The sequence below is a fragment of the Prionailurus viverrinus genome, chromosome B4, assembly GCF_022837055.1.
Source record: "Prionailurus viverrinus isolate Anna chromosome B4, UM_Priviv_1.0, whole genome shotgun sequence".
Taxonomy (NCBI): Eukaryota; Metazoa; Chordata; class Mammalia; order Carnivora; family Felidae; genus Prionailurus; species Prionailurus viverrinus.
In genome coordinates, this window is record NC_062567.1 from 25,346,926 (window position 1) to 25,635,283 (window position 288,358).

The window sequence follows — 288,358 nt, forward strand, 5'->3', positions numbered from 1 at the left end:
TTAAAAAAAAAAAAGCATACAGAAACTACAACATCAGGAACCAAAAAATGGACATCACTACATTTTATAGTAAAGACTGTATTAAAGGACTAATTGGAATAATTTTACACCACAAAATTTGGCAGTTTGAACAAAATGAACAAATTCTTTAAAAACAGAATTTAACAAAGCTGACAAAAGAATAAATACAAAATCTGAATATTCATCCATGTGATTGCACATGCACACACATGTTAAATAATTAAATATATTATTGAACATCTTCACCTGATGTAAACTCCAAGCCCAGGTTGTTTCATTGGTGGTCTTCCACAAATTGTAGGAAAGAAATATCACTAATAAATTCTTCTAAAGAACAGAAAAAGTCAGAATGCATCAACAACTCTTTTAATGAGACCACAATAATCTTTTTTTTTTTTTTGGTATACATTACAATTCAGGTAGCTGCTCTTTTAGATACTTTTTTCTTTTTTTTGGTAATCACACGATACCATTTAATTGCAAATAAGACATGATATGATATAATGACCAATATGTTCCAAAACAATTTCTGCTATTGTTGAGAGAATGGAAATAAGGCCAGAATAATCTTGATACCAAAATCTGACAAGGACACTACAAAAAAATTACAAATCAATGTCTTTCTTAAAGATAGATGCAAAATTGCTAGACCATATAATGGAAAGTCAAATCCAGCTATGTATAAAAATAATAATAGTTTATTACAGTAACACAAGAGAAATATAGCATTTGAAAATCAGTTAATGTAATTTGCCTCACTAACAGAGAAAAAAATGGGGAAAAATGATATGGTCATATCAATAGATCCAGAAAAAATATCTGATAATGTTGAGCAATACAAGGAAGTTCACTGTGTACCCAGAACAGGGGAAAGGTTTCTCTAATAATGAAGAAGAAAATGGAAACAAATGACAGTATGGAATCCAGCTTCCAGAAGGGAATGTTCCAGACCCTGAGCACTGATTGGGCAATCCAGTAGAGGGACAGCAGGCACAGTAATGATTGATTCCCCAACAGAAAAACACTTACTTGTAAAATTCAACACTTGGGGCACCAGGGTGGCTTAGTCAGTTGAGTGTCCGACTTGAGCTCAGGTCATGATCTCAAGGTCCGTGGGTTTGAGCCCCACACTGACAGCTCAGAGCCTGAAGCCTGCTTCAGATTCTGTCTCCCTCTCTCTCTGCCCCTCCCCTGGTCATGCCTGTCTCTGTCTCAAAAATGATAAACATTTAAAAAAAATTTAAAAAAATTCAAAAAAATTCAACACTCATTTGTGATATAAACTTTTAGGAACAAGGAATAAAATAGAATTTTCATTAATCTGTGAATAAGTACAGTAAAGCCTTGGGTTGTGAGTAACTTGCTCTGCAAGTGTTCTGCAAGATGAGAAAACATTTCTAACAAATTTTAACTTGATAAACAAGTGATGTCTTGCAATACAAATAGTACATGACACCAAATGTCACATGATCACAACCAAACCAATGGTTCTTGAAATTTGCTTTGACATATGAGTGCTTTGGATTATAAGCAGGTTTCTGGAATGAATGATGATTACAAACCAAGGTTTTACTGTATTTACAAAAATAAAACTTAGAGCAAGTATAATACTTAATGGTGAATTATTGAAAGCTCTCTCCCTGACACTGAGACAAGCATTTCCAATACTATCTTTTCTATTAAACACTGTATCAGAGATACTAGTTAGTATAATAAGGCAAGAAAAACTTAAAGATATTTGCAATACTATATCTGACTAATAACCAGAATAAAACAAGAACTCCTACGAATTAAAAATAACAAGGCAACTGGTAGAAATTTACTTAAACAATAAGATTTAGAATAATATACATAAAGGAAAAGAGAAAGCCAGACTTCAGGCTGGGTTTGATCCAGTAGCTCAAGAATGTCATCAAGGACCCAGTTTCTTTCAGTTTCACTACTCTACCTTCTGCAGTGTCAATTTCATCCAAAGGCTGGCTTTCACTGGAATCAAAAGATAGTTGTCAACAGCTCTGGTAGCTACATGCTTTCTCAGTCAGAGACAGAGAGAGGATATTAAGATTGAGATTGTTCAAACATTTTAAGCAAGAGACCTGAGATTTACTCTGATTGGGCTGATTTAGAACACATGCTCACCTCTTATCAAAACCCAGAGAGTGTACTGCATTGATGGATTTAGCTCAATCATATATTCCATCCCTTGAACGTTTATTTATTTTTTGAGGGAGAGAGAGATAGAGCATGAGCAGTGGAAGGGCAGAGAGAGAGGGAGACACAGAATCGGAAGTAGGCCCCAGACTCTGAACTGTCAGCACAGAGCCCGACACAGGGCTCAAATTCACGGACCCACGAGATCACAACCTGAGCCGAAGTCGGATGCTTAGCCAACTGAGCCACCCAGGTGCCCCTCCATCCCTTGAATTCGGGGGTAAATTCAATGTCTCAGATCTATATGAATCCTCAGTGAGAAATAACTTTGGGGAATGGGGTAATGCAAAGTTGCCCAAATTTCCTCTGTTCACAGTGCCCTCAGTGCCCCAGTAATTTTTTAATGGTGTCTCTAAGCCAAAAGAAATATCGAACAGGTCCCTTTTATTCCTTTAATTAAATAGTCAGACCCAAAAACTTAATAATAGTAGTCCATGTGACATCCAACTGCTACAGTGTTTCTCTCAAAAATATAAAATATCTCACAGTGCTTCTGTGAGTTCTCCATGGCACCAAAGGACACAGTAGTGCAGTTGGGAACTATGATAATAACAGTTGATGGGGAGGCAACCACATATAACCACTGACTTTCTAAGTTAACAGTCATGATAAAAAACAAACCACCAATTGTTTTGGAACAAAGGATAGAAACTTTCACACAGGAGAAACTAAGGAAGCATACTTGGTGACACTACTTATCAACATCACATTTTTAATATCCATTATGTTTAGTGAGATCACAGAATATTGAGAAGGGATGGAGCTTAGAGAAGGGGCAAAAAGAGATGATAAAAATTCATCCCACCCTGTTCCCCACTGAGCAAGGATCTTTGGAAGACAATGAGAATTCCTGTGCTTGCCTTTGAAACTCCAAGTCCTGATAGAGTATCTGGCTCTCTTCTACACTGGCTGTATGCAAGTTGAGCTCTGAAACAAAACAATTAAACCACTTTGTAGATTTGTGATCAAATCAAAGAACTGGCTTAATGGCACATAAGGACTTTCAGATAACAAAATACAGAGACAAAAAGAGAGTATATTTAAAGTATTTTAAAGGCTATGAGTTTTAAAACTAAAACTAAACACCTTTAGCTAACTAGCATGATACTTATTTCAGTGGGTCTTTCTGTCACTTGCTAATACAATATCTTAGGTCTCTAAAAACCCCAAGTGTTTCTGGGAGTTCCTAAGGACTGTTTCACATGAGCTCATTAACAAATCTAGTCAATTTCATCAAAAAGTTAGAATAAATGAAGATAATTCATCATTGTATATCATTTTAATCCCTTTTTTCTTTATGTGTCTATAAATAGCCATGATTATTGGCAAAAGCTAAGTCATTCAGTCTTCTAGATTTCCTGTCTATACAGGCCTTCCAGGCCTATTAGATATGACCACATTTTATGTGCATGACTGAACAGTGTTGTCATCTCCTGCGGATTATCTACAGTATATGGCTGCATGGTTTTCCATAAAAAGAGACATTTAATTGTAAGATCACAGAATAGTTTTCCTCCCCAATACCTTATCACTACATCAACAGGACTCCAGTATAATAACAGTGGATTACAACTGAGAGAGCTGCAAGACACAGACTCTATTTAAGAAGGAGTTTGTAGGGAAACCTAAGGATGAGAAGAAAAAAAACCACACCCCCCCCCAAAATACCCACACACATGAAAACAAAAAAACCTAAAGGGAACTGAAGCCTCTGGCAGAGCTACAGAAAACACAGCCCAGCTCCTGGCCAGATTAACATAACACTAGAAAACATTAAACACAGCCCAGCTCCTGGCCAGATTAACATAACACCTCACACTAAAAGCCTGATTACCTCAATTCATATTACCAAGCATATCAAATCAGCAAACTTACAAACCATCCTAAAGGCAAAAAGTTAAGACACCCATCTCACAAATACATACATAGAAACATCCACCTTTGTCCAGCTCCTCTTCCCAGTGGCAGGGAGAAATCAGATGACCAAATATCACTGTGTGTCAAGTGGGTGGAGGCACAAAAGATGTGGAGCCTCAGGCTTCACAAATTTAGAACTGAATGAAACTCCAGTTCTAGTGAAATAATGAAGGGTAGGGGCTCTGAAGCCAAATTACCTTGGTTTAAATACTGGTTCTGCTACATACCAGTGTCTACCTTGCTTAGCATTTGTACAGTTCCTATTGCTAATCTGCAAAATGGCGCTTACTGTAACATCTAATTTATAGAGTTGTTACAACAGGTAAATAAATAATATAAATTGGGCACTTACAAGTGCAACAAGCGCATAATAAGCACTCAAAAATAGCCATGATTATTGGCAAAAGCTAAGTCATTCAGTTACCTAGATTTCCACCATGTCTCCTGTTCTTTTAATATAAACAATCTTGTATTACAATGAAGGAAGTTTTTATTTTGATGCATGGTACAGGTAAATAACAAAGAGCTAGGATACTAATTTCTGTCTGTAAAGAAGAAACTTTATTTGTTCTTTTCTAAATTCAACTATTTTTAGAACACATTAATAAAAATAGCGTCCACTGCTTCATTTCTAAGAGGTTACAATGCCTTCATTTCCTGGTGTTAAACTAAGGATCACTATCAGCAGTAGGTACAGATTAAACGATCATCAATTCCCCATTAAAGAAAAACTCAATTCCTAGAACAGCACGACTCAAAAATGATAGCCTTTCAGAGTAAATGTGGCCTAATTGTGAGAAGACTATTTCTAATTTTAAGGAACTAAGTGAAATATCTCACTTGATTATTAGTATAATAAATTTGTGATTTAATTATATTGTATTACAATTTTTTTGTGTGAACAGAGGCTGTAATTTTAAGTTTTGTTTGCCCATTCTACATTTGACATTCAAGTGGTTCTTGTGACTTTGAACTTGGGGCAAGGGAAAATTATCTCCCATTTGTCTTCCTTTACACTAAAAACTCACACCAATTAATATTTAATATATTCTACCTGCCTTAAAAGACCCATTGGTTCCCATTGTGGTGCTTTACTTAAAATGAGTTTTCTTGCTATGTTGCTATATCCAATTTTCAATGAATATTCACAAAAGTAAGGTATGTTTTATTTTCAATGTCAAAAAATATTTATGCTCCTGACTCAGCAATTCCTATACATACACTCTCTAAAATAGACACACACACACACACCACACAATTTGTTATAACATTTTTATAATGACAGAAAATGGGAACAATCTACCGATTAGTAGGAGAAAGGCTAAATAATGAAATTTCTCTATGTTGGAGTATTATGCAACCATTAAAAGGAATTATTATCTAGATTTAAAAATGATGTAGTTTTTTACACACTGATATGCAAATATGTAAATATGCCGCAACTATATTGATGAAAAACAAAGTTTCAGAAGAGTATGCTCTTAAAGTCTGTAAAAACAAACAAACAAAAAGCACATTGGCATACACATACAGAATTTATGGAAGGATGCAAAAAACAATCTTCTAACATCTTTTATATGTGGAAGTAGGGATGGGGGAGTGAGGAGTAAAGGGGAATTTACTTTCCACCCTATGATATTTTAGTTTTAATAACTTACTGTTTACTTTATAAAAATAGATTAATCGAATGATTTCATATATATATTTTAGGTATAAATCACAAAAAATTGTAATTTATAAAATTTTACCTTTTTAAAAACTATGTAATTTTTACATGTGCTGATAAATGTAGGCATGGGCTAATGTCTGGAACGATAGAAAAATATTTTAATAAAATATTTGAAAAAGTATTTACTTTATAGAGTATCTCTTACAATTTCATTTGTTCTCATGCTTGCTACCTGAAAATATCCAGTCATTTTTCATGAGAAGATTATGATTTCCTGAGGTGCTACTATATATATTAGTTCACATAATGTATTTCCTATAAACTATAAGACACTGTACACAAGTAAATGAATTGAAAAAATTGGTAAAAATGGAACCTACTAGTAAGAAATAGTTGCTATACTGCAATAGGGGACATGGATGGAGGTAGAATGTATTATGCTAAGTGAAATAAGTCAGTCAGAGAAATATATACACCATATGATTTCATTCATATGTGGAACTTAAGAAACAAAATAAGTGAACATATGGGACAGGGAAAAAGAGAGAAAGAAAGAGGGAAATAAACTATAAGAGACCATGATAGAGAACAAACTGAGGGTTGATGGAGGGAGGTGGGTTGAGGATGGGCTAGATGGGTGATGTGTTAAGGGGGGTACTTGTACTGAGCACTGGGTGTTATATATAAGTGACTAAATAATACTCCTGAAACCAATACTACACTATATGTTAACTAGAACTTAAATAAACATTTGTAAAAAAATAAAAATCTTTTTAAAAATTAAGTATAAAAGACATATTAATGTAAAAATCATAAACTCAGTGAATTACCAAAGATGAACACCTTTTTTACCACACACAGGTCAAGAAATAGAACATTATTAGCACCCCAATATACCCCTCTTGGTCTCTCTCCATTTATAAATCCTCCCTCCCCCTAAAAGATAATCAATGTTCTCATTTTTATCACCATAGTTTCATCTATTTTTGAACTTTATATAAATGGAATGAATGATGAGTTTATTTTCATTGCTCGAATGGTGGACATTTTACAATGTTATTTACATATATGGTGGTATAAACATTCTTGTACAGGTCTTGTACATGTCCTTTGGTATTTGTGCACATATATGTGCATTTTCTCCAAGGAATAGAATTACTGGTATGAATATGTTCAGTTTCGGTAAATAATACAAAATAGTTTTCTAAATTACAAGTACCAATTTACATCCCTACCAGCAATATGAGTACCCATGACTCCACATCCTCCCCATAAAGTACTGTCAGGCTTTTCTATTTTAGCCATTCTGATGGATTTGAAGTGCTGTCTCTGTAGTTTTAATTTCCATTCCCCTGAAAAGTAATGATGTCACCTTTTCATATAATTATTGGCCGACTGGATATCCTCTTCTGTGAAGTGTCTGTTCAAGTCTACAGCCCACTTTTCTTTTGGTTATTTTTTTCTTATTGACCTGTAAGAGTTCTTCACATATTTTGGCTGTGAGTTCTTTGTTGGTTATATAGGTTGCAAATATTGTCTTTTATTCTGTGGCTTTCATTTTTACTCTCTTAATGGTTGCAAATATTGTCTTTTATTCTGTGGCTTTCATTTTTACTCTCTTAATGATTTGAGTGGTAGTTCTTAATTTTAATGCAATCTATTTAGTGTGATCTATCCTTCATTTTCTTTTTAGGTAGTTCTTTCTGTGTTCCACTTAAGAAACCTTTGCCTATCCTAATGCTCTGAATATAATCCCTTATTTTCTGCAAGATTTAATGTTTAACATTTCATATTTATATCTACAATCTACTTGTAATGGATTTTTGTGTATGGTATTAAATAAGGGCCCTGTTTCATCTTTTATCATATGGATAGCCAATCGACTGATACCATTTGTTGAAAAGATGCCACCTGTCATAAACCAAGATTTACATACAAACCAAGATATGTATATGAATAAGTTTTGAAATCTCTTTTCTGGTCTATTGGTCTTTTTCTCAATCCTTTTGTCGACTCACACTCTTAATTATTTTGCTTTATAAAAAAATCATGATATTTGATAAATAAATATCTCCATACTTCCTTTCCTTCTTTAAGATTCTTTACTATTCTTATTTCTTTGCATTTCCATATAATTTTAGAATCAGCTTGTCAGTTTTCATAAAAACCTGGAATTTTTATTTGGTTTGGTTGAATGTATTCATCACATCAAATTCATTGAATTTAGAGAGAATGAACATCTTTACAATAGCAAATTTTCCAATGCATACATATTTATTAAGGTCTTCGATGCTTTTGATAATATTATATGGTTGTCTGGGTATGAAAAGCTTTTTTTTTTTTAAATTTTTTTTTGAAAGTTTATTTATTTTTGGGACAGAGAGAGACAGAGCATGAACGGGGGCGGGGCAGAGAGAGAGGGAGACACAGAATCGGAAACAGGCTCCAGGCTCTGAGCCATCAGCCCAGAGCCCAACGCGGGGCTCGAACTCCGGGACCGCGAGATCGTGACCTGGCTGAAGTCGGACGCTTAACCGACTGAGCCACCCAGGCGCCCCTGAAAAGCTTTTTATTAAGCTTTTATTAAGCTTATTCCTACGCATTTGATGCTTTTTAAGACTATCCTATATGGTGCCTTTAATTTTTTTTTCTTTTTCCAAGTCCTATTTATTGCTGGTATGGACAAATACAACTGATTGGTGTATATTGTGTACTCAGCCTTCTTGCTAATTCTCTAATTCTGAAATTTTATCTGAAGTTTCTTTTGAATTTTCTTTGACCCAATCATATCACCTGTGGACAATGAACTTTATGTTCTACTGCCAGATCCTGTATGTTTCGTCTTTTTCTTGCCTATTACACTGAATAGGACCATCAATATCATACTGATATCAGGCATCGATATATCACTCAGATCTTAGTGAGAAGTTTTTCACTATTTCAGTGATAAACACAATGTTTATGTTTTTGTATAGGTACTCTTTGTCAGATTAAGTGAACTTCCTTGTACTCCTAGGCTGAGGGTTCTTTTTATTGCTGTTGTTGTTTAAATGGATGTTGAATTTTATCAAATACTTTTCTGCATCTAGTCAAATATAGTTTTTCTTCTTCAGTCTGTTAATCTGATTAATTCATTAACCGGTACTATAATGTTAGTAAGACTTGCATTCCCAGATTCATTCCACAGAATGTCTTATTAACTATTAGACAAAGGCATCTGATAATCCTTGTTGCAAAATCACGTAAGCGTTCACCAGTTTCTCTCTCTTAGATTCTGTTTCTCTCATTCACCACTGTATCCCTCCCTAACATCAGACTTGACACCAATGTGGTCATAGTAGACACTAGTACTTAAGAGGTACTGAGTAAACACTTGTTGGTATTAACTTAGATGCTTTTAGTTTAATTAGATAGTCTATATCATACATCACAGAACTGTTATATCTTCTTTTTAGTCCCATAATAGTTTAAATTAGATTTTAGGAAATAGCCTGGTAAAATGAAGTAATGTTTAGAATTCCTTTTAATATATTCCTTTTAAATATTCCTTTAAATAAATAATAAATAAATAAATAAATAAATAAATAAATAAAATAATTCCTTTAAAAATATTCCTTTTAATATTCCTTTTAATTCATTTAAAAATAAGTATATGATTTAGGTACTATGTATTTATGAGGATATTCTGATTAGGATTTCTGCAAAGTCCCTATTAAATTATTTAGATTTAGGAATAGGGTTTGGAATCTGACAGACCTTGCTTCCCAAACCCTGCTCTAGGGCAGAAACAAAGCTGGCATATTCAAGGAACATTGAGAAGGCAGATGTGGTTGAACAGAGTGAAGGATGAGGACTGTTAAAGAGTTGGGTGTGGGTAGATCTTCTAGACTTTGAAAACCATTGTAAGGACTCTGGATTTAATTTATTGAGAGGGGATGCCATTGGAGAGTTTGCGCAAAGCTTATGATCTGACTAGTGCTTTAACAGGATAACTCTGGCTGGTCTATTGAAACAAGCTGAAGGGCAACAAAGGCAGAAATACAGATACCCAGTAAGAGAGATTATAGAATAGTTCAAATGAGCAATAATGGTGGCTGGGTCCAGATACTAGCAAGAAAACTGATGAAAAGTGGTCAAATTCTGCATGTATTTTAAAAGTAGAAGATAGGAATTTTGTGAAAAAACTGAACAAAGGATTTAAGAAAAAGGGGAGTCATGATTAACTCCACAGTTTTCACCTGAGCCTTGAGAAGGATGGTGTTACTATTGTGTGAAATAAGAAGTTTAAATTGCAGATGAAGCAAGTTGGAGGGTTGTACCAGAAGTGCAGTGTGGGGAAGTTTAAGTTTGCAACGTCTTTTGGCCATCCCAATAGAGAGGCCAAATAAGCCTGGAGTTTATGGATTAGGTCCAGGCTGGAGATATTTATTTGGGAGGCATTGGCATATAGATGAGAATTAAAGCCAAGAAAGTGGATAAAATCATTTAGGAAAGGCAGGTAGACTGAGAGGGAAAGATATCTATGGACTGACCCTTGGCATTTTAATATTTAGAGATTTGGAAGAGGAGGGCATATAAGACTGAAAAAGATTAGCATAAGAATTAGGGAAACAAGGCAAGTGTCCTACAGCTAAATGTAGGAAGTATTTCAAAGAGGACAGAGGATCAACTATGAGAATTTGCTATCACAAGGCTTATGAGGACTAAGAACAAACCATTGGGTCTAACAGTATTATAGCACACTGTATTACTGAAGGGAATATGGATGCAGAAGGAAAGAGATAATTTCAGTCCTTGAGTGGATGAGAAGCTGTGGGATTCAGTGTATAAGTCGAAGGGCTCACTTTGCCTTATTATCAATTAAAGAGAAAACCAGAAGAAAATCCAAAACTGCAAAAGTGGTAAGCTGTCTAAGCAATAAGGATATCTTAATAAACCTATAAAAATCTGGACGGAGGTTAAAATCTCCTCACCTGGGGAATTATTTCAATCTTTAGAGACACTCAATAAATAATACAGTGATTTTCATCTGGGAATGGGGTAGGGCACTCCTGTTGGATAATGTTAAATTTCATCCCATCATTCAACATGAAATTAAACTTACCCCTCTCTAAATAGAGTGAATGTGCATGCATGTGTGTGCACATACACACATGCACACACAATCTAAGTATATTTTTGAACAAGGGGAAAACCCCTTTAGATTTCAAAGATAGTAATTTTTTATTGTCACTGTTTCATACAACAAAATGTGATAGGTTATTCTTTTGCAAGCTTAGTTAATGACTGACTTAAACGAGACCTGGCCGTTAATGCTCCAGACATTCACTAATACACAATAAAAGACTAAACATTTAGCATTTCTACTTCTGTAATAACATGAGTATTGAGACTGGAAAATTCCACGGACCCGAAGTATACAATTTTGGCTTGATCCATAAATTATGTACAAAGTAGTAAAAAGCTGACTTTGAAATATTAATTTTTATAATACCCAGATTCTTTGAGATTTTTTTCAATCTTACAAAGTCATGAATTATTAAGAATGACTGTACAAGAGATATGATCTCACTTAAAAAATTCTACAGTTCATATCCTGAGTGAGCCTCACATTAAAAATAAGCCAACTAAAATTTTTGTGCATCCTTGGTTGCTTCCTCTGTTGGAGATTACCACAGTTGTTTCTGCCCTGGGAGATAAGGTGCGCTGAGCTGCTGGCTGGGGCAGAGAAAGAAACAGTGGAGCAAGGAGAAAGATGCCATGTCATTAAATGGCAAGCACTTACCTAGACAATGCAAGGCCTAGATTTGGTAAACCCTTTACATGCTAGTTCAGTTTTCATAACAAAACCAAGTCACTTAATATAACTTCGATGTTTGTTTTTGAAGAATTGTAGTGTTCATCTCTGCCCCACACACTGTGCCCTCCACCCTTACCCCTACTAGTTAGTGACCTCGGTAAAATAATTTCCCTGAGCCTCTGTTTGCAAAGAATCTTCCTGACACTATGTTATTATGAGGATCAAGTGAGATTTTAAGTGGTAAAGAGCACAAAGTTCTTTGAACTATTATTACTGTAGTTTAATAATAATACATTAGTTTCCTACTTCTAATTTTCTTTCAAGGGTTGAGAAAAGGAGTCGGAAGTTCCTATATCCACGTGGTCTTGAACTTACCTGTCATTGATAAATGTTGTGCATAAAACTAAAAGAGCAAAAGGTTAGAACAAAACTAACCTGAACTTATAAATCCCTGCATATTCCTCAGGCCCCTGTGTAAACAGATGAGATGCACATATTCACTTGTGGGTAAAGAAACTATCCCTATTTTCTTAAACACACTACACATAGATCATCACATTATCATTAACAATGATGGAATGAATGTAATGTAAATGCTCTCTAATAGTGCACATATGTTCAACTATTTTGTTTTAAAACAGAAGTGAAATAGTTTTTAACAAAATGAAAAACAAAAGTAAGGTAAATGAAGAGAACAGGTGTTAGGGATTCAATTAATGGGACACATCACAGATTTTGTTTATTATAGCACTCATAAAAAAACTATATATTTCTTTTCTGAGAATTCCACAACTTGCTTTCTGCTATGACACCTGCTATGAACCAAACAGGAATTACTGAGTAATTAAACAGTCATTTACTGGACATATCCTAATGCTTAGCTCCACCAATGTCCTCAGTATACTCATGTATACCTTTCTGAGAACCCGTTACATAGTGCTGGAATTTTATTTTTGTAATTTAAAAGAGCAACCATGATCTCTCTGCATCTCCCTATTTCTCCAGAGCACTTAATCCTCTTCCAATAGATTATATAATTTGCTTATTTATTACATTTGTTGATTATTTGTCTCAATATACTAGACTATAAGTTTTGTCTCAATTTACTAGACTGTAAGTTTTGCCAGGGAAGTATTTTTGTCTGATTCCTTGATGTACCCCCAAGAACTTAGAACAATGCCTGGCACAGAGAAGCAGATCAATAAATATTTGTCAACTAAATGAATAAATGAATTCTTAAGTGGCCCTCTTCAAAAAGATTAGGCACCCTCCCTTGGTTTCAGGCTAGGTTTACAGGGTTAAATGGCATGTTTTGACATCTTTGGCTTAATATTTAATCTCAGTTTTATCGTACTTAGACACACAGTTCTGTCTAGTTTTCTAAAAACAATCCAGCAATATTTTCCGTAATGATCTTACTGCATTGACCTTCCCCACCAATGAAAGAACAAGAATTCTTATGCCTTAAGCCAATAGCTGGCTCCACCAGAATTCCTTTTAAAACCCTATTATAATTTCTTTTGTTCTCATACCTTTGTTGATGACTTGAATGATTCTTAAAAGGTATTCTTTCTCTTGTTGGCATTTCTTTGTGGAAAATTGTTATTACCTGTACCAATGCTTATATTCTTTCCCATTTTTTTCTTGGATGTTAGATTTCCTCCCAACTCTCATATCTTTTTTATCATTAATAGCATTTTCTTCAGATATTCAGGTAGTATATTTTATTTAATTTCACTCTTTAAAATTCTCAACCACTGCATCTTGTGTTTCTGTGTAAGACTATCTTTATTCTTGTAGAATCAGTCATAGTTCTGAAACACAATTACTTTAAAACTTTTTTTAAAGTTTAAAAATTTTTTTTACTTTACTTTTAAAACCTTTTTTTGGGGGGTAGGCTTCTGAGATTTCTTCTTATTCTACCTGTAGGTAGTTTGAGTTTGAAAAAAATAGATTACCATTTTTTTTTTGAGATCTTGTCCTGCTACTTACATTTCCTTCCATGACAACTGGAACACCTTGTGACAGTTTTATAAAACTTTTCCTCCCCTTACCTTTATTTCAACCATTTACTAATTTTTCCATTGGGTAATCTAAAATGTGCATATTGAAGACATGATAGATACCCTGAGAGTTCTACAAGTTAATTGTGTATCTGGTTGGCAATTTGTTATGGTCCAAGAAGAACTACTATAGTTAGGACCTCTTGGTTTCATATACTACATTAATACAAGAACTTTAAAATTGTGTTTCAAAAGAATCCTTTGATTATGTTTATGGATAATGCTAACAACAATGTAATATTAGATTTTCTCCCAACTCTTAGTTTTCCCCACTAGAGGTATTCACTCTTCTGGATATATTCTTTCCCTTCCGTCTCCGTAACTCTAAAGATGTATTGTCATGGGTCCTCACATCTATGAATAATGTTGATCCCTTTCTATTCCAGAGCTACTAAGTTCTAATTCAGAATTTAAGTTGTCTTGGATGGTGGATATCTATAAACTTCAGTTATTTTTTCTTTTTCTTTTTTTTTTTTTTTTTTTTTTTTTTTTTGCCTAGTCATGTTAAAGATGTTTGCTCCAAAAATCAATCTTTCCTTCCATAGCTCTCAGAATTCAGGGGTATGAATATGATAACACCATACATAATAGTGCTAAAATGTGCTAATCCCTGGTAGCTCATTTTAAAAGGGCTATCACTTTTTCAGCTCTTTTCTTTCCTACTGGGTTAAGTTCAGGTTATCAAAGTACGCGGAGGCAAACTGTGGTCTCTTTCCATACCAGCATCCCATCAGGATCCTCTTCTTATACCAGCCGTAGATGGTAGTTATCTATCATAAAAGATATTTTTTCCAGATATGCTCATCACAATAACAGAATTATTAGCCATGGTCTATCATAAAAGAGTTTATAATAGAGAATGAGAGACAAGACATGGAGCCACTGATTATGAAAGAAAGATGATAAAACTTGTGGCGGGTGGTCTGAGATTAGGGGAATCGAAGATTAAAGGGCAGATGGAGAGGGGTGGTGAGTGGGAAGGAAGGAAAAGGATCTTCTGAAAGAGGCACAGAGGGAATGTTTTATGTCCGTGGAACAGAGAAAATGGAGTGTAGAAAGAATTATAAGCCATTCAAAATTTCGCACATGAGAACATTTAAAGAAACACTGAACATACAAAATATTCATTAAAGTATTTCTGCTCATAATTCTTTTTCTGAATATTAACCTTCTCTTTATGCTTTAAAATCTTGTCTTTGTACAGCCCTGGATATGATTTTATGTTTACTGAGTATAACAGAATTTATACATGGAATTTGTAGTTGTGTTCTGGATTTGAGTCCTAGTCTACATGGATATGAAGTGTGTGACTGTAGCCTCTCTGACTCTGTTTCTATACAGGTGAGATGGAAATAATATCTATTGATGTCATAATGAAGGTCAAATAAAACCATATGTAGTAGATTATAAAGTCTCTACAAATGGTATATTCTCTATTAAAGTTGGTAAGTGTGCATTAACATACATAGGATATATTCTTCCTTCCTTTTCCTTCTTTTTTATTCTAGAATCTAAACAGGGGATATGTGATTCACCATTTTATTGTGAGAAGAGCTTTCATTCTTTATCTGGAACATGACGGCAATCATTCTGTAGTTAGATCTAAATGACTGAATTGCAAGGTGAACCGTATTGGTGACTAACTCATTTTCCCTCACCTCCAGCACCCTCTTTTCCCAAGATCAAGCAATTTTCCTGTGTAATGAACTGTATCTGCTATCAAGTGGCCTGGAAATTAAGAGGTCCAAAGCATCTCCCAAGTCCTCGTTTCCTATTTGGTATCATGATGTTTTGCTGCTACATCACTGATCTATGTTTCCCAAGGCTATACAAAGGAGAGATGCAAAATTGAATGGAACTACAGAACAATTTTATATATGGGGGAAAAGCTTCAATCAATTTTGAATTATTCAGGTGATAGTTTTCTAGCTAATGGGTTGTCAAATTCTTTGCATCAAATGCTTTTGTCGGGTTTGATAACCTTTTGGTCAGTTTGATGCTGACTAGCACTGGAAGGAGAGCAGATGTAACAAGGACATGATTTAAAACCAACCTCAACCACCAAAACTGGATTTTGGTAGTTTGATGTATGTCCATAACATATCCAAAGTCTGAAGAACATGAGTTCAATGGAGGACAAAAATATAAGTAAACTAGGTAATAAGATAAATCAAGTCATAGATTTTCTTCTACAGGCACAGAAAATAAAGTAAAACAGGGAAGAACTATAATCAATTTATTCAGTCATCTCAAAAAACTATATTTTTCTCATGTAGTCAATGTTTTAAATTTTTCTTAGCAGACAATATCTCAGTAACTTCTTCTACTAGCCATTTCTGCTATTTAAAAAGTTGAGGCTGAACATATGATGTTTTATATTCATATATTACTTTTTGGCATTTACTAAAAATGTTAACAGCTAGGTAATGAAAATACCTGCCAGAAAGTCTTCCATATTATTATGACACTGCGTGAAAAACAGTAACAGATATTTACCCGAGACTTTACAAATCAAAAGCACAGTATCAAACAGGTAGAATCAGGAAATAAGTTGAGCTACCAAAGAGAAAAGATATTTATTTAATGACAGTAATGAATTCAATGTACACAAAATGACTAGATTGCACAACTATTTACAATGTTAAATTAATGTAAATTGTTGTAATAGCAAAATGCATTGAATAATGTTGGTTCTAAATGTGCATGCTTTACATACTGTTTTAACTGGGAATAAATTTAGCTATAACTAAAATATGATTACTGAAGGTAAAACAACATAATTATCTAAATATATACAGCAAAAATATAAAACAATACCAAATGTAGGAAAAAATAATTTCCCTCTTTGTGGACATTTTTATGATCTTTAGAAACACTCTATAATGTAACCTAGAAAGAAAAACATGATTAAACTCAATTGCATGTGACAGTTAAGAGGACACGCTAGCCAAAATCTAGGCAGATAATTTCAAAGACAAAACTGGTCATAGAAATCAAAGCCAGTCCTTTGCAAAAACTCTAAGATAAGAAAGCAAATATTTTTCAAAACTGTATCAAGGTAAATTTAACATAATAGTCAAATATTTGATAAACCATGTCAGTCCAGACTTCTTTTTATTCTGCCTTTTTATCTGTTTTTAACACGGAGGGTGAACAAGAGAAAGAAGTAAAAATATAATCAACTCAATTCATCTTACTGAAATAAATCAGAGGCTTAATAAAATACCAAAGATCCAATTACTCAAAATTCATTCATATTTGACTCTAGGAAGAATTTTTATGTTGATATAGATTTGTATAGCAAACATTCAAAATCCTATGTCTTAACGTTTTTTTTTTTAAAACTTCCCCATACATTATCTCATGCTACATCACCAAAACCCTGTGAATATGTAGGGAATTCTGGTAGATGTGAACAAATTTGGTTTGGATCTACAGAGAAAGAACTCAGGCTCAGAGATGTTAGGTGATTTATCCAAGGTTATACCCATAGTAAAGAGCTGAGTGTGGATTCTCAAATCGTATTCATTTATTCATCCATCTATCCACCCATTCATTCATTCTTTTGCTAATATTGAAAGAGTTCTTCCATTCTCTAAATGACCTTTGCCAGTTGAAGGCAATCTTGATTGAGAACAGCAAGAAAAGCCACCTGAGATTAAGAATTTACCATAGAAGGGCACCTGGGTGGCTCAGTTGGTTAAGTGTCTGACTTTGGCTTAGATCGTGATCTCGTGGCTTGTGAGTTCAAGCCCTGCGTCGGGCTCTGTGCTGACAGCTCGGAGCTTATAGCCTGCTTCAAATTCTGTGTCTCCCCCTCTCTCTCTGCCCCTCCCCTGCTCATACTCTCTGTCTCTCAAAAAAATAAACATTAAAAATTTTTTTAAAAATTAAAGAAAAGAACTTACCATAGAGAATTAGCACAATGGGAATTTGGCCAGAATTTCATGGTTTGGATGTGGATTAAAAGTAAAAATATTGGCTAACAGAGATTTGTAATTTTGCCAGACTATGCTCTGCCTCTGTTTGTTAGCAGGGCTAAGTGTTGACTATGGATCTATTTTACGTTTTGTTTATGGGTTTGCTTTTGTTTGTTTTTTTTAGAAAAAGAGTGCATGAGCAGGGGAGGGGGCAGAGGAAGAGAAGCTCAAGCAGGGTCCATGCTCAGTGTGGAGCCTGATGGGGGGCTTGATCCCATGACCCTGGGATCATGACCTGAGCCAAAATCAAGAGTTACACACTCAAGTGACTGAGCCATCCAGGCACTCCTCTACTTTACAGTAAAGCTTTTTTTTTTTTTTTTTAATTTTTTTTTTTTTCTTTTCAACGTTTATTTATTTTTGGGACAGAGAGAGACAGAGCATGAACGGGGAGGGGCAGAGAGAGAGGGAGACACAGAATCGGAAACAGGCTCCAGGCTCTGAGCCATCAGCCCAGAGCCTGACGCGGGGCTCGAACTCCCGGACCGCGAGATCGTGACCTGGCTGAAGTCGGACGCTTAACCGACTGCGCCACCCAGGTGCCCCTACAGTAAAGCTTTAAGTGGAATCATAATTTTGAGCATTTCAGTCTTTCTAGTTTTACAACTACCACCCCTTAGTGAATAAGCTTGCACCCAAAACAATTTTCAGACAATATCTTTCAGGAGGACTACCCAGCCCTTTGGATCCATTATTAAAAACTACCATTATTTGTGTTTTTGAATAAATGTATTCATGATACAAAATTCAAAAAATATGAAGATATTCAGTATAAAGTCTCTCTCTCCTGTGTTTTAGTCTCCCAGAACTCCTCTCTAGAGGCAGACACTTGCTACCGTGTGTCCTCTCACAGAAAGTCTATGCACTTACATTTGTATGGGTGTGTATAATTATAGGTGTGTGTGTGTGTGTGTGTGTAGTAAACAGTAGCAAACTATACACACTGTTCTTTACCTTGCTTTTTCATCTGACTTTACTTTTTATTTTTGAGTTTTTCAGATTAGCTGCTTCATTCTTAAATGATTGAATAGTATTCCTAGAATTCCTTTGAATTACTCTCCAATTTATTTTGTAGTCAAGTATACTTGCTGAAGAATTCCAAAATGGCTCACTTTTTACTAGAATAGGAATCCTTGCAGTTAACTGATTATTCCATAAGAGCTAAAAAGAATCTGAAACTTATAAAAGTTCTAAGTATGCTTATATTATTAGATATTTCTTAAGTTTAAAAATCCAGTGATAACTTTAATTAGAAGCTAAATGAAATACAAACTGTTCTTTCTCTAATAATTTTAATAAACACATATATTTTTTGTGATAGTAGGCATAAAAGAGATAGGTCACAAAATCCAGAGCTGAAATGATTTTTAATCCAGTATGGAATTTATTACACATTTATATATGTTCTTCACTAAGTCCATTTAGGTGTTTTCCTATGTACATAGTCTAAAACATTAGGTGATTCATATATTTCCAATTGGTATAAATAAGCTACCCTTTTTTTTTAAGTTTTATTTAAATTTCACTTAGTTAACATACAGTGCAACACTAGTTTCAGGTGTAGAATTTAGTGATTCATCACCCACATGCAACACCCAGTGCTCATCACAAGTGCGCTCCTTTGGGGCGCCTGGGTGGCGCAGTCAGTTAAGCGTCCGACTTCAGCCAGGTCACGATCTCGCGGTCCGGGAGTTCGAGCCCCGCGTCAGGCTCTGGGCTGATGGCTCAGAGCCTGGAGCCTGTTTCCGATTCCGTGTCTCCCTCTCTCTCTGCCCCTCCCCGTTCATGCTCTGTCTCTCTCTGTCCCAAAAATAAATGTTGAAAGAAAAAAATTTAAAAAAAAAGTGCGCTCCTTAATACCTATCAGCTAATTAACCCATCCCCTCCCCACTGCCCCTCCAGTAATCCTTTTTATTCTCTAAAGAGTTTTTCTTGGTTTACCTCTCTTTTTTTTCCTCCTATGTTCATCTGTTGTGTTTCTTAAATTGTACATATGAGTGAAATCATACGGTATTTGTCTTTCTCTGACTTATTTTGCTTAGCACAATGCTTGCTAGCTCCATCCACATCGTTGTAGATGACAAGGTTTCATTCTTTTTTACAGTTGAGTAATATTCTATTATACGTATATAAACACACACACACCACATATTCTTTATCCATTCATCAGTTGATAGACATTTGGGCTTTTTCCATAATTTGGCTATTGTGGAATAGCCAAGCTATTCCTATAAGCATCAGGGTGCATGTGTCCCTTCCAATTAGTATTTTTGTATCCTTTGGGTAAATACCTACTAGTGCAATTGCTGGATCATAGAGTGATTCTATTTTTAACTTTCTGAGGAAACTCCATACTGTTGGTGAAAATGCAAACTGGTGCAGCCACTCTGGAAAATAAGCTACCAATTTCCAAAAAAATTATAATCATGGTGAGACAAACTCATATATTTCCAGTGGCATCATATATTGGTACAATCCTTTTCAAAGGTGTGCTGACAATAGGTTTAAAGAGATACAAATATATTTATTCCTGTTGACTAAATAATTTGTTTTGAGAATATTTTCTCAGGAAATAATAAAAACCCAAACAGAAACTATACTACAACAGCATTATTTACAAAACAAAAAATGGAAGGATTTAAATGTTCAATAATATGTAACTGGTTTAGTAAACTATACCAATTTAAGGAATATTACAGTCAGGTAAAAAAAAAAACAAGTGTAAAGGTGCTGTGTCTATATAGGAAAAGGTGTGTGATGTGTTAACTGAAAAAGCATAATACTAAATTATATGTAGTTCTCATATGTATATGGCAAAATCTGGGCATGATTGTAGCTATATAAACTATACACGCAAAAAAAGATAGAATAGCAGTGTTGGGATAGGAATAGGGATGGCTGTTTTTCCTCTAACTATTGTGTAACTTTAAAGAGGATGCATTTAAGTGTCTCCTCATACCTCTTCTGAGTCAATAGCACCTTCGTGCACAGTGGTAGTCCTGTAAGTAAAAGATGTGTAAAGAGATGCAAAGGTAAGAAATGGAGAGGTTCTGTCTATATACCTAAAGGTGTTCCAACTCCTTACTTATGAGACCTGACTGCTTTCCTACTTTTGGATTCTACGAAAAAAAAATTGCAAACTTACATCCTTATTATAAACTATTTTTTCTGTTTGGCAAGTTTGAACTGGTGTCTGTTACACACAAGTCAAGAAACAAAACTAAGGCAGTTTTTATATTTCTCTTAAAATCTTTAACTTGTATTTTTAAAAAGTTCTATATGGGGTGCCTGGTTGGCTCAGCTGGTTGAGCATCAGACTTTGGCTCAAGTCATGATCTCATGTTTCATGAGTTTCAGCCCCCCCCTTTGGCTTGCTGCTGTCAGCACAAAGCCCGCTTCGGATCCTCTGTCCCCCTCTTTCTCAGCCCCTTCCCTACTCACACTCTCTCTCACAAAAATAAAATACATAAAAAAGTGCTATATGCCATTTAATTGCATTGCAAATAGTGTTATTTATCCTAGGGTAGTAAATTCACTTCTTGTGTAGATAATTCCTTAAATAATGTAGCTAAGCCAACAGTATTTCTAGATGATATAATAAATATTCCAACTAATGTTAAATAACAACATGTTAATCTCATATCTTCTTTTGTCCTTTAATTAGATAATCATTCCACCTATGCCTGAAGTGACATTTTCAGGGGTAAAATTCTCTTTTAGCCTTGTTGAACAGAAAGGCACTGTGTGGGTTATGCTCTTAATATCCGGCTCTGATCTTTGTCTAGGAATTTGCTTTTGCTGTATTCCCTATCATTTACTGTTTACCATGTGCCAGGCACCATGTAAAACACTTCACATACAATATCTTATTTGCTCTTTACAAAGTCCCTGTGCCAGAATGATTCACAAAGGCAGAAACTTTTGCTCTTTCCTATGGTTGTTAAGTATGCTTCACGTGAGACAGGCACTGCTTTTGGTATCAGAAACACAAAGATGAAAATTTCAGGCTAGGAGACAGATGTAAAGCATAGTAAAAGTGGTAAATGCTACAGCAGTGGTGTAAACAAGGTACTCTGAAGGATGTGAGGAAATCACTAGTTATGTGAGGCAGGTTCTCTAATTCCCAAAAATTCTGATACAACTGGAGAAGTGCTTAGGTAATCTGAAATCCGGGGAAAGAAAACTACTCTGTCTTCTTGGAAATATATAAGGTAATTTGGAAGACAGCAGAATCTGAATGGGGAGGATGCGAACTTTTGAGTATTAGGCTGTAGTAAACATAATAGACCAAAAAATAGTATTAAAAGATACACTGGAGACTTTTCAATTATTCATTCGTCATATAATTTTGAGAGCCTGGCATGTACTAAGATGGTTTTAGGAGCCAGAAAGACCACTACAAGAATGTCTAATCTGAAACAATTTATTACTATTATAAACATCAGAAATATTAACTATGCTTTATATTGCTTATAATTTAACATTATACTATTTGTTAATATAATCTGAAAATGTTATTCTTCATCTGTGCTTCATTTGGATAGCCACATCTTGTATCTTTATGGCTTTTATTTGCTGAATGGCTTTGATTTCTTTATAAATGATTATTCAAGAGGGAAAAAAAAACTTTTGAAGTTCCCTTTATGATTGCTCTTCTACTCACTTTTCCTCTGCTCCTCTCACTATCCCCCTCCCCTCTAGAACACTTGTATAATGTGGACAGTCTTGACTTTTTAAAAACCCTTTCATGGATTACTACTGTTTTCAATAAAGGGTCCCCAGTCCTTAGAGTCTTCTTGTGATCTGGTTCCTGCTTCCCCACCTCTGCAACCTTATGTGGAATACGCATTCCTTTTATTTGATGCTCTTATTCTATTGGATCCTCTGCCCCCAAAATACCGCACACACTCTAACTTCTTTCTGCCTTTAACACTCTTCCCTCATTTCCTGACAAATTCTATCACTTCTCCAGAAAAGATTTCCTTGACTCAAGGTTAGTTCAGATGCCTCTCCTATGTACACTATATCTCCTGGACATTTGTGTAACAGTCTCTTTGTCAATCTGTTTCTTCCACAAACCCGTGTGTTTCTTGAAGTCAGAAAGCGTATTAAGCATTTATAGCCCCATGCAGCATCTGTCACACAGAATATACACAAGAATATTAATTTAATGAATTAACTAATGAATAATTATTAAAAGTTCTATATGGCACAATGCTAAATGTTACATAAAAAGTAATGACCAATTAGCGTAAGGTTTTAAAAGCTGTTTATAAAGATGAACAAATAAATCAATAAAAACATTTATCAATCATGAAACTTAAAGCTTACATACTTTGGTAGGCAGAATAGTGGCCTCCAAAGATGTCTATGCCCTAATCCCCAGAACCTGTGAATATTTTTAGGTTATGTGGCAATTAAGGTTGTAGATGGAATTAAGCTTGCTGATCAGCTGATCTTGAAAAGGGAAGATGTCCAGAATTATCCAGGTGGATCTAATTTAATCACAAATGCCCTTAAAACCAGAAGAGGGTGGCAGAAATATAAAGAACTAGTGAGCTGACAGCATGAGGACTCTGGCCGAAGTTGCTGGCTTTGAAGACTGAGGCAGGGGCCACGAACCAAGGAATGTGGGTGGCCACTAGGAGGGGAAAAATTCTCCCCCGGAGTCTTCTGGAAGAACCTAATCCTACCAAAGCCTGGTGAGACACATTTTGACTTCAAGACTGTAAGATAACATATTTGTGTTATTCTGAGCCACTAAGTCTGTCGTAATTTTTTATAGTAACATTAGAAAACTCATACAGATACCCACATTAAACAGGATTAACTTTGCCTAAAACAGAAAACCTAAGACATTGGTGGCTTAAAGATGATATGTTTCTCTCTATATAAAATAGATCTGGAGGTAAGAAGTCCAGTGCTAGTTACGTATTCTCTTGTGTCAGAGAGTCAGGCCCCTTCGATCTTGTTGCTCTGCCTTTCTTAATCTTTTTTTAAATATAAAATTTATTGTCAAATTGGTTTCCATACAACACCCAGTGCTCATCCCAACAGGTGACCTCCTCAATTCCCCTCACCCACCCCCCATCAACCCTCAGTTTGTTCTCAGTTTTGAAGAGTCTCTTATGTTTTGGCTCCCTCCCTCTCTAACCTTTTTTTTTTTTTTCTTCCCCTCCCCCATGGTCTTCTGTTAAGTTTCTCAGGATCCACATAAAAGTGAAAACATATGGTATTTGTTTTTCTCTGTATGACTTATTTCACTTAGCATAACACTCTCCAGTTCCATCCATGTTGCTACAAATGGCCAGATTTCATTCTTTCTCATTGCCACATAGTATTCCATTGTGTATATAAACCACAATTTCTTTATCCACTTATCAGTTGTGGACATTTAGTCTCTTTCCATAAACATTGGGGTACAAGTGCCCCTATGCATCAGCACTCCTGTGTCCCTTGGGTAAATTCCTAGCAGTGCTATTGCTGGGTCACAGGGTAGATCTATTTTTAATTTTTTGAGGAACCTCAAAAAATTGTGCAGAGTGGCTGCACCAATTTGCATTCCCACCAACAGTGCAAGAGGGTTCCCATTTCTCCACATCCTCGTCAGCATCTAGTCTCCCGATTTGTTCATTTTAGCCACTCTGACTGGCATGAGGTGGTATCTGAGTGTGGTTTTGATTTGTATTTCCCTGATGAGGAGGGACGCTGAGCATCTTTTCCTGTGCCTGTTGCCCACCTGGATGTCTTCTTTAGAGAAGTGTCTATTCATGTTTTCTGCCCATTTCTTCACTGGATTATTTGTTTTTCGGGTGTGGAGTTTGGTGAGTTCTTTATAGATTTTGGATATTAGCCCTTTGTCTGATATGTCATTTGCAAATATCTTTTCCCATTCTGTTGGTTGCCTTTTAGTTTTGTTGATTGTTTCCTTTGCAGTGCAGAAGCATTTTATCTTCATGAGGTCCCAATAGTTCATTTTTGCTTTTAATTCCCTTGCCTTTGGGGATGTGTCAAGTAAGAAGTTGCTGTGGCTGAGGTCAGGGAGGTTTTTTTCCTGATAGGGTTTTGATGGTTTCCTGTCTCACATTCAGGTCCTTTATCCATTTTGAGTTTATTTTTGTGAATGGTATAAGAAAGTGGTCTAGTTTCATTCTTCTGCATGTTGCTGTCCAGCTCTCCCAGCACCATTTGTTAAAGAGACTGTCTTTTTTCCATTGGATATTCTTTCCTGCTTTGTCAAAGATTAGTTGGCCATACTTTTTGTAGGTCTAATTCTGGGGTTTCTATTATATTCCATTGGTCTATGTGTCTGTTTTTGTGCCAATACCATGCTGTATACACTAACAATGAAGCAACAGAAAGATAAAGAAACTGATCCCATTCACAATTGCACCAAGAATCATAAAATACCTAGAAATAAACCTAACCAAAGATGTAAAAGATCTGTATGCTGAAAACTATGCTGTACGCTGAAAGCTTATGAAGGAAATTGAAGAAGATATAAAGTAATGGAAAAACATTCTGTGTTCATGGACTGGAAGAATAAATATTGTTAAAATGTCAATACTACCCAAAGCTATCTACATATTCAATGCAATCCCAATCAAAATTGCACCAGCATTCTTCTCGAAGCTAGAACAAGCAACCCTAAAATTTGTATGGAACCACAAAAGACCCCGAAGAGCCAAAGTAATTTTGAAGAAGAAGACCAAAGCGGGAGGCATCACAATGCCTTTCTTAATCTTAAGGAGCTTTAGCCAGCAAGTCTGATTCCAACCAGCAAGAAGAGAAAGAATAGTGAAACACCTACTTTTATTTATTCAAAAAATTTTTATTAATGTTTTTTATTTATTTTTGAGAGAGACAGAACGTGAGCAGGGGAGGGGGAGAGAGAGAGAGGTAGATACAGAATCTGAAGCAGGCTCCAGGCTCTGAGCTGTCAGCACAGAGCCTGACACAGGGCTTGAACCCACGAACTGTGAGGTCATGACCTGAGCTAAAGTCAGATACTTAACTGACTGAGCCACCCAGGCACCCACCTGGGTGAATGAACCACCTCCATTTGAAGGACTTCCTCAACATTGCACACATTCACTTCCACTTAGATCTCACTGGCCAGAACTGACTAGCACAGTAGCACCTAGATACATGCAAAGACCATTCAAGTGGTCATGGGACAGCAGTGGAGGGTTCCATTGTTAAAAAGGAGAAGAAACATACTAGGGATAATCAGCTATCTCTACCTTACTACTGTGGTATTGATTTCTTTTCCCCTTTCATGTCTTAAGTATATAAAAGTAGTCTCTCCTAGATTTTAGATTAGGGCAGGGGCTTTCACTCTACAAAGAATTACTGAGTAATTACTATGTAAGAGAACCTTCCATATTTCTAAGTATTTGTCAGATTTTGCATGTACCCACAGTACAATATGAATATATATATATAGTCATTGAATGACATAAGATACATTGCATTCAAACTTTAGTGTTGTGATAAAAAGAAACAGAATTCTTGTTTGATAAAGGTTAAATACTGTGGGGTCTGGCAGGAAACAAATGGCACACTCAAAGGGTAGTTTGATGAAGAGAGTTTGATGAAGAAACTATTTACAGAGATGTGGGCAGGCTTTAGGGGAACCAATAAGGGATAAAGTCCCCCAAGGACTCGCAACAGGAGGGTACCATTACCATCCCTCAGCCTGAAGGGATCAAGGGAAGAGTTTCTGGAACTTGGCAAGACCTGTCACCATGAGACAGGGTTGACTGATGGGATCCATGGCCTTACATAGAGGAATGAAGCTACTGCCAAAAGCCACAGACAGGAGGGAATGTGCGGGAAGGTGAAATAAATATCCTGACCTCTCTCTCTTTCCTTCCTGTGATCATTTGCCAAGGCCTCCAAATTAGCTGAAACCAAATAGAAACCAGAGGGCAAAGGATCTTGGGTGTTGTGGCCCATAAAAATCAGCCTCTAGGAATACAGAAAGGCAAAGACTGGGATTTGAGGGACACAGAAAAACCAGAATATGAAAAATCAAAGAATTTTACAATGTTGGGATGACTCAAACTTTGAACAAAGAGAGAAAGGGAATTGATCCAAATAGATTTGCATTAGACCTGGTAGAAAGAAAGATGAAGGCAATGATTAAAACATAAAACAGTGGAGAGGGGACACTGCCTGTGATCTATTTATGAAATTAGGATAAAGAGAGTGAGCTAGAAATAGAGGCATAAGAAGGAATGAGAAGGGTCTGACCAGAGATCTTCAAGTTGAGAATATATTTGAACACAGGGGGTTTCTTATTACCAACTTTTTCGTGTGAGTTTAACATATTTGTGGGATATCTAAAACCTATTATTGATCACAAATATCTTAAACAAATATACCCCAAGGAATGAACAGTAGCAGTGATTGTAACTGAGGGTCTGTGGACTAAAGGTCAAAGAAATAGCTATACTTTGTAGCATAACCAGTCAGTTGCTAAAAGAAATCAAGATGCCAGAGAAAATACATGGAAACAAAAGGGGAGGGGAACAGCAGTAGAAACCAGATATCAGATCCCTGATATGGTAAACACTTAAAGTTCATTCAAGTCCAGAATATGCATGTTGCCCTCTCTCTACTATAATTTATTACCTATAGTTGTCAAGTATAGAAAAAAAGTGCTATTCATTCACGTCTGAAAGTTATTTCAATAATATAATCTTCTTCCATGAAGGTAGGCTTTGAAAGCAATAATTTTCATTATTGTACGTTTATGGAAAGATTAGTTTTAGTTTTGAGATGTTCATTAGCATCCTTCAAACAACTTTTTCTACACTGATTTATACTTACATCTATTAGACACATTCCTGAAAAAAATGCCCCAAAATAAGAAGCTCTGTGTGTTAACATTTCATTGACGTATGTTAAAAATAGGAGCATTATTCCCCAGAGAGAAAAACCATTTTATGTTGCAATATATAGTAAAACCACATGGAGGTTCGGGGAAAACATTTGTCCCTATTACTATGTCTTGGGAGGCTTTATTAGAAAAGTTGGTGTGGGTCCTAAAGGCAGCTGTTGGTTCTGGATCACTCTGTAGTCATGTTTCCTTCCTGACTCAACAACTGTAGAATTTGGTGGAACTGCAGCAGTTAAACCACCATTGGCCCCTTTTGTCTCATTGTGAACCCCATGTCCAGAGTCACTACTGAGCTAAGGATTAAGGAGTGACATTAGGGGGCTTCTAAATTCTGTATTTTGATGGGGAACAGGTATCAAATTTATTCTTTTTCCTTCAAAGCTCTAAAAGTAAAATAATATGTTAATATAATTAATTTAATTTATGTAATGAATTTTCTTTTCATGAAACAACCAATTTATTTTGATGAAGATTATAGAATCTTATTATAAGCTATACTTCCCAAATGTGTTCAGGAAGTGAGGTATGTGAAAATCTTATGCTCAATATAGAATGCCATGAAATATCTACATTTTAAACTCAAAATAATTGTATTTCAAATTTTATCCTAACTTATACATGAATCTTACATGGAAAGCAAATAGCAGGTGCAAAGGGTTTATGAAAAATTTATAGAAAAAAACCTCAGTATTAAAAATATTCTACCCATTTACATTTTCCTTATAAATTTAAAAAAGATTACAGTAATTCATTTTTAGCAGAATACCTCTTTCAGCATATGCAATCCCAGAGCAGTGTAGAAGCAGAGTATTAACATTTCATTGACACTAAAATTAGAAGTATATATTGAATATATACTGTATGGTGACACTACAATTACTAAAATCAACAATATAAGGTACATGTTAAACTCTTATTAGTATAATTCCCTATCATGTTTGATTTAAATGAACCTAAATTTACTTATTGAGGTATAATTGACTAAATAAAGTTAAATTTTAATAAAGTTATCACTTGTCTAAATTTATTCTAAAGATTTTCCCTAATTCTTTAGTTCTATTTAAGAGATAAGCAGCAACCATCGCGTAAACATCAGGCTTAAAGCAGCAGTTTACTCTGAGATTTACTTTTGCCTGTTTTTCAGTCTAGATTTCAATAATTTGGGGAACTTTACAGTTATTTGTGTTAATTAAAGTTAATATATTAATTAAATATTCAATTTGTAATATATGTATTAACATATATATTTAAATAATTACTACAGGACTTTACAAAACTGGAATTTTGTATTAGAAGACTTAGGATACCAATATTTCTTGTGCATATTTAAAACATAGGAGTGGGCAGAGTTAATCATTTGGAGAAAACGATTATGGAGTCACTAAAATCAAGATCAATTAGTTTCAAAATCAGGCAGGATATAAATGATACTAATCAGCTTTGCAGCCATGATTTCAACTGTTCCTAACAATTAATGTGGTGAAGGCAGATAAATGATCCTCACTTTATATAGGAAAGGTCAAGAATTTTAAGAAATACTTCCTTATTGAGCATCTACAATATAACCAGGTACTCCACTAGGTGCTGAGGGCACAGAAATGAACAAGAAATGTCTAGCCCAAGCTAACTAAACCAGGAACCATTAGAGTAAGGAAGACAATGACTTCCTATTTGATCTGTCCCTTTGTCTCTTTGATTTTAAGGTAAGGATGAATACTGAAAGAAGCTTAGTAGGGAGGTACAGGACAGACACTTATGAAAAAGAAAAGGACGAGTTATACTTCCTAAGTTTAAGAGTAGGTAAAATGTGCGCTAGTTCAAACGTATTTTTTTTTCCCATTCTGGCTGGAAATTAGGGTAGCTGTAAAAAAAAATTGGGGGGGGGTTGGGAGGGGAATGCTGGCAAATGACAAAGTCTGTAACGATTCAGAAGCCAATTGAAGAACATTATACAGCCTTTAGGAGGTAGGAAAAAGTTACTGCTTGAACCAAGCAAAACATGGACAATTCTGGGATGCACAAAATCAGTTAACATGATATGAACGAAATCGAGGATTGCCTGTACTTAAAATGATCATTAAGAGTGATGATTCTAGTTTTGGCATTGGGCATGAATAGATATACAGACATAATGTACAGCAAAGAATATTTACAGTCACATTCCATGCACTAATAAATAATGCATTCATTTCTCAAAATGTCAAAGAAAATGTGGGAGAGAAAATTTTCATCTATATTCAGGATTAAACTTTCTAATTTTAAATTACCAGACTTCAGATGTAAATTTATTTCATTTGAAAGGTTTGAGGAGATTATTAATGGATCTTCTGAAATTCTGGAGTGTTTAAAAGATGATTTTAACATAATAAAGAATCTTGCCATAGGTATGGCAAAAATTATAGACATAAATTTATTGAGCACCTACTATGTGACAAGCAGTGTGCTGAGTGACTTACTATTTCTAGTACTGTGTGTCACGTTTCAGTTTTCTCAATTTCTCTAACAGTAACAGTACACTGTTAATTTACAACTAAATTATTTGAAACGTAGCTCATTTGTTCTGTTCCAAAGACCTTTCCTCATCTGAACGGGGTTGGGGGAGGGGAGAAAGCTAAATCCTACTGAAGACTTACTGTCTTGGTATTTGTGGCGTTATCTATATGGTCTTTCAGAAATCCCCAAACTTGTACAGAGACTTGAGATAAGATCAGCAATCTATCAGTTTCAAAGACCACATTTGTTAGCCGTGTTTCTTTCCTCAAGGTCCCATTCAGCGATAATTGCCCGTTTTGACGGTAAATCATGGCGCATTAGTACCTTAACTCTCCGTCTTTGCGCCTCCCATCTCGTCCATCTGCTCTCAGGGGAAAGCAGGGAGGAGGGCAGAGAGCGAGGCGGCGGGGCGGGGGAGGCCGAGGTGACAGCAGGTGAGAGCCTGATGCGGATGAGGAAGTGAGACAGGGACCGTGTGGGTATTACTCATTCGGCTTCACCGCCGGTGTCGCCTGCAAACGGAACTTCTCGCCTCTCTTTCGGTCCAGCTGAAGTTCTATCTAACTGAAGTCACTTCCCATCCCGGTTCGCTTGGGGGAAAACCGTGCGTCCGTGTAGGGGAAGGGAGTCAGAACTGCGGGGCAGGTAGCCTCTCTCATGACGCCGCCTGTCCCCGTCAGAGGCCGGGCTTCCCAAGTCAGTCTCTACCGTTCCCCGAACCTGCCCTCCCTCTACTCTCGGGAACTTCCCGGGTAGCCCAGAGCGCGACCCTCTCCTGAGCCCCAGGGTGCGCCGATGGGACAAACGCTGCGTGGGAGCGGAGCCCAACCTTGACGAAGAGGGAGGACAGGTTGCTCCGGTCACTGCGACGCGGCAGCTCGGAGGATACAGGGTCCTGAGGGGAATCAGCCAGACCGGTCCGTGCCCCAGGCTGCCGCGGCGGGTGTGGTCAGTTCAGAGGCAGAACGCCGCTGAGCCTCCTACTTTACCTTTCTCACCCCCCCCCCCCGCTTGCCGCCCTTCTGACAACGTCCCCGCAGTTTCCTATCGCCCCCCTCCCCCATCCCACGACACCTGAGGGAAACTTTTCCCTCGCCCCTCAATTCAAACTCAGCTGCTCCTACGGTTGCCGCAAACCGTCCTCTCCCTAGCAACAAGGTTCCGGCCGTAGAGCGAGCGGCTCTAGGTGTAAGGAAGGTGATGTCGTAAAGCCTCGAGTGTCGTAAACCAGGTGCGGTGGGGAGGGGGGAGGGGTGGAGGCGGAGGGGTGGGGGGGAAGGGGGAGGGAGGGGGAGGAGGTGACTCGAGCATTTAGACACAAGCGAGAGGATCATGGCGGATGGCCCCAGGTGTAAGCGCAGAAAGCAGGCGAACCCGCGGCGCAATAACGGTGAGTGGCGGAGGGGACCGGGGAGCGGCGGAGTCAGGGGGAGCCGGGCAGCCGGGGCGCCCCCGGGGGTGAGGGGGGCGAGCCGGGCTGGGGGCGGCCGGGGCAGGGACGGGCAAAGTGGAGTGGGAAAGTAGAAAGTAGTGCTCTCTGCCCCCCTCCGCTGCTGCCGCTGCCGGAGCCGCGCCGCGGCCGCTCGCTCTCCCTGAACCGTTATGTCTCTTACCTGGTCTCTCTCCGCCTAGCGGCTCCTGCCGCCCCTGCCGCCTCCTTGGACCGTTAGCCGCCGCATCCCCGGCGCAGGGCGGGCGGCCGGGACGCGGCTGGCCACTTTTCTGGTCCCGGGTGGAGCGGCTGTTGCTTCTTTTCGCACTTTTCCCCACTCTTTTGCCCCTCGGCGTCCCCCCTCTCCCCCTCCTCTCAGCCCCCTCCGCGTTATTCTCCCTGTGCGCGGAGGCCCCCGGGAGCCGAGGAACAAACTTGTGGCCGGCGCTGACCGTGCAAAGTGGCTTCCGCGCGCCGCGGCCCCGGCCGGCGCCGTCGCTCGGGCCCCGAGGCTCGGGCCGGGCCGGGCTGCGGGCGCGCGGCGGGCGGCGGCGGGCGGCGGCGGGACGCGGCGGCCGCGGGCTGCGTGTCGTCCGTGCGCGCGTGTGCGCGGGCGCCGGTGGTGCGCGCCGCGGGCGGACCGGGCTCGGCCGGCGGCGGTAAAGTTGTGACCGGCCGGCGAGGCGCGCTCGCGGAATGGGGATTAGCGGAGCGGAGGCGCGGGTCCCTAAGCGCCCCTCCTCCCCCGCGCCTACGGCCACCGTGCCCTGGGCCCCCGGCTGGGGACGCCAGCCGAGGTAGCCCCGCCAGTGAGGTCCACATTCGGGGGGGAGCTGGTGGGGCGGCAGGGGAGACGGGGCAGGAGCGGGCACCTACTTGCTGCTGTGGGAGATCTGTGGATGGCGGCGAGCTGGGCAGCGGGTGTGTTTGTGGAGTTGTTACCTGGTCTTAGAGACAGGGAAGCACCACAGACAGATCCCCCTCCCTGGGGGAGACTCCTTCTCCGCGCTGGGATGGGGTTCTGTGCGTACGCCTCTTTTTTCTCTTTCGGTTTTTGGGGAAGTTGTTACCTGGGCCGGACGCACGGAGCGCTGAAGCCGGATAATGGAGCTTGGATGGCGCTCTCGGTCTCGGGTGGAAGGAGGGTGGGGGAGGGGGCAGACGGACCGACGGACGCACGGATCTGCTGCTTTCGCTGCAGCTGCAGTGTTTATTGATTTGTGCTCAAGTGCCGGGGCAATACACACCCCTCTGCCTGGCGTGAGAGTTAAAAAAAAAAAAAAAATAGAGACAGCAAGAGAGAGCGAGACCTGAACATGTGGTTGTTGTTGCACAGTCGCCTTTTCCAGTTTGGAGAGACGTTGTAAGTTGATTGTATTTCTGCTTATCTTGGGGGCGATTCTGTGCTTTCTCTCCCCCTTGTTCAGCAGCGAAATGTCTGCTGATTGTTATTGTCTGGACAGTTCCTGTGGCGAGAGGGTTGAGACTTCTCCGCCCGGGGGCGGCGGGAGCGCGGGGCGAGGTCCCCGCCCGCGCCGGCCCGGTACCTGTTTGTATAATAATGGGCGGCAACGGCCCTGCCGCTGGCTGCAGCCGAGTCTATATAAGGAATTACACGTACATTTCGGACCAAGGGGCTCGTTTTGGCTCCTACGTTATTTTTAAAACGAGTTTTTAACTGTAGGGAAATAAATGCGCCTATAATGGGATCGCTGTATCTTCCAGAAAATGAGGAAATATGTGTTTAAGTAAAAACTCTCGCGCGCTCCCCCCGCCCCACCCCCCGCTCCTGGGCTCCCTTTCTCCCTCCCCTCTGGGATGCGAAACGCGAGGTTTTGTAACCTTTCCTGGCAATTTTAGATTTTGTGTGGGATTTCCTGTCTAGAAGCAGATACGAAGATTTTAAGCTGTTTCAAGATGTTTCCTTCCAATCGTAAAAATATTTTTAATATATTTGAGCCGACATTAAAATCACTGCTTTCATGAATGATTTTAGTTATTTAAATAAAAATTTGCGTTTTCAAGACGTCTGTTAGTTATGATTGATAACTAATATTTGGTATCGTCATTGTGGAGAGATGACTTGTTACAGCAAGGAGTGGAGCATAGGCGATTGCAATTTTAATTTCCTGTTTTAGCGTCAAATAGTGTGCTATATCGAGCTGTTGCCACTGTTGCTGATGTGGCTTTATGAAAGGTAAGTTGGTTCGGAAAGGGCTGTTCGCTTTTTACCTTATTTAAAATGTTCATCGCCAGAGAAAGGGGCTTTTCTTGTTGCTGACGACATGTGTGTGACATGTGAGTCTGAACCACCCAGCGTCTGTGCAGCTGCTGTAAACATGTTTACCTGAACAGGAAAGAATGGATTTTTCTCCTAAAGATCTTGTGATATGAATATTACACTCTTAAGGCATATCAACAGATGACTTAAGGGGAAAAAAAGCTCTCCTGAAAGGTACTTGAAATCAACAGGAAAAAGAGGTTCTCGATCGCTGCAGCAAATGGCAACTTGTGCAGGTAGAAAAAAGATGGTGTTTAGTTTTCTCCTGCATGTATGTCAGCCCCCTCCTGTCTGCTGCTTTCATTCTCAAGGGAGGGATTTATTTACCACGCTTGCTGTCAGTGTTTTTCCTTTGTGTTTAATATTAGAAAAACAGATTTGGGCTGTTTAGCACAAAATGTCTTGTCTGCAGTATGCATTACTCTCAGAAAACAAAAGGTGTTTAAGATAGCACCGTACTACTACAGGTATCTTCCATTTTCATCACTTTTGGCTCTGTCCTTGTATTTCTTTTTGTTCTCAAATGCATTTCATCCATTGCTGGTGATTACAGCCATGCTATTTGATTAAGCCTTATAATTTGCAAATTAAAAATGAAGTTATATGCCATTGTGTTGTGAAATCTCAGAATAGGTGCCGGTTGATATTTCTTAGCAACGCAGTCATGTAAGTTGCAGTTGTTTATTGAAGAGAATTGCATAGAAAAATGTTAACTCTTAAATCTTTTTAATGAGGGAATAAATGATGTGTACAGTGGGCGATAGTCATAAGGGTACTTTATGTTGTTATTTGTATGTAAATAATTTTTTTCATTTAAAAAGACATGCAGATTTTACTGCTAAGCCTCCAGTAAAACATTTTAATTTCCTTTCTGGAATATATCTGCAGAGTAGGATATTAATGGGAGAACCAAGTAATGTAACTTGACAAGGGTAAACCAATTGAGCAAGGTTTGGCCAAAGCATCAATCCTTAGGTAGTAACTTTATGGTAATGATGTCAGTCATCTATAAAGGACTGGCATTAGAATTGGGTAAATCGATTTTTACCGTTTGTAATGTAATGCTTTGTTTGTTGTATTTAAAAATATGTCTTCTAATTTTCCACCTCTACTCTTGTGTGGTTTTTGTATGTATACATGTATATATGCATTTTGGGGGGTGAGGAGAGAAATATGCTGTAGCTACTAATGACCACATGCTGATAAATTCACTTTAGATGGAATAGCAGGTACATATTTTTCTGTTATTTGCACCATTTCCACTTGCTGTCTTTGGAAACCGCCAGTAGAGGATGCTAACAAAAATGATTATTGGTGTAGTGGCACCATCAGTCTATCTCCTGTTGATTGGGACCTCTGCATTCATAGGGACCTTTGGTGCAATTCTGAGTCTTAGTGTTATTTAAAACTAGCCCTAAGTAAAGTAGGCGTAAGCATTTTCTAGTCTGCTAAGGTGGAAAGAAGTAACAATGTTTTAACATGAATAATTTTATAAATTTGAGCTTTTTAAATACTGAGATTGATACTGCTATCAATTTAGTCTTGCTTTAAAACAATCTTTTACTGCTTTCCTTCTTTTTTTTTTTTTTTTTAATTTTTTTTTCAACGTTTATTTATTTTTGGGACAGAGAGAGACAGAGCATGAACAGGGGAGGGGCAGAGAGAGAGGGAGACAAGATCGGAAACAGGCTCCAGGCTCTGAGCCATCAGCCCAGAGCCCGACGCGGGGCTCGAACTCACAGACCGTGAGATCGTGACCTGGCTAAAGTCGGACGCTTAACCGACTGCGCCACCCAGGCGCCCCCCTTCTTTTTTTTTTTTAAGTTTTGTTGTATGTTGTTAGGTTCAGAAAATTATGTAATGATTGGCCCATATCTATTTTGCATATTTAGTATACTTTTTAGCCTCCTTTTTTATTCATTGTAAGATCCCTGAATACCTATATTTTAGATGTTAAAAGGTGTAAACCATTAAATATGGCAAAAATTGCAGTTGATTGATACTGTCTAATTATTTTCCCATAACTGATGTAGACTTAAATTATACATGGATTGGCAGGTAACTACTAAAGAAGATGTTAACCAGCAGTCAGTCAGATGTTAGTCATTTTTAGATTTTATCTTTTCCTTTCCCTTCTAGTTAAGAATCACAAGTAGAGCATAAATTTTACATTTACCAATTGTAAATTAAGAAGCATAAGTTTGTTTTGATGTTTTAAATGCAGCAAAAATTGTAGTTTAATAATTATCATATACTTGTATTCAGCAATTCTTTTCGAATAACTGTGTATATTAGTATTACTACTTTCAAATACAAGTAATAAGATGAGACTTCATGTATTTAGTTACATTTTTTTGGTGCGTGTCCATATAATTATGTTAATATAACTATAAACTTTTGGAAGCCTTTTATTAGGTCAAATGTTAGAAGTATTTATTTCCCTAATTATTTTTAATGGTGTTCCTATAAATGCACCAACAACAGTATCATAATGTAATAGTAATACTGTTTATCTTGAATTAAGTAGGAATTACCTGGCTTATCAGGTAGGCCTATGTGCATTTCCCATTTTAGAGCGTCATGGTTTTTCAGGAGAGAGACAGAGAGAGGGAGATTGAGAATGTATATAAATACAGTTTTACATTTCCTGACAGATGTTTCTTGAATTTGGTGTTCTCCTAATTCCTAGAGCTCAGTAGTAAATATGTGTAATTCACTTACTTCTTTTATAAACGGAGGAACTTTACCACAAAGCCATGACATACATAGTTGTGGCATGGAGCAAAAGTTAAAGTATCTTATAAATTGAAAGCATCAGTCACTTGTTAAGATGAGCCTTATGTAAAAGCATATGAAATATTTGGTAATTTTTTTCTTTCTCCAGTTCATAGTATTTTTGAAAGTCTGTACCCTCTGCAATTTTAGTAGCTTTGAAGCATGTGGTGAGAAATGAGAAAGTTCTACCAAACTGGGAATGATATTTTTAAAATAACAACATAATTATTTCTTATAATTGTGTTTTTATTGCTTTTTCCTCTTTTTTTGCCTTCCCCTGCATAAATTACTTCTAAGCATGTGATTAGAGCCATATGTAAACACAGATGCAACATCATGTGGAATTATATTGTTAACTACTCTCAACTACCTGTATTGAATTGTAGTAGAGGAGAAGAAAAATCATGTAGATGCTGAAAGAAGATATGTACTAGTATGTAAAAGCGTGATGAGAGGTTGTAGGACTTGATAAAATTATAGAATAGTATTTAGGTTTGGAAAATGTTTCTTAATCTTTGTAGCATGATCACGAATTCATGGGGAAATGTATGTTCCTTTCTAAAAAGATACAAGGTAAAGTAAAAGTTCATTGTTAAAAGAAAATTAAAAAAAATCTTAAACTAGAAAATAACCATGGCCAGGAAATAAAATAGTTTTAAAAACACTTTTTAGAAGGCTACATTTTATACGTATCACTAGTAAAATATCTTAAACTAGATATGTTAAAAGAAAATTAATGGATATACACCTAATAGAACCAAGTTTTTAGTAACCCCAATTAAAATGTAACCTATTATATAGGCATTGTTTTATTTTTTTTAACTTTTTATCTTTATTTTTTTATTTTTGAGAGACAGAGTGTGAGCGGTGGAAGGGCAGAGAGGGAGAGGGAGACGCAGAATCTGAAGGAAGCTCCAGGTTCTGAGCTGTCAGCGCAGAGCCTGATGCGGGGCTCGAACTCACGAACCGCAAGTTCGTGACCTGGGCGGAAGTCAGACGCTCAACCAGTTGAGCCACCCAGGTGCCCCAGGCATTGTTTTAGAAAATAATCTTTCCTTTGGATGGGATAGTGTTTTGAGAATTGTATTCCTGGAGGAAGCATTCTTAGCACATCAATTTTAACTAATAAAAATTTTCAGTATGGTTTGAGCATGTCTAGATTTTTTACGTTGAGTTATGCTGCTTGTTATCATGGAACTGGGTTGCTTGAAAACATGGTAATATTCTAGAATACTTAAATAGGACAGTGATCTCTAAGAAGTAAAATCTGCCTTAAGATTGTTTTCAGAGAAAAATTTTTTTAATATTTAGAACTCACTTTATTACTTTTGTTAAAACATATTTTGAAGTATATCACTTAGGTGTATATAAATTGAAAGGTTCCAAAAGATAGAGCGAAAGAAGCCAAGTTTAGGTCTACACTTGTATTATAGCTATGAAATGTTGTTAGATTATTTTTCATTCTCTAGGAAGTTATTTTTGTCTCATTTATTTCTTCAGACCTCTTCCTGTTATTTAATACATACCTTCTATATGGATAGGGATTGTGTGTATATGTTCATATAGACAGTTCTCATAATCAGCTTTATTTATTGAGACTTGATTCATGGAGTTTGAGTATAAACTATGGCTGCTGGTAGTATGGCAGCCTGGGAATAACTTCATCATCTTTTTTGCAGTAACAATTACATCTGTGCTGGAATTATTAGTAACAGATGTTTTGTGACCTCTTAATTCCCACTACCCCCTTCCCCATCCATATTTAAAATTAAATGTGAATGGGAGATAAATATGGGAATGATCTCAATTTCTCATATTTATTGTTGTATTCTAAGAATATTGCAGATCTTTTAAAATATTATAATTTCACATTTTTAGGTATTGTAAATATCTTAATTTTGGCTTCTAGATATTTTTAATATTCTGATTTCAATGCTCTTTTTATAATATGTGGTACTATTATTTTTTAGATGGCTCAGTTACTATTCATGGTCACCAAACTATGCTAGTTTTCCTTATTCTTAAGGTGTTTATACCCACTTAATCCACAGTTCTAATTAAATGCTTGTTTTTTTTGTTTGTTTGTTTGTTTTTTGTTGTTGTTAAATGCTCAGAGTATGACTAGTTTGTTAATTAAAAGTTCATTTTTCTCTAGGAATCTTACATGTTTAATACGGAAGAGACCTTTGGAGAACATACCATTTTCTTATCTGAAAACTTACAGATAAGCTGAAGTTTAGGGCCTTCAAGGAGAAACTCCATAAGAGACTTTAATTTATGTTTTAGAAGAGGTAATAGTGACATGTGGAATAGCATAGAGTAAAATACTTCAAGGAGTAGATTATCTGAACTTGGGCTGAAATTCTCTGTCTTAGATACTTGAAAAGGCTGTGACAGTCACTGTACCTCTTTAGTGTTTTCTCCTTTCCACCCTGAAAGAAGCTAAGTTGCTATTCACTTCTATTGCTAGATCACTTTTCTAAATCTTTTGATATTATTTTGTTTTTGTTGTTATTTTGGGGAGGGAAGAAACAGTTAAAATAATTTCATATGAATAAATATTAGTTAGGAAAATAAATAGTTTCAGAGATGGAGGGATTTGGAGAATCATTCAAATTTATTTTTGCAGATAAGAAAACTTTCAGGGAGGTAAAATGACTTTGCTAAGTTCCTATTGCTAGTTAGGTTGGACTACACTATAGCTTTTCAGGTTCGTAGGTCAGTATTCCTTTTATTAGACCCTTTGAGCATATTTATCTGTGATGGTAACAAGCAAAAACTAAATGCCATGAATTTTCAAATTTATCATGGTTAAAACCAAGATGTATTGTATGAAATGCTCAGTCATCCCAGAAAAAGGGAGTTCTCAACCATTTGCATAAATGTATCAACTTTAATAGTTGACATAACTATATCACTTACAATATTTCAGATACAGAGAGTTAGGTTAGTGTTGCTTAGAGGCATATGCTCATTATTTGGATTGTAACTTTTCCTCTTCACTCCCAGTCTCAACTCTTTCCCAACACTTGCCCCAAATCTGGTATGTTTTATATGTGTTCTTGGTTATGTCTCTATCCTTGTAAAATTATGTAGTAATTTGTGTGTTTTACATCTATATAATTTATTTTGGCATATATTTTACTTTCTTCACTAAACATTGATATCTGTTCATGTTTCTGTATGTACACCTAGTTCATTGCTTTTAAGTGTGCAGTATTTTATGGTTTGCATCTAGCACAGGTTATCAGTTCCCCTCGTGATGGATACCCAGGTTGTTTCCAACTCTTGAGTACAAGTAATTTTGTAATCAGCATCTTCATACATGTTGCTAATGGCTGTGGAAGAGTTTCTCTGGGGGTATATATCCAGGTGTGGTATTGCTGTGCTATAGCTTAGTCACATATTTAATACCACTAAATTATTCTGTATTATTTCTGAAATGACTACATCAATTTTTTACCCTCACCAACAGTGTATAAAAAGTTTTACTTTTTCCCAGTTTTGCCAGCATTTAATGTAGACATTCCTACATTTTTACTAATTTAACTGTTGTTAAATAGAATCTTATGGTTGCTGTAATGTTTCTCTGTTTACCAGGGAGGTTGATTATTTCTTCATATCCTTGCTGATTGTTCAGGTTTCCCTTCTTATGTTTGGCTTATTCATTCATACACTTTGCCCTTTTTGGTTGCGTTTCCATTTTTCACTGGTTTCCCAGAGTTCTCTATTTGAGATAGTAATCCGTTGGTGGTTTTAGACATCCCAGTGTGTCAGTCATGTGTTGACTTTGTGGTACAGGAATCCTTAATTTTAATGTACCTAAAATTTTTTATTTTGTGAGCAGTGAAAAGTCCTTCCTTATCCACAAATTGCAAAGATATCTTCCTATGTTTTCTTCTAATAGTTCTGTAATTTTATCTTTTATGTTTAAGACTTTAATGCATCTGGAGTTCACCTTTCGGATATAACATTTCTTTCTTAAGAGCAGAGTGATTAAGGGTTTGGGTTATCCTGTAATTTACCAGCTGAATCACTTTGGCCAAGTTATTTTGTCTCCCTGTGCATGGGTATGGTAATCTCAGAGTGGGGTTGGTTAAATGAGTATAAAGCACTGTGTTTAGTATATCTTTCACATTCTATAAATGTTCATAAATGTTCATTTAAAATTTTACTTACATTATTAGTTAAGTTTGTTTTAATTATGTCTGCCATCAACTGACATCTTATTCTCTTGTCCAGTATTAACTCTAATATAACTTCAGTTTGAAAGGATGTGGTTATAAAATTTATTCATTGTTTCTGTAGCTTTGACCTTAAACATCGCTCAGTTGTTCTAGCCTTAAGGACAAGGCTGTTTGTGAAATCAGTAGTAGAACAGTATCTTAATGCTATTTTGTGTTACATCTTTCAGCTTGAGGAAGGCTGCCTGGGACTCTTTAAGGGGCATTTTATTGAAGGAGACCTTATCATATTACTTTCATATATGACATATTGACATGGACTTCAAGGATAATGTCCCTATGCTGTTCTCTTGCATAAAATGAAGAACCCAAGCCCAAGGAAGCTAAACTTTATATTCTATATTTGAATACCCTTAAGAAGTATGGAGTCCACAGATTTAAATACAGTCTCATTCATTTATTTGGAAATATATTTAAGAAGATGGTTGTATGTCTTCTTAACACATAGTATGTTCTTGTGGTATACATCAGAGCAATCCTAAGACAAAAGTTAAAATTGTACCATTTTGTGTGTATGTGTGAATAAACTTTATTGAAGTATAATTTACATACATTATCATGTATGTACATTTTGATGACCTTTCAGACACTTATATGCTAGTGTAACCACCACCACAATTAAGGTATAGAACATTTCCATCATCCCGGAAAGTTCTCTCGTACCTCATCTCAGTCATTCCTCCCCAAATCTAACCCAAGCAACCAATGATCTATTTTTGATGGATAGAGATTAAATTTACTGTTTCTAGAGTTTCATATATGTGGAATCATGAAGTATGTACTCTTTTTGTCTGCTTTCTGTTACTCACATGATGTTTTCAAGATTCATCCATGTTATTGCATGTATCAGTAGTTCATTCCTTTTGTACTGCCAAGTAGTAGTTCGTTACATGAATGTATTACTATTTGTGTATCCATTCATCGGTAATGGACAAAGTATTTGGGTTTTTGCTATAGAGTAAAGCTGCTGTGAACATTTGCACACATATTTTTGTGTGGATATATGCTTACATTTCTTTTGGGTAAATAAATACCCAAGAGTAGAGTTGCTGGACCATATAATAGGTATATGTTTGATTTTATAAGAAACTGCCAAACTGGTTTATAAAGTGCTTGTAACATTTTATACTTTACACTGTATGAAAGTTCTAGTTGTTCCATCCTTACAAACATTTGTCCATATTTTTAATTTTAGCCTTTCTAGTAGTTGTGTCCTAGTATCCTTTTGGTTTTAATTTGGACTTCACTGATCTAATGATGTTTGAATATCATTTGAGAATTTATTTTATGAAATGTCTATTCTATCATTGGCCTATTTTTAAGTGGGTTGCTTATCTTTTTATTATTAAGATGTAAGAGTTCTTTATATACTTTGGACCCAAGTTCTTTTTTGGATATAGGTATTTAAAATATTTTCTCCCTTTCTGTGGCTTATCTTTTGATTTTGATTTTCTTAATGGTATCTTTGAAGTGCAGACATTTAAAAAAAATTTTTTTTGAAGGAGAGAGAAAGAGCATTAGCAGGGAGGAGCAGAGAGAGAGGGAGACACAGAATCTGAAACAGGCTCCAGGCTCTAAGCTGTCAGCACAGAGCCCCGTGTGGGGCTTGAACTCACAAACTGTGAGATCATGACCTGAGCTGAAGTCAGACACTTAACCAACTGAGCCACCCAGGCGCTCCAAGACATTTTAAATTTTGATGAAATCAAATTTATAACTTTATTCTTTTAAGCTTTGTGTTTTCTGTGTTTTTAGAAATCTTTGCCCATTCCAAGATGTTTTTCCCTTGTGATTTTAGAAGTTTACAGATTTTTTAAAGCCATTTATTTATTTTGAGAGAGCAAGAGCACACACGTGCATACACACTGCGTGTACAAGAAGGGCAGGGTCAGAGAGAGAGGGAGAGAGAGAATCCCAAGCAGGCTCTGTGCTGTCAGTGCTGAGCCTGTCATGGGGCTCAGTTTCACAAAGCATGAGATCATGACCTGAGCCGAAATCGAGTCAGATGCTTACCCGATGAGCCACCTAGGAGCCCATAGAAGTTTATAGCTTTAATATTTAGGTCTACGATCCATTTGAGGTTAATTTTTGTCTTTTACCCTATTGTGATCTTTAGCTACAAGCCTGCCTGACATAGCCCTGAGTAGTTTGAAAAAGGCTAAAATTTGGTTTTACTAATCAAAATTTTGTGTGAAAATTTCTGTTTAAGTATTTTTAGAATATTTTTCAGGACTCAACTAGAACCAAAGCTCAAGACTGTAGAGGAATACAAATTCTGCTGTCCTGGTTTTATACATTTTTAAACTTAGAGCAGTAGTGATGTGCTTAGTCAGTGTTTTCAGAATTTTTCATGTCCTTGACACATGTTTAATTCAACGAGATAAATTGAATGAGGCTAGAGTTTCAGAGAAAGATGCCCAAAGAGTGTCTGTAGTTAAGCAAAGAGTGAATATTACCTTCATGGTCTCTTATTTCCTACACAGTTTTAATGAGTTTACCATTAATACCAATTCTTTTTTTTTTTTTTTTACATTCCATAGCTTTTATCTTTACATGGGAATTTGTTCAAACCTGCCATTTATCTTGAGTCCATTAAGGTATATAATTTTATCCCTTTGAAATGAACATTTCTTTAACTGTCTCTGAGTTTCTTGTATAAAGATTCACCCTACTGTTCTGCTGAAGCTGTAGTAAGTAGTAAAATCTCCAGTGACCTCTAAATCCTGCCAATCTTTCTCAACCTTTATCTTATTTGACTTACCTGTATTTGTTATTGTTTTTTAAAAATTTTTTAAATGTTTTATTTATTTTTGAGACAGAGAGAGAGACAGAGCATAAGCAGGGGAGGGGCAGAGAAAGAGAGCGAGACACAGAATCCGAAGCAGGCTCCAGGCTCTGAGCTGTCAGCACAGAGCCAGACGTGGGGCTCAGACTCACGGACCGCGAGATCATGACCTGCGCCCAAGTCGGCCGCTTAACTGACTGAGCCACCCAGGCGCCCCACTGTATTTGTTATTGTTGAATCTCCTGGAAGGTTTTGCTTCCACAGCTTCTGTACTATTACTGTTTTCTTAAATTATCATTTCTTTCCATTCTTCTCTTTTAAAGCCTCTTTCTCTTTGGCATTACCCAGGGCTGATTCTCTTCTACTCAGCCCACCCTACCTAAACGTCTGACCCAATTCTTTTAGTTTTAGCAACCACCTATATGCTGATATTTTCAAAATCTTTATCTTTTGCCAAGAACTACATTGAGTTCTAAATATGTCTACAGTTGTCTGTGTAACTTTTCCACCTTTATATCCTACGTGACTGTCAAATTTCACAAGTCCAAAGTTGAACTAATTTATTTCCTATCAAGTCTTGCTTTCCTTTTGCATTCACAAATTTGTTAGTGCCACTGCCAATGTATTACATTCGACTTAAAGCCTAGGGTTAACCTTTCCTCTCATAACCTGGTAATCACCAGATCTGCCAGTTCTCTACCCTGAATATCTTTCAATACAGTCTTTTCCTCTCCATTTCTATTTCTGTTGCTTTAGGGTCCTCATTTCTCATGCAAACTCTTATACTAGGCTATTGTTTGTCTCTACTCTTCTTTGCCATGCAGGCTGCTGCCAAAGTTATCTTTGTAAAAACCAGCTGATTTAATCATTCTCCCTATCAGATGCCTTCCCTGGATCTTTATTAACTTACTAGATAAAACCAAGATTTTTTGCATGACGTACAAAGCTCTGATTTATAATCCTGCCCCTGCTGTTTCTTCTGTCTGCTGACCATTTCCTTTCTTTGCTTTTTACTGATAGATTCCTATATCTACAGGCTGTTTTCCCCTTCATGCATTGAATATACTTTTGCTCCTTCTACCTGAAATCTATTTCCTTATTTACTGCCTCTTATTTTCTGGGATATTTGAAAGGTGGACAGTAATTCATCTCAGATATTTCTTCTTTAAAATGCTTTCCTTTGGGTGATGAGTATTGAGGAGGGCACTTGTTGGGATGAGCGCTGGGTGTTGTGTGTACGCGATGAACCATGGGAATCTACCCCAGAAACCAAGAGCATACTTTACATACTGTATGTTAGCTAATTTGACAATAAATTATATTTTAAAAAATAAAAAATAAAATGCTTTCCCTAATCCCTTTCAGTCCATTCTTCCTAAATTGGTGATTTTTCATTTAAGTTAAAATATTACTTCCTTCACCTTTTTTCCCCCAATAAAAGGTAACTTATATACCAGATAAAGCTACTTTCCTCTACCTTGGCATAAATTATTATTATGCCCATTATCTTGGCATAAATGCTTGATCTTTTTTAGCTGCATATTTTATCCTTCATTTTGTTATGGCTAAGGAAAAAAAAATAGTTCCTTTGAATTTTGATGAGCTGATTGCAGATATATTTAATTATTCATATTTATCTTTTTCTTGTCCTAAAAAATGTATATGTAACTGAAATAGCTCCCATGTAATTATTATTTTTAAGATAGCATTTTTCTGCCTTTTCTATTTCTTTGTTATCACCTATTCCTATTCCTTGAAAATCCATCATCATTAACTTGTATCTTATTTTTGTTTTTAAGGGACTCACTTTTTTATACTCCATTTAGCTGTGTATCTGCCTTAAACATTCTAGATATTAATGACATAATTCCTTCTGATCTGGTTCTGTAGGTTCTGCATTTATGGAAAGAGCATTGAACTAGGAGATAGAAGTCTTAGATAGAAGTCTTAGTCTAATATTAAATCTGCCATTAACTGGCCTATGAAATTGGGAAAATAATTTAATTTATTTGGCCTAAGTTTGTTCATCTGTAAAATGAATATGATGGATTGTTGTGTGCTAGGCAATAAGACTCTGAAGATGAAAAATGCAGTTTCTTACCTTAAAGAGCTTAAAGTATACTAGGTGGGGGTGGGGGAACAAGAAAACAAACCTTTAGAATATAGTTTGGTATCTGATGTGATATTCTGTTCCATATGCATAGAGGGGATGGCCAAATCTTAAAGGATTCGTGTGGATTATCTTAGTGAAAATGTGGGAAATAATACTCCAGATAGGGAAAACAGTATGTGCAAAAGCATATGACACACATACACATATATTGTCACATGTGAGTCACAGGTTTGGTTGAACTCTCTGGGGTGAGTAGAGAAATGGCTAAACATGAAGCTGGAGAATTAGTTAGGAAGCAAATGGAAAAAAAACCCCAGCTTTATATTGCCATCATTGGATTCTGTCTTGGAAATGTTGAGGACTTGCCAAAGGTCTTGAAACAGGGGATGACTTGATTATAATTATATAATTCATCATCTTATTTTCTTTATGTATTAAATTTTAAATGATTAAAAATTCAAGAATATACATGCTTTACTAAAAGTAGGAAAAACTGTAGACGTATAAGCTGATTTGTTCTGCTTTCCTAACTTTTTGCTTACATATACTATAATGATAATAGACGCACATAGTAATTGCTCTAAAATGGTGCTGCCACCCCACTGCTTCTACCATTATCATCAGTATCATTGCAAAACTTTACTACAAGCAAAAGTGGCCTTGGTTAGAGTGGGTTCCTATTCTGAACTCTGCACTATTATAAGGAATTATGTTTTCACTTTTTTTTCCTTTTTCCAAATCATTAAGTCACAGCTTATAGAGATGTGTTGTATACTTATAGTCCCATGGAATAAGACGGTATTACTGCCATTAAGTATGGCTCTCCATACATGTAAAATCCTTTGAGTTTATTAATACTAGACAAGTTTCTGGGTTATTTCTGGCACTTAATGGTTCTGTGTAGAGCTCCATCTTATGGAACCTGTTATATGTACTTTGATATCAGTTCTCTGTTACAGATATTTAATAAATACAGTTAGAAAATCTTTGTCATTCTTTTGGCTGGCATGATCTCTGGTACCTGATTGCCTATGACAAAAGAGACTAATAAGTAAGCTGGCTATTATATTGTTTGCATTGAAATAACTAGGCATCTACAAAACTTCAGATTCCAAATAAAATAAAACTTTAATTACCTGAATATTTCTCCTTGAAAATAACTGTAGGCCTGATACATATTTTTCTTGTTGAACAAAAGCATCCAAGCCTTTTTGGGAGTTACACTATATGTTACAAGATGCACAGATAAAAGACCATGCTTTTTTCTTTAGACCAAGTGCTGCGGAAATACACTTTATCATATTTCAACCTCTAAGTTAATAATTTTTATGTAAAAGTGATGTCTTATTTATATACCAGTTTTCTAAATATTTTACATGTGACCTAATTTGTATCTTAAGGGGCTTTTGTGTTCTTTATGTTATGTACTAAATGTTTTTAATCAAAAATTTAAAACTTAACCTTATTTTACTAGTATTTATTTGTACTTTATATGCTTAACTTACATACTATGTGTTATAATAATAAAACTTAATGGTCATAAAATGCAATGTAATTTAAATTTCTGCCACATCAAGCTGATTTTTGGGGGCAGGGAGCATCATCCTTTTATTTTCATTATAGCTAGATGTGGAGTTTTACTGTACCAACTTCAAAAATGGTTCAGAAAAGTAAGGCAGAGGCAGATTTTGAGTGTCTATTATATTAAGAGTCTAATATGTGGAGGAAGCAAGGTGTTAGGTATTTTAAGGTTTCATGGTCACACTAACGTCCATCTTGTTCTTGTTCACCTGAGTTGTCTAGAGGTTGGGGATTTCCATCTGCCCTAGTGTATTTGGTTGAGTCAGAAGTCAGGTAACAGTAGTGATCATACTTCTGCCATTATGTTCTCTGAGTTTCTGATCACCATAGCCTCACAGATGAGGAAAGTGGTTACTGATGGAAGGTCTGAGATGTAAAGATAAAGAATATAGGAAGTGGTAAATATGGGTAGGTATAGAAAAACACTGTATAAAACCTGGAAGGAGGGTAAACGTATTAATTAGCTGTAGATTTTGGTAAGCTGTGATTCATGTTAAAATTCTGATACAAGAAATGAAAATCTGGAAATAGTATGTATGCTTTTCAAACCAGTAGAGGAGGGAAATAGAATGAGAAAAAATGAAAAAGAAAGAAAAAAAAGAAGGAAAAGGAGAAAAAAACATAGAAAAAAGACAAGTGAAAAGCACAAAATGAGATTAGTATTAGATGCAAATATATTAGTAATTCATACATAAAAACTGACAAAATGCACCAGTTAACAGAAGCTGATTGCCAGATTGGATAAAATGACAAAATCTAGATGCATGCTACTTATAAAAAAATACCATTAAAAAGATATAGAAAACTTGAAAATAGAAAGGATGTAAAAAGATATACTTTACAATAAAGAAAGAGAGGTTGTGTTGCATGGTTACATTAATATCATCTAAAGTTGGCTTTGTGGAAAAACTATCCTAGAGAGTAAGGGTCACTAAATAATGGTAAACGGAATGATAATTCTAAATTGGTATGTACCTGATAATATACTTAGAAAATATATTAAGCAAAAAAATAGGACCATAGAAGCAATATGCAAATAATCAGCATTGTGAATTATTTAAAATCATCTTTCTTGGTAAATATTGCAATAAGCAGAAAAAAATTAAAAATATGAACAATTTTAATAACAAGATTTAAAAGCTTGCTGTAATGGACATTTAGGGAACACTGCATCCCATAATATTTTTAAAAACTTTAAAAGCACGTAAGAGATATTTACAAAAATTGATAACATTCTGGTCAAATACAGCCAGTTTTTACAATTTCAGTGGATTGGCATTATACTTGTTTCTCTGTTTAAAATGACATTAACTGTAAGTTAACACCATGATTTTCTTGTATGTTTGGAAATTGAGTTGTATTATTTACAGATAACTCTTGGGTTAAGGAAAAACTTTTAATGTATATTAGAAAATGTAATTTAACAGTAGTAAAATATTATATATCAGAACTTGTGTGATAAACTAAGCTGATACTTTATGAAAATGTATGACTTTAATGCTTACATTAAAGGAATAAATGCAGAAAAACAACTGCATTCTTAAAAATCAGAGGTGACTAAAAGAATACTCCCCTAATTGAAGCAAAAAGTAAATATAAATTAATGAAATAGAAAATAAAAGTAAATCAGAGAGGAAACAATGAAGCTAAAAATAGATTATTTGAAAGGACTAAAAAAATTTAAAACTTGGCAAGATTAATCAAGGGAGAAGAAATCACAAAGCACTGTCTTGAATGAAAAAGGGGATGTTACTACAGATGTTTCATGAATAGTCATCTTTTTGCTAGTATAGTTGAAAGCTTATATCAGATAGACAAATGCCTAGAAAATCATAGCTCATATTAGCTCAAGAAGGAATAGACAATTGAATAGTCTTATAAAGGAAAAATATTCTCACAAAGAAAAATATTTTTTTTAATTTTTTTAATGTTTATTTTTGAGAGAGAGAAAGAGAGAGAGAGAGAGAGAGAGAGAGAGAGCAAGCAGGGGAGGGTCAGAGAGAGTGGGAGATACAGAATTTGAAGTAGGCTCCAGGCTCTAAGCTGTCAGCACAGAGCCTGACACAGAGCTCGAACTCACAAACTGCAAGATCATGACCTGAGCTGAAGTTGGACGCTCAACCAGCTAAGCTGCCCAGGTACCCCGAAAAATATTTTTTAATTAAAAATTTTTTTAAATTTATTTATTTTGAGAGAGAGTGAGTGGGGGAGGGGTAGAGAGAGAGAGAATCCCAAGCAGGCTCCACACCGCCAGCACAGAGCCTGTTGTGGGGCTCAAACTCGTGAACCGTGAGATCATGGCCTGAGCCAAAACCAAGAGTCTGACACCCAGGCGCCCCAAGAGAAATGCTTTAATAAGAAACTTTATCTTTGGGGCGCCTGGGTGGCGCAGTCGGTTAAGCGTCCGACTTCAGCCAGGTCACGATCTCGCGGTCCGGGAGTTCGAGCCCCGCGTCAGGCTCTGGGCTGATGGCTCAGAGCTTGGAGCCTGTTTCCGATTCTGTCTCTCCCTCTCTCTCTGCCCCTCCCCCGTTCATGCTCTGTCTCTCTCTGTCCCAAAAATAAATAAACGTTGAAAAAAAAAATTAAAAAAAAAAAAAAAGAAACTTTATCTTTAATGGCATTGGCATTGCCAGTCAGTGGAAACAGTTCTTTCAATAATTGAGGTAGTTGGTTAATTAAATGGCAAAAAATGAGTTGGGCCACTATCTCATATTATTTAGAAAAGTTAGTTAAACTGGATTATAGATATGAATCTATAGGTAAGGTAAATGTATAGTTACGGTAAAACTAACACTTTCTAAAGATAATAGAGGAGAATGTTTTCATGATTTTCAATAAGATAAAAATGCATAAAACACAGAATGCAAAAGATTGACAAATATAACTTCATCAAAATTAGTAATTTATTTCCACCAATAGATACCACAGAGTGGGGATTAGTATTTAGTACATATAAACATCTTCCACACAGTAAAATAAAAATAATAACTTAATAGAAAACTGGGTAAAGGAGTTGAATGTGTACTTCATAAAAAAATAAACTCATTTGGCCAATAAACATAAGATAGTGAACCTCATTTGTAATCAGAGAAATGCAAAGTAAAACCACGGTGAAAAGGTTTCATGCCTCCTAGATTTTCAAAAATTCAAGGCCAAATGGTATTGCGGTTCACATGAGTATGGAGCAACTGGAACACTTAGGCAGTTCAGGTGGTAACATAAGTGGTACACCCAGCAGGAAAAAAATGGCATCGTTAAATAAAGTTGAAGATGCCCGTACACTATGATCCATATCTCTGTTCCTAAATATGTCTTAGAGAAACCTTTATACAGATGATCAAGTGATGTATATAGTTGTTAATATAGCACTGTTCATAATAATAAAACAACACCAAAAACAACTCAAATATCTATCAGTAGTAGGATGAGTAGTGGTATATTCATTCAATGGAATGTTGGACAATTCTGAAAATGAATGAATTCCAGCAACTTGGGTCTGAGATCTCAGGAATATAACATTGGAAAAAATCATAGAAGAATATACAACATGGTTCCATTAATATAAAATTCAAGAACATCAAAAATGAAATAATAGATTGTTTAAGAATACAAATATAGTACAGCTCTAAAGGAAATTATAAATATAAAATTTAGGGATGAGTGAATAACATGAGTTTGGGGAGGAACACAGAATATTTACTGATAATAATTGAAAATAGTAACTGGAAAATAAAAGGTGAATAATTTGGGGGAGAATGCGGTATTTGCTGTATGTTTCCTAAAGACCTATATTTAACCTCTGTGAATTCTCAAATGTAGTCAATTTTGGGGCTGTTTTTTAATACTACTTTTGTATTTAATAGAGCATAATAATCTCTATCCCTGGTTGTGAGATACTCCATGATGTATTAGTTTGTTTCAAGGCGTATAGACAATTTTAATTTTTTTACATTTTTCTAAGCACTAAATGTATATGGTTTTGTACCTTCATAGATTTCCTATTTATTGGCCACATTTTAAGAAGTTTGAGAAGACTATTGCCTTACCTTATATTTTTCTAACTTAAAACATATATGATACCTTTTATTCTTACAATGCATTTGTGGGCATAACATTTTGTTTCAGGATATTACCATTTTGTTTTATTTATCAAACACTTAATAGTGTTTCTATGTCAGTCGCTATTCAGAGCACTTTAAAAATATTAACTCATTTAATCTACATGAAAACCCTATGAAGAAAATACTGTTTCCTTATAGTATTGGTGCAGAAACTAAGGCACAGAGAGACCTGGTTGTCTCAGGTCACAAATGGAGCTTGTATTCAAATGTAGGCATCCTGGCTCCATACTGTGCATTTAACCTCTAAGCCATAAAAGACAATATGAAGTAGATCTCTAAGGGGAATATGCCATCTTTTTTAATATCCTTTAATAAATAGGATACTGTTTTTAAAGGTTGCTAGCATATTGTCATACAATGATGAAATGATTATGTAATTCCCTTTCTTTTATGCAAGAATGTAAAAAATAATATCTGCAATTGATATATTTTTCAACACTGTTTTAATTTTTACTCTTAAATGAAACTTATGTCCATATATTCATGGGATGAGAAAAGTATATAGGTAAGAGTACCTGTTAGTTTAATTGCAGATATGACCAGATACATAAATGGTGATAGTGATCTCTCTTTCTTATTCTTAAGGTAAGTTCATGGAGTCATAATTTAAAATCAGAAAGTTTAGGGATGCCCGGGTGGCTGAGTCGATTAAGTGTCAGACTTCGGCTCAGGTCGTGATCTCATAGTTCATGGGTTCGAACCCCGTGTCAAATTCTGTGCTGAGAGCTTAGAACCTGGAGCCTGTTTCAGATTGTGTCCCCCCCTCTCTCTGCCCCTCCCTTGCTTGTGCTCTCTTTCTCTCTCTCTCTCTCTCAAAAATAAACATTAATTAAAAAAAAATCAGAAAGTTTAACAGGAGCATGTATTCATTTAGGAAAGCAATGTTCAGGGATGTTGACATGATACTTTTGGAAAATTCCTATAGTAAAATAGATTGTGGGTAGAGAAAATTAGACAATTGTGATTTATGAAGAAGCCCCAGGGGTAAAGAGAGAAGAATCAGACAAATCCTTTAGAGCTATGGCTCTTTACCATTGAGGGTCAGACTTTTTTGAGAATGTGATGTTAGCTTACAGAAATTTCTATATAAATTCAAGGGTTTTGTAACTACATGGAAGTCTTTCCATGGGTCAACTCCTATTCCTACTTGGAGCCTTTACTTTAGAGGTTCTTAAGAGAACTCTATATAGCTATATGCTCGTGATACATATTGTCTCTAAAAATTTCAGCTTTTTGTGTGTGGCTTTTTGTCAGCTACTTCAGATAGCCTAACTTTCAGTGATGCATGGTTTTATCATTCAAAACACATGACTGTTACTGATTTTTCCTTTAGAGCTGCAACTCTGTATAATGGCCTAAGTACACTTTCAGAGATTCTTCAAAGAGACAGTATTTCCTACTTAATTAACTTTAGTGGCCTGTTTTTATTTTGTAAGATTAAGCATATATGTAGCATATTTAAAGCAGTTATTTACATTTAAATAAGGAAAGCTCTTGCAGTTGAAGAAAGATACTTATTTTTTAAGAACACATATGAATGTACACCAGTTTATAGCTCTTTAGGTAATTTGAGATGCTCACAAAGAATTCTGGGTAATTATAACAATGTTCCATCCACATCTGGTATTTTTTTTGCCCACTTCTCTACCAAGAAGGCTATGTCATATAATATATCATATTTTAAATTATTTTATATTAATTCATCTCAACATAGCAAGTATATTATACCCTATTGCTTCATGAAATAGCCTTCAAGATTTTGGGCAATAACCTTCATGAAATGTTTCTCAGAAAGTGAGCAGTATTTCTTGATTATATCTTTTTATTTATTTGTGTGTGTTAATTTAAGGACTAGAGGAATTTGTATTGTTTTTCCTTTAAAAATTGGGTCAAATGAGTCCTCTAGTATGGTCACATTATTTAATCTGTGGCTGCAAGTCTCCATGTTGTCACTCCCTTTCTCTACCAAGTACATCCTGCCTTTGGCACAAGATATCTTTCCGATATCAGAATACTTAGGAATACATTTTATAAGTTATTAACTTACTCTTTCAGTACACACTTGAACCATTTGGAGGATAAACTATAGCAATTTAAAAAGTCTAGTTTTTGTTGGATGGAGCAGTAGCTAATCTTTGAGACCCAGTGATAACATTTTAGTAATAGCACTTAACAATCAGAAAAGATAAGTAAATCACCTAACTTTTCATTTTCAGTTTTGTATAATTTTACATTTGGTACTTGATGACTTATTCTTGGCATGCGATAAGCTAGTATAACGTAACAAACATTTAATGATGGCCTACTGTGTTGTAGTCACTGTGCTAATTTCTAGGGATACAGCGTTGGATAAAACTGGGGTTCTGCACTTACAGAGCTCAGATATGGATGGAATCACAAAAACAGATACTGTAGTACAGTACAGTCACTGTAATGTAGAGAAGTGGGAAGAATGATCAAAGAAAGCATTAAGGGAAGAGATCATGTCTGAACTACATGTTAAAGGATCAGAGAAAGAGACAGAGAGGGAAAAACAGAGGTGAGGGAAATGTGAATGGGAGCAGAGGACCAACTAGGGGAGAACAAGAGCAAAGGCACATTGGTAAGAAACATCATGACGTATGCTGGAAGTATAAGCATATGTGTGTTGTAGGAGTATAGATAAGGGACAGAGAACAATGCGGGGCGCGGGGTGGGGGGGCACCTGGGTGGCTCAGTGTTGAACGGTTGAGCGTCCAACTTCGGCTCAGGTCATGATCTCACGGTTCTTGGGCTCGAGCCCCATATTGGGCTCTGTGCTGACAGCTCAGAGCCTGGAGCCTGCTTCGGATTCTGTGTGTGTGTCTCTCTCTGACCCCCCCCCCCCTACTCACGTTCTCTCTCTCCTTCAAAAATAAGTAAACATTAAAAAAAGAATGATGGAGGGGCGCCTGGGTGGCTCAGTCGGTTAAGCATCCAACTTCAGCTCAGGTCACGATCTCACGGTCCATGGGTTCAAGCCCCGTGTCGGGCTCTGGGCTGATGGCTCAGAGCCTGGAGCCTGCTTCCAATTCTATGTCTCCCTCTCTTTCTACCCCTCCCCCGTTCATGCTCTGTCTCTCTCTGTCTCAAAAATTAATTAATTAATTAATTAATTAAAAAGTTTTAAAAAAATTAAAAAAAAGAATGATGGAGAGGTATGGAACCAGATTATGGAGGGATTTTTATGCCATGTTTAGGATCTTGAATTTCTGTCTCTTTCTAGGCTCTGGGAAGTCATTGAAGACTTTTAATCAGGGACCTGATTTGGTTGTAGTTAGGTTTAATATTATACTCTGGTAGCTGTTGTGAATGATAAAGTTAAGGGGAAAAGATTGGAGGCAGGGAAGGCATTTGTGAAATAGTTGGCTAAACAAGAGCTGATGGGGGCTTAAAGTGGGCTGTGTTGATAGAAATGGAGAAAAGGGAATAGATTTCGGACTCCTTTCATTTGTTGTTGGTAAATTGTAAATTCATTAGAACTTGGTACTTAGAAATGGCCAATGGGGGAGAAGTAGACAAGTTTAAGTCCAGAGTTCCTAGCTGGGGCAACTGCATGGATAATGATGATACCAAAGAGAGAATACATGAGTAAGAATCAATTTAGAAGGTAAGGAGATTAGTGTAGGGTATTTTGAGATGGTAGTAAAATATCTAGTGTGGGAGGTCTAACAAGGCATTTGACCTTTTGAATCTGATGCTGTGGGATGTGACTGGGGACTCTGGGATAGAAACCATGGGACCATATATAGGAGAGTAAATGGGCTGAGAAGAAAATAAAAGAAGGCAAAAGACAAGATCTTGGGGAGCATAAAGGTTTCAGAGTTAATCAGAGAGAAAGAAGCCCTACAAAGGAAAGAAAGAGCTAACCAAAAACAGATGAAAGAATCATTGAGCCAGCTTGTGGATCTCAGCCAGCTGAGACTAGAAACTACACACTTTTTTAGATGCCGTCTATAACCTAAATAAGTGATGGAGATCAGAATGTAGTATTAGTCTAAGACTGAGATTTTACCAGGCTGGTACAGTGAAAAGTTATGAGTTTAGGGAAATTAAGGTGTTGAATTTAGAGCAGTTTAGATGATAAGCTATGACAAATGTTGCATATTACGTGCTATGCATTATTCTTTATAAATATTAACTCATTTAATCCTTGCAACCAGCCTGGTAAAACCTCAGTCCTAGAATGTAAGTTCCATGAAGCCAGGAGGTTTATTTTGTAGTCTGTCTGTATTCTCAGTGCCTATAATACAGAATGGGCTCAAATGCTTGCTGAATAAGCATAAAGAACATTATTATACAGATCTAGAAACTGAGTAAGGAGAGGTTAATTAATTAATGCTATTTAGTGGCAGAGGTAGTAGGCAAGGACATGAGTCTAGGAGAGGGAGCTGGTCAAAAACCTGAGGGATTCTAGGACTGAAGCACTCTATGGGGTATAGTAGAAATGAAGGCAGGGAAATATAGAAGAAGAGGAAGTCTTGTCAGAGAGTTCCATGTTGGGGTTTACAGTTTGCTGAGTTGGAGATTGTTCTGGGTGACGACAAAGGGTCAGGCCTTAGGAATAGAGTTGAGTAGAAGATGTTCATTGTTGAAGTTCTGTGGGTGTATTTGTAGATGTTGAAAGATTCTAAGAATACAATAGAGTTTGGGTAGAAAGGAAGATTATGATACAGTCTTTAATAAATAAAGAGGTGTTACATGGAGATGTGTAGATGAGGAACAATAGTGGAATAGATGAATGTCATTTGGATAATCTTATTGGAAAACTTTGAAAGTACTCAGAATATAAATACAAATGTTTAAAATTTTGCCTGGTATTGCAGCCACACTTAAGATTGAATTCTCTGTGTTACATTTGTCCTCTACAAAAAAATCTTCCACTCTTTTCTTAGTAGAGTAGTGGAGCTAAATTTTTTAATTCATAGCAGCACGGATTCACCGCTTTTTGTTTGGTAGCTGTTGAGTACACATCCCAAAGATGATAAAAACAAAATTCACTTGCTCTTCTAAATCTTCTGCACTGCCCAGTGCATTGTCATTTGTTCCCAGTTCTCTTGCTGACCCTTTTACCCTCCCCCGCCCCCAGGTCTCTTTTTGAATGCTTTTGTTTCTCTTGAGAGCTTTCTTTCTACATTACATTGTGGCAGAGAAAAAAGTAAAATTTATTTTAGCACTAAATTATGGTTAACATTTTAAGTTGAACATTTTCAGAACGTTTGAATCAATGTTTGAACAATCAATTCTGTTTAATTTTAAAAAGATTATTCAATCTCCTATTTCATTTACTTTAAAAGGCTCTAATTTTTTTTTCATATATTCTGATAGCATTGTAATTTCTGTCCTTGAGTATTTTCCTTCAGAAAAACATAAAAACCCAGTATATAAGAGTGTGTTAAACCAAAAATTTAATTATTTATATTAAAGCATAGACTTGGAATTAAAGAATTTTTCATTTTGCCATTGTATAGTTGTACCTGCTGATCCTTTTGTGGGTATATGTATGTGTCTTTCCCACAAATAAGTATCACCCTCTGAATAGCTGTTAGGAAATTCACAGTTAATCAAATATCTTATAAAGTATGTTTGTACAATGAAAAGGTTGGAAGAGATGATTTCCAAGGTGCCTTTTAGAGTGGATATACTATGTTTTGTGGTTCTCCATGCTTTGCCCACTTCAGATCTTAGTAAGCAGCCACCGAAATACTGCTACATGACCTTTGACACAGAACCCATGAATGCATCAAGTATGATTTCACTTTCACCTCCTTCTTTGTAAACCTAAATGCTTGTCAAATCAGATGTGTGTTTAGATCTTTTTGTTGAATGTGTCTTGAGGAGGAGAACAAAGCTTGGGGTCAACCTGGCATAATCCCGTTTATCTTTTTCTGTTATAGAGATTTGTTGGGGGCTGGGGTGACAGTCCTTTCTGAGGAGAAGGTGCGAATGGAGGTGGACTTGCCGTCTTCATACTTTCCCTGCAGCCTCACTGGGCCCTATCGATTTCCTATTGATTTTAATAAAAGCAGATTAGGTGGGTTCCTGGTTGGTACTTCTGGTTCCCATTTGATCCAAGTACCCTGTTATAGGCACATTAACTGACAAATTAAATCAAGGCACTGTATTTGGAAATATCTCACTTTTCCGTTATCAGTAAATAAGAGTAGATTGTCTCATAGTGGTTAATATCATAAGAGGTTTTTCATGTGTTCAAGTATGTGTATAGTATGTATTAATTATGCTTTTCTGTATAAATTTTGTCAACTCTAAAATAGAAAATGTGTACTTAAATATACTTAAGTAAATATTTAGTATTAAGTTAGTATTTCAGTTTTACAGTAATGAAAATTGAAAATTTGCGGATCTTATTCTTTTTAACTTTCTCAGGTTCTGATAATCTGTTTGAAAATTAAGAAAATGCTTAAGTTCACATGACTTTTAGTAGCAGAAGCTACTAAATCTTACTGGTTATAATTGATTAGGAGCCGTGAACAGTCATTAATTGTTAAAATATGAGAAGGTTGTAGGGAATCATATGACAAAAGAACCAGTTACCTTTACAGTTTGTTCTCTGTACCTCAGGCACTTTGTTTCAGAAGAAAAGCTCCATTCAGCGCCTGGCGTGAAAAGACCCTTACTGCCTTTTAGATGAGGATTGTAGGAAATTTCTTGCTAACTTGGACATTTACGCTTTTTCAGGGTTATTTGGAACATACTGAGCTGGAGTTATGGAATGGTTGAGAACTTAACTAATTTTTTTTTTGGTTGTTTTACTGAATCAGTGCTTAGTGATTATATGGTCTTTTAACAGATTTAATAAAGAAATATAGAAACTTAAATTAATGAAAAGTATTACAGGAGGTGATGTCCAATAATTTTAATATTGTAGAACATAGAAAATCAAAGTATTTAAAGATCTGTCTAGACTTTACTCGAAGATAGAAGATTTTTCTACCAAAAGAAAGTGTTTGGATTTTAATAATTTGGTGGGTGGAGAAGTGAGTTGTGGAGGTGGTTAAGCCAAGATTAACCAGTAACATGCTAAATATACAAATCCACAAGCATTTCACTAAATGATTTAGGCATTTTTGTTGACTGGTCTTTTCATTTACAGGGCTTTGAAGTCACTCCATTTATCTATAAATTCATTTAGCTGAAGATTAAAGCAGACATTGTGATATATGAAAACAGTTTTGGAGGTTTGTATTATATAATGTAATAAGTTCCATTAAGGCTGTTTAAAATAGAAACATTAATTTTACCCTTGAGAATTGTTTCAGTTACAGGAAAGTAGACTGATAACCTAAAATTAATTTTTTCTTGGAGTTTGTCACATTCTTTAGCTAATATGGTGAATATAGACCCAGTGTGCTATAGGTTGTCCAGCTATACAAAACTACTTTCCAGAAGCCTTGATGTTTCCCAAAAATGTATAAAGACAAAACAAAACAAAATCTTAACACCTTATATGGGAGAGAAACCCTATATGGGTAATGGCATTTATCTTGACTAAGCAGAAGACCTTAGTGACTAGTAGCCTACAAGGAGAGTGATCAAAGGTTTTTTAGCAGAGACAACCTTATTCATTTATAGGAATCATCATGTTATCAGGGAAATCAACTTCTCTAGATCTTCAGGAGGTTTTTGAAAATGCTGGGAAAGCCCAGAAAACTTTTCTGTGCAGGCTGTCACAGAAAGGTGAGAATGTTTTCTTTTACTCCAAGTGCCTTACCACTTTTGAAAAGGATTTGAAAAAGACTGAGAGAAATGAAATACAGATTTTTAAATTGGAAAGGGAGTTAAAGAAACCCATTTGGTCTGGTCATTTTATAGAAGGAACTGAGAAGCTCAGAAAGTTACGTGATTTGGTGTAGTTCACAGAGCTAGTTTGAGGTGGAAGGTACAATTTCCTTACTGGGTTTAGTTGTTTAAAAGTGGGAACAGTCATTGTTAAAATGTGAGGAGGTTACAGGGGACTATATGACAGAACTACTAGTTAACTTTACAGTTTGTTCACTCTACCTCAGCCACTTTATCTCAGAAGAAACACTGTTCAGTGACTTGTGTGAGAGACTCTGACCTTCCTACAAATAGGAATTATGGGAAATTTCTTGCCAACGTGGGTGTTTCAGCTACTTCAGGTTATTTTTAGGAACCAGACAATTTTTCAGAATCCTAGTTAGGGAGACTAAATAGCAAGAGAGTATAAGAGGGTTGTTGATATATGGAAACCTTAGACCCAAAATAAAGATAGAATGATGTGAGTTTCTTACTTAAAATGTGACTGAAACAGTGCCTTTTGAGATGTTTTACCATTTGTCCTTAATAATCTATCTTAAATTAAATGGGTTTGAGGATAACTATTTCTTTTGGCAAAAAGTAAACATATAAGTGGAACTTCCACATATCCATTTTCCTTTTTCTCTTTTTGAGATAGATAAGGCATTTGAGTGTTTTTATCTAATATGTCTTGATAAATCAAGAACAGAGCACTTACTGAAGAAAGTAGTGAAACAGTAACTAAAATAGAAAAAAAATCCTGTGAGAAAAAAAATAAACATTTTTTACTGTCTCTTTAGCTGATTATAAAAAGAAGCTTTTACAAGCTTAATAACTTTTGTCAACATTCACATAAGTCCCATTTGTGTCCTGTTTCTGCCACATGTCATGCATGTTCAGTAATGTCAATTGTCAGGTCTTCTTTCACTATAGGTTACAGAATAAATAAGTGTGTTATCAGACTTTTGAGTCTTAAATAATATTAATATCCTTTGCACTTTTTTTTCTGCACTGTCTGGTTGATGATAGATGCACAGAATGGTTTTCTGTCCTCAGACTCTGCGTCGTCTAGTTCAGCCCCAAACTTGGGGTTAAGATTAGGCAAGATTTACACACTTTTAAGAGTGAGATTTTTGAAAGGCTTCTCTTGAAGATCACTGGAAGCTTTGATAAAGGATATTTAGTGGTTAATAGAGGACTTTAAAAGTACTACTCAAATCACTTGGAAGATAATCATTCCAATTCTCCTAAGTAAAATGAAGTTCAGCTTTAAGGAGGGTCCTGAGGTTTTATTTAGGTTCTAGGAAATTTATTTTCAGTCTGGAGTGATTATCAGTGCAGGTTTTTGTTCCCTATAAAGTTCTGGAGAAAATGAATTGTGCAATGCCAATTAGAAAAACAAGGCAGCTGGGGGTGTCTGGGTGGCTCAGCCGGTTAAGCATCTGACTTCGGCTCAGGTCATGATCTCGTGGTTCATGAGTTCGAGCCCCACATCGGGCTCTGTGCCGACAACTCAGAGCTTGGAGCCTGCTTCAGAATCTGTGACTCCCCCTTCTCTCTGTCCCCTCCCCAGCTCATGCTCTGTCTCTGTCTCTCAAAAAATAAATAAACGTTAAAAAAATTTTTTTTTTAAATATGGCAGCTGTATCTATTGGAGATCATTTTCTCTCCCTTACAGTCTCTTCTTTAAAATAAAATTCCTCTCTTATTTTTGTCAGTCTTAATGTAATATAATGAATGTCAATGAAGAACTAAGGATTTGAGAAAATTTGTTTTGTGTACATTCATAAGTTTTTTAAGTTGTCTCCCTCTGCACATACACAGCACCACTTAACATAAGAAAGTTCCTTTTTTAACACTACTGTAAAATTTTAATAAACATTTCCAGTTGCTCCATTATAGTTCTTTTAATAGATATACCACCTCCTCTTATTATTGGCTACATATGTTCTTAAATGTTTTTCTGATTATAAATACCCAACAAGAATATTTGTATATAAAGCTTATCTGAAAGTTTATCCCAAGATAGAATCCCAGGAGTGGAATTATTGGGCAAACCCTGTTAAGCCTCACAGTACATATTGCTAAAGTGCTTTCGAAAAGGCCTTATGCATTTTATACTCTTCAGTGTGAATTTCAGGATCCGTTTGGGAGGCTGGTGAAGACATGGAGCAGAGAGCACCAGATGGTGTCTGAAAACACGGTTTCTAATCTGTGCTGTGCCACAAACTAATTATGGGTATCTGGATTAATAACAGCACTTGTGTGGACCTCAGTTTCCTCACCGGAAATCTAGATGGATTTTAAGTACTCTCCCAGCTCTGATTCTCATTGGGGGGGGGGGGGGGGGAGGGGGGGGAGGGGACTTAAACAAGGATCAGTGCTTCTGTCTTACCAGATGATTTGTCTGAAAGGAAAGCAGAAGCAGGGAGAATCAGAGGCACCTGGACCACGGAGGGAGCTAGACCAAATGACAAGATATTAGGCTTACTATTTGGGTATTTTATCTGAAAATACTAGTCCAGTCAAATTATAGACACTTCTGTTGAGACTTAGCGATTTTCAAACAACTTTAAATAGAGAATGAAAGTATAAGGATTTGTGTGTAACTTTTCAAAAGAAGTTGCATTCTGTGTGGGGGTTATAGGTTACAAATGCCTCAAAGCCAGAAAGAGAGAGCAATGACGATTCAAACATTCACACAAAAGGCAAAGTGTTTTCATATTTCTAGAGTAAATTATTTTGTGATGAGAAAGGGGGCAAAAATTCTGCATCATCTCAAATATGTAAAGAGAAGGTGATGGGCATAGATTAAACCTGATTATTTCTCTTTTCAGGAAACAAGTACCTTATCTGCCTTTATTCAAAGGCTTAATCTCTATTAATAATTTAGGCAACCAAACATCATTAATGGTTGTGAGGGAAATATGACTCTAACTCGGCTATGCTTATCAAGAACCAGATGACCTTCTAGAGATTTCTGTAAAACAGATCGCGATGACATTATCACCAATGGAGAAAGGTTTTCTTGAGCCAGTTTAAGATACTTAATTATTAAGCAGACACAAATAATAGTAGTAGTAAAAAGGTTGATAAATGGGCATTTTTGCAATTGGGTTTCTAAATTAAGAGTAACAAAAAAATAGGGACACCTGCGTGACTCAGCCTGTTAAGCATCTGACTTCAGCTCAGGTCATGGTCGTGGTTCTTGAGTTTGAGCCCCTCATCAGGCTCAGTGCTGACAGCTCGGAGCCTGGAGCCTGCTTCAGATTCTGTGTCTCCCTCTCTCTGCCCCTCCCCCGCTCATGCTCTGTCTCTCTCAAAGATAAATATTTTTTTTTAAATAACAAAAACATAGTTTGTTAATTCCTAATATCCTCTGATGAAAGTTATTAGCTGATTTTTTTTGTCTTTTAAAAATTGACACTTCTTGTCTGATTTATAAAACTTATAAGTTAGAACTATAAATTACTCTGTAAAAATATAATTTACAAAGTTAAAAATGTTTGCAAGTAGAAAAAAAATCAAGCTTGGTAAGTAGTGATAGTTTTTAAACTTTATTACTCTTTGAGTTCACTTATTTAGAGTTCCCTGATAGATTGTTAGAGTTGGAAATAGTGAGTTCATTGCTTGACTGAATAAATAATTCATATGGCACAAAAGCGGCTTTTTCTTCCTCCCCAGTCCCTTTCTCCTCCATTATATTCACTTTCTCTCTTTTAAAAGGATCCTTTACAGCCAAAGAGTAACTTTGTGTGAATGTGCAAGGGCTTGGGCATTGCTGCAACCTTAATGTTCACTGAATATCTGAGGTCAACCTAAGAAAACGAAGAAATCTGTTTTAAATGTGTATTCTCCAGTAGCAACTGAAAAGATATGTAGTAGTTATAAATCATTAGACCTTACCCTTTTGGTAAAGTTGCCTTGGGAGTTCCTTTTAGCAAAATACATTTTTCCTTTTGGATATAGTATTTTCCCTAGTGTCTGCCTCAAAATAAAATTGAGTTTTAAAATTGAGTAAATCATTGAATTTCTTCTAGTTTTTCAGAAATCTTTTTAAGTAGATGAAATGACAGAGTTAGTTTGGTAAAACATGAGAGTTGTTTTTATTCTTTATGTGATATTTTAGAATTCTTTATTTTGTAAGAATTGTAAGATTATATTAAATATGTGAAATTCCATTTTTCTACCTTTTATTATAGCAGCAAAGTAGGAATTATGCCAGGTTATTTTCTCTCTGCTGTTTAAATCATAAGAGACTCCATTTTATTTGATCAAAGCAATTGTCTATCTAAGTAATCTCCTTGTCAATGACACCACTGGAGATGATGGTTATCTTTCATAAATCAACTATATTCTTACTTTTTGTAATAAATTAGCATCTGCTATCCCTAAGAGTATCTAAAAGAATTTTTTTTTAATTTGTGTGTACTCAGCATATTTCATGGTATAACAGTACTTTCATATAATAGATGTTTAATGTAAGACAGTAGACTGTAATCCAGACTCTGCCAACTGGAAATATTTATGAATATTTGGTATTTTGCTCCTTCTGTGGTGTGTTGCTATTTTAATTCTTCTTTGAAGAATTTTCTGAATAAGATAGAATGTTTAGTACGATTTAGTGCTGTATATTTTATTGTATACTATTCATATGATGGTAGTCTATAATACATAGGCTAAGAAATTTAATCTGGATTATCTATTTTGATCTAACCAAACTCCGCCTTGTTACCTATTTGTCTTTCTTTTTTGAACTTAAAGTGATGCCTTCTTATTTTCTTATTTTAAGACTTAGTGATTTGTCAGTATTAACTTTATCCATAAATAGTCCTTGTCATTTTATGACACATTGTGATTTTAAGCACTGAACCCTACTGTTTTTTTTATTTAAACTAAGTGTAACCTTTTTTTTTTTATTTAAGTTTATTTATTTTGAGTGAGCAAGAAAGTGGGCATGGGAGGGGCAGAGAGAGAGAGAGAGAGAGGGAGAGAGAGAATCCCTAGAAGGCTCTGCACGCTCTGTGTGGAGCCCAGTGTGGGGCTCGAACTCACAAACCCTGAGATCATGACCTGAGCTGAAATCAAGAGTCAGACACTTAACTGACTGAACCGCCTGGGTGCCCAAACCCTTAGTAATTCTTAAAGCTTAGGCTTTATTATGTTTTTTCACAATTCTATTTCAGTCACAGAAACCAAGTATATTCTGGTTTTTATTGGCCATTTAAGTGCTGACACTGGTATTGTTGAAATACATTTCTAAGGGAAATAGTGTTTCACTTATCAGTTGCTTCATAACAAACCACTCTAAGGTTTAGTGGCTTAAACAACAGTGATTTACTATTTCTCATCATTTTAAGGGTTGACTGGGTGAATCTTCTGCCTTGTGTGGCTTTCCTTGTAGTGCTAGGAAGGCAGGGCAGACTCAAACGGCCTCCTCACATGACTGGCAATGGATGCAGGTTGCTGGCCCCTGGCCCTTAGTTCTCAGTAAGGGTGCCTCTCTCTGATGTTAATTGGGCTCCCTCACATCAGGATAGCCAGATTCCAAGAAAAAATGTTCCAAAAGGCAAAGGCAGAAGCTGTAGCTCTTTGAAGGCCCAGATTCATGAGTGACCCAGAATCATTGTGCCCATTCTGTTGGTCAAAGCAGATCACAAGACCAGCCCGTATCAAGAGGAGGGCAAATTGGTTTTATTTCTTGGCACAGGAAATCACACTATAAAAGAGAAAATGGGATGGGACATACTGTTGTAGCCAACTTTTGGAAACTCCAACTGTATTGAATTTTTTTCTGAATTTAGCTGTTGGCCATTACCACGTTTCACAAACTGGTATATTCAAGCACATGAGGATTTGTATGCTGACTTTATAATAGAGTCACTTAATGGCTGTTATTTACTGTTTTCTCAACTCACATAGTAATGTTAACATCACAGGAAAATTTACCAGTTAAATGAGATGATTTGGAAGTACACAGCATAGCGCTGGAAATTCAGTTACTCTTACCACACCTTTCCCCATGACCTTCATGTTTAAATAATGTATATATTTGTGATGATAGTACTTAAAGTATAATTTTAGTGATGAGTCATAATTTATCTAAAGTCTTATCAGCCTTATCAAGGTATATTGATGGTTCCACTTTGAGTAAAGTTTATAACAGCCACATAATTTATAGGTCTTCTAATCTAAGCATCTGTTTCATGCAAAATTCTTTATAAACTGTTCTGTATGGGCTGTTTACAATGTAATGAACTGCTGATTGGTAGAAATGTTTAAAGAAGTTTGCTGTTCTTATTTGCCATAGCTCTACATTCTATTCTACCTTATATTATGCAGGGAAGTCTTGTGACTTTTCCTAAGTGGTCTTTCTGGGTCATCTTCCAGAATTTATTTACAATCTAATATATAAGTCCTTTGCCATAGGGATTAACAAACTGAATCAGAGAAAGTCTGAAGAGATATATAATTTTCCAGTGGTCCTTTATTTATTTTTTTTTAATTTTATTTTTCAATGTTTATTTATTTATTTGGGACAGAGAGAGACAGAGCATGAACGGGGGAGGGGCAGAGAGAGAGGGAGACACAGAATCGGAAACAGGCTCCAGGCTCCGAGCCATCAGCCCAGAGCCTGACGCGGGGCTCGAACTCATGGACGGCGAGATCGTGACCTGGCTGAAGTCGGACGCTTAACCGACTGCGCCACCCAGGCGCCCCTCCAGTGGTCCTTTATAAGGAGGGCGTAGAGTTACTATACTTCCTTTGCTTAAGGAGCATGGTACTGATAGGCAAAAATTTGATTCTGTTTGAGTCACGTATTGTTTGTTTTAGTCTCAGTAGTCACCAGTACCACCAACCTGTCATATTGTCAGTACATGGTTTTGGTCACCAGGTAAGCAAGTCCTAGAAAACCGGTACTACTTGTATAAAATAAGTGAAAGCCCGTGTCCTATTTCACGCTTGAAGATCACATTGAAGAGGATATTGATTTGGCTTTAAACAATATCTGCAAAGACACAAATAAAATATCACATTAAATATAACAGACAATTGAAAGAATGGAGAAAGACATAAGGAAGAATTTTTGGACAGTAGTAATGATTACATATTAGAACAGGGTTCCCAGGGGAATATTTTAAATAATTAGACATATGACAGCGTTCCGGACTATGTGGGACATGCTAAAAGTGAGAACAGAGTGAAAGAAGTGGAGTCTGTTTTGGCAAGTCTGTCTACTAAAAGGGGAATATTTCATTTCCTCTAAAAAATTAATGACATTAGAATCTTGTTTCATCTTATTTTTATGCATAGATTTTATATGTAATTTTTGGGAGAAGCTTTTATTAAGTTTTATGTAAAGCATTATTTTTTTGTACACAGCACACAATGGGCACCTATTTGTATGGCACATAATTTGTAGAACGTATTCATGCATATTACTATATTTTATTCAAATAAATCAGCAATTGTAAGAGACATCCTTTGATTTAATAACATTTTCCTCTCTTTTTGGAAAAAATGAGACACTTTTCTTGTGGGAGGAAGGAACATTCTATCTGAGGATTATTCTGAATTACTTTTAGCCACAAGCATTGCAGCCACATGCTACTCTTGACCTCTAACACCTTTAGAATTGATAGCATACTTAAATTTATGGCTTGGTTTCCATTTCCTATTTAATTAAACTTGTAGCTTTTTTTTTTTTACTAATTATATTACATATTATTAGAAGTTAAGTAATTTCTCTTGAAAGTCATCCAGAAGATCTTGATGTTAGGTTAAAACTCCACTGTATATGGTTCTATCTGCAGATAACAGAGGTGACAAAAGGTATATTCTTGGTCATGTCTAAGTTCGCACTTGGGTAGGCAGTGACAAGGTATTATAACGTGTAATGACTGGCAGGTTTTTCTGATATTTACTCTAAGACTCCTCTTGATTTGAAAAATATTAAGGTGAAAAAGTGTACTAGACTATTTCATTTTCTCCCCCTCCCGACAACTGCATAAGGAAGACAGATCAGGTGTTCGATAGTGTTATTAGGGAATAGAATCCAAGTGTTTGAGACCTAAAGTCACACAGTAAGTAGTAGATACGGGACTAATAACCAGGTCTTCAAGACCTCCAGATAAGTGTATTATCTACTGTACTGTGCTACCTTCTCAACAATAATTTACTTATGGATTAACTTCAATTTTAAGAGATCCATTATTCAACAAATATTTATTAAATGCTAGTATTGTATGCCTGGAATTACATTAAATTATATTGCAAGACATTAAATAAAATAATTAAGGTCTGTGTTCTCATGAAACCAAAAACTTTGGAAAAAACTGAAATTAAATAATTACAACTAAGATGAACAGTAAGAGAGAATTTACAGGGTGATACTAGAGTATGTAATAGGCAAACCTAACTGCCTGGCATGGTGAGGTAGTATTAATGGGCAAATCAGGCAAGGACAAGAGAAGTAACTTTTAGGCTTAGTTGGGAAGAACCAGCATGAGTCAGAGAGCATTGCAGGTAGCAGAAATAGTGTCTGCAAAAGCAAAAGAATGGAAAGGATTCCAGTATTATCTGAGCATTGAGAAGAAGGAGAAATAAAGATAGAGAGGAATGTAGGAAACAGATGATATGATCTTAGTCTGTATCCTAAAGGATATTGGGAAGCCTTGGAAAGGTTTTAAGTAGAGGTGTAACGTGATTAAATTTTCATTTGAAAAACATGAATCTGACTGCAGTGAATATAGAAGCCTATTGTTACAAGCTGTTTGTGTACATGATGTTGGAGATGATGGATACAGCAGTTGAATTGGAGAGAAGGTTATAGACTTGAAATTTTTGAGGTAGACAAAGCCTAGGGATTGACAGAAATACAAACCCAGTATTATTGTTATTCCATGCATAGGATGTGTGCAAAATACTCTCCAAAATCCCTTCAATAACTTGTGCTTGAATGTTAGGAAGTGACTATATTATATAATTTAGAAAGCATTATTCCTTAAGTAATTTGTGAATTGAGCTAATTCCTATTACTTGATTCCATTAAATATCATAGGGAGAATTTAGTTTCAAAAGAGAATTTGTCATCTTAATTTATATGGTAAAGCATATAAATAATTTTATGTACACACATAGTGCATGTTACCTTGTTCATACCACTCTTTAGTCAGTATCAGACTTGAAAGTTGACTGAATATTTAGGATTCTCCTATTCTTGATTGATTGGTTGAAACTTAGAAATTTAAACCATTTTGTTTCAAGGAACATTCTATTAAGAAACACTTTTTTCTTTATAAGTTATTGCTGGATCATTGGTTCCAGAAACGGGCTCCTAGTTAAATTAGAAGACTCAAGAGGAGAAAATTTTGGAAGCCTGCTTCCCTGAATACCTTATGAACTGCTTTATTTTCTTGGCCAACAGTATCTTTTGTGTACTTAGGGGTGTTATTATCTGCTGTATTAGGAGCAGCAAGTCAAATAATAAGGACTTCTGACTGTGAAGAATTAGGCCATTTAGGGGCATATATGGAGACTGGACTTGTAGAAAGTTTATGCTTATCTTAGTGGGGAGAGGGACAGCCAGTATTCTATTTTCACTTGATTGTGGCCATGTAAGAATTAATGCTGATTGTTGCCAAGTTTTTTAGTTTTTCAAAAGGATCCTAAAATACACATCTTTATGTGAATTAGTTGGTAACTAATTCAGCTGTTTTAAAAATACTCTGTGACTACTGTGCAAAATATGCCTGTGAAATATATTTGGCCCAAACATCTCTGTTTTATACCTTCTGCTTTATAGAGGTCTTCTATATGTAGGTAAAAGATCAAAATTATTTCTAGGCAAAGGAAACGTCAAAATTAGGAAGGAAAGAAAAAGAAGAAAAGAGGAAATGAGATATTATTTATAAGAAGTACAAAACTAATTATCTAGATGGTATTTTTAGTTTAAACTAAGTTCAAAGAAAAATTCACTGTCCCTAAAATAATTTTATAAGTTTCAGAGCATATTTCTAGCAAATTCAATGCTCTGAATATGCATGACTGGGAACTCAGAGTGGGATGGGAGTGTATAGGGTACAGGGAACCAATCAAATGTAGATGAAGTCTAACGGTTCTCTCTTAAACAGTTAGGAGTAAAGTACAGCAAAAACAAGAGACCTGTGATATCAGAAAAATCACACTATAGCAATCTGAGTAGATCAGGGACTCATTGCAGTACTGTATTAAAAGCATAATTTGACTTTTGTGTTAATGATCAAGAAGAGTCTCAATTGTTTTTTACACTCTGATATTTTTTTTTTAATTTTTTTTCAACGTTTTTTATTTATTTTTGGGACAGCGAGAGACAGAGCATGAACGGGGGAGGGGCAGAGAGAGAGGGAGACACAGAATCGGAAACAGGCTCCAGGCTCCGAGCCATCAGCCCAGAGCCTGACGCTGGGCTCGAACTCCCGGACCACGAGATCGTGACCTGGCTGAAGTCGGACGCTTAACCGACTGCGCCACCCAGGCGCCCCTACACTCTGATATTTTGAATACTGCCTTCCAATAACATATGTAATATACAATTATTGTAGGCAATTAAGAAAATACAGAAAAATAATATATAACATTATTCTTTAAAAGCCAGGAATAGGTAAAAATAGGTTTTATAATTTTCTGAAAGTATTGAGAACTTGGCACCTATCGGTTTTCTAAAAGCTAATTCATTTCCAGATTCATCTGATTTTTGACTTAAAAGGATATTAATTAACTCATAAGAAAGCACCAGAAGTGAGTTATTGCAGCAGACATACATTGTTAGGTCAGTGGCTCAGTGATTTCTTAAAGGATTCAGTTTGGCTTTCTGTTCTACTTTTTCTACACAGTATTGGTTTATCCCAGTGTTGTAGTTACAGAATGGCTACCAATTGCAATCAGGATTATATGTTTCTTTCAGATCCAAAGAAGATAACTTCACTTTCAAAGACATTATAGCTTTTTTTCTTTCTCTTAAGCAGTTACCCTTTACCTTCACCCCTGCTTGCTTCTCATTGACCTAAATTTGTCTAATTCTAAAATACCTAAACTAATCATTGGCAAGGGAGAAGGGACTTACCATAATAATGGATTAGACTAATTGTGGGCTAGACTGGAGGCTCAGGGTCTGTCCGCTTCCCCTGAGGTCCACGGGTCTACTGGGGGAGACTTGGATACTGAATCAAATCGTGGATCATTAGGAAGGAAGCACTGAATAAACACTCAGTACTGTCGCTACAGGTGCATTAAGGAGCATGTGCTGTCTGAACTCTTTGCTTACAGGAAGCACCAGCAGCTTTCCCTGTCACTCCCAGGAAGTATGAGGTGGTGTCTGGTGGGTCTGTTCTCTGTCTCCTGTTCCAGCACCCTCGTTAGCAGCCCTTTGATAGCTACTGAGGAATTTTTTTCCAAAAATTTTCTCGACACTTATTAGACAACTCTAGAATGAACTGTGTGGGCCATGAATGGAACAAACTTCAGTTTATATAAATAGTTTCTTAAATAAGCTTTACTTTGAAAAGTGTATATTCTCCTTCTGCTCTTCAGAAGATTTTTGTACCATGATCTCAGTAATAGTTTCATCCTTATTATATGGCTATAAAGGTGAAATATAACTCATGGGATTACTTACAAAGCAAAAATACTTACAGTTTTAAAAATCTCTGTATAGAAAATGCTAATTGTATATTTTTAAGCACCCATCATTTGGACTAAAATATTTAATCAACTTAAACCATTTCTTTCAGTTTTCAGATTTTTAGATATTAGCCAAATATTGAGTATCTGGGTCACACTGTCATTACAAACAAATCTAGGCCAAAATGGTTTATGCTTCTCAGTTGCCAGCTTAGTTCCTCCGTTTCCCTTTCAACTAAACTTTACTTGTTTTTGCGGAGTACTGTGTTCTTTGTGTGGAACTGATCCTCTTTTGTCTTTTTTCCCCCTAAATCAGGGTAACAGAGCACATAAATAACTATGCTTTTGGCTGCTATGTTTCAGAATTGTTCCTGTACAAAGGGTCACACGTGCTAAATTATGTACTGCAGTGATAATTACTGTGTGAAACCTTGCTTAAGATGCTAGAGAAACTGGGTTTTGTTACAGGAGCTATAACATTTCTTAGAGTCAGCCTGTACACCGTCTGGTATTGAGAGTATCAGAACTCCTAAAGACCCTCTGATAATTTTAAATGTGAATTTGTTCCACTTGCCATGCTACATGGGGTAACATTTTTCTTCAAGTTAAAATGAGAAGTCTTCAGTGTAATGGTACAGAGAGAAGGGAAGAGAGAGGAAAAGTATATTGGAACAACAAATATTTCACCTGCATTTTTGAAGTAGTGAGGCTGTGAAAGTCTATTTTGAAAGGAGCATAGTTTATGGCAGTTTGTGTTAATACAGGGCCCGTAGTTTTCTGGTAATTAAGAACTTCATACTTTTTGGAATTTTTAATACTGTTTTTTCCTCCAAATTTATAATGCTTGATTTCACACTACTGTATCCTGTTTTGAAAATACAAAATGATAGCATGTATACTTCTTGAAGGTTTCTAGATAAAATAGTTTATCATCACTGGATATTCAATTAGTACATTTCCAGATAACAGATGCTTCCCTTCTTTGCTTGCTAGAATCTTTCATCTCAGCCATTCTTATTGTAAAGTGTCTTGGAAAGCCTTTATGTTTTAATGATTCTGAATTGTTGATGAATATTTGTTAATACAGTGTCTCCAGGGGCTACTGAGGTATGTCATAGGGCCATTTGTCCTTAACAGCGAACAGTTCTCCATAGCTATTGTTCTTTTGCGTATTGTTAAATGGTGTTTCTATTTTTCAAAGCTTGATATTAATTCATATGGCTACTAGCATGCAGAGAAGGGTATTTGTGAATAAAGTAAGAGAAAGAAGGTTCTTAATGGGCTTGAAGAGCACTTCAGTGAGGGAAGTACTTGGATTTTATGATGTTTTTTATTTCATTTGATGCCTTTCTCTCTGTCTCATGAACCTGCCCCTTTGTGCCCAACACCCCCCCCCCTTTTTTTTCCCAAAAGGCATGGTACTTGGCATGTGTTCCAGGTAGTTACTGTAAGAGAGATGGGCTTGGATTTTGAAGCTAGACAGACACTGAAGACGATTATAACTGGATCATTTAATAGCACCAGAATCTTAGGTTCCCAGGTGGAAAATAGGCAATAGGCATGTTATACTTATATCTGAGGGTTGTGAGGATTAAAAATAATGGATCTTAAATCTAGTGTAGGAGATAGCTTAACAAATGCTAGTTCCCTGTATGTTTTAAAATTAATGTCCCACTTACTTTGGAAATGACATTTGCCTACTTCATTCAGTATGATACTATAATGATTAATGAGTCAATATCCCTAAAATACAGTAGCTTGTAATATCTCTTTAATCAGAAATAAATGATATAGGACAAGATTTTGTTGATTAATTTGGTTGATCATATGAATAAAATAAGGTGGAATATTTTTGAAGACTGAAATACAAATTCAGAGGCAAGAAAAATATTTTTTTAATAAAATGTAGGAGATATTTTTTTCAGCCAATAGGACGAATCATGTTGAAATATTTTGTTGATATCTCTCAAGATTTGATACACTACTAGTGAGTGCTGTTTCTTTAATGCAGAGGTAGGTGTTATTCTAGAAACCATGTAGACGAGTTAAAAATCTCACAGAGTTCTCAAGACCATTTTGTATTTACCCTATTGCAGCAAGTTCCAGTAACCTGAAACAATACTACATGGGTGCTCTAGTAAATCACATATTTATTGTTACAAAATTTTATAATTGTCCATAGCTTTTAATTAATCCATTTACAGATCAGCTTGTAAGGATATCATTTGCTTAGTAAGTACTCTAAATACACATCTAGTGCCATTGAGTTTTGATGGTATCAGAGGGAAGAAACAAAAAGCCATAGCCTCTGCCTTTAAGGAGCTGTCTCACAATAATATGAACACCTTGATTGAGAAGTTCCATAGATGTAATGTGATGAAATACTACAAAATTGCCTATTAAAAACTTCCCAGAAATACTGGGAAGGGAATGGTGAGTGGGATGGAGGCAGGGTTTGAATGAGAATCAAAGATGTGATTTAAAATTTTTTTATGTTTAAGAATGATGTATGAAATTTAAAGGTGAGTTAAGTCTAAGAAAGCAAGGATTCTTACTTCCAAAGGAAATAAATGGGCTTTATTGAGATTTGTTCATAAATACAGACATGTGATTGTTGTGGTAGTGGTAAGTTGGAATTAATTTGTTTAGCATCATTGCCTGTTCAAAAGAGTTTTGGTGAGTGATGAAAGAATTTAGGTGTTGCCTAAGGAGTGGTGAGTGATGAAAGAATTTAGGTTTTGCCTAAGGAGTACTCTAACTTTTGAGACCAACTGAACTAAAAAGATGTTGTGTTCCACTAGAAGCATCTTATGAGTTATGACTGAATAGACAATGAAATCTCAGTTGAGTTAGTGGCCAGCTTTTATCCTTACAACTAAATAAATCTAAGCAGTATTTTGACTATTTCTTTTCATATTTCCCATTTACAAATACTCTGAACCTCTCTTTCTGATCATTTATATATAGTTGGCATTAGTTATATCACCTGAAACAGTCAAGATAAGACTTCTTATTTCTAATGCTATCCATGTAGCATGCTTAAATTGCTAGACAATTTATGAAAAACGGGTAAAAGAGGGTGCCAGGAAGTGAAAGAAAAATAGAAGTAATATCATGGCAAATTCTAGGAAATTGTATTTTTTTATAAAAAGATTTGATACAATTTTATATATTCCTCAAACCCACGTTCTTAGTCTCTAAGAGTTTGGTGTAAGACTGAACGTATGATATAAAGCGTATAAAGAAAGTTCAGTTTAATCATACAGCTTTATTTCCCTAACTTTATGCACTGGTTCTTTGCATTTGCTGGGGCTGATTATATGAGTGTTTGAGATGTAGTTTGGAGGTTAAAAAGTTGAAATCTTTCTAAGAAAATTACATCTTTTTCTAGATACAACAGTTTCTTTCCTTGAATATAGTAATAAAACCATTTGTTCTTTAGGGGTCTTGATTTTGCTATTGACTAGCTGTGTCACTTAGCACAAATAATGTCATATTACTGGAACTGTTTCCGCATTTATAAAATTAGGGATAATGTTAAAATCTAAAACTCTTACAGATTAGTAGGACGTATTTTATCTATGATAGATAGATAGATAGATAGATAGATACGAACACATTGGCAGGTCCCTTGCTGTTCATTATTGCTGGAATGTGAAACTGGTTTTGTTGTGTCACGATCATTATCGATAATGTTATTCACACCAAGCAAATCATTCTGTGCTTTTTGTGATTCATGATTTTATTAATCTCATGGTACTCTTCAGGATTATGTGTCTTGTATTAAAAATTAAGTTACTGCCATGATGATTAGCATTACTAGAGTGAGTGACATAAGCAAATTTAAAATTATTTCTCTTCTACTGAAGACCCATTAAAAAAAAAAAAAATATATATATATATATATATATATATATATATATATATATATATGTATGTATCTCCAATGTTCTGTAATTTCATTTGACTAAAGAATGTATCTTTGGTCTTATTCCAGAGTAAGGACAGGACTACTTCTGTAGCTGTATTCTGTAATTAATTTTTGCTTTGTGGGTTTCATTAGGCTAAATAAGAATAAAATGGTTGTATATTTTCTGCTTTAAAAACGTTCTTGCTATAAAGTCTTCTCAGATCAGCCTCACATATGACAAACTCATTCAAACAATTTAAGCTGCCCCAGTGTATTTGTTTTTTTCTTGAAAATCTCACCACTTATATGTCTTTCTGAGCTGTTTTTCTCCTTCCTCCACCCCCATGTTATGTTTTGGATTATAAACTTGCTGAGAAAGGAATTTCATCTTTTCTCTGTATCTCATAGTACCCAGGAAAGAATTCTGTTAGTCACTGAATAGTTTGCAAATGTTATTACTATTGAGGATTTTGGATTAAAATTATTGAATAAAACGGAATAAGCCTTTTCTAGGATATCAAATTGGGGGTCAGTGTGATTAACTCAAAGACATGGCAATTTTGTTAAGCTCTGGACTTTGTGCCAAAGTTACTTTCTCTTGATTTTACCGTAAATTGATTATTCACCTTATATTCTCTCTTACATAATACTTTGGTATCAGGATATTGATAGCAGAAAGCCTGTCAGGGTGTAGGTTGGATAGATGTACATGTGTGTGTACACGTGTGCTCGTGTATGTGTATGAGAGAGAGTAGGCACATAGAATATGTGAGAATTGGGGTTACATGTTATGGTTAGCATTCTAATCTGAGTATTACATAACAATCTAATTATGTGTACTTAATTTTAGACTATTATACTTGACCTTCAGAAATAACTTTTAATCAGTGGTAAATGCAATACCTCAGGACATGTTTTTCCATTCCTTTCATGTTTTCCTTTTAGCTTTATTCTGTTGTATATTTTCCAAACACTTAAATGGTCAAGGATAAAAAATTATTAAAATGGGTCAGGTTCTGTAACTAGGCAGAAATTATTGGAGCTCTGTACTATACCTTAATCACATATAGGAACAGTTTAATATGCCTAATATTTGAGAAGCATCAAAACAGATTGTGAAGCTCAACAACCATAAAGCTTCATGGTTGAAAATCATATAGAATTGACAACCTTTACAAAGATTAGCTGTAATAAGATGAAAAGAGCCTAAATTTGGTGCAGAAAAAGGGCTGAGTTGTTTTTGAACTATAATTAAAAGTTAGTATCCATACATTTTTGTCTTCTCAATATAAACAATATTTGCAGGCAGAGCATGTCTTTTCAGTGTAACCTTTAACTTCTTATGGTACTACAAGTAGTTTATGATTTAGTAAATACTTTATGAATATAGATGATACTATCAAAATGTTTCCAAATATTACAGTTAATATTTGGAGTCAGTGTTTGACAGGGTTCAAGTTTGCAACAGTACAGTTTATAGATATATCATTGAATAAATGCCATCTTTATTGTGTGTTAATTTGGGTAATAAAATAATTGAGGGAACTTTGTTAGAAGAAATCAGAAGTTCATTTAAAACTGTTCTCGGATGATACTAGAATTTTAGAGGTTTTTTTTGTTCTTTTGTCCTAGCATTTCTTCTTAAACATAATGATTGCTTAAAAGGATAAATCAAAGTCACTCACTTTATTTTCCAGTTTAGAGTCATTGCTCATTATCAGTTGGTGGGTGTGGAAACAACTTAACGAAGTTTGGGTAATTTAGTTTCAGTTTAAATTCTCAACTGGCAATTGGCCGAAAACTCCCATCAGAAGACGTGAGCATCCAAATGTCATTTTGTGATTTGGCTACTGTCTGCTTGAATAGGAAGGCCCTATCAAGAAAAACTAATGGCGTGATTAACTATCAAAAGAAAATCAATGGTAAGAGTTTTCATTTAAATTATAATGTGTCTGTGTGTGTGTGTGTGTGTGTGTGTGTGTGTGTGTAAAGCATACCATTTATTATTTGAATTAAAATTTTAGAACTTTAAAAATCTAGGACATAATGCAAAATGTTTGAATTTATATGTCTGTGACTTACATTTGTAACAAAATACATGCAAAGAATGGTTTTATAGAGATTTTATATGCTTAATGTTGATAAGACTAATTAAAAGTGTAAAAAATAAGTTATATAATTCATAATTGTTTAACACATTCAGGGTTTTTTGTAGAGAACTAGTTCTCTTTTAAAAAATAGCATATTATAAATACTGCTTGTATGAAGTTTAACATTTTAAAAAAATTTATACAAAACTGAATTTGTTAGTTTCATATATGCTTCTTACTAAAGTAAATGTCATAAGTTTTGCAATAAAATAGTATATTGATCTCTGTTTTGTTTTTTACGTCCATTATAAAGTGATGGGTGGGGAGAAAGAAAGTATATCATATAATGAAATCCGCTTAGTTTAGCATTAGGTTTTTAAAACTGTATCATTGCTACATCTCTGTGGAAAATACTAAATTATCAGGATAGATGTTTAAATGAAGTGGAGTATCTGTTCATAATACAGCACACTATTAAATTTTGGTGACAAAATTCTGACATCTCTCCCCTGCCTTATACACATTTGCATTGAGAATATAATTTAAGTTTGGCTATATTTTAGTATGCTTCAAGTGACTTTAAACGTAATCTTTTTATTCTCTTTGTATTTGTTTCCTAGATATCCCTTGATTTGGACATCTGTGTCCTCTCAGATTTGTGATTAGTCATGTTAACTTTGGACAGGAGTGAAAGTAGTAGCTTATAGAGGTTAACATAAAAACATTTCTGTTTGTCAGAGCTTATTTCAGAATTCTCATGGACACAGATAACTGGAAATTGGGTGTTGAAGCTCAGATATTAATAATATATTGTGATTTTTGTTGTCACACTTACAATTTTTGAGATTGACATAGTTTGAGTAATTTGTCTTGCTCAATTAGAGGTGTCAAAATGATGGTAACTGAATGTGACCATGTTTTTAACTATTTTCTAGAGCTTAATAATAAACATACAGGAATAGCACATGTGGCAAGCACCTAGCACAGCATCTGTCATTATGTAAGCGTTCAGATGTTGACAGTGAACTAAGATGGCAACATCTGTCCTTCAACCCATCTACCTAGTAATTCCAGTTTTTAGAGATTGTCTGTTATGTGCCATCCATTCAGCTAGGTGCCAGGGATAAAATGTCACAGTTAAAAACAGAGATTCTTTCTAACTGCTCTTGAACTTCCATGTAGATAGTAATTACAGTGTAGAAAAATTATGCAGACAAATATGAAATTGCAACTGGAACCAGTACTATGAAAGGGCAAAAGTCGCTATGAGAGTAGAAGCAATATGGTGGGTGTGTAAAGCACAGAACCCATACATTTACTTTTTAAAGTGAATTGATAACTTGTTTTAACTTTTAAAGTTTCTAGTTCTATTTGAATGGGTATCTTCTAAGCAAGTGTGCAGAAAGACTTTTTGGAGAAATACATTTTTTATGCTGCTAGTCTATTTTCTTAGATTTCCAAAGAATTTACAAGAAAATAACATCAAGAATTTAGTCAACATAGCATTCTTATGTGAGAATTTCAGTTAGAGGAGAGAATTCTTAGGGGATGTGTTATTTCAGGATTGAATAAAGTGAATGAGGACCCTGATTTCTTCAGCTGAATTTAAGTTAATTAAAGGATGTCAACCATAAAATAACTACTCTCCACTCTTAGCAACTGTTCCATTCTGTTATCAACCTAGTACAGGGATTTATTTATCACTCATTTACATCATTGAGTTGTTACATGTAGACATTTCTTAATGACAATATGATTTCCTTAATCAATTTTATCCCTTTTTGAAAGAAAAGAATGTAAAATTTATGTTTCTTTTATAAATTTATTCTAACACATATATTCATTAAATTTTTGCAAATAAAAAGGAAGAGTATTTGGATGCCTAATAAATGTTTACACTTTTTCTATGGGACACATAATCTCGTCTAAGGCAAAGACACAAGTGATGTTTGAAAAATTATGAAGTTAGTTTTTTTATATGTTAGATCTGTCAATATTTTTAGTTTTTTAAATGTTTATTTTGAAAGAGAGAGAGCATGCATGAGCAGGGGGAGGGGAGGGACAGAGAGAGAGGTGAGAGAATCCCAAGCAGGCTCCATGCTGTTGAGCAGGGAGCCCCACGTCGGGCTCCATCTAACAAAGAACCTTCAGATCATGACCTAAGCTGAAATCAAGAATCATGCACTTAACCAGCTGAACCACTCAGGCACCCCATCTGTCAACATTTTTAAAAACTCTCATTGAAGACAAGCTTTTCTTTATTCATCTGATAGTATAAACAAATTGAATGCAATCTAGTATGCAATGAAAACTCAAAAAGCTTAGTTTTACAATAGAAATGATCTTTGCCTCATTTACTACTAAAATGTGTAAGCTATTTAAAGTATTCAATGAACATCTTTCTCAAATAGCAGAATCAAAATTAAGTCCATTGTTAACTTTTTTTTTTTTTCAACGTTTATTTATTTTTGGGACAGAGAGAGACAGAGCATGAACGGGGGAGGGGCAGAGAGAGAGGGAGACACAGAATCGGAAACAGGCTCCTGGCTCTGAGCCATCAGCCCAGAGCCCGACGCAGGGCTCGAACTCACGGACCGCGAGATCGTGACCTGGCTGAAGTCGGACGCTTAACTGACTGTGCCACCCAGGCGCCCCAATGTTAACTTTTTACTTAAAATTATTATGTTGAATTTCATCTCTGCAGTGATGTCTAAATTTATTTTTTCCTGGATATATTCAAAAGAAGGTCGCCAACCTCAGTATTCTGATTTGAAGTTCCTAGCTCAAATACTTAGGCAATTCCACTTAACAATGCTAGAAGAAAGAAGTCCTTTCCATACCTCCCAGGAGTGTCTTGAGGGAATTGTACCTTTCTGGGTAACATGCCTTACAGTGCTCATGACATTACATTTTTTTGACAGCTCTTTTTGCTTCTATGCAGTTAGCTTTGATTGGTCTATGATGTCAGCTGGATGAGCATTTAGCCATACAAAGATATTTTAAAAACATAGATAGGTATACATCACAGAATGAAGATGATACATTACATTTATTTTACTGAAATCAGTAAAAAAATAGCCCTTGTTTCTGAGCAAACAAAGGTCTACCAGTAGTTAATCAGTTTTTAATTCTATTAACAAACAATGCAGTATCTGCTTGAGCGCGTATGTCGTAATATGATGGCTTCTGTTTAGAATTTTGGAGCTACTACTGTCAGAAGAAATGGTGATTAACAATGGTATTGAATTGGAAGTTTGAGAAAGGAAAATTTTAATAAAAGTTACTGTTCATAGTTGTGAGAAGGAAAAGAACATTTTTCAATTCATTATATAAGGAAGAACCTTTTACATGTGGAAAATAAAATGGAGTGCCTTCTAGAATTCATTCTTTTAAGAGTCTATGACAGAAGTTTGTAAAGAAGGAATGCTTGCTGATAACAATTATAAGTATTATTTGGAGGAAATTTGTGGCACATCTTAAAAATTAATATAGTCATATAAGTATATAAAATATGTGAAATAGATGTCAATAGCAATATTAAGCTACTATTTATGGCGAGAGCTTTACTAAATAAACAAGAGATAAAAGAGCCAATCCAATTCATTCATTCTATAAATTCTTACTGGCAAATGCTTTATGTCAGGCATGGCATTAGGCTTTGGAGATATAGTCATGAATAAGACAGATGGGACCCTATAGTTTATACTGTCAGGGAAGATGGATATTAAACAAATAATGACAAAGTTTAGTGGCTTGTGACTTTATAAAAGCAAAGCAGTTCTTTCTTAAAGATACCTTGAGAATTGATTTCTAGTATGCTGATCATTTAATCAGCTTACTTCATGAAATAAAGTGATTCATTTTGACTTAAAAATTGAATAAAAATTCTTTGGGAATCAGTCTTAGAAATTGGTAGAGACTGAAATAGTCTTGATTTTTATGTAGCTTACTTAAAACAAACTATGGAAAGACCTTCAAGTTTTTGAGTACCAAGAAATGTGAATATAAGCAGAATAAACTCATAATGCCTCATGTATGTCATATACTATAGATCATTTAATCAAATTATTAAAGCAGTTTTACATGAAAAAATGTCAAAGTTGTAATGGTTAAGATGCTACACTCTAGAGTCAGACTGGTTGGATTTAAATATTAACCCTGGCATTTACAAGCTTTGCAATTTTAGAAAACTTGTATAACTCCTCTGATCTTCAGTTTCCTCATCTGTAAAATGGGGACAATAAGAGTACATACCTTATAGAAAAATTAATCGTTTGATGTGTCTAGAGCAATGTCTGGCACATAGAAAGTACTTAAAGGCTCCACATGTTACAGTTAACAACAATAAGAACAATGATGAAATAATTTCCTCATATCAAAATGTCCTGCCTAATTCACCGTGTTGGGCCAACTGAAGTAATTTCAGAATGTTGGCTTAAATATATACGTGTTACACTACAAAGAACTATTACCTTTATTACTGCTAAACGAAATGTCAGTGATAGTCTCACCCAAGTTTGGGGCCCTCTTTAGCAGCAATACAGCAATCACTCAAAGGCCTCCATAAATTGCATCTCCAGGACCAAGGTTGTCTCAGCCTTTAATCCAAGACTCAGTCCATCCCAGGCATCATGGAACTGATCTTTCTTGTCTAAGAAAAGAAGTAACAAAGATCTTATTTATCCCATGGGAGATGAGTCTAAACCAGATTAGAGTAAGTTTGAGGAGGAAATGACTATGTTGATATTAAGTATTTTTTCCATGCAGATATCTAAAGAAAGAATTTCTTCCTATAATAGGTCTACAGTATATTTGTGACATTTGTAACCTTAATCCTTGTAGCACTACTTGTTACTTTACTTACATTAGAAAACAAATTTTCTTTTATAAAATGGTCATATAATTCATTACTACTCCTATATGTAATTTGTGAAAATATTTTTAAATTTATAAAAAAATATTTTTATGTCGACTTTCACTATGTCTTTTAGTTTGATATCCTAGAAAAATGTAAGAGTTAAATAATTTTTGCTGAGTAATTCTAGTTGGAAAATGACTTCAGGGTGAAATTTAATATGACCTTTTCTTTGATCTATGATTCTGTGACTTAAGTCTACATAGGTAAAAGGAGAATTTGTATATTTGTCGATTGATTCAGTTATAATAAGTGCAAGCAGGTACTCTAATGAATTGTTTTCATATTAAATATTTGAATTAAATCTAATGTATTTCATAACCGTGTTGTTTTTGTTTGTAATATGGGAATATTTTTCATTGTTAAGATGCTAGGTGAGAGAAAATTCTTTGAATGCTACAAGTGTGGTTTCCCATGACCATAGTTAGTTTAAATACGATCAGTCACGAAGTGTCTGTTGAAAACTTACTAGCTATCTACCACTTGCTAGTTGAGAATTGATACCATAGTGTTATGGTATCCAAAGAATTATGCCATCATTCTGTTTAGGCCCTAGGAAGACTAGGGCTATGAAAAGAATACTTAGACAAGAAGCAGAAAATCTGAGAACTACTTCCTGTTCTGCCACATATATCTTAGATATAAGAACCTATTAAAATTATGAGGACACTTAGCGTCTCAGTCTCTTTGCTAAATATATGTCATGTATATATATGTGGGTGCGTATGCCTATATATGTATGTACACATCTGTATATATCCATCCCAAATTTTTGCACCAAATTGAAATGAAGAGCTAAGAATTCAATAAGTTTTTTAATGTCCCAATATAACAGAGTAAAAAATTCTGTTCTGCATAATATCTTACATGATTCCTTCAAATGAAAATACAGTATTGATTTTTATGTATACTTTTTAGAATTTCTCAAATATTCTCACATAAATTACATACTGTTCCAGAACTTCACAAGGGGAATGTAAAATTTCTTTAGTCTGCTTAATTTCAAACTGATTTCCTTGTAAGTGATTTTTTTCTAATAAAAATTTTTAATGGATGCCAAATTATGTTTTTATATCTTTGACTCATTTTTACAAAAAAAAAACCAGTTTTAAATAGCTGTAGTGGTCATTCGCAGCTCTGACATTTGCAACATTATTAAGGCATGTCTAGTTCTATAGCATTATGAGTTCTCAGGTTAATTTTACTAATTCATTAAAAAGTATACTAAAGCATTTTAAGGGAAAAGAAATAAAGTATAATTTATGTGTACACATACAAACTTGTTTGCTTTACTAAATTATCTCACAGACTCACTTAAACATCATTCCCTCCTGCTAAAAAGGAGAGGACTGGTTGGGAGTGGCTAATTGGAGCACCATGATATTATTTAGTTCTGTGTTAGTGTTGTATAGGTCTGTGTCCTGACTGGTATTGAGTCAGGTGAATGTTGGTTAAAAAATGCCATATGTATATATACACGCATGCACACACACGCTAACCATAAGAAGTTGTTTGGTATATTTATTGAACTACTAGGTGCTACTGTGGTCATAATTAGAATAATTTTTCATATAAAAAATCAAAGAATTAAAGTTGATGCCATTTTAAACTTAATAGAAGACTTAACACCTATATTGTGAGCTACTTCATTTTAAATGTTAAAATGTTACAAGGATAACATTGAATGGCAACATTTTTTGGACAAGAATAACATTTAAATTTAAAAGTTATGTGGACGAGGGTCTCTGGGTGGCTTAGTCGGTTAAGTGTCCAACTTCAGTTCAGGTCATGATCTCACTGTTCGTGAGTTGGAGCCCCACGTCAGGCTCTGTGCTGACAGCTCAGAGCCTGGAGCCCGCTTCAGATTCTGTGTCTCCCTCTCTCTCTGCCCATCCCCCTTGTGCTCTGTCTCTGTCTCTGTCTCTCTCTCTCTCAAAAATAAATAAACATAAAATAAAAAAAATAAAAAAGTTACTTGGAGAAAATATTAAAGCAATCATATGAAAGCAGACTAAAATTTATTAAAAAATAAAATTAACAGAAAAAACTTTTTTGGAGAATTTGCTTAACTGTGGTGTCATGTGGAAAAATGTCTTATCTATCATTAAGCAATTGTTAAAAATGAAGTCAAGAGCCAGCCAATTTAATAACCTAATTGCTGTGAAAATAAGGCCACAAGTCACAGTCACATCTTAAACTGTAGAATTCTTTCTGTAAAGGGAGATTAAGTGATGACTGCTGTTCCCTGATGGAAGTGTTCAACATGGCATGCATAAGGGCTGTACGGAAGTCTTACAAGCTGAAATGTGTTTTTGCCACATTTTACCCAGTAGAAATTCATCTAAAGTTTTAAGAGAAGCATATAAATCCAAATATCCCTGTGGATGTTAAACTTTCATCTGTCACTTACTTGAATACCTGAGTACCTATTTACTAAATATTAAAATACTATGCTTTCACAGTTAGCACATTGAGGCTGTAACACGCTACATCCTGTTACTTAGCTGAGACCAGTCAGTCTCATTCAGAGAAGGAAATATCAATTGGTTAAAGAAGAGGTCATTCCAATAATGGAACAGTGTTTAAAAATGCAGACCCAACTAATATGTACTATTAAAATAAGAAGGCAGCAGCTTGAGTTTTTTGAGATACAAAAGAGGTAAGAAGATACCAAAATAAAATAATTTACCTTGCATTCATTCAGTGTCTCCTACAAAATGTAAATCTTTTGTTTGTTTGGGGGGCACAAGTTATTTTACTTTTCTGGAATTTTGTTTCCGAAAGTATTGTTGGGCTAGAATTAAACATGTTTTTCTGTACAGATACTTATATATCTGTAACAATATGAACAAGTCAGATTAATTTTAATTGTTTCTTCTGAGTATAATTGACATGCAATGTTACATTAGTTTCAAGTGTACAACATCCTGATTCAACAAGTTTATATACTATGCTGTGCTCACCTCAAGTGTAGCTACCCTCTGTCACCATGCAACACCATTACAATACCATCTACTATATATTTTTTTTAAGAAAAAAACTTTTGGTGACTCAATTGCCTGGGAAATGACCCTTTTTGGAGACCAGAGTGCTCATATTAGCTAAGGCAAACCCTTCCTGGTTGTCAGGTACTCAGGAAAACAAATTCAGTGAGTCAGAACTTATCTTGGCTGAGCGCCTATTGTGTTTAATGGTGGATTTTGTTTTCATTATATGTTATTTTATTGAATATATCAAAAGTTCTATCAGAAATATGCTATTCTGTCTCTTTTACTGATGAGGAAACTGAGGTTCAGAGAGGCTGAGTGACTTTCCCAAGGTTGCACAGCTAGTGTTTAAAGTGGTTTGTAGGCCAAGTAAGGCAAAGTATAGAAAGCATTCATTGCATTTTATAGTTAGAAGACCATTTGATGTTTCAGTGTAGAAGTGGGAGTAAAAGGCTGACTACATTGGTTTAATGGTGGGTGAGGACCTAGAAAATGATTAAAACAGTTATGGGCAACATTTTGGAGAATTCTGGCTGAGAGAGGAAGTAGAGGGCTCAAGTAGGTAATTTGGGATGAAAAGGAAAGGTGGAAGGTTTGGAAGACACAGCGGGGGAGTTTGCAGACGGGCAAATGGGAAAAATTAATTTTAAAATGAATCTTTTAAAATGTGGGCACATCTGTTGCAGGACAGGCTGTCCTGTCTTTTGCCTCCTTGCTTTGTATAGGTCATGAATGTTTGGTATGTGGAAAGGTAGTAAATAATAGTTCTATTCTTACTTACACTAGAAAATATTTAGCTTACTAGGTGATGTTTCTGGGGGGCTGGATTTTAAGAACTTACTGTTAAAATTTTCAAGCATACACAAAAGAAGAGAGACTAGTGTAATAAATGCCCCCTATCTGTGGCCCAACTTTAACAATTAACCAAATTTTGCCACATTTGCTTCATCTACTTCCTCTTTTTCCCTTAACTGTTTTAAGATAGATCCTGTGTCTTAACTCTTTTTACTTCTACATTTTCCAGTATGCGTTTCTTTAAAGACATTTTTCTTACATAACCAGAATACGTTTCTGACATCAAACAAAATTAACAATAATTATTTATTACCTGATATTATCTCCCTATTCAGTCTCCTCCACTTGTGATTCAAAATGCCATATTACATTTGGGGTGCCAAATGCAAACACAAGATCCAGATAGCATTTGGTTGGTAGGACTGCTCTGTGATTAAAATGCCTTTTCTTCCCCACTACCTGTTTGCCTCCCTTTCCCCTTTAACCTCCCTCACCCATTTCCTTCTCTCCTTCTCTTCCCCTTCCTTTCCTGTCCATGACTTATTAAAGAAACTTTGTAAGCTTTCCCATATAATATCCCCATTTTTTATTTTTCTGTCAGCTTCCCCAGTTAACTTATTTCTCTAACCTCTAAATTGCCTGCATTTAGCAGTTAGCTGAAAATACTTCATTAGATTCAGGCTCAGGTTTTATTTTGATGCTGGATGGAAGGTGGACAGGAATACTTCAAACATGGGACTTTTTCTTCACACTGCATCACATCAGGGTTCACGTAGTGTCTGTCTGTCACGCTCTTAGTGATGCTGAAATTGGTCAGTGGTAACAGCCCATTCTCTCCAATGAGAGGTTTCCATCAACTTCTCCTCTCATTATTTCATCTCTTGCTGATTGTTCTGTGAATCAATTCTATCATTAGGGTTTGCAAGATAATGAATTTTTAATCTGCTACCCCTTCCACAGTTATTAGTGGAACTTCTATAAAGAAGAAATTTCTCTCGTAAACTGTGGCTTTTGTATTTCCTGACATAGTTCATCCCAGAAAGAAACCTGGGTCTTAAATGCCTAGTTTAATACCGAAGAGTAACTTTGGGTACAAGGAGCACATAGCACTTAAGTGCCCATGTAATTGTAGGATTTTTATAGAGCAAAAGTATTTCTTAACGTGATTTTCATGAACATTGTCATTATTAGGATAACACTGTGTAATCAACATGTTCAGTGTTGGCCAGATTGGAATTGGGGACCTTTTGCTGGTCCTGTCTGGTCAGATACACTGCTTTGTGTTAAGTCATGGGTCATTAGTTGAACTTCAAGGAAAAGGAAGCTTTATTAAGTCAGCAAACTAAACAGTATCACCTAGCAGAATAGCAGCATAGGTGAGGATGATTTTATATTTCTACCGTCATAAATTCAAGAGTGAAAGTCATCATTTTTATTATTAGTTTATTCAGCAACCACCGTTAACTTCATTTTTACTTAACATTGTCCATGGACAGAACCTGAAGAAGAAGAAATAAAACCAAAATATTTCATTTTTAGATGACATGATTGATTAGGAAAATTCATGGCTGTCAGCTTTAAAACCATTTATGAACGATAAAAATTTAATAAAGTATAGAATACACTGTATCTTTACATCAGTAATAATGAAAATAATGTGAAAAGACCCAACTCAGAATTGCAACAAACAAAATATAATACTTAGCAATTAATTTGAGAAAGATGTTAGACCTTTAGAAAGAAATCATTAACATATTAAAAACATTTAAGATGAAATAAATGGAGAGAAACTTTCTGAATCATGAGAATATTGGCAAATTGGCTATAATTTATAGGCTTCTGGGTTTGCTTCTGACTTTCAAGATTCCTAGTGATTTATTTTATAGTGATTCTACAGTGAGGGGAAGTCTCACCCCTACACCCCTACTGTGTATCAGAAATCTTTTAAAGCAACAGTCTAAAACAGTGGAGTGATGCAGGGATGATAGGTAACTCAGGTATTACAAGAGACCTCTCTGCCCCCTAGAGATTTAAATATAAACTTTCCTTGACCCTGGCTTTCTGGTCAGTGAGAGTTAAGAGAAATGCCCTTCATCCGTGACTTACTCAAATTTCTGGGCCTGATCAATGCACCTCATGTCTCTTGCTTCTGCTTGGTATGCCACCCTGGTTTCTGCCAGCATCAATACAGTTGTGAAATCAACCCCTTTAAATGGTTTCAAACATCTAGCAGCTTGTGAGTTTAGAAACTCTTGAGTAGGTGACAGAACCAACAGATTGTTTTTCTTAGTCTTTGAGCAAAACATTACTGTCCATAACCATGCCCTCCTAACTTAGACACTTTCCTAAATTAATTCAGTTGCTTTCTTAACAGGAATTCTGAAGATTAAGCCTTTCTTTCATTTTGTAAAACATGCATCACTGGAGCATTATTTGGAATCCACAATCAGTTCCATATACATATAACAACTGAATATATGATAAAATATTCTTTCCTATTGGAGAAGCCACTCCAGTGAGGATATTCATTCAATGGTATTAGATAGTAGTCTTCAGTGGTATAGCTGCAAAACTGATTAGACCAAAAAAAAAGAAAAAAATGTTTCATCCATACTTTATACAGCCATTGGAATTAAAAAGCATAGAAAATACCTTTACATTTCTTATTTGATGCATTAGTAGAACTCACCAAGGTGCAAAGATATACTGGAATATCTAAAAAAATTGTAGGAAATCTCTACATCAAAAGTTATAAGGAAAATGACAATAGTTTTAACAATTTTATATTATTGCAGAATGTGCTAATTTAGACATCAAGATCCTAATATGTAAATGAGAAAAAATATGCCAAGTTAAGAATATGAAAATAAATATGAATAATAAATGCAAGGAAAAATATCTACCCATATGCTTATCACTAAGTCACAAGTTAAAATGACTTTGCACAGTTTTTACTTTGTATTAAAGGAGCTAAAATTTTTAAAAAGAAATCTGATATTGGCAACATAAACAGTGATACCAGACTCTTTTAGAAAATAATGCCAGGAGTATATGCTGAGAATCACAGCAATGTTCAGATTATTTCACTCAGTAGGAATTTAGGAAATAAATATTGTGCTAATTATAAATCATAGATATAGAGAAAAATGCTTTTAGGGACTAATTATAGAACATCAATGTAAAGTATCATGTTACCTTTAAGTAATTATTTTTGAAGACTCTAGAACAACTGTCCAATAGAACTTTCTGTGCTGATGAGAAGTTGTATAATTTGCACTGTCCAATACGGTATCCATTAGCCACATGTAGCCACTGAGCACTTGAAATGTGACTAGGGCAACTGAGGAACTGAAATTTAAATTTTATTTAACATTAATTATGCTTAAATACTCACATAGGTTTAGTGGCCATGGTATTGGACAGTGAAGCTTTAGAAATATGGAGAAATGTTAGGTGAAAATAGTAAGTTTATGTGATGTAACTACAAATAGGTAAATACCTGTATGTACATAAAGAAAGTGATATTTACAATTAAAATATTTATGTTAGGATTGAAGGAAATGGGTGATTTTTTTTAAACGCTGATTAAAAGATCAGGTGAAAATAATAAAGCATTCCAGCACTGTGCTACTCAATATGGTAGCCACTAGCCTGATGTGGCAATTTTAATTTAAATTAAGTAAAATTAAGAAGCCAGTTCTTCAGTCACACTAGCCACATTTCAAGTGTTTGATAGCACACATGGCTAACGTTTACCACTTAGAAGAGATACAGAACATTTCTAGCATTGCAGAAAATTCTGTCCTATCGTTCTACAGAACTGATAAAAGGAATGTACCGGAACAAGTCATTGATTATTTATTAGTAATTTCTGTGGGCATAGATGAATTAAAACTGGTATCACTTTTTTTTCTTTTCAAAATTTTATTTAAATATAGTAAATATATAGTCTAATATTGGTTCCAGGAGTAGAATTTAGTGATTTACCACCTAATAGCACCCAGTGCTCATCATCGTAAGTGCCCTCCTTAATGCCCATCACCCATTTAGCCCATTCCCCCACACCTGCCTCCTTCAGCCCTCAGTTTGTTCTCTAATTTTACTAGTCTGTGTGGTTTGCTTCCCTCTCTCTTTTTCTCCCCTTCCCATTTGTTCATCTGTTTTGTTTCTTAAATTCCACATACGAATGAAGACCGTACACCCGTAACTTTGATCAGCATTCGGTAAAGTATGGACTGAAAACCAGTCCTGATTATACCAGTCCGTGATTAAATGCTTACTCTCAATTGTGTACTTGTTTAGAAACTTTTATAGCAATAATGTGATAGTTCTCTGTGATCCAAGAACATCACCTGTCTTAATCTCATTGAACGTTAGATTGATCTGGTTATCAGTGAAGCTGCCTGTAGAGTTCTGTGTAGTAAGATCCGAGTATTAGTTGTGAGCAGTAATCTATGGGCATGGGTCCACCCACAATGAGAATTAAAACAGTTCTTTACTACAGGCAGTCTGAGAAACATTGGTAAAGATGAAGCAGAGAAGGTGGGTTGCTCAGGGGAGTTTTGTAAAGAGCTTAAATTGGTTGTTAGTATAGTTTAATATACACTTGCAAGTGAGATTAAAAATTGAACACTACATCTCTGATTGTGATAAGCTTAGACTTCATCCTTCGTGCTAGTAGAAATAAGGCAAGTGATTCATTCTTCAACAGTGTAAATAAGGATTTTAAGGAGTTCCTCCTAGTCAGTGCCTCTATTTGGGGAACTCGTTTCCTGTTTTCCTCCTGGGGGTGGTGGGGATTCAACCAGCTAGCACAATCTTTGCCTTTTGGCAAAATTTCCAACTTCATATTTTCCTTTACCCCTTCTAAACTCCTTTTGGCATATTGTTATGCTTAAGTTCTTTGTAACTTTTTTCATCTCTTTCCCACAAAGTTAGTTTCAAAGGCTTACAAAATGTCCAAAACGAGAAAATTGTTTTACACTAAGTGAACTTCTAAAGTTTTGTTTTAAAATTTCCTTTTTTCACACTTAAGCTTGATTGATTCCCTGGCATAAGATATTAAACTGAATTATTTGTGAAATGTGGAAAGCTTTTTATTACTATAATTAAGGCATAGTCTGTCAGCTAAAGCATTGTTTTAATGATACAGGGTAAGCATAATCCTGGATTTACTACCTGTTTCTTATTGTGGTTTTGGTTGTACACTAAATGGCTGCCTATTTCCTGAAATGAAGTGCCCCATATGGGCTGTCCAGTTTGTTTTGAGGACCAATCCTACATTTGTAGAATTTGGGGTCAAATGGAATCAAGTACTCTGTGATAGTTGTTCGCCTGATTCCTAGTGACCTTGCATTTTGGAATAAAACACATATGCATATTCATTCCTTCATCGATACGATTGATTAATCTGTTACTGATTTTAGCAGTTCTTCCTTTTCTTCCTAATTTATCAGTTTGCAAAGAGTTAGAAAACACTTGAAGGAAATCAATCTCTGTTTTTAATAATAGTCTATAAGTTACAGAAAAAGAAATTGTTCAGCATTTCTTGTTTAAATTTTGAGTTTTCTGAGACATATTTACTTAAAATATATATGACTATCATACTGAAAGAGTGGCATCTTCTGATTTCATTTTAATATTATGATAATGATTTGCTTTACTTAGGCACAATTATAGATATAGATAACCATATTATCACTTGGGTTATCTTCAAAAGATTAAATAAATACATTAAGAAATATATTAATAATATATCTATATTAATATTATTATTCCGTTTGATATTTGGCAATATATTTTTAAGGTACAGTGTGCGATTTCCTGATCTGAACAAAATATTCCATTTCTTTTTAGGAGTTTGGGTTATAGTAATCAATTTACAGCATTTTCTCCTAAATGTATTAAGATGCAACATTTTAAAAACATTATGTTCTTAAGTTATTTGATATGTAATTAGGGGTTTATGTTGCTAATATTATTTTTATATAACACATTTCTGATTCTTCAGAATAGTTGTAGGCTTCTAATTGTTTTATGCAACTTTCAACCTTGAGAATGTTGACTAATTGGTTAATGTTCTTTCTATTCAAAATTTTTTAGCGCTTATTATGTTTTAGGAACTATTTAATAAGGTTCTTCAAATAATCAGTGTTTAAAAAAAAAAAGCCAAAACCCTTTTCCTCTGGGAGCTTACCTTCTCGTAGATTGCTTCATATATGATTCTGTGGCATTTAACACCAAGGGCTAGTTTTCTGTTGTCAGGAAATGCATTATGTCATTATTAGGTAATATAGAGGTATAGAAGAAGGGTAAAATTCCTTCTAGTTCAATGAGTCTGATTCATTGTTCTTCAGTGAATTTAGTTTTATTTATTTTAATGGAACTTACATAACTATGATCATTTGGCAGCCCAGAATTTTTCTGTATTTTTCTCAACTTCCCAACTGGTAGTTCAGTACTGGAGTAGAAATTAAAGTACCCACTTAAGGTTTTGGGTTTATGGAGTGATGTTTGAAGCATGAAATATTCTCTAGGGAAGATACTCCTTTTTTTTGAAAGAAGGGAATGTGGTTTTGGAATACTCATGATTTTATCTCATTTATTTTTTTCAGAACCTAAATTTTGTAGCATAGGTAGATAAACTTGAACCAAATGGTATGATCTCAGTATAATATTTTACTCTTCTCTCCTCCTTCAGGAAAATCTTTAACTTCCACCACAAGAAGATTAAAAAGAGGTCCCTCCTGCACCAAGAAAGATCTGCAGATCTTTTTCAGTGTTCTTGGAGGTGTGGGGTGTGAGAACTTGATCAGTTTGTGCAACCACCTTGTTCTCTAAAGGTAAGCACTGTGTAGTGAGTGCACACTCATGGGCCCACGCTCCTAATGCAGGTCTGGTTTTGGAATGCTCCATTGAGGGTTTGAGGCCATCAGACTGCCTCGTAGAAGGATGGCCTAGGCAGCCACTTGTGGGCAAGACGTCACACACATCCATCAAGAGATGGTTTTCCTTGGTTAGAAGTAAAGCATGTCCTAGAGATGTATGGGTGTATTTTTTGTTTATTTTTTTAAAAAATCCCAATTACAGTGAAATTTGTGTCCAGTTCAGCCTGCATTTAAATCAGTTTAATAACTGCTGTGGTTGATCCCTCATCAAGAACTCTTCTTGGTTATCTTGAGATTTACATTTAAGAATTTTGAAGCAATGATAGCCTTTAAGCATTCTGGTGACTTAATAGATTAAATTGATAAAACCTGCTCTGAAGAGTTGCTTTTTCATGATCTTTTTGAAACGATCTCTTAACCTTTACTTCAGAGAAGGTCCTTTAAGCCATTTTTAAATCTGTATTAAGCTTCAGAAAATATGGAAGCAAAGATCTTCTTAATCTTTAATAAGCATATGAACATAAAATTGCTGATCCTAATTGAAAACAAAATTACTTTTAAAATCAGCAGCTTTCTTCCTAGCTTGCACCTTTTTCCTGTCTTTAGGAAATGAAGGCATATACATTGGTTCCATGAGGGAAACCTCACAAAGGATAAATAAATTAATGTCTCACCTTTACTTCTAAAATCTAATACCAGAAAACTTTATTGGTCTATTGTACAATGTATTGATGCCTCTCAGAAAGACCAGTCCTAAATAAAATTGTCATTTGAATACCATGCATTGACTATGAAGGAGAACCAGAGAATGTCGATCTTCAAAATGTCAAGATTAAAAGTAGGTTAATATTAAATAATAATTTTGGCTGTCACCAAGAGACTAAACGTCCAGCAAAACATTTCAGATTACAGTCACTGGATACTATGGTATCGACAGTGAGGACTTAAAGTGCTGGTGAAGACATTAATTGGTCCATATCTAGTTTTATTCATTATTTTTTCCTTAAAGCTTTTAAAGTGATCTTGGAAGCCTTAGTTCTGAAAGATATGTACTATTCATGAAGCACTTAAGTTTGGGAAAAATCTGCTGATTTTTGTCTGGCAGCCTTCTCTTTGGTTTATGATAAATTTTATCGCCTTTTCAAAATCCTTGTTCTTCCTATATATGAATAGTAAAAGACATTAAGGAGGGAAACAACCTTTGTTTTTGCTGTTAGAATGGGGGAAAAAATGCAACAGAGACCTTTTTTGAAAAAGACTTGAGATCCAGTTTACTGTTTTATATGAAAATAGTTGAGGAATTAGAATTAGTCTTGCTTATTGTAACTATAGGCAACTTTAAAAGATTTAAATCTTCAAAGTAGATATGGGTTTTATAGTGAAGAAATATATATTACTGAGTATTTGGAGATAATCTCTCTATATAATTTTTTTTGAATTTTTATTTGTGAGAGCATGTTAAATATTTTTAACCTTTAAAATAGCACGGAACAGAATAGACAAATGCATTAAGTCTGAGACAGTTGAGAAAAAAATTTGAATTAAAAGTCAAGCAAACTGAAAATATAAGGTGGGATACAAGAATAAATAAACAGGTTACTATTTGTTACCTAAAATAAAACTTTATTAGAACTAAAAATTTTTAATCTAAAAAGCACCCCCTTCTTTTTAAAAGTGAGCTTTGTCTTAAACAATAGTATTGGCAATATATTTGTAAAAAGAAAAATTTATTTCAACATGTTAGAATTGGTGTTCAAATTTCAAATCAGTTATGTAGCAGGAATATATAAAATTGGGACCAATGAGGAACTTGTCTTCTGTATCTAAAGTATGAAAAATAGGATCTTTTCCTAACAACTCTTATTAATATCACCTCAATTCATATTAGGCAACAAAATAAACTGTTGTTCTTTGATTTTGATGATATATAGGAGTGAAAACCCAACCCAACATTATTGACACTAAGGAATTCTACTGGAATTGGAACTAGAATTTGGGAGATTTTATTTGTATGTATACATACATATACTTACTCTTATACATACATACACACTAGTGTTTATTTCTCCTTTTGAATTCTGTAAGAATGATTTGTCAAAGATAAGATTTCTGATTTGTCTTTCACTAGTATTTTGATGCCATGTTTTTGTTTGTTTTTAATTAAAGTGTAGTCCCTACTAGAAATTTGGTTTCTTTGGTATGATCATGCTCCCTGTCTAACAGCTAAAGGGAGGTGAGAGAGCCCTCCTTACCAATATTGATTTTCTAGACCAGCACTGTTCAATAAAAATATAAGCCACTGGGGCGCCTGGGTGGCGCAGTCGGTTAAGCGTCCGACTTCAGCCAGGTCACGATCTCGCGGTCCGTGAGTTCGAGCCCCGCGTCAGGCTCTGGGCTGATGGCTCGGAGCCTGGAGCCTGTTTCCGATTCTGTGTCTCCCTCTCTGTCTGCCCCTCCCCCGTTCATGCTCTGTCTCTCTCTGTCCCAAAAATAAATAAACGTTGAAAAAAAAAATATATAAGCCACAAATACAAACTACATGTATAATTCTAAGGGTTTTTTGTAGTCGCATTAAAAAAGTAAAAAGAAACAGGCAAAATTAATTTTAATCACATTTAATTTAACCTAATATATCTAAAATATTCCTTCACATGTCATCAGTATAAAAATTTGAGGTGTTTTACTTTTATTCAATTAAGTATTCAAAATCTGATGTGTATTTTACACTTACAGAAAATTTTGTGTTGAACTAGGCACATTTCAAGTGCTCAATAGCCACATGTAGCTAGTAGCTACTGTATGAGGCAGTGCGGATCTACATCAAGAATGGATCTTCCATTTTAGCATCATCCACGATGAATTCCATTGGGTAATTCCGTAAGCTCCCCTGGTTTGGAGTTTCCGGATTTAACAGAAGACAAAAAAAAAAAAAAAAAAAAAAAAAAAAAATCAAAAACAAAGCAAGGTGCCTAGTTTAAATTTCAGGTAAATAACAAATAATTGTTTAGTGTAATTGTGACCCATGCTGTATTCGCGACATGCTTAGAAAAAAATTGTTTATTTGAAACACAGATTTAACTGAGTGTCCCGTATTTTATCTGGCAATCCTACCCTGGTTTAACTGAATGGAAGACGTCATCAGGCTTCCTAGATACTTGTTGGACTAGACGATAGAGAATCTCTTCCTCTGTGGAGAATTTTGATAACCCTCCAAAAATCAGTATGCAAACCAGAAACTATATATAGCCAATTCTTCCTCATTCTCTAAGATGTTTAAGACAGAAGATGGACTTGTATCACAGAGGCTCAGTCATCATGTATTTAAATATTTTAAATCTAAATTATTACATTAAGTGCTAAGGTTTATAGTTACTTACTTGAGCTTCCAAAATAGAAACTATCTAACAGCATATTACTAGTATCACATCTTATGAAAAACAGTTCGCCCTTGGTTGACTGTCTCAGCAGTTTTCAGGGTCCTGGCTATTTCAAGTTATTTCCCTACTATTGGTAACCACTGCAGCTGTCACATTGTCTCAAGTTGGCAAGCACTGGCTCAAAATAGTAGGTTTCCAAGTGCCAGGATAAGTTTTACTTTACATTGCAAGTATTTAAGTACTTGTAATTCTGTGCTTTGGTGTTGATCATTAGACCCTGACCCAGTCAACATCCAGTCAGGTCTTAAACCATTATCTCTCATTCATACTAAGGTCTTTTACAGAGGAACAGCTTTCCATTCTTATTTTTTAACATTCAGTACCGTTTTGAAGCAAGTAACAACTTCTTTAGTAGTAAGTAGATCTTATCCCTCTTAACTCTAGAAAGGAGACCATTTATAATTCGTGTTCTCTAAGGACAGTAATTACACCAGCTCCACACTCCCTCTCAGGGGGAACACTTGCCTTCAGGAGGTGAATAACTTTAGGTGACAGGTCTGCTTCATTACCAGCCAGGCAGGTAAGATCAACTGCCAGTGCGGTTTGGCAGTTTAGCAGTTCAGTTTAAGCTATGGCGCATTCCAAATCCATTCATGCTTAGGAGAATGTACCCAAGAGTGTGGATATGTTTATAATTACTGCATTTCCTTCAGAGAACAAGAATTACAGGTAAGGCTTGGTGTTTTTTTGGTTTTGGTTTCTTTTTTTGCAGTGATCCAAAAATCATTTTTATGTAAGAAATTTAAGAATATGAAGGTATTACTCTTTCCTCAAAACAGTCACCAAAAAAAAATCTCAAACATAGCCTATATTATATAACAGTTTTCTTCCTCACTCTAAGAAGGAATTGAACCTGGAAAGGAGGGGAGGTAGGAGGAGACAACTTATTGTCATTTGAAAGCTGTGAATATCACACATTCCATGTCTAGAAATATCCTAGGTTTATGTAAGAATCTTATTTTGCCTAACTTTTAGTGTCTAAGGTATGAATTATTTTGTCAAATTAACACCTACATCTATATATAGCTCAGGTGTTCAGCCTTTCTGAGCTAATATCTTTACCAGCAGTGAGTAAATTAATGAATTGTGTTTGGGTTTTCACTTTTATTCTCAAGACTGACTTCTTTTGTTTAAAGGCTTTAACCTCATTTCTGAAACCAAAATTTAAAGCTGCAAAATACCTTAAAATCTAACGCCTTTTTTACCCCATGATGGATGAGCTTTAGAGGGTCTGTGAATCCCCTGAAATTATAATAAAATTTTGTACGTATGTGTTTTTTGCTGGGAAGAGTGTACATAATTTTCATCATAATCTTGAAGGGCTTTGCAACACTGATCGAGTCTAACATCATCACTTTACTGATAAACTGAATTTCAAAGGATGTGAATTATTTGCCTTCTCATTTGAAATTTAATACTTGTAAAAAACTAAAGTTCGTTTCTAGAAAACACTGTATTTGTTTTTAGAAGGAAAAAGCTTTAACTTGAATTAAGTAAACTTGAGAATACCAGCCTAAATGAGAGCAGGTAATTTGCCACTAGTTTCTTCCATTCTCCCCTTTGACTGGAATCTTTATCAGTTGTATAAAAGTGGCCCCTCAGTACTAAGTATGTGATAAATTCTTGAAAGTCAGGGAAGGAAAAAGTGAATTATCTATTATAATTTGAGATCCTATTTTTTTCTCTTTTCAAATTCTTTGTTCAAAGAGAGTGATAACTAAAACTCAAGAAAATAGGTGAATAATGTGATTTTGAGAGTATTAAAGCAGTTAATTGCTTTTATAAACATCACATTGAGCTTTGTTGGGACTCCTGGTCCTGAAGCCTAGTTAGATTCTACAATAGACTATATACTTCAAGTGGGTTTTCAGTGATAGAGTATTTTAAGTTCATTCTTTTTTATCAGAAGATGTTTTTATTGGGGCGCCTGGGTGGCGCAGTCGGTTAAGCGTCCGACTTCAGCCAGGTCATGATCTCGCGGTTCGTGAGTTCGAGCCCGCGTGAGGCTCTGGGCTGATGGCTCAGAGCCTGGAGCCTGTTTCCGATTCTGTGTCTCCCTCTCTCTCTGCCCCGCCCCCGTTCATGCTCTGTCTCTCTCTGTCCCAAAAATAAATAAAAAACGTTGAAAAAAAAATTAAAAAAAAAAAGATGTTTTTATTAATATACTAGTACTTTAGAAGTAGTAAGTAAGCAAGTTCCAAATTAATGAAGGAAACCACTACTTGTTTCTCAAAATAAAGGAAATGCCATTTTTTTACCTTTCTTTTTTTTCCCGATACTGGTCAGGAAAGTCTGCCTCATTCAAGATTTAATGAATTTATTTGAGAGATGATACACAGAAACCAGCTATTTCTCAAAAGGGGCAAAAAAGAGTAAGACAACTTAGGTCACTACCTACATTTTTAATTTACATTTAATGATACTTGAAGATTCTAAAATGCATAATATATAAAGCTCACAATAGAAAATGGCACAAATTTCTGAAATAGACTACAATTTTATCTCCCCCCACCCCCCTTTGAGCATTGTCACTCAAGGTGATAATCACTTATGCTCTTCTGCCTTTGTGGAAGGTAACTTTTTAAGTGAGCCAGATTTTATCCAGGAAGAACAGTTCATATATGCCACCCAGTAGGCCACCTACGTTGCTTTCTATGGGTAATTCTAACAAACAAAAGTTATATTTTTACTTTTCACTCATCAAATATTTTGTGTTTAAAATAGAAAAGCTTAAATTCTTCTTAGGAACATTTACAAATATTTAGAAATAGTTTCTTTTTTTTTTTTTATTTGAGGAAGACTGATTTTAAATATTGCCTTTGCATTCAAAGAAATTGGAACAATTAATTGACCTATTCACACAATTCATTACATCAGTGGTGGAGCTTTGGTTTACACAGCATATTAAAAATAATCCAACATCTGGGTGCCTGTGTGGCTCAGTTAAGCGTCCAACTTCAGCTCAGGTCATGATATCAATGGTTCATGAGTTCAAGCCCTGTGTCGGGCTCTGTGCTGACAACTCAGAGCCTGGAGCCTGGTTCAGATTTTGTATCTCCCTCTTTCTCTGCCCTTCCCCTGTTCACACTCTGTCTCTTTCTCTCTCAAAAATACATAAACATTAAAAAAATTTAATCAACATCTGAACATAGATCAGTAGAAATTATTAATGATCAATTTTATTAACACAGATTGATTATTTATTTATTTATTGATTTATAAAATAATAGTTTCAAAGAAACTGTATTCAGTCAGTCATCAAATATATAGAGAATTTGAGAATAGAATGGTAAATAAAACATTCTCTGTGCTCATAGTATCTACAGTTTACTAAAGATGTGTGATGGAGTGGTATAGAGGGAGGATAGAGGGGATTCTAACCTAATCCACGGCTCCCGAGAAGACTTCTTTGCCAAAATGAAATTTTAACTGAACCAGAGGCATTATTAGGAGTTAGTGAAAGAAAATGAGAAGGCAGAATAAGCATATGTGAAAGCCCTGAAGGAAAAAATAAATAAGACACACTGAAGACAAAAGACTTCTAGAGAGAGGGAGAGACGAGACTGTATAGAAAAGTATCTTTAAAGATACTTGGCCTTTGGGCTTTAGCAAGAGCAGTGGGAAGACATTGAACATCATATTTTATTTTTTCTAAAACTTATTATGAAAGCCTGATAACACAGCTTTTCATGAGCATAAGTGTATAACCTATGTGACCATCACCCAGAAAAAGAAACAGAACATCATCAGCATCCCAGAAATTCCCTTTCATCTTTCCTTCCAGTCAGTCTTGCCCCCCACCCACCGAGGACACCTCTCACCTGACTTCTTTAACTGCATAGATGCTATTGCTTATATTGTACTTTATGTAAATGGGGACTCGAGTATATGCTCATTTCATATGAATGAAAGAAGGAAGACACAACATTCTGATTTTGAGAGTCACCCATATTGTTGATTATGGTTGCTGATCAGTCTCATGGCTGTATGTTGTATCATATGAATGTACCATGAGATTTGTTATATCTGCCCAGTGCAGGATAGAAAAATGTGAAGTCAGCAAGTTTCACAGTTAAGTCCGGGGGAAAGATAATGGGGTTTGAGCTAGTGTGGTGACAAGTGAGGATGAATAGAAGTGGGCATGTTAGAGATTTATGAGTTAGAATGTATAGGGCATGGTGATTAATTAGATGAGGGGATGAGGAATACAAAGGCACCAAGGATAACCCATAGGTTTCTGGCTTGATCAGAAGTGGATCGTGGTACCCTTTAAGTCCAAACACTGGAAAGGGATGGATTGTTGTATGAGTTTTAGTGATAGAGGGGGATAATGAATTTAGCATCCAGTATGTTTGAGGTACCTGTGAAGCATTGCACAATTTGTGCAACTAAAGAACTGTTTACTAACTGAATGAATGCATGACTTGACATTCATTAATAACAGTGTGCTAACAGAGTTCTACCTGGGGAGGGTTGTAAACCTATCTCTTCTTCACCTATAAATCTCATCAGATGCTCTTCCTAATGTTTGTAGGAGTGGTTTCATCAAGTGTTATTCTTTTCATATATTTTCCTATATAGTGTATTTCCCCTAAAGTACTGCTGACTTAATATGCATGCAGAATCGCACCTTCCCGTATACATCGTGATGCCTTCATACTTTAAAAAATGTGTTTCAGTCCTTACAGTCTTGGATTAGTGCACAATAGCCACACTGTAAAGTGAGTTTAATTATATGAAATGATCCACCTACTTACTTGGCAAGACTTAAAGTGACTGAAATAAATGTTCATTAAATTTTGGTAGGGGAAAGGAAAGAAACACAAGAATGAGGTAGAACCTGAAGCCTGAGTTGGAGCCTAGGCAGGGAGCCGTAGAGAGAACCCTGGGTGTTAGGGAGTAGGATAAAAGTCCCTGATCTTAAAGGGATGGAATCCCAATGGGGTCGGATAGGAACTATGAATGAGGAACTCTGCCTCCTTTAACAGTGCTGCCTGGGACTGTTTGCGCCCATGGGAAATTTTATGGGAAGAGGAATAATAGGTATGACACTGAATTAAGCAAATGCTGGCACTAGTGGAATACTTAATAGACTTGGTAGTTTACCCAGTTTACACCAGTCATTTATGATTTAGTGTTGTATTTAGCCCACAAAATTTGAACTAAAATCAAGGCATTTTATCATGTCCATGAAAAAAACCAGTAAGTAGCCATGGTCATGATTTTCAGTTTACAGAGTTTTACCTAGCTTTAGGTCCTGTCACTGGCCAGGTAGTACAGTTCTTAAAATTAAATTCCTCCATTTCATTTCCTGGAGAGGGTGTGTGTGTGTGTGTGGGGAGAGAGAGAGAGAGAGAGAGAGAGAGAGAGAGAGAGTGTGTGTGTGTGTGTGTGTGTGTGTGTGTTTGGTTTGTTTGTTTTCAAGTTTTTGCCAAATGAACATTTACATAGTGAAACCAAACCAGTACTTTCTGAAACCACTGAATTTAATTCACTCATTCAGCATACATTTATGAAGTATATTCCATATTTGTAATAGTTTTGTGGTCTAGGGTAATGATGCAAAGAAGTGTTTGTGCCTGTTTTTATTGGCACTGTAGTTGGGAGCCTCAGAACATACAAATCATTGTGATCATACAAATTATTATCAGATTACCTGAATAGTGTTGTAAAAGCAGTGAATTCAGGGGAAAGAAGATACAGGCTGTGATCTACTAGGAAAAATGACAGAGGTGGTAGAATTTAATTTGGGTTCTGATGGGTAAGTAGGGTTTGAACAGGTATGGCAAAGAGCACTGTAGGGAAGGGTGCTGTCATGAGAAAAGTGCAGAAACAGATATGACACATATTGGGCCCAGTGAGAAACTGGTCAGACTGCAGGAGAAGAGAACACAAGCTGGTGTGTGGACAGAAAAGTTTCATTGAAACTTTATCAAGCATGGATTCTTGTCTTGATTTTTAGATTATGTAAGTATACTTTTAGTTGTCATTATTTGGTAATTATTTAGTTTTCACTTGTCATCATGTGGTAATTACTTAGATTTTTATCTTTTTAGAAACCTCATGTGAGATTACCTGCAGGAGCAAAGTGATTGTGCTTTTAAAAAGTTGAGAGAATCTTGGGGCACCTGGGTGGCTCAGTGGGTTAAGGGGCCAACTTTGGCTCAGGTCATGATCTCGTGGTCCATGAGTTCGAGCCCCGGATCGGGCTCTGTGCTGACAGCCCGGAGCCCGGAGCCCGGAGCCCGGAGCCCGGAGCCCGGAGCCCGGAGCCCGGAGCCCGCTTCTATTTCTGTGTCTCCCTTTCTCTATGCCCCTCCCCCTTTCACGCTCTGTCTCTCTCTGCCTTTCAAAAGAATAAATGTTAAAAAAAAACTTAAGAGACTCTTCATCTGGGATCTATGGCTTGGCTTCACGGAGTCTGGATCTTTCTAAAATTAAGACAGAATTTGGATGTATCCCTTTTCTGGAGGAAGGGTCCATTACCTTTATCAGAATCTGAAAGGATCTGACAATAGAAAAGAATTTGCTCTCCTGACTTAAAATCTTTTTAATCTAACTGCTTTGTGTATACATATTTTTAATATAAGAAATAGCAATAGGGAAATGAAAACATTAAATGTTATCGGATATTTTTCTTTCACTGTTTACTGGTACAGTATTTAAGAGATAAATAGTTTCAATTGGATTGCAAAGTTGGATTAAGTTGCAGAATTGGATTAAAAAGTGTATCACTTGGATTGATTACATAATAGAGATGGTGGCTACTTTACATATTTCATGGTTTTCAGTAAAAGAACTAACTTGTTTTTTTAGATATAAGCATATTGCTAAGCCTGCTATTTCAAGAAAAACTTTCTTATTTTTGGAAAAAAATATATATATCTCCTTTCTACAGAATATAAAGCACTTTAAATAAATGTCCAACTTTAATCCTGAGATATGACTCACCTGGTTCATATCTAATCTTTTATACAGCAGTTTAAAGCAAGAGTCAATGAATTATAACCCATGGGCCAAGTCTAGTCCTTGGCCTGTTTTTATATGGCCTGCAAGCTAAGAATTCTTCTTACATTTTAAAATCATTAACAAAAAGGATTGTGAAGGATTAGGATTGTGACAAAGAAGAAGACGACTCAACAGAAACTGTATGTAGCCCTCAAAGCCTAAGGTATTTACTATTTGGCCTTTGGTTTTCTTGCCAACCCTTGGTGTAAAAGTAGTTCCATTTTTAAGCTCTTCCAAATACATGTGGATATTTTTGGAATTGGGCATATATTTGTGTAATTCAAGCAAAGTTGATTAGGTAAAATAATTTTATTTTTCATATAGGGTATTCAGCTAATAGTTCAGCTTACTGAATTCTGCAGTGAAAGTATATGAACAAAATGTGGATTTAGTAATCCATTTCAGAGGACTGTGTGAATATAAAAGGAGATTTTGTTCTTTGAATGAATAGTGCAGTAACCACCATACAGATCAGTTGATAGATATCAAAATACGATCTTTAACATAAAAATATAATCCTTGGGGCGCCTGGGTGGCGCAGTCGGTTAAGCGTCCGACTTCAGCCAGGTCATGATCTCGCGGTCTGTGAGTTCAAGCCCCGCGTCAGGCTCTGGGCTGATGGCTCAGAGCCTGGAGCCTGTTTCCGATTCTGTGTCTCCCTCTTTCTGACCCTCCCCCATTCATGCTCTGTCTCTCTCTGTCCCAAAAATAAATAAACGTTGAAAAAAAAATTTAAAAAAAAAAAAAAAAAAAAAAAAAAAAAAAAATCCTTACTTTTGAAGATACCACTTACCTAAAGCAAGTATATTGTAAAAAGGCAAAAGAAAATACACATTTAACTGATAAAGTGTTGAGCAAGGAGGTTGCTAAAAAATATATTATTCATTGGTTTATTCAATATTTATACTTATTTTTGGAACTGTTAAATATATTTTTGACTTTTTAATTATATTATTACTAATGTATGAGATACTGTGATTCTTTTAGATAAATATTGAAATATTATTAATGGAAAATTATTATATATCATAGTTAAATGAGTCTCAAAACAATAGGGCAATTCTGATTTCTTTCTCCTGCATTATTAATTTTTCCTTCACTACTAGATCTTTTTCATCAATATACAAATAATACTGGATTTTTTTCTCCCATTTTTTAAAAAAGTTCTTGTTTCCACTTCTCTCTCTGTTACTGTGTACAGCTAATCTCTTTGAAAGAGTTGTCGGTGCTGTGAGTTCGTTTTCTGTAACCCCTGCCACTGTACCAAAATTGCCCGTTACTGACCCCTGTGCTGGTCACTTCTCTGTCCTCCTCTTACTCAACCTACCTGGCAGCAGCATTGAACACTTTATTTGGCTTTCAGTTTTTCCACTTTCCTAATTTTTCTTCCTACTTCTCTGGTTGCTACTTTCAGTCTCTTCTGCTGATCTCTACTTTCCAACCTCTAAATTGATAGAATTGGTAGTGCTCTGAGTTCCAGCCCTGCATCCGGCTCTGTGCTGACAGCTCAGAGCCTGGAGCCTGCTTCTGATTCTGTGTTCCTTCTCTCTGCTCTCCCAGGCTCATTCCCTCCCTCCCTCCCTCTCTCTCTCTCTCTCTCTCAAAAATAAATAAACATAAAAGAAATTTTGTAAATGACCATCCATTTGCTGATGAGCAGAACTCATTTAATGTTCTCAAAATGTAATGTAGTAAACTGAATTTCTTATCTTCTCTGCCCCCACCAAAACTTCCTCCCAAGTTTTCCCCATCTCAGTAAATCGCAGTTGTGTTCTTTTGATCAACCTTGATGTCATCCTTGATTTGTAGCTTTCTTTCATCCATGTCTGATAAATCCGCACATCTCTGTCATCATATTCTCTTGTCTGTGCCCCTAATATATACTCCGAATTCAGTACTGATCACCATTTCTACTGCTATATCTATGATCAAAGTCATCTTTACATCTTGTCCATATTCTTACAAAAGCCTCCTATGATTGGTCTTCCTGTCTTTGCCCTTGATTTACTTCAATCAGTTCTTAATACAGCAGGTAGAATAATTACATTAAAATATAGGTCTTATTATGTCACTCCTTGAGGGAAACCCTCCATCAACTTCTCATTTCAATCAATAAAAGCCAGAGTCCAAGAAATGGTCTACCATGGCTCTATCCTCTGGACCCCTGTTATTTCCAGATACCAGCTATTTTTCTCCCCCGACTGACTCACTTTTCTCTAGTCGTATTTACCTCTTTGCTGTTCTTGGAATGTGTCAGGCAAGTTCTTGCTTTGGAAGATTTGCACTGGCTATTTTCTCTGCCCGTAACACTTTTCCATGGCTCATTCCTTCATCAATTTGGGATTTTTATTTTCCTTAGGCTTTCCTTAGCCACTCAATCTAAAATTGCAAAATTCCCCCACTCCACCCTAATTCTCCTTCCTCCTTTGTGTTTCTTTTCTTGTAAGCCTTATTGCCATCTACCATCCTCGTATTTTACTTACTTTTTCTATTATTTTCTTCCACATTTCTCTAAAATGAAAGGGCAAAGGTTGTGTTTGCTTTGTTCACTTCTCTGTCCTCAGCGCACAGAAGTATGGTGCCTGGCTCATGTTATTCACTCAATTAATATTTGTTGAATGAATGAATGTAGTAGAAAATAGTCAACACAAAAAATTTAAAAGTAATTCAGGGATTTTGAGAGCCCTTGGATCATTTAATAAGTGGTCAAATGTTTCAGTAGACAGCAAGCGTTAGAAATATGACCATGTATACTGATACTGTAACATACAGAACTTGCTTCTTTGAACAAATCCTTGTTCAAAGTATTTACCTATCTAACTTTATAAGTGTAGAATGCTAAAAAAATAAGTACTATTTGAGATTGAATATGACCATTTGAGTATACTACAATGTGGAAATTTCTTAGAATCTTTCTGTTTTTAAAAGTATTGGTGATTTAGTGCAATGTAGGAGGTTTTTTTGTTTTTCTGTGTTTTTTTTAGTTGTTAATTTAGTTCAGTTTTAGTTTAGTTAGTTTAGTTTAGTTTAGTTTAGTTTTTTTTTAGTTGTTAATTCCAGACCCTTGTTTTATAGGCTTGCAAGCTTCAAAAAGCTTAAGATGAATACTAATTTTTAAAAATATTTATTTATTTTTGAAAGAACACAAGCAGGGGAGGGGCCGAGAGAGGAGGGGACAGAGGATCCAAAGAGGACTCTGTGCTGACAGCAGTGAGCCAATTGTGGGGCTCAGACTCACAAACTGTGAGATCATGACCTGAGCCAAAGTTGCACACTGAACTGACTGGGCCATTCAAGTGCCCCAAGGTTATTCCTTTTTAAGATAACTTTTTAAAATAAACCATTATAAACCAGCAAATAATTATTGTTTCCAAATGTCCATATTTTCTGTCTTGACTACATGCATAACTATTTTAAATAATTATAATCATAATGTGTCTTTAATTTTGATTCTTAACTACGACGTCCATTTTCTGTGTTTCACTATCGTCTCCATTTTTGTCTTTTTAAACAACTGATAACAGACCATATTGCTGATGTTCATTATAAATAAACTATTCTCCTTTTCGAGGTTGCCATCCAGCGTGGTAGTAAGAATGGAGAAGAAAGTACACATGTGAGCAGTAAAATTTGTTTTCCAATAAATATAATAAAATAAACATTTGTCCAAGATTTCTCTGAAGTATCTGGAGTAGCTAAAGAATAATGATCCTAAGAAAAGAATAGAGGATCAGGAAGAACTCTGTGAGTGCAAAGAGAGGGTATTCTTGCAGTTATGAACTCAGCACTGGACTGAGTGTCAGGAAAGTTTGATTAATCACATGGGACCCTGGACAGCCATTTATTTCTCAAGCTTTCAGTTCTCCCATCTGCAAACATGTACTGGACTACTAAGTGATTGCTGAAGTCTCTCCCAACTTTGGGACGATTGCTGTGCCTCTTGTTTCTTTTGAACATCATTATTATTTCTTCTGATTGCTTTCTAGTGACCTTTCATAAAAGCTTTGGTTTATAATGAAAAGAGCATGAAATGCTCAATCCTGAGTCTGTTGGAGATTAAACTTTCCTGAATACTGAAACACTTGACTTGACACAGGAAGTGCAGAACTGCCATTTCATTTTATCTTTCTCAGCCAGAAGCAACTTCTCATAGATCAAAATTTAGAACAAGGAAGATTGGATTAAGGCCAGACTTAGAGAAAGCACTCTGGAATTTTCTTTAAGACATACTTTTGGGGCTCTTACTGTTATTCACTACCAGAAATCCCAGTAAATGAATCAGAAAAAAAGTAATGCAGTTAAATATAGCATCATGTAAGTACATATGTAAAATAAGTATAATAAGTATAATCTAGGGGAAGCAATTATCACATAGCAGAAAAGACCAGACTTCGGAATTAGTCTGCTTGGGTTCAGTTATCAGTGTTACTGTACTAGCTGTGTTGCCTTAGACAAGTTGAAATGAAAAGCTTGATTTTACAGGGTGATTTAGCTTCTTTCCACTTAAAATTGGAATAGTAACATTGAGTTTGCAGAGTTGTTATGAGGATTAGAGAGAATATTTATAAAGTACTAAGTATAGAGCCTGATACTCAGTAAACAGTGACCTTTATCAATTATCAGTAACAGCTATTGTTGTTATAGTATGTACTGATTAGTTAATACTTTTTCAAAATATTACCTGTATAAAATACTTACTCTGTATTCCTGTCCTGTAATTAAGATCATATGTGTTTGTGGGGGTGGGGGATGAGACCTTGGCATTTCTAATACTCAGCTTTTTGGCAGCTTTAAATGACTTGTCAAAACTAAAGAATTATGTTAAAAGTTCTTATTCTACAGCTTTAGCATATTCAAGTCTCAGATGGAATAATGTTTATTTTTAAAGAAGTGTTTGTTTCCTTTAAATGCCTGCCTTGTAAGAACACTTGTTAGATTGAGACCATAGTTCAATAAAATCACTAGAAGTACACTTTTTGGGACATACAATGCAAAATGTTTTGTGATAGGAATCAGGAAAGCTAATTTTCTTTTCCTTAAAGATAATGGGTTATATTTTATAATGCTATACAGACTATTGCCACACTATATGCAGATGCTAATGCTAGAGCCAGATGAACTGCCCTGGGTATTTAACTGGAGGAACGTTCTTGGGGTTCTCAATGGCCTCTTTCAGGAATTTTATTTGTTCAAGGATCTAAAAAAAGTAGATGTGCTTCATTGGCTTGATTTATACTTTTTTTAAAAAAGTTTATTTATTTTGAGAGAGAGAGAGCAGGGGAGGGGCACAGAGAGAGAGAGAGAGAGAATCACAAGCAGGATCCACACTGTCAGTGCAGAGCCTGACTTGGGGCTTGATCCCATGACTGCGAGATCATGACCTGAGCCGAAATCAAGAGTCAGGCGCTTAACCAGCTGAACCACCCAAGTGCCCCTTGATTTATACTTTTTAAAGGAAGCCTAGAACGTTCTTTATTGAAATATATGTGGAAAAAGGAAAAGTTGTTAAGTGAGGGAACAGGGTTCATACAGACACATCATGAGCTTCAAAACTAAGAAGAGATGGATGAGAATGACTTTACTGTTTATCAAGAAAGATGTTAGTCAGGAAGGCAAAATAGGAAAAGGTGAAAAATCAGAAGAAAATTTTTAAAAGACCCTAAAACTTGGAATATATATTTTATGACAGGAGCAGAAAGATTATTTACCTTTAAGAGAAAAGACCTGTTGAATACTAAAGAAGCATAGAGATGCAAATCTTTTTTTAATTCAGTGTTTTTTATTTAATTTTTTTAAAATTTATGTTCAAATTGGTTAGCATATAGTGCAACAATGATTTCAGGAGTAGATTCCTTAATGCCACTTAGCCCATCCCCCTCCCACAACCCCTCCAGCAACCCTCTGTTCTCCATATTTAAGAGTCTCTTATGTTTTGTCCCCCCTCCCTGTTTTTATATTACTTTTGCTTCCCTTCCCTTATGTTCATCTGTTTTGTATCTTAAAGTCCTCATACGAGTGAAGTCATATGATATTTGTCTTTCTCTGACTAATTTTGCTTAGCATAATGCCCTCCAGTTCCATCCACGCAGTTGGAAATGGCAAGAGTTCATTCTTTTTGATTGCAGAGTAATACTCCATTGTGTGTGTGTGGGGGTGTGTGTGTGTGTGTGTGTGTGTGTGTATATACACACATATATATATACACATATATATGTATGTATGTATGTGTGTGTGTGTATATATATATATACACACATATATATGTATATATATACATATATATATGTGTGTATATATATATATATATATATATATATATATATATATATACACAGCACATCTTCTTTATCCATTCATCCATTGATGGACATTTGGGCTCTTTCCATACTTTGGCTATTGTTGATAGTGCTGCTATAAACATGGGGGTGCATGTGCCCCTTTGAAACGGCACACCTGTATCCCTTGGATAAATACCTAATGGTACAATTGCTGGGTCATAGTTCTATTTTTACTTTTTGAGGAACCTCCATACTGTTTTCCAGAGTGGCCGCACCAGTTTGCATGCCCACCAGCAGTGGAGCAATTACATGCCAATAAAATGACAATCTGGAAGAAATGGACAAATTCCTAGAAACATACTAACTACCAAAACTGAAACAGGAAGAAATAAGAAATTTGAACAGACCCATTACCAGTATAGAAATCGAATTAGTAATGAAAAATCTCCCAAAAAATAAGAGATGCAAATATTATTAATGCCAGATGGTATGTTATCAGAGGACCTGTTTTATATTGGAATTGATGAAGCTGTCTTACTATAGCTTACTTCAGACCCAGTGTCCTTAAGGAGTGGGTAGTTTTCTCTCTTTTATGTTGCATTTAGTACCTGGTGTGAGCTCAGTAGTTGTTGTGTACTTATGATTTCTTAATTCCTAAGATGATTTATACAGTAATCACTTACAGCTTTTTTAGTGGTTCTTTTTAACCTGTTGTTGACCAAGACATTACATTTGATCATAATTTCTCTCTCATATGGTTTGATTGTATTATTGCTAAAAAGATTTAATATGTTTGTAAAATTGATTTGTGTTTCTTATGAGCTTCACTTAAACTATTCATTTGGTCTAGAGATACTTTATAAGTAAAAAAATACGTGAAATTTGGACGGTTTTATTTCAAATACCTTCTGATACGTTTTGAAGACCTATTAAGCCACTGGTTCTTTTTTTTTTTTTAATATGAAATTTATTGTCAAATTGGTTTCCATATAACACCCAGTCCTCATCCCAACAGGTGCCCTCCTCAATGCCCATCACCCACTTTCCCCTCCCTCCCACTCCCCATCAACCCTCAGTTTATTCTCAGTTTTTAAGAGTCTCTTAAGCCACTGGTTCTTAAGCTGAATCAGAATCATGTAGAGGACTTGTTTAAACAAAGATTGGTAGACCCTTTTCCCATTGTTTCTGATTTAGCAGGTCTGGGCAGGAGCCCCAGAATTTCCAAGAAATTTCTAACAAGTTCCCAGATGGAGCTGATGTTGTTATTCCAGGGACCATAATTTGTGAACCACCACATTTAATAACTAGGTAGCTTTATTTGACCCCTCCTCCAACCAATTAAAAATTAGTAATGTTTGAATTGCATGCATTAAAGGTAATATTGTGACTCTTTTTCACTGGGTTCTAGCATAGAGGCAAAAAATGACCTTGTTCCAGGCAGTTGGAACTAACTTCTATTTAAACTCAGAAATCACTCCTTTCTTTAGAGAAGAATTATTTGTGTAAAATTCGATGACTTTCCCTCCTATGTCTTGAATTTAAAAATAGAAATATTTGAGACAAATATGAAAAAAATTTTCAAAAATAAGAGACTTGATACTACTAATCTGCTAGCTAGACCTGACAAAATAATAGAAACAAAATCTTATAGAATCTTGTTCACACTACTTCCTTTAAAAGATATCTGATATTGTGGGTATGCAAGATGGTTTATTAAATATATCACTTATATTTTATATTTAGCTTTTATAAACTTTATTTAAATGTTTCAAAAATACCTTAAAAGTAGGTATTTCTTAACATCTACATATAAAACATGATGTTAATAATATGGTAAAACTGTCATGTTTTTGCAGAAACCTTATTTTTTGAAATAATAACACCTTTTAAAATAGATGGAGAAAATATGAAAGGCACATTGCTGCTGAAAATTCAACATAGTTTGTAAATGGATAAGCTGTGTAAGTGTTGACTATGAACAGACTGGCCTATATTTATTAAATTTTTGCTTAAGTTATAAAAGATTCACTGTATTATCTTTCTGGACATATAAAAGTAAATCATACTCTTTTTAAGAGCAGGAACAATGTGTTTGAAATAAATTAATGTATGATTGCAATTATATTTGAAGACTGTATCTTAAAATCAATCATTGCTTCTCTGATTGCTAGATATCCTTTTCTACAACCTTTTTGTTTTTTACTCTTCCTAAAGTTTGTTTCATTATAGTGATTCTCCTTCTTGTTTCAAAAAGAATAAATAAATGATTATTTGTTAATAAAAAATTCAAGCTTCTGCCTATCTGCCTTTGTACATTTTTTACTTACCCATGTATATACAGCACTTACCTGTACAAGCAAGTATTCATTTACTAAAAAGTTGCCCACTTTATAGCCTTGAAGTCATGTTCAAAAATCTTCTTAACTGATGATAGGGTAAAAGCCAAATGCATACCTCCTACTTGAGAGAATTTTTTATCTTTGTTAAAAAAAAAACACACACAACATGTTTGGTGTATTTACTTCTCGCTTTCATGTGTTAGTTTGCACTTTGCGTTTGTATAATTTTCTAGCAAGTTGATCCTTTTGTGGGTTTATTATATAGTGTTCTTATCCTATAAGGACTAGGTTACAATTAAAATAATTCAAAGACCATTGAGAGGTATTGTGCTAAACTAAGGACCTTGCCTTTTATCATACTCAGATGCGTCTCTCCTTTTATTATTTCAATTTGAAGATAGTGGCATTATCAGAGAGGGAATGTGGTCTCTGCCAGTAAGCTGTGTAGTGGCTAAAAGGTGAAGGCAAATGTGGCTGACTTTAGAGGAACTAAGTCTCCAACAAAAGAGTGGGTGAGGGTGTGAAACAAAGTCAAGACCACAGGGAAAAGAGCAGGATAGCTTCATTGGCATGTGATTTGGGTAGTCACACAGGACTTCAGTTTAATGCTTTGCTATTACCATCTTTACATTTTTAACAATTTGCAAACAGGGGTCCTCCCTACATTTTCATTTCTCACTGGATCCAAATGATGTAACTGTGCAGACAATAAACGACAGAGGAGAAAAAGAAGCAGAGATTTCTTCTGTCTCCTTGGTTCTTTATTCCTTTTCCCAGTATAGCCAGAGTGGGAATTATTTTTAAAGTATGACTTATAGACCATGAAATATTGTGGAATATTAGCCTAATTTGAAAGTGATTTTGTATGTATGCACGTATGTATTCACTTACCAAAGGATTAGGTAAGGGGAAATAGGAGTTTATTAAAATTTTTTATAAAAATATCAAAGAGGGGCACCTGGGTGGCTCAGTAGGTTAAGCGTCCAACTCATGATCTCAGCTCAAGTCTTGATCTTAGGGTCATGAGTTCAACCCCCACATTGGGCTCCACACTGGGCGTGAAGCCTACTTAAAAAAAAAAATATGTGTGTGTGTGTGTGTGTGTGTGTGTGTGTGTATACACATACCTGCACACACCTACATATATATGTGTGTGTGTGTGTGTGTGTGTGTGTGTGTGTATGTATATGTGTGTGCAGGTTTGTGTATATCCAAGATATAATATAACTTCTAATAGAGACTTTATCAAGTAAATATATAGCATATATAGTTTGAGACATAGAAACAGTTGGAAGTACAGGATTCTATTCCCGAATTAACCTACTACATGTTTATGTAAACCACAGTAGTGTTTTCTTCACCGGTAGAGCCTGATGCTTTATATTCAGTATAGTACTTTATTATTTGGTCATTATGCCCCCCTAATATTGTTATTGTATCTAACATGGTAATTGTTTCTTTACAATAATTGTGAAGTTTATTTTTTAAAAATTTTGGAAATTAAAATTTAGAAATTCAAAATCCCAAACAGATTTTAAGGAGTTTTTAAGGAAGCCTGTTGATTTCTTTCTTTTATTCAATGGTTACATATACTCATTTATTATTTCTATCACACCAAGACTCTTCTACCAGATCTCCACCTTGCTTAGGTACCTTAATATCATTTGGTGCATAAGAAAGCTAAAACAAAGCCAAACTTTTTTTTACATTCTTTCACTTAAGAAAGAGGTCTTTTATTCTAATAAACTGTGAAAAAAATGGTTGGGGGAAGGGATTGCCTAAGTGTAATTCTACTTCACAGATCTCATCCAAAAGTCATTATATTTAAACCACATGATCTAGAATGAGACTCTACTCTTTTAGGAGTAAAACTGTGAAAAAGATAGGAGTGTGGAGATATAACAACACCACTGGTTTCTTGGCTAATTTAGTGAAAGTTTGTTCCCACTTTTATAAATTACCTAGCAATATAATAGAGATTGAACATTTTAAAACTAGAGAAGGGGGGAATACCAAAATTTCCATTATAAGATGACTACTGTGAAATTTCTGCTTTAAAATGGAAAAATTAGTTTCTTTAAGACACTTTCTTATATAAATTTAAGGATTCCTTGTCCTCAGTCGGAAATATTTTAACCTCCTGTGTTTGTAAAGTATTTCGAAAGGGAGCTATCAGGAAGCACCAGGCTAACGGTTTAAGCTGGAGTACCGTCAGCCTAGCAAGGGTGTTGAAACTCTTCTATCTCCTGGAAGTATAACAGAGAATGCCAAAGCCAGCTGACTTACCCTATAGTTTCTCCTGTTGCAAGAGGATATTTTTAGAGAGTCATATAGTTAATATTTTTAATAGCCATAGAGTCTAAGTTATGGGTAAGAATGGTTTTTATTTCATATTTTTAAGAGAGATGCAAGCATGCAAGGAGGGAAGGGGCAGAGAGAGAGAGGGAGAGAATCCCAAGCAAGCTCCATGTGCCCAGCACAGAGCCCCGATGTGGGACTCCCATCTTACCATCATAAGATCATAACCTGAGTCATAATCAAGAGTCAGTCGATTAACTGAGCCACCAGGATGCCCCTATTTCATTTATTTTTATCCAGAATTATAACACTGCATGGAACATAAACTATATTAGAAGCATTAGTTCTGCATCTAGTTTTGCATGACATTATATAAGGTAATAACCATAAAAAATGAAGTTAAATATAATGTCTACTTATCAGAAGCCTAAAATATACAATGTCAACACAGCCCCTTAGAAGACATGTAAGCAACTGAACAAATAGCATGAGGCAAAGAATATATTGATAACGTGGTAAATGCTTTTTGGACTTCACAGATAATAAACCCTTGTTTCTTCTGAAATAGTCTAGCAAAAAACAAAAATGCATCTTTTTCTTTAGCCTAAAAAAGCTTTACACGAGAGGTAGAATTTTCGTTATGTGCATGATGGGAGAAATTACTTTTGACAAGCTGCAGTTTAAAAAAGGAAGGGAATGTGTGGTGCCAGATGCAGAGTTAGGGAAGCCCTGACTTTAGGAATCAGAGGCTATAGTCTTGGGGGTGGTGTAGAAATAGAAAAACCTATTGGGCAAAAGGACTGAACATATTTATCCGAAGAAAGGAGAAAGGGACAAACAAGCATGAGGATAAAGCTGATGCAGAGTGAAGCCGGTGTGCTCAGTTGTTCACTGATAGGCATTTCAGTGGGCTTTTTTCCAGAATAAAGTTTGAAGGCAAAGAAATCTGGTCTCTTATTAAGGCTACCTATAAAACTTCTGATTCTATTCTACTTCTGGTTCGTATCTTTAAAATTGAGATTTGCTGGGGTGCCTCCGTGGTTCAGTCACGTAAGCCTTTGACTCTTGGTTTTGGTTCAGGTCATAATCTCACGGTTCATGGGTTTGAGCCCCACCTAGGGCTCTGCACTGGCAGTGTGGAGTCTGCTTGGGATTCTCTCTCTGTCCCCCTCTCTGCCCCTCCCTAGCTGGTTCATTCACTCCTTCTTTCAAAGCAAATAAAATAAACTTTAAAAGTTTTTAAAGAAAATTTAAAAATTAAAAAAAATAAATGAGATTTGGTTACATTTTTTTGATTTATTTATTATTTTTTTAATATATGAAATTTATTGTCAAATTGGTTTCCATACAACACCCAGTGCTCATCCCAAAAGGTGCCCTCCTCAATACCCATCACCCACCCTCTCCTCCCTCCTACCCCCCCATCAACCCTCAGTTTGTTCTCAGTTTTTAACAGTCTCTTATGCTTTGGCTCTCTCCCACTCTAACCACTTTTTTTTTTTCTTTTCTTTTTTCCTCCCCCTCCCCCATGGGTTCCTGTTAAGTTTCTCAGGATCCACATAAGAGTGAAACCATATGGTATCTGTCTTTCTCTGTATGGCTTATTTCACTTAGCATCACACTCTCCAGTTCCATCCACGTTGCTACAAAAGGCCATATTTCATTCTTTCTCATTGCCACGTAGTATTCCATTGTGTATATAAACCACAATTTCTTTATCCATTCATCAGTTGATGGACATTTAGGCTCTTTCCATAATTTGGCTATTGTTGAGAGTGCTGCTGTAGATCGAACATTTTCACAATTTTATGGCAATTAAAATAAACTTGATGTTCATAAACATAAAAAGATAAAATATCTTCTTCCCTGTGCCAGTGTGTGCTTCCAGCTGTCCCTAAAACAGCTCTTTTGGTTGTCTGCTGTTGCATGAAAGCTGGTCCATTGCCACATGCTCACCCCCTGAAATCTCCTGACAAAGCCCTACCCCCTCCCAAACTGCCTTTTGTGGCCGTCATTTTTATTTTCTCTTTTCTCTACCTTTCCATCCTAGATGTAATTTTTTTCAAGTGTGTAATATCTCTGTGTCTCAGTTTTTTGAGATGTAACCTGGGGCTAATAAATTTTATCGCCACTTGCAAAATTACATGAGTCAATATTTGAAAGCACCCAGCATAGTGCATGGCACATAACAGTTGAGCTTTAGTACAACAAATGTTACTTGTTTTTCTCCTCTTCCCAACTGGTAATAATAACTCTACTGGAAGGATAATACAGTAATTCAGGGAAAAATTTTTCATGAACTGCGGTGTTTGCCCAAATTTTGGTTTGTATTTATACAGTGCATTATGTATAAATTTGTTCTCATTAGATAGGGCTATTGAGTGTTTCTACCTTAGTTGTTTTGTTGTCTTAAAAGATTAATTGGGGCATAACCAAATATAGCATTGTCTTGTAAACAACTCATAAAATCATAATTATTTTAAAATAAGCTTGAAAATTAGAGGGGTTGCCGTATGAGACACATTTTACGTAGTTCTCAGTTTAGTTATGAAATTACTTGCTTCTCAAACTAAGGCAACCTCTCTCATTCCTTATCTCTATCAGTAACTATGTGATTTGAGAGGTTGTGATTTAATGTTTTTACATTGCTACCTATAATAACTCATTTTAGATCATCTAATCATGATATCCTTGACATGTGTGGTGTTGTATCAGACACTTCATACTGTGTATACCAGGCCTTTACCTGTCATAACTATCTCCCTTCTGTGTTTCAAGACACCCCAGCAAAGTAAAATTCAGTCCTCGCTTGATATAAATAGTAGCATTGTTGACTGGATCTCTGGATATATTAAATAAGGAACACCACCAAAAGAATGATAGAAGCATTGTTCATACTTTGCGATGTTTAACCGTTCTTGAAAGATTGAAACTGAAACTTAACATTGAGTGGATGAACTTTATTCAAACAATAGTGTTGAGAAACAGGAATCCTAGTTTTCACCCAATCCAAGTGTTTAATCAGTTATATATTGTTTTTCATTCAAAATCATTTTACTACCCGCTTTGTCTACCTCCATCATCCTTATTTTACAAAGACCTTTGACCTGGTAGGCATTGCTGATGGTGAAATGCAATGTCCTGAAGTCTATCTATGTTTCCAATATAATTAACTGTTCAAAAGGGTGAACAAGATGTCTGTGAAAAAAATAGTATAGTCCTATAAAAACAGATTTGTTTTGATTTTGCTCATTTAATTCTAGAAATCTAAATGTCAAAAATTCTTAAGAACCACTGGCATGATACATGTGTATAAAACAAAACTATACGTTGTATAAGTTAAGCAAGGATAACTGAATAATACTGACTGCTGTTGTTGGTGCTACTACTAATACTGGTATATCTGTACCACTGCTAGTAGAGACAAAGGACTCTCTCATCATCCCCCAGGGAGGGAGTAGTCATTATGGGTGGTAGCATTACGTCTCTTTTAAATAATGTCTTCTTGTGTATTGTTAATATTTCTCCTGTACTTAAAACTTTTTTTTAATTAAAAAAACGCAGCCTGTCTTTTTGGACTTGCTTGTATCATCAGTTATTTTCCATTTACATAATTCATGTCTGACATTAACAGAGCCGTTTACGATTTACTCGGTACCTTGACATACTTTGGCAATTTTGTAAGTACAGTTTGAGTGATTCTTAGTATAGAAAGGTGAAAAGTACATTTGAACGTAAAACCTGTATTTGAGATATTTGTTGCCTTTTTTCCCTCCTGAAAGATAATTTAAAAACACAATTGATTGGTTATTTTGTTGCAGAATCCTTTATAAATCATTATTAGCAATAAATGTTCATTTCTCTTTAACTGTGAACAGTAACAAAAAAGTTATTCAGAATTATTCAGTGTTTTAAGAGCCACCCAAGTTGACACTCAAAAATTTAAGAGTGCTTCAGAATATGAGATATCTAATTGTTAATCAGCGCTGGAATTATTTCTACAAATCTTAGAAGTAAATGCTAATGTCTTACTGGTTTTCTACTCTACCTAATTGCTGGTATAAAAATGTGTTGAAATGTTTGAAATTAAATCCTCTGCTATAGTTTATGTCCTATGCAGAAGTGTGATTATCTGAGGAGTTTTTTTCCCCTCAGATTTTAAATATGAAGTATTGTTCACTGTTAACACATAGTTATAAAACAAAACGCATAGTTATAAAGACTGCCTTGACTAAATACTCTTGTTTTTGATTGGCTGTAATTTAATATTTAATATATTTGGGGGAGGGGAGACAAATTTAGTTTTTAAGTATATTTATAAGTGATGTCTTAATATCTGTCTTTTTGTGATATAGACTTCTAAGCTGAAATTGGTATAATTAAATATGTTGAGCATTTTGATTTTTATATTTCACTACTATAATACAAAATGAAATAACCTATGCTATCACATGCAACCTAGCCGCTAGCCTCCGTTGCCCAGCTACCACTGTCAGTCTGGGTTTCCCCTGCCATGCATGCACTAGTTGTCAACCCCCACAGCTGCACGTTTAAACACTCTGCTGTCACTGCCCCCACATAAGTGCTTAGAGGCCACCACCACGTGTATGCCCCCCTATGGCTGCATTCAGTTCCTGCCACCAACCTAGATCCACTACTGAATGCGTTCTGAGAAATGACCCCCACAGGAGAACAACTGCACACAGCTGGCCTCGTCCTTACTGCCCATGCATGCCTGTAGCTAGCCCCCACCACCACACACATACTCAGAACCAGCCTAAGGACAGTCATCCTTGGACCTGGAGGCATTGCTGAGGACCCTACCAGCCCTCTCAGCCACTGCTAAACCCCTCAGTTGTTGCTACCCAGGACCATGCAGAGAATGATGTCATGGACCCTAGTTGCTATGCCACTGGGTCCCTCCTGACACCTGGAGCTGCTGTCCACTCCTGCACTTGGTGCTCCATGAATAACAAGACCTGGTGCATCAGTGTACTTACACACACCCTTTAAATGTCACCCACGCACCTCCCCTCAGCTCCACCCTACAGGTGAAGGTCATTCCTTACGGAAGCCAGCTTCTAAAATCTGGAAGACATGACTACTTGTTCACATGCACAGACATCAGTGCAAGGAAACAGGGAACACCAAAAATCAGGAAACCATGGCACCAGCAAACAAACACAGTAAACTTCCAATAACCTACCCCCAAATAAATGGAAATCCATAAATTGCCTAAGAAAGAATTCAAAATAACTGTTCTAAAGATGCTCTGCGAGCCACAAGTGAAAACAGATAAGTAAACAATTTACTGAAATCAGGCAAATAACACAAAAACAAAAAGAGAAGTTCGACAAGGTAAGTATTAAAAAAAGAAATTCTGGAGCTCAAACATGCAATGCCAGGACTGGAAATACAATGTAGAGTTTCAGCAACAGACTTGATCAAGCAGAAGAAAGAATGAATTTAAATACAGGTCATTTTGAATTGTCTAGTCAGAGGAAAAGAAAGAATGAAAAAGAATGAAAAAAAGCCTACAGAATTTATCAAACACTATTAAATGAATCAGTATTATGGGAGACTTGGAAGGAGAAGAGACAGAGAAAGGCGAAGAGCTTATTTAAAGAAATAATGACAGAACTTTCCAAATCTGGGGAGGGAAATAGATATCCAGACTCATGGAGCCCATAGGACCCCAAATAGATTGAACATAAAGAGGTCTACACCAAGAAACACTAGACTTAAACTCAAAAGTCAAAGACAAAGGGAGACTTTTGAGAGGAGCAAGAAAAAGTGACCTGTCAAATACAAGGGAGCCCCCATATGACTGTCAGTGGATTTTTTTTTATCATTTTTTTTAATGTTTATTTTTGAGAGAGACAAGAGTGTGACTGGGGGAGGGTCAGAGAGAGAGGGAGACACAGAATCTGAAGCAGGCTCCAGGCTCTGAGCTGTCAGCACAGAGCTCGACACAGGGCTTGAACCCCTGAACCGCGAGATCATGACCTGAGCCAAGGTCGGATGCTTAGCCACCTGAGCCACCCAGGTGCCCCTCAATGAATTTCTTAATAAAAACCTTACAGGCCAGGAAAGAGTGGGATGTTATAATTCAAAGTACTAAAAGACAAAACTTCCAATCAAGGGTGTTGTACCCAGCAAAGTTTTAAAGTAAAGAGGAAATAAAGTCTTTTCCATACAAATAAAAACTGAAGACAGTTTATCACCCCTGGGCCTACTTTGCAAGAAATCCTTAAGGGAGTTCTTCAGGGGGAATTGGAACATGCTAATCAGCAATATTAAAATGTATTAAAGTATAAGTTTCACTAGGAAGGGTAAATATATAGGCAAATGCAGAATAACATAACACTCTAATGATGGTGTGCAAATTATCTGTAACTAATATAAAATTAAAAGTATTAAGAATAACTGTAATGACAAAAGTTGAATAACAGATTCACAGTATTAAAAGAAGTAAACTCTGACTTCAAGAACACATGGTTTGTGAGGGGTAAAATGAAGTTTTTGTATGCAGTTGAACTTAAATTGTTATCAAATTAAAATAGATAGTCATAAATAAAAGAAGCTTTATATGAACCTCATGGTAACCACAAAGGAAAAACTTATGGTAGGTGGGTAAAAGAGAAAGGAATCAAACCAAATAACTACAGAAAAAATTATAAAAGACGACAGAAGGAAGGGAATAAAAGTAACTGCAAAACAGAAAAACATTAACAAAATGGAGACAGTCAAGTCTTTATCAATAATTATTTGAAGTATAAATGAATTAAATTCCCCAATGAAAAGAGAGTGACTGACTGAATTTTTTTAAAAGAAAGAAAAATTTAAAAACTAAATCTAGTGATAAGCTGACTACAAGATACTCACTTTAGGTATAAAAACACATAGGCTGAAAGTAAAGGGACAGAAAAGGATATTCTATGTAAACAGTAACCTAAAACACACCAGAGTTGGCAATATGTATATCAGACAAAACAGATTATAAGTCAGAAATTTTCACTAGAGGCAAAGAAGGTCATTATATAATGATAAAGGGAAGGTATAGCAGATAGATACACATCCAACATCAGAACCCCTAAATATATAAGAACAGATATTGACAGATCTGAAGGGAAAAATTGATAGCAATAGAATAATAGTAGAGGACTTCAGTATTGCACTTTCAATAATGAAAGAATATCCAGGCAGAAAATCAATAAGGAACAACTGACTAAAACAACACTATAGCCCAAATGAATCTAACAGACATACACAAAACTTTCCACCAAATAGTAGCAGAATATACATTCTTCTCAAGTGCTCAAGGAACATTCTCCAAGATCACGTTAGGTACAAAACACATCTTAACAAATTAAAGAAAAATGAAATCATATCTTCTCAGACACACAGTGGAATGAATCTAGAAGTCAATAACAAAAAATAGAAAAATTCACAATTAGAAACTGAACATACTCTTGAATAACCATTGAGTGAAAGAAAAAATATAAAGGGAATTTTAAAGCTAACTTGATACGAAAAAAGAAAGTGAAAATACAATTTAACAAAACCTGGGATGCAACAAAAGCAATACTAAGAGGGAAGTTTATAGCAAAAAATGCCCACGATTAAAAAAGAAGAAAGATCCCAAACAACCTATCATTACATACAACTCAAGGAACTAAAGAAAAAACTGCACCCAAAATTAGCAAAGGAATGAAATAAATATTAGAGCAGAAATAGAGAATAGAAAAACACTACAATTTCAGCAAAACTGGGGCTCCTGGGTTACTCAGTAGGTTGAACATCCAACACTTGATTTCAGCTCAGGTCATGATCCCAGGATCCTAGAATTGAGTCTGCTTTGGGCTCTGCCCTGAGCTGGAGCCTGCTTAAGACTCTCTCTCTCTCTCTGCCCCTTTCCCCAAATCGTGCTCACTCTCTCCTGAAAAAAGAATCAACAAAACTAAGAATTGGTTTTTTGAAAAGATAAACAAAGTTGACACACCTTTCGTTTAGGAGAGAGAAGACTCAAACTCAAAAGTGAAAGAGGAGACATTACAGCAAATGACACAGAAACAGAAAGGATCATAAGAGCCCATTAAGACAATTACATGACAACCTAGAATAAATCAATAAATTCCTAAAGACTACAGCCTACCAAGACTGAATCAAGAAGAAATGGAAAGTCTGCCTAGACCTATAACAAAGAGATTAAATAAGTAATAAAAAACCTTTCCACAAACACAGGCCCAGGACCAGATGGCTTCATTGGGGGAATTCTAACAGACATTCAAAGATGAACTAATATCAATCCTTCTTCAGCTCTTCCAAAAAAATAAAGTAGATGGAATACTTTTAAACTCATTTTGAGAGTAACTTTACCCTTATTCCAAAGCCAAAGACAACACAAGAAAAGAAAACTGCAGGTTAATATCTCTGATGAACATAGATGCAAAAATCCTCAATAAAATACTAGTAGCAACCTGTTAAAAGGATCATACAGCATAACCAAGTGGGATTTACCCTTAGGATGCAAGGATGATTCAACCTATGAAAATCAATCAGTGTAGTATGCTACATTAATAGAATGGAAGTCAGAAAAACCACGTGATAATCTCAATAGATGTAGAGAAAGCATTCATATCTTTTTTATAAATGTCTCAACAAAATAGACACAAAAGGAACATACTTAAATACGATAAAGACCACATATGAGAACTACACATCTGACATCATAATCAGAAAAAATTGGGAAGCTTTTTACTCTAAGATTCAGAAGAAGGTAAGGATGCCCTCTCTCACCACAACCAGCAACATAGTGTTAAAAATCCTATGGGAATGCACACTGGAACAATCACTATGGAAAACTATGGAGGTTTCTCAAAGAATTAGAATTAGGGCAATTTAATGGCCCAGCAATCCCACTTCTGGGTATATATCCAAAGGAAATAAAGTAAGGACTTTCAAGAGATATCATACTCCCGTGGTCAGCACTATTCACAATAGCCAAAATATGGAAACAACCTGAGCAGCCATCAATGGATAAATAGATAAAGAAGATGTGATATGCGTGTGCATGCATGCACGCACACACACGTGCACACAGTTGAATATTATTCAGCCATAAAAGAGAAGGAAATTCTGCCATTTGTGATAACATGGATGGACCTTGAAAGCATTATGTCAAGTGAAATGAGTCAGAAGAAGAAAAATACTGTATGATTTCACTTATACGTGGAATCTAAAAAATTAGAACTCATAGAAACAGTCAGTGGAAAAGTGGTTGGCAGGAGCTGAGGGATGGGGGAAATGGGCAGATATTGGTCAGAAGGTACAAACCTCCAGTTATATGATTAAGTTCTGGGGAGCTAAGAGACAGCATGGTGACTATAGTTAACAATACGGCATTATATAAAGTTGCTATGAGAGTAAATCTTAAATACCCTCCCCCACAAAAAAGAAATGGTGATTTTGTGAGTTGCTAGAAATGTTAACTATACTGTGGTAATCATTTTGCAGTATACAAGTGTATCAAATCCAGCACGCTGTGTACCTTAAACTTCCACAATGGCATATGTCAATTTTATCTTAATAAACCTGAAATTTAAAAAATCCTAACCGCATACATTAAAATTTTTTTTAGAAAAAAATTAGCTGTGCCTTGGTGGCTCATTTGGTTAAGCGTCGTACTTCAGCTCATGTCAGGATCTCACAGCTTGTGAATTTGAGCCCCGCGTCAGGCTGTGTGCTGACAGCTTAGATCCTGGAACCTACTTAGGATTCTGTCTGTCTGTCTGTCTCTCTCTCTCTCTCTCTCTCTCTGCGTCTCTCTCTCTCTCTCTCTCTCTCTGTCTACCTGTCTCTCAAAAATAAATAAACATTAAAAAAAAAAAACCCTAGCCAGCATAATCAAGCAAGGAAGAGAAATAAAAGGCATTCAAACAAGAAGGGAAGAAGTAAAATTATTTCTCTTTGCAGATGAAATGATTTAGAAAACACTAAAGACCACACACACGCGCTCACACACACACACACAAAGAAAGCCACTAGAACTACTAATTTAGCTAAGTTTCAGGATGTAAAATCAACATACAAAAGTCAATTGCATTTCTATACACTAACAAGGAATTACCTGAAAAAGAAGTTATGAAAAACAATCCCATCCACATAAGCTGGGTGAAGAATAACATACTTAGTAATTAACCAAAGAGACAAAGACTTGTACATTGAAAATTATAAAGCATTGATGAAGGAAATTAAAAGGCAACAACAAATGGAAATACATCCTACATTCATGGATTGGAAAAATTAATATTGTTAACGTTCATGCTACCCAAGTTGGTCAACAAATTCAATCCATATCAAAATTCCAAAGACATTTTTTATGAAAACAAAAAACAATCCTAAAATTTGAATGGAACCATGACCCCAAATATTCAAATGAATCTTGAGCAAGGAAAACAAAGCTAGTGTCATCACAATTCCTGATTTCAAATGACATTACAAAGTTATAGTAATCAGTACTGGCATTAAAACAGATCCTTACAGACCAATGGAATGGAGAAAGAAAGAAACCTGTGCAGTTATAGTCAATTTATCTTTGACAAGGGTCCCTGTAACACACAATGGGAAATGACAATCTCTTCAACAAATGGGTGTTGGCAAAACTGGATATCCCCCTGCAAAAGAATTAAATTGGTCCCTATCTTACATCATCCACAAAAATCAACTCAAAATGGATTAAAATTTAAGCATAAGCTATCACAAGGTTTCAGAAGAGAACATAGGGGAAATACTTCTTTACATTGGTTTTAGCAATAATTTTCTGGAAATGACAGCAAAAGCATAGGCAACAAAAGCAAAAAAAAAAAAAGATAAATGGAATTACATCAAACTAAAAATCTTCTGCACAGCAAAGGGAAATAATCAAGAGTAAAAAGACATCCTACAAATGGGAAAAATGGTCACAAACTACATATCCAATAAGAGGTTAATATCTAAAATACGTAAGGAATTCATACAACTTAATAGCAAAATACCAATAACCCACTTTGAAATGGTCCAAAGAACTTAATAGGCACTTCTCAAAAGAAATTCAAATGGCTAAAAAGTATACAAAAAGGTGCTCATCATCTCTAATCATCAGGGAAATGCAAATCAAAACCAAGTAATTTCACATCACACCTGTCACAATGACTAATATCAAAAAGATGAGAAATAACAAGTATTGGCAAGGATGTGAAGAAAAGAGAATCCTTGTACAATGTTGGTTGGGAATGTAATTTAGTATACCCACTATGAAATATAGTATGGAGATTGCTCAAAAAATTAAAAATAGAACTACTCTATGATCTAGTAATCCCACTTCTGAGTATGTAACAAAAGAAATAGAATCAGGATCTCAAAGAGATCTCATGCACCCCCAAGTTTGGTGCAGCATTATTCACAGTGGTCAAGATATGGAAACAACCTAAATGTCCTTCAATGCCCGAATGGATAAAGGAAACACATACACGCGCGCACACACACACAGAAACACAGTGGAATATTCAAGCATAAAAATAAGAAGATATTGCTACTTGGAACAGTATGGATGGAGCTGGAGGATATTATGCTAAGTGAAATAAGCAGGACACAGAAAGAGAAATACTGCATGATCTCACTTCTGTGAGGAACCTAAAATAGGCAAACTTAACAGAAGTAGAGAGGGGGTGCCTGGGTGGCTCAGTCAGTTAAGCATCTGACTTTGGCTCAGGTCGTTATCTCACAGTTTGTGGGTTTGAGCCCTGCATCAGGCTCTGTGCTGACAGCTCAGAGCCTGGAGCCTGCTTGGGATTCTGTGTCTCCCTCTCTCTCTGCCCCACCCCCCACGCCCCACCCCTGCTTATGCTCACTTGCTGTCTCTCAAAGATAAATAAACATCAAAAAAGTTTTTTAAGAAAAGTAGAGAGTAGAATGATTTGCAAAGGGCTGGGGGAATAGGGAAATGGGGTGATGTTGGTCAAAGGATACAAAGTTTTAGTTATACAAAACAAATACATTCCAGAGATGTAATGTACAGAATGGTGATGATAGTTTTATTGTATTGTATACCTGAAATTTGCAAAGAGGATATATCTTAAATCTTCCCACGTACAAAATGGTAACTATATAGAGGTGATGATATGTTAATTAGCTTGATTATGGTGCTCTTCTCACAATGTATACATATATAAAAGCATCAAGTTGAAAAAAATAAGTATGTATAATTTTATATGTCAAGGATATCTCAGAAGAGCTGTTAAAAATAAAAAAAATTCGGGAAAATATTTTTTATTTAAGAAATCAAATTTTAAGTCCTTAGCTTTTATATGATGGTGTGGCAATATGTTTTTTCTAGTCTTGTCATAAGCTTGCAGCTATCTACATGACGGTAATGCACCAGATTGGTTAAAATGGAAAACAAGAAATTGAAAAGACTGAATTTGAATCCTCAGTGAACTCTTTAGTCATTTTTCCTCTAAGATATTGAAAAAATTTTAAAATATGTTACTTGACTCAGGATTCGAAGCACCTTGTAAACTAGGAGATATTACAGGTGGACCTAAGTCTTATTTTTAGGGCACCAGAGAGAAATACAGAAGTACATAGAAAGAATGAATCCAGTGCGTGTTTTATAGTTAATCTGAGGACTCAACAATTTGGGTACGTATTTGCCAAATAAAATGATCTATGAAGCAAACATTTTCTTGATTGTATCATAACAGGCTGAAAGTTTATATTTGTGGCATTACTCTGATTAATGAAATCAGTTCCAGTGCAAACATTTGGGCTGTTAGATTTAAAACCATTATTTGTCCATTTCTGCAGCTGCTACCCTAGTTCTGGCTCTCATCTTTTTACACCTGGTTTACTGTATCTTCCATGCTGGAATTCATGCTGCAGTCTTGCCCTGCTCAAATTTATTCAAGCAATGCCTTTGTGTTTTCCAGTTCCAGTTAGGAGTTTTAATAATCCCTGACTGGTTACCAAATCAAAAGTAAACTCAACCTAGAATTTAAAGTTTTCCAAATCCTACTGACTCTTGCTCTTCAACACCGTTTCTTCATGGTAACATTTATCTTCTCAGCATGGTATCCCACTTCTTGTTTTGCTATCGCATCTTTCCTCTTTAAGGATATACTCCTCCCTTACAATGAAAAAAACCCAAAGTACCTTCTTAGGTTTGAGTTTTAGGCTGTTTTAGACATCTAATGTGGATCATCTTATATTCTGGATCTTGAAAACATCATCAGGAATATGAGTATTCTAGTTAATTAGTGGCTTATCATATTATTCATAAGTTAACAATGCTAAACACTCTTTATTCAGTCAAATTCACATTATAAGAAAATACAGTGCAATGTATTTAATGCTTCATTGATGATATAGTAGGCATTTCACTTAGAAATGTTGATGTGTAGGACTGCTGGTTCGTAAAAATGTCTAGTTTTTACTGTCTTTTATACTTGCTGTTGCTTATTTATTTGAAGGTATTGTAAATATTTTAACATGTTTTATATTTTTAATTGGCAGTAAGTATCTCTATTCCCCACTCTGAACACGTAACATTATACTTTGTACATAATAGATTTTCCTAAAATACTTGATTCATTCTGTCAGAAAATATTTATTGAAAATCTACTATATGCCAGGAGATAGGACTTTAGGACTATCACCATGGAAAGACAGTCTGTGCTCTTAAGAGACAGACAAGTAGACAGACATCCCTAATCTAGTGTAAATTCTCTAATAGAAGTAAATACACAGTTGCATGTTGTACCTTTTCAGTTTGGAGAGTGTCAAGCAAACTTTTCCAGTGTCAGTACCGAGGCGGGAATTAGGAAATTTAAGTCCCCCAAACTACACCAGATGAAATTTGTCACCCAAGTAGTAATGTGTTTTTGTTATGCAAATATAGCTGTAAGGCAAATCTCCAGTTTTCTTCCCCTCCAGAGTGCCTCCACTAAATCTTCCCATATAAAAATTCTGGAGCCCCCTCTGAGATGAAGGAATAGCTAAGTTGGGTAAGTAGAAGTCCTCCTGAAGGAGACAAGGATAAAGCGTATTCCTGGAATGGGAATATAAACCAAGGTCCAGTGGTGAAAAGAGAGCAAGGCAGTTGGGGGGAGTAGTTCTCCAAGGCCAGAGTGTAGATTTGGTTGGAGGAGTTGGTGAAGGGGAAATGGTCACTGATGAGCTGCATAAGTAGGCAGGAGTCAGGTTGTGAAGGGTTTTAAGACAGCGTGAAGAAGTGGGATTCTTATCATGAGAGCAGTGGGGAAATCGCTGAAAGGTTTTAAAAGCAAATGAAAAATGACATGATCTATTTAATTTTCAGAGTTGTGTTAAGCCCAATTAGGTTCTTTAGTTTGCATGCTTTTATTAATCAGATTTTTTTTAATGTTATTCTATACTTTCTCTCTAAAAATACTCTTTATAAAAAGCATTTGGATTCCTTAAATCAGTGATTTTAAAACTTTTGTTTTCCTAGCAGTGGAATTCTTAAGGATTTTAAAATTCTACACAGTTGGTCAGTATTAAAAAATAATAAAAGGAGAAGCACTTTGCTTTTAATTCTGGTACTGTTTAATGTTTACTTTGTTGTTTTTTATGGTGAGGAAATGGAGTCGTAGGGATGATAGTTGTCATGGCTGCTTGCCTGTGTACTCCACTGAGGTTAGGGCTTTTATTCTAGAGTGACATTATTACTAGGTAGGGCTCCGTAGTTCTAACTGATGGTAGCAGCAGCTTTCATAATTCATAGTTGGTGGTCTCCTAGGCCTTTACTTTTATTTATTCAACAAATATGTATGAAGTATTCTTAGTACTAGTGATATTTCTTTGAGCAAAACAGACACAACTCCTGACCTCATGGTGCTTTAGTATAATGGAGGAGATGGATCTTAAGTAATGCTACAATGTAATTACACCTGATATAATAAATGCTGTGTAGAAGGGGTGATTTATATTGGGAGATCATTGAAAAAGTTATATTTAAATAGAGATTTAAGCTGGAATCTGAGGAGGTAGGCAAAGACAGAATGTTCTAGGCTGGGGTTATAAAATGCATGAATTCTCTGAGGTGGTAAGGTGAGTGACAAGGGGTAAAGCTGGAGAGGGAGGCAGAGGCCAGATTATGGAAAGACAAGTTAAGGACTTTGACTTTTATCCTCAGTCTAATGAGAAACCATCAAAAGATTTTCAATGGGTAATGAAATTAGATGATTTGTCTTAAGAATATTACTCTGGCTGATGTGGAGAAATGGGCTAAGAAGAGCTAGAATGGATACAGAGACATCAGTTAAGAAACTATTACAGGAGTCTTATTCTAGAGTCTGGCACACAGGCTATCAGTAGATATTTGTGGATTCGCTGGAGGACAACTATATCACTGCCTCTGTTATGACATCTCAAATCATCCATACTTTAACAGAGTTAAATTGAATATTTTCAAGAAATCACAGAGTAGTGCCCATTTGTGCTAATGTTTCCTCAAAAATTTCATATTTTTAAATTACTTTTTCACATTGACCAATGTGAAATTCATGTATTCAACAAATATCGAGTGCTTAGAATATGCTAGATATTAGCTGAGGGGCTGAGGACATAGAATCAATGAATAAGATAGCCATGATATGATATCTGCCATCAAGTGGCTTCTAGTCTGGTTAATCAGATCTAAGCAAAGCAGGCAATGTATTGACCTAATCCTGTGGCATGGAATTTGTCCATTTATCTCAACCTCAGAACCAGGAATGTCCTAGATGAACCATGTGACCCTTTCATCAATTAAACTACATCTTCTCCTTACCTCCTCTTGCTTCTAATTTATACAACTAGGTTTCTACTTTATCTTTGCTGCAAATTCAGCCCCTCATAAATCCTAACACATACGTCAGGGACCTGACAACCTAAAGATTGAATCCCAGTTCTCCTTTAGTCTTACAAAAGCTGGGACCTTGCTTAATGGATTACTCTTCTATTGCTGCATAACAGATCACCACAAATCTAGTGGTTTAAATGACACATATTTATTATCTCACATTTTCTGTGGATCAGGAGTCCAGGCATAGCTTGGACTAGCTGTGGACCAGCATAGCTCCACTCAATGCTGCAATCAAAGCATCAGGCAGACTGCGTTGTCATATGTGGCTCAGTCTCCTCTTCTAAGCTCATCTAGTTTACTGACAGAATTCATTTCCTTATGCTTGTAGGAAGGCTGCCCCTCTCTACAGGCAGTTCACAACATGGCTCTTTGCTTCTTCAAGAACAGCAGAAAAGAGAGAACTTCTGCTACTTGGAATCTCTGAGCTCAGGGAGGCCTTAGGGTTCTTTTAGTTTTTGGCTGATTAAGCCAAGCCCACTCAGGAAATCTTTCTTGACAAACACAGAGTCAACTGATTAGAGACTGGCAGTACAGCTGCAAAGTCCCTTCACATTTGTCATATAACCTAACATTATAATGGGAGTGGTAGCCCATCATATTCACGGGTCCTCACGCATACCCAAGAGGAGGGAATTATTCTGCCTGTCTCATCGCCTCTTTTTAAAATCTCCTACATCTCTTGGCTTCCAGCAAGGTATCCTCTTCTTAGGCTCTCCATGTCTTTGATGGTTTCTTTTCCTCTCTGTCTCCATTTCATAAATGTTGAGGTTCCCCAGAACATCCCATTAACCATCCAATATGTTTCTTGACCCTATTATCTATTGTTTCCCACTGGCTGAGGGCCAGATTCCTACTAAGAATAAATCTAAGAGCAGATTATTTTTTTCTCCGGTCAGTGGCAGAAGCACAGATTAATCATGTAACGAATAAAATAAAAGCAATCTGTTATTCTGCCATCATTGTGGCATCCATTTGGGGAGAAAGGGGAAGTTCCTAGTTTAAGGGAACATGATTGGTATCAGTGCCATCTACTCAAGTTATTCATGGTTGGTGAAAAAACCCCTGAAGATGATTGGGAAAACTTCACCATATCAGGAGATAGGCAGTTGTGTCAACTGATTCTAGAAGGTGTAGCTGCAGTAGCATTGGGGAGTACTGTCTTGTTATGCCAGGGTGCCTTAGAAGAATATGGGTATGTTATGACATCCATTGAGAGGGACTAAATATGAATGAGTTGGGCAATAGCGTGTTATTAACCTATCAGTTATTGCAAAGTATATTGCTAAAAGCAAATACATCCTTTGACATTAGCCACAGTAACATTTTTCTAGATATGTCTCCTCTGGTAAGGGAAACAACAGCATAATTAAACTATTAAGACTAGGGGCACCTGGGTGGCTCAGTCAGTTAAGCATGTGACTCTTGGTTTCGGCTCAGTTCACGATCTCTCTATTTCATGAGTTTGAGCCCCACGTCAGGCTCTGCGCTGTCAGCACAGAACTTGCTTGAGATACTCTCCCTCCCTCTTCTCTGCCCCGCACTCATGCAGTCTTTGTCTTTCTCAAATAAATAAACTTCAAAAAATTATGAAAAAATAAAAAATAAATTACTAGGACTATACCAAAATGAAAAGCTTTTCCATAGTGAAGAAAACTACCAGCAAAACAAAGAGGCAACCTACTGAACAGGAGAAGATATTTGCAGATAATATATTCAATAAGGAGTTACTATTCAAAATTAATATAAAGAACTTACACAACTTACCACCAAAAAACAAATAACCCACTTAAAAATGGACAGAGGACCTGAACAGATGTTTTTTCCAAAGAAGCTATACAGATGGCCAACAGACACATGAAAAGATGTTCAACATCACTAATCATCAGGAAATTGCAAATTCAAACCACAATGATATATGACTTTACATCTCTCAGAATGGCTGAAATCAAAAACACAAGAAATAGCCAAGTGTTGCTGAGGATGTGGAGAAAAAGGAATCCTCGTACACTGCTGATAGAAATGCAAATTGGTTCAGCCACGTGGAAAACTGTATGGAGGTTCCTCAAGAATTAAAAATGGAATTACTATATAATCCAATAATTCCACTACTGTGTATTTACCAAAACAAAAACTCTAATTCCAAAAAGATATATTTACCCCTATATTTATTGCAACATTATTTACAGTAGCCAAAATATGGAAGGAACCCAAATGTCCATTGATTAATAGATAAAGTAGACGTGGTATATGTATACAAGGCACTATTACTGAGCCATTAAAAAAAGCATGAAATCTTAACCATTTGCAACAATACAGATGGACCTGGAGGGTATAATGCCAAGTGCAGTGAGTCAGTCAGAGAAAGACAAATACCATATGATTTTATTCATATGTGCAGTTTGAGAAACAACACAAGCGAACAAAGAAAAAAGACAAACAAAAAACCCAACTCGTAAATACGGAGAACACACTATTGATTGCCAGAAGGGAAGTGGGTCATGGGGATGGGTTTAAAATTTTTTTTTTAATAAACTCAACTCCCTGTATAGGGCCGAAACTCACAACCCTGAGATCAAGAGTTACATGGTCTACTGACTGAACCATCCAGGCACCACGGGGGAAAAAAATTTAATGAAAAGATACGTTCATACATTCTTATAGTTTAAGTGTAGCAATTGCAACCGAATTTCACCTCTGTCCTCTAGCAAAATTGAGTATCTTGCATACAACTCAGTTACGACCTTCAGTCTTCTATAGTCTTCTTAATTTAGGAATAGCTTGGTGGAATTTACTTGGAAGAAGCAGTCCCTTTCCTCTTTCTGAAATTACCTTAGTCTCTATTCTTATCTAATTGGTTTATTGTTAAAAACCAGCTTAGAAAAAAAAAAGGTTAGACATTATTTCCCTACTAAAGCATTTTTATTTCTAGAAACCTGCTCCCTAGTGTCCATCCTTGAGAATGTTCTTTTCTCTGTTCTCTACCAGATTTGTGTCAGTTACATATATCATGATGTATTACAACTTATTTACCTGTTTGTCCACCCTACTAGTGAGATCCTTGTGGATGGAAATTGATATATTCATTTTCTTAACTACAGTTCCTGACATGACAAATGCTCTATACATATTTTAAATAAATAATGGATAAATCATTGCACTAACCCAAATCATAATATTTTCACTCACTTGACTTCAAGTGACCAGATCTGATTCCCTCAGATACATACACTGACCCTGATACACATATTTTTACTTCGTTCCATGGATATATAATGAAAGTACTGGCCATTCCTTCTGAAGCTACTTTGGCCTAGAATTCTCTGCCTTCCCATGCTTCCCCTGCCCCTGCCTCCCCTCCCCCCCACCATCATCATGTTTTAAAGTCATAAGACCAGACTTCCAAAAATATATTATGGCTGGGACAAAGTCTTTTTGTCGTGAAGCCCTGTAAGTCGCTCCAGAAGTATAGGAAAACGAAGTGCTTAAAAAAAAAAAAAAAAAAAAAAAAGGAAAAGGAAGTGCTTCGCATAGGGTGTAGCAAATAGCCAAGGATCTTATTAACATCTTCACATTTGAGTGGACTTCTGAGCCTCTGAAAAAGAATAGGAGCTATCATCCCAGCATCCTTAGGTTTGGGGATTAGGCCAAAGAAGACCTTCAGAAATCCATATTTTGAAATGTACAACACATTCTTAAGGTTGTAGATGCTGAATAATTTTAAATATAATATTTGGACTAGGAAGGAGACTAATTTTATATTCATACTTAACAGAGAGCTGAGTCAGAGATAGTATCTTCAGATTCTCATCTCCACTGAAGATCCTTGTATATTTGTTGAAAGCAGCATTAACAATGGCACAGTATAAATAGAGCAAACCGAAGGTTGCTGGAGAGGAGGTGGGTAGGGGGATGGGTTAAATAGATGATGGGAATTAAGGAGGGCACTTTCTGGGATGCGCACTGGGTGTCATATGTAAGAGATGAATCGATCACTGGATTCTACTCCTGAAGCCAAAACTACACTGTATGTTAACTAACTTGAATTTAAATAAATTTTGAAAATAGAAACACCAACATTCAGTCTTAGTCTTAGAATTACATTTATTTTTGAGTTGGGTTTAACAAAATTTCACCTTATTGTTGCCTCTTGTGTTGATGAACTATTCAAATGTGTTAATAACAACCTGAAAATGTTAAGTATGAATATACAGATAATAACTCTTGTGCATAAACCTATATAAGTCAAAAAAAGATGGTACAATAGCATCATCAGAAATGTGGCCTTGGAAGAACATAATTTCCATATTAGAAATGTTTTTTAATATTAAAATTAATTCTGTAGGACTCTAGGAGTATAGAATTAAGAGGGTGTGATATGGATAACAATGCTTCATTGATTTCCGAAACCTTTATGTAGCTCTTCTTCTGGCATATGGGCAGAAATTAGTTTCATGGTTTTCTCTGTGGGCTTCATTTTCTGTTGGTACGTACCTTGTCAGAAGGTATCTAACTGACTATAATTAACAGCTTTTGTTTAAAAAAGAATCTTTTGTGGATAGAAAACAATGCTCACAAGGTGACTAACTTTTTATTGTGCAAGAAATAATGTTTTTAAGCTACAGCTCTCAAACAACCAGGCAAAGGTAATAAATGATTCAGTAAATATTGGGACATGCATGTGAGTTTGTAAAAGATTGTAGAACATGGGCTCCTGGGTGGCTCAGTCAAGCATTCACCTCTTGATTTCAGCTGAGGTCATAATGTCAGTGTCATGAGATCAAGCCCCACATTGGGCTCCACGCTGGGTATGGAGCCTGCTTGAGATTTTCTCCCTCCCTCCATGCTTCTCCCACACACAAGTGCACACATGCTCGCTCTCTCTCTTTAAAAAAAAAAAAATATATATATGTGTGTGTGTGTGTGTGTGTGTGTGTGTATATATATATATATATATATATATATATATAGTAAAACATGTTAATATTATGCATGATTTTCCAATCTTATTTTGTTTTCAAGTTATTTTGATAACAAAGGTTTATGCAGTAGGCATACTCCCACAAGGTTCTGTTACTATATCATGTGAACACATAAAGGTCAGTGTTTAAGAAACTAAGTAGTCACAGAATTCTCATTTATCTCTTCCCAAAATGTAATGTTTTATCTTTTGTTATCTAAAAATAGGCGTACTTGTAGGAAGAAATGAAAAAATGGGGGAAAGTTATGTAGAAAGTCTGTTCATCCAGAAAACCTTAGGATTTTTAGTCTGAAAACTTAACAGGAAATCTTAAAATAGTCAATTAAAATCTGATTGTAGTTACTTGGTGTCAAGTGTTCTTCAGGCCCAGTCTTTTGATTCTGTTAGTTCTTAAATGAGGAATTTGGGTAGTGTGCCATTCTCATTTCAACATAATTTTTGAAGGTGCCATAATGGTAGCATACCACTCTGGAATCACCTCAATAATTTAGATTTTTCTTAGAGATTCTGTAATGATCAGTTATTATAAAGGACATGTTATACAAAACCACAGTGTTTTTGTTGTTAATGTTTGTTGTGTTGTCTTCGTTTTATTTTGATTAGTTGGTTTTAGCTCATTCTTTTAGATCCTTGCCTCCTAAGTGGTACTTTATCCCCTTATTCTCAATTTTGATTTAATTTATTTTTTTTCTAAAAGATATTCTGCCACTCTGTTAAAACATTCTACAACTTCTTCTCTAACATGTTTATATAAATTCATATTGAAGAAATACATTCAGGTTATCAGCTATATGGAGTAATTAATAGCCAGTGACATCATCACTGATACTATACATTTTCCTTGTAGAATGGTCTTTGCATCATGACTTCACATAGCATTGTTTTAGGTAGATCAACAAATCAATTATTATATTTTATTTTTATTATACCATAAGTAATGCCTCATAATAAATGAGATTTATTGAGGAGAGTTTTTTTTCTTTTTAGGCTGCTGTGTTTAAATGGTGCTGCAATTTAGTTATTCCACTGAATCCTCATAGAGTGCATACCTGACATAGTTAATAAAAGACTTTGTTAGCTTTCTGTATATTGAACATTTGAGAAATACACAGTTGTGTTGTGTGTTAGGATTTGAATTCCTTATGTACAAGAATATTTACTACCTTCTTTGTTTCATTTCAGAATGACCTTATTTAAAAATGTATGAGGCTATTTATAATCGACTCTGTGGCAGTGATTAAAGAGGTGTGAATAATAGGTTATTGGAACTTGACAGCTCCTGGTTTGCTAAACTAGTGTTAGAACATTTATGCTGCTCAGATGTACTTTATATTTCTAAGGTGGGAATTTCTCTTTTGACATGTGGGTTATTGGTATAATGTATTCCATAGGTTTTTATCTTTAAAGTGGTTACCAAGTCATAGTATTTTATTGATTTATTTTATGTTTTATATTTTCTTCAACTTAATGAACCAACATTTTATACTTAATAATTATAACCTGAGTATGGGTTATATCAAAACATCCAATATAGACAGAGGATTGGTCCTTAAGCACAGCACTGGCCTGCTATCTGAAGCTTTCCTATAAGATAAATGCAATCAAGATTTTATTTTTTAATGAAAAAAAAACCGTTTCTTACAGAAAATTTGAAAATGTTTAGTAGGTTGATATTCATCAGTTGTTACTTTGGGAAGAATGTCAATATATCTGAAGATATTTGAAGATATATCCAAAAAAAAGTTGTATACTGAGTATTTCAGCAAACCTTTATTAATTCTAAATGCCAAGACCAGAAAAACATGAATTTGATTTAATTGGATTTGGATTAGGCATTAAAAATATTTAAAAATAAAAACAAACGTAGGAAAATATTTAAAAATTTTGAGTAAACCAATAATTAATGAATTTTCGCTGTTATCATAGATTCAGAGTGCTTTGTTATTTATCAGTGCACATTCTAAAATACACTAAAGATTTATTACTAAAATCCATTTTAGTATTATAAGTCAGTTGTCCCTTACCAGCCAAGAGGTTAGGTTTCTAAAAAGAATGAGGTTGGCAAAACTGAAGCAGAGAAAGTTAAGCTTCATGGAAAACAATGGTTAGGGAATTAACAATAAAAATTACTCTGTATATATGTCACAATAAGTCTGAGAAATCTTTAATCTAAAAAAAAAAAATTCAAAATAAGCCCATCTCTTAGCATAACAAACTTCCTCCACTAAAAGCTCTTTACTTGACCCATTTTCTTCAGTTGTGATCTATAGCATGAGTCTCCCACAAATTTTGGATTCTGTAAATTGTACCCATTTGTAAAGTTTTTTTAACCTATCTGGTTTGAAACTTACTTTTTCACTTTATTTTTCCCTTGTTTTATTTTTTCCCCAAGTCTGAAAAATTGTGAAGCAGCTTGTATTTTGATGGTACTTAAGGGCATATTTTTCTAGAATTGAACATCTTCCCATCTGTTGAGAAATGGGAATACAAGTGTTTACCAAAGGGTGGAAAAACTGGTTGAAGGTGTCATACAGAATTGTATGTGCATACATACATACAGCCCAAAGGTTTTGTGAAAACTAAATGTGATGATGTATTCAAAAACATGCAGCAAGAGAATTACATTTATTCCTGGAATACCATGGTACTTTGGAGGGAACTCCAGAAACATTTTTAATCCTTACTTTCCTAATTACTTTCTGTGTGAATTTGAATGGTCTGCCTAATTTCTCTAAGCTTCATATCACTTTTTCTTAAAAAGTGATGATAGTACCAACTCTACCGGTCAGTCTTACAGTATTGTTCTGAGTATACTCTGGTTGGAGTAGTTTGCAATTTGTAAACTGCAATAGAGTTGCAAAGTTTGAAGATGTTATTTTACTCCTTGTCAATTTGAAGATTCAAGTTTTACACAAAACATGTGACCAAGAGAAAGCATGACTGTCCACCCCTCCTCCCATCCAGGGTGACTCAGGTTGCCAGCTGTTCTAAGAGATACTTGGGAAAAACAGGATAATTTGGGGGAGATCCCTATGGATATTTATTTACTTCTATTCATTTTGGTCTTCTGAAACACTTTTCTTGAAACAGTTTTATGTCTGTAACTTCGCTCCAAAGTCTAGAATACTACAGTATTCTGATTATAGAGTCAGATTTTATAATTCTTCAGTAGTGCAGAGATCCCTCATGTTGTTTAGGTTTTACAACTGGGGACGTCCTGTGTTCTGACTGTCAAGTGCACAAGCTAATCCCACCCGTATCCTGTTTGTGAGTAATTGGATGGATGCCTGGAAATTCTAGCGCCAGATTATATAGCACCTTCTACAACAGAAGTCTCTAGTTTGAGAGTTTATTTACCTTTTCCCTAATCAAATACCTCTTGTAGGTGAGTCTCTTTGCTCAAAAAGACAAGATTATGTAATAAAAAAGATTCTTAGTTATGTTTTCACAGGCATGCTTTGAATAGCATTTCCAGGTGATCTGGAGAAGACATGTCTAAAGTACAAATACAGGGCTGTAGTCTTTCTATATAATTGAGGAAATAGGTTTTGAATTGTATACTTCTTCCTATAAAAATAGAAGAGATCTTTCTGGGAAGAGAAAGAATTTCGTAATACTTTTTATCTAAATCATTAAGAGTAGGAAAATACCATTTACATTATTGTAGTCTCTGTTGCTATTCCAGTCTCTTTTACATAATGTCAAATATATGGTTAAAAAATAGATGCATATAGATGTGTGCAACCTTGTCTTGATTCAGAAAAGAATTCTATTGTTACATCTCAAGAGGATATATGTAACAGTGCTGCCATTTACTACAGTGCAGTGATTAAGGGCACAAGCTTTGGAATCAATATCCTGAGTATAAATGCTAAATCCATCACTTACTAAAGAATTCTAATGGGTATGGTGGAAATAAAACCTCTCTTATGTCTAATTGCTATATTCTCACCCATAATTAGTGTATTAATAAAGACTGATTTGGTTGTAAGCTTTAGAAACCCAACTCAATCAGTAGGCATAGCCTAAAAGGAGGAGAGTAAGCAATGGATTGATTTTATTGGCTCATGAGATGATAACTTCAAGTAATGATTGATCCAGGGGTTCAAAGATCCAATCTCAAACTTTCTTTTTTTAAATTTTTTTAAATGTTTATTTTATTTTTGAGAAAGAGAGAGAAAGCAGGGTAGGGGCAGAGAGAGAAGGAAACAGAGGATCTGAAGCAGGATCTGTGCTGACAGCAGAGAGCCTGATGCAGGGCTCAAACTCATGAACCATGAGCTTGTGACCTGAGCTGAAGTCAGATGCTTAACCGACTGAGCCACCCAGGTGCCCCTCAATCTTTCTTTCTTAGTCTGTCTTTCTGTCTTTAAGAAAGCACATGTGCTCCCTCTGTCTCTTTCTCTACTTCTCTCTCCTCATCCCCCCATCTGAGATACAAAGTACTTGAACTGGTTGTTTAAAAGTCTGTGACTCTGTCAGGAATACTATAGACAGAATTCTTACTGAGGGGGAAGAGGAATCTCATAGCATTCTGAGATTCTGTTTTTGATGTTCTTAGATGCAATTGTGCATGTGATTTTGAAGTATAAATTTTTTAATTTTCTTATTTATACATCTAAATGATATTTGAAATAATATACTAAAAATTTCTTACTATATCAGGTATAGATTACTAGAATGAATCAAGGTGAAATGCTTGTAAATATAGCTGTATCCTGGGGAAACTGTATGTATATGGTGTGTAAGGCATTTATTAATCACTTTCTGTGTTATCATTTACTCTGCTAAGCAGCTTATATAAATTACCTGATTCAGTCATTAAAATAATCTTATAAATGGTTATTATTAGCACGTTATATGTAAGGAAATCAAGACGTAGGAAAGAAACTTACCCAAGAACAACCAGCCATTGAGTGTTTGACACCTAATTTGAACTCGGATCAACCTGACTCCAAAGCCTCTATTATATGGTCAGATTATACCATTATGGCTTTTATTAATAAAATGCCTCCTTATGCAAGCCATATAAATACTACCTTTTAATAGTATCTTAGATTGCTACTGACATGACTTGAACTTAACAAAAATTGTCTCTTTTTTCAGTTTAATAATTAGTCAAATGACTTTTTGCCTAAATTTTCTAATTTTTCAATGTTAAAGTTTAACCAGTTTGAACCATAAATCTGATTTCACTTTTTAAAAAATTTCTACCGCTGAAAATATAGTATAAAAATTTTACCCTTAGCTGTAGATTGTCTCTGGAAAATAAATTGCTTCATAGGCACACACCCCATTCTGTATGGAAAATAAAGCAGTTTATGAAAATATGTTAGCTCTTATTTAAATTATAAGTCTTTTTTGCTACAGAAATGTTGCTTAAACTGAACTTACATAGCAAGACAAAATTGAAAACAGAAGCTTTAGAAGTTAGCATAATGTAAAGTTTACACTTTATAAAAATTACTTTACTTAAGGGCGTCTGGGTAGCTCTTTCGGTTGAGTGTCCAACTTTGGCTCAGGTCATGATCTTGCAGTTTGTGGGTTCAAACCCCGCATCGACTCTGTGCTGACACCTCAGAACCTGCAGCTTGCTTTGGATTCTATGTCTCCTTCTCTCTGCCCCTCTCCCTCTCAAACTCTGTCTCCCTCTCTCTCATAAATAAATAAACATTAATTTTTTAATTGCCTTATTTAAATAGCTATTGTTTTATTTGCTTTTATTCAAGAAATAAATTCCTATGATTCAGTTTATGGTACACATTCTTTTGCATGGAGTAGGGCTGCTTGTATAGGCTTATTAGTACCTACTCCATGTTGTACAAATGGTTTATTAGTTTTGTGAATCATGTTTTTGCTTCTCTCATCCAAAAAGAATATTTAAGAAGAAATATTTTATTCTTTTTCCAAAAAGAATCTGTAGGGTTCTTTGGAGAGGATGATACATAGTCTTAAATTAGCAGAGGGCTTGTGTGTATATACAGGCAGCTAATCTCTCACCTAGTTCCAGGTACATATCTTGGTTGTTGACTAGAAAAGTACCTGGCCAGAAGCCCACATATCTCTCCTCTTATTCTCCTTCCTATAAATGGGTCTTGCTTGCCAGGAGCATTGCTTTAAACTGCACTGGAAACAAGCAGCATTCATTATGCTATAAATCTCTAACTACTATATGAGGAGTAATAGAGAGCAACTGGAACCCTACAGGCCAGCCCTAGCTTTTTGGTATCCCAGCATCCTTTGTAATTCTGAGATGTAAAAATCTCAGAAGTGTATTTAAACAAAACTTAATTTAAATTTAAATTTTAACAAGCTTTTACAAATTCGTCTCACTACTTTAGTAAAAATAAAAATTGTCAAAATAATAGGTGCTAAAATTTCAAAAAGTTAGAATCCTACAAAGCTATAATAGGAAATAAAATCAAGCTATAAACCCCAGGTGATACTAATTCTTTTGAAACAAATGTAGTTATTGTTTACAGATTTAATATAACTTTTATTTATTTATTTATTTATTTATTTATTTATTTATTTAGAGTGAGTGAGTGAGTGAGTGAGTGAGAGAGAGCACATGCAGGGGAAGGGCAGAGGAAGAGAAGGAGAGAGAGAGAATCCCAGCAGGCTCCATGCCCCGCCCAGAGCCTGATGCAGGGCCCAATGTCACAACCCTGAGATCATGACCTGACCTGAGTTGAAATCAAGAGTCATATGCTTAGCTGAGCCATCCAGGCAGGCACTTTTAAAACACTGCTTTCAATGTCATGTGTGGAAGTCTTTAGAAAACTTGAAAGTCATACTTAGTAGTCCATAATTATGAACTATAAGTCCTATGTAATATAACCAATAGATAATAAAAGGAAAATTGTCTTCAAGTCCTCATTTATGAAAATGTGAACTGAAGCAATGTGTAAGCATTAAATTGTTGACAAATAGTTTATTATAAACACATATGAACAGAAAAAGTGGAGACCCAGAGCTTATAAATTTAGACCAAAATATAGTGAAATATGAAAGATAATAATCATAATTGCATGATGTTTCTCTCATGTAAAACCATGAATAAATATTTATTGAGTTAATAAATTTTCAGTTCAGCAAGCATCTTATTCAGAGTATTTATTTCTAGTAATACATATATAAAACATTTCCTCGGATTCAGTATGTCATATATACACGACAGTATCATTATCATATATAGATACAGACATCAGTGTTCTAGACTCTGCCTCCAAAAGGCATATGTTCTTAAGGAGTTAAGACAGGTATGATAAAATACTGTAGGATTATACCAGTGATAATTATTAAGATGCTAATTAACTGCCCCCCAATATAATATAGACTAGCACTGTCCAGTAGGACTTTCTGTGGTAATAGAAATGTTCTATATCTATTATATCTCATAGCCACTAGCCACATGTGGTTACTGAGCACTAGAAATGTGTCTAGTATGAATGAGGACCCAAACTTTATATTTTATTTATAATTTTAATTAACTTCAATGTGAATAGACATGTGTGACTAGTGACCACCTTTTTAAACATCACAATTCTCAAAATTTTTTGATCTTAGGATCCCTTTACACTTTAAAAATGCTTGAAGACCCCAAAGTGCTTTTGATTTTGTGGGTTATATTTATCAATATTTACTCTATTCACAATTAAAAATGACAAATATTTAAAATATTAATTGATCTTCAGTAATAAAGGCAGCTGGGTTCTCATATTTGCTTCTGCACTCAATCTGTTGTAATTTGCTATGATTGAAATATATTAAAACTTGGCCTCACACAGACATGTACTTGGAATTAGCCTTTTCAGATAATTGTGGCTATTATTTGGTTACTGCACCAAAACTTATCAAGTAGCATGTTTTAAAGTTTAGTTGCGATGCAGAATATGAAACCATATTTTGAATTTCATACTTATGTCTTGAACTTTAAATGGATCACTTTTACCCACTCATGAATTTGTATTTCCTGCATTAGCCATTTGGAATATTGGTTCATTTAGTTGTATAGATCTTTCACATGTTGACACATTACATTTTACCATATCAAAAGAACCATCAATATTAGCATCACTTTCTTCAGAAAGGTCTTTAAAATTGGCAAACTGTGAAACTCATAGTGGCAGTTGCATGTTTTCCAGAATTCTAATTTATGCCTGAAGGCTCAAATTTTGCTATTGGCAACAAATTTGGTGTTTTGTTTCCCTTGAAGTGACAGACTTACTTGGTTTATTTTTTATAAAAATGTCTGCCAAATACTCAAGTCTGAAAAATCATGGTTAGTTGTTGTTCTTTCAAGTAAAATTGGTGTACCATGAAAAAGGCAGCCAGTTCAGCTGGCATTTCAAAACAATTGTATGCTTTGCTACCCAGCAGAAGTGGTTTATGTGTACATCCCGTCATCTTACACAGAATACTAAAGACATGCACTAAGAGGCCATTATTTAGTAAAATAACTTTTACTACATCAGGGACATTCTTAAATGAAATTGGCAAATTTATTTGTTTATTTTTACTGGGAATGAATGTCAGTGAAGTATGCAGGATATGGTTTGTCACCATGGCCTTGAATCATGCTAAGGCACCAACAGCTCTCCCCACCATTGCCTTTGCATTAGTGCAAACGTCAAGAGTGAAAAAGGCAAATAATATAATACCTTAGTATTAATGTAAAAACGATTTTGACCTTGCTGGTAGAGACATGAAGGGAGGAGAGAAATTACTAGCTAGAATAAGTTGGGGAAGGCTTCATGATAGAGAGCAATGTAATATGCATGCTCTACTTCTCTTTTACCTGCTTTTCCTAGGAATATTGCTTAATTTATTTAATTATTAAAAATTGTTTAACCGTGTTTGTATTTTACTTTTTAATGATTTATTGATTCAACAAGTATTTCATTGAGTACCTGTTTTGTATAAGTTATTTGTATTGTTGAGAAATGGGAAAAATATAGTGTTTAAGATAATGGTCATGCCAGTAAAAGCTGTCTACTGTGCTTCCTATTTATAAAGCCCTTGCTCTGGGCTAGGCACTGTGTTTATGTGCTTTTAAATGCATTAAATTAATCTTCATGGCAACCTCAGGAGGTAGATTTTTATAAAAGGTCAAGTGGGGTTTGTACCAGGTTCACCACAGTTTTTTGTGTAAGTAGACAAATTAGTTAGTTTCATCGGGTTTCAGTTTTCTCAAGTGTAAAATGTGGAACTGAGATTAACCTTCAGATTCTTTCCAAGTTTAAAATTCATTAAGTTAATATACATTTTGTAGAAGAGTAATCCTTTACCAAAACATTATCAGAATATTCCACACTTTATTAGGAATCATAAAAACAATTATAAAATCATTAGCATAAACCTTTGGAACCTTTTATTGTCCCTTTAACTTCAAAATTTATTGATTCAACACATCTTTCACAGCACATAATCCTTTATTGACATATTATCATAATGCTTCACACTTGGCCAAAGACTTAATGATAAGCATGTGAACATAATGAAGACATGATGGGATATGGGCATATTGCCCATAGAAAATTACACAGGAGCACAAAGTTTATTTAGGACAAGAGTCAGAAAAAGTCCAGAGGAGCATCATCACCACAAAAGTGTTTTAATGTGTTCATTAATTCAAAAAATATCTTAAGTTGCCTTTAATGTTTGGAACTTAGACTACTGGAGTGAGCAAAACAATGTCCTTGCCTTCATGGAACTTACATTTTAGTAGGGAACTATGGTAGGTAGAATGATGGCCTCCCAAAGATGTCCATGTCCTAATCCCTAGAATCTGTGAGTAGTTTATATTACATGACAAAGGAGAATTAAAGTAGTAGAGGAAATTAAGGCTGCTAATCAGCTAACCTTAAAATTGGGAGATGATTTTGTGTCATCTGGTTAGGCCCAATGTAGAGTCCTTGAAAGTGCCAGTCGGAGACAGAAGAAGGGTCAGTGTCAGAATAATGTGATGTGAGAAAAGTCTCAACTGGCCACTGCTGGCTTTGAAGGAAGGAGGCCACATGCCAAGGAATGTGTTCAGTCTCTAGAAGCTGGAAGAGTCAAGAAAACGGGCTTCCCTAGAGTTGCCAGAAAGAACACAGCTCTACCAGTACCTTGATTTTAGCCCAGTGAGGCTGGTCTTGGACTTCTGGCCTCAAGTACTGTAAAATAGCAAGTATGTGTTATTTAAAGCCCCTTAAGTTTGTGGTAATTTGTTATACAGCAGCAATAAAAACTGATATAGAGAGAAAATACACAAGTACTAAGCAAGATAATTACAGATTAGATGCTTTGAAGAAAATAAATAGGATGATGAAAGAAAAGAAAAGATGGAGCATGTTTGATTAGGTAGACATGGAATGGTTCTTTGAAACTAGGACATTGGAATGTAGACATGAGGAAAAGAGGGAGCCAGCCCTTCAAAGACTGGAAACAACATTCCAGGCAGAGAAAAAGGCAAGCGCGAGGGCTAAGAGTAGAGTAAGGCTTGTCACCGGCAAAGACCGGAAAGATTATTTAGGGAGAATGTATAAGAAAGAGTAGGGGTAAGAAGGTGAGGGCCCAAACATGATAGAACACTGAAAAACCACTGAAAGTTTTCAGGAAGTAGAGGGGCTTATTCTGCTTTATGGTTTGAAAAAGTCACCCTGGCTGCTATGTGGTAAGTGGAGACAAAGGGACCAATGAGGTGGGATTTGTGGTAGCCCAGAGTAGGGGAGATGACAGTTTGAAAGAGGTAATGGCATTGGAGATGAGGAACTACAACCAATAGGATTTGTTGATGGGTTGGATATGAATTTTGAAAGATGAGTAGAAATTTGGCAGTAGAGGAAAAAGGAGGAGGGCAGTATGAAAGTATAGCAGTGTGTAAGGAATGGAATATATTGGGCAGAAGGGTAGGAGGTAGAGATAATTGAGGCCATGATGTTCACAGTCTAGAGACCCTTATTTGCTATGCATAGAAGCTTGGAATTCATGGTATATGCAATGGAGAGCCCTCATAATTTTAAATCAGGGGAATAAAACAATCTCTGAAATGAGGTTTTATGGCTTTATGTACATTCCATTGCCATTCTGATGTAAAAAATGAATAATAAGGCTACTTACATTTTTATTTTCTTAGATTCTGAGTTCAGAAAGACTTGATTAAGTTCTTGTCAATAAAGTGTTAAATAATTCTCCCTTCTGTTTTGTTTTTGAGGGGTTTTTTTTTGCTCATTTGTTGGCTGTACTATTCTGTTTGCTTCAGAGAAGCAGGAGAAGTAGGTTCAGAGCAAGGTCTCTAGAGCCACGTGGCCTGGATTGGCATCCTGGCTCCAGTTCTAACTGGTCTACCTTTGGCAAGTTATATAACCTCTAAGTCCAGTTTCATTATCTGTAAAATGAGGATAATAATTCTTCATGTGTCTCTTGTAAGGATTAAGCGATTGAATGCATATAAAGCACTGAATACTTCATAAGTTCATGGAGCAGGGCCGGAGCAGTGCACAAAGCTATATAAGCGGCATTGATTGATTGAACTTTTCTTTATGCCAGTAGTAGGAATTTGATAAAACAGAATTTTGTTGAAATACTTTGAAAAATACCCTTTTCTCAGTTTGTTTCTATATATGCAATTAAAGTTTTCATTTATCTGTATTTTTCCAAGATCTCCACTTTCACCACTAAGTCCATTTACTCTCTAAGATAAAATTTATATGAAAATGTGAGTGTAGGTGAGTTCACAAGGTCTTCTAGCTTACTGGATATCACTTATTTTCTGAATAGGTTGTATGCACAGAGAATTACCATTGTGACTGTTTGTCAGATAAATCAGGTAAACGAAAACACCAGGAATTCTTGGGTACTACAATTCAAATCAATTTAATTTTCCAACAACATATTTCAAATTAAAAAAAACAAAATATTTAAAGTTTTATTTCTTTGGAACATTAGCAAGGCATAAAAGAAGAGATTAGACACAATGAGGTAGGGAATCCTGTAGTATTTATTTTCTACATCACTCTTAATTTAGCATTGAATTATTTATTGTCCCATTTCTCTCTATAATATTTAATGTACATTACTCATATTTTATAAATGGCACACGGATTTCAGAAGCAGAGACTGTAAGTATTATATGCCTTCATTCTACCTTCTGGAGCACTTAGGTCAGAGGAACTAAATTATTCATTCTAATGTGATAATTCACAAGCTTGTAACATGTGATGTTTAGAAGGTCTCAGTAAAACTAAACTTTGATTACCTATAAATGCTTCATTAGGAAATAACTTCCAATACAATTTTCATTAGTATGATCCTTATTCTTCCACATCTAGTTCATAGAGGAGAAGAGAGACTTTATTTACAAGGCTAGACTCTGGGAGTTAGCACACCTGTGTTAAAATTTAGCCCTCCAGAAAGCTTTCCAAGAGGAGGTGCCCCAGATGGGTACCATTTAGCCTTACTTAGATTATTGTTTACTGCCACTCCCAAGGAGACAAGGGAGGAGTGGTCCTCAGACTGCATCCTTGGTGTTCATGGCCTGTTTCTTTTCACTTCCCCTATGATTTCCATTCCCATTGTGGACACTAGTATCTAGCACAGGGCCAACAGTTTTCAATTATACACAGTATAGCTTAAAGGAATCTGAGAAACCCAAATGAAAGTAATTCAAATGAAATTCTTGTCTTCTTCCTTCATCTTATTTTTCATAACCAGTTCAGCTACAAATCAGTGAGTCTCAAAATCAGTCGGGGAAAAAGTGCCTTCTGAGGTTGGTAGATAACAAACTATTGTTTAAAACTTATTTGTAAATTAAGAAAAACTTAGAGTCAAGGGGCGCCTGGGTGGCTCAGTTGGTTAAGCGTCCAACTTTGGCTCAGGTCATGATCTCACTGCTCATGAGTGTGAGCCCTGCGTCAGGCTCTGTGCTGGGAGCCTGGAGCCTGCTCCTGATTCTGTGTCTCCCTCTCTTTCTGCCCCTCCCCCACTTGTGCTCTGACTCTGTCTCTCTCTCCCTCTTTCCCAAATAAACATTTTTTTTAATTAAAAAAAAAAAACTTAGAATCAAGCCAACTCGTATAGCAGAAGCTATTAAACATATGAGTGTGGGTGTGGGTGTGGGGGGGTGTATGTTGCTCTAACCTGTCGTTGGGTGCTATTAGTTGCCTTTGACAAGAGAAAGTGTATGCTCTCCACCGTGCCGTCCTCCTGGGCATCTGTGCGGCGCCTGTGCAGCTGCCCTCAGCGCTGGCAAGAAGGAGCAGAATTCACTTACCTTGGTCTTCACTTAGCTCTTTTTTTTACAAGTATTACCTTCCTTTTCATTTTACATAACTTCATACTTTATGAAGCTATGAGCAGAAAAGGTCAGTGTTACTCATATTTTAAAGCAGACCACTGTCTTTCATACATAAAAAATAGAGATTATTTTCTAACAGGAACTTAAAATAGTTTTATTTCAAAATCCACAAGATGTATGTTTACAACATAGTATTTATTTTCTTCCTAAATGTCATTTTAACCTTTATTTTTAAAATTTCATTTTAATGTGTTGATCGCTATTTCTAATCATGCCTCCTATCTATCTACTGTTACCAAAATTCAAATAACAAAAATATTAAGAAAATATTTCCCCCAATCCCAGTTCAGTTTTCTTAAGTTCACCACTGGCAATGGTATACTGAATATCATTTCACATTTTTCCTTGCATATTTAAAATTTATCTTTTAACTTTTTTAAGTATAATACATACAGTTAAAGAATATAGAAGGAATAAAATAGAAAAAACAGGTCATTGTTTCATTACCTTATTTCTTCATTTGTATGTTCCAGACCCTATCATTCATTATTCAGGTGCATATATGCGTGCTATTACGTCTTCATTTTCTTCAAGAATGGAATCAAACTAGTTTGGAGGACTCCTCTCTATATCAGTACAAAAGGATGGCTATTCGGTGGCTATTTAAGCTTTTGTAGTTAAAAACAAACTTGCAGATAAACATGTATCTGTATTTGCATACATGTGTAAATCAGTTTGTGAATGCCAAGAAATTTCTGGGTCAGCAGGTAAACATTTTACATTTTGATAAAAATTAATTAAAAATTAGTTTCGATACAACAACAAGTTAACACAACAGCATGTAAATGGGAACTCATTTTCTGAACCTTTGCATATACCCTGTGTTATTGGGAAATTTTTTTGCTAATTTGTTAAACATTTATTGAGCAATTAGTACTTACGGACAGTGTTTGACATGCAGTGAACAAAACCAAAAATAATCCTGGCTTCATGGAATCTATATTCTAGTGAGAGGAGACAATAAAAAATAAAATGTTATGGCCATTGGTGATAAATATTTTAAAAAAGAAATCACAGGAGAGAGTGGCATGTGCTCTTGGTTGAAGGAGGTCTATAAATTTATTTTTTTAAGTTTGTTTATTTTGAGAGAGAGTGCACATGCAAGTCGGGGGAGGGGCAGAGAGAGAAAGGGAGAGAGAGAGTCCCAAGCAGTTGCATTGTCAGCACAGAGCCCCGCATAGGCTTGATCCCACGAACCGTGAGATCGTGATTTGAGCCAAAATCAAGAGTCTGTCGCTCAACTGACTGAGCCACCCAGGCACCCCAGGAGGTCTATAAATTTAAATGGAGTGCACATAGAAGACCTCACTAATAAGCAGGTGAAATTGAGCTGTGCTCAAAGAACATTCCAGGTGGAATTACAAGAAGTACAAAAGCTTCAAGGCAAGAGGCCAGCATATGTGGACTGGAGCGAACAAGCATAAAGTAGAAGATGAGAGAGAATGAATGAGTGGGAGTTAGCTCACGAAGGGCCTTTGGATTACAGCAAGGTGGGATGCCATTAGATGGTTTGACCAGAGGAATAACAGGATTTCTCTAATGTTTTAGAAGGATTGTGCTGGCTGCTGTATTGATAACTGTCCATAGGAAGGCAAAAGTGGAGGCAAGGAAACCTGATGAGAACCAATAGCAGCACTCTCAGTGAAAGGTGGTGGCTTAGAGCAGGGAGGTGGCGAGGAGTTAGTGGTAAGGGACCAGATGCTGAATAAATTTTATGGCATTTCTCTCTAGATGTGGGGTATGAGAAGAAGGGGGAAAAGGAGTCAAAAACTGACACTAAGAGTTTTAGTCTGAGCAACTGGAAGAGCAGAAGTGCCATTTACTGAAATAGAGAAAGCTGAGAGGGTCAAGAGTTGGGTTTGGGTATGGCAGGTTTGCCCAGACGTCCACGTGGAGATACCAGGTAGGCAGTTGGGCTTACATATCTGGAGTGCAGAGAAGTTTGGGCTGGGATATAGAGCAGAGAGTCATTAAATGACATTTAGAGCCATGAGACAGATTGAGGTCCAGGAGGTAGAGGAAAGAAATGTAAAGGCAGCAGTCAGTAAGTTAGGAAAATCAAGGGAGTGGAGAGAGATTGTGTTGAAAAGGAGAGAGTTTATGTCAAATGGTGCTCATAGGTCACATAAGATGAGGATTGATCATTGTCATTGCCCTTCACAACGTAAAGGTCCTTCACAATCATGACAGGAGCAGTTTTGTGACTGAAGTGGATTTAAGAGAGAATAGGAAGAAACAAATTGGAGTCCAGTGTAAAGTAACTTTTTCAAAAAGCTTTGTAGTAAAAGGGCCTGAGGTGTAGAACTTGGAAACGTGAGATTTGATCAGAATGGGGGGGTTTAGCCAGAATAGGGATTTTTAAGTGTGAGAAAGGCAGGAGGAGAGAGTTAAGAGTGTATGCAAGAAGTGACTATAACGGTATACTTTAATCCAAGTATGTATTTCTTTAATTAGTGAGGTTGAACATCTTACTACATGTTTATTGGCCGTTCATATTTTTGTGGGGGTGAATTTTCTTTGCATATTCTTACTGGATGTTTTATTTTTTTCCCCACGGATATGTAAGAATTCTCTGTATAATAAAAAAAAATCAGTCTTTGGTAACATGTATTGCAAACGTTTTTTACAGTTTGTCATTTGTCTTTTGACTTGAAATTTTTTCTATGTAGAGTCATGAGTTTTGTGTCATGCTAATAACAGCCTTACTTATTACAGGACTTGTAAAAGGATTTGCCTGTATTTTCTTCTATTACTTTTATGATTCCTTATTCTTTAGTTAAAATCTTTGATACACGTAGATTTCATTTTGGTTAAAGTTGTGAGGTGGAATCTGATTAGCAAGACTACCGTAAGTCTGAGGGATCTATTTTTGGATTCTGTTTAAGTCCATTAATTTTCTGCCTATCCCTGTATTGGCACAAATCTGTTTCCATTTCTGTAGTTTCAAGATACACTTTCTCTCTGGTACGGCTTGTCCTGTTATCCTGCCACCACCATTATTGTCATTTCTCTGAATTTTCTTGAATATTCCTGGGCTTAATTTTTTAGGAAATAATAATAGTAACAATATGTATTGAGCACTTATGTGCAGTAGTACTGTATTAAGTTTTTTGAATATATAGTTATCTTTATCACTGTGACAACCCTACTTAGGGACACACTATTATTATCCCTACCTTAGAAAGAAAGAAACTGAGGCATGAGAAGATTCAGAAACATGCCCAAGGTGACATGGATAGTAATTGGTGAAGCTGTGATTTGTACCAGGCAGTCTCATTCCAGAGATTGTTTTCCTACTTCTCCCTGTAAATGTTGGACTCATTTGGTCTAAATCATTTAGAATTGAAAATGTTACTAGCTGGATCAGAATTGCATTGAATTTATAGATTATTTTAGGTAGAATTGACATCTTTATAATATAAAACCATTCTATCCAAATGCAAGGTATGTCTTTTTCATTTATTCAGATCTCCTTTTTTTAAGTTTTAATTTAAATCCAGTTAGTTAACATACAGTGTTGTATCAGTTTCAGGTGTATAATATAGTGATTCAGCACTTCCGTACATCACCCCGTGCTCATCACAAGTGCACTCCTCAGTCCCCATCACCTGTTTAATTCATTCCCCTACTGTCTCCCCTCTGGTAACCATCACATTATTCTATATAATTAAGAGTCTGTTTCTTGGTTTGCCTCTCTCTCTTTTTCCCTTTGCTTGTTTGTTTCTTAAATTCCACATATGAGTGAAATCATATAGTATTTGTCTTTCTCTATTTTGCTTAGCATAATACTCTCTAGCTCCATCTATGCTGTTGCAAATGGCAAAATTTCATTCTTTTTTATGGCTGAATAATCCATTGTGTGTATGTGTGAGTATACACATGCGCGTGCACATGCACACACATACCACGTCTTTTATCCATTCATCAGTCGTTGAACTCTTGGACTGCTTCCATAATTTGGCTATTGTAGGTAATACTGCTGTAAACATCAGGGTACATGTATCCCTTTGAGTTTTTATAACCCTCAATAGAATGCTAAAATTTTCTTTATATAGTTCCTCCATGTTTCTTTTTTTTGCCTTCATGGGTCATCGTGTGAGTTATTATTAATAGGATTTTTCCTTCTGTTATGTTTTTAGCAAGATATTATTGGTTTATTGGACAGCTATTGATTTCTTCTGTCAACTTTGTAATTAGTCATTTACCAAATTTTCTATGCTATAGTTTTTTTCAGGGATTTTTCCAGAAACATCAAACTATCACCTGCAAAGAAAACTTTTGCTTTCTTTTTTTGCACTATTTGTGCTTTTCTTTTTGTTCTTTTTGAAAATCAGCATATTATTTTAAAATGCTGCCAGTAATTATGACAATAACATCTTTATCTTACAAATGTCTCTGATACATAATCATTTATCATAATACTGACTTCACTTTGATTTTTATAAAAATGTATCAGCAAGGAATAGTGAATTTTATCAAATATCTTTCATGGTCTTATAGGGATCATATTGTTTATCCTTTACTATGTAAAGATAGTGAACTATCTTATATACTTCCTAATGTTGAATAATGCTTGCTTTATTTAACTTCTAATGTACCACTGGATTTAGTATTTTATTTAACATTTCTATATCAGGGATCACCAGTGAGACTGAGTCTATGAGAGAGAGAGAGAGAGAGAGAGAGAGAGAGAGAGAGAGAGAGAATGCATTCACATGCATGTATGTGTGCTCTTTCTCAGATTTTAGTTGACTGCTATTATGTTGGCTTCATAAAAAGAATTTAGGCTCTTTTCATTTTCCTCTCCTTGAGAAAAGCAACAGAATTATCAGTCCTTTGAGGAGCTGAAGAAATTCACCTGGGAAAACATCTGGCACTTTTGGGGTGGTTAGGAAGACTTTTGAGGTCTTCCTAAATTTATCTATGGTCTGTCTACCTTTGCCATCTCTTATATAATTGTATAAATTCTATAAAATAATAAATGTAGTTACAAACACTGACATTTGCCTTGGAAGTTTTTCATTCCATTTCTTAAATGTATTTGCTTAGATTTGTACAAAATATTTGTAAATAAGTCTCTTAAATTCCTTTATAGCTATAATTACTTCTCTGATTGCATTAATATTGAAACTTTGTGCCTCTCAATTTTGTTCTACGATTACGGGGGCTAGTGATTACCAATTTTATTGATTCTTCAGAGATCTGGCTTTTGGATTGATTTATCAGTTATATATCTTCTCTACTGGTTGACTCAATAATTTCTGCATTGGTATTTTTATTCAGTCTTCACACCTCACTTGGGTTTTGTCATCCTGCCTGTATTCCATAAGTAATAAGTTATATAAATTAAAAAGCATTCTTTTTAGAAATGCATATTTTACCTATGAAGGAAATACTAGTTATAGATAATTTTTAGTAAATTATTTTAGTTACATACCTTTCACACACACACACACACACACACACACACACACACACACACAAAAGAACCACCTGTCCCTGGGACTGATTTTGGTTTGGTCTGCTAAGAACTTTGCTATTTAATTGTTTCATCTATCTCTTTGTGAGGTCTACTTACACTGGCTGAAATTAGCTCACTGAGTGAGTAGGAGCTTTGATAAGTCAGGGAAATAAGAAGGTAATTTGGGATGACTCTTTTGGGGGCATATAGACAGAGGACCATGGGAAAGAGGCCAGAATAAGAACTTAGCACCAGAGACAAATCCCAGGAATACTTAATATTAATGTGTAATAAGAGAGGAGAGAAAATAAGAACTAGGATTCTCTGCATGATGGCAGCCCTTTCCCCTGACTTTGCTTATCAGTTTTCATTCTATGAATAGCTTGTATCTGAATGCATTGAAAACCACCAACCCTTTGCAGAGGTAAATGTCAGAATCACTGACTTCGGCTGGAGTTATGTTTTTAAAATATTTGGAGGGGCACCTGGGTGACTCATTTGGTTAAGCATCTGACTCCTGATTTTGGCTCAAGTCATGATTTCATGGTTTGTGGGATTGAGCCCCTCATCAGGGCTCTGTGCTGACATCCTGGAGCTTGCTTGGGATTCTCTCTCTCCCTCTCTCTCTCTCTCTCTGCCCCTCCCTTCCAGTTCCTCCCTCCCTCCCTCTCTCTCAAAATAAACATTTAAAAAATAAATCAATAAAAGACTTGTTACAGTTAGATAATGTACACATTGTATATTACATGTTACATTAAATATGCATATTACATCATAACCTTTATTCTGTAGTAAAATACATACACATTAATATTATCTATAAGTTAGATCAAAAGCCAGATTAGCAAATATTTACAATATACCTGGGTATATAGTATTTATAGAAACATAGGTTCCTCTTTCCTGTTGTAACATTATTTGTAGTTTTCTTTGATGTTGTGGATTGTCAAATGACCTCTCTTTTTCATTTTGTGTGCTTATTTGCCAGTTCTTTGGTTATCCCCACAGCTTTGTCATTTTCCTGACTTATTTCTTCACTGAGAAAAAAATATGGCCCCACATTCAATTCAACAAATAATTCTCTACCTACTATGTGGAAAGTCATGTGCCAGGAATCTCTTCAGGATAAGAAAAACATGTTGAGTGGTCTTGTTACGGTTTTGTCCCAACCGATATTAGAGACTAATGGAAATACTTGTTCAGTGTCTCTACCTTCATATTTCATAGCATTCTTGCCTAAATCATATTGTTCTCAGCATAGTGCTAACGTGTGAAATACTCTATAACTTAACTGTAATTGATTACTCTTGAAAACATGACTCCAAACATATGTATTTTTCTAGGTGTTTCTTTTTTTTGTCTTTTTTTTTTTCAAGTTAGTTAACATACAGTATATTAGCTTCAGGAATAGAACCCAGTGATTCATCTCTTACATATAACGCCCAGTGCTCATCCCAACAAGTGCCCTCCTTAATGCCCGTCACCCATTTAACCCACCCCTCCAGCAACCGTCAGTCTGTTCTCTGTATTTAAGAGTCTCTTATTGTTTTCCTCCCTCTCTGTTTTTATCTTTTTTAAAAATATAATTTATTGTCAAATAGGCTAACACACAATGTGTAAAGCGTGCTCTTGGTTTGGGGGGTAGATTCCTGTGCTTTAATCGCTTCCATACAACACCCAGCGCTCATTCCAACAAGTGCCCTTTTCAGTGCCCATCACCCATTTTCTACGCCCCCCCCCCATCAACCCTCTTTGTTCTCTGTATTTAAGAGTCTCTTATGGTTTGCCTCCCTCCCTCTCTGTAACTTTTTTTTTCCCCTTCCCTTCCACCCTGGTCTTCTGTTAAGTTTCTCAAGATCCACATATGTCACATATGAGACAAAATATATGATATATTTCTCTGACTGACTTATTTCACTTAGCATAATACTTTACAGTTTCATCTGCATTGCTGCAAATGGCAGGATTGCATTCTTTCTTTTTGCCAAGTAGTATTCCATTGTATATATAAACCGATCTTCTTTATCCATTCATCAGTTGATGGACATTTAGGCTCTTTCCATAATTCGGCTATTATTGAAAGTGCTGCTATAAACATTGGGGTACGTGCCCCTATGAATCAACACTCCTGTATCCTTTGGATAAATTCCCAGTAGTGCTATTGCTGGGTCATAGGGTAGTTCTATTTTTAATTTTTTGAGGAATCTCTACACTATTTCTCCAGAGCGGCTGCACCAGTTTGCATTCCCACCAACAGTGCAAGAGGGTTCCTGTTGCTCCATATCCTTGCCAGCATCTGTTGTTTCCTGAGTTGTTCATTTTAGCCACTTGGACCAGTGTGAGGTGGTATCTCAGTGTAGTTTTGATTTGTTTTTCCCTGATGATGAGTGACATTGAGCATCTCTTCATGTGTCTGTTGGCCACCTGGATGTCTTCTTTGGAAAAGTGTCTTAATGTCCTCTGACCATTTCTTCACTGGATTGTTTTTCAGGTGTTTAATTTGGTCAGTTCTTTATAGATTTTGGATACTAACCCTTTATCCGATATGTCATTTACAAATATCTTTTCCCATTCCGTCGGTTGCCTTTTAGTTTTGCTGATTGTTTTCGTAGCAGTGCAGAAACTTTCCATCTTGATGAGGTCCCAATAGTTAAGTTTTGCTTTTAATTCCCTTGCCTTTGGAGATGTATCAAGCAAGAAATTGCTACGGCTGAGGTCAAAGAAGTTGTTGTCTGTGTTCTCCTCTAGGGTTTTGATGGTTTCCTCTCTCACATTGAGGTCTTTCATCCATTTTGAGTTTATGTATGGTGTAAGAAAGTGGTCTAGTTTTATTCTTCTGCATGTTGCTGTCCAGTTCTCCCAGCACCATTTGCTAAAGAGACTTTTTTCCATTGGATACTCTTTCCTGCTTTGTCAAAGATTAGTTGGCCATACGTTTGTGGGTCCAATTCTGGGGTCTCTATTCTATTCCATTGTTCTATGTGTCTGTTTTTGTGCCAATACCATACTGTCTTGATGATTACAGCTTTGTAGTAGAGTATGGAGTCTGGGATTGTGATACCTCCTGATTTGGTTTTCTTTTTCAATATTACTCTGGCTTTTCAGGGTCTTTTGTGGTTCCATACAAATTTTAGGATTGTTTGTTCTAGCTTTAAGATTTCCAGTGCAACTTTGATTGGGATTGCATTGAATGTGTATATTGTATTGACATTTTAACAATATTTGTTCTTGGAATTTATGAGCATGGAATGTTTTTCCATTTCTTTGTGTCTTCTTCAATTTCCTTCATAAGTTTTCTATAGTTTTCAGCATACAGATCTTTTACATCTTTAGTTAGGTTTATTCCTAGGTATTTTATGGTTCTTGGTTCAGTCGTGAATGGGATAAATGTCTTGATTTCTCTTTCTGTTGTTTCATTATTGGTGTGTAGAATGCAACTGATTTCCATTCATTGATTTTGTACCCTGAGACTTTGCTGAATTTATGTATCAGTTCTAGCAGCCTTTTGGTGGAGTCTTTTGGGTTTTCCATGTAAAGTATCATGTCTGTGAAAAGTGAAAGTTTGACTTCTTTGCCACTTTTAATGCCTTTTATTTCATTTTGTTGTCTGATTGCTGATGCTAGGACTTCCAACACTATGTTGAACAACAGTGGTAAGAGTGGACATCCCTGTCATGTTCCTGATCTTGGGGGAAGGCTCTCAGTATTTCCCCATTGAGGATGATATTAGCTGTGGACTTTTCATAAATGGCTTTTATGATGTTTAGGTATGTTCCTCTATCCCGACTTTCTTGAGGATTTTTATAAAGAAAGGATGCTATATTTTGTCAAATGCTTTTTCTGCATCTATTGACAGGATCATATGGTTCCTATCCTTTTTTTTTTATTAATGTGATGTGTTACATTGATTGATTTGTGAATATTGAACCAGCCTTGCAGCCCAGGAATGAATCCCACTTGATCATGGTGAATAATTCTTTTTATATGCTGTTGAATCTGATTTGCTAGTATCTTGTTGAGAATCTTTGCCTCCGTGTTCATCAGGGATATTGGCATATAATTCATTTTTTTGTGGGGTCTCTGTCTGGTATGGGAATCAAGGTAATGCTGGCTTCATAAAATGAGTCTAGAAGTTTTCCTTCCCTTTCTATTTTTTGAAACAGCTTACGAAGGATAGGTATTAACTCTGTTTTAAATGTCTGGGAGAATTCCCGTGGGAAGCCATCTGGCCCAGGACTCTAATTTGTTGGGAGATTTTGGATAACTGATTCAATTTCTTCACTAGTTATGGGTATGTTCAAATTTTCTGTTTCTTCTCACTTGAGTTTTGGTAGTGTGTAGGTGTTTAGGAGTTTGTCCATTTCTTCCAGATTGTCCAGTTTGTTGGCATATAATTTTTCATAGTATTCTGTAATAATTGTTTGTATTTCTGAGGGATTGGTTGTGATAAGTCCCATTTTCATTCATGATTTTATCTATTTGGGTCCTCTTTTCTTTTTGAGAAGTCTGGTAGGGGTTTATCAACTTTGTTTATTTCTTTTTTCCAAAAAACCAGCTCTTAGTTTCATTGATCTGTTCTACTGTTTTTTTTGGGGGGGAATTCTATATTGTTTATTTTCGCTCTGATCTTTATTATTTCCCTTCTTCTGTCCTTGGGATTTCTTTGCTATTCGGCTTCTAGTTCCTTTAGGTGTGCTGTTAGATTTTGTATTTGGGATTTTTCTTGTTTCTTGAAATAGGCCTGGATTGCAATGTATTTTCCTCTTAAGACTGCCTTTGCTGCATCCCAAAGGGTTTGGATTGTTATATTTTCATTCTCATTTGTTTCCATATATTTTTAAATTTATTCTTTAATTGCCTGGTTGACCCATTAATTCTTTAGTAGAATGTTCTTTAACCTCTATGCATTTGGAGGCTTTCCAACCATTTTCCTATGGTTGATTTCAAGTTTCATAGCATTGTGATCTGAAAATGTGCATGGTACGATCTCATTTCTTTTACATTTATTGAGAGCTATTTTATGACCCAGTATATGGTCTGTCTTGGAGAATGTTCCTTGTGCACTTGAGAAGAATGTGTATTCTGCTGCTTTAGGACGAAAAGTTCTGAATATATCTGTTAAGTCCATCTGGTGCAGTGTATCATTCAGGGCCATTGTTTCTTTGTTGATTTTTTTGCCTAGATGATTTGTCCATTGTTGTAAGTGGAGTATTAAAGTCCCCTGAAGTTACCACATTCTTACCAATAAGATTGCTTATGTCTGTGATTAATTGTTTCATATATTTGGGTGCCTTCGAATTGGGTGCATAAACACTTATAATTGTTAGCCTTTCTTGATGGATAGACCCTGTAATTGTGATATAATGCCCTTCTTCATCTCTTGTTACAACCTTTAGTTTAAAATCAAGTTTGTCTGGTATAAGTATGACTACTCCATCTTTCTTTTGACTTCCAGTAGCATAATAGATGGGTCTCCATCCCCTCACTTTCAATCTGAAGGTGTCCTCAGGTCTACAATGGGTCTCTTGTAGACAGCAAATAGATGGGTCTTGGTTTGTTTAATCCATTCTGATAACCTATGTCTTTTGATTGGAGCATTTAGACCATTTACATTCAGTATTATTATTGAAAGGTATGAATTTAGAGTCATTGTGTTAGCTGTAGGTTTCATGCTTGTAGTGATGTCTCTTGTCCTTTGTGGTCTTTACACCATTCCACTCACAGAGTCTCCCTTATGATCTCTTGTAGGGCTGGTTTAGTGGTGATTAACTCCTTCAGTTTTTGTTTGTATGGGAAAACCTTTATCTCTTCTTCTATTTTGAATGACAAGCTTGCTGGATAAAGGATTCTTGGCTGCATATTTTTCCTATTCAGCACATTGAATATTTCCTGCCACTCCCTTCTGGCCTGCCAAGTTTCAATATATAGGTCTGCTACTACCCTTATATGTCTACCCTTGTAGGTTAAGGCCCATTTGTCCCTAGCTGCTTTCAGAATTCTCTCTTTAGCTTTGTATCTTGCCAGATATGCCAGACATATCTTCTGATATGTCATGCAGAAGATCAATTCCTGTTATGTTTGAAAGGTGTTCTCTGTGCCTCCTGGATTTCAGTGTCTGTTTCCTTCCCCAGATAGGGGAAGTTCTCAGCTATGATTTTTTCAAGCACACCTGCGGCCCCTTTCTTCTTCTTCTTCTTCTTCTGGAACTCCTGTGATACAGATGTTATTACGTTTCATTGAATCACTCAGCTCTCTCATTCTCCCCTCATGGTTTAGAATTTTTTTACTTTCTTTTTCTCGGCTTCCTCTTTTTCCATAATTTTATCTTCTAGTTCACTTATTCTCCCCCCGCCTCTTCATTCTTCACTGTCACAGCCTCTAGTTTTTGCATCTCATTTACAGCATTTTTTAATTCATCATGACTATTTTTTAGTTCCTTGATCTCTGTAGCAATAGATTCCTACGGTCTTCTATGCTTTTTTCAAGCCCAGTGATTAATCTTACGACTATTATTCTAAATTCTTGTTCAGTTATATTGTTTATATCTGTTTTGATCAATTCTTTAGCTTTCATTTCTTCCTGGAATTTATTTTGAGGAGAAATCTGGTTGTTGTTGTTTTTTTTTTTTTTCATTTTTGCTAGTTTTCTGTCCCTTATGTCCTTTAAAAGCTTGTTATGTGTCCTGCACCTGTGAACACTACTATATTAAAGGTGGGTCATAACTGTCCAGGGCCTGGCCCTTCAGGAGGTGCTTTTTGGAGTGTGTTATTTGCTCTCTGTTGTTATGAGTCTCTTTGCTTTTATCTCCCTAAATAGTGATGCTTTAGACCCTCCACCAGGTGTGCTTTGATTTGTTCACTGAAGTAGCCCTGGAAAACTGTTAAACAAACAAACAAATAAAAATGAAGACAAAAACAAAAAACAACAAAGACAAGAAACAAAAACAAAAGCCACCAGCAGCAGCAAAACAACAGGGTGGGGGCAGTGTTGATGGAAAAGGCCTTATCCCCTACAAAGAGAGAAATGACAGGGATGCGGAAAAAGAAAAGAAAAGAAAATTGACCCGGCAGAGAAACTACGGCTTAAAACAGAGAGAGGGAGATAGAGAATAAGTATAAAGAGAATAGATTAAATATGTCTGCTTAAACAAACCAAGAACCAGAATAACCAGACTCGAGGAGGGAAGAAATAAGAACAGAAAAGGAAGAGAAAAAATATGCATATATAATAATTGTCCAAGAATTAAATCAGGAAATGCAAAACCGCTGGGTCCCTGGGAACTGGTGGCAGCACTGGTCTGGAAGAGGGGCTGTATGGTTGGTTAGCGTCAATCTCGCTCTTGTAGATAGCAGTTACCAGACCCGGAGGGACATGGATTGGTGTAGGTGGGTGCCGCCTCCACTGTGGGCCCGCTGTTCCCTGAAGCCCACCTTGATGGTGATGGGGAGAAAAATGGCAACACCCCAGTCTCTCCTCCATGGACAGGGTGTCCCAAACCTCTCTGTTCAGACTGTCCTCACAGTGTCACGGGGGCAAACGAGGTGGTTTGTACTGCTCCACCGACTCCCGCACCTCCCTGGCACTCGGCTGGGATTTAAACCCCAATGTCTTAAAGGGTGCCACTCGAGCACCCTGGTTCCAGGGAAGTGCTGCTCCGCGCCACCGATATATGGCCTCTGGCTGGCGGGCACAGGCAGTCTTTGCCCTTTAGACGGTTATATACCTTCTTCCTCTAGTACTCCAGGGAGGGGATCACTTTCTCCCACTGCGGACTGTGCCTCTGAACTAGTTACTGATCCCGGGGCTGGCTCCCCTCCTCCCCAGGTGCACGAACAGGGCAGCTGACCTCCGTCCCGAGGTAGCCCCGCAGTTAGAGATTGGATCTTTGTCCGTCCTGCTCCCTGGTTTTTCTCTTGTCTCGATAAAGTCCTACACTTCCCCAGCATCTCTTTCATTTCCCTTTGTCTTTCCTCAGAAGGGGATCCCTCCAGCCCATGCCTACGCAGCGCATTTTATCTCTCCTAGTTCACAATCATGCACCTATGGCCTGCCAGGTTATCTTCATGGGTCCCTGGAGACCTCTGTTTCACTCTGCAGCCCGTACTCTTGGAATTCAAAGTCCTTTGGCCTCAACACTGCTGTGATGCAAGGACGAGGGAACTTCAGGTCCACCTACTTCTCCACCTTGTTGGATCTTCCTTTTTCTAGTTGTTTCTAAATTATGGCACTACGTTAGTCTGACATATATGGAACAATGTTAGAAGTACAGCAGTCTGTTATTTTTAAAATATTTGTCATGTCTTTTTCCTAAGAGAGATTTTATCTTTCTTTTCTACCATGCAGATGAGTATGTGTTTGATCAGAATGAGACATAGCTAAGCCTGTATTAATGGCATAGTTTAAACAGAACTTTCTCTCCAGGGGGGAAAAAAAGCATTTTTATGCCTGAAAATACGTTGAAATATGGCCTTAGCCTGTGGCTTTCATCAACACATGCCACAATTATCACCTGACCAGAATCAAAGACCTGCAGGTTAAGTGTGTCCCCTCCTCTTTTCTCTTTCCCTTCATCCCTCCCTCAGTGTCTTCCCCTGTGAGGCCCAACCTGCTGTTCAGAGCCACAGTAAACAGTGCTTGGCAGGGTTCTTATTTCTAAAGCATTTAGATGATCTAGCTCTTACCTTAATGACTGAAGTTGAGATTGTATTGCTCTTTTTTGGAACTGTATTCATCTAATTTATTTAATTCTTTATTATAATTGCACATTACTTAAGAAACATGTTTACATGGGAGTTTAATTAGTGCAGTTGATATGGTACTATATGCAGGCAAGTGCTAACAATAGTATGTTATGTGAAAGTCTTTAAAGGTTTGTTGACTATAATGATGATACTACCCTATGGTGTACTGTCTGTTATATTGCAATGAGATTCTAATGGTTAAAATTTCTTATTCATTTGAAAATGTTTTAGTGGCATTTTGCTAAGTATAGAATGCCAGGGCCCCAGAATAGGCTAGACACAAAACTACAAATTTAAGAATATTTATCATTTGTGCAACAATTTTCAGTCAGGAGGCTTTGTACATAGTAGTTAAAGTGTCTGAGCTGTGGAATCAGGCACACCAGGATTTGAGTCCAGCTGTATAACTTAATAGCTAAATAACCTCAAACAGGTTGTGCTACTCTGGGATATTGTTGTTGTTGTTGTTGTTGTTGTTGTTGTTGTTTTGGTCTATAAAAGGGAGAGATGTAACAATACCAACTTCTTAGGAATTGTAAAGATTGAGCATGAAGATGATGATGATGATGATGATGATGATGATAGCAGATAGTTCTATAGTCTTTATTGTGTGCCAGACACTGATCTAAGCACAATACAGTTTTAAATCATTAGACCCTCACAACCACCTTATGCAGTGGATACTGTTATATCTGCATTAAATATTAGCAAGTAACACCAACAAGAACTACCACCAAGAAGTCACTGTGTCCTTAACCACATTCTAGTCACAACAGGAATGCATAGAAAATATTACCATTTTAATTTTTTTTAATTTTTATTTTTGAGAGAGAGAGAGTGTGTGAGCAGGGGAAAGTCAGAGAGAGAGAGAGAGAGAATCTGAAACAGGCTCCAGGCTCTGAGCTGTCAGCACAGAGCCTGAGGAGGGCCACGAACTCACAGACCGAGATCATGACCTGAGCTTAGTCAGGTGATTAACCTACTGAGCCACCCAGGAGCCCCTCCAAGTATTACCATTTTTCTATAGAAATTTAAATTCATATTGTATATTGTTAATTATATTGAAAGATTTTAAAAACTGTTTACCTTTTCCAATCCCTTTGTCTTTGTTTTCTTGAAATGTTATTATTTTAATTACAACTCAGAACTAAAAGGTGATAATCACCTGTTTGTTAAGAATATGCCGCCACAAGGGGCGCCTGGGTGGCGCAGTCGGTTAAGCGTCCAACTTCAGCCAGGTCACGATCTCGCGGTCCGGGAGTTCGAGCCCCGCGTCGGGCTCTGGGCTGATGGCTCAGAGCCTGGAGCCTGTTTCCGATTCTGTGTCTCCCTCTCTCTCTGCCCCTCCCCCGTTCATGCTCTGTCTCTCTCTGTCCCAAAAATAAATAAACGTTGAAAAAAAAAAATTAAAAAAAAAAAATAAAAAAAAGAATATGCCGCCACACTTCAGGGGCGCCTGAGTGGCTCAGTTTGTTAAATGTCCAACTTGGGCTCAGGTCATAATCTCGTGATTTGTGAGTTCAAGAGCCGCGTGTCAGGCTGTGTGCTGACAGCTCGGAGCCTGGAGCCTGCTTTAAATTCTGTGACTCCCTTTCTCTCTCTGCCCCTCTCCCACTCATGCTCTGTCTCTCTGTCTCTCAAAAATAAATAAATAAAGACATTTTTAAAAATTTTTTGAAAAAACAATATGCCAAACTTTAGATAAACTATATTTTATTATATTTTTTAGCCAAAGATTTAAAAGTCTAGAGGAATGGAGATTGATGGACAGACACTTGAGGTAACGAACATTTTCATTGGCTACTAGGATTTATCAGGGCCTGCATTATTCTTTATGCTTTTTGTGCTGAGGCTCTATTTTTAAAATTAATTCTGTAGATCAACAAAAGGATGGATCCAGAAACAAAGGGAAGCTTGCCTATTTTCTAAGTTACACCAATCAGTATAAACCATTTTCACTGCTTTTTCTCTCAGCTAAGTGACTGTAAAGCAGAAGATAGTAAGAAGCCTTGGAAAATAGTTATTGGTCTTTTTTCCATCTTAGCCAATAAAATGTAGTGGTTTTTTTGTTTTTTTTTTTCAAATTCTATGCCACATATTCAAAACATGCTTTGGGAAAATTCCCAAGATAAGTATAAACTACATGCAGTCTTTGTGGTTTGGGGTATTTGACTTACAATCTTCCATACCAAATGGCAGCTCACACTGGGCGGTGGGGGGGGAGCAAGAAGGAGTTTTGCTAGAGTCCTAGAAAGTGACAGGTGTTCTTGAAGAGTACTTAGGGCTACAGCCAACCCAGGCAGAATAAAACAGGGTGAAGAAACCCAAGTAAAAAGAACTTAGTGTGGCTCAGAGTAAAAGGAACTTAGTGAAACTATAAAGCATGCAAGCAAATATTTGAACAAAAGTGCATATATGTCTTAAAGACTAATTATAGGGTAATTTTCAAGCCCTAAATCCTCTAAATGTAAATGTATGGTTGGACAATCTACAGCTAACAAAATTGTAATGATAGAACTGTACTAACAAAATTGTAATGATAGAACTGTACTACAGTATTAAAGCAAGAATAACACCAGTGGCCAACCAAAGACACTGAAGAATCACTAAATGCTCTTCACAAAACAGCATTTCAACTATCCATGTCCAAGCATAGTGACAGCTTTGGAACAGCCTTTAAGAATCATTCCCTTTATCCCCACATACAGTTGCACAATTTACTTTCCTCATTGTGTGGCTGGAGTACAAGGAATTCCCCATGTTTCCGTATCTATTTAATACATTTTCCCTTTGACTCAGCACTTCCATCTCTACTAATATATCTGACAAATGAATTTAAGGAATGGCCAATGTAAAGATATATTTACAAGAAAGTTTATTATGACATTGTCGCTAATGCTTAATCATCACTTGGAAACATAAATTTTATCAGTATAGGTGATTGGTTAAATTCTGTCTGTACAATGAAATGAGAACAAGAGGAAAATAAGAAAGCCTCACATATACTTAAATAGAAGAATTTCCAAGATATGTTAAGTGACAATAAACGAGGTAGGGAACAGTATAATGTGATTCCATATGTGTGTATTTAAAGATGCATAACAGGGGGCGCCTGGGTGGCGCAGTCGGTTGAGCGTCCGACTTCAGCCAGGTCACGACCTTGCGGTCCGTGAGTTCGAGCCCCGCGTCGGGCTCTGGGCTGATGGCTCAGAGCCTGGAGCCTGTTTCCGATTCTGTGTCTCCCTCTCTCTCTGCCCCTCGCCCATTCATGCTCTGTCTCTCTCTGTCCCAAAAATAAATAAACGTTGAAAAAAAATTAAAAAAAATAAAATAAAAATAAAGATGCATAACATACTTATATAGAGAATTTACATTAAATACATATGTATATAAGGTGAGGTCAGCATTTCAATTAAATAGGATAAAGTATATAAAGTGATTGTGTATCATGCCTATTTCATGCATAGATAAATTAATAAAATTTGCTGTTACTGTTATCTTTACAGTGAGTCAAGGAAGGAAAATTTGGGGGAGGGAGCTTTTACTAGTTTTACATGTTTATGTTATCTGAATTCTTGTGATCTGAACATGTATTACATTTATAATGAGATGAGAAAGTGGTTTGCTCTTGGGAAAAAGTTGGAAAAATGTATTCACACTAAAGTATTAATAATACAACAAAACTTGATATATTTCTTCTGACAAGATACTGAAGAATTTCTAATGTGGGGGAAAGGGTAACTCTAGTACTCTTTGGAGCAGAGATGTCTTCCTGAGATTTATAAAAGCAGTTTTGGAGATTTTTTCTTATTCATTCTCACCTTGACATATGTATCCACTTCTGATTGTATTTCTTTCTTCTTGTTGTCAGGTGTGTGTGTGTATTTATATGAGAAGGGGGTATATATGCATATCATTTATACATTCAGGTTATTAACTTCTTTCAAGAATGGTTGGAAATTTTAAGGAAGAAATTGAAAGAATAACTGAAAGTAATTATTGCTTAGTTATCTAAACAAAGCAAAGATTTCTTTTTCTCCCTTCCAGTCTTTGCTTAGCAAATAAGAATCACCTTGCAAACAATTGAAAAGAGGCATTCCAGTGACCATACCCAATGTGGTACTAAATAATTTATCCCAGTAGAGTGATTATTACAAGGACTCTGAAGGAAAAATATTGACTATACTATATTATTTGTTTTAGAGAATTTTATTCTCAACTGTTACTTATGGTTCTATGAGCTGTGGTCATTCCAAATACTTACTTATCTTCATAATGTTGGTGTTAAATTTTACTGACATTCATTAAAGATATGGAAAGGGTGGCCATTTGAAAACTTTTGAATGTCAGTTATTTTTTTTCTAAAATTACAGACTTACATACAAACATTACTTGAATCATGCCTTATGCGGAATTTGGCTAAATTGATTTGGTAGATTCTTTCTGAATTCAGTGTGGGATTAATATGAAATGCATAGGCCCAATTGACAGCTTAAACATATCTTTCTTATGGTAAATTTGGTGATGGACTATTGACTTATTAGAAAAGATGAACTCTTTTCTTAGTTTCAATGCCTTAAAGATTTGAAGCCCGAATTGTACATAAGGCGTATCACATAGGATAAACTCATTATGGCGGGAGAGAATACTTGATGTAGTGTTAGAGCCCAGTATATAGAACTGTACTGCTAGAGTTCAAATCCTGGCCCTACTTCTTCCTGGCTATATGATCTTGGACAAGGTACCTACCTTCCTAGGTCTTGGTTTCTATTTCTGGTTTCAGGGTTATAAGTAGTAGACAGCAGGTAGATACTGTTTCATAGCGTTGCTAGAAGGTTGTAAGAATAAATGAGTTACTATTTATAGAACACTTAAACGAAGTCCTTTTTAAAATTTCTTTTTACTGAGGTATGAAAACTGATTTTTATGCTAGTTGGTTTTGATTATTTGTTTCTTGTTTGTATTACAGTTACAAATTATAACACTGTGGTAGAAACAAATTCAGATTCAGATGATGAAGACAAACTCCATATTGTGGAAGAAGAAAGTATCACAGATGCAGCAGACTGTGAGGGTGGCGTGCCGGGAGATGACCAGCCCACAGACCAGACAGTGTTACCAGGGAGCAGCGAGAGAGAAGGCGATGCTAAGAGCTGCTGGGACGATGACGGTGGGTTTAATGTTTTGTGTAATATTCTGGCCTCTTGAGTCTTTAAAAAATATATCTTAACTGAAAAGATAACTTTGATGAAAAGTTTGAAATGATCTCTGAATTTGTCTATTAAATTCAATATAAGGTATCCTCTTACTTACCAGAAAGAAGATCATGAAACAGAATAATAAAGCTATTCTGATTATTTGTACAATATAAATAATATATTGAGGTTTAGTAGTTTTTTTTTCTTAACCAGAATCCAGCTTTCCATATACTGTGGATATAATTGAACCTACCTTTAATTTCATATGGTGACTTCAAATGAAGAATCTACTTAGAAACCTACAGATTGTATTTTGGTACAGTAAAATTATAACATGACTCAACAAAAATCCACAAAACAGATAAATCATGGGAGTATTTTTAGTGTTTGAAAGCTTCTCACTCTCCCTCCTTCTCCCTGTTCTTTCCCCCTCTTCCATTTCCCCGTATGTATCAGAATCCTGTAAGTACTGTGATTCTTTCATTTGCTGTAAATTTTTACTTAAGTAAAATTTTTACTTTTACTAAACTAAAGCATGGGTGAGTGGAAGGATTAGTAACAGTCACTCTAAGAGAGAGAGTCTCTCTGCTTAACTTACATTGAATATTTAACATTCTTCCTCATCTGTCAAATGAAGAAAGTGGACTATATAGTCTTTTCTTTCAGATCTAAAATTCCTCCTCTCTACTTTTCCTAATAAGCTAATTAAATTATTTACCCTGTCTTGCCAGGATTTAAACAACAGTTGTATAAAAACAGAAGAATGTGGAAATGGCACATATTGTGAATTAGAGGGGTTGGAGGTCAGGAATAGGGGCATTGGCAAAGGCAAAGAGCATGCAAGTGATCATATTCAAGGTCAGTCAGAGGAGAAGCCTCCCCGGCAAGAGTTCACATTTGGGGAGGTCATCTAAATAAGATACTAAAACCCAGGCAAGGCATTCTGGAGAAATGAGTCAGATTTGCAGGTCAAAGAGTCTGGATACTCTGGTGGAAGCTTAGATAAAATATGGATCTAATAGTAGCACAGAGGACCAGTAGTTAAGATTTCTACAACAGGATATATTTATAGCTGACAAAGAAATTTTTTTGAAGTTTACTTATTTTTGAGAGAGACAGAGATAGCATGAGTGGGGGAAGGACATGGAGAGAGGGAGGGAAAGAATCTGAAGCAGGCTCTGGACTGTCAGCACAGAGCCTGATGCAGGGCTCCAGAGCCCGATGCAGGGCTTGAACTCATGAAACCGTGAGATCATGACCTGAGCCAAAACCAAGAATCAGAGGCTTAATCAACTGAGCCACCCAGGGGCCCCAGGAACTTTTGAAATCATGTAACCAGCCCCCTCATTTTATAGCATTAAGCAGATTCTGCAAGAATAGGATTGCAAACTTGAATAAGACTGTCTCTGTATTGCTTATAGTTGAATGAGTGAGAAGGATAAATAAGTCACAAATTCATTACAGTTTGATGTAGGTATAAATTTAAAGTTCACATTAAGCAGGAATGTTCAAATCAGAGAGAGGAAGATAAGTCCTAGAAGAATTTCCGAGTGAAGCAGTGCTGGTCTTGAGTTATAAAGGACAAGTAGAGGTTGATTTGGTAAAGGAGAAGGAAAAGAGGGTGTTTCAAAACAGAAGAAACAATATACATGGAGCCATAAAGGTTTGAACAAGTAGTGTTTGCAGAAAGTGAGGTCAGAGGCATAAACAAAGACTGTGAAGGGTGATGTGTGCTAAGTCAAGGAATTTGAACTTTACCCTAGAAGCTAGCTATGAGAACATCATTGATACACAGTTTAGAAATAAGTCTGACAGCAATATGGAAAAGAATTTTGGAGGGAGAGAGTCTAGAGACCAGTAGCGCCTTCAGTAAGGAGGCTATGAAAATGGAGGAAAGATGAGACTTTATAACTAAGGAAATGGCCCTTGGAATGGGAATGAAAGGGAGAGATTTAATAGGAATGTAGAAGGTATATAAGATTTGGCTTGTTCTGTGTGGAAGGTAACAGAAGGACTGACATCTCCTAGACTTCTGGAAAGTAAAACCCGGAGAAATTAAATTGCTGACTTATTATCACAGCTCATTAATAGCAAAGCTGTTACTTCTTGTTAAACTATAATTCTGAGCTCAGAACTTCTGGGAGCAAGGATTTCTTACATGTTTTGTGTCTGGGGCCAGAATTGATCCATTGGTATAGTTGATCCAAAGTATTAATATGGAAACAAGAAACAAAAAACAATGATTTTTCTGGAAAAGAGGGAGATAGAAGAATGAGATAGAGGGGGAGAAAGAAAGATGAAAAATCAATGAAGAGGTTTTGTGTCTGAAAATGTGTTGGGATAAGTTATTTGAACTAACTCTCTCACTGAAAATAACTAATGGTGCTAGATTTAAAATGAATACGTAAATCTTCTTGAAAGCTTTAAAAGAGCTAACTGGATAGTGAGACATTAACAGATCAAAATCTTTGTGAAAACAGGAACCCATAGAGGTAAGCAGAGCACTGCATAGAAGACTCCTTGGCCTCAAGGACATTTGCCTAACCAGGGTAATGTAAGATGTGGTTTTCAGGCTCTGAGAAGAAACAAAGCCTAGGACCACCTAAGAGTTTAATAGCCACGTTTAATAGCAGATCCTCCCCCAGGATGAATTATAGCAGATCCTCCCCCAGTATGAATTACATCTTGACAGTATGATGCACTATGGTGAGCTCAGAGTAAACCCTCCTTCCTCAGGAGTTAGCAAGCAAAACTGCCTTGGCCAGGGGTCGGGGGAATGCAGGATTGTCTCTGACAAGGAGTAACCCAGCTGTCCTACAATGATTTACAGCTTAAATTCACATTACTGTATAGCCTAATAAATCTCAAGCCATAACTGAATTTAAAGTAGATACTTTAAAGTATCTATGCTGATACTTCTAGGTGCCAAGAAGAAGCAAATTCAGATCTGTTGGAAGAACATACCTTTAAACTAGCACTATAGAAATCTTCCAAGTAAGTTACCAAGAAAACAGCAGCATGAGTGATAATTATCAGAAACAAAAGGAAGCAGAAACTCACCCATAATGACTGTAATTAGTAGTGAGTTATCTGAAAGAGATTATAAAATGATTGTCATTTTTCAAGAAAAAAATAGACAAATTTGAAATTTCCTGCTCTGATAGAATAAAATATAACCAATAGATTTTAAGAAGAACCAAATGGAACTAAAAATGAAAAATTAGAATAATATAAATTCAGATTCAAAGCATGATTTTAACAAAAAGTAAACAGAATTGAAGAAAGAATTAAAGAATTGGAAAATGGGGAAATTATACTAAATACAACTCAGAAATAAAGATAGAAACACACACACACACACACACACACACACACACACAAACAGGATAAGAAACATGAAGAATAGAATGAGACGGTCCAATATATATCTTAATTCTAGGAGAAGAGAGAATGAAATGGGAAGCAGCAATATTTGAAGAGATAATGGCTGAGACTTTTTCAGAGTTGGTGAAAGTCACAAGACCATAGACTCAAGAAGACCAGTAAATCTCAAGAAGTATAAATAAGTCTACCCCCTATTCACATTATGGTGAAATTGCAGAACATGTAAGACAAAAGAACACTCTTAAAAGTAAATTTGAAAAAGTCAGATCGTGTTTAAGAAAGTGGCAGTTAGGCTGACAGCTGAATTCCTAGTAACCACAACGGAAGCTGGGCAGTAAAATATGCCTGCCAATACCGAATTCTATACTTAGCAAAGATTTCTTTTATGAAAGGAGGTGAAATAAGGTAATGATTTCAGACAAGTTTGAAAACAGAAAATTTATTATCAGTAGACCCTTATTAAGGCAAATTTTAAAGAATGTATTTTAGACATGAGGAAACAAATCCTTGATAGATCTGAGACGTAAGAACAGAGATTACAAATATATGGAAAAAATAGATAGACGCATAGTATTTCCTATGAAAATGCTTTAAAAAGTGGATGTGACTAAATTTCAGATGACATCAACTTTTAACGCTTGAAAGCATTATTATAGATAATAGGATCACTTTATAATAATGAAAGATTAAGCGAAATCACTTAACAGATGAACATAGGGGAAGGGAAGGAAAAACAAGATAAAAACAGAGGGAGAGGAAAACCATAAAAGACTCTTAAATACAGAGAACATACTGAGGGTTGATGGGGATCGGGGGGTGGTGGAGTGGATTAAATGGGTGAACAGCATTAGGGAGGGCACTCTTCGGGATGAGCACTGGGTGTCATGTGTAAGAGATGAATCACTGGTTCTACTCCTGAATCCAAGACTACACTGTATGTTAACTAATTTGAAAATAAAAAATAATAATAAAGATTAAATTCCCTAATAAAATATTATTTTAAATGTGTTTGTACCTAATAATAAGCCCTCAAACATATAGAAAGGGAAATAGACATTGTGGAAGATTTAACACCTCAGTTGGTCATTGATAGAATAATTACACAAAACCAATGAGGATATAGAAGATATGAAAATATACATAAGGTGTATAAACAATGTACTTAGTAATTGCAAAATATTTTTCAACTATATGGAATACTCATAAAAAAATTTTAGAGGAAAACTTAGAACCTTAAATAAATACTTTAGAAAAGGTTCTGGCTAAAAGTTAATGGGTTAGGCATCTATTTTTAAGAACTTAGAAAAAAGAACAGCTAAAAGATTTTCAAATGTAAAAACAAGAAAGTAATATAAAATTGAAAACAAACCTACAATGCAAAAGGTCAGCATAGGCAAAACTCTGTTCTTTGAAAACTATTAACAAACCTTTGACAAAATTGACAAGAAAAAAAAAGAGAATATACAAATAACCGAAATCAAGAATGAAAAGCAGGACATAACTAAGATACTACAGACATTGACAAGGTAAAAGGGAGTATTGCAAACAACTGCATGCCAATAAATTTGAAAATATGGGCAAGATACTAGAAATTCTAACCAAAACTGTCTGGGGAACAACTGGAAAACTGTGTTATAAAACCTCTGAAGAAATTGAAATAATGGTCAAAAGTATTCCCACAAAGAGGGAGTGAAGATCTGGAACAACCAAAACTTGTCATACATTGCTCATTGTAAGTGGTATGTCGCTCTGGAACACAGTTTGGCACTTTATTATAAAATTAACCAACGTTGGGTTGTATGACCCAACGGTCCCACTCCTGAGTGTTTTTCCTAGGGAAATCAAGACAGGTTTACACAAAAACTTGTACACTGGTGCCTAAAGAAGCTCTGTTCAAAACTGCCAAAAACGGGAAACAATCCCTTGTCCTTCAGCAGGTGAAAGGATAAGGAAACTATTGTACATCCATATAATAGTGGTCTACTACTTAGCAATAAAAAAGGAACAAACTATTAATATAAGCAACAATTTGGAAGAATCTCTGAGTCATTATGCTGAGTGAAAGAAGCCAGTCTCAAAAGGTTACAGACTTGAAAAATGATTCCATCTATTTGACATTTTCAAAAAGACCAACTGTATGTTGGGTAACAAATCAGTGGTGCTAGGGGCTAGAGCATGGAGAGTGTGACTCTAAAGGGATAGTACTAGAGAATTTGGGGGGATGATGGAACAGTTCTGTATCCTGATTTTGGTGGTGGTTACATGAATCTATACATGTGTTAAAATTCATAGAACCATACACCAAAAGGAAAAAAAAGATTAAAATTTTCTGTGTGATCATTTATATATGTGTGTATGTGTGTGTATTTGGATATATGGTATATATTATGTATATATCATATATGTATATATTATAAAATTTATGTTTTTTTCTCTCCTGCAAAGAAAACTCTAACCCAGGTAGCATCACTGGTAAGTTTTTCTAAACATTCAAGGGGACAGTAATTCCAGTTTTAGACCACTCTTCCAAAGCCTAGGGTAAATGGGAAGATTCCCCAACTCTTTAAATGAGGCTACCATAATCTTGATACCAAAACGAATTATAAGAAGGTAGAATTACAGACTCACTCAGTTGTATACAGGCACAATAATTAAGCAAAATATTAGTTATATAATACATATGTATGTAAATGTGTGAGATGCAGTTCAAAAATACCGCAGTGAACAGACTTAATGAGAACAATCAAATATTCTTCTCAACAGACAGAAAACAAAGTTAGTACGTATGAATTTAGTACGTACGAACGGATATCATAAAAGCTAGTAAACTAGGAAAAGAGGGTACTTCCTTGTTCTAATAAAGTATATTTCTATAAAATCTATCACAGACATTCTACTTAATGGCAAAATGTTGAAAACTTGTTTTGCAGTCAAGAACAAGGTAATGATTTCCACTATCACCACTCTTTCCACACTTTCCACCACATTTTCCATCAGCCTTATATGAGAATTGCTACCCAGTGCAATTAGATCAGAAAATAAATTAATAAAGATAAGGATTAGAAAGGCAAAAACACAAAACTTATTATTTACAGATGATATAACTGTATAAAAAAGGAATGCACATAGATTATTAGGACTAATAAGGGAATTTGATAAATTTTTAGATATCAACAATATACTGAATTCAAAGTCCTCTTTATACATCAGTAAGAACTATAAAATGAGAACAGTTGTGTTAAAACCACATATAAAAAATTATAAATTCTTATTAGAGGCATTAGCAAATATTTCAATAAATGGAGGTATAAATTCATGGGTTAGAAGAGTCCACTTTTTTTTTAAGCTAAGATTTTTTTGGATTTCACTAGTTTTTCCATTAACATCCTCTTGTTGTTCAGGATCCACTCCTGCCTAACTGCATAGTATTTAGTTATGTCTCTTTAGTCTCAGGAGACCAGCCTTTTACTGTTTCTCATGACCTTAATGAGTACTGGTCAGGTGTTTGTAGCACGTTTCTCAATTTAGGTTTGTCTGATATGTTTCTCATGATTATACTGAGGGTGTGGGATTTTGGAAAGAATAACACAATGGTAAAATACCCTTTTCATCACTTCATATCAGTGAGCAAATGATAGCCACAAGCCATCTCTTTGATTTTTTTTCCCTACTAATTTATAAACTTTATTTTTTGTTGTTTTCTTCTTTTTTTATTCAAGTATAATTAACATCCAATGTTATATTGCTTTGAAGTGTACAATATAATGATTCAACAATTCATTCTGTTTCTCAAGACATTACTGTGACATTTAACCTGGCCTATAAGAAAGAGCCAGGAGGCTCATGAGCAAAATGAAGGAGGGAGAGATTAGTAGAAATGAAGCCAGCAGATTAATGGAATGCCAGAACATTTAAAGGTCTTGTAAGCTATTAGGAATACTTTTATTTTTATTGAAATGTGAAGGCATTAGAAGAATTTGAATAGAGTAGTGGTATAATTTTATTTTTATTTTAGAAGTATGACTTTGGCTGCTGTATTGAGGATAAACTATAGAAGGCAAGGGTAGGAGAAGGAAGACCAGTAAGGAGGTTATCACCATAATCTCAATTGGCAGTTTAATTTAGGAAGGTAGAAGTAAAGATTGTGAGAATGTATCAAATTCTGGTTATATTTTGAGTCTATAGGACTTACTGATGGACTAGATCAGGATTGAGAAGGAAAAAGGAGCTTAAGGTGATTCTGTGGTTTCCTCTATTTGATGGTTATGTTTGGAGGGGATCTAATTATCAGACGTTTATGACTCTTAATCTTGTTGGAACCAGTCCCTGTATCTGTTTTTTATTCTGATTCTGTCATTTGTCATGTCCATGTCCCTCCTGTCATTCAGAAATGTGTTTGAGTAGGGCCAAGAACAGACGTTGTGGCATGGCACTGACTTTCTTCTATTGTCACCATTCTATAAATCACCACTTTTTGAATAAATTTATTTGGTTATTTTTAATCCGTCAATGGTTTGAAAAATAAATATCATATGATATCATGTCTCCTAGTAATACTGTCCAAAATGGATATGAGGCCAGTTTATATGACTTTTTTTCAGTGAACCAATTCTGGATGTTCATGATCATTTTTTTTAAACACACATACACACACAGCCTTTATAATCTATTCTAGGAAACATTTGTAGGCTAGAAATCAAATATCTCTGATCTATAGTTTACAAAAGGAAATCAGAGGTGGAAGGTGCAAATTCAATGACATTTGTTCATCTCTCCTAATCTTCCATGTTCCCTCAAAGATCATAACCAGGTCAGTGATTTATTTTCAAATGCTTTTATATTTTCTAAAAATATTTTATATGAGCCAGGAGACCAAGTGTATAATGACTTATCTATCATGAGTTTTGATTCTCTTTTGCTTCATGAACTTATGTTTTCTGGAAGAGAAAATCGCAACTAATTCTTGTAGTTCTTGGCTACCCCTGGGATTTGAGCCTAAATGCTTTTGCATGACAGCTACGTATTGTCTTTCTAAACTTGATTTTGCACCACCTCCTTTGTCCACATTCATTCATTCCTTTGAATCTTTGTATATCCTGTTTTATCTGCCTGGCATTTCCTTCTCTTCCTTTTCTGTCACCTTTTCTGTCACCTTCCTTTTCTGTCACCTTCTCTTCCTTCTGTCCTTTTCTGTCTTCTCTTCCTTTCCTTCTATTGCCTGAACTCCATAGACATAGTAAAATTAGCTTTCCAAAAATTGTTCATAGATTTTACACATTGTATTGTGATTGATCACTGTTTCACTAAAATAATGATTGAGAACAAGAACTGTATCTCATTGATCTCTGTCTTTTACTACTAATACTTAATCCATATTATATCCTTAAACAAATCTCCTACAAATGAGTGGATGAGTTAAGATGCTGTCCTTTTTTTATTTTTAATCTTCATTAATTATACCATCAATTTCAACAAAACAGTTCTTCCCCTTCTTGATTTCCTTAGCATTTTGAGAGCTTCAATTTTTTTTCACATTTTTTATCTTCTTGACACTATTTGGGTCTTACATTGTCTAAACTCATATGTTCATCCTTGATTATGTGACATTCTTTCTGTTCTCTGTATACTTTATATTCTTTGTATGCTTTTAAAATATGAGATACTTGGAAATTCCATCTGTGTGACCCTTTTCTTTCTTAAGAAACATTTCTTATATAAAATATGAATATAGATTAAGTTTCTGTGGCCCTATATAAGGCATCCAGGAAGAAATAAAACATAATCACATAATCCTTTATCAATTAAAAAAAAACTATAGCGACTTCTTATAGAAAGACGGAGTAGATAATACTTTTTTCTATTCCTTCTATTAAGTACAGCCAAAATCTCAACATTTCATATAAAACAAAGATTCTGAAAGGTAGATAGAAGAAGACAGACATGCTAGGGACCAAAGGACCCAAGGAACAATACTGCAGTGAGTTCCCAGGGTTTTCTTTTTGTTTATGTACCCTCTTATACATCCCTCATAGATCAGCCTGGTGCTGGAGAAGCCAACACACAAAAACCTCAACACCTCCCAGTAATGGGACAGTGCCTTCTTTCTCACAGGAAACCTGCTAAAACAGAAGATTTAAATAATATTGCATATCTTTGTCTCCTTATATAATAACTTACATGTCCAAGTTTGATTCAAAAATCATTTGTCATACCCAGAACCAGAAAAACTTCAACTTAAGTAGAAAAAACAGTAAACATACACCAATACTGAGGTGACAAAGGTGTTAAATTACTTGACACAGATCATCATGGAGTGCAGGCTTGATCAAAATGTTTCAGCAAACAATTATGAACATGCTTCAACTAAAAAAATACAGTCTCAGAATAAAAAAAAATGAAGATGAGAGAAGAACTAAATGAAATAGAGACCAAAAGACAGTAGAAAAGATCAGTGAAACTAAGAGCTGGTTCCTTAAAAAGATTAACAAAATCAATAAGCCATTAGCTAGACTCACCAAGAAAAAAAAGAGGGCTCAAATAAATAAAATCAGAAAAGAAAGAAGTTACAACTAACACAAAGAACAACAAAGGATCATAAGAGAATACCATGAACAATTAAATACAACAAACTGGACAACCTAGGAGAAATGGAAAGCATATAATCTTCTAAGACTGAATCATAAAAAAAAAAAATAGAAAACCTAAATAGACCAAATATTAGCAAGGAGATTCAATTAGTAATCAAAAAAACCCAATAAACAAAAGTTCAGGACCAGATGGTTTCACTGGTGAATTCTACCAAACATTCAAAAAGAGTTAATATCTTTGTCAAATTATTCCAAAAAATGGAAGCGGGGAATGCTTCCAAATTTATTTTACAAAGCCAGCATTACCCTGGTACCAAAACCTGATGACACAACCAAAAAGGAAAATTATAGGCCAATATCCCTGATGAACGTAGATACAGAAATCCTCAACAAAATATTAGCAAACCGAATTCAATAATTCATTAAATACTGGGATTTATTTCAGGACTGTGAGGATAGTTCAACATTCACAAACCACTGTGATATACCACATGAACAAAATGAAGAATAAAAATTCAATGATCATCTCAATAATGCAGAAAAAGAATTGAAAAAATTCAGTGCCTATTTATAATAAAAACTCAAAAAAAGTGGATGTAGACAGAGTATACTTCAACATGATGAAGGCTATATATGATGAGCCCACAGCTAACATCACACTCAGTGATAAAAAGCTAAAATCTTTTCCCTTAAGATCAGGATTAAGCCAAGGATGCCCACTTTCACCACTGTATTCAACATAGTATTGAAAGTCTTAGCCAGAGCAATTAGGCAGGAAAAAGAAATAAAAGGTATCCAACTGGAAAGGAAAAAGTGTAACTGTCACTATTTGCAGACTACATGATTTTATATATAGAAACCCCTAAAGATTCAACCAAAAAACTTTTAGAACTAATAAATTCAGTAACATTGCAGGGTACAAAATAAACATACAAAAATCTGTTGCATTTTTATATACTGACTATGAGAGAAATTAAGAAAATAGTCCCCTTTGCAATTGCATCTAAAAAAAAAATACCTAAGAATAAATTTAACCAAGGAGGTGAAAGACTTGCACGCTGAAAACTAAAAGACATTAATAATAAAAGAAATTGAAGAAGACAACAATAAATGGGAAGCTATTTTGTGCTCATGAATTGGAAGAATTATTATCATTAAAATATCTGTAGGCCCAAAGCAATATACAGATTCAGTGCAATCCCTATCAAAGTTCTAATGAATTTTTCATAGAAATAGAACAAACCATCCTAAAATGTTTATGAAACCACAAAAGATCCCAGATAGCCTGAAAAAAGAAGAACAAAGCTAGAGACATCATACTGCCTGATTTGAAACTATACTACAAAGCTTCAGGGATCAAAACAGTATGGTATGGGTATGAAAAACATACTCATAGATCAGTGAGACAGAAGAGACAGCCCAGAAATAAACTCACAGATAGATGGTCAATTAATTTACAAGAAAAGAGGCAATATTATACGGTGAGGAAAGGATAGTCTCTTCAATGAATGTTGTGGGGAAAACTTGACAGGCACACACAAAATAATGAAACTGGACCACTATCTTAATGACACAAAAATTAACTCAAAATGGATTGAAGACTTGATGTAAGACCAGAAACCATAAAACTCCTAAAAGGAAACCTAGGTGGTAAGCTTCTTGACGTTAGTCTCAATAATATCTATTTGGATATGATTCTAGAAACATACTTTTGTGACAACAAAAGCAAAAATGAACAAGTGGGATTATATCAAACTAAAAAGTCTCTACACAGTGAAGGAAATCATCAACAAAATAAAAAAGGAACCTGCTGAATGGGATACGGTACTTGCAAATTATATATTCAATAAGGGGTTAATATCCAAAGTATATGAAGAACTCCTACAACTCAGTAGCAATAACAAAAAAGCAGTCCAATTAAAAATGGGCAGAGGATCTCAAGATGGGCCAATAGGCACATGAAAAGATGCTCAACAGTACTAAACATCATGGAAATGCAAATCAAAACCACAATAAAATATCACTTTATATACCTGTAAAAATAACTGTTATCAAAAAGACAAAAAATGTTTGTGAAGGATGTGAAGAAAACAGAGTCATTGTTGGTGAGAATGTAATTTGGTGCAGCCACTATGGAAAACAGTATGGAGGTTCCTCAGAAACTTAAAAATAGAACTACCATAAAATCCAGTAATTCCACTTCTGGATATTTATCTGAAAAAAAGGAAACCACTAATTTGAAAAGATGTATGCACCCATAGGTTCATTGCAGCATTATTTACAATAGTAAAGATACTGAAACAATCTAAATGTCCATTGATAGGTGAATGGATAAAGATGATGTGGTGTATCTATATGCAATAAAATACTACCCAACTATAAAAAAAAAGAATGACATCTTGCCATTTGTGACAACATGGATGAACCATCAGAGTATTATGCTAAGTGAAATAAGTCAGACCAAGAAAGACAAACACCATATGATTTCACTTACATCTGGAATCTAAAAAAAAAAATGAACAAACAAAACTCACAGATATAAGAAAAGTTTGGTGGTTTCTAGAGGGGAGAACAATGGGGGTGTCATAATTGGTAAAAGAGATCAAGGGGTACAGACTTGCAGTTATAAAGTAAGTCATAGGGATATAAGATACAACATGGGAACTATAGTCAATGATGTATTATAAATTTGCAAGTTGCTGAGGAAGTAAATCTAAAAGTTCTTACCAAAAGAAAAAAGTTACAAATTTGTGTGATGACATGTGGTAATTAGACTTAATGTTGTGGTCATTTCTCAATGTGATGATCATAGGTATCAAAAATCATTTGTGTACCTAAAACTAATGTGTCACTGTACTTAAGAAACATGGAGAAAGATACAGTAATACAGTCTATTTGTTGAAATGGAAAACATAAAGAAACACCAAATAGGTAATTTAGTTAGAACTGAAAAATATAATAAATAAAAATTTTAAATTCTGTTTGCAGACTCAGCAGTATGGAGGACAGAGGAAAGAATCAGTGAAGTTGGAGATCGAATTTACCTAATATGAACAAAGGAAAGAAAATAGGCTGGAAAAACAGGACAGAATCTGAGCAACCTGTTTAGATATAAGTTTATGTCATCAGAATTCCAGGAGAAAAGAATGAGAATGGGGCTGAAAAAGTATTCAAAGAATTAATAGCTGGGATTTCCAAAATTAGGCAAATGACATCAACCTACACCCCAAAACAGGATAAATCCAAAGAAATTCATGCCAAGACACATCATAGTCAAACTCCTAAAAGCTAAACACAAAGAAAAAATCTTGAAAGCAGAGAGAGAAGGGATACCTTTATCTATAGAGGAAAAGTGATTTGAATGACAACAGTTTCTGATAAGAAACTATGAAAGCCAGGCAGAAATGGGATACTTCAAATGCTGAAAGAAAAGAATTGTCAACCTAGACCTCTATATCCAGAGAAAATATCCCTCAAAAATGGAGAAGAGATGAGGATATTTTTAAATGAAGGAACACAAGGAGAATTTGTCACCAACAAATCTACCCTAAATGAATGGTTAAGAGAAGCTCTTTAAACAGAAAGGAAATGGTAAAGAAAGGAATCTTGGAATATCAGGAAGGAAGTAAGAACACGGAAAAGGGTAAAAATGTGGGTGTATACAATATAATTTGCTCCTAGGGCTTTCTTAATTATGTATGATGATGAAACAAAATAGATTGTAAGTATAGGTATAAATAATTAATGAAACATGTAGTAAATATTAATACTTACAATTTACATAATAATTATAATTTGTTTTATGTGCAACCTACATAAAAAGCTATATATAACCAAATTTTGTGGTAAAGTTGATACCCAAGTCATGGGATATTTAAAATTATACATTAATTCTTACCTCAACATAACTATTTTTGTATGAGCATTATTGTTCAACATGCATTATATTAAAGAGAATATTCTCACACTGAAAACTACTTAAAACTCCTATAAAGAAAAGAAATACTCCAGTTGAAGATACATTTCTTTCATAAATAAACTACACTTCTAAACCTATGTAAGTGCTAATTTTAGGTTTTATCTCACCTAATTTGAAAAAATGAAAAGTTTATATGTGTCCTACTGTCTTCAGAGCAATCTTACATGTCCAAATAGAGCAAATCAGTAAACACGAAATTGTTCCTTTGATAAACAAGTTTAACCAAAGTAAAAAATTGTTATCAGCCCACTGAAAATCACAAATCAAGAGAATTCTGGCCTTCTGTCAGTTAAAGTACAGTTTCCCATTGTGAGAGTTTAAAATGTCTTTGTGAACATGTGCACAACAGCTCTGCAACACTGCCCAGTGATGCAACCAAGACTTCTTGCTAGAATACTGATCCAAAATCCTCAGTAAATTAAATTAATGAATATCGAAGTTAGTAACTCTTAATAGTTCATTTAATTGGTTACCATTAAGTCATGCATTTATGTCTTAGTCATGCATTCAACTGAAAGTTTATGCAGTGGGGCTTCAGATCCAAAGAACTTTTCTACCCTTGAATTGTTTTATGAGCTCTGCAAGATGCTCCCCGTGGCTGATTTTGAAAAATTAGTGTATCAAATTGTACATGGTTGACCAAACCAACCTGCTCCTGAAGCAGAAAGAGAAAACTTGAGGTACTAAGAGAGGAGCTTACTCTAAAGGGCAGTCAGCCTGTGTGGTAGATAGAGCCCTACTGTTTCAGTTGCTTTCAGGTTCTTTTCTTTCATGAGACCTGTCTGCACTGCTCTCTCTTCTTGTGTTCTTTCTTTAGCATTCCATTAATAAACTACTACACAATGTGAAAACTAAATAAAAACAAGGGGAAAAGGTAGGGTGTTTTGATCATATCACTATTAAGAACTTTAAGAAGACATCAGTATGTAAAGTTTTCTGGTGCTGAAAAAAGAGACTAGCAGTGTTTTTTGCTTACAAAATAGAGTAGCTACAACTTAGGTTTTTGGAAGGCAAGTTCCTCAATGAAGTGTTTCCTTTCTAGTTACTCGAGGGTGACCAAGAAATAGTGAAGCAAAGGCCATTCACTGTCACTTAACTAATGGAAGCCACACCATTTATGCCAGTGAGTTATTTTAAAGACCTTTATGGAAAGGGAGAAACAATAGAGAAGAAAGTGGTCAGTGACATTTAGCCATGCTAGAGACCAGCACATGAAACTGATATTCACACATCTGTGGCATAGTGTAAATCAACAATCTAAAGTATATTTGAAAATACAATATGCCATTAAAATGTTAATTATGTAAGAAGTACCTTTAAAAAGCTATTCTTAGCTGTGAATGAAATCTCGAGTTAGGATCATATTGAAGAAGCACTATTTTTATTGTAGATATTAAATAAACTAGGACATGTTTACTTTCAAAAATAAAGCTAGGCTAATTAAGTCCTGTTGTCTTGCAAGACAATCAACTTTAAATTGTGTGTGCAGGGAAGATAGTATAACTTGGCAGTGCTCCAACATATCTACACTCATCTCATAAGAGCTTCTTGTGGTGCAGCCCAAAACTCTCATGCTTCTGTCAGTTAAACGTTTTCAAATATATATTCTCTAATTTTTGAGACACCTGTTTTATAGTCCTCTCATAATTTTAGTTTTCCAAAAGTATATAAAACTAATCTGATAAGATAAAATATTGTTTAGTATGTTAGTCATTCCTTAGTTTTTTAATTGGTGATCTGAAAGAATGATCCCAAGCAATAGTGACCTAAACATTTTTCTGACTTGAAGTTTCCTAAACTCTATAGAAATTTACGTGCTTACAAAAATGCCAAGCAATGAAAACTTCCTTGTAATAAAAATATTTAAAATCTTGATGTTACCCATAGCAAGAAGGCTTTCCTTGGCATACATAGGTTATAACACAACACTGTAAGTAATCTATGCAAAGAATACATCAATTACTATGTAACTTAGCATTGAACCATGTTATATTTCTCTCTCAAGACTCAGTTTAACCTCCTCTTCAGAACCTTTTTCAACCAAAGGTACTGTGAGATATAGAAAAGGCTCAGCACATGGTTCCTACTCTTCATCACACTACTGTGTCTCTTGAGTTCCACTTTTGCATCTATGATATGCAAAGACCAGCCCAGATGAACACAGAGGTATTTCTTGCGCTGTGCTTGCAAGAGAATCCAATTTCATTTGTACTAAATATGCACCTCTAATATCTAATTACCTCTAAATGTCCAACTATTAAGAGATGACACTAAGGAAGGAATTTGGACTTTTCCTACAATGCTGAACCTCAGTTGTACACTCTCTTCTCTTTAAAATCCCAAACAAATTTGCTTACCTAAATTACAGTGTTGTACACAGTTCTTTTTGCCATTAGCCTTATAGTGTATATTCAACATGTTGTTTTTCCAAAGTTTCGTAGGCTATTTCTTGTCTTTCCCACCCCCTTCAGTGTGTTATATAATTCATTTCTAGTGCAGTTAGTTCTGTTTGTCATTGTATTTCATTTTTCCGTTGTCCTTGTCTGCATAGTATATAAATTATTTTTGTGTTTGTGTATGGGAAGCATTTTCATGGTTACATATGTAAGCTGTACTCCCCCAAGCCTACTATCCCACCCCATTTTCCCTCTAGTTAATAAATTTGTTTCTTACAAAGCTATGGTTTATTCTGAAACTACTTTTGTATATGCTCTAATTGAACAAATAAGTAAATATATTCAGGGTAATGAGCCCCAGATTTCTTACTATCAGAGAAAGAAGTTACAAATCAAGAAAAGTGAGAAGGCTAGAATAAATCCTATGGTTTTCTGTTGGGATCAGATGTGTCAGTATGAACTTAACGCAGTAAAATCTTGGTTTATGAGCATAATTCGTTCCAGAAACATGTTTGTAATCCAAAGCACTGTGTATCAAAGTAAATTTCCCCATAAGAATTAATGGAAACTCAGATAATTTATTCTACAACCCAGAAATACTCATATAAAGATGATTACTATACTGTAATACAATACAAAATAATAAAGAAATACATAAAGAAAAATAAACAAATTAACCCACACTTACCTTTGAAAACCTTCATGGCTAGTGTGAGTGAGATGAGAGAGGAGGGTTATTGTATAGGATGGCTTTTACTATCACTAACAGAATCACTGTTCTCTATTGATTCCGTGGAATCTTTTTCTGCATGGGAGCCATTGTATACGCTCGCACGGATGTTGACTATGGTACAGTATTAATAAACTCTTGTCCTATACTGTATTTAATGTAACTGGCGATAAGGCAGCAAAGTGAAAGGGTCTATATCTGCAGGCAGCCTGACCTAGAATGAAGTGAAGCATTCCTGAGCTTACTCTTATATGGAAAAGCAAAGAACTGTCTATAGGTGCTTTGAAGTGACAAAAAATACACTAGTGTCAGTTGTGGGCACCTTTCCAATGTTCTGAAAAATCATTGATTTCTGCTAAACACCATGGCCTGCGACCAAACATCTGAGCATGGGAGACGATCACCCACAATCCCGCAGAGAGAGGACCATGATGAGTTGTGATCATGTGACGTTCGGTGTCACATACTACTGGTGTTGCAAGACATCACTTGTTTATCAAGTTAAAATTTATTAGAAATGTTTGTTCATCTTGAGGAACACTTGCAGAACAAGTAACTTGCAATCCAAGGTTTTACTGTATATATAAAGATAGGTAGGGGCGCCTGGGTGGCGCAGTCGGTTAAGCGTCCAACTTCAGCCAGGTCACGATCTCGCGGTCCGGGAGTTCGAGCCCCGCGTCGGGCTCTGGGCTGATGGCTCAGAGCCTGGAGCCTGTTTCCGATTCTGTGTCTCCCTCTCTCTCTGCCCCTCCCCCGTTCATGCTCTGTCTCTCTCTGTCCCAAAAATAAATAAACGTTGAAAAAAAAATTAAAAAAAAAAAAGATAGGTAGATACAAAAATATAGATGGGATATATGAAAGTATTACATACATATAAAGTATATACATACATATATTTCCTAGCTCTGTCTGCTGAGAATTCAGGAAACAAGATACCTGGTAGCAATGAGCATACCTAGCACCCAGGTCTAGGATTCAAATAACATTCTTCAATAAAAGGTACCAAGGCTGGGGCTCCTCGTTGGCTCAGTCAGTTAACCATCCGACTTCAGCGCAGGTCGTGATCTCATGGTTCATGGGTTCAAGCCCCACGTCAGGCTCTGTGCCGACAGCTCAGAGTCTGGAGCCTACTTTGGATTCTGTGTCTCCCTCTCTCTCTGCCCCTCCCCCACTCATGCACGCATCCTTGCACTCTCTCTCTCTCTCTCTCTTTCTCTCTCTCTACCTCTCTGTCTCAAAAAATAAGTAAACATTAAAAGAAAAAGGTACTAAGACTCTTTGCATAAATGTCTGATTCTAGAACTGAGGTAGGGTAAATATAAGCTAAGCCTGGAACAACAAGCAAGAAAGTATTTTTTAAAAAGCATCCTGTCAAAAGGGCATAAGAGCCAACTTGAAAGAACTCCCATTGGCCAAATCTGGAACAATTTTAGCAGCATAATAAATAAATGATAGTATTGGATTATAAATAATCTGTAGAATAAAATAAATATCCATGCATCTGTACTTATATAAATACTTAAATACATACATGGGGGAGAATGGAAAGTTCTTCCTTATAGTAGAGTTTCAGTTATAAATTAAGAATTAGGGAAATGGAAAATTGCTGTAAGCAAACTCCATAGTATAATTGTTGCAGGCAAGAAACATCAATGAATGCTAAAATTAATGGATGAAAGTATGTGGAACAAAAGGATATTTGCATAATATCAAAGTATTTCCTCACCAGATAATTATTAATCTTAAAAACATAATAACTAGCAGAAAGAAACCTGACAGACACCTTCTTAACCAGGTGATTAAGGTTGATAGAAATAAGAGATAGTGACATTATATACCCCTGTAAGATATATTAACAAAGGCCTATCACTTAAGTGGTATTCCTGCTCAAAAGTATTTCCTCATCAAATCATTGGAAAGCATCAGGGAAATCAAATTGAGGGGCACTCTACAAAATAAGTGATCAGTACTCTTCAATAATGTTAAGGTAATGAAAAAGCAAAGACTAAAGCAACTTGCCAGACACTTGATTGGATTGTAAATTTTCGAGGAGGCTATGGAGACCTGACAACTAAATGCACTGTGGGTCCAGAATTCGTTTCTGAACTAGAAAAGAAAAAGGGCATTAGTGGGAAAACTGGCAGAAGTCAAATAAGGTCTGTATGTTACTTAATGGTTTTGTATTAACATTAATATAATGGTTTCCATAGTAGACCTGTGATTATGTAAGATGTTCTCCCTTAGGGAAGCTGGTTGAAGGGTATACTGGAAGTCTGTGCTCGTTTTTCAACTATTCTGTAAGTCTAAAACTATTTTATTTTTTTTAACGTTTATTTATTATTGAGAGACCGAGAGAGACAGAGCATGAGCATGGGAGGGGCAGAGAGAGGGGAGACACAGAATCTGAAGCAGGCTCCAGGCTCTGAGCTGTCTGCACAGAGCCCAGCACAGGGCAAGAACTCACAAACCGCGACATCATGACCTGAGCCGAAGTCAGACGCTTAACCGACTGAGCCACCCAGGCGCCCCAGTCTAAAACTATTTTAAATTTAAAAAGATTTTTTAAATCCTGAATAAAAGGAAGTAAAACCCCCTTTTCTTGGGTTTCCTTAGTATATCTTTAAAAAAAAAGTTATTTTCAAAAATATTTGTCTTTATAAATAATAATAGAACAAAAGGAAGACTATTTGAATATGATAATTCAGTTTATGAAGTGCATCTGCTGTCAGATCTTTGGCTCATTCCCTGGCCTTTGTCCCATTCCTTAGCCTGTCTAGTAGAATGCCTGAAGCTACTCCCTAAAAGACTCAGGCAAGGTCTTCATACCCCTCTTGGTCTTCTCCACACTGCAGGGTGCCAGCTTACCTTCCCACCATTTCAAAGCTGGTCCCAATACCTTGAACTTTGGGGACAAAGATAAATCAGGCTAATTTTGCCTTTCCTTAGGAGTTTTCAGATCTAGTTTAGGTTTTGAGAGACGTGCCTCTTTTTGGAAAAACTGTGGGACTGACAAGGCTGACACAGAAAATGAGCATTCAGTTGCAATTCCAACTCATACATATTAGCTAAGTAAAATAACACTGAGTGGGTGTACCTAGTGCCAACTGCTTTCCCATACTTCATTTCTTTTCATTCTTACAACAATTCTGTAAGATTAGCTCCATTTTGTAGATAAGGAAACTGAGGCTCAGCAATATTAAATATCTGCCAAGATGACATATTACATATGGAAAGTCAAGGTTCAAAACTAGGTCTCTTTGACTACAAAGCATGCTATTGTTTTATTTACAGATTCAACAGAATCTGTAAATATAATACACACACACACACACACGTGTATGTGTGTGTGTGTGTGTGTGTGTGTATCACACCGAATCTAACATCCATACGTGAAATACATATAAAGAGCAATAGGGAGAGAATTTTTTCATTGTATCAGTGCCCATCCATATAGATCTTTCCTTTTGTGGTGCTTCTGTTAGCACTGAACTCTTCTATCTCATGATCCCTTTTCTAATTGACCTCAAAATTTAAATCTTATTTTAAAATAAAATATATTTTTATATTTTGTAATTTTAAAATTAAATTTCTATTTTTATATTTCATATTTAATTTTTATATTTTAAAGTTGAAAACCTCAAATCTCTTATTTTCATGGGCAAGTCACATATCTCTCTGGATTGTAAACATCTTAACATAAGAATACCAGGCCGTGTATTCCTTTTGAATTTCCCACAGCCACCAGCAAGGCTAGGATGCCATAATTACTAACAGAATTAGTGTTTTTCAGATTCATAGTATCTAATAAAATTGAAAGAGAAAAAAGGAAACAGTATTGAACTCTACATAGCAGTCTTCTTTGATAGTCAACAAATAGTTGTTATCCTCATTCTTCTCCTTGGTCTAAAATTATTTAACCACTTAATTATTGCTATCATAACAAATTACCACAACACTTAAGGGCTTAAATGACGCAAATTTATCACACAGCCCTGTAGGTCATAAGTCCATCACATATCTCACTGGGCTAAAATCTAAGTGTTGACAAGGCTACATATCTTTCTAGAGATTCTAAGAGAAGATTCATTTCCTTGTTTATTTGGGCATTGGCAAAATCCAGTTTCTTTGGTTATGGGATCAAAGACTCCACAAAACAGTTTCATCCCAAGAGAACTTCTCCATGCTACTTGTTTTTAGTCACACCTCCCTCTCACCACAAACCCTGGTAACCATGATCTGTTCTCTGTCACTGTAGTTTTGCCTATTTGAGAATGTCATACAGATGAAATCATATAGTATGAAATATATTGTATCTGGCTTCTTTCACACAGCATGCCTTTAAGATTTGTTGAAGTTGTCCCATGGATCAGTAGCTTGACTCTATCAATGAGTAGTATTCCATTGTATGGATGTACCAATCTATTTATCCATTCACCCCCTGAAGGACATTTGGATTATTTACAGTTTATGGAGATTACTAATACAGCTACTATATACATTAGTGTATATGTGGTTAATTATGAACATGGTTTTTGGTTCTCTTGAGTAAGTAATCTAGAAGTAGTATTGTTGAGTCATACATTAAATGTGTGTTTAATGTTTTTGTTTTTGTTTTTGTTTTTTAATGCCAAACTTTTTCCAGAGTGGCTGTTCTGACCCATCAGTACTGTATGAGAGATCCAATTTCTGCACAGCCTCACCACTATTTGATTTTATCAGTTATTTCTCACTTCAGCTATTCTAATAGATGTGTTTTTATACTAGGTGTTGTTTTCATTTCATTTCTCTAATGGCTATTGAAGCTGAACATCTTTTCATGTGCTTTTTTGCCATCTGTACAGCCTCTTCCGTGTGCTGTCTGTTCATGTCTTTTGTGCATTTTCTAATCAGGTTATTTTATAAGTTTTGAGTGTTCATTGTAATTGTGGTAGATATTCTCCTAGTCTGTAGCTTGTCTCTTTATTTTCTGATCCTAAGCTTTCACAGAGCAAAAGTTTTAGACTTTGATGAGGTCAGTTTTATCATATTTACCTTTTAAATTTTTTTTTCAACATTTATTTATTTTTGGGACAGAGAGAGACAGAGCATGAACGGGGGAGGGGCAGAGAGAGAGGGAGACACAGAATCAGAAACAGGCTCCAGGCTCTGAGCCATCAGCCCAGAGCCCGACGCGGGGCTCGAACTCCCGGACCGCGAGATCGTGACCTGGCTGAAGTCGGACGCTCAACCGACTGCGCCACCCAGGCGCCCCCATATTTACCTTTTAAATGGATCATGTTCTTGGTGTCATGTCCAAGAACTCTTTGTTTAACCCAATATAACCAGAATTTTCTCCTTTGAATGCTTTACTTTTTTATTAGATCTATGATCCATTTTGATTTAAAATCTTTGTAAGATACAAGGTTGAGGTGAGGTTCATTTTTTTGGATGACCAGTTGTTCCAATGCTGTTAAAAAGACTGTCCCTTCTCTATGGAGCTGCCTTTGCACCTTTGTCAGAAATTAATTGTCAGTATTTGTGAGAGTCTGTTTCTGGACTCTATTCTGTTCTGTCGATCTGTGTGTCTGTTCCTTTGCCAGTATCACAGCATCTTGATTACTATAACTTTGTAATAAGTCTTAGAATTAGATAATGTTCCTCCAACTTTAATTTTTTTAAGTTGTTTTCACTATTAAAGTTCCTTTGGCTTTTCATGTGGATTTTAGAGTAATCTTATCTGTGTTGTATACCTCCTGCTGGGATTTTGGTTTAAAATGTGTTAAATCTATAGATCAATTTGGGGAGAACTAACATCTTTATTATGTTAAGGAGTGTTCCAATGAATGAATGTGGTATATCTCTCCATTTTTTTAGATCTTTTCTGTGGGTTGGGGGTGGGGGCTTGTGAGAAAATCTATTTTTCCCCAGCTCCATTGAGATATATTGGACATTTAATATTGTATAAGTGTAAGATGTACAATGTGATTATTTGATATACTTTTATATTATGAAATTATTACTACAGTAAAGTTAATTAACACATTACTTCATACAGTTGCCAGTTTTTGGTATGTGGTGAGAACATTTAAGATGGACTCTTAGAAATTTCAGCATACAATGCAGTATTGTTAAATACATTCACCATGCTATACATTAGGTTCCCAGAACTTACTCATCTCATCACTGGAACTCGTACCTTTTGACCGCCATCTCTGACTTCTCCCACTTCCCCAACTCCTGGAAACCACCAATCTCCTCTCTATTTCTATGAGTTCAGTTTTTCCATTAATGCATACATCTGTTTTTATGCAAGTGCCATACTGTTTTGATTCCTATAGCTTTGCAGTGTAGTTTGAAATCAGGAAGTGTGATGCCTCCAGCTTCGTTCTTTTTTCTCAAGATTGCTTTAGCTATACAGGGCCTTTTAAGATTGTTTTTTCCTATTCCTGTTAAAAAAGTCATTGGAATATTCATAGGGATTTCATTGACTCTATAGATGGCTCTGGGTAGTATGGACATTTTAACAATATTAATTGTTCCAGTTCATGAACACAGAATATCTTTCCATTTATTTGTATCACATTCAGTTTCCTTCATCAGTATCTTATAGTTTTCAGTGTATAGGTCTTTCACCCCTTGTTTAAATTTACTTCTAAGCATTTTATTCTTTTTGATGCTCTTGTAAATGAGATTGTTTTATTTCTCTTTCAGATAGTTCATTGTTAGTATATAGAATTGCAACTGATTTTTGTATGTTAATTTTTTTATGCTGCATAGCTCTTTGATTTCTCACATCAGTGTCTTTGTAGTTTCAAACACACAGATTGTATACATGTTTTATGAGATTTATAACCATGTATTTCTTCTCTAAAGGGAGAAACTATTGTGAATATTTTTGTTTTAATTCAGTTTATATAAATTCACTTATATAGCAAGCAATATTATTGAGTTTTGTGTGTGTGACCTTGTATCTTATGAACTCGCTAATTCTCAGATTTTTTTGTAGATTCCTTCAGATTTCTATGTAGACAATCTTCTCAAATATAGGGACAGTTTTATTTCTTCCTTTCTAATCTGTATACCTTTGTCCCTGTTTATTGACATATTACAAGATGTCAGGGGTGGTAAAAGTAGACATCTTCCTTTTTCCCAATGTTAGAGGGAAAATATTGTCTTTTACCTTTAAGTATATTGTTAGCATTTGGTTTGTTATAGATACCTTTTATCAAATTGGGTAAGTTTCTATTCCTAGTTGGCTGAGAGTTTTTCATCATGAATAGATGTTGAATTTTTTCAAATGGTTTTTCTGTCAGTTGATGTGATCATGTGGTTTTGCTTCTTTAGTCTGTTAATAACAGTGAATGCATTAATGGATTTTCAAATATTCAACCAGCCTTGGATTCCCTGGAAAGCCCCACTTAGTCATTTGCTTTTAACATGTTGCTCAATTTGACTTGGTAATACTTTGTTGAAAACTTTTAAGTCAGTGTGCAAGAGGGATATTGGTTTATAGTTTTCTCTATTTTTTATACTATTTTTATATGGTTTTGGTATCAGGGAAATGCTAGCCTCATAAACTGAATTGAAAAGTGTTCCTTTCTTTTTATTTTCTTGAAAAGGTTGTTTAAAATTAGTTGTAGTTTTTCTGTAAATGTCTGCTAGAATTTACAATGGAAACCACCAGGGCCCAGAGTTTTGTTTTGTTTGGGGGGAAGGTTTTAAACTACAAATTCAACTTTTGAAGCAGTTATAGGAATATTCACATTAACTTTTTATCTTGGATAAGTTGTAATAGTTTCTAGTTTTTTGAGGAATTGGTATTTCAAAGTTTTCAAGTTTATTTGTGTAGAGATGTTTACTTTACAGGACTGTATTAATAAGGAAAATAGCTAACAATTAAATATAACTTACAGTGTGCCAGGTACAATACTGAGCACATACTAATCCTTACAGCTACCCTAAGAGGCACTATTATCCTCCAAATTTGTATTATATTATGTAAAATGATTATGGGAGCGCCTGGGTGGCTAAGTTAGTTGAGCATCTGACTCGATCTAGGCTCAAGGTCATGATCCCAAGGTTGCAGGATCAAGCCCCACATTGGGCTCTGTGATGAGCGTGGAGCTTGCTTAAGACTCTCCCTTTGACCCTCTCCTCTGCTCACTCTCTCTCTGTAATTTAATTAATTAATTAATTAAGTGATTATGTACTGCCTTACAAGTATCTTTTTTCTTTTTAATTTTTTTTTTCAACGTTTATTTATTTTTGGGACAGAGAGAGACAGAGCATGAACGGGGGAGGGGCAGAGAGAGAGGGAGACACAGAATCGGAAACAGGCTCCAGGCTCTGAGCCATCAGCCCAGAGCCCGACGCGGGGCTCGAACTCACGGACTGCGAGATCGTGACCTGGCTGAAGTCGGACGCTTAACTGACTGCGCCACCCAGGCGCCCCTGCCTTACAAGTATCTTAATGGACATATAATTTTTTATTTTAAATGTAAGTAGTTGCACACAATCTAACTTCTGGCATATTAAAAATATTGACATTTTGACATTCTTGTATGTGAGATCCATAGCAATTTAATCTTTCACTTTTAAAAAATAAAAAGAATAAGCTCTTCTTTAAGAGTCAAAATGTTGTAATGTTTACTCCTTGAACTCAGAGTATTCCCTTACTGTCTTTTGAATATCTTCTAGCTCTATAACGATACTCCCTTTTCATTCCTGTTATTAGTAGTTTGTGGCTTCCCTCTATTTGTCACTCATACTAATGGTTTATGCATTTTATTGATCTTTTCAAAGAACTAGCTTTCTTTTTCATTGTTTTTCTCTATTTTTCTTTTTTTGTCTTTAATTTTATTTATTTCTGCTCTTTATTCCTTCACTCTGCTTGCTCTGGACTTACTTTGCTCCTTTTTCCATTTTTTAACAGAGAAGTTTAGAATTTTGATTTGAGAACTTTTTTATAAACATTTAATACTATAAAATGCCCCTTAAGCACTGCTTTATGTACATCCCACAAATTGTGATGTGTTGTTTTTCATTTTCTGTTTGAGCTATGGATTCTTTAGAAACACAGTACTCAGTTCTCACAGTGTTTGGAGATTTTCTCATCTTTCTGCTATTAATAGCTATTGAATTTATTTTGGTCAGAGAACATACTTTGTATGATTTTATTTTTTTTAAGTTTGTTTTGTTATACGATCTTAAATATGGTCAGTTTTCATGAGTGTCTTATGTGCATTTAAAAAGAATGTGTAGGGACACCTGGGTGGTTCAGTTAGTTAAGCATACAGCTCTTGACTTCGGCTCAGGTCATGATCTCATCGTTTGTGAGTTCAAGCCCCATATGGAGCTCTGTGCTGATAGTGCAAAGCCTGCTTGGGATTCTCTCTCTCCTCATTGCCCTTCTCTCTGTCTCAAAATAAATAAACTTTAAAAAATAATAAAAGTCAAAAAAATAAAATAAATAAATAAATAAATAAATAAATAAATAAATAAATAAATAGAATGTGTAGTCCTCTATTGTTGGATGCAATGTTATACAAATATTAGTTTGTGTATATCCTTGTGATTTTCTGTCAACTTGTCCTGTCAGTTAATGTGAGAGGGGCATTGAATTCTCCCACTGTACACATGCATTTTTCTTCTCTACTTCTGTTCTGTTGGTTACATATTTTGAAGCTCAGTTGTTAGATGCATACTCTTTTATAGATTGTTATGGCTTCTTGGTGAATTGACCCTCTTACTATATAATGTTTCTCTATGTTTCTGGTAATTTTCTTAGCTCTAGAGTCTACTTTGTCTGATATAAAATAGTTACTCTAGCTTTCTTTTGATGAGTCTTTACATAGTATATCTTTTTCCTTTTTACTTCTTTACTTTTAACCTATCTATAACATTGTGTTTGAAATACTTTTTTTTGTTAGAGTACTATAAATGGGGCTTGGTTTTTTTTTAAATCTCTTCTAACAATCTGTATCCCCTTATATTGCTTCGTTTAGACCATTTACATGTAATGTAAGTTTTGATGGTTGGATATAGGTTTACGATTGTATTATTTGCTTTGTGTTTGTTCCCTCTTGTCCTTCTGTTTCTCCTTTCATGCCTTCTTTTGGATCATTTGAATATGTTTTAGTATTGTATTTTCATTTGTTTATTTCATTTTTACTATATCTTTTTGTATAGAATTTTTAGTAGTTGCTCTGTAGATGAGAATTTACATACTTTTCACAGTTTACTTAGAATAAGTATTTCACCACTTCAAGTAAAATGTATAGACTTTACATCCATATGGGTCCCATTACCGTCTCTCCTTTATATTGTAGTTGTCATATATACTACATCATTTCTTTTGTTCTCTTTCATTCATGACATTTCAAATTTTTCTCTAATATCATTTACCCTTCTTTCTGAAGGTCTTCCTTAGCAGTTCTTTTATATCAGGTTTGCCGGCTGTGCACTCTATTCACTTTCCTACATCTGAGAATCTTTATTTTACCTTTGTTTCAAAAGTATATGTTCCCGGGGCGCCTGGGTGGCGCAGTCGGTTAAGCGTCCGACTTCAGCCAGGTCACGATCTCGCGGTCCGTGAGTTCGAGCCCCGTGTCAGGCTCTGGGCTGATGGCTCAGAGCCTGGAGCCTGTTTCCGATTCTGTGTCTCCCTCTCTCTCTGCCCCTCCCCCGTTCATGCTCTGTCTCTCTCTGTCCCAAAAATAAATAAAAAATGAAAAAAAAAAAATTAAAAAAAAAAGTATATGTTCCCTGGATACAGAATTTGGGGTTGACAGGTTTTTATCATTTAGCACTTGTTAAAAAATGTTCTTTTTCCTTATGAAGCCCTTTATTTCTAATGATAAATCTGCCTTCTTTTAAATTATTGTTCCCATATAGTTATGTATCATTTTCTCTGTCTCTTTTCAGAATTTTTTTTATCTTTAGTTTTCAGAGTTTGATTAATGGTCTAGGCTTGGATTCGGGGGGCTTTATCCTATTTGAAATTAACTTTTTTAATCTACTGGTGTGTTTTTTATTAAATTTGGAAAGTTTTTAGTTGCTACTTCGTGATATATTTTTTTCACACCATACTCTTTTTTTTCTCCTTCTGGAACTCCAATGACCAAATTTTAGATGTTTCATTATTGTCCCACACATCCCTGGGACTCATTTTTTTTTTTAATGTTTTCACTTTGTTGTCCAAATTGGGTAATTTCCATTTATGTACCATCAAATTCACTGATCTTTCCTCTTTCACCCCCATTTTGCTGTAAAGTCCATCTGGTGATTTTTGTAAAGAAATTTGTTACTGTATTTTTAGTTCTAAAATTTCCTTTGGGTTCTTTTAAAAAATTTTTTTTTCAACGTTTATTTTATTTTTGGGACAGAGAGAGACAGAGCATGAACGGGGGAGGGGCAGAGAGAGAGGGAGACACAGAATCGGAAACAGGCTCCAGGCTCTGAGCCATTAGCCCAGAGCCTGACGCGGGGCTCGAACTCACGGACTGCGAGATCGTGACCTGGCTGAAGTCGGACGCTTAACCGACTGCGCCACCCAGGCGCCCCATGGGTTCTTATTTATATCTTCTGTTTGCTGATAAGAATTTGCCTAGACTTTTTGTCTTTCCATTATTTTCAAGTGTTCATCCTTAGCTCTTGGAGTACTTTCATAGTAGCTGATTAAAGTCTTTGATATTTTCAACATCTGTGTCTTTTCAGTATTGCCGTCTTAGAATTTGAGATTTTCCTGGTTCTTCATATGCCAGGTAATTTTGGATTGTATCCTAGACATTTTGAATATCATCTTATGAGACTCTTGGTCTTCTTTAAATCCTGTGGAGAATTTTGATATTTTGGGTTTAGCAGGCAACTTATCCAGTTGTATCAGGCTATAAGTTCCAAACAATTTTCTATGGGTTCCAATATCAATTCGGTTTTCAAAGCATTTGCAATGCTTTTTGGATCTGTGTGCCATACAGTGGCTATTCTGGGACATGACTAACGGTCTTATCCTTACTTTAGTTCTCAAAGCCTATGGTCAGATCCACACATGGGAAGTTCACAAGCAGCTTTATATGGTTAGTTTCCTGTACTGCTCCATTTCTATGATCTCCCGGGTACTTTCAGTTCCCTGAGACTTCCCTTTCCAGTTCTTTATCCAAAATTCTGGGACTTCTTGGCCATATTTTGCCACATACTTCCCACTATGCCTGCAGGAAGAAGGGCTGCAAGAAGTTAGGGAGAAAGAACTTGATGGAAGTTTGTACCATCCTCTTGGAGCCACAGATCCTCTGGACAAAAAGTTTCCCCTTCTTTGGAGTTTTAGGTACCTTTACATTCTTGCCATCATCATGATCTCCACTGCTACCTTGGGATGATATAGGGGCTGGGACACAAGAGAATCCAGGGGAAAAAATGGTTTTCCCCTTCTTTGAGTCCTTTCCTAGTCCTTGAGCCTAAACTAGAGAGCTTTCCATAGAGTTTTTTCTGCTATGCCCCAGTGTCTACTTCTAGGTTTAGGCTGCCTTGAATCCAAGCCAGGGAGTAGGAAAGTGATTAAATAGTATTTTGAATTCTTGTCATGTCTTCTTCCCCAGTCTTCTTGGTATGATTTACCTTTTAGAGTCTTCAAATAACTCCTCCATGCATTCTCCCCAGGTTTTTTTCAGCTGTATTCACTGGGACACGCAGGGCGGTTTGTGTTTATTTCATTTTAACCAAATTTGACCTTAGCTATATATATTTCTTTACTTTTGTTTAAGTTAACAGGTATTCATGGAGGCTGTGAATTACATTTATTGTGACTTTGATGGACAGTTATACCAAAAATATATGCATACATGTAGAAACTAGAGGATACATGTATGAAAGAAAAGTGAAGCTGTCTGGAAATACTCGGAAAAACCACACAGTAAAAAAAATCATTTCTGATTAAAGTTTAAACACTTTATGTTTAACTTCAGGAATCTATTGGCGTTTACTTCACAGCACTGTCAGGGACGACTTACAGAATGAGAGAAATGTGAACTTACCTTTAAAGAATCAGATTAGTAAAAGTTTTTCAGATGGAATAGATAACAGCATTCTAGACAGAGGGGTCAGTCTGAGAAAAGGCAGGTATAAATGTGCATGGCATGTGTGGATGTGCGTTATAGAGGAAGAGATAAAAGCAGGAAAGGAAAATCTGGTTCAGTTACCTGCTTCTTGTGCCATATTAGAAATTGCTATAAAATCTTCTCAAAACACATTTGAAATGGTTAGGAACACATTGGTATGAATTCAAAATGAAAGTTTTAGAATTTTGTACATGTGCTTAATAATCAGTCCTGTACTTTGAACTGGTCTATCCTGCCATTGACATTAAGTCTTCTGGATTTTTGGTTAACATGAATTGCATTTGCTATCCTTGCTTTTCCTTACTAGGAATTACATCTTATGGCAAAATAAATATGTCCTATCTCTCTAAATTTGTGCTATCTGCCATTGACTTATTTTTCAGTTAAACTTTTTTTTACTGTTTTTTAATATTTGTTTATTTTGAGAGAGAGAGAGCGAGAGCGAGAATCCTAAGCAGACTCCATGCTGTCAACACAGAGCCCAATGCAGAGCTTGATCTCATGAACCATAAGATCATGACCTGAGCTGAAATCAAGAGTCAGACACCCAACTAACTGAGCCACCCAGGCATCCTAAACTTCTAATTTTAAGATAATTATAGATCTGCAAATAATTCACAGATAGTTGTAGATTCACAAATAATTCACAGATCCTATATGCCCTTTACTCCTTTTTCCCCCTATGGTAACATCTTGTAAAACTGTAGTACTGTATCACAACCAGAATATTGACATTGATATGGACAAGATACAGAACAATTCCATAGAGCTCCCTCATTGCCTTTTATACACCCGCCTTCCCCTACCCTCTGCCCCAACCCTAACCTCTCACAACCACAAATTTCTTCTCCATTTTTATAATTTTGTTATTTCAAGAATGTTACATAAATAGAATCATACAGCATGTAATCTTTTGGATTGGCTTTTTGACTTTCCATAATTTCTTGAGAGATTGATCTAAGTTGCTGCATGTATCAGTAAATTGTCCCTTTTGTTGCTGAGAAGTATTTCATGACCTATTTTTCAGCTATCTTTTGCCATTATTTGAAAAAACAAAGTCTTGTTACTCAGGAATTTTTCCTCATTTATGTATTTGCTTTGGAATTTGGGCTAAAGCAAAAGCCTTAGGAGTATTCCAGTTTACTTTTCTAAATTGTATTTTGGTTCATCAGTCACAATGTGTTGACATTAGTAAGTCTTACAGGAGAGAAAATCTTGTGCACAAGGAAATTCTACTACTTTACTACCCTTATCTTTTCTAAACTATAAGTAAGATCAGAACACATGAGGAAGAAGTATGCTTGAACAATATTTAGCTGTTCCCAGTACACCCTTGCGCGAGTCCATGGATGAAGCAGGAAGGAGCTCGTTCCTAGCAGCCCTCTGTAGTGAGAGAAGTGTGTTCATGCTGCAGACCAGCAGTAGGATATTTTCTATTTTCATTAGGCAATATGATTCTAGTTCAAAATTCCAGCCCCAATAATGAGGGAAAGAATGGAGACTTCCAGTTTTTAAATCGCAGTAAATTGTGGGGGACCAGATTCTAAAGTATGTTAAATGTTCCTAAGGAGCCTTGATTTTATCCCAAGCAGAAATGAAAGAATGAAGAAGTGAATAAATCATTTACTTGAATTGCAGACATGTTTTTAATTAGCTATAATAACTATAAACAGAAAAATTAGTAATGTCCAAAGTATCATTTTAACTTTTAATATCATTGTCATCTCCTGTCTTAGTAAATAATAACTGTGTTTTGATTTTCATTTGAGGAGAAATAAAGGGCACATATAAATCTACAATAAAAAACTATATTACTATCATATAGTTATACAATTGTCATACTGTTTATTATTTTAATTTAAGTACATGCTTCAGAGAGAGAAGAAAAAAAGATGTTAGAGATTTGCAAACACTGGTGTTTATCCTACTGCATTGTAAACACTTTAGCAAAGGTTTTTAAATTGTCATTTTGCTGATGGCAAGTATAAAATGAAGATACAAGTTAATTGGAAGTTAATCTCATTATTACCTACTGTAGACAGTGTTTTTTATGCCGCTCTAAAGAGGTTTATGCATATTTTAACTATTTTTCACAGAGTGATCATCTTTAAGTACTAATATAAAAGTTAATGAGTAAAGAAAATCTGCTGAATAAATCTATCTGATAAGCCAAGGCACTTACAGAAATACATGCTTTATGTGCGCTAAGATTTTTCTTGATTAGTGTTCCATTTCTCAATTCAATTATCAAACTTAGGGGAAGTCTAAATCAAGAGTTTTGACTGGCATATTCAATGGGATTTGATTGGGGTGCAGATAAGTACATGATGTGATGTTTTAGCATGCCTTTATTAGTATTCTGATCATAATTATGTGTACTCTGCTACCACTTTTTTTAAAAGCAATTTTTAACTCCATCATGTCTTCTATATATGCACATGTTCTTAATAAACTATTAGAATCAATACAATGTACATGAATATATAAAAATGTACTTTCTGCTTGTCAAAATAATATGCATATTTACTCTGATCTTATTCTGTATAGAATACTACAGTCAGCTCACTATAAGCCTAGGTGGCAAAGGGAGATAAAGTAACATCTGAAAATGTTTACCAGTACTGTGATTATGATTTACCAGAGGTTAGAACAATGAATAGAGTGGCAGAGAAAGTACAGTGCCCTAGGCGATGACTCTGGACACAGTGAAGTTTAGTACAGTCTTGTCTCTAGTTGGCTGGGACTCTGGTTATACAGTGTAGCAGAAAGTACGTTCTGTAGCCATTCAGACCTGAATTAAAATTCCACCTCTACCATCTAATAGCAGTGTGTCCCTGGGCAAGTTATTTAACCTCTTCAAGCCTCAAGTTTCAGTTGTCTTTTTTTTTTTTAACTTATAAAATAGGTAGTTATGAAGGTTAAAAGAAATAAGTTTATAAAGCATCTAGCACAGTGCCTAAAACAGAAATCTGTGCTTTGCAGAAGAAACAAAAAAAGGAACCCCACTACCTACAGGTAGAACTCCTCTCCCAAAGAAACCTTAATTAAAATCCCAGTATGCTTATAATACTAATGTATATATAATTCCTGGGTTGTATGTAAACATTCACTAATTTTGCTCTTTAATGTACCTTTGTGAGTGTGGTAAAACTGCCTGCTTAATTTCTTTTAAAAAGTTTACTTTTCAAGGACACATTACTTCTAAAAGGGAAAAAATCCAAATTGAATATAATCTAAAAGTTACTTTTCAGATTTCTAGATGTTAAAAATGTTTGTGACGCATGGATCTATTTTAATCTTTTGTACTTTGATTTTAGCAGGAAAGGAAGGACAAGAAATCCTGGGGCCTGAAGCTCAGGCAGATGAAGCGGGATGTGCAGGTACTCTCTTGTCATTTTCTTTCATACTGCAGCCTTTGAACAAAGTCTTTTGTGTCACTGGTTTTTGCATTTGTGAGTCGTGAATTTAGTCTGTTTCCTTCTCTTTCATCTTGACCTCCTTCAGTGTTTAAGTACCCAGGCATATAGGGCACTATATGTAGCATATTTTTCCATCCAAAAAATTAGTGTTTAAATGATGATTTGAACACATATCAAAAATTTTACCAAAGCTATAGAAACACAGATTTAACTATTTTGAGTTTCATTATTAGTTACCAGGATCTGCATTGAGTTGCCCACAAGACAGAAAGCAGAAGGGAGAAGAATAAGCAAATGTCATGAGTTATCTATAAACCGGATGAGAATCATGAATATTGATGAGTTGAGTGAAAATGTGTCACAGAAAACAAGAGAATCAAAATTTTTTTCTTGTAACTTCTGTGATTGGAAAAGGCCAAGATGAAGTTAAATTATAGTAAACAAAGAAATTTGCTTCTAGATGACTAAAAATACATACACCCTGAGACTTAAGCCTATTCCTCTGTAATGGATTCAAATCAGATTTAAAAAGCAAAAGAGTAGGGGTGCCTGGGTGGTTCAGTCAGTTAAGCGTCTGACTTCAGCTCAGGTCATGATCTCACAGTTTGCAAGTTCAAGCCCTGTGTTGGGCTCTGTGCTATCAGCTCAGAGCCTGAAGCCTGCTTTGGATTCTGTGTCTCCCCTCCCTCTCTGTCCCTTCCCCACCTTCTCTCTCTCTCTCTCTCTCAGAAGTAAACATTTTAAAAAAATTTTTAAAAGAAAATACTATCTTAAAAAAATACTGTACTTAAAAGTAGTATAATTGTATTTTGTATATTCCACCCTAAGTTAGAAATTTCTATCATATAATTTTAAATAAATTTTGTATTTTCTTTTTTTTGGTTTAACAATTCTAGTTTTGCAGTGCATTTTAGTAATATTCTGTAGAGCCCTATAAATTATCTTCCATTATGTAAGATGAGTGTATTTCATAATAATATGTCAACAATAGATTTTCATCTGTAATATAAACGAGCACTACTGTACTTGGAAGTTCTGTAAAACCAAGAGTAAATCTTTGTGCTGTTATTAAAGATGCGTTCCAATTTAATTAAATAATACTGGAGTATATGATGATTTACAGTACTTGCTGCCAAAGATTTTATATTCTGCCTTTAACTTGGTTGTGTTTAACTTGCATGAATAATGTATTCAATATGTATGTCATCAAGTATTTGTCATGCTAACGTACACATTATATAAAATATTTAAACTAGATATGTGTTTTTAGTAAATAGTATTAATGAACACAAAAGAATGCTGTTTATTACTCCTTTACTGAATGTTAAATGACTTCTATTACCAGAGTTAAGGGCATCTTTCCCCCTTTTAGGCAAAATGCTATCAAAACAAACATTCACAATTCTGAGTGTCAGTATTTCACCTCACACTTTGCTCTTCACTACAAAAATAAATGAATTTTTTCAGTTGGAACTACTGAGTAGTATATAAATTCCCTTAATCCCCCTCCCCCTCTCGGCAAAGTCACATCTGGAAGTTAAGGTAACCTTGTACTAACTTAAATTATTGCTGAAATGTACGGTCCCTCCACCCAGAGGAAGGTGATCCCTGCAGCTTTATTTCCCTGGAACGTGGGGAGTTAGGAGCAAGCAAACATTTAATAAAGCCCTGAAAAGTGTAGTTGTAAGGAAAGAAGGGTAAAAATTAGACATCTGAGACTTTTGAGCACTTAAACTTTAAAGTTATGTTTTGCCTTTGCTTTTGTTACTTCCTTGACTTCTAGGGAATAATGTGCTGACAAAGTAAACAAAAACACTGTACAGAGGTCATCATCATTAGTTCAGAACTTTGTCAGATCCTTTCTTCAGCTGACTTCCTTTTGCAATTCATGAAGTTAAGAGAACTGAAGTCTCAGTTTAGTATTCAGAGAGTGAAAAATTCACCCAAAACCTCCTTTGTTCCTTCTGAGCATCCCTTTTTTGTTTATATAGTTAATAGTTTTGCCAAGTTTGAAAAAAATGGAAGATAGGAAGAAGCCGAAGGATACTTTATTCCAATGGAAATTATTGATAGCTAAATAAAAATGTTTAATCTTTATATTAAATATTTGCCCCTCTCTCCTTGCTCTAATTCATGATTATAATCACGAACTCTACACTGTAATTCTACACTTTGGCAAATGGTTATGGTCATATGGTCCTATGATCCAAAGTAATTCCATACTTTGACAGTCAGCTCTGAGTTTTGTCATATCTAAAGACAGCCAAATTATCATTATGTTTCTATATATTTACTCATCTGTCTACTATTTAAATCTGTAAGTTTATCAGTATTAAGACTAGAAATTTTGCTTTCAAACTGAACTTTTTACAATGTGCACTTCCCAACACTTAATAAATTTGTGTGTAAAACTGCAAAATTTCTGGTTTCAGCTTGAAATTGTTTTGGTTAGATGCAGGTTCACAGAGACCGCATAGTTTAGTTGGAAAGACCAGAATTTGATACCACATCCCTAATACCAAATATTTGATCTAATGGTAACACTTTTTTACTATGTATCTAAGTTTTCTGATCCTAGTTATTTTCACTGGGAAAACTTTTAGTTGAGAAATTATAACGCTAACCTTACAGGACTGCTTTTAGAAAAATAGCTAACAATACATAGCACTTAACATGTACAGATACAGTACTAAACACATACTATATTAATTTAATTCTCACGACCACCCTAAGAGGTACTATTACTGTCTCCCAAATTTTGTATCATGTAGATTGATTATATACTGTCTCACATATTTCTTAATGTACATTTAAATTTTTTTCATTTTAAGGATAAGTAGTTATAATCTAATTTCTGGAATATTAAGAACATTTTTAACATCACTCTTCTATGTAAAATCCAAACAATTTAATACCTGCTAATCATTCAATTTTTAAAAATATGAGTAAGCTCTTCGTTAAGAGTCAGAAATTTTATAGTGTTTACTCATGATATAGAATTTGATGTTAATGTAGTATGTATTTCCTATTTGAAGTTATTTTTGATCAGGTGTCATTTCTTTATAAGAAAAACATGCATATAACTTGAAATTTAAGTTTCTTTTTAATTTCTAGGGATAAGACTCTTAAAAAAATTTTTTTAGCATATGGATTTATCATATAATTATCAGTACCACACAGTTGACCACAGCATAAATACATTAGAAACTCTGATAAATAATTATTAAAGAAAAATGTACTGGAAATGAAATTAAAGGAGCCGAAGTATTCTTTGATGAGTTCATTTATCAACGGTTTAATGTTACTTATTTCCAGAGGAAAAAATGTTCAGCATTAATTCTTTTTCTATGGTTTGTTTCGCAATCAGATAACCTTATTCTCATAAATAAAGGGGTGCAGTACATTTTTGTGATAACTGATTTACTTGATTCTTTATACATCTTTAGAGTTATGTGCAAAGAGTTATGGTTACATACCAATAAAGTATTTTTAGTGTGGTTAACTGACAATTCTATTAAATGCTCCTTCAATCCTGTTGAAAGCAAAAACTCAAAGCTACCTAATTTGCCCAAGAATTTGTTTCCCAGTCATTAGAATCATCCACTCCCTGATTCTCTGGGACAAATACCAAAAAGGCTTTACCAACACCTACTGATCAAAGGACTGATGATATCTGTTCTTAGCTTTTGTTATTTTTCCCTCTCGTTTAGAGGCACCTTGATTAATATATTCAGAAATGGTTGGGGAAATTGAATAATGTTAATTTCAGTACGTTTTGCCAGTACTTTTTTGTAAAAATCCTTTTATCTTACCACATGAGGTAACAATATTTTCATCAATGCCTTAGAGCTACAAACTTAGTTCATTCAGTTTCTGGAAATTTTGTACCTAATCACCTAACTAGCAAAGCCAGTTATCACTGTTATACCAATTAGTCAGATCAGACTTTCTGTCAGGAAAAAAGTATGTTTTCACTTTTCTAATTCAAATAATTCTGCCAGTACACTATTTGAGAAATTTTATAAAATGTCTCCTATGAGGTACATATAAATTCTAAGTAATGAGAAACAGAGAAACATACAAAGTATAAACATATCTTTTAAAAATAGATTATTCACTAACTATAGAGAACAAACTGATAGTTAGCAGAGGGGAGGTTAATGGGGGATGGGTTAAATAGGTGATGAGGATTAAGGAGTGCACTTATCATGATGAGCACTGAGTAATGTATAGAAGTGTTGAATCACCATATTGTACAGCTGAAACTAACATAACACTTATGTTAAGTAGACTGGAATTAAAATTAAAAACTTAATAATTTTCTTAAAAAAGTAGATTATTCAGTAGTGAGGTTATTTATATCTAATATAATTTCTATAAGTTATAAAAATTTTTGTCTCCAAATGAGTAGTACATTTAGAACCAGTCAGTATATAGGTAAGCTTATAACTTACTCAAGATGCAAGTTTCATGTATAAAATACAGACTGTATAATTCTGCAAAATGTATACGATTTAAAACTCATTATTCTAGCATCTAGCCTAGATGCGTGCATGCGCACACACACGTACATAATAGGATATAGAAAAATAAACTTTGTATAAGTGAAGACTTTAATTGAAGTAAATGTAATATAATTTAATAAAAATATTTTTAAGCATCTTGTAACCTATATGGAATCAATAAATCACATAAAACTTAAATTTCACTCATGAGTATAATCTAGTTTAACTTGAAAACTTGCAGTTACATTGAAAAGATACAGTGACATGGACTTGTACTGAGTTAGCTGTTCAGAAATGCTTATTTTTCCAGCTGTTGACAGAATGTAGGAAAGATTTTTGAAAATACTCTTTGCTCTGACCAGGGTTCCTGAAGAGTAGTAAATTTTTTAATAATAGAGAATTGAACAGATGGGGTAATTAAAGGAAAACTACTCTCCATCCCTTTGGCCTTACTATTATATATTTGATTTCAGAGCTTCCTAACTAGAGCCAAAATATCCCTATTTCAGTCACCAGGCTTTACTCCCAATAGAAATCCATGTAAACAGGAAAAACTAGAAGGCCTGTGGTGGTTTTATGTTGCCTTGATTAATCAATAAAGTTTTCCCCAATCAGTATTTTGATTTTTTCCCTTTGGCAACCTGGAGGTTTTTATATTCCAAAGCAATGCACCATATTAATGTATTCAAATATGCTTTTTTCTCTTCTTCCTTTTAAGTTTAAGCAAAGGAGGGGGTGCCTGGGCAGCTCGGTTGTTTAAACATCTGACTCTTGATTCGGCTCAGGTCATGATCTCACACGGTTCGTGAGATAGAGCCCCACGTAGGGCCCCACAAGTGCAGAGACTTCTTGGGATTCCCCCTCTCTCTGCCTCTCTCTCTTCCTCTTCCTTGCCCGCCCCCCTCAAAAATAAATGAAGAAACATTTTTTAACAAGTTGAAGCAAAGGATACTATGAAAAGGGGATAGTGGAGGGAAGAACCTTCTGGATTGTAAGAAAAAATATACACAGAAGTTGAGGATTTAGAAACAAACTCCCTTAAAACCCACAGGACCAGCTTACCTCTTAAGCCTTCACTTATCCCTGAATGTAGTAACCCAGTGCTAAATAACTGATAGCTATTGGCTGTATTAAAAAGGAGGGGAAAAAATGGTGGATCACCACGATTACTATGTCATTGGCTTTAAGGTTTTAAACAGCAGCTTCCATGAGGAGTTCAGTTGCTACCACTGTGCAGGACATGTAGCAAGACTCTTTCAACAAGTGTTAAACAAAAACATGCCCCTACCTCAGCATTTCAATTGGGCCCTATTTTAGTCTGCTGGGAAATGCTGTTTTACAAATTTAGAACTGACAGTTCAGCCTGAAGTGTATAAAGAAGTCAGCCATGAGACACCAGGGAAACCTACAACCCATTACAGTTACTACCACCATGGAGTAGACACTGTCCTCTGGAGCCAGTGGAGGAAATGGAGGAAAACCATGGCGCAGCAATCCTGCTTTAGAAATTCAGCAACACTCTGGAGTACCCTCGCAAAGTTGAAAGCATTCCATTAGCTCCTGAATCTTTCTAACTGAAGAAAAAAAAATGCCTCTGCCTAATCCCACTGTTAAACATTTATTAAGGCAGAAATAGAGAAAGAATAGCTTTGTATATACATATGAATACTAAAGGAAATAAGCAGTTTTAAGGATTTGACACTCTTTGAGTCTTGCTAAAAAATTTTCTAACTACAGATAGCTATTAACACTGTTTTCTTTTCTTTTTTTTGAATGTTTATTTTATTTTTGACAGAGAGAGACAGAGCATGAGCGCGGGAGGGGCAGAGAGAGAGGGAGACACAGAATCCGAAGCAGGCTCCAGGCTCTGAGCTGTCAGCACAGAGCCCAGCGCGGGGCTTGAACTCCCAGACCGCGAGATCATGACCTGAGCCGAAGTCGGACATTCAACCGACTGAGCCACACAGGCGCCCCAATGTTTTCTAAGAATTCACATAACAGAACTGAACTTCAAAGTGGTTTATACTGAGAATGATTCAGATTTAAGCTACAACTCTAACATCCAGTAGGTTGCTAGGAGGGACTAAGGTTTGAGAGCTCAGGTTTTCTCTTCCTTTTTTCCTTCCATGATCATTGCGAAGTTAAGAATTCAGTCAGCTGTATTAGCTTTTCTGTGTCTTGTTTATCAGTAAGGTGGACTAGAAGTACAACTCTCAAGTTTAAAAGGGATAGTGTGAAAATTTCAAGACTTTTATTGTAACACTTTCTAAAAGACTTCTCAATAGAGGCACCTGGGTGGCTCAGTTGGTTAAGCACCTGACTCAGTTTCAGCTCAGGTCATGATCTTGCATTCATGGGATTGAGCCCCACATCAGGCTCTTGCTGACAGCATGGAGCCTGCTTGGGATTCATTCTCTCTCTCTCTCTCTCTCTCTCTCTCAAAATGAATAAATATTTTTTAAAAAATAAAATACTTCTTAATAGAGGACAACAGAATGAGTGAGTTTTGCTTTTAATTATTGGTAAATATTTCCTACAAATTCGAGAACAGTAATGTATTCTCTTAAAGTAAATAAGTTCTTATCTAGGAAAGCTTTGTAACAACTTGGCAGTGAATTGCTTTCTATAAAGTATGCATTTCTTTTAGTAAAAGATGATGAATGTGACTCAGATGCAGAAAATGAACAAAACCATGATCCTAATGTTGAAGAATTCCTGCAACAACAAGACACTGCTGTCATTTACCCTGAGGCACCTGAAGAGGACCAGAGGCAGGGCACACCAGAAGCCAGTGGTCATGATGAAAATGGTAAATGGAGCTTCACAGTTGTTTTCGCTTTCATCTTTAAAGGATTATTTCCATAATTCTACAATGGGAACCTACTCTACTCTAGGGAACACTTTTGAAAACTAGAATTTATTTATTGCAGGTGCCTACAGAAAATAATCTCTCTCTTTAATGACTGGAACGTTTTTATCATAGAAGTATAGTATTAAATAAGTGGCATCTCATGTATATAGTGATAACACCACTGTAGTGAAATGCTTAGAACAGTGCCTGGTTATTGATTTCCATTCACTCACATGGCAGCAAGTTAGAGGGAGCTAGAATGACCCTTAACTGCGTCTTGATTTTTTTTTTTCCCACTATTCTAGCAAGCAAACCATGGGTATCTGGTTCAAAACATACTGATTTGGAGACAAATGGGGTTTTTTATCTCTGCTCTAGTCTACTCATTCTTATACAAACAGCCAGTGTATAAAAAGTAGTCAAGTGCCAGGGCACCTGGGTTGCTCAGTTGGTGAAGCGTCGGACTTTGGCTCAGGTCATGATCCCATGGTTCATGAGCTCAAGCCCCATATCGGGCTCTCTGCTCTCTGCATAGAGCCTGCTTCGAATCCTCTGTCTCTCTCTCCCTCTGCTCCTCCCCCCCCCTTTCTCTCTCTCTCTCTCTCTCTCTCTCTCTCTCTCTCTCTCTCTCTCAAAAATAAATAAACATTTTAAGTGGCAAAATGCAATACTAATTATGTTCATACTCCCCTGGAAGGAAATAAGCTGTCATTCTTCCCTTCCATCCACTAGAAACAGATGCAAATAGTGTGCAAATATTCCTATAAGAAATTTTATGTAAGATCTACACCAAGAACTAAGTTACTTGGAATGTTTAAGGATATTTAAAGTATTAAAATTCTAAATCTGGTTTGATTTTGGGAGGGTTCCCAGTTTGGAGGATAGATATAAATTAATATTTAAATAATCACCTATTTAAAAAGACTTTTTTAGAGAATTTTTAGGCTTACAACAAAAGACAGAGGTACAGATATTTCCCATACACCCGTTGCCCCTACGGTATGCATAGCTTCTCCCATTATCAACATAACTGACCAGAATGGTACAATTTTTACCAAGGATAAACCTGCATTAACACATCATAATCACCCAAAGTCCATAGTCTACCTTAAGATTCATTCTTTGTGTACATTCTTTGGGTTTGGACAAATGTATAATGACATGTACCCATCATCGTAATACCTTTATAGAATATTTTTGGTGCCCTAAAAATCCTCCATGCTTTGCCTGTTCATCTTTCTCCACCTACCCTCACCCCTGGAAACTACTGATCTTTTTGTTTCCATAGTTTTGCCTTTTCCAGAATGTCATATAGTTGGACTTCTACATCATGCAGCTTTTTAAGTGTTTTTTTTTCACTTAGTAATACTCATGTAAGTACATGAAAATCCATGTATTTTCATGGCTTGATAGCTCATTTATTTTTAGTGCTGAATAATATTCCATTGTCTGGATGTACCACAGCTTATTTATCCATTCACCTACTGAAGGACACCTTGGTTACTTCCAAGTTTTGGCAATTATGAATAAAGTTGCTATACACATCTATGTGCAGATTTTTTGTAGACATAAGTTTTAAACTCCTTTGGGTAAATACCAAGAAGTGCATATGCTGGATCACATGGTAAGATAAAAGTATGTTTAGTTTGGTAAGAAACTGCCAAACTGTCTTCCAAAGAGGGTTGTACCACTTGTACCACTTTGCATTCCCACCAGCAGTGTGAGTTTCGGTTCCTCCACATCCTCGCCAACATTTTATGGTGTCACTGTTTTGGATTTTGACCATTCTGATAGGTGTGTAGTGGTATCTTACTGTTTTAATTTGCGTTTCCCTGATGACATATGATGTGGAGCATCTTTTCATACTTATTTGCCATCTGTATATCTTATTTGGTGAGGTGTCTGCTAAGGTCTTTGGACTGTTTCTTAATCAAGTTATTTGATTTTTTTTTTATCATTGAGTTTTAAGAGTCCCTTGTATACTTTGGATAATAGTCCTTTATCTGATGTGACTTTTGCAAATATTTTTCCCAGTCTGTACCTTGTCTTCTAATTCTTTTGATACTATCTTTCACAGAACAGAAGTTTTTCATTTTAATGGAGCCCAGTTTGCCAATTCTTTCTTTCATGGATCGTGCCTTTGGTGTCGTATCTAAAAACAGCATCGTCATACCCATGGTCATCTAGGTTTTCTCCTGTTGTCTTCTAGGAGCTTTATAGTTTTGCATTGTGCAGTTAGGATTGTGGTCCATGTTGAGTTAATTTTTGTGAATAGTGTGAGGTCTTGTGTGTAGATTCACTTTATGCATGTCCTGGATGTTTAGTTGTTCCATTACTATTTGTTGAAAACACGATCTTTACTCCATTGTATTGTTTTTCCTGTTTTGTCAAAGACCAGTTGACTGTATTTATGAGGATATTTTTGGCTCTCTGTTCCATTGGTCCCTTTCTGTATTCTCACACCAATACCACACTGTCTTGATTACTATGACTTTATAGTGAGTGTTGAAGTTAGGTACTGTCAGTCCTCCAACTTTATTTTTCACCTTCCATATTGTGTTGGCTCTTCTGGGTCTTTTGCCTCTTCATATAAACACTAAAATGTTTGTCGGTGTCCATAAGATAACTCTCCAGATTTTGAATGGAATTGCATTGAATCAAGTTGGAAATACCAAGTTGGCAAGAACTGGCATCTTGACAATATTAGTCTTCCTACCCTTAAACATTGAATGTCTCTCTATTTATTTAGTTCTTTGATTTTTTTTCATCAGAGTTTTATAGTTTTCCTCATATAAATCTCATACATATTTTGTTAGATTTGTACCTAAGTATTTCAACTTTTTGGTGCTAAATAAATGTTATTGTGTCAATCACCTTTAAAATATTTGAAGGAAATTGAGAAGAATGGTATAGAAAACAAAACCGATTCCATTGCAGAGAGTCAACTGTACCTTCCTTAAATCAGGAATCAGCTAGGAAAAAGAGCAGAAATAGAAAATTCACCTCAGAATAGTTACAATTTTCTGTAACCAAATCAATGACAAAGGAAATAGAAGTAGGGCACTCTAGAACCCATTCCTCCAGTGTGCCAAAAGGACACATTTTTGAAGACTCTAGTTATTGCCCCTGGGGACACAGTATCACAGCTTAATGAATAGTGTTCTATTGATCTGTTTGCATATTTGGAGAGTCTGGAGTTATAGGCATTGTAATCCTATAGGGCCCTACCATTTCTACCTTCATTTTTCAGGGGTTTTTTTCCTTAAAATTTGTTAACATTTCACCTGAAGAAGCAATAGGTTGCAATAAATATGAAAAGGAAATAAAGAGTTTTTAATGTATATGTATATATATGTAAATTTCTTTTTTTTTTTTTTTTTTTTTTTTATTTATTTATTTTTTTTTTTATTTTTTTTTTTTATGAAATTTATTGACAAATTGGTTTCCATACAACACCCAGTGCTCATCCCAAAAGGTGCCCTCCTCAATACCCATCACCCACCCTCTCCTCCCTCCCACCCCCCATCAACCCTCAGTTTGTTCTCAGTTTTTAAGTCTCTTATGCTTTGGCTCTCTCCCATTCTAACCTCTTTTTTTTTTTTTTTCCTTCCCCTCCCCCATGGGTTCCTGTGAAGTTTCTCAGGATCCACATAAGAGTGAAACCATATGGTATCTGTCTTTCTCTGTATGGCTTATTTCACTTAGCATCACACTCTCCAGTTCCATCCACGTTGCTACGAAAGGCCATATTTCATTTTTTCTCATTGCCACGTAATATTCCATTGTGTATATAAACCACAATTTCTTTATCCATTCATCAGTTGATGGACATTTAGGCTCTTTCCATAATTTGGCTATTGTTGAGAGTGCTGCTATGAACATTGGGGTACACGTGGCCCTATGCATCAGCGCTCCTGTATCCCTTGGATAAATTCCTAGCAGTGCGATTGCTGGGTCATAGGGTAGGTCTATTTTTAATTTTCTGAGGAACCTCCACACAGCTTTCCAGAGCGGCTGCACCAATTTGCATTCCCACCAACAGTGCAAGAGGGTTCCCGTTTCTCCACATCCTCTCCAGCATCTATAGTCTCCGGATTTGTTCATTTTGGCCACTCTGACTGGCGTGAGGTGATACCTGAGTGTGGTTTTGATTTGTATTTCCCTGATAAGGAGCGACGCTGAACATCTTTTCATGTGCCTGTTGGCCATCCGGATGTCTTCTTTAGAGAAGTGTCTATTCATGTTTTCTGCCCATTTCTTCACTGGGTTATTTGTTTTTCGGGTGTGGAGTTTGGTGAGCTCTTTATAGATTTTGGATACTAGCCCTTTGTCCGATATGTCATTTGCGAATATCTTTTCCCATTCCGTTGGTTGCCTTTTAGTTTTGTTGGTTGTTTCCTTGGCTGTGCAGAAGCTTTTTATCTTCATAAGGTCCCAGTAATTCACTTTTGCTTTTAATTCCCTTGCCTTTGGGGATGTGTCCAGTAAGAGATTGCTGCGGCTGAGGTCAGAGAGGTCTTTTCCTGCTTTCTCCTCTAAGGTTTTGATGGTTTCCTGTCTCACATTTAGGTCCTTTATCCATTTTGAGTTTATTTTTGTGAATGGTGTGAGAAAGTGGTCTAGTTTCAACCTTCTGCATGTTGCTGTCCAGTTCTCCCAGCACCATTTGTTAAAGAGGCTGTCTTTTTTCCATTGGATGTTCTTTCCTGCTTTGTCAAAGATGAGTTGGCCATACGTTTGTGGGTCTAGTTCTGGGGTTTCTATTCTATTCCATTGGTCTATGTGTCTGTTTTGGTGCCAATACCATGCTGTCTTGATGATGACAGCTTTGTAGTAGAGGCTAAAGTCTGGGATTGTGATGCCTCCTGCTTTGGTCTTCTTCTTCAAAATTCCTTTGGCTATTCGGGGCCTTTTGTGGTTCCATATGAATTTTAGGATTGCTTGTTCTAGTTTCGAGAAGAATGCTGGTGCAATTTTGATTGGGATTGCATTGAATGTGTAGATAGCTTTGGGTAGTATTGACATTTTGACAATATTTATTTTTCCAATCCATGAGCAGGGAATGTCTTTCCATTTCTTTAAATCTTCTTCAATTTCCTTCATAAGCTTTCTATAATTTTCAGCATACAGATCCTTTACATCTTTGGTTAGATTTATTCCTAGGTATTTTATGCTTCTTGGTGCAATTGTGAATGGGATCAGTTTCTTTATTTGTCTTTCTGTTGCTTCATTGTTAGTGTATAAGAATGCAACTGATTTCTGTACATTGATTTTGTATCCTGCAACTTTGCTGAATTCCTGTATCAGTTCTAGCAGACTTTTGGTGGAGTCTATCGGATTTTCCATGTATAATATCATGTCATCTGCAAAAAGCGAAAGCTTGACTTCATCTTTGCCAATTTTGATGCCTTTGATTTCCTTTTGTTGTCTGATTGCTGATGCTAGAACTTCCAGCACTATGTTAAACAGCAGCGGTGAGAGTGGGCATCCTTGTCGTGTTCCTGATCTCAGGGAAAAAGCTCTCAGTTTTTCCCCGTTGAGGATGATGCTAGCTGTGGGCTTTTCATAAATGGCTTTTATGATCTTTAAGTATGTTCCTTCTATCCCGACTTTCTCAAGGGTTTTTATTAAGAAAGGGTGCTGGATTTTGTCGAAGGCCTTTTCTGCATCGATTGACAGGATCATATGGTTCTTCTCTTTTTTTTTGTTAATGTGATGTATCACGTTGATTGATTTGCGAATGTTGAACCAGCCCTGCATCCCAGGAATGAATCCCACTTGATCATGGTGAATAATTCTTTTTATATGCCGTTGAATTCGATTTGCTAGTACCTTATTGAGAATTTTTGCATCCATATTCATCAGGGATATTGGCCTGTAGTTCTCTTTTTTTACTGGGTCTCTGTCTGGTTTAGGAATCAAAGTAATACTGGCTTCATAGAATGAGTCTGGAAGTTTTCCTTCCCTTTCTATTTCTTGGAATAGCTTGAGAAGGATAGGTATTATCTCTGCTTTAAACGTCTGGTAGAACTCCCCTGGGAAGCCATCTGGTCCTGGACTCTTATTTGTTGGGAGATTTTTGATAACCGATTCAATTTCTTCACTGGTTATGGGTCTGTTCAAGCTTTCTATTTCCTCCTGATTGAGTTTTGGAAGAGTGTGGTTGTTCAGGAATTTGTCCATTTCTTCCAGGTTGTCCAGTTTGTTGGCATATAATTTTTCATAGTATTCCCTGATAATTGTTTGTATCTCTGAGGGATTGGTTGTAATAATTCCATTTTCATTCATGATTTTATCTATTTGGGTCGTCTCCCTTTTCTTTTTGAGAAGCCTGGCTAGAGGTTTGTCAAGTTTGTTTATTTTTTCAAAAAACCAACTCTTGGTTTCGTTGATCTGCTCTACAGTTTTTTTAGTTTCTATATTGTTTATTTCTGCCCTGATCTTTATTATTTCTCTTCTTCTGCTGGGCTTAGGCTGCCTTTGCTGTTCTGCTTCTAGTTCCTTTAGGTGTGCTGTTAGATTTTGTATTTGGGATTTTTCTTGTTTCTTGAGATAGGCCTGGATTGCAATGTATTTTCCTCTCAGGACTGCCTTTGCTGCGTCCCAAAGCGTTTGGATTGTTGTATTTTCATTTTCATTTGTTTCCATATATTTTTTAATTTCTTCTCTAATTGCCTGGTTGACCCACTCATTCGTTAGTAGGGTGTTCTTTAACCTCCATGCTTTTGGAGGTTTTCCAGACTTTTTTCTGTGGTTGATTTCAAGCTTCATAGCATTGTGGTCTGAAAGTAAGCATGGTATAATTTCAATTCTTGTAAACTTATGAAGGGCTGTTTTGTGACCCAGTATATGATCTATCTTGGAGAATGTTCCATGTGCACTCGAGAAGAAAGTATATTCTGTTGCTTTGGGATGCAGAGTTCTAAATATATCTGTCAAGTCCATCTGATCCAATGTCTCATTCAGGGCCCTTGTTTCTTTATTGACCGTGTGTCTAGATGATCTATCCATTTCTGTAAGTGGTGTATTAAAGTCCCCTGCAATTACCACATTCTTATCAATAAGGTTGCTTATGTTTATGAGTAATTGTTTTATATATTTGGGGGCTCCGGTATTCGGTGCATAGACATTTATAATTGTTAGCTCTTCCTGATGGATAGACCCTGTAACTATTATATAATGTCCTTCTTCATCTCTTGTTACAGCCTTTAATTTAAAGTCTAGTTTGTCTGATATAAGTATGGCTACTCCAGCTTTCTTTTGGCTTCCAGTCGCATGATAAATAGTTCTCCATCCCCTCACTCTCAATCTAAAGGTGTCCTCAGGTCTAAAATGAGTCTCTTGTAGACAGCAAATAGATGGGTCTTGTTTTTTTATCCATTCTGATACCCTATGTCTTTTGGTTGGCGCATTTAATCCATTTACATTCAGTGTTATTATAGAAAGATACGGGTTTAGAGTCATTGTGATGTCTGTATGTTTTATGCTTGTAGTGATGTCTCTGGGACTTTGTCTCACAGGGTCCCCCTTAGGATCTCTTGTAGGGCTGGTTTAGTGGTGACAAATTCCTTCAGTTTTTGTTTGTTTGGGAAGACCTTTATCTCTCCTTCTATTCTAAATGACAGACTTGCTGGATAAAGGATTCTCGGCTGCATATTTTTTCTGTCTAGCACCCTGAAAATCTCGTGCCAATTCTTTCTGGCCTGCCAAGTTTCAAAAGAGAGATCAGTCACGAGTCTTATAGGTCTCCCTTTATATGTGAGGGCACGTTTACCCCTTGCTGCTTTCAGAATTTTCTCTTTATCCTTGTATTTTGCCAGTTTCACTATGATATGTCGTGCAGAAGATCGATTCAAGTTACGTCTGAAGGGAGTTCTCTGTGCCTCTTGGATTTCAATGCCTTTTTCCTTCCCCAGTTCAGGGAAGTTCTCAGCTATGATTTCTTCAAGTACCCCTTCAGCACCTTTCCCTCTCTCTTCCTCCTCTGGGATACCAATTATGCGTATATTATTTCTTTTTAGTGTATCACTTAATTCTCTAATTTTCCCCTCATACTCCTGGATTTTTTTATCTCTCTTTTTCTCAGCTTCCTCTTTTTCCATAACTTTATCTTCTAGTTCACCTATTCTCTCCTCTGCCTCTTCAAGCCGAGCTGTGGTGGTTTCCATTTTGTTATGCATTTCGTTTAAAGCGTTTTTCAGCTCCTCGTGACTGTTCCTTAGTCCCTTGATCTCTGTAGCAAGAGATTCTCTGCTGTCCTGTATACTGTTTTCAAGCCCAGCGATTAATTTTATGACTATTATTCTAAATTCACTTTCTGTTATATTATTTAAATCCTTTTTGATCAGCTCATTAGCTGTTGTTATTTCCTGGAGATTCTTCTGAGGGGAGTTCTTCCGCTTGGTCATTTTGGATAGTCCCTGGAGTGGTGCGGACCTGCAGGGCACTTCCCCTGTGCTGTAGTGTATAACTGGAGTTGGTGGGCGGGGCCACAGTCAGACCTGATGTCTGTCCCCAGCCCACCGCTGGGGCCACGGTCAGACTGGTGTGTGCCTTCTCTTCCCCTCTCCTAGGGGCGGGATTCACTGTGGGGTGGTGTGGCTCGTCTGGGCTACTTGCACCGTGCCAGGCTTGTGATGCTGGGGATCTGGGGTATTAGCTGGGGTGGGTAGGCAAGGTGCTCGGGGGCAGGAGGGGCAGGCTTAGATCGCTTCTCCTTAGGTGATCCACTTCAGGAGGGGCCCTGTGGCAGCGGGAGGGAGTCAGATCCGCTGCCGGAGGTTTGGCTCCGCCGAAGCGCAGAGTTGGGTGTTTGCGCGGAGCGAGCAAGTTCCCCGGCAGGAACAGGTTCTCTTTGGGATTTCGGCTGGGGGATGGGCGGGGGAGATGGCGCTGGCGAGCGCCTTTGTTCCCCACCAAACTGAGCTCTGTTGTCAGGGGGCTCAGCAGCTCTCCCTCCCTTTGTCCTCCAGCCTTCCCGCTTTCCGAGCAGAGCTGTTAACTTATGACCTCCCAGACGCTAAGTCGCGCTTGTTGTGGGAACACAGTCCGTCAGGCCCCTCCGCTTTTGCAAGCCAGACTCGGTGGCTGTGCTTGGCCGGCGAGCCGCCCCTCCGCCCCGGCTCCCTCCCGCCAGTCCGTGGAGCGCGCACCGCCTCGCCGCCCTTCCTACCCTCTTCCGTGGGCCTCTCGTCTGCGTTTGGCTCCGGCGACTCCGTTCTGCTAATCCTCTGGCGGTTTTCTGGGTTATTTAGGCAGATGTAGATGGAATCTAAGTGATCAGCAGGACGTGCGGTGAGCCCAGCGTCCTCCTAAGCCGCCATCTTGCCCGCAGAACCTCTATATATGTAAATTTCTATGTAATAGTTTTTTTAAAAAAACCTCAGCAAAAGAAAATAATGAAAACTAATCTTCCATTGCAGATCAAATAAGGTGAAATGTCGTAAAGTCCATTGTTATTAATCAACATGTTAAAAATCCCATAAAAGTTGGTGCCCTAACCATTTCTCAATTAGTAAAACATTTGAATTACAGAATATGTTTTTAATTCAGGTTTTCATTACTTTCAGGTGTACTGCTAATAAAGTATTTCACAGTAGATATTCTTTCACACCAGCGCTATCTGATTATCCTCAGAAGACCTTAAGTGTTTAAAGGTTTAGTGGATTAAACACGCTCTCCTGCACTTCATAAATTCTGAAAGGGCAAACTTTGCTCCAGCAGGTTGAAGTATCGCAAATTCTGAATCATTGGGGTGCAAATGAAGAAGATTTTTCAAAGCGTTTTATATCAAGTACTACTCTGTCTGAAGTGTTCGCTACCTAGCAAGGGAAGTTTAGGATACAAAAATTAAATCTTTTTTAAATAAGCATATTCTTAGTCACAGATACATAAGGAAATTATTCAAAAAAATAGACCTAGGTTGGATTTTTTAGTTGTCTTGAATTGCTACCTTAAGTTTATTATAAGAATTCTAAAAAGAAAATTTTCTTCCTTACATGACAAGCCTGCATTGCTAACAAGTGATATTAAATATATGTATATATCTCCAGTATTTTTCAAAACTACAAACAAAAGTTTTTATTTAACTATCAAGCCTGTTCATTCTATAATTTGCTTAGTATGTCAAATATTCAGATTTACTTTTCACTGTTTTATGCTTGTACCTAAAAGAGTAAATTCATGTCTCCTATGTGTGAGAAATTCAGTAGATCCTGACTCATGAAAATAATAACTTGCTGGTAAAATATGAGCAACCTATAATTTTAAAAAATCATTAGTATCTTGTTTATTAATGATGAAGGCAGAGAAGAAAATAGAACATAATGAGAGCAGACAGCTGTATTACGCTATGGAGTATGAGCAGCTTAAGTAATGGAAATCACATTGTGGTTCTGGTGCCAATAATGAAGCACCTGCAGTGGCTGACTTGGACTTTTGCCATTGGAACCAGCTAACATCAATATTATGGCCTAGGTACTGTGGCAAGGAGAATGTCCCAAATGCTGATTTCCTGTTTGTCTGTACAAGTAGGAAATTCATACTAGACAAAACATAACATGATTTCCAAAACAATTTCATGCAGCTAATCTAATCCTCACAGAAGTAGGTCATTTTAGAGACATCACCAACAGAAGGGTCTCTGATTCCAGTTGCCTTGCTAGCTGATAATAAAGATACCATCATAAACTTGAGGGGTTTGGTTGTTTGATTTTATTCATATATTTGATACGTATTTCAACATAATTAACAAGCTGTGTGGGGTCAGGTGGTCAGTCTATTTGAAGGCTGGTTATTGAGCAAGACTTTTAATTTATATGGACATGAATTTCAATAAATGTAATATATGTTTATGAAGGATTTTGAGACTGTAATGAAATTTTCTTTGATAGTCTTTTCTCAATAAGAAATTCAAAATGAAGATAGAAATACTGTTTACAATAAATTATCATTTAGGAAACTTTTTAAAGAAAGAAATATGGAAAACCACTCTTAGTTAAACAGTATTAATTGGCAAAATGGTACCATGTTTTAGGATTGTTAGGCTTAGATGTTTCCATATGTAAAAATATGGTTCATTCCATGAACTCCAGTTTTCCCATATTGCCTTTATTTTTTGAAACCATCCTCTATATTTATCCATATAAAATTCCACAGAAAATGTATCATTGTATTTCAGTAAGGAAAAGAACATGAAGAAGCATGCATGGGAGGTCCTTGGGGCCCAGGCCTAGATCTGGCTCCTGCTCCTCATTTCCCCCCAGTACACAGCTATTTTGGTCTGAACTCTGTCATATGGCCACACCTAACTGCAGGGGTGTCTTGGAAACATAGTCTAATTATGTACTACTTCCTATCTGATGATAATCATTTTATAGTGTCATTTCCAAATTTGAAAGAATGAGCATTAAATAAATAATGATGACATTGTTACCAATAGAAAGATTCTATTATGATGTACAAGTCCCCTTTAATATGTATACATTTACAAATATAACCTATATTCTGATTTTACCTTTGTTTTCTTTGTCTAATTAACCATACAAAAAGAAGGGAATATTTTCGGGTTAGCAAAAAGATAGGGGACTTTGAAGTCGGACAGCACATGTTTGAATCCTGACTTTATCATTTCCTGGCCATGTGACTTTTAAGTTATTTTACCTTTCTGAGCCTCCAGTTTTCTCTTTTATTAAATAGACATGAATATCATTGTATTAAGGATCAATATAAAGTGGGTAGTATAATATATGGCATGTAGCATAGAGACTCAATGGTAGGTACCTTTGGTAATATTTTTTGAATGTTTTAAAGTAGAAATATATGATCTTTCTTTTACAGGAACACCAGATGCATTTTCCCAGTTACTCACCTGCCCATATTGTGATAGAGGCTATAAACGCTTTACCTCTCTGAAAGAACACATTAAATATCGCCATGAAAAGAATGAAGATAACTTTAGTTGCTCCCTGTGCAGTTACACCTTTGCATACAGAACCCAACTTGAACGTCACATGACATCACATAAATCAGGAAGAGATCAAGTAAGTGAAATGACTGAGAGTTCACTGTCAACCCTCCACAGAAGGCAACAGTTCCAATATACTTAAAAGAATGTACTAGACAGTGTCTTGTGTGCAGCCTTATACAAATTAAAGAGATTATTTGAATTATCTTGTCATTTCTGAGTTACAAAGCGCGTATAAACATTATCTTAGAAGTAAGTTTCTTTTCTTTTTTAGATAAGATCCCTTTCATCTCAATTTAATTGTTTTGCTTACACCATAACAAATATTTCCCTTAAGTTTAGAACTAGATTTCAAAATGCATTCTACTGAAATGCTCAGTGTAGGAAAGATAAATGTTGGTTTCATAAACCATATGACTAAGTACTAGCCAATTAAGAAGGAAAGCAAATAATAATAAAAACACTTTTCTGGGAACCAATGACTGCTTACTCTAAGTTATTGTGTTCTGTTTACACTAGTAAGGGAAGTGACTTCCTCTAAGAACCTAAAGTTTAGATTCTAACCATTTTTATTCTGAAGACTCCATTTTCATATGGTTTCTTCTCCTTCTGTGTTGCTTTGATTCAGTTTTTCATGTGTAAACCAAGACTGTTCTATAAATTACATTTGAACTGTTGGCTCTATACTTAAAGATTAAAGGCTAAGAAACTTTTGCCAGTTATCCTTCTTTTATAAGATCCTGAGAAGTGTCAACTCTACACAATCACATTAATATCAACATAATTCTAACTGTAAAAATCAAATATTCAACTGCACAGGATATTTGAAAGTTTTGTGTTGTGGTTGGGGCACATGTCCAGTTTCTTACATCAAAGGATTACGAATATCTATAAACATGAATGCGTGAGAACTCTGCCCTCTGTGTGGACATAATAGAAGTCACATATCTCATAGAGAACAAATTAGACCCTTTCTAAGATGATGGCTAAACAAACAAACAAACAAAAATACAGCAGAAACAGAATCATCAAGGACTAACCTGTCTTCTCAGGACTTTGACAAGGATGCTCACAAAATCACAAAATAAGGGGGAGAGGATGGCAATCAGGAAGTATAGGACCAACCTTTCCTTAGTTAGGTTAATGGTTAAGTCCTTGAAGGAACACTTGAAATTGGGGAGAATACCAAGAGAAGGGAGAAATTGATACAGGGAAGGAACTACTGAAGACAAAGACCATCCATCTACATCTGCCCCTATGTAAGTCTTATCAGGGACAATGCGGAAGAATGCCTTTTCCATTTGGGAGTCCTGACAGACAAGCCTTTGGGGAGCAGAGCCAAACTGCAAATGTTGCCCCCATATCCTCTCTATACCAAGGGCCCTTGCCAAAGAAAAGGATCTGCAAAGCACAGGTAGAACTATTGGTGAAAGCAAGAGATACCATTATAGAAACAAATCATAATATCTCTAAGCAACATAAAAGCCAATTTTGTGGCGATATTTCTGATGGGTTCAAACGTAATAGGTCTTATATATGAAGCGTGTGGTCAGAGGAAAGTCAGAAAAGCACTGTGATTAATACAGGGACCAGTAATGTGAGGCAGTATTACCAAGATATCTTGGATACAATTTAGGTTATGGGGCAGCAAACCTGAGTACAATGTCTATCTTGCTGCCTTTGAAAATCATACCATGACTTAAAAATAAGCATTTCCATGTCTTATTAATTTATTCATTAGATGCATATTTGTGTTTCTGTCACATGTCAGGCCCTGTTCTAGGTGTTAAAGGCACAATATTGAAATAGACAAGCAAAGATCCTGACAATAGGGAGCATATATTAGTAGGTGATATAAAATGTAAGGACAGATAGTATGAAGAAAAATAAGGTAGAGTAAGAGGATAAAAAGTGAAGAAAGTTGCTACTTTTTTAAGATAGGGAGAACTTTCTGAGAATAGGACATCTGAACTAAGACCTGAATGAAAGGATGGAGCCAGCCATGGAAAGATTGGGCGGGGGGGAGGGGTGTTCTAGTCAAAGGGAACAAAGGGAAACATAAAAAGACCTTGAGACAGAAGCCTGCCCAGCATCACCAAAGGACAGCAAGGAGGCCAGTGTGAATAAAAGGTTCTCGAGAAAGATAGGTGAGACCAGGGAGGCATTAGGGGCCAGATGATGTACCCCCTTTATAGACCATGATAGAGACTTTTGATTTTATTCTACAGAGTGACAGGAGGCCTTTGAAGGATATTGAGTTTTATCTTTATTTTTTTATTTTTAAGGGAACAGTGGTTCTTGGGTGAAGAGTAGATCAAGAGAGACAAGAATGAAAGCAGGGAGATCATTTACAAGCAAGGAAACTATTTGGAGAATACTGCTATAATCCAGGCCGAAGGTGGTGGTGGCTTTGAACTCACTGGTGGTGACAGATATGACATAATGATGAATGTTAGATTCAGAGTGTATTCAGATGACCTGCTGATGGATTGAGTAAGGGTGTAAAATGTAAAAGAAAGCAAGGAATCAAGGATTACTCTAAAGTTCAAAGCCTAAGCAATAATCAAATAAATGAGGGCATCATTTACAAAAACAAGAAACACCAGAGGAGGAGCTGATTCTCAGAAATTAAGGGTTCAGTAAATCATGTAAAGTTTCACATGCCCATTGCTTTCCAACTGGCAATATCAAGGACTCAGTTGGCCGTGAGAGCCTGGAGTTAAGAGGTGTAGAGATAAACTGTTGGGAGTTGTCACCATATGTGACAACTATGGGTTTGGATGAAGTAGGACCTGATACCTAGTAAGTACTTATTCTCTTTCCTTCCTGTATGAAAAACACAAGGGAGACTTTAGCAAGGGTGAGAGTGAAGCAAGTAGTACTTGAGTTGAGCTTTTGAAGTATGGGTAGAATCTTAATAGTCATAATTGTGGGGAAGTATAGCCAAGAAATAAGGAATAGTATAAACCAAAGGAAGGAGATAGAGAAGAGCAGTATATGTGCCAACACCGAAACTCACTAAGTGACTGAGGGATGCCTTCTTCTAGAGAGCTGGTGTGGAATAAGCCTGGAAACTCAGGAGCTATAAACTTGGAATGTACAGACTCAGAATCTATATTCAGGTGTTAATGGGGAGCCTTTGGAGATTTATGAGCAATTTGTGGTTTATGAGGTTTATGATACAATTCAATTCAAGCAGCACTTTTGTATGATTAACGAACAAAAAATGCAGAAACAGACTCAAACACAGAGAACATACTGGTGGTTGCCAAAGGGGAGGGTGGGGGACAAGCACAATGGGTGAAGGGGAGTGGGAGACACAGACTTTCAGTTATGGAATGAACCAGGCATGGGGATGAAAGGTACAGCATAGAGAGTATAGTCAATGGTATTGTAATAGCGTTGTGTGGTGATAGATGGTGGACTCTCGTGGTGAGCACAGCGTAACACATGGAGTTGTTGAATCACTGTGTTGTGTGCTGAAACTAATGTAACATTGTGTGTCAGCTATACTCCACTGAAAAACTTACTTAATTTAAATCATAAATAAATTTAATGATGGATCAATAAAAGTAAATAAATAAAGTAATGGGACCTGGGGGAAAAAACCTAAAAGTGCAGAATATATTTGAAATATATAGTGGAAATTTGATCAACCAGACAGAAAGCTACTATAGTAATCCATATCTGGATGAAAAGATGGAAGTATTTTTAAATCATCAGATGAAAGTACATTTTGGAAATATCAAGCGTCCAAGAGGATAAACTACTTGAAAAAGTCTGGCCTGCAGAAGAGATAATCTCTAGTTCCTAGTAAAATATATTATTTGTGCTAAATACTGTATTACTCAGTAAAGTGTGATTCTAATACTCTAAATGAGCAAGTGGAGATTTTTCTCTGTGTCAGAATTCTGTTCCCATTATCGCACTTCGTTTGGTAATATTCCAAGTGTTAAATTTTCATGACTGCCTCAGTTTGAGGCCTTTGAGAAGCAGAATTCACCAGAATAATACTTTTAGCAGATTGGCCATTCTTTTATGTCCAAAGCTTTTTTGCCTTATAATTAAACTATCAATTCTTTCTTGCAGAGACATGTGACACAGTCTGGGGGTAATCGTAAATTCAAGTGCACTGAATGTGGAAAAGCTTTCAAATACAAACATCATCTAAAAGAGCACTTAAGAATCCACAGTGGTAAATATTTGTTTTCTTTCTACATCTTGAATATTATAGCATATGTGGTAATAAAGAAATCTGTCGTAACATGTGGTCTAGACACATGATCAGGAACATGTTGCTTTTTCTTTTAGGGTAAAGACTTATCTGGAGAAATTTTCTATTTATAAGTGACATTTTTGGAGTCTTAATCTCTAACTGAAGCACGTTAAGCTAATGTAATATGACATACTCCAAATTTCCTAATCAGAATATAGCATGTTTTAACAAGAAGAACAGCCTCCTTTGGCTTTCTGATGGATGTTAATTTCATTGCCTCTTTTGCACAGTTAGCTAGGGAAGGACAAAGAAGATTCACAAGTCACAGTTTGCACAAGAAAGTAAGATGGAGACATTCTTAACATGAGAGAAGTAGAAGTGGAAACTCCAGATAGAAAATGGTGTGTGGGGTGATGCGGAGCTAGCCAGACAAGGCAGCACTGAGAATTGAAAAGAAAAATGTGTTCACCTATTATTTCACCTTTCTATTCCATATCACTTTCTAAATTGTTACTTATAAAATGATACTACATGATAAAAAATATGTCTGTTTTAGAAACTTCTAGACATAAAGAACTGTATTTGCATTTCTTTAACGGCGCCACTTCAACAAAAGCTATAAAGAAAACTTGGTAGCGTCCCACATGGCACTATGAAATCTGTTCATCTCCTGACTAATTTTGATATGTTATTTTAGATTTAAATAGTTTTAGTGAAATAGAACTGTTTTCTAATTAACGAGAAATAATGGATGTCTGCACATGGCTTATTTCATGGAAATTATTGTATTGACATTTACATCTTACAGATATCCTACAAAAAAAGTACAGCGGGTGGCCCTGTGAGGGGTGATTGGTGATATCTGTGTTTTATTTTGGAACCGCATTTCTAGAAGTTTTACTGTCTTGCTCATTGAGGGCTAAATAATGTTAAAGTTACCACTTTTGTTGAAACCAAGATTGTTGCACAGACATTTAAATATTTTCACACTTTAATATTTCTGGAAATTAGAGGTTGTTGTCTTTTGCAGTTGCCACTGCAAAAGCTCGCGGGCAATTGAAAAATTTCCATCAATAATACATTTTTAATGACCTATTATTTTCTTACCACAGATGATTTGAAGTTGTTGATAGAGATATAGCTAATTCAAGAGAGTTTTCTTAAATTTTGAGATCGGGGGTAAAGGAAGGAAAAAGTAAAATTTAGAGTAAGATTCACGTACAAAATGAATGTCACATGGTCCTGTTGCACTTACATAGGAGGATTCACCAAACCTGCAGGTGATACAAAATTGGGAAGCATGGGTCACACCAGAGATTAAAATTGCAGGGCTAGAAACAGGAAGTTGATATTTAATCACAAAACTCTGCATTGACATTCAAAAAGCAGTCTTGATCAAGTAGAAAGTGGGGAGCTACTACTGTCTGTACTGGAAAAATGTTACGAGTCTGGATGGTCAAGAGCTTCCGATAAGCTTGTTAGCAGTGCGCTGCTGCTGCAGCTGAAGTAGCTAGTGAAAATTTAGGCCGCGTCACGGCTCACGGTGCACCCTCTGTGCTGTGCGCAGTCCATTCCTTACGTATTTATACCTGTCTTAATATGAGGCTTGTATGCCTTTAATACAGCAGGAAATTTTAATTTATAAAAATATATTAGGAAAGTAAAGTAAAGAAAGTAGCACAAGCATGAAGTAAGCATGAAAACAAATGAACACCACGAAATGCCACGCACGTGCTGAAAGGGGACCACACATCAGACTCTAAGGTTTGGGAAATAAGAAAACTACGTCAGTAACTGAGACCCAGACAGTCCATAAGTAAAAGGAATCAGTGACTAGAAAAAGCATCACTCTTGCTGCTACTAAGTAAGTCCATAGGGAAAGCTGTTCCTTGGAGCATCATAAAGGGGAAAGGACAAAATACGTTTTATGTCATTTCCCCCAAATATCCTCAAAATAATACAGCAGAGAATTTGATAGGGTTTTCTTTTTAAAACAAGACTGTCCTGGGGCGCCTGGGTGGCGCAGTCGGTTAAGCGTCCGACTTCAGCCAGGTCACGATCTCGCGGTCCATGAGTTCGAGCCCCGCGTCGGGCTCTGGGCTGATGGCTCAGAGCCTGGAGCCTGTTTCCGATTCTGTGTCTCCCTCTCTCTCTGCCCCTCCCCCGTTCATGCTCTGTCTCTCTCTGTCCCAAAAATAAATAAACGTTGAAAAAAAAAATTTAAAACAAGACTGTCCAATAGGAGGCCAGTGATATTTCACCAAAATGCAGTTCAGGAAAAGCATGTCTCCAGGGCAGCCACTTGGATACAAATTCGAGTGTACAGCTTTCTGATGGTCTGGTTTATTCCAAGGGAAGGTAGCCAAGTGGGGCTATTCAATGTCCTCCCGGGACTGGTACCAATCTGTAAACATGTGGTGACTGGGTCTTGCAAAGGCAAATTACAGAAATTGAGAGCAAGCATTCAGAAACTATTGTACAAAGAAAACGCTGTGACAATTTTATTATATTTGATACAATATCAATCTGATATTAGATTGGAAATTTAAAACGAAAAAAAATAAAGAAAAAAAACCCCACCCTTCACCACAGATAGTTTTGAAAGCACTGTTTAGAGTATCTAGCAATGGATGAGCTTCATAGCCTTAAAGAAACCTCTGTAATTTTGTTCTCAGCTGTGTTTTTAATCAGGGCCTTCAAATTATACTCCCTAAAATTACCGGAATTGTTGCTCTCTTCTGATACCATTAAAATGAGCCCTCTGCAGAGTCATGTGTGTTGCCCATCATCTGAACTCTGCCTGTGGGAGCTGAGCTATGATGAGGGGCAGATCACCTCCCCTCCACTCAGAGGTGAGGCAAAAGAGCTCCTGCTCCCAGCCCGTGATCCTCTCCAGAAAATAATTTAGGTTTTTTCGATAGCTCTAGACCTTTAGCCTGGAAAATTTTTACATCAGATGCAACCAAACACCCACTTCCGCCATTACAAAAAAGAAATCAGTATTCATGGGACATCTGACTTTTCACAGCACAACTTCCTGATGCCACCTCCAGGGTTTAACAGTTGCAGGACAGATGAATTAGGTGATATACTTTAGCTATAACCCGTAAAGCTAGGAAATTAGAAACAAGAGGTTTTCCAACAAACATAGTGGATTTGGCTTTACAACGTTTTTTCTGCACTTTATTTCTGGTGATGATACAATATCAGGTAACTCCCGACAATAATAATGATAACTAGTATTTATTGAATACTTAACTATTTACAGTCACATTCTAGTTATTTGGGTACATAAATGCATACAGTCCTCATCACGGCCTTATGAGATAGATGCTATTATTTCCTCCTTTTTTACTGATGAGAACATGGAGGTTCAGAGAGCTTAATTAACCTATCCAAAGTCACTCAGCCTCTTCATGGCAAAGCCGGAGCCCCAGTGTAGGTATCCTGACTCCAAAGTGGTTGCCTTAGCCACTGTGCTCCTCTGCCTCCCTGTTTGTAAAGATAAAAATAATCTATATTATAGATTCTTATATTTTGAGTGTCTCTAGCAAGAGAGCAAGCATATAGCTTATCTGAAAATGTTATCCAATAATTTAAAATGTTATCCAATGATTTAAAATGTTAAAATGGAGATGGGGCGCCTGGGTGGCGCAGTCGGTTGAGCGTCCGACTTCAGCCAGGTCACAATCTCGCGGTCTGTGAGTTCGAGCCCCACATCTGGCTCTGGGCTGATGGCTCAGAGCCTGGAGCCTGTTTCCGATTCTGTGTCTCCCTCTCTCTCTGCCCCTCCCCTGTTCATGCTCTGTCTCTCTCTGTCCCAAAAATAAAAAATAAACATTGAAAAAAAAAATTTAAAAAAAAAAAAAATAAAATGTTAAAATGGAGATATACTAAAACATATCCCTCATTTTACCCCCACTGGAAATTTTCCTGATACATTTTGAGTATTGAATCATATTTCAGGCATCCCTTTGGAAAGATATTGATAAATTGGAGAATTTCCAGAGATGAGTTAACAAGTGGGTAAGGGTTCCAAAAACCATGTCCTATGAGGAGTCTTTGAAGGACCGCGGTATATTTAATCCACACAAAGGAAGTTTAAGGATGCAGATGACAGCTCATCATCAGTTTGAAAATCTGGCTTTCAGAAGAAAAGTTAGACTTGTTGTGTGTGGCATCAGTGGGCAGGAAAGTAGGCTGTTATAACAAGGGAAATCTGGCTTAGTACTCAACCTAGCTCTCAGTAGAATTACCTTTTTTTTTTAATTTTTTTATGTTTATTTATTTTTGAGAGCAACACAGAGACAGAGAACAGAGTGTGAGCTGGGGAGGGGAAGAGAGAGAGGGAGACACAGAATCCAAAGCAGGCTCCAGGCTCCGAGCTGTCAGCACAGAGCCTGACGTGGGGGTTGAACTCATGGACTGCAAGATCATGACCTGAGCCGAAGTCAGACACTTAACCAACTGAGCCACCCAGGCTCCCCAGAGTTACTTTTTAAAAGAATGACTAACATGTATTAAGACCACACAAAAAGTTTTGTTATATTATGTCATGTAACTGCTATAACAGTCCATTGAGGATGTATCTACATTTATTTACACACCAAAACACTGAAGTTTGGAAAGATTTAGAGAATAGTAAGTGACAGAGCCAGGTTTTGAACCCAAATTCATGATCCTCAGCAGAACCAGACTAGACCATCTTTCATAGAGCTGTCCAGCAGGTAATAACTTTCTTTTAATAAAGGAGCTTAAGCAGGAGACTAGCCAAAGTCAAGGATGATATAAAATGAATTTTTTATTGCAAGGATATAAAATGAACTCTTTTACCAAATAAGAGGGCCTCTTAGATCACTTCCAGTTCTAATATCTGATTCTTCAAGTAATTATACTTTGAGAAAATATAAGTCACTTTTTAAAAACTTTGCACTGAATTTACATTATTAGAAGAGTTTACACCGACTTTCCCACTGCTTCCATTTTAATTCTTAAAAAGAACAGAGGAAAGAAAGAGCTTTATTTTGATACTGAGTAGATAAATTAGCATCACCGTATTTCATAATTCTGCAATTAGCCATTCATTCATCTCGAAAAGGTTTAGTGAGCATTTTTGTGACCTACACAAAGGATAAATGGCACAGAAGACTCAGGTTCCCACCTTATTGAGACTCAGTCTGAAAACTATAAATTACAAATTAATGAACTATAAAATTTAAGTGAAAATTAGGTTTGTATGAAAATATTCCATTTGGCTTCATGCTTTTCAAATTTTTCTACCAAAGTATCCCTAACAGCCAAGAAGAATAAATGCCTTGTACCCCCAAAGGTCTAGGGAAGCAACTTGATGAAGGCCTGTACAAGCAAGGTGCTTCTTTGACATTGTGGTTATTTTCCTAACAATTCACACAAATGTTTTATTATTCTCCATAGTGTAATCTGTGTTTTAATATTGCAATGTTTTAAATTACCATAACTGCTGTCACTAAAATTGAAACTATAAGAAAGTTTTGTGTACCCATTAGAACATTGCCTTATGTCTCCAGGAGTACATACCTCCTAGTTTAATAAGCCGTCGCTCCTAGCAGTACCTCATATCTAAAGTTTTCTTCCCATTGAGAAGATCTTTTCAAGGAAACCTTAAAACCTTGTGGATATGGGAAGTGTAGGTATTCGTATGATGTATACAGTCAAGGATAGATATTGGTACTTAAGTCTTATGGGAGATTTTACTTACTTTTCTTCTAATAATTTCTCCTATGGATGGTTAAGTATAGTGAAATAGAGAAAATAACATAGGGAGGTGAAATAAGATAACAAAAATGATTTGAAAGAATAGATGTACATTTGACCCTTGAACGATGCAGGGGTTATGGGTGCTGGTGCCCCGTGCAGTCAGAAATCCACATACAACTTTTGACTTCCCAAAAACTTAATTACTAATAGCCTGCTCTTGACCAGAAGCCTTACCAACAGCATAAATAGTCAATTAATACATATTTTATATGTTATATGTATTATATACTGTATTCTTAGAATAAAGTAAGCTCCAGAAAAGAAAACGTTATTAAGAAAGTCATAAGGAAAATACATTCACAGTACTGTATTATATTTATTGAAAACCTTCCACGTGTAAGTCAACCTGTGCAGTTCAAATCCATGTTGTTCAAGAGTCAGCTGTAATTATTTGAGAATTATTTGAAGGTTTAAAGGTTAGCAGAAATATTACATACATATGCTGCAAAGATTCCCTGATTGGCTAGCACATGTACTTCAGACTAAGGTTTTATTAGTCTTCATAGCATTTATGTCAGTTCTGAACTGCAAATGACGATTCTAAATAAAATTGTATCACAAGATCCACAGTAACCTCTTTTTAAATTGATACTGCTTGCTTAAAGGAAAATGTGGACACATAAAAATGTATGTGTAATAATGCAGTGAATGTAATTTATTTTGTTTAGGAGAGAAGCCATATGAATGCCCAAACTGCAAGAAACGTTTTTCCCATTCTGGTTCCTATAGCTCACACATAAGCAGCAAGAAATGTATCAGCTTGATGCCTGTGAATGGGCGACCAAGAACAGGACTCAAGACATCTCAGTGTTCCTCACCATCTCTTTCGGCCTCACCAGGCAGTCCCACACGACCACAGATAAGGCAAAAGATAGAGAATAAACCCCTTCAAGAGCAACTTTCTATAAACCAAATTAAAACTGAACCTGTGGATTATGAATTCAAACCCATTGTGGTTGCTTCAGGAATCAACTGTTCAACCCCTTTACAAAATGGGGTTTTTAGTGGTGGTGGCCCGTTACAGGCAACCAGTTCTCCTCAGGGTGTGGTGCAAGCTGTTGTTCTGCCAACAGTTGGTTTGGTGTCTCCCATAAGTATCAATTTAAGCGATATTCAGAATGTACTTAAAGTGGCAGTAGATGGTAATGTAATAAGGCAAGTTTTGGAGAATAATCAAGCCAATCTTGCATCCAAAGAACAAGAAACAATCAATGCTTCATCCATACAGCAAGGTGGCCATTCTGTTATTTCCGCCATCAGTCTTCCTTTGGTTGATCAAGATGGAACAACCAAAATTATCATTAACTACAGTCTTGAGCAGCCTAGCCAACTTCAAGTTGTTCCTCAGAATTTAAAAAAAGAAAATCCGGTCCCCACAAACAGTTGCAAAAGTGAAAAGTTACCCGAAGATCTTACTGTTAAATCTGAGAAGGACAAAAGCTTTGAAGGAGGAGTGAGCGATAGCACTTGCCTTCTGTGTGACGAATGTCCAGGAGATATTAATGCACTTCCAGAATTAAAGCACTATGACCTAAAGCAGCCTGCTCAGCCCCCTCCGCTCCCTGCACCAGAAGCTGAGAAGCCCGAGTCCTCTGTTTCATCAAGTGGAGATGGCAATTTGTCTCCCAGTCAGCCACCTTTAAAGAACCTTTTGTCTCTTCTAAAAGCATATTATGCTTTGAATGCACAACCGAGTGCAGAAGAGCTCTCAAAAATTGCTGATTCAGTAAACCTACCACTGGATGTAGTAAAAAAGTGGTTTGAAAAGATGCAAGCTGGACAGATCTCAGTGCAGTCTTCTGAACCATCTTCTCCCGAACCAGGCAAAGTCAATATCCCTGCAAAGAACGATGAGCAGCCTCAATCTACAAATGCAAATGAACCCCCAGACAGCACAGCAAGTCTGCAAAGCCCCCTGAAGATGACTAACTCTCCAGTTTTACCAGCGGGATCAGCCATCAATGGTTCCAGAAGTAGTCCATCATCCCCCTCACCTCTAAACCTTTCCTCATCCAGAAATACACAGGGTTACTTGTACACAGCAGAAGGTGCACAGGAAGAACCACAAGTAGAACCTCTTGATCTTTCACTACCAAAGCAACAGGGAGAATTATTGGAAAGGTCAACTATCACTAGTGTTTACCAGAACAGTGTTTATTCTGTCCAGGAAGAACCCTTGAACTTATCTTGTGCAAAAAAGGAGCCACAAAAGGACAGTTGTGTTACAGACTCAGAACCAGTTGTAAATGTAATCCCACCAAGTGCCAACCCCATAAATATTGCTATACCTACAGTCACTGCCCAGTTACCCACAATCGTGGCCATTGCTGACCAGAACAGTGTTCCATGCTTGCGAGCACTAGCTGCCAATAAGCAGACTATTCTGATTCCCCAGGTGGCTTACACATACTCTACTACCGTCAGCCCTGCAGTCCAGGAACCACCCTTGAAAGTGATCCAGCCAAATGGGAATCAGGTAACCAAAAAAAAAAAAAAAAAAAAAAGTCCTCCCCATCCTGAAGTTGTTTGGTAAAATGCTAGTTTGACCTATTTCAGTAAAAGTTTTTTTTTTTAAGTTTATTTATTTTGAGAGAGAGAGCACGCGCGCCAGTGGGGGGGGGGGGGGGGGGGGGGGGCAGCGAGAGTGTGAGAAAGAAAATCCCAAGCAGGCTCTGCGTTGCCAGCACAGAGCCTGAAGTGGGACTCGAACCTACAAAGCTAAGAGATCATGACCTGAGCCAAAACCAAGAGTCGGCTTAATTGACTGAGCCACCCAGGCACCCCTTCAGTGAAATTTTTCTAATAAAAATCAGTCTCTGTAGAGCCAAGCAGGTTGATACAGACTATCATTTTTGAAAAGAAATAGATGAATGTTTGCTTTAACTTTTGTAGCATCCCGTCTTCAGTGTTTTACTAATCCAAGGGATAGTTATCAACTACAGTTTTAATTGTTATTCTACTCTGATAATGAGAATTCTCAGCCGAAAACTTGACTATTTGAAGGAAGAAAAGAAATACTGGAATACTCACTAATTGGATTCCTGGTTTTATAGTTATATTCCCAAATTAGTAACGGTTTCTGCCTTATGATAACTAACACATGAAACCATGTTGCCATTCATAGACATTTCACCCCAGCAGAACTTAGTTATTACTTTTTATGTGTTAACACCTATGTTTGTTAAAGGCTTTAATTAAATAAGAAGTATACAAAGAGCCCATCTAGTGAATGTGCTGATCACTTTATGAGCTGTGAACTAAAACAGTATTCAGTCATAATTAATATATATGAGGAAGCATTGTTGTGAATCTATATATACATTTCCCTCCTTACTTTCCCCCCAAAATCCATGATGTGGTTTTAGATAGAACCATTTTGTGTGACTATTGTGTGGCTCATTGTCCAGACTTTTTCTAGGTCACCAACCTTGATGTCCCCCCCCCCCCAATTTTTTTCATCAATTTCTGATTGAATCAACCAAATACCAGGATAAATTTGATCTTTTATCCAAATTCATGCTATAAGTAGGTGCAATGAACATAATTACAATATCCTGTTCAAATGTGTATTTGCTGCTTTTTTCCCCCTTAAATATTGCTACTGATTGGGTTTCCTGCCATTGTGATTACTCTTGAAAAAAATTCTCACATGACCAATGACTTCACCTAGATTCTTGGTGTATAAAACACTGTGTACACCTTTGAAGAATAAAGGGAGACCCACTAACCTTTCAGTTAATCATATGACCAGATCAAATAGCAATAAAAGTAGTCAGGTTACTTCAGCGCAAACCGGCAGCTCACAAATGACCCAAATGGCTGCACCTCTCCCACCTTGCAGAACTACAAGAAATGTTGTAAAAACCTTTGAACTTTCAGAAAATTTGTGGGTTTAGAGACAATAGAACGGAAGACACTAGGAAAGATGGGAGGATCTTGAGGAACCCAATTCCTCTACCAATCGTTGTTTACCTACATGAGCATCCTGCACAAAAGTACCTCCCTGAGACTGCTGAAATTATTTTATTCCAGTGAAAGTCTGCAGATTTATTTTGACTAGCAAGTATTCTTGTTTGAAAATGCAGACTCTCCTGCACAGTTTTTCATCTTGTTCCTTAGAAAAGTAGTAGAGCAGACCTCTCTTTTCAAAAAAAAAAAAAAAAAAAAACCAGGGAGGTCAGTTCATAGAATTCTGAAATTCTGGAGGACACAATTCAAAGACCACTTTGTAAAAATAGAATCTTAACTTTTGCTCTGTAAAACCCAGAATGAAAACAATGATGCAGTTGGAAATTAGTGATTATGTAGCAAACCCTTAAGTTAATATTTTTGGCAAATTTCTCATAAAGGTATTATTTATTTGGAACCAAATAAATTTGGTTACTATGCATTTTACATTCTTTCTTTTTGGTGTCCTTTCTTTTCATCAGTTGATCACTTGTTTTTGTCATCATTGTAACTATATTGCCCCCAACCTCCCTTTTGTCTATATGAACCCCCACCTGTCACCTAGCCCCACCCTTGGAGCCCATCTGCAGTGATGAGTAGTATGCTTGCTTTGGTCAAATTATTAAAAGTATAAATCGGGGCACCTGGGTGGCCTAGTTGGTTAAACCTCAAATTCTTGCTTTTTGGTGCAGGTCATGTATCAAGGTCATAGAATCCAGCCCCATGTCTGGCTCCAGGCTGAGCATGGAGCCTGCTTAGGATTCTCGCCCCCCTCTTCTCTCTCCCCCACTCGTGAGGGAGATGCAATGCACTCTTGCTCTAAAGTAAAAAGATTTTTTTTTAATTAAGTAGTTTCTTTTAACCTATGCTTTTATATAGGTCTCTTGTTTATCTTTTAAGTAGAAATTAAATTTTATCTTCTTTTCTTCCTTTAGGATGAAAGGCAAGACACTAGCTCAGAAGGAGTATCAAATGTAGAGGATCAGAATGACTCTGACTCTACACCACCCAAAAAGAAAATGCGGAAGACAGAAAATGGAATGTATGCTTGTGATTTGTGTGATAAGATATTCCAAAAGAGTAGCTCGTTATTGAGACATAAATATGAACACACAGGTATGCTGATGAACCTGATGACTTGAAAAGTAAATCTGCAGTGCTTTCCCCAAACTGAAGTGCCCCCAAAATCCTTGTGAGGATTGTTTCATGGCTGTGTTCTTATTTTGCAGGTAAAAGACCTCACGAGTGTGGAATCTGTAAAAAGGCATTTAAACACAAACATCATTTGATTGAACACATGCGATTGCATTCTGGAGAAAAGCCCTATCAATGTGACAAATGTGGCAAGCGTTTCTCACACTCTGGGTCTTACTCGCAACACATGAATCATCGCTACTCCTACTGCAAGAGAGAAGCGGAAGAGCGCGATAGCACCGAGCAGGAAGAGGCGGGACCGGAAGTGCTGAGGAGCGAGCACGTTGGTGCTCAGGCGTCCCCCTCACAGGCCGACTCAGATGAGAGAGAGAGTTTGACAAGGGAAGAGGATGAAGATAGTGACAAAGAGGAAGAGGAGGAGGAGGACAAAGAGATGGAAGAACTGCAGGAAGAAAAAGAATGTGAAAAACCACAAGGGGACGAGGAAGAGGAGGAGGAGGAAGACGAGATGGAGGAAGAAGAGGGAGAAGAGGCAGAGAATGAGGGAGAAGAGGCAAAAACTGAAGGTCTGATGAAGGATGATGAAGCTGTAAATCAAGCAAGCAGCTTAGAACAAAAAGTAAGCGAGAATAGTGAGCAGGTGTCAGAAGAAAAAACAAATGAAGCCTAATAGTTTTTCTAGAAGGAAAATAAATTCTAATTGGTAATGAAGTTTGTTCTATATTATACATGCTTTTCATGGAAACACAGTAACCTGTATACTGTGGTTTCTGTTCACTACTGTGTAAAGTAAAAATTTAAAAAAATACAAAATACAAAAAAAAAAAAAAAACACACAAAAAAAAATCCGGGTGTGCCTGATCTCAGACCTAGTAATTTTTCATGCATTTTTCAAAGTTAGGAACAAGTTTGTAACACGAAGCAGATTAGAAAACTTTAATGACTCGGAAAGCAAAGATTGAACAGGTTAAAGGAAACTGATTAATTAGGTAAGCATCTGGCATTGTTTCATTTTTGTCAGTATTATCACTCTTACGTTGGTTTATTCTTAAGCTGTACAATTGGGAGAAATTTTATAATTTTTTATTGGTAAACGTATGCTAAATCCGCTTCAGTATTTTATTATGTTTTTTAAAATGTGAGAACTTCTGCACTACAGAATTCCCTTCACAGAGAAGTATAATGCAGTTCCAAACCATGCTAGCTACCTTTTATAAATCCAATCTAGAAGGTAGTAATTTCTAATACTTAGATGTCATAGTGGAGTATTATCATTTAAAGTGTATTGTTAGCCTTAAGAAAGCAGCCGATAGAAGAACTGAAGTTTCTTACTCGTGGTTTCAAATGGAGTTCAGAAGATTGCCATTGAGTTCTGATTGCAGGGACTAACAGTGTTAATGCTGGGAAGGGCAGCAGAGTCGTCAGAATCAGTGTCTGTAATCGTGTTTTGAATATGTGGTGACAAATATGAAGGATATGATATGAAGCTTTGTGTCTCCTTTGGCCTTAAGCAAGACCTGTGTGCTGTAAGTGCCATTTATCAGTATTTTCAAGGCTCTAACCCGCCTTCGTTCAGTGTGTGGCCTACAATAACTAGCATTTGTCGATTTGTTTGTTGTATCAAAATTCCAAATAAAACTTAAAACCACTGACTCTTGTCAGAGAAACCTAAACACTGGGACATTTCACCCTTTAATTCCTCAGCATCCATTTTGTGTTAATTGACTTTCAAAATTTCTCTACAGAAATGAAAGGGAAATTTTCTAATCTGCTCTATCCATGTACTTGCATTTCAGACATGGACATGCCATCATTGTTTGGCTCATAACTGTTTCCAAATGTTAGTTATTATGGACCCAGTTTATTAACAACATTAGCTGATTTTTACCTATCAGTATTATTTTATTTCTTTTAGTTTATAGATCTGTGCAACATTTTTGTACTGTACGTCTTCAAACCTGGCAGTATTAATACCCTTCTTACTGACATGTACTTTTAGTTTTAGAAAACTTTTATATTTATGTGTCTTATTTTTATATTTCTTTATTTATTACACAGTGTAGTGTATAATACTGTAGTTTGTATTAATACAATAATATATTTTAGTATGAAAATTTGGAAAGTTGATAAGATTTAAAGTAGAGATGCAATTGGTTCTCTTGCATTGAGATTTGATTTAACAGTGTTATGTTAACATTTATACTTGCCTTGGACTGTAGAACAGAATTTAAATGGGAATGTATTAGTTTTACAACTACAATCAAGTCATTTTACCTTTACCCAGTTTTTAATATAAAACTCTTAAATTTTGAAATTCACTGTGTGACTAATAGCATGATGCTCTGCAGTTTTATTAAGAGATTAGCCTAACCATAAAACTCTCATTTCCTTAGTAAGCCAAATTAGGATAACCTTATATAAACAGTGTTGGGAACAATGTTTAACATTTTGTGCCAATTTGTTCCTGTATTCATGTATGTAAGTTACAAATCTGATTCTTCATTTTTAAGTTCCTTGTTACACCATGGTCATTTTCTAGTTTTTTACCAGACTCCCCCATCTCACAATAAAATGCATCAACAAGCCTGACCTGCTGTCGTTCTTCTAATTATTATCAAGATTTTCTTTGGAAATCTCTCTGTGAAGTGGGGTGTTACACTGTCATCCTGCACTTGATTTACCTTGGGCTGAATCTGGGTAAGAAACTAAATGTTTTAGACACTCACCACTAAATCGTGGGTTTCCCTTTGGCTAAGTGTTTCTGGGAAGGTCAGAGTTGGCAACTAAAGGCTTCCTCAGAGGTTGCTCCCTCTTCCTGAAACCCTTCACCACCACCACCCCCACTCTTGATCCCATGACATCTCACCCTCCGGTCACTGCAGGGAAGCCTGGGTTTAGATGCCTTTCCTCTGTACACTCCTCGTCCCTTGTACCTTTCTTGCCATAGCTCTCGTGGTTATTTATATTCCTTCCCCACTAGGAAGAGGAAACGCATCTGCCAGAGTCACTCTCACATCCCCAATGCCTAGCAGAGTGCCTGGCACTAATAGGTACAACAAATTCTGTTGAGTGGAAATACAATTTGCATGTTAACAGAGTTCGGCTATGTCTTTGCTACTCTTTTGCTTCTAATCTAAGAACATGTATATTAAATAAGTCCAGAAATTTAGTATTTTTCTTACTCGGGTCCTATTAAACATTTGGCATCGTAAACAAACAGTAAATTATACCTTCTTTTTCTGTTGCCTGACCTGTTCTGATTTGAGTTCATTTCTAGGTGTCTTTCTGATGCTTACCTTCGTGGTACATGACATAAGCATTCAAGGCCTGTGGATATGACTGCTTCCAGCATGGGTGACATGACCAATCTGAGGAGACTCTATTTTAGGACCCACTTCCCTTTTCAGGGCCCCGCATTCCTAAGTACTCATTAACATCATGATGCTTCATTTCTTGTCACTAAAAACAGCTATCCGATAAACAAATTGACCATATAGGATTAAGAAATAGCCCTTCTTAGGAGGCATTTGTACTGCAATCACTGTGATAAGAAGCTCAAAGAAGGCGGTGCTTGGTGCATACTGATAAATGGCTAACAGAGGAATCTAGGCATTATTAACATGTGAACACTTCCCACTATTTTCTCAAACCACATAACAATAGGGCCATATGTTGTTTACTTGTGCCATGCACAGGTGCTTCACTATCAAAATTAATTTTTACAAAATACACATAAAAATCATGTGCCCATGAACACACACACACACACACACACACACACATACATATATGTATGTATTAAGTAGCAGAATAAGGATTTAAACACAGGCCTATCTGACTCTAAATCCATGTTCTTAACAAGCCTGTGTCGTATCTTGTGTAAGAATAGTTCACACTACATTTAAACTCAAACCTGGCCTTCAAAATTGTGAGAAGAAAATGCCAGCGAGACCAATATACATTTCAAAACATGATGAAAAAAAAAAGGAGGGGCATGAGATTTTTCAAATCTGTGTGTAAACTTAAAATTAGCCTTGAGAACATGAAATTGTAAACTTAGATTTCTCCTCTTAAGATCAAAGGGAGGGCACATTAGGGCAATCACAATATGGACTTTGAACCTTACGAGACAGCAGAAGCTCCCCTCCTCTCATGGATAAATACATTCCATTCAACAGCAGAGCACACATTTTCCCCCAACGGCACATGGGATATTCATAAAGAGAAGCCATAATATGGGCTATAAACCAACTCTCATTTCAAAAGAATTGCAAATAAAATGTTTCCTTGGATTACAAAAAAATTAAACCAGGAATCTGTAACAGAAATATGTCTGGAAAATCCCCCCAAATTATTGGAAATCAGACCACACTTTTCCAAGTAACCCCTCAGCAAAAAAAAAAAAAAGAAACTAACAATTATAAAATAAGATGAACTAAATAAAAATGAAAATGCACTTTATCAAAACTTGTAGTGTGCAGCAAAGCAGTACCTATAAGAAAACGTATAGCATTAAATGCTTATATTTAAAAAGAATAGAGGACTCAAGTATCTAACTACCTTAAGAACTAGGAAATGAATAAAATTAAACCCAAGCCAAGCAGAAAGGAGGCATAAAGATATAAATAAACGGCATAGGAAGCAGAAAAATAATGAATCAATGAAAAGGAAAATAAATCAGTGAATCAGAATCAGATTCTTTGAAAGGATTAATAAAATTGATAAACTTCTAGCCAGATCAAAGAAAAAAAGAAGACAAAATTATATCAAGAATGAGAGAGAAAATAATCTTGCAGATCCTATAGAGTAAAAGGATAAAAAGGAAATACGAACTTTATCCCAATGAATTTGACAACTATGATGAAAATGGCACATGTCTGGAAAGATCAAAAATACCAAAGCTCACTAAAGAAGAAATAGCCTGAACAGTCCAAAGTCGAAGAAGTTAAATTTCTAGTTAAAAATCTGCTCACAGGGCGCCTGGGTGGCGCAGTCGGTTAAGCGTCCGACTTCAGCCAGGTCACGATCTCGCGGTCCGTGAGTTCGAGCCCCGCGTCAGGCTCTGGGCTGATGGCTCAGAGCCTGGAGCCTGTTTCCGATTCTGTATCTCCCTCTCTCTCTGCCCCTCCCCCGTTCATGCTCTGTCTCTCTCTGTCCCAAAAAAAATAAATAAAAAACGTTGAAAAAAAAATTAAAAAAAAAAAATCTGCTCACAAACAAGACTCCGGGTCCAGATGGCTTCACTGGTGAATTCTACTGAACATCGAAAAACGATATTGTACCAGTTCTACATAAACCCATCCAGGAAAAAAAAAAAAGAGAGAGAGAGAAAGAAAACACTCCCCACCTAGTCTGTGAAGCCAGCATATACCTGATGCCAAAACCAAGAAATTATAAGACACAAAGACTGCACACCAACATCTCTCATGAATATAGATGCAGCAATCTCTAACAAAATATTAGGAAATCAATTTGAACAGTGTATCAATAGGAAAATAAATCATGACCAAGTGAGATTTATCCCAGAATTGCAAGGTTGATTGAATTGAATTCAAAATTCAATTAATGTAATTCATCATCTTCACAGAGCAAAAGGAAAGCCTATATAATCATCTTCATAGGTATAGAAGCATCTGACAAAGTTCAACACCAAGTCATAAAAATTCTCAGCAATCTAGGAACAGAAGGCAATTCCCTAAACCTGATGAAAGTCTCTTACAAAAAAACCTATAGTTAATGTCATACTCAATTATAAAAAATGCTTTCTCCTAAAATTATGAACAAGGCAAGAATGTCTTCTTCATGCTTTTATTAAACATTGCCCCAGAGGTCACACCCAGTGCAACGTGACAAGAAAAAGAAATGAAAGGCACGCAACACAGGCGGGAACAAGTGTAAAACTGTGTTTGCAGACAGCTTGGTTGTCTATGTGGAAAACAAAGAATTTACAAAACAACTAGAGAAGATGAAAGCAAGGTTATAGGATATAAGCTTGTTATACAAAACTCAATAATATTCTACATAATAATGATAAAAATGGAAATTTAAATTAAAAAAACAGTATCATCAAAAAAGGAAATATTTAGGGATAATTTAACAGAATTCACACACAAAAAAAGCAAAACCTGTGCCCTGAAAACTATAAAACATTGCTGAAAGAAAAGATGCAAAGAAAATGAAGATGCAAAAAAGTTCCTTATTTATGAATCAGGAAACTGCAATATCATTATGCTGTCAGTCCTCCCCAAATTTATCTCATCAGTACGATTTTAGTAACAGTCCTATCCACATAATTGTAGAAATTGACATGCAAAAGACTTCAAGTAGGCAAAACGATTTTGAAACGGAATAAAGTTGGAGGATTTATACTATCTGATTTCTAGAGTTACTATAAAGCTATAGTAGTCAATGCAGAGTTGTATTGGCATGAGAATAGACTATCAGGAAAACAGGATTAAGAGTTGAGAAAACATCCACACATTTACAGTTAATTGGTTGTTGCCAAAGATGCCAAGATAACCCATCTTTTCAAAATGTAGTGCTGGTAAATGACATATCGGACAAAGGGCTAGTATCCAAAATCTATAAAGAGCTCACCAAACTCCACACCCGAAAAACAAATAACCCAGTGAAGAAATGGGCAGAAAACATGAATAGACACTTCTCTAAAGAAGACATCCGGATGGCCAACAGGCACATGAAAAGATGTTCAGCGTCGCTCCTTATCAGGGAAATACAAATCAAAACCACACTCAGGTATCACCTCACGCCAGTCAGAGTGGCCAAAATGAACAAATCCGGAGACTATAGATGCTGGAGAGGATGTGGAGAAACGGGAACCCTCTTGCACTGTTGGTGGGAATGCAAATTGGTGCAGCCGCTCTGGAAAGCAGTGTGGAGGTTCCTCAGAAAATTAAAAATAGACCTACCCTATGACCCAGCAATAGCACTGCTAGGAATTTATCCAAGGGATACAGGAGCACTGATGCATAGGGCCACGTGTACCCCAATGTTCATAGCAGCACTCTCAACAATAGCCAAATTATGGAAAGAGCCTAAATGTCCATCAACTGATGAATGGATAAAGAAATTGTGGTTTATATACACAATGGAATATTACGTGGCAATGAGAAAAAATGAAATATGGCCTTTCGTAGCAACGTGGATGGAACTGGAGAGTGTGATGCTAAGTGAAATAAGCCATACAGAGAAAGACAGATACCATATGGTTTCACTCTTATGTGGATCCTGAGAAACTTCACAGGAACCCATGGGGGAGGGGAAGGAAAAAAAAAAAAAAAGAGGTTAGAATGGGAGAGAGCCAAAGCATAAGAGACTTAAAAACTGAGAACAAACTGAGGGTTGATGGGGGGTGGGAGGGAGGAGAGGGTGGGTGATGGGTATTGAGGAGGGCACCTTTTGGGATGAGCACTGGGTGTTGTATGGAAACCAATTTGTCAATAAATTTCATTAAAAAAAAAAAAAAAAAAACAAGATACTCTACGGTACAGAACACTCAGAAATAAATATAAATAATAAAGACTGAAAAAAAAAAAAATGTAGTGCTGGTAAATGGACTTGATCTTCATCTCCTACCATACACAGAAATTGTTTCCAAATGGAATATAGACATAAATATGAGAGCTTAAGTTGTAAATCTTGAAGAAAAATTCTTTGTGACCTTGGGTTAAGAAAAAATTTCCTAGATAAGATACAAAAAGGATGAACAAATCATAAAGAAAAGGATTGACAAACTGAACTTCATAAAAATTTTAAACTTTTGCTCTCCAAAAGATACTCTTAAGAAAATCAAAATGGAAAACCCTACTGGGAAAAAATATTTGCAAATATGTATCTTTATACTCAAGAGAAATGAAAACATACATCCAACACAAAAACCTGTATACATTGTTCATAGCAGCATTATTTATAATAGCTAAAAACTGGAAACAGCCCTATTGTCAATCAACTGATGAATAGATAAATTCATGGTGTGTCCATACAACAAAATATTACTTGACAATAAAAGGAGTGAAGTATTGATGCGTGCTACAACATGGATGCACCTTGAAAACTTCATGCGGATGAAAGAAGCTAGTTACAAAAGAACTACATCTTCTGTTATTCCACTATATGAAATGTCCAAAATAGGCAAATAAATTAGTGGTTGTCTAGGCTTGGGAGTGCGGAGAGATTGGGTAGTGACTGCTAGTGGGTGTGGGTTTCTTTTTGGGATAATGAAAGTGTTCTAAATTAGATTGTGATGATATTTACACAAGCTTATGAATATACTAAAAATTATGGAATTGTATACTTTAAATGGGTATCTTTATGGTATGTGAATTATACCTCAACAAAACTTAAAAATATATGTATGTAAGTTTTGAATATATAAAGAACTAGACAACTCAATAATGAGACAACCCAGTTTTTAAGTGAGCAAAATATTTGAGAAGATAATTCTACCAGAGAAGGTGTACAGATGGGAAATAAGCACATGAAACAATGATCAACATCATTAGTGATTAGAGAAAGGCAAATTAAAACCACAATGTGCTATCACTACACACCCAATAGAAGACTATCAGTAATACCGAATGTTGACCAAGATATAGAGCAACCAGAATTTCCATGCATTGCTGGTGGTGATTTTTAAAAGTACAACCACTTTTGGGGCGCCTGGGTGGCTCAGTCGGTTAAGCATCTGACTTCGGCTCAGGTCATGATCTCACCGTTCATGAGTTCAAGCCCCACGTCAGGCTCTGTGCTGACAGCTTGGAGCCTGGAGCCTGCTTCAGATTCTGTGTCTCCCACTCTCTGTCTCTCTCTGTCCCCACTCATGCTCTGTCTCTCTTTCAAAAAAAAAAAAATGTTAAAAAAATAAAACAATCACTTTTAAAAATAGTCTCTCAGTGTTTTATAAAGTTAAACACATACTTAACATACCCAGAAATCCCCTCCTTAGTATTTACCCAAGATAAATGAAAACATATGTTCAAAAACTTGTATTAAGATGTTCATAGCAGTTTTAGTCATAATAGCCACACTGACGATAACCCAAATGTCTATAAAACATTGAATTAGTAACAAACTGTAGTATTTTCACACAATGGAATACCACTCCGCAATAAATAACAACAAACACATGGCTGAGTCTAAAAGCAGATATGCTAAGTATAACATGATTATGTGTTGGCTACACAGGTATATTTATAAAAATTGTAAAACTTATCCTTTCTGATGTCAACCTCAAATAGCCTACATTTCCTTTATTAGTTAAAAGATCAAAACAGGTAATAAGCATTGGCTTTGTGTTCTAAGTATAAATTTCGATTGTGTGGCCATTGTCTTTGTGCAGTAACTCAATATTTCCTTCTTTTTTTAACTTAAATTTAAGTTGGCTATCATGCAGTGTACTACTGGTTTCAGGAATAGAATCAAGTGATTCATCACTTACATACAACACCCAGTGCTCATCCCAACAAGTGCCCTCCTTAATACCCATCACCCATCTAGACCATCCCCCATCCACCTCCCTCCATCAACCCTCAGTTTGTTCTCTAAGAGTCTCTTATGGCTTGTTTCTCTCTCTCTCTCTTTTTCCCCTTTCCCATATGTTCATCTGTTTTGTTTCTTAAATTCCACATATGATAAATTCCACATATGAGTGAAATCATGGTGTTTGTCTTTCTCTGCCTTATTTCACTTAGCATAATACACTCTAGCTCCATCCATGTTGCTGCAAATGGCAAGATTTTATTCTTTTTGATGGCTAAGTAATACTATAACCTCTTACCCTATCACAGAAAGACCTTTGGTTTCTCCCAGTCATATAGACATATGTTTAACTCTCAGAATGTTAGGAATCACTTCTCAGAGTCTTCATTTGTAAAATGTACTTAATATACTCTGTCATGGGGATTAAATGAGAAAATGTGTACAAGTGTTTTGAGCATGTGCTGCATATAGGAGACGCTGAATACATAGATTTTCTCTTTTGACTATTCATCTTCACGTGCTACCTATTAATCTTTCTTAAAAAGACAACACTGATTAACTGTTTGGCCCACTTGTGTTTAACCATATTGGCTGAGTGAATGAATAAATAAGGGTGTAAGAAGAGGGAACGCAGTATAGCAGGGAGACGTTTCTCAAAGTGTGCTCTCTGGGATATTAATGAATGTGATTTGGGGTGGGAGAGAATTCCATGATCAAATAAGTTTAGGACCTGCTGAGCTGAACAAAAATTAACAGATGTGTTTACTGTATGACTTCTCAGAGCATTTAAGATGCTACTTTTGTGACTCCAAAAAGCAGAGTCCTTATGACAGAAGATTGGTGTTTTGAGATTGGGAAACTTAATTATACATAAACCACATAAAGTTTCCAAAAGGCGTGGAACATATGAGCTGGTTCTAAAAGAATTGCAAGGATTTCCAGGCAGCATTTCATAAACTACAGAGGCAGGAAGGTAGAAGTCTCATTCAGGGAAGAGCATGAAGACTGTTTATCTCCAAGGTTCTTATAAGAGCCTGACGGGTGGCAAGGCCAGGAGAGGTCGTGGAGGAGTCGCACTTCAGACTATGGTATTTGGCCTTTACATATGATGCTGTGAAGATTTCTCTACCCAGAACCAATGGGATAAATGGTGACAAAGGGAATCATTGGTTTTCATTAGAAAGGCATGCTACATGTGTAATGGTTTGCTAGGAAGAATTCCATATGCTGCAAAACCAAATGAAGCAATCTCAGGTTTTATAACCAAGGTGATTTGTTTGTCACATTACTAAATCCATAGTCATAATAAGGCTTCTGTTATGCTTAGTGTTCTAGTTTGCAGTAAGTGTCATGGGAAAGAATCTATTAAAACCCTATTAGGACGAGCAAATTATTTGGTATCAACTTCTTTCGAACAGAAGCTGTAAATCACATCCTCTCAATTTCTCGGCTCATTTTTGGCTCATATTTGCAGCCTACACTCACATATTTGGCACAGCTGAAGTTTGTATCCTTTAAGCAAACCTGGAGCTTATTCACTTCAAGAGATACTTACCAATTGTGGATATCATCTTTCAAACAAAAAGCTGGTATATGGCATGAGGTACACAGAAGTGCCAATGTGCGCACACCACTTCCTGGATAAATCAAGGTACAGCATCATTATGCATTGCTGCTGAGTTTGTACTCTTAGGAAATGCTGCTGGTTGCAGACTGGAAAATTTCCTAACCATCACCTTTTCACTCAAATTAAATGAAAGGCTATTTTATAAGTTGAAAATATATTAATCTTCAACATTGGGAAATGGGAAAGATGGAACAAATTTTAATCCAGATATAACGTGTTCCTTTGGATTATGTCATCCCAAAGAACCTTTTTTTTTCTCATGATAAGAACTTTCAAGATTTACTCTCTTAACAAACTGATGGTTACCAGAAGGGAGGGAAGGGGGAGATGGGGGAAATAAGTGATGGGGATTAAGGAGTGCACTTGTGATGAGCACCGGGTGATGGATGGAATTATTGAATCACTATACTGTATACATGAAACTAATATAACACTGAATGTTAACTACAATGGAATTTTAAATTAAATTAAAAATAATTTTGTAGAAAAATAATAAAGTGTTTATTCATACACCCGCACAAAGATTTACTCTCTTAGCAACCTTCAGATATGCAATACAGTACTATTAACTATAATCATAATGTTGTACATTACATCTCCATGACATTTATTTTATAACTGGAAGTTTGTACCTTTTGACCCCCTTCACTCAAAGAATCATTTTAAGTTTAAAATATACTTTTATTTTAAACCACCATTTTGAGTTTTAGTTATTTCAAATCAATGTAGGAACGATTTCAAACTCTTCTGAAGACAGTATTTGTTATGGCACTTGCAGTGAGAGAGAAGTATTTCCTGAGGGTATGTTCACTTATTAAAATCTGTCTCTGTAGTTCCTCTCGGGATGCAAATAAGATTTATATCTCTCAATTTGTCTTCTGTTTTTTTCCAACTGTATTTCATACCTGTTTTAGTTTATAACCTAGTGCGCATTCTCAACACTACTCTGGCTAAATATACAACCAACCTCACTGTGTCAGACTTGAGTATAGGAATCCCTGGATATATTTATTTTTCTTTCTCTTCATTCAGTCACACTGGCTCCCTGCCCAAGGACCTTTGTTCATGCTGTATCCCCTTTATAAAATGCTATTCTTTCTCCTCCTCCCCAGGTTAAGTCTTATCATTTACAAAGAAAAATCTTCCTTTACTGTCATAACTGAGTAGTGCCCCTTGCATCACCTCTCATAGCCTTTCCCTGCTCCTTAAAACTCACCACATCTGTAATTTTTGTTTTCATGTGATTATTTAATAGTAGCCTGATTTCCCTTAGACCCTAGTCTCCCTGAGATAAGAGATCTGGTCTGTCTCTTCTGTCACATATTACATGAAATTGCATTTAAATTATATACTTTAAAACCTTTAATGTTACTCCCAAGAATTTATCTGGTTTGGAAAAGTCCCAAAGAAAATTGAAAAGAGAACAAGAACTATCCATAAGTGGGAAAGGTTTTGCTGATTTTTAAAGAAAATTGGATCTGCTTTGGCTGGTGCAAACAAATTAGAAGATGAGTCTGTCTAATCAGGTACGCATACCTCTGGCACAACCATCCAAGATAAAAAGAGATGAGGTAAATCAAATCCTGAATTAAAGGAGGATTAACTATGACACAACAGAAATATAACAGAAGCAAAATTATTAAGAATCCAGCCTTAACAAATGTAGAAAATCTAGACAAAATGAATAAATTCTGGAAAAATATAAATTACAAAAAAAATGGCACAAGAAATATTGAGTAGACCAATAATTATTAGGGAAATTAAATGAAAGATTCCAAAAAGTACCCAGACCCACAGGGTATGGCTATGGATTGAATTTTTGTATCCTCCCAAAATTCCTATGTTGAAGCCTAACCCCCTGTGTGATGGTATTTGGAGGTGGGGCCTTTGGAGAGTGATTAAGTCATGAGGGTGGAGCCTTCATGTTGGGATTAGTATCCTTATAAAAGAGACCCCCCCCCAGAGAGCTCCCTTACTCTCTTCATGTCATGTGAGAGTACAACATGAAAATCATTGTCCATGAACCAGCAAGCAGACCTTCATCAGACAGTGAATCTATTGGCACCTTGATCCTGGGCTTCCCAGCCTCCAGCACTGTAAGAAATAAACATTTGTTGTTTATGCCACCCAGTATTGTAGCTATAGCAGCCTGAACTAGGCAGGTATTATGAGTGCATTCTATCAAAGGAATAGACCATCCCTCTTGTAGGCTTGATTTTGAAATTGGATAAGGAAAGCACAAGAAAAGAAACAGCTGTTTCCATTCATGAACCCTGAACAAAATATTAGCCAACAAAGTCCGATGGGTGTTGTCAATGTGGCAGCATCAAAAAAAGTTTATCTCGGAAATTTAAGCATGAGTTAGCATCAGAAAAGCAGTCACATTAAGAACTGAGGTACTAAGGACTAAAAACAAAAACACATTGTAACAATATGTGTAGAAAAGTACGAGGTAACATTCAACACCTGTTAATGATTATTTTTAAACAATTCAAAAAACTATGAATATAAAAATACTTCCTTATTTTGACAAAATCTAAACAGAAAAAAAAATATTTAGTCAACAAAAGCATCTCACTTCATCATTACTACTTAATATAAATCCTGGGGTACTGGCAATCATTCTGAGACCAAAAAAAAAAAAAAAAAAGGAAATAAGAGCTAAAAGAATTCAAAGAGAAGAAATAACACTATCTTTATTTGCACATTTGATAATCTACATAGATTATCCAACAGGACCATTAGATGAATCATAAGAGCATTTATCAATATTGCAAGGTAAAATATCAACTCACAAAAATTAATATTGTTTTTTACTTATGGTAGCCAACTTAGAAATAAGGTAGAAAATAAGGTAGAATTCACAATAGTTAGAAAGACTATAATGTACCTAGGAATTAAAATAGTAAATAACATTAAAAAAATATTAATTGATACAAAAGAAAATCCAAGTAAATGGTGAGATATACTATGTTCATGGATGGATGAGTTAACGTTAAAATCAATTATTCTCTAATTAATCTATAAATTGAATGCCTAATAAAATTCCAACTGGATTATTTGAGGGGTTCAAAGATCCTACTATAAAACGTTTACAGAAATATTAAACCACACAGTTAGAAAAGTCAGTCTTGAAAAAGAAGAACAAATCGTTGAGGAATCCATCCTATTAGACATTGACACAATCTAAAACAACAGCTATAAGATTTTGGTGGTGGTACAGGTACATGCCAATAGACAAAGGGACCATGAAAGATGGTTCAGAAACAAATGTAATTGATCCTTATTAATTGTGAATTCCATATTTATAAATTTTCCTACTCACTAAAATTTATTTATAACCCCAAAATCAATTTTCACAATGCAGTCATTTGGGAACATACGCAGAGTGGTGAAAAGTTTGAGTCACTGGATGTACGTGTTCCTAGCTGAGGCAAACAAGTCTACACTCTGTCTTGTTTCATATTGTAAACAAACATTTTTGTGGTTTATTCAGTGCCACATTTTTCACATTTCTGTGTATTTTTGGTGATTTCAGTGTTTAAAATGGTCCCCATAGTGCTGTCTAGTGTTCCTAAGAAAGTTGTGATATGCCTTACGAAAAAAAAAATACATCTTTTTGGTAAATTTTTTTCAGATAGGTGTGAAGGTGCTGTTGTTGGCCATGATGAGTTCAATGTTAAAGGTCCAACAATACAATACAACCACAAAAAGGACAAGGAAATTTGTTAATCTGTACACCAGGCTGCTCAGGAAAGCGTTAAAGTAACATCCAGAGTGTATGATTAAGCTATGGAAGAAGGGAAGGCAGCCACATTTCTGGACTCATGCGATGACGACCCATAAAGAAAGCATAGTAGACAGCACTGTTGTGAGGCTAAAAGCCAAAGAAATTTACTATCACATTACCCAGAGGCAGGGAATGCTAAATCCTTCTTGGTTGGTTCTGGCTGGCTCACAAGTTTCAAAAAGCAATACCGAGTGAAAAATGTTAAACTTGCAGGAGGGGAGGTTCTGTAGATCAAGAGGCTGCAGAAGAATTTTAAAAATACCTGCAAAGTGTTATGCTGGAAAAGAGCTGTATGTGGAAGAGCAGGTTCTCAATGCTTATGAAACGGTCCTGTTTTACAAGGATTTGGTAAATGAACCTATAGAATGTGAGAGGCCTCCAAAGCCTCTGGCTTTAAATATTCAAAGACAGTGAATTTATTTGTGAGAGTGTATGTTAAACAAGGTGTCTTTAAACAGAAAGACTTAGGGGAACCTGGGTGGCTCAGTCATGATCTCATGGTTCAGGAGTTCGAGCCCCGCATCGGGCTCTGTGCTGACACCTCAGAGCCTGGAGCCTGCTTCAGATTCTGTGTCTCCCTCACTCTCTGTCCCTCCCCTGCTCATGCTGTCTCTCAAGAATAAACATTAAAAAGATTTTGTTTAAACAGAAACACAGTATAAGATTCTGTGTTGATTGGTTGATGAAAACCTTGTGATCAGAGGCTCAAAGAAACTTGACCTTGAATTTCCCCTAGGAACAGTGGTTCCCTGGCTCACCAATTTTGTATTAATTTAGCACTATTCACTAATTTGGCAGTAGAAGAAACTACAGCAGATTAATTAAACAGGGAGGCCATTAGGCTGAGATGGATGTAATGCGCTGGCACCTACTTAGGCAAACCAAAACCTAAGCCTATAAATACTTCAAGGTCATGAAATTGAAATGCTAAGGACAACCAATCACAAAGAGTGAACTAGGCTTTAAGCTATAGCCAATCAAATATTTTCCATTCTTTGCTTCTGAACCTATGCCCTTCCCCTGGCTCCTATCAGCAGAGTGCCCCTACCCCCTCTGGCCTGGTGCTGCCCTATTAAAATCAATTTTTGCTCAAATAAATTTAGCCTTTTTATATGCCTTTATCTTTTAACAGTGCGTATGTGTGCACATTCAATATAAAGTTCACACCACAAGTTAATGGGAAGAGGGCAGATTAGTAGGTGGTGCTGAGAAAATTGGGTCACCAAATGGAAAAATAAAACTAAACTCCTATTTATATCAGCATAAAAATTGATCCAGGGGAATTAAAGACCATTGAATTTTGTGGGAAAACTGTAAGGCTAGTGGAAGAAAATGCAGGAAAATGTCTCTGATATAGGGGCAGAAAAGAACTTAAACTGGACCCCAAAAGAGTAAAACATAAAGTAATAAATTGAAATATTTGACTATATAGAAGTAAAGATTTCTTTATCATAAAAGACATCCTAATCAGAGTTAATTAACGTATAACAGACTAGGAAAAGATATTTTCTCTATCTAAAACTGATAGGAGATTAATATCCAGAATATGTAAGAAATCCCTGGAAATCAAGAAAAAAAACCACAGAAAATCCTATAGAAAAGTTTGGAAATGACTATGAATGGGCAAACAGGAAATCCAAATGACTAGGAAAAATATGAAGAGATGCACAAACACATACAAAAATGCAAATGTAAACAAAAAGCATTCATCTGATGAGGAGGATAAAGTCAATTAAAGTGGATCAAATCAAATGATAGAATGTGGAAAAAAACCACAAAAAATAAAAACAAGAACCCTCCTATATAGCTGATGGGATAGGAAACGAGACCAGCCATCCTACCAATGCGTAGTGAAGTATGCCCATATTACTGACCCAGCAGTGCAACCCCTGAGTGTAAAACACAGAGAAATTCTCACAGGGGTCTTTGCTGGTGGTGGGGAAGAAGCAGTTCTCAGCGTTGTTTGTGATACCAGGAATCTCAGAAATCTGTGTCAATCACTATGAGAATAAGTGAAATACTTTCTGTTTAATGCTGGGCATCAGAAGCCACAAAACTGATCTGCCTACAGCAACAGGAGGAGGACTTAAAAACAGTGTTGAGGGGCGCCTGGGTGGCGCAGTTGGTTAAGCGCCTGACTTTAGCCAGGTCACGATCTCGCGGTCCGTGAGTTTGAGCCCCGCGTCGGGCTCTGGGCTGATGGCTCAGAGCCTGGAGCCTGTTTCCGATTCTGTGTCTCCCTCTCTCTCTGCCCCTCCCCCGTTCATGCTCTGTCTCTCTCTGTCCCAAAAATAAATAAACGTTGAAAAAAAAATTTTTTTTTAAAAAACAGTGTTGAGCAGAAAAAAAAAAAAAGAAATAGAACCAGAAATACACACAATTTCATAGATTTTATAAAGATGCATACATAAGGGTGCCTCGGTGGCTCAGTAGGTTAAGCATCTGACTCTTGATTTCAGCTCAGGTCATGATCCACCATCATGAGCTGGGAATGGAACCTGTTTGGGATTCTCTCTCTCCCACTCCTTCACCCCTTCCCAACTCAGGCACACACTCACGTGCTCTCTCTCTCTCTCTCAAAAAATAAATAAATAAATAAATAAAAATTTAAAGATGCCTATATAGAGTGGCCATGAAATCTGAAAACATGAATAATTTATTTTTCTGCAAATTGAACCCCCTTGATTATTTTTTCCTGGAGTATAATAAAGGCACAAGTTCATTTAGTATAAATAAGTCATTATAAGTATAAGTATAAATAAGTCATCAGAGCCAGCACATGATGGACACAGGTGCAGAGACTGAAAAAATGCCACGGGCATTCCTTGAGATTTTGTATTGAACTATAAATTTGCTAAGGAGGGGAAACAGACTGAGGCATACCATGTATTTTTGATATCAATAAATCATTTATTATGTGAGTTTAATTATGTGTCTAGACTTTATAGACACACTGTGTGTTTATGGGCATGTCAAATATAGTAGAGTGCATGTCTATGACGAATGCAAGATTAGGAGGTAGGATTGTGAATGAAGGAAGAGAAAAGTCAAGCAATAGGCTTTGCATGGATTGATGATAAAAGCATGCCCTAAACTGAGTGCGATCGATTCAATCCTTTGTACGGGAGGCTGGAGCCCAGCTGCAGCTGGGTCTGACAGATGTGCTGAGTGGCCTTGCCCGATCATTAAGGGACACAAATTAGAGCCCTTTGGTCTACATTTTTTGTTCTTTGTGTGTTTGTTTTGTTTATGTTTTTGCTTTTGTTTGGTTTGTTTTTAAATGATTGTTACTGTAGACAATTTTTGTTAAAAGAAAGTTAATCCTCTGTCTCTCTCTTTCATGCATCTCTCTCTCTCAAAAATAAATAAGCATTAAAAAAATAAAAATAAAAAAGACCAATCCAAAAAAAAATGGATAAATTGGATTTCATCAAAATGAAAACTTTTGCTCTTTAAAAGACATCACTAAGAAAATATGAAGACAAGACACAAACTGGGACAAAAGACTTGCAAATCATGTATCTGATAAAGGACCAGTGCAGAAAATATCGGAAGAACTCGAAACTCACAAAACAACCCAATTTAAAAGTATAGACAATGTCTCTGAACAGATCCTTTACCAGAGGAAGAAGATGGCGAATGAACACATACAAACATGATTAACATCACTAGTCATTAGGCAGATACAAATTAAAACCACGACAAAACGCTGAAATACCCCTGCACACTTATTTAGAATGAAGGGGGGAAACCCAGAACTTGACAACACCAAGTGGTGGCAAGGACAGGGAGCAGCTGGAAATCTCGCACAGCTGTGGGTGTGCAAGAATGGTACTTTGGAAAATAGTTTGGTGGTTTCTCATTAAGTGACACATACTCTTGCCGGTAACACCAGTGTTCTCATTCCCAGGCATTTACTCAAACGAAATGAAAACCTGTGTTCACACAAAATCCTATATGCAAGTGTTTCTAGAGGCTTTGTCGGTGATTGCCAAAAAACTGGAAACAATCCAAGTGTCTCTCAGTCGTGGAAAAGAGAAACAAACTGTGGTTCATCCGTTCAGTGAAATAGTAATCAACAAGAAAAGGGAACAACATAAATGAGTCTCAAATGCATTCCGCTAACTGAAAGAGGCCAGACTCAAAAGCCGATGATTCCATTTATATGATCTCCTGGAGGAGACAACACTGTAGGAACAGAAAGCGAATCAGTAGTTTCTGGGAGCTGGTGGTGGGGAGAAGGGACTCAGGGAAATTTTGAGGTCCAGGAGGTGGAGGAGGGGGTGATGGAATGTTCTATATCTTGATTGAGATGGTGGTTACACAACTATACACATTATGCCAAAGCTCACAGAACTGCCCACTAAATGGGTTCATTTTACTGCATGTGAATTGAACCTCAGTTTAAAAAAAAAGTAGGGGCACCTGGGTGGCTCAGTCGGTTGGGCGTCTGACTTTGGCTCAGGTCATGATCTCGCGGTTTGTGAGTTTGAGCCCCACATCGGGCTCTGTGCTGATGGCTCGGAGCCTGGAGCCTGCTTCAGATTCTGTGTCTCCCTCTCTCTCTGAACCTCCCCCGTTCATGCTCTGTAGATGCTTAGTAGAAAAACTCATCGGCTTGAAGGGTTGTCAAATCCTGAGGCACCAAAGGGCACACCCATGTCCCCAGCAGGTCTGACTGCTGCCCTGTGCTTTCTAGTGTCCACTTCTGTGCCTTCTGAGTCCTGTTCCTCCCTGGAGCATGCGTCAAAGATGGCCGTGAGAATCTGTCCCCTTGTCTCCATAGCCCCTTCAGCCCAATCCCTAACATGCGCACACACTCACACACTCACAAGAGACTGCCCTTTCTCTCTCCTCCCTACCCCCTTCTCTGTCACCCCAGCTTTCTCCAGCAAGTCTCCAGCTCCCACCCTGCCTCAGAGGGAATCAGCACCCAGCTCCTGAAGAAAGCTTGGGGACCAAGGCCACTATTAGTACTGTGCCCGGCCACCTTGTGGGTCAGTCAAGCTTCCGTGGGCCGACCCAAGACCCTAAATTACCAGCGAGCAGACCATTGTTTATGCCGGGAAACAACCAAATGAATAAAGACTGTTCAGAGCACACCCTGGGTCTAAGCTGAGGACTGTCTGTGCAGTTTCCTTGGAACAACTTAGTCCCTTTGGGGTTTCAAACCCGGCCAGGGATGTAGGCAGGTCTAGGTGAGGGAGTCATCCCCTCCCGCCTCTGCTGGGCCCTGGGAGAGACACCCCACCCTGAGCGTCTGCCCGGACAGCCCGAGAAGCTGATGGAGCTTAAGGCCCTTTCCTTCTGCTCCTCCAGCCCTGGGGCAGCGCCCATCTCCTCCCTGGGGTGTCCAGCACCCTGGGGCCTTCCCACACTCACCGTGCACACCTCTCTCAGGAGAGTCTCATGCAAACTCTCCTATGCCAAGCGGCAGAGCCTCATGAGAGTGGAGCGAGGTCTTTTCCTGGGACCTTCTCTTTACTAGGGAAAGAAGCCTTCTCTCAGGTCAAGGCCTCTCAGGTCACAACCGCAGGGGATGGGATTTTGGGGAGAGGAGGCGGGGGAGGCTTCTGATGGGCAAAGGTGTCTTCCCTTGGAGAGTGGCTTCTCTCGTATGTTCTAAATCTGGAGTTAAGGATTGTGTTTCAGCACGCTGCCAGAGCTTTGTCACAGGACCCTCACCACCACCCTGCTGAGCCGCAGCACAGTGTGAAGGACAAATGGCCCGGATGTCACTGCCCGGCTTCAGCCGCTCAGAGGTTCCCTGGGGCCTTCAGGACGAAGTGCTAACTTTTGATGCCCCTCTCTGCCCCCCACTTCCTCCCACCCTGGTGGAAGCTCCCCATTCCTCAACGGCTCGTCTGTCCCAGGTGGGGCTCACTGAGTGGCTCCCTCCTGCTCCACCCCAGGAAGTGGGCACAACACCCCCAGGCCGGGGGTCCCTCCACTGAACTGCCAGCTCTGAGTGGCATGTGGAAACAGTGCCACAAACCAGTGTCCTTGGATGAAAGGACCTCCTCACCGAACTGGTCTTAAAAAATAGGTCAGGGGACGCCCGGGTGGCTCAGTGGGTTGAGCTTCACACTTGGGCTCAGGTCATGATCTCACAGTTTGTGAGTTCGAGCCCCGCATCCCGCTCGCTGATGTCAGTGTGGAGCCCGCTTTGAATCCTCTGTCCCCCTCTCTCTCTGCCCCTTTCTCTCTTTCTCTCTCTCTCTCTCAAAAATAAATAAACCTTTTTTTAAAAACTAGGTCAGGCTTGCCTGCCTGTGATGACTTATGAGTAGCCTACCTAAGGGCAGGGGGAACAGCAGAGAGACTCATGAAGACTGAACTCGGTGCAGGCCAAACCATGAGCAGCAGATGGCCCCTCGTGATCCGGTTTGGAGGAACAAGTGACCTTTTAATCTCAAGTTTGTGGACACCACAGTGGAGAATCCCAAGAAACTTCCTTTCCCCTCAGATTCTCATTTAGCAGCGCAGTCCTGGGCATTTCATCCTCGTGACTGCAAACTGTTTGGGGAGGAAATTCAGAGTGCACACCTTGCTGAAAAGAAGGTCTACAGCCCTCAGGAGGGTCTGTCAGTGGGAGAGGGTTGGAGGGGTCCCGGGACATCGACCAGGGAGATACGACCACACTTAGGGTAATAAGGGCTTCACTCGTGGTGCAGCAGGTGTCCAGCTTGTCGTGGGTGGCCCGTGTCACAAGATGACTCCGGTATGTCTGTGTTTGGGTTGACTCTGCCCGACCCCCCATGGTGGGGCATTTAGGCCAGGGCCTCAAGAATTCCCACCTGGGACAGGGCTCCTCAGTTCAAATCTCAGAGGCTTTGGGGCATACTGCTGTCCCTAGAAGCCCAGTCCACTAAGATGGCCAAGGCTGGACCATGGTGCGATGTGGTCCACTCGACACCAGATGCTAGGGCAAGTCCAAGGAGGATACGGATGAGGAGGCACCGAGATTTGAAACTTCAAGGTGGGCACCCAGTAGGATCAGCATGACCTTCAATAAGCCACTTAACCTCTCTAGACCTCGGTGTCCTGGTTTGTATTCTGCATGGGGAAGATGACAGTCTGTATGAGGAAATGAGAAAATGTATATGAAAGCAAGTGAAATCAGTAGTATGACAGAAATATAAAGTACTTTTTGAGGTCCCTTCCAGTCCTAAGCTTTATGTTTCTGTGAAATCCAGACTCAGAAAGGCCTGTGACTTGATGACTTGGAAGAGGAGGTGTGGGCAGCATGGCAGGAGGAAGGAGCTGGGTGTCGACAGGCCATCTTCCCAAGGACACAAGCACATGGCCATCACGAGGGGTGATGTGGCCCCATGGAGAAATGTGAGCACATCATGAAAATGACATGTGCGGTCCTCAGCATCTGAGACACCTCTTTGAGGACCTGGGGATATTTTCCTATTGACTGGTTCACCCCTAAGACCTGAATCCATCATTGATCTTTCTAGCAGAGCAACATCAGAAACCAGTACATTGTGACTGCTGGCTGCCATGAAGAGCCACAGGGTGGCCACCATGTTTGGAGCACAGGAACACATCAGACACTCTGCGCGTCCGTCTCTCACAGCAAGACCTTCACAAAGGCCACCGACCTCCAAAACTTCCCAGCACTGAGGGAGAAAGCATCACCATGGAGAGCCCGAGGACAGACAAGCCAAGAATGGGAGGCTCTGAGGAGGCCATCGCAGTGGTGTGTCTGAGCTCCAGCTGAGGTGGCATGGCCATCGGTCCCTCCAGCCAGGCTGTGGTTGTAGGGAGCCCGATCCAGGCAAACTCTGCTTCGAAGGACACTTTTACATCTTCAACAGCTATCCCCTCTGTGAAGACAGCAGTGAGTGGTTTCAAGTGGAAAAGAGGGACGTAAAAAGTGTTGAGGCTGAGGGTGTGGTCAACGAGGGAAGTCAGTGAGGCTCTGGACACCTGCCCATATCCCACGTGACAGGGCTGCGTGGGCGGGAAGACCCAAAAGATGCTTGGCCCCCTGGAAAGAAGCTCTCCATCTTGTTTTTGTTTACATGGGCCTTTTCCCTTGAACTCTTTGAAAGAGTGGACTGAGTTCGTCCAGATTTTGACCTTTTGCGGCACATGTCATAAGTTTGGTTTGTATCTCATATCTTTATGTTGAAAAGAACCGTGTGGTTATTCTTTTTTGTTCACTTTTTTCCAGCCGTGTCCCTGAGGGCTGCCTACTTTGACAGAGCCACTGGAGGACAAAGATGAAAAGGGGAAGTTGGCTGCCTGGGTTTATTTCTCCATTTCTTTCAGTCATTTCCCCTCTGGGGCAAACCTAGAAAACGGAGTGGCTGTAGCTGGTTCAGGAGCAGAGATGCCAGGGGCCCCAGGGGGTTTGCGAGCCTCTGATCTCTCAGCCTCCCTCCCTCAGTTCTGAGATTTATCCAGAAAAAGCGCTTTCCTGTCCATCTGTGGAATGATTATATAAATGTAACATTTCATCTACATCAGCTCCTGGAGGCTTTGGCATCAGATTGACTTTAATGCTGAAGGAACAGAACGCAATCCATTTAGGGGACCAGGAACATCTCAAAAATGTCCTTTCTTCCCGTTCCAGCTGCGCCATGATGACATTTATACAAAATGAGATAAGATAATAACATTTTTTGAGAACCCTGATTCTCCGGCTCTGTGCCACAGAATGAAATTAGCTCAATTTAATTACACATAACAAATGGCTGTGTTCATCTCCATGGTGTGCAGCAATCCCCAGAGTCCTCTGTGGGCTTTCTGCCTCCACCCACCCTCATAAGACCATCTGGGGGGGCCCCGACACGTCTCCCTCAGGGCCATCCCCAAAAGGGAGCAAGCTGTGATCCAGGCATCCTCTGCTATTTATCTTAGTAACTGTTGCTAGGACCAGCCAGCAGATTGCAATCCCCTGGAGCAGAACTGGGGCTACAGAAATAGGGTGCAGGGCTCCCGGCCCACTGCCCCAGAGCACATGGGGCTTCCATTGGGCACAGCTGCTCACCTAGTACAATGCACAGCCTTCTCATCCCTCGTGTCCAAGTCGTGGGGCAAACACACAGCTAATGCCCCCATGTCCTCCAAAAGCCTGCCCCAGGGGCTGATAGGGTGCCTCGTGGACCCCTTCTCCTTGAGCTGCAGCCCCTCTTGGATCCTCTATCACAAAAGACATTGGGTTCTTGGGCACAATCATTCCTGACCTGTGACCTGTCTGTGAGCTCAGGGTCTCCTTACATTTGCCCAGCAATATTTATCTAGCACTTTCTGGGCCAGCCCCTGATAGGTGCTAGGGATTCAGAAATATGAAGACATCATCACTGCCCTTTAAGGAGCTCAGACTCCAATCCCTCATAACAATCTCTTGCTGCTCTTGCCCCACAACAATCGAGGGCTACCCTGGAGGATTTTGTTTCCCTCCTCTTCCAAATTCAGAATATCCCAAATATAAGAGCTTTCTGAGCTGCTGAGCAAAACATACAAGGCAGCCTCTGGCCTTGTATGCACAAAGTCAGCACTTCCCAAAATGTGAGAAAAACAACAGCTAAATATAAGCTCCCGAGTAACAAAGGGTAGGTTGATGGGAATGAGGCGTCCCCATGCAGCAAAAGTCACTGGCAGATAAAAGGGTGAGACCCAAGAGCTTTGAGGCTGGTTCCCAGTCCTGGCCCTGCAGGCTGGGCTGGACAGACCGGTACACCCAGGCCGAGCAAAGCTGATGACCAGTTAGAGCCGACAGGCCTAAGTGAGGAAGGCAGTTTCTGGAATTGAAGTTATTTAGTTATGACTTTGATTTGTCTGTGCCCAATGACAGCAGTTTTTTTTACTAGATGACCCAAGATGCACAGGATCCCCAGACAGGAAAGAAACTTCCCTCCTCTCTCCAACTGCATGGATCATTCTCTCTCTTTGGCTGTAAAACTGTTTGGATAATGGTCAGGTCATTCCATATGTCTGGGACACAGCTGTAAGTGTGGGGGAGGTGGCGTGGGGGTGCGTTGCATCCTTCCAGGAGCTAGAGACCTTGGGAGTGGAGATTCCAGGAATCCAGGAAACTAAGTGATTTCTGAAGGGGGTGTGGCTGCCTGCCAGGAGCCGATCTGAGATTCTTATGCACCAATCCTCCTCATCGCGGGCCGAACACCCCCAACAGCAAAACAGGATGCCCTGCAAAGTGCTGAGCATGGACAAGTGTTAGCCTGTCGTCCCCAACATCCTTCCCCTTACTCTGCTGAGACAGAAGGAATATAGGTGGGGGGTGAGCACTAGGCTTGTGTGAAAGGGAAACAGGGGCCCCCCTGGCATTGGAGGGGAAGGCAAGGGTTTGGGGAGGGGTGAGTCGATTCTGGGCTCAGCACTCCATTTTGTCACTCCCTAGCTATCAGGCTTTAGTCCTTAGTCCCCAATCTGTGAATGGGGCGGAAATCTCCAGACAGGTCAGCCTTCTCCCTGCCTTGGCCAGTTGGGAGATGGATGATGCCTGTCATCCTGTCCAGCTGGGCACCCCCCCCCCGCCCCAGTGTCTAGCATGCTGGGAAGATGGAGGAGGAAGAGGGGAGCAGGAGGGAGCAGGCCCTGCTTCTCCACCCCCAGCCACCCTAACCCTGCAAAGCTCTCCTCCACTTGCCACCACCCTTGCCGGCCCACAAATCATAAGCCAAGGTGGTGACCCCATGAGCTCTCCAGGCTGCACACTGGGACCAGCAAGAACAACCCAAGCCAAAAAGCTCAGAGATAAAGCCAAGTGCGGGAATGTGGGTGATGGGAACAGTTCGGGGGTCCTGGTAGTGGGTGCTAGTCCCCAGACCCTCCTTCAGCCTTCCTCAGTGAACTTGGCCAAGCCATGCTCTCCCTGAGCCTCAGTTTCCTTGTCTGGACCATGGGGAGTTGGCCTTGGGGACATGGCCCATGAAAATGGCTCTGTGAGTCAGGGCTGCAGGCTTAGCGCTCTGTCTGCCTGGCCGCGGGGCTGGGAGGGTTCACGTCCCTTGTAGGGTGCCCAGACCCATTCTCCTTACCTGTGAATCCTCTTTACAGTCCTCCTCAGGGCAGGGTGGCTTGCTGTGAGGCAGGCACTGTGATTCCACCTGCTTCTCAGCGGACGCAGAGGTGCCCTCCGTCCCTTTCTCTCCAAGAGCAGGTGGAATGAAACACATTCTCTGCTACTAGACCAGGGAACAAACCAGTACCTGGAAATCATGCTGTCTGCTCTATACCCTTCTCCCCCTTTCTCCTCTTCCTTCCAGCAGCAAAGGGGAGTGCTATCAAGGGCCTGTCATTCTCATCCCTAACCCTAACTGGCCAGTCTGTAGATTATGACAATTCATAGTGACCAGGTAGAATCTATTGCAATTTTAATTGTACATATCCTTTAATCAAGTATCCTACAAAAACAAATCAAGTATCCTACAAAAACAAATACCTAAAGATATGTGCACAAGGTTGTTTCTTGAAACATTATTTATAGTGACAATAAAAGGAAACAACATGTATATTCTATTGGAGAGTGGTGGAAGAAATTATAGTGACCCCAACTAAGAACTCTATATTATGAGATATGCAGTTATTAAAATACACAGGTTAGAACCACATATAGTAAATAGATTCATTATAAATTAGAAATAAGCAAATTGTAGGAAATATTGTGTGTAGGATGATCTCATTTTAAAGTATTAAAAGTGAGGGTGCGCCTGGGTAATTCAGCTGGTTAAGCGTTCAACTCTAGATTTCAGCTCAGGTCACGTTCTCACGGTTGGTGAGATCGAGCCCCGAGTAGGGCTCTGTGCTGACAGTGTGGAACTTGAGTGGGATTCTTTCCCTCTCTCTCTGCCCCTCCCCCACCTGGACTCTTTCTCTCTCTGAATAAACATTTTTTTAAAAATAAAAACTAAAAATTAAAAGTGGGCAGAGACACAGAAAGCTTTGCATATGTTTTAATTACTCTCAAGAAAGGCACGAAAGAATACACATCAAAATGTTACTATTAACTGGAACTATTAGTTTCAGGTTGTGGGAGTGGGGAGAGGGTGGTGCACAGAGGTTTTTCTTTACGTATCTTTGGATCACTTAATTTGTTATTAGCAAGTATTTTCAATTAAAAAAAATGATGTAGTACTAAGTTTTATGGGAAAAAATGAGGCTGATTGCTGTCCCCTCAATCATCATTGACTCTTTCTTCCACAATGATAGATCTGTCAATATTCAGCTGGGTTTGTGCTCACTTTTCTCTGCCTTCCTGTAGCCAGGGACTGCTGGCCAATGGAGTGTGAAGAAGGGATGTTTGGAACCTCTGGGACAAGATCCCTTAAAGAAAGGGTCATGCCTCTCCTTCCTGTGTCCTGCATCCTGCTCTGGGGGCATTGACTCATTCTGGACCTGGAGGCATCCACAACCATGCCCTTGGGATGGCTGAGTAGGCAGCCTGGAGAGCCTGATTTGGAGACCATACATACTGCCCTCATGTGCCTTCATGCAGACTTTTACATCAGAGGGAAAGAAACTTGATCTTGTTGAAGCCATTGTTATTTGAGATCTCTTTTACACACAGGCAAATAAATCCTCCCTAATATAAGAAATGGGAGGGATGCCTGGGTGGCTCAGTGGGTTAAGTGTCCAACTTCAGCTCAGGTCGTGATCTCACGGTTCGTGGATTCAAGCCCCGCGTTGGACTCTGTGCTGACAGCTCGGAGCCTGAAGCCTGCTTTGGATTTTGTGTCTCCTTCTCTCTCTGCCCCTCCCCAACTCATTCTCTCTCTCTCTGAAAGATAACTAAACATTACCAAAAAATTCTTTAAAAAATTAAATGGGAAAATTGGACTCCTATCCTTATCATTAGTGATTCTGCCGTGATGCCCACTCGGGGACACATGGGAACACATCCAGGAACTTAACACACTGGCAGAGAACAGGCCATGTTCTACAGGTGAGAGAGAAGCCTGAAGCCCAGAGCTGCTCAGAGATTCACTAAAGGGTCACACAGCTAGCAGGGGGGCACACGGGCCCAGGATGCAGGATTCTCTCTGCTGGAATACTAGTTGGCCCAGAGCTGTGCTGCCTTCAGTTCCCACTACCACGGGACCTTCCAGGAGGACAAGCCTGGTGACCTCAGGAATGTCTGGGGGCCAAAAAGGGGCCCTGCAAGAGAGGCAGTCCTGGGCATGGATGGGCTGCTCCGTCCTCCCAGTGCGAGTCTAGGTGGGGTGGCAACTCTTTTGTGCCTCCCTTCCCTTGCTTCTCTGGACAAAGTGCAGTATTTTACCATTGATAGTTCAGTGCCTTGACCTTGGAGGTCAGACCTTCTGGAAGGAAAGGCAGTCCTGCAATGAGTTTTGACAAAAACAGCTTTAGCTCCTCTCTTGGCTGTAATTCACCCCTGCCATGGGGAAGTCTGGGGGAAGACATGGACTCTTTCCCAAGGAAAGCTGCTAACTTGGATGCTGCAGGCAAAATATTGCTCCCTGCTCAACAGCAACAGTGTGGGGCCCTCTGCACTATGTGGTTTCTGGATTACAGTGAAAGAAGGGAGGGGAAGCATTCTCATCCATCAAACAAACCAAGACCCAGAACCCAGAATCACCCTCCCTCATCTGTCTTAGTCAAGGAATGTGACCTCTTAACTCCAATTGCCAGCACTTTCTGACTAACTTGGGTTTTGGGGTCAAGCTTCAAGATTCTCTGGAAAGAATCTGGTTAATCTAATGCCATTTGGGACCCCCAAGTCCTACATCCACCCCACATGGACTGTGGGGCTGCTTGTTGAGGGCTTTCCAAGAGAAGAAAGATGAAATGTTAGATTCGATTATGGCAGACAGCCCAAGGCTCTCTCCTGGCTCTCCATGAAGAACACAGACATGTCCTTCCCTCTTCTGTGACCACCGGCAGCCTTGCTGAGGGCCCTGGAGAGGCACAGTGGGATTTGGGTCTGTCCTTCCAGCCTAGAGTAAAAGTTTGATCATTTGTATCCAACTTATTTGACATTTGTGACTATTAAGAGAGGGGTAATGCTATTTATCATTGGGACATATCTATCTCTTGAAACACAAAATAATAATTTAAAGAAGATATGATGAATGAATATGATATGAAAATCTTCAAGCTCCCATTTGAATATCAGCAAGTACTATGCTAATTACAAAGTGTGCTTACCTAATTATAAAAGCAAATCTAACAAGAATTCATTAAATGTTGCATCTTGTTTTAATTGATTGAACATATTAAGACAGAACTTAAGAAATTTTTTTATTGGGTTTTATCACTGATTCAAGAAAGAAATTAAGATGTTCCTCACTAACATCACTCCTAGAGACTCCATTGGAAAACTGGTGCCAGAGTATGTTTGTGGATGAGAAGGGAGGACCACATCTGGACTTCCATTACATCCCATTCTACAGGAACTGCTGTTCTGACCCCTACCCATCAATGTAGTTTGTCTTTCTGTGTGTTTATGCACTTGAATTTTAGATAGATCAGATCACAGTTAGAAAGCAAAAACCATGAGAACATGGCCCATTGCAAACCACCTGCGCAGGGTTCTTGGGTTCCAAGGTAAACCTGGAAAGTATAATCAGATTTCTTTAAGGACATTCCATTTCTCAGCTATTTTGTATTAGCTGAACGCTTTCTGTATTGGTTCCCTACATTTTACACTAAATGACCATAAATTTAATGGCTTAAAACCACAGGCATTTGTTACCTCAGTTTCTGTTGGTTCTGACTCTGGACTGAGTCCTCTGTTTCACCAGGCTGCAGTCAAGGTGGTGGCTGAGCCACATTCTCATCTGAAGGCTCAACTGGGGAAGACTCTGCTTCCAGGATCATTCAGGTTGTTGGCAGAATGCATTTCCTGTGACTGTATAGCCAACAGTTATGTGCTGGTTGTTGGCTGGAGGTCACCCTTGGGTCCTAGAGGCTGCCCACAGTTCCTTGACGTGAGCTTCTCCAAAATGACTACAACATTCATTAAGCTCATAAGGAGAGTGTCTAGCCCCAGTTTGCTAAGAGACAGTCTTATATAATCTGATCTAATCATGGGAGTGGCAGTCCATTACCTTTGTCATATTCTATCAGAAGCACAGGTACCACTTACACTTATAGGAAGATTATTCAAGGTCAGGGACACCAGGAAGCAAAAATCACAAAGGCCACCCTAAAGTCTCCACCAGACAGTATTTAGAATTTGTTTTTGAGCAATGTCTGCAGAAATAATCCTGTAGCAGTTTGGAGAAAGATTACACTAGGAAAAAAAAGGGTCAGGGTCCAGTGAGATGACGTTAGTAATCCATAGCCCATGGGCTAAGCAGTAGTCTGCAAGACCCCAGAACTCACTTCCTTCCCAGCCCTGCCCAGGACAATTTGGTTTAAATGAAGATGACTGGCTTGGGTGTATTGTGTTGTTGTTTGTATTCGTCTCAACGTATATTCTAATTTCCTTTGTGATTTCTTTTTTGATCCACTGATAGTTTAAGAGTGTGTTATTCAATTTCCATATATTTGCAGATTTGTCTATTTGCCTTCTGTAATTGAGTTTTAGTTCTATTTAATTATGAGCAGAAAAGATACTTTGCATGATTTCAATTTTTTTTTTAATTTATTGATACTTGTTTTGTCATTTCACATATGGTCTATCCTGGAGAATGTTTCATGTATACTTAAGAAAAATGTGTATTCTGCTGTTACTAGGTAGAGTGTTTTATATATACCTGTTAGATCTGGTTGGTTAATTTTGTTATTTAAGTCCTATATTTTCTTGTTGATCTTCTGTCTGGTTGCTCCTTCCATTATTGAAAATAGGATATTAAAAATCTACTGTTACTGCAGAGCTTTCTGTTTCTATCTTCAGTCTGTCCAATGTTTGCCTTATATATTTTGGGACTTTGATGCTTGGTTCATCTATATTTATAATTGCATATCATCTTTGTGAATTGACTTTTTTGTCTCTTACAATAGTGTTTGGCTTCACATTTACTTTGTATAATAAGAGTATAGCCACCCCAGCTCTCTTCTGTTTACTACTTGCATGGGATATTTTTCCCATTTTTTCATTTTCAACCCGTTTTTTCCTTTAAATATAAAATGATACTTTGTAGATTGCATATTGTTCATGTCTATTTTGAACAATATGACAACTTATTTTTTTATAAAAAAAGTATCTTTAATTTTAATGTGTTATCACATTTCCAATAATCATATTTTATTTTCTTTCCTTAGGGTCTTTACAATGTGAGAGTGGGGACATATTGTAATAGATGTATGACAGATTTTCACCCAGTCCTTCTTTATTGTGTAACATAATATATGCATTTCATTGGAGAGTTTTATCCATTTACACTTAAAGTACTGACAAGGAAATACTTCTGCCATTTTGCTTTCCCCTCCCCCTGCCCCCCTGGATGTCTTATTGGTCTTCTCTTCTGTTAAGGCCTTTTGTGTTTACTTGACTGTTTTTTGTAATGACATGTTTCGAATCACTTCTCATTTCATTTGTGTATGTTTGTATTTTATTTGTAGTTACCTTGGGAATTATTTATGGCATACTATAGTTATAACAATCTAATTTGAATTGATGTCAATTTCAATCACATACAAAACTACTCCTATACAGCCTCATCATTCCTCTTTATGTTATTGATGTCACAAATTACACCTTTATACATTGTGTCCCTGTTCTTAATAATAGTAATTCACAACAGCCACACTTTCAGTTTCATGGAGGAAGATTTTATTAATGATAAGGTAAAGGGAATATAAGGAATTAAACAATTGTAGTAAACATAAATAAGGAGAAAGAGAAGAACAAAGAGGGCTTAATACAAAAATCGAGTACTGACAACATCCAGCTTTCTGGCTGGAAAGGCCCTGCAGTGAACAGCCTGGTTGGAGTCCCTATTGAGGGTTCTGGGAGGAGTGTCCTTCTCTCAGGTAAGACTTCCAACTAGCTATTCTCGCCAGGGCAATTCATATACTACCCATGTGTGATTTATGGTTAGTCATTAAGTTTGCCTAAGTGCAGTCCCAAGCAAACTGTTTTTGTTTTTGTTTTTGTTTATTCTGTTTCTCTTATCATATCTCACAATCTTAGAAGCCTGGGAGTTTCCATATTTCTCTCCCCTCCCTGATTCATTCCAGGGGGCCAGCCTGGTTTGGCTCAAGGTAAGGCAAGTTAATCCTTCTTGGCAACAGGAACAGAAGGGCCAGTTTTGATCCTGAGGCCAGATATGCAGTACAAGTCAACTAAGCACCTCCATGATTGTATATGTGCGGCTCTGGGCAGAAATGCATGAAGAGTCACATAAACAACTTCTATACAGATCAGTCCCTAATAACCAATTTATAATTATTTTTATGCACTTGTCTTTTAGATATAATAGAAAATTCAAAGTAGAGTTACAAACCAAAACTGCAATAATACTGGATTTTATATTTGTCCATATGTTTCCCTTTACTAGAGATCTTATCACATGAAACTGTCTAAAATCTTTCACTTTAATCTGAAGAACCCCTTTTAGAATTTCTTGGAGAGCAAGTGTAATAACTCTCAGTTTTTATCTTAATTTCTTATTTTTTGCATTTTATTATTTTTTTTAATGTTTATTTATTTTTGAGACAGAGAGAGACAGAGTATGAGCAGGGAAGGGGCAGAGAGAGAGGGAGACACAGAATGTGAAGCAGGCTCCAGGCTCTGAGCTGTCAGCACAGAACCCGACGCGGGGCTCGAACTCACGAACCGTGAGATCATGACCTGAGCCGAAGTCGGATGCTTAACTGACTGAGCCACCCAGGCACCCCTATTTCTTATTTTTTGAAGGACAGTTTTACCAGATAAAGAAATTTTGGATGACAGGTGTTTGTCTTTTAGTACTTCAAACAAATCATACCATTGCTTTCTGATCTCCATGGCTTCTGGTGAGAAATCACCTGAGAATCCCTTATATGTGATATGTTACATTTCTCTTGCTATTTTCAAGATTTTCCTCTTTGTCTTTGGCTGTTGATAATTTGATTATATGCCTCCTTAGGTTTATCCTATTTGGAGCTTATTGAGTGTCTTGGATTTGTAGATTCATGTCTTTTCTCAAATTTGAGAAATTTTTGGTCATCATTTCTCCATACAATTATTCTACCTCTTTTGTTCTCTTCTCCTTTGGAACTCCCACAATGCATAAGTTTGTCCACTTAATGGTGTTCCATAAGTCCTTTATGATCTGTTCACTTTTCTTCATTCTTTTTTATCCCTGCTCCTTAGATTCAATACTTTCAATTATCTTATCTTAAAGTTCACTGATAATTTCTTCTGCTTGCTCCAATTTGATGCTGAACCACTCTAATGAACTTTTATTTTAGTTATTGTGCTTTTCAGCTCAATAATTTCTGTTTAGTTGTGTTTTATAATTTCTCTTTGTTGATATTCTAATTTTGTTCATATATTGTTTTCTTGATTTCATTTAGCTTTTTGTCCATGTTTTCCCTTAGCATTTTATGTACATCTAATATAGTTGGCTTAAAGCCTTTTCCTAGTAATTCTGATGTGTGGGCTTCCTCAGGGAGAACTTCTGTCAATTAATTTTATTCCTTTGAATGAAACATATGTTCCTGTTTCTTTATATGCCTTAGGAATTTTTTGGTTGAAAATTAGCCATTTGACTATCATAAACTGGTAACTCTGGAAATCAGATTCTCCTTCTCCCCCTATCCCAGAGTTTGCTAGTTTTTTCTTTCTTTCTTTCTTTCTTTCTGTCTTTTTTTTTTTTCTGGTGGTTGTTGTTGTTGAAGGCTGCAGCAATACATTTGTTTCAAAACTTTTCCAAGCTGTTTTTGCAAAGATGATATATCTTGTCATGTGTAATCACTGAAGTTTCTATTCCTTTAGCTTGTGTTTAGGCAGTGTTTGGATAGAGGTTTCCTGAAATGCTAGGAACTAAAACACACACACACACACACACACACACACACACACACATACACACACACACCAAAATGAGAGAACACCCACTACTTGCAGTCTTTGTGGAATGGTTTGGTCCTAGAGTTGGTCCTAGTGTCATCCCTTCACCATTTAGGTAGGCTTGCTGTGAGTCTAGGGATTAGTTCAATGTGGAAGATTAAGTTCACAGGATTTTTCTTAGCATGCATCTTCCCTGGCATAAACATGTATTTATAAATTCCCCTGTAAAAATGGCTACTTTTAAATGCCCTAATTCCCCCAAACATCTTACTTCAGTTTATCTTCCCAGCCTTAGATGGTCTGCTGCATGTTTCCACTCAGAATCTCATACTCCAGATGTCTGTAGGTTTGTAGCCACCTTGTAGCTTTTACAAGCAGTGCCCGTTGCTTTTCCTACTTACATTCCAAGTTCTGTGCAACAGGGCTATTGTCTAGCATTAGTCCTTCAGGTATCCCCAGACTATTTAGAACAGACATGCACAGTAATTAGAAAATAAGATTCTGCTCTGCTTCCTCTGGTGGGGGGAACTGGGAGCTAGGCTGACACCTGCTTAAAACCAAAATCACCACTGTTCTGAGAAGGGTGAGGTGGGCTGAAGCAAGCGTGAGTAAAAACACTGCAAAATTTCCTTCCATTTTGAACAGGTTTTTTTCGTGATTGGGCATTATTTGGTTGCTATCAGACTTTGATCATTTTACAGAGTTCCTACAAAGTTGTTTAAGATAGCTTGGGTTTTTGTTTTGTTTTGTTTTTATGTTTTTTAAAGAAAATGAGGACTAGGAGTTTTCTAGTATTCTACTTTGTTGGTATCAGTCTCTGCTGCATGACTCTGGACACAGACGCTGAGGACCTAAATTAGGCAGGATAGCTATCATGCAAATTGAAAGGAAGGGCTAAGTTCACTTTTGAATTTAACAAATACTTATTAAGCACTTACTATATGCAAGGCACAATTGCAGGTGCTGGCACCTAGAGCAGCAATGAAAAAAAAAAGAAATGAAATATTTTTATACATTTATTAGTTCATATAATAAACATTTATTGAATTCCATCCATACCCCAAGCATGATAATACAGTGATAAATAATGCAAGCACTATCCATGCTCCCACAGAACTTACAATTTAATTTAAGTAGAGATTCGTTCATGCTAAACCACTGAAGTGTAAAAATTAGACATATTACTGCCAAATGACTAGAGAAGAGAAAGTCCAGGGAAATTTGTCTTAAAAAATACAGGAAAGGAAGAAGGGTGAGAACAGAATGAGGAAATTAGTAGAGAAATAGCACTGTAGTGAGATGCAGGCAACTAAATAAAGAGGCAATGGCAATTCCATGTGGTAAGTGACATGATGGGGAAAAATAAAGGTGTTATGGGAGTCTAAAGGCCAGGAGCAAGGAAGGCTTTTCAGGGGCAAGTATAACTAACTAGACAAGTCCTTAAAGATGAACAAGAGGCAATCACATGAGAAGTGGTAAAGCTGTCCTGGCAGATAAAAAAATATGTGCAAAGACAAAGGATCAAGAGATACTGTGGTAAGCTGGAATCATCAAGACAGCATGGTATTGGCACAAAAACAGACACATAGACCAATGGAATAGAATAGAAACCCCAGAACTAGACCCACAAACGTATGGCCAACTCATCTTTGACAAAACAGGAAAGAACATCCAATGGAAAAAAGACAGTCTCTTTAACAAATGGTGCTAGGAGAACTGGACAGCAACATGCAGAAGATTGAAACTAGACCACTTTCTCACACCATTCACAAAAATAAACTCAAAATGGATAAAGGACCTGAATGTGAGACAGGAAACCATCAAAACCCTAGAGGAGAAAGCAGGAAAAGACCTCTCTGACCTCAGCCGCAGCAATTTCTTACTTGACGCATCCCCAAAGGCAAGGGAACTAATAGCAAAAATGAACTACTGGGACCTTATGAAGATAAAAAGCTTCTGCACAGCAAAGGAAACAACCAACAAAACTAAAAGGCAACCAAGGGAATGGGAAAAGATATTTGCAAATGACATATCGGACAAAGGGCTAGTATCCAAAATCTATAAAGAGCTCACCAAACTCCACACCCGAAAAATAAATAATCCAGTGAAGAAATGGGCAGAAAACATGAATAAACACTTCTTTAAAGAAGATATCCAGATGGCCAACAGGCACATGAAAAGATGCTCAACGTCGCTCCTCATCAGGGAACTACAAATCAAAACCACACTCAGATATCACCTCACACGAGTCAGAGTGGCCAAAATGAACAAATCAGGAGACTATAGATGCTGGAGAGGATGTGGAGAAACAGGAACCCTCTTGCACTGTTGGTGGGAATGCAAATTGGTGCAGCCACTCTGGAAAACAGTGTGGAGGTTCCTCAGAAAATTAAAAATAGACCTACCCTATGACCCAGCAATAGCACTGCTAGGAATTTACCCAAGGGATACAGGAGTTCCGATGCATAGGGGCACTTATACCCCAATGTTTATAGCAGCACTCTCAACAATAGCCAAATTATGGAAAGAGCCTAAATGTCCATCAACTGATGAATGGATAAAGAAATTGTGGTTTATATACACAATGGAATACTATGTGGCAATGAGAAAGAATGAAATATGGCTTCTTTGTAGCAACATGGATGGAACTGGAGAGTGTGATGCTAAGTGAAATAAGCCATACAGAGAAAGACAGATACCATATGGTTTCACTCTTATGTGGATCCTGAGAAACTTAACAGAAACCCACGGGGGAAGGGAAGGGAAAAAAAAAAAAGAGGTTAGAGTGGAAGAGAGCCAAAGCATAAGAGACTCTTAAAAACTGAGAACAAACTGAGGGTTGATGGGGAGTAGGAGGGAGGGGAGGATGGGTGATGGGTATTGAGGAGGGTACCTTTTGGGATGAGCACTGAGTGTTGTATCGAAACCAATTTGACAATAAACTTCATATATTGAAAAAAAAAAAAAAAGAGATACTGTGGTATATTCAAGTAACTAAAAGAAGCCCATTTGGGCCAGCCATTTGAGGTTGTAGGTAGTAAGAGATGAGCCAGGAAATATGAGTAGGACCAAGGTCATGCAGGATATTGTAAGTCATATAAAGCGGTTTGAAATTATCATAAGAGCAATGGAAAACCACTGAAGGGTTAATAAGGGAAGTGATGTTAAAGATGGGGACTTAGAAAGATTACTTTGGCTGTCTTGCAGGTAATACACTAAAGAGGTTTGTTAGGAGCTATTGCAGTAATAAAGAGGATAGACGGTGGTGACGTCAACTTGGGTAGTGAGAGGGAAAATGGAAAAAGTAAATGGAGTGATTAGGAGATTGAATACATGTTTTGGAGACTGAATTGACTGAATCAGAATTGGAAAAAAAGAAAGGGGACAAGCATGACTCCCAGGTTCCTAGCTTAAGCAACCGGTGGACGGAGGAGCTACTTACTGAAATAGTCTTCGAAGATGTTGGTGTCCTGCCCGGATCACTTTACAGGCCACTAAACCCATCTGCCAAATACCAGAAAATGGCCCTCAGCCACATAGAATCCAGTAGCTGCCTCAGGCAGGAGGTCACACCCCCAGACCTGCAACTAATGACCAACAGGTATAGAGGTACAAAAGGCTGGCTCTTTTGTTTCAAGGTGGGACTAGTTCTGTGGGACCCTTCATGCTCCAGGGGTACCTGAGAAATGAAGCCATAACTAGACCCCAGCTCTATGCTTAGGTCCTTCCTCTGGTCTGTCCTATATCTCTTACTTCCTTTCTCCTAAAAGCACTCCTTCAATAAATCACAGTCGGCCAAATCCCTATCTCAAACTCTGCTTTTAGGAAACCCACCCTAGATAGTTGGTACAAAGAATACTCTTCAGAGCAAATTATAAAGATGAGATTCTGGAGTTGATCACTTGCCAACTAGCTGGCAATGAGGACCTCATTGTTGGTGGTAAGGGTGGCAGATTTGAAAGACCTGGCCTGATGTAGCAGTACCTTTGCTGAAGTTTTCACCTGTGGCAAGCTGAAAGGGATACAAATTGAAGGAGATGCACTGGTTTGTGCAATATCTCTGGTGCCTGAGAGGTATGGGACAGATAATAATTAAAGGGCTGTGGAATTGGTGGTTATTGCTGATCAACATTAATGGATTAAAGAGAGAAAATGACAGGTTCAGGCAATCAATTACCAATTCAAAGCAACATGTGAGAGACAGAGTCTTCCTTGGCAATGTTAAACAAACAAACTAATAAACTAATAAAAAAATATCTCCTTTACTCAGAAACTAATCCAGCTGTAATCCAAATTCTCAAGACTTTAAGTAAAGCAGATCTCTTACATCCGTCAGGGCCTAATACAGATTGGAAGGGACTGAGTGGGACTGAGATGTGGACTGGGTGTTTCTGGGTAAATGTGCTAGAGAACCTTCCAGTTGCCGGATTCCTCTGAACTTTTTCAATGGATAGAAGTGCCTCACTCTGAGGAGAGCAGCTTTCCCTTAATTGAACATTTTGCAGAAGCCTCAAATGAGGCAAATGCCCATCATATCATGCTTATTCTCTTAGCATATTCCTTCCTCCCTTTCTGCCTGGCCACCAGACCAATGACTAGGGCTACGTTCAGGGTGACTAAGTGCTGGGCCTGCTAAGGGAAAAAAAGAATTATAGAACCAAAAGAATTGTATACCAAGGTCGCTGTGGGATTGGGCTAACGTGTACTGGCAGGAACTAGAGGTATATGACTGAGATGCATCTCAACAGTGCTGGATCAAGAAGGGAAAACTCTAAATAAAGGCAACTTTATTGCTATGGAAATATTCTCTGTAACATGGATGTAACATCACAGCAAGGGTTTAAGGGCAGATAAATGAAGTCCTGATATGTTACTGGAATGGCTCTTAGGGGCTTAGAAAAGGCAATGCCAGAATCCTCATGACCAACCACAGAGGAAGGGATCAAAAGGCCATAGAAGTAGATGTACTAGAACAAGTCTGCAGACTAGAAAACCCACCAGCTGACTTTGTCCCTCAGAAGGTCTCAGAGGACAAGCATCTGCCAAAGTGCTAAGAAAAGCACTGTTGAGAGGGGCGCCATCACCATGAAGAAACTTTAGTTAGTATTGACTTCCTCTGCAGTCCAATGCTGGTGTAGACATGTGATTACAGGCTGGGATTTTCATTTAAGTTTTTACTTCAATTCTGGTAGAGTTAACATATGGCATTATATTAGTTTCAGGTGTACAATATAGCGATTCCACAATTCCATCCATCACCCAGTGCTCATCACGACAAGTGTACTCCTTAATCCCCATCTCCTATTTCCCCCATCTCCCTCACCTACTTCCCCACAGACTGGGGTTTTTGGTAGTAATGAGTATGATATAAGATTCCAGAATAACCGAGGCCAATGGCAGCACTAAGCCATCAGAAGTAATATAGATATTCTTATTGTAACGGCAGCAAGTATGGAAGGGCAACCAGAGATCCCAATCTGTAGTGAGCTATGGGAATGACTAACAAAACATGATGTTCCCAGAGGCAAGATAGATGGACAACCAACAAAGGTATTACCTAAGGTATATATAAGCAAAAGAGATCAAAAATAGCTAAGCAGAAGATCGTTGACGGCCCCAGTGAAAAATCACAATCTTTTCCCCAGTTTTCAGATCTGAGCCATTTTTCAGACCTATATCCATCAGCTAAAGGAAAGTCTGGGTCAGCAGTGTCTTTCCTCCAAAGGGACCTATGGCCATTTACCCAGATAACTATACAGTGGGGAAAGCGGAATACCCAGACATTTTGAGAACAGTTGGGTATAGGATCTGAGTTGATGCAGATACCCTGGGTCCCCACATGCCATTATGGTCCCCTGCTACAACAGTGTTACATGAGGGCCTAGTAATAAAGAGGCTGTTGGCCCACAACTGCCTCATGACAGGTCCACAAATCTTGTTTCCCGGTTTCCCAAATGTATAATGGGGGTGGATGTTAGCAGTTGACACAATTGCTAACAGTTCTGGAAACAACAGAATTGGTTTCTTGATCTGTAGAGTAAGTTTTATTATAGTAAGAAAACCCAGGTATAAGCCAATAAATGTGACCCCACTGCTCAGCCAAAATAGTAAATTTTAAGAATCTCATCCTGAGAGGAATGGCAGAGAATGACACTATGTTCAAAAACTTAATGAACTGGTCTTTTGAAGGGGATGGCCCCCATTATATCTCTATTTAACTCACTATCTGGTCTCTACAAAAACTGGATGTATGATAACAGCTGACAATGGACCACCTCACACTGAGCTACTAAGTAGTAGCTCCAACTGCAGCAGCTGTGTGGTATTTTTTCCAGAACAAATTAACACAGCCTTTGGTACATGGGATATAGTTACTGGTCTGGTAAATGTATTATTTCCAGTACCCTTGAAGGAGGAGAATCAGAAACAGTTTACATTCACACAGGCTGAAAAATAGTATACATTTACAGGCTTAGTTAGTCTACAGGAACCTGGGCCATCTGAACCTTCCATAGAACCTTGTGTTTATCCACCATATTGATAACTCCTAGAGATCTGGAGAAAGGCCATGCATTCTGTAGCAATGACCTCTACGTCATTTGAAAAACAGCTTCTGACATACTATATTCCAGAGATTGAGCATCTGCTGGGGTGCCTGAGTGACTCAGTCAGTTGAGCGTCTGACTTCAGCTCAGGTCATGATCTCACAACTCGTGAGTTCCAGCCCCTCATCGGGCTCTGTGCTGACAGTGCAGAACCTGGAGCCTGCTTCAGATTCTGTGTCTCCCTCTCTCTCTGCCCCTCCCCTGCTCATGTGCTCATGCACTCTCTCTCTCTCTCTCTCTCTCTCAAAATAAATAAACATTAAATTAAAAAAATTACACAGATTGAGCATCTGGTGATGAGCCATCAAGTGGCTACATAGCCTGAATTAGGTACTTTTTTTAATGTTTATTTATTTTTGAAGAGAGAGGGAAACAGAAACATTGCTGTAACGTCTCTCCTTTGCTTCACATCTATGACCTAAGGGAGGAAGAAAAAGTCTAATCTTGCCTCATGAAAGGTTGTCTCAAAGTGGAAGCACCTCCATGGTATAATTCATCCTTCAGAGTTCCCTGTAGGATGAAACTAGACTCCAGTTGAGATCACATCCATGCTTAGCTCTTTCCCCTGCCCTATCCTGCTTTCTTCCTTCACTTTCTCTTTCCTGGGAATGTTCCCTCAATAAATCTCATGCACCTATATCCCTGTCTCGGATTCGGCTTCTAGGGAACCCAATCAGAGACAGAAATAGAAGGGAATGAGCTCAGTTTACAACTGAGTAGAAGTGCCTATGACACATTCAAATAAAATTAATAATCATCTGAATCATAGTGAGGATTTATGGAACTCTTACCAAGTTCTACAGCACTGAGTCTAAGCTTGACTTGCTAATTTTTCCCAACAATACTATAAGATAATTATTATTATACCTATTTTAAAGATGAGGAAAGAAAGGCACAGAGAGATTAAAGAAGTAACATCAAAGATCACTGTATTGGTCAGGGCTCTCCACAAAAATGGACAGGAGATAGATAGATAGATAGATAGATAGATAGATAAATTTATTATCAGCAATGGGTTCATACAATTATGAGGGCTGAGAACTCCCAAGATCTGCAGTCAGCAAGGTGGAGATCCAAGAGATCTAATGTATAGTTCTAGTCTGAGTCTGAAGGTCTGAGACCCAGGAGAGCCAATGGTACGAGTTCCAATCTGAAAGCTGGCAGACTCAAGATCTGAGAAAAGCTGATGTTTCAAGTGGAATCCAAAAGCAAGGAAAAAATGATGTCACAGCTCATCAGTCAGGGAGGAGGAGTTCTCTCTTACACACAGGCAATCAGTCTCTTTGTTCTCTTCAGGTCTTCAAGTGATCAGATGAGGCTCACCCACATTAGGAAGGGCAGTCTGCTTTACTCAGTGTATTCAAATGTTAACCTCACCCAGAAATAGCTTCACAGACACACCCAGAATAATGTTTGATAAAATATCTGGGCACCTTGTGGCCCAGCCAAGTTGACACATAAAAATAACCATCATAGTGACCCAGCTGGTAAATAGTGGATCAGGATGTGAACTCCATTGTCAGATGGATATGAAGATTTTGAAGTAAGGGGAAATATCTGGGCTAGAAAGAGACAGAGACTGGGGAGTGACCAGCATGTTGATAATAATTGAAGCCACAGGAGTAAATGAAATAACCAGGGAGGTCACATGGTTTAAAAAGAGAAGACAGGGGCACCTGGGTGGCGCAGTCGGTTAAGCGTCCGACTTCAGCCAGGTCACGATCTCACGGTCCGTGAGTTCGAGCCCCACGTCAGGCTCTGGGCTGATGGCTCAGAGCCTGGAGCCTGTTTCTGATTCTGTGTCTCCCTCTCTCTCTCTGCCCCACCCCCGTTCATGCTCTGTCTCTCTCTGTCCCAAAAATAAATAAACGTTGAAAAAAAAAAATAAAAAATAAATAAAAAGAGAAGACAGCCTAAAACAAAAACCTAAGGATTCTCAGCATTCAAGAGATGGACTGAGCCAAAGACACTAGGGAAGAATGGCCAGAAAGATGCAAGGGAATTCAGGGCAGACACTAAAGGGAAAGGATGTTTGGGGGGGGGGGGGGGGGGCGGTGAAAGGGCAAAGTGACCTAATGACCCTGGCAAGCATCAATCCAGGGGCACTGTAGGCCAGACTGCAGTCATTGAGGACTCAAAGAGAAGAGGATAAATCCAACTAGTAGATGCATATAAGTTTTTAAAGGAGTGTGTCTCTGAGGAGAGGTGAGAGAAAACTTGGAGCTGAAGGGAGATGTTGGGAAAGGCTTGTCAGCTTGTTTTTAGGATGGACAGACTTCGGCATTTGGGGTCAGTGGGACTCGGGAGCAGCCAGGCTACCAGTCGTTTAGTGTAGGGAATCTCTGAGACATGGGATAAGCCCAGGATTTGAGTCTGAGTCCTGCTCTACCACTCCCCCCGTAGGCAGATGCCTTTGCCTCTCCAGGCGTCATTTGTAGAATAGCCTATTTCAAAATACTGTTGCAGGTAAGCCAGAAGTCATGTGAAGACCCTCTGCCAATAATAATCATTATTTCCAAATAAGAAAGGCAAAGGAAGACACCTCCAAGCTTTTGAAGCCCAAGAGTCTTTGTGGACAACTGACTCAAGGAAATCCTGAAGCAGGAAAAGCTTTGGAGAAGAGACAAGACTGGTTTGTGCAGCCTGATACTGAGGTCATGGCAGGAAATCAAAAGTGGAAATAGTTAGCAGATATGGGGAGACAGAGACCAGACGCAGGAGAACAGTCGGGGATGGTGAGAGAGTGCTGGCGTTCCTCAGCCCAGAGGTGAGCATGAGTCAACACGGGGTTGTGTAATGCTTGGCAAAGTCTCACAAGAACAACCATAACTGCTGTGCATTTAGCAATTACTTTGTGTCAGGCGCTTTTCCTATATCTTCCAACGCCACGATTATCTGCAGTTTACAGGTGAGAAAATGGAGGCCAGAGAGGTCACCCAACTAATAAATGATTCAAACACAGTCACTCTGGCTCCCAAACCTACATTCTTTCCACTCCCTCATGCTGCTCCAAAGCACGGTATCTTAGGGGACAAAAGGCAACAGTTCACTGGGCCGAGGAATGTTGAGAGGGTGTGATGTATGGAGGCCCAGAAAGGGTAGAGTTTCAGGACTGTGGAACGGGCAGACAGTGCCACATACTGCAGACAAGGAGGATGAGCTGAGAAGCACTACTGATTTGGTGAGCAGATGCTTCCCAGAAGGGCAGATGGCTGAGGGCAGGGACTGTGTCAGGAGAAACCAAGGTGCCCACATAGAGCAGGACTGCTCTGGTGATCCCGCAGTGGTGCTGGTGGAGAAACTCCTACAGCAGGCAATTCAGCCATTGTCTGATGGCCACTTCGTGTGGCTAAGCACTCGGCCTCACACAGCTCACAACTTAATTAGGGACACTGGTTTTCAAATGTGACAACCAGAGACCATACAGCCTGGAGGGAGTACATGTCTACCCCAAGATGCCACCCATTGCCATGACTTCTGTCAGGTTCTGGGGCGGGGGGTGGGACATGAGCTCCTGAGAGAGAGCTGGGCCAGCTGTCTGTATGGCATCTATGTGTGATGGCAGTGGAAGCCCAGAGGGATGCTGACCTCCCCAACACCGTGTGCTGCTGGAGTAGAAAACAGAGTACAGGACAGATCTCTAAGTAGCACCCGCATGTCCGGGACAGGCAGAAACAAGTGGACCCCTAATGACACTGAGAAAGAGTGGCCAGAGGGGAAGGAGGACAGGCAAGACCCTACGTAGGGAAGATATGAACTGAGGCTGAATCCCTCATTTGAGTGTCCCCTTTCAGCCAGAGCCAAGAGGGGCCACTTCCTCTCTCTACACCTGCCTTGGCAGTTCATTGCTCCCCTAGTCTGTCCAGCCAATTCAGCGGTATTTCCTCTTTCCCGCCTCATTTTCTAAATTTGCAGGCCAGTAAGTGTCATCCTTGTGAGAGAAACAAGACTCTGGACTCTTCTCTCCTGTTGCACTTCCGCCTTCCAACTGCCTCTCACCTGTTGCAGGTCAAGAGAGGACACACAGAATTCCTCTTCTGGACGGCCTCGGCCTTGGTTGCCTCTGCCAGAGAATCTTCCAGCTGCCACAGTGCCTGAAATGCCAGCATTCTCATCAGTTCCTCCGGTGAAGAATTATTCTCCCTTCTGGTTTCTGTCTTAAAATGTAAATGTACCTGGAAAAGTAACAGATTTGGTCTCTAACACTCTAGAGCGAGTCCTTGAGAAGACCTCTTTGACATGCCTTAGAGGATTCAATACTTTGGGAGTCCTGGGCAGCTGAAGTTGGCACCGAGAGATGGCTTAGGGAACAGAGAGGGAAGGTGGAGGGGCTGGGGAAAATCGGAGCCCATTACGCAATTTTATCCTGCATTAACCTCATCCCTTGGCCTCGGTTCAGGGCAAGTTGTAATAATTCATTTGTGGCTGAGGCTGTAGACGCTTCGGCCATATCCCCTTGGCCTACCTCAGAACTCACCTGCAGACATTTTCCAAACAACAGTGGGGAAGGTTGGGTGATCTGGAGAGTTAATGTCCTGCAGAAATAAATGGGGATCCATTCCGAGGAGTGTTCTATGTGCTCTCTCAGAGGGTCCCCAGCCTGACTGGGCCCCCCAGTTGCCCACAGCAGTAACCCCTTCATTAGTGCACTTTTAATTGCTCACCTTTCAGTGTGCTTCTGGGATCACCTCTGAAAAAAAAAAACTATTCACACCCAATAGATATAATAAATATTCACACGCCATATTATTCTTGTTTCAGATTTTGCTTTGGCGGGAATAGGAACCAAGACACCATATTATAAAGGAACTCACCCTGTTGTTCCTAGTACCAACGGAGGAGAAAAAAAGCCCACTTGCTTCTGAAACAACCCAGAGACCCAGAATTTAGAAATGTACATCAAAATCTCAAATGCCCCTATTCTTTGACCCAGTAACTCTAGAAGTTTTACTTATCTTAAAATAACTAACAGACTGTATGCAAAAATGTATGTGTGAGGATGTTTATTCCCACAAAGAAGAGTAAAAATTGGGAAGCAACTTAAACTTCCAGCAGTAGCAAATGCTTAATAAGTTATGATAATCCTATGTTGCCATTAGAAATAATAAATCGATTTTTCTTCCCGCTTTCCCTGTCTGTGGTAAATTAAGTGACAAAGCATCATGTGCAGAGTAATCTACTTTTGTAAATACTACATTCACGTGCGAACACGCGTGCAGGAAGAATCTGGAAGGATGACAACAAAATGTTAATAGTGGCTATCTTTGGGTGTAAGAATTGGGGATTGTGGATCATTTTCATTTCCTTCTTTACACATTTATTGATGGGTTAAAAAATGTTTTTTTCTTTTTACCAGTAAAACAACTTTTAAAACTCCAAAAAAAAAAATTGTAAAAAATAAACTAATGCCTCAGCCACATACAACTTGAATTCAGCCGCGAGCCAGAACAGAAGGGAACCGTCCCACTTAGCCAGAGCCAGGACACTGCTCTAAGCAAGTCAGCAACTACATCTGCTCACTGGCGGCCCCGGGAAGCACGGCGTGTCACGTGTCCAGCATGTGCGGCCCCACCTGACTCAGAGGAAACACGCGCAGCCCGGCATCCACGCTTGGGGTCGCCCCTCAGGCCCGGTCGTACCCCTCCCCCCCACTCCCCGCCCGCCCTCTGCAGACCACCTCCCCTCCCCCCTCGGGCCTAGAGCCCCAGCTGGCACTCAGCAGGTCCCTTTCCAATTTGCTGCACTTTCGGGAGTTCGTTATTCCCACGGGAAGCGAGGACCTCGTTGCCATGGTGATGTGAGCCTTCCAACCCCGAGACCCGCCCGGGAGGCGCAATCCTTCCTTGCGCGGCCCCGCCTGAACTCCCGGGCTAAGGGCGGCCTCGGTGGGCCCGCCCTGCCCTGTGGGAGAAGGGTTTTAGGCTCCAGATTCTTTGGGCTGGAGGGAAGGGGAGACATTAATTAAGAACCCAAGGGAAGAAGGTAGGGGAAGGAAGACGAATGGATAAGAAGGTTGTTTTTTTTTACAAGCCACTCTGCCCTTTCCTCCCACCCACCGGGACTCTTCAGTCAAAGGCGGTCTCTCTGGATCAGGAGCATTTGGGTGGGGACGTCGGACACTCTGCTTTCCTCTCAACGTCTTCCAGGAACCCCGGGGCATTTTTTAAAGGTTCTGGAACGTAGCTCACTGGAATGAAGCTTTAACCTCTCCTGCCCCTCCAGCCTGGGACTGAAAAGAAGCGGGGGAGCGAGCGGGTCGGAGCGACCAGCCGAGCCCGGTAACGGTGGGTGGAAGGGAGGGCGACGCCTTCGGCGCCCTGCGCTGCGCCGCCCAACCTGGGACCCGGATCACCGCGCAGGGAGCGGCCGGGGTCAGGTAGGAGGCACGCGGCCCACCGGGACCACCGTCGTTCCCCGCCCCCTGCCCCCACGCCCAGCGGGAGGTGGTGCGCCGAGCCGGCCGGGGTGGGGGCGGTCACGCGCGCCGCCCCGGTGCTGGGGCCACGCCCCGTCGCCCTGACCACGCCCGCTTAACGCCCACTGGCTGCCTGGGTGCCTCCCTCCGTGGCGGCGTGGAACTCGCAGACCTTAGCTCTCAGAAAGAATCTTGTCTCCTGTTACTCACCCCAGGGTGGCTGCCCGGGGAAAAGCTCCAAGCATATCACTGACTGGCCTGGAAACCCTTTCATCTCTGCTCCATCAGCAGCAGCTCTTTGATTAATTGAGTCTCCTGGCGTTGGAGCCTCCAACCATTGCCACGCTGTAAATCCCTGGGTGCCTGCTGGCTCAGATCTGGAGCACGTGTACACCCAGGCGCACCCCCTCTCCTCAGCCCTCTTCCCTCTTCCTGCTGCCTCCCTATCCCTGACGCTGTAAGACAGGGTTGCAAGGAAGCTTAGGTTTTTCCAAGAGTCTTTTTCCCTCCAGCCTCTTTTCGCACCGACCTACTCCAACACCTGACATTTTCCTTCAACCACGCCCTCCCTCCTCTCAGTGTCCACACATACACACAGGCCTGTTCCCTTCCCCTCCATCAGTCCAGTGAGAAGTCAGTTCACCCACAGCAAGAGCACAGACAGTCGACAGCTGCCCACACAGCCCAGGAGGGCTGCACACCCAGCAGCACGCCCATGTGGAAATAGTGCTTTTGACAACCCCAGGCATCGTATTTCATGAGTGAGCCAAATGTAGAAAGGATTAGCTGTTTCACCCAATAAGCCCACATCTGTAGTTACATTCTGATGGGGATAAAATTACTCTGGTTATTAATCCTTCTGCTTTAGGGTATAAGCTGATCACCAGCTGGGCTCAGGAAAAAAAAAAAATCTATCCCAGCTCCAGCCAGCCTTCTTCCCCACCTTCACCTGCCCCATCTTCTGTGCTGCATTGTACACATATAGGTCTGTATACCAAGTTGAAGGCCACCAACTGAGGCACCTCTAAGACAGAACAACCCCAGTCTGTTCTGTAAAGGACACGGGTTCAGTCACGTATGTATTGAGAATCTCCTTTATGCAAGACATCATCGGTCTTCACTGTGGCAAGAAACAAAGATGATTCCTGCATGGCCCATGTCTTTTTCATGCTGAAAAAAGCTGAAGTGGGCGGTCACAAACTGCCTGTGGTTTCTGGGACTTCCTGCCTTGAGGCACCCTGGGTGTATCAGATGGCCTAGGGGAATCCAGTTCAGTATGGGCAGTATTTTCTAAGCCATCTGCCAACAAAGAATGTAACCATTTTCTCTAGCCTTTGCTTATGTGGCTTCCCCTACCGGGAACCAGCAGGACAGGGTAGCTTTGTTTCTATCACTGATCCTTTCTCTTTGGACCCCAGATCTGCAGGCACTGGTGACTTCCAGGAGTCTCCATTCACACCAAGAAGAGAGACGCAGTTTGAGAGCCAAAGTTTACTCCTTCCAGATCATCAGGCCTACAGCACCACACACAAAGAAGTGACATTACTGAGAGACCACTTGCCCTAGTCACTTCAGACCTGACCAAGTATGAGCTGACCAAGATCGAAATTGGGACCTCTCAATAGTGAAAAGAGGTGCCATTGATAATTACATGGAACTTTCCTCAGCAAACCACAATGTGCCCGCCTTACCTGAAGGGTCATTTCCATTTGCAAGGGCCATGATAAGACGCACTCCTGAAACACAACAGTTGGTAAGCTCCTCCCCGAATCTTTAAGCCCTTTTAAGAATTTTAGATGTGCATCCTGAGAGAATTTCTGTTTTCTACGGACATTTTCCTAGCATCCTTTTGCTGTAGAGAACTAGCAAACTCCTCCAAAGGAAATTAGATTAAAATGCATTTTAAGCCACTCCTGTTTTTAATACTGTTCAGTTCTTATTGCTATGTTGAATTAAATACTCCCTTTTAAAATGAAAAACAAAACATCAGTCCTGGTCTGTATACCAAGTTGTGTGGACACTTACTCTTGTGTGGACACTTACTTCAGCCCTTCCCCTCTCCTCCACTGGTTTGCCTCCTTTCCTGATGCATCTATATTGCCGCTCTCCAACCCTGGATCAGCCCAACTATCTGCTTTTATTGGTGCCATCTATGTTTAGGATGCTGGGAGATAATGGAGGTTGTCATCAATAATGTCCATTAAGTGAAAAAATCAGTATTGATGCCATGACACAACGATGCTTCCTACCCTTGAATGCATGTCCCAGTTGCTCAGTTGCTCTGCTGGCTTTCTCATTTTGCATTGTAATGTTCCAAGCCCTCAGTAACTCAAATCTCCATTGACCCCCTAACTCTTTGCAGTGGCCCTAACTTCTCCAAGAACAAAAAACAAAACAAAATAAGCTTGAGATATGAGCTTCTCAAATTTTCTAAACTCTCTTCCACCTCCAAACTACACACATTAATGAACACCCCTCTTCATTGAAAACTGCTCTCCTTTCCATTCCATCTGCATGACCCCCATAGGTGCTGGCATGTACTTACGTAGGACCTCCTCCCCACAGCCTTGATACAAAATTTTTGACCCTTAGTTGGGCTCCTAAAGACTCAGCTGGATCAGTGAGAACCTTTCCATGGAATTTTGGGTTTGGGGTGAAGAGGGTCAGTCCAGTCTGTCTCCCGTGGCTGCAGCTGTCTGCTTTGTTTCCCCATCAGACTGAAGAAGATGAGGACCTACAGGGAATATAAATGTGCTCATCTCCATATTAAAAAACTAAATAATAAAGACTTTCTTTCATCTCTGCTCCTCCTCAAGTTTCCAGCCCCTTCCCTTCTACCTTCACCTTCTTACCTCCTACAATACCCAATCTACTGCTGTAGTCTGGCTCCCTCTCATCTTCCCTCGGTTGACCTAAATAAAGAGGTAAACTGAGGCAAGCTCAAATCACTAGAATTTAGATTTATTTGGGAATAACAGCACAACCAAAATTCAGAAAATGCATTCCTTAGCAAGCTACAGGCAAGTCCACTGAGGGTTTGGGGCAGGCTATATTTATGGGCAAGGAGTGCAAAGAGGGGGAAGTCCGGCCAAAGTCCAAGTATAGGAAGTTCATGGACTTGAAGATAGGAAGGGATTCTTGACAGATGTTCTTGCTGAGGAGATGAGGCTCACTCTTCTGTAAATCAAGCATTTACAGAAAATCAGTATCTTGGTTCTGAAATTCCATTCTTCTGAGGGCAAATGCATGGGATTCTTTATTTCATATCCTGTGGTTCCATTTTAGATTGAAATCCTTTTATACCTCTTTCCTCATGAGCGGTATATTGCAAACCATGCCCACTTCCTTGCATCCATGCCACTTAACCCGCAGCATCTGGCATCAGCAACCCCTCTCTCTACCTTGAATCTTGCACTTACCTTGATGGTTTTTCTCCTGGTCCTTGCTCTAACACAAAGAAATTTGACCTGAAGATGCTATACCAGAATCTAAATGTACTAAGGATCTAAAGCTCTAGGTTTTTCCAAGCTTCTCACCCCATAGAAATGCAACTTGCCTGTTCCCGCTCCCCTGGTGCACACGGATTGTAGTGGAACAAGACGGTGGAGAGCAGGGATAGGGGTGGAAGAGGGTGCTAGGGATATATTCCCTAAGCATTGACGTTTTAATGACATTTAAGTTTTGTATTTTCACTTCATGTTAATCAGTGCTTGATTGTGCATTTTAATTTACCATTCCGTTGGCACCAAGGGATCACCCACTTTTAGCGCAATGTTTTCAGGATGCAGTGTATTCTCAGTGTCTCAGAGAATTTCTACTCCTAAAGTGAGTCTCTCTGCTCCTCAGATTGAGAAGTACTGACTCAAGGAACAAGCTTCCTTAAAATGTGAGTGCTGTCTATCACCCAGCAGCATCAAAGGGCGAGACAGAAATGTAACACCTGAGTCTTGCCCTCAAAAACTCATAGGCTCATTAGGAAATGGACACAGGAACACTTAAATTAAATACACACATGAAATAACAATGTGGGACATGTCACAAAGTGGTATGTTATTAAGTGATGTGGCAAGAAAGCTTTCCCTGTATGGGAATGACCATGGAGTCTTCCCGGTTTGGGAGGGTTGGGCCATAATTTAAACAGGGCTGTAGATGAAAAGTAAAAAGTTATGTAGACAGAGAAGAAAAGAAATATTCTGGCACAAAGGAAGTTCATCAGAAAACAAAGTCCTGAGCTTGGGATCGAGATCAGAGCCGACTGAATGGAGGGTTCTTATGGGGACAAAGTGGACAATACGGGTTGCCCTCTATCAAACTCAGCACATACGCAAGACATCAACACAGCAAGGACACCAACTTTTGCTTAAGAATCTGTTGCTTGCTATTTTTTAAAAAGCATCAAGAAAACATTATGGAGAAAATTAGAGTTGTGTTCCTTGTACTTATTCTATGGTTTTTAATATCGTATATTCACTTCTATGGAGAGTAGAAATGAGACACCAAGATCATGACAGTGCTTCTTCCTCTAAAGGTCTAATGCAGCTTGTTAGGAGAAAATCAAGTTGGGGCCACCTTCTGGGAGACTTGAATTCCAAGTGAGGCAGTCAGACTCTTCAGGGCTTCAAGGACAATGACAACCTCACGTTCTCTGGGTCTCTGAGGTTGCACCCCTAAGTCTAATCCTGGGCTTCAGATCCTTTGCTGCAGCATACAGCTACAAGGTCATACTCACGAGAGTCTTCTTTATTGCAGTGATTTATGCCTCTTTGTTTCGTTGCCATTGTTGATTGGCACTGGTTGGAAGAAATAATATCCTCTTGAATGCAAAGCCTCCCTTGCAGAATATCCCCTAAAACAATTGTTGATGTTTATTGCTTTTATCAACTTGACAGTCTGGAGACAATATTGATGATATTTATACAACTTTTTCATTCCTCCAGGTTAGTGGGACACCACTTTGTTGCCGTCATCTCTACCCACATCGTGCTTGGGACAGCAAGGGTATGGCAGTGCAATGCCGTGCATCCCAAATATCTGTGAGATGAGTAAATGAGTGAATAAGTGAATAATTAAAGAAGATCTGTGCTAAGAAAAGGCATCCCAAGGTTGGCATTGTGAGGGCAGCTGGAGGAGACAGTGGCTAAGGCCGCCTCTGAGCTTAACAGCTCTCCTTCCACTGGACACAGGTCAGGGAGGACGTCCAGTTCGCCAGTCATCTGTCAAAAGAGATCCCCTTTCTGTCCTTTCCCTCGAGCTCTCTGAGAAACATCACACCACCTCCATGGTGGTGGATCTCTGCTTCTCCAAAACTCAGGGAAGACAGTTCTCTCCAGTGGCCAACTCAGCTCCCTCTAACCGCAGTTTCAGTGAGTCCTTCTGCCTGCTCTGTCAATGCCAACGGCTCTTCTCAGGGTCAGGGTAAAACATCGTGAAAGCCAGCCCGGGATGAAAGTCCACAGAAGGACTTGGTGGAGAGGAGGGGAGAGGCATGTGCAGAAACACCGTTCAAGGTGATGGGGATCTGCAAGAGGCAGAGAGGGGCCCCGGGGATTCATGCGGGAAGAGTAATTACATGCAACACAACAGCTCTCTGGGCCAGCATCACTGCCCAGAGCGTGGCCCTGAACGAAGGTGGATTGCTTCAATTATCTGGGCATCTTGATGAATGGGCCCTGCACACGCTCTGGGGAAGATGGAAGGAAACTAGCCACAGATTAATCACTCATGGCATCACTGAATGGACGGTGTTTAGAGCCTGTGAGCGCCACGGGCACAACAGGTTCACAAAAGCAGAGAGGGAAACGGAAAGCAGTCAGGCCGTGATTAGAAAAAAAAAGGGGAGGAAGCAAATATAACATTAAGACTCCTCTTTTGGGGGCTAATTTGCATAAAGATAGTGGCAATTGAAGCAGCCCAAGTAGGACTAGACAGTGGAGTATAGTCCTGGAATTGCCTGGCCTAAAGTGCAGCCAGGAGCTGGGGCCCTAAAGGTAACCCTGAACCAGAGAAGGAGGGTCTCAGACGCCAAAGGAGGGAGAGGCGAGGGAA

At 37.1% G+C, this 288,358-nt stretch overlaps 1 protein-coding gene and 1 long non-coding RNA gene across 3 annotated transcripts in view; both read left to right on the forward strand.

Annotated features, from left to right (window-relative positions):
• The first annotated feature begins 31,362 nt into the window (after window positions 1-31,362).
• ZEB1 (zinc finger E-box binding homeobox 1) lies at window positions 31,363-238,030 on the forward strand. Of its 2 annotated transcripts, none has more exons than XM_047865196.1 (9): window positions 31,363-31,448; window positions 167,191-167,391; window positions 200,904-200,966; window positions 208,158-208,319; window positions 220,200-220,402; window positions 224,416-224,521; window positions 231,007-232,814; window positions 235,222-235,402; window positions 235,516-238,030. In XM_047865196.1, exons 1-9 carry the CDS (start codon window positions 31,391-31,393, stop codon window positions 236,109-236,111), a joined length of 3,378 nt encoding a protein of 1,125 aa, XP_047721152.1. In that variant the 5' UTR covers window positions 31,363-31,390; the 3' UTR covers window positions 236,112-238,030. The 2 variants fall into 2 exon arrangements, with proteins under 2 accessions (XP_047721152.1, XP_047721154.1); XM_047865198.1 differs by having other exon boundaries at window positions 200,907-200,966.
• Window positions 238,031-281,647: 43,617 nt separating this feature from the next.
• Window positions 281,648-288,358, forward strand: part of LOC125171282 (uncharacterized) — a 7,041-nt gene continuing 330 nt past the window's right edge. The window contains exons 1-3 of the long non-coding RNA XR_007154241.1: window positions 281,648-282,274; window positions 283,732-284,066; window positions 287,251-288,358. The exon at window positions 287,251-288,358 is cut by the window's right edge and continues 330 nt beyond it. This is a non-coding gene — a long non-coding RNA (uncharacterized LOC125171282). The remainder of the gene's footprint in view (window positions 282,275-283,731; window positions 284,067-287,250) is intronic.

Coding starts and splice junctions, on each gene's coding strand:
- ZEB1 (XM_047865196.1), top strand. CDS start 31,391: ATGGCGGATGGCCCCAGGTGTAAGCGCAGAAAGCAGGCGAACCCGCGG. Junction 200,967..208,157: donor AGATGAAGCGGGATGTGCAG/GTACTCTCTTGT, acceptor CATTTCTTTTAG/TAAAAGATGATGAATGTGAC. Junction 208,320..220,199: donor CAGTGGTCATGATGAAAATG/GTAAATGGAGCT, acceptor TTTCTTTTACAG/GAACACCAGATGCATTTTCC.